The sequence below is a fragment of the Asterias amurensis genome, chromosome 3 (genome assembly GCF_032118995.1).
Source record: "Asterias amurensis chromosome 3, ASM3211899v1".
Classification (NCBI taxonomy): Eukaryota; Metazoa; Echinodermata; class Asteroidea; order Forcipulatida; family Asteriidae; genus Asterias; species Asterias amurensis.
This window is the reverse complement of record NC_092650.1, coordinates 17584982-17815053: the sequence shown is the minus strand read 5'-3', so window position 1 is coordinate 17815053 and position 230072 is coordinate 17584982. Positions and strand designations below refer to the sequence as shown.

Genomic DNA, 230072 nt, shown 5'->3' with positions numbered 1-230072 from the left:
GTAAACGATCAAAGACCAGTATTTCCACTTGGTGTGCCCGGCCTTATCCCAACGTATGCACACAATACCAAATCTGTGAATATTTCGACATAATTGGTCATTAAAGAGTTGCAAGAGATTAATTCACAGAAAAACACGACCCTTGTTACGTAATTAGTAAGTGTGCTTTCACATGCCTTATTATTATTAAAGGCAGTGGACACTATTGGTAATTACTCAAAATAATTATTATCATAAAACCTTTCTCGATTACGAGTAATAGGGAGAGGTTGATAGTATAAAACTTTGTGGGAAACAGCTTACTCTGAAGTGACGTAGTTTTCGAGAAAGAAGTTATTTTCCACGATTTTGATTTCGAGACCTCAAGTTTAGAATTTGAGGTCTCGAAATCAAGCATCTGAAAGCACATAACTTTGTGTGACCTGGGTGTTTTTTCTTTCACTATTATCTCGCAACTTCGACAACCGATTAAGCTCAAATTTTCACAGGATCATATTTTATGCATATGTTGAGATACACCAAGTGAGAAGACGGGTCTTTGACAATTACCAATAGTGTCCAGTGTCTTTAAAATGATACATGCCTGAAATAATATGTTATTATTGATCGAGAGAGAAATGCTCTTTCTCAAAAACTGCATGCAGAGGGAAACGTTTCTCACAATGTCTTTCAATACCAATAGCTGTCCAATGCTCGTTACCAAGCAAGTTTTTATGCTTACAATTTTTTGGGGTATTTACCAATAGTGTCCAGTGCCTTTAAACTGCCATTGATCCCCATTAATATTAATATTGGTAAATGTTTACTGTGAAGTCTGCATTCATTATCATGTATAGCACCAAATATTTGTCTGATAAATCCTAAACGATATTTCCCGAAGGGGGCGCACTCCAAAGGGAAATCAATTTTCTTGAGGCAGTGATTGTATTTTTAGGTTGTGTATAAAACCGTATTATAGTATCCCATGGGTTTATTTGATGTTGTGTCTGACCCATAAATCTCCTGCGGGCCTGCATCCCAACATTATATGCCAAAATAACAAATCTGTGATCATGTTGGCTCATGTTTCATATGCCCGCCGAGAAAGGATCAGGCCTGAAGTCTTTCCCAGAGTCAAATGTTAGTGAGAAATTTAACCTCTTTCTGTTACAATATTATACGTTATTCAGATGGAGTCGTTTATCCCAGTGTGTATTACTATCATCAACGGCTCTCCACTGCTCGTTACAAAAATGCGGTGATATATATTTTGGGTATAAGTTTACCAAACGAATATATGAGGGCCTTTATAGCGAGTTTTTTTTTGACACTTTTTTTTTATGAAGAACTACTAAAGTATGGTACTTACTGGAGAAGCAGAATTGCAAATGTCCTTTTTTTTAACGTTTTTTTATTACAAATTTTTAGGTAAACACGAGAGACTGTAATGATCAGACGGGGCTACATTTCAAAATAGTTATTAGCATAAAACCTCACTTGGTAACGAGTAATCGGGAGAGGTTGATAGTATAAAACATTGTAAGACTTCACAAGAGAACTGTTCAGAAAAAAGGAAGGATATTGCAAGATGTAAGGTGTTTTTTGATTGGGACATTGGGTCCTCTTTAGAAAGGCTATACATCAATGTGTGAAACTTGCGATCGCAATTAAAGAGTCTTGTAATTAATTGTAGACACTGGTGCAACCATTAATCCAGAACTAGTGCATCACAAGCGAACGTGTTCGAAATTGATTTTTTTTTTCCCCGGCACTGAGCCTAGTAGAATATACATTAGACCTACAAATGCAAGCTGTGGCTTTGAATTTATTTTGAATTTGAATTGAATCTTCGTTCCTCCAAATTGTGAAACTGTTGCGCTTGGGTCATATGATTAAAAACAGAGGTGGTCTATATAGCCGATGAAGCTGCAATTGCTGATTGGACCATTGGACCATGGAGGTAGAAAAATTGGACTATATACGTCCCGAGAGTAATAACTCTAGAGGAAAGGCAGGCCTTATTGCCAATTTAAGTTGACCTCGAGAGTCACGTATAGCATTTGTATAATGCACACTTTCTCTGTACAGAAGCATTCAAAGGCGCCGGTGTCAGATGCAATTCTGCCACCGTGCAATACTGTCCGCTCCTGACACTTTTGCATATGCAATCGTGTCCGGGGCTATGCAATAACAGTCCGGCGGACACGTACACGACTGTACATGTATGTGCGCGCGTAGCGAGCGTGCGTTACTGAACCTACGTATATATAGGCAGCATGAATATTCACTTATTAATTTATGATTGCAGCGTATACCCAACGGCCGAACATTTCCCATGGCATTCATGACATGCACTCAGCTTGTAAAAACAATGGCGAACGTGTTCCGTCGACCAAGGGCGTTTAATTTTCTGCAAGGACGGTTTTGCACGGGGGCGGACACAACTGCATATGGAAATGTGTCCGGGCGGACACAATTGCATAATCAGCAGCGTCCGGGCGGACACGAGTGCATAATTATGCAAAACCGTCCGGCGGACATTATTGCATATGCAATAAGGTGTTATATTATTAACTATCACAAACGCAGTGTGTACGAGCTTTTAAGAGAATCTGCTGAACTTTCGGGCATGCTCAGGTGTGGCAATATGTTTTTGAAAATAAATTGTGTTGGGATGATTTTCATAAATTTCATTCATTGAATAATTATGGTTTGAATAAAAAAGAAACTAAATTTAGAAATAATTGTAAACAATTTCGCAAATCTTTGATTTCATTTTTATGGCATTTATTAAAGGAATCAATGTGTGGTGAAGAGGTTTTTAACTAGTGGTTTAATCCCGCCGAGGACTGGTTGTTGATAATTTTACCGAGACGAAGTCCCCGCCTCGATGTTGGCGGCCGGATCAATTTTTTTGTTATTGAAAAAAAAAAAAAAATCGATATTCAATGTTTGTAGCTATTTCAAATGAACCATTCATTTTTAATGAGCAATTTCATCATCTTTCTTACTTGTTGGCATACATAAATGCTATCACAACGCAAAATGAGAACTTTGTATCAAAATGGCGACAGAAACACACACAAAATTTGAGGTACAAAACAAACTGGTAAAACCATAAAACCATCTTCAAATACGATATGGCAGCCATCTCTTCAAATATGACATGGCGGCCATCTTAGACATGGTGGACATCTTGATAAAAATAACAACAAATTTGAAAATATCAAATAACAAGGACCTCCCTCACCAACTTTTTCAAAAAGTCCGGACGAGCAACATGTTATTTATTTTACTTGGCCTAAAGAGCTGTGGTAATAAAAGGATTAAATGGTGCTAAGCCAAATGATGTCCACGTACAGTGTCGGTGTAGGAAATACAAACTATAAATGACTTTCAGCCCGTATTATTCTTGCCATTTAAGAGTGATTTAAAAAATACCTGTACCTGGAGATGCTATTAGCAGTAGGTTCAACGACGATTAATATATAGATTTTGTCATGCGCATGCATTAAGTATCGTGGATTGAGGTCGTTTATTTTTAGCTTATTCGCCGTGATGAGTGGATTTTGTTTTATGTGTCAGTTGTTTGACGCCGCTTTATAGTCTTTATCGAAACTTATGGATTCCGTTATGTCGACTGTTATAAGGATGTTGTCATGTGTAAGAATAAAAGAAGCAAATTGCGAGAGAAGATTTAGTAATGTCAGCAATTTTACACACACTGTGATGAAACTAGGGTATAACTTTCGTTTGAAAATTCGTTTTTCACGCACACCTTCTCGTCCCCCGGAGTCATATTTCTTTAATTGATTAAATCAAATTAAACAAATTAAACATACGTATTTAAAGCCATTGGACCCTTTCGGTTCAGAAAAAAAAAAAAAGTTCACAGATTTACAAATAACTTACAGGGTTTACAGAAGGCAATGTTGAAAGACTTCTCCTGAAATATTATTCCATGAAATGCTTTACTTTTTGAGAAAACAGCAAAACAATATAAATTCTCGTTAACGAGAATTACGGATTTATTTTAAACACATGTCATGACACGGCGAAACGCGCGGAAACAAGGGTAGGTTTTTCCGTTGTTTTCTCCCGACTCCGATGACCGATCGAGCCTAAATTTTCACAGGTTTGTTATTTGATATAGAAGTTGTAGTACACAAAGTGTGGGCCTTGGACAACACTGTATACCGAAAGGGTCCAATGGCTTTAAATCAAAATTAACCATAAAATAACATAGTTTTCTGATAATATTAATAATAAATAATTGTACTTTAAGAGTATATTCAACCCGCTGACATTACACCATAACGGCAATTTTTAATGAAAATTTGCCCTAATTTAAAAATTGATGATTGCTGCGCTCACTAAATTTTGTAGGACAAAAAACACAATGTCCACAGATTTACAATAAACTTACACAGTTTGAAGGTAATGATAGTGGAAAGCTTCCCTGAAAATATTACGTGCTGAGGTGCTGTAGTTTTGGGGAAATGAGTAAAAAAAATTGTCATGAAAATAATTTTCGTCTCATGAGACGAAAATTATTATAATAATTTACAAACATATTTTCATGACATTGTTTTACTCATTTCTCAAAAACTATAGCACCTCAGTAAGTAATATTTGAAGGGAAGCTTTCCACTATCATTATCTTCAAACCCTGTAAGTTTAATGTAAATCTATGGACATTTTGAAAAGGTACCCAAATCCTTTAACGAGTATATGAAGAGCTGTTTAGTATACAAAACTGTGAGAAACGGCTCCCTCTGAAGTAACGTAGAATCGAGAAAGAAGTAACTTTCCACGAATTTGATGTCGAGACCAAAAATTTGTTTTAGAGGTCTCGAAATCAAGCATCTGAAAGCACACAACTTCGTATTTTAGGGTGTTTCTTCTTTCACGAGGCCTTTTATCTCGCAAATTCGGCGACCAATATTGAGTTCAAATGTTTACAGGTTTGTTATTTTATGCATTATGTTGAGATGGTGAGAAGGCTGGTCTCTGACAATTACCAATAGTGTCCAGTGCCTTGAAGATTCTTCTGATGTCCATTAACCAAGTCCATCCAGGAAGCTGAACGATCAATCTTCATGCCTTTTTTCGGACAAGAAGAACTAAAAAATACAGGGCATTCTAAAATTAGAAAATGACAGCCCGAAGATGGGAGTTAAGGCCACTATATACCGGACACGTTTGGTAATTGTCAAAGACCAGTAAACCTACTCTCACGTGGTGTATCCCAACATTATGTATTGAATAACAAACCTGTGAAAATTTTGACTCGACTGGTCATCGAATGGCAGGAGAATAATGAATAAAATAAAATTTGATGCTAACTTTTATTTTGATTAGTTACCATAAGTGCCGAGTGTCTTTAAATGGACACCATGGTAACCCAAAACGCTTTTGATGATGTACGGAGCCGACAATATAATATTATTTAAAAAATGTCAGCAAGTTTATGGATTGAGAAGTATGTATAACACATAGCAACAGCGGCGTTGACCCATGCGTAAGTTGGTCGTTATAGGTTGTTCAATACAGTGCTACTAAAATTGACAGGCGAGGCACCAACGAAATTAAACAAGAGCTGACAGGTCCATTATTGCGATACCCATTAGTACAATCTCGTTTATGGTGGAGAGCAATTATTTTTATTTTGAAGAGGAGTTACTATCGTTTTTTGTGGATAGCAGTTTTTTTCTGAAAAGCAATTATTTTTTATTTTTTTAATTTTCTTTGTGTAGACTAGTTGTTTCCCCTTGGGATCATTTTTTTATTCCAGGAAGGCAGTTGTTTTTCAATTTTGGACAGCATTTATGCTTTACTTCATTTTGGAGGAAAGCACTCATTTTTTTTAATGTTGAAGAGGAGTTTTTTTATATTTTTAATTAAGGTGACTACTATTTTTTCCCCTAGAAAGCACTTTCATTTTGATTAAAAGTAAAACAGTTATTTTTTAATCGACAACGTTCATTTTAAGTTTATTTTCGAGAGGAGGTATTATTTTCATTTTGGAGAGTTGTTATTTATTTTATAAAAACATGCTTTTGAAAATAGAAATAGTTTATTACAAACATTTACTCAAAATAAACTGCGAGTCATATAGTTTGTTGAACTTTATGAAACGAGGTTATTTATGTAACCGACCACCTGAACTTCTCCGGAAAACATAATAACTGCTCTTGAAAAAAAATGCTCTTAGAAATTGCATTGCGATTGATTATGACTGTAATTGCTTAATAGTATTTTGCATATCTCTGTTGAAATAGAGACGTTACGTTACGTTACGTGTTAGTGTAACTTGTGTGCGTAAGTAGCGCTCGCGTTACGTCATAGACGCCATAGAAAAAGTGCATTATAAGGCTTAACCTCGTTTCCATGGGTGATCAATCCCGCTGCGCCAGTATTTCCCGAGACGGCCTTCATGCTCTCTCAAAATTTCCTGGAAATGTTCAATTGAACGTGCCAGAACCTAATCAGGCCCTTGTCGGTTCCACTCTACGCGCCCGTTCAAATGTGGTTACCCTAAAAAAGAGGCATCAAATGAAAGAGCAACTATCGTGTATACGCATTGGGTCTACCTGGAACGTAAACATTTGTAGCTATGACATGCGCGTTTCCGTGTTTAATTACGCGAACGTAAACGTTTATGAGAAAGTTGCGTTGTGTGGCACTTCTAAACAAATGCAAAAGTATCTAGTGTTTTCCTGCCGCCTCATTTGGTTCAAATGATAAGAAGGAAAGAGCATTGTCTGACCGTGGGCACACCTTGGGCAGGCAAAAGACCATGGTCGGCCAACAAGTCGACCATGGACTGTCATTTTCCACGCGCGGACAGCCAGAATATTAAGGCGGGCTCGACGCCACTCCAACTAAATTCACGAGCCTCGAAGAGTGACGTCATATGTTCAAGCATTAACTTAAAGGAACACGTTGCCTTGGATCGGTCGAGTTGGTATTTGAAAAGCATTTGTAACCGTTTTTTATAAAACGCATATGGGTAGAAAGATGTTGAAAAAGTAGAACACCATGATCCACACAAACATGCCTCGAAATTGCGTGGTTTTCCTTTTAACTCGTCGACTAACACGTCGGCCATTTATGGGGGTCAAAATTTTGACTCCCATAAATGGCCGACCATGTTAGTTCGCACAGTAGAAGGAAAACCACGCAATTTCGAGGCAAACTTGTGTGGATCATTGTATTCTACTTTTAAAACATCTTTCTAACCATATGCATTTTATAAAAAACGGTTACAAACGTTTTTGTTTTGACCAACTCGTCCGATCCAAGGCAACGTGTTCCTTTAAAGCCATTGGACACTTTCGGTAAACAGTATTGTCCAAAGGCCAACACTTCGTGTATCACAACTTCTATATCAAATAACAAACCTGTGAAAATAAAGGCTCAATCGGTCATAGGAGTCGGGAGAAAATAACGGGAAAACCCACCCTTGTTTCCGCACGTTTCGCTGTGTCATGGCATGTGTTTCAAATAAATCCGTAAGTCTCGTTGCCGAGAATTGATAATTGTTTTAATGTTTTCTCAAGAAGTAAAGCATTTCATGGAATAATATTTCAAGAGAAGTCTTTCACCACTACCTTCTGTACACCCTGTAAGTTATTTGTAAATCTGTGAACTTTTATATTTTTTTTCTGTTCCGAAAGTGTATAATGGCTTTAATGAAGAAAGTGCAATGGGCCAATATGTATCTCATATAATATGAATTAATCTTAATTTACAGGACAAGACGTGACTATCATTATATCTGACACTTTATTCTTTCTAAAAGCAGACACGGAGTCTCTCTGGCCCTTCGAATATGAATATGTGCAGAAGGATTTGTTTCATTTCCTGGGTGCGCAATACGTATTGGTCACTCTTTAATAGTCACGTCGCCACAACTGCCTATTATAAAATAACGTGGTCGCTTGCTTGGCGGTTAGTGAGGCCGGGGAGCTGTATAATGTAAAAACAGTTACGTGTAGTTTTAGTTTTAGTTTTTAGAATAGTCAACACCATGAACGGAACCGCTGTGCCTGTTACGGCGACATCCTCTGTCGCCGGTGTTTCCAAGCCGAACATCGGGCTCGCAGTTGCGTTCAGCTTGGTGCTAGTAGTGGCTCTGTTCGGAAACATCGCAACTCTGGTTGTGTTTAAATTCAACGACTGGTTAAAAATCCACCGTTGCCATACTTACATTATCGGCTTGGCCGTAGCGGACGTGGGCACTGCGTTGGTGCCATTACCCGCTAACATCTTAATATCACTTGGGCTATGGAATCTAAGCCGGCAAGGCTGCATGGCTTACGACTATTTCAGGCTTGTATTAGAGAATAACGGCATCTTAATAACACTATTGATAAGCATAGACAGATTTCGCCTTCTGAAGTGGGATTTCAAAAGTTACATCAAAGCGAACACGTGCAAACGGGTGGCGACAGAAATCGCCGTGACTTGGCTCTTGCCGGCAGTCGGGCACGGCATCATGGCCGTCATTTGGATCCTCAGTGTACCCCTAGAGAACCGTGAAGCGGACTACTCCTCGGACTGTCTCGATGTTCCCTCCGAGGCTGATATCCCTTTTAGCACCATGTACGCCATTCTTCTCATCTTCATCCCCGGGGCTTTGCTCGCCATCTTCAGTATCTTCACCTTCATCGGTGTGTCGCGTCTACTGAAAAGAAGACGGAAAATTGCGAGCGGGATGGCGTTCATGGGCCCACCCGTTCCACGAGATACGTCCAACCCCAGACCCAACACTAGTTATCCAAATAACCATCAACAATGCAGATGCGTTTCATCGAACCAGCTTGACCCGGGTGCATCCCTCTCAGCCGAAAGTTTTACGAACAGCAACGATGCACCGTCTCTGCGCACGACCGACGATGACCGTGGAAAACACTCAGTGGCGCTCGGTCGGAGGCCGGGCCCCGTGAGTAACGCCACCAACAACGGTACCACCAACCGGAGGAAGAGGGACGTCCAGATGACTCGCTACATCAGGCCGGCCGTCATGCTAGCCGGCATCGTGTCCGTCTTCACTCTCTGTTGGTTTCCGTTCGCTATATACTATGTGTATATCCACATCATCTCGCCGTCTAGTTTCTCCAGTGAGACTCAGGCTTGGCTGAGGTGTCTCCTGTACGCCAACTCTGCGATCAACCCAGGTATTTATGCTCTGACCGACCGTAAAGTACGGCAGGGGTACCGGAGGATTTGGCTCAAACTTCGGCGGCGTGTGAACGGAAACTTCTGAATTGGCTTAAAACTGAGAAAGACTCCTTTAAGTATTTAAGTGCTTAACATTATTAAGTGCTAACACTATGGACAAGAGACCACTGTCTCCAAAACTCCGTTAACGCCATTGGACACTTTCTGTAAACAGTATTGGCCAAAGGCCCACACTTTGTGTATCACAACTAAAATAACAAACCTGTGAAAATTTAGGCTCAATTGGTCATCGGATTCGGGAGAAAACAACGGGGAAACCCCACCCTTGTTTCCGCAGTTTTCGCCGTGTCATGACATGTGTTTAAAATAAATCCGTAATTCTCGACAACGAGAATTGATAGTTGTTTTAATTTTTCCTCGAAAAGTAAAGCATTTCATGGAATAATATTTCAAGAGAAGTCTTTCACCATTACCTTCTGTAAACCCTGTAAGTTATTTGTAAATCTGTGAACTTTTATTTTTGTTTCTGTGCCGAAAGTGTATAATGGCTTTAACTCCCCTAAAAATGGTGCCTTTTCCACTGCGCTGCGTCAACGTCATTCAACTGTAACGTTGCTCAGAGCTACTTCCTCTATGGTCAGAGTATGAGTGGTTTAAATGCAGTGGACACTATTGGTATTTACTCAAAATAATTACGAGCATTAAACCTTACTTGGCAACGAGTAATGGGGAGATGTTGATAGTATAAAACATTGTGAGAAACGGTTCCCTCTGAAGTGCTGTATTTTTTTGAGAAAAAAAGTATTTTCCCCAGATTTGATTTCGAGACCTCAGAATTAGAAATTGAGGTCTCGAAATCAAGCATCTAAAAGCACACAAATTCGTGTGACAAGGGTGTTTTTTTCTTTCATTATTATCTCGCAACTTCGGCGACCGATTGAGCTCAAACTTTCACAGGTTTGTTATTTTATGCATATGTTGAGATACACCAACTTTGAAGGCTAGTCTTTGACAATATTACCAATAATGTCCATTGTCTTTAAAAAATATATGTAAATAACAAAATATAAACAAGGTACATATTAATATTTGCAGTTTTTGCGGATCTATTATTACTTGAGTAGTCTAAATTGTTACTATTGATAGAAATAACCTTGTCATTTAATATAACTTATAATTGTACATTCATAAATACCTCACAGACAGTTTCGCTCACGTGGGGGTGTTCAACCTTTGATAATGGCCTGTGTTTATAAAATAAACCGGTTGTGAGCGGATACTCCGCGCTAGTCTTGGTCATAACAATGCATCACACGGACGTCGTATCATGTACATACAGAGCTCATGTGAGTTTGTTACATTACGCCTTTTAACCAAAAAGGCATTTATGAATGGGAATAAAAGAGTATCCATAAATACCTCAGGCAGTTTCGCCATTCCTATTGGTGGAGAGCGCGTCACGTGGGTGTGTATAAACCTTTGTTTATGACCAGTAAAAAGTGTTGAAACGTGGGCGTGACACGCGAGCTTGCACCTGTGCTCATAAGACAGTTTCTTCATTCCTATTGGTCGAGAGCAACGGCTGAAACAATTTGTGCCACATCACGCGATACGCGCGACGCGCATAGCATTCCCTTATAAGGAGTTGTTTACCCGAGGGCCTTACCATTTCATAGCTGGAGGGGTGTTGTGTTGAAAGAAATCATTGAACAATTATACATTTTGCATTTATTTTACTTTTTGACAAAAAAATGTTGATTTTTTTGACCGAAAAGGTATTTATGAATGGTAATCAACGTGTGTTGAATCGGTTTTCAACTTGTGGTTTAAACCCGCCGAGGCCTGGTTCTTGATAATTTACCTCGACTTCGTCTCGGTAAAAATAATTATCAAAAACCAGGCCTCGTTGGGTTTGAACCACTAGTTGAAAAACTCTTCACCACAAATTGATTCCCTTATTGACTCGTTCTTTCAAGGCCGTTTAAAACCTTGCAGTGTCGTTGCCGTGTGATAAAGGCCCCCTCGATCAGCTCGGGCCTTTATCACACGGCAAGACCCTGCCGGGTCTTAACGGCCGTGAAAAAACGAGTCGCTACCCTTTTATTCCCTTTAGTTAATTTACTTAATTATTATGGACAAAGTATAATTAAAATGTCTAGAGAAATTAGATTATGAAAGAGTCATAACATGCGTTTTTATACAAGCCAATTGACGAAACATAATGGAATGTTTTTTTGTTTGTCTGTTGCAGTCTATACATTTTCTTCTATGCAGATATTTGTTTCGCATCATGGATAACTTTGTTACTGATTAGTATAAATGTCCAGTACGTTCGCCTAATGTGCAAACAGGTTGACCTCCAAACACGGGAAATATAATTCTCTGCGTGGGCCTTAAAGGCAGTGGACACTATTGGTAATTGCCAAAGACTAGCTTTCACAGTTGGCGTATCTCAACATATGCATAAAATAACAAACCTGTGAAAATTTGAGCTCAATCGGTCATCGAACTTGTGAGATAATAATGAAAGAAAAAACACCCTTATCACACGAAGTTGTGTGCGTTTAGATGGTTGATTTCGAGACCTCAAGTTCTAAACCTGAGGTCTCAAAATCAAATTCATGGAAAATTACTTTTTTCTATGGCACTTCAGAGGGTGCCGTTTCTCACAATGTTTTATACCATCAACCTCTCCCCATTACTCGTCACCAAAAAAGGTTTTATGCTAATGATTATTTTGAGTAATTACCAATGGCAGTGGATACTATTGGTAATTACTCAAAATAATTATTAGCATAAAACCTTACTTGGTAACGAGTATAATGGGGAGAGGTTGATAGTATAAAACATTCTGAGAAACGGCTCCTTCTGAAGTGAAGTAGTTTTCGTGAAAGAGGTAATTTTCAACGAACACTTTTGCAATCGCGTCCGGGGCTATGCAAAAACCATCCAGCGGACATGTACATGACTTCTTACACATGTATTATATGTGGGCGCGATGTACATGTACTGAACAGAGAAACTCGCGGGGCGTTGTGTAGACTTGATTAGAGTCCGATTCTCGTGTGAGAGGTCCCTAGCTATATTACCTCAACTTACTAAGAAACATAGTATAGTATACAGTACAGTGCGCGCTCGCCGTCGTCAAAATGTGGTCCCGCCTGTTCCGCATGCGGAACAGGTTTTGGAATGCAGAGCATCACAAAACAGTAGTTTCCTGGGGATGGATGGCACGGGATTGGGACCTGAGTCAAGTCTAGGCGTTGTGTGGACTTAAGGCCGGTTCATACTCGCTGCGAATGCGTTCACGCACCCGACATTCCGAATTTGGATTTAACGTTCATACTTCGTCAAAATAAAAAATAAACGCATTAAGTTTGCATTCGCGCGCGGAAGCGAACGCGTCAACTTGTGTTCATACATTCGTTCGGTTCAAGGGTTTTTCATTAAATAAAATGCCTTCCGTCCAACACAACAATTGCAATATGCAGCAGCGTCCGGGCGAACACGATTGCACATGCAAAACCGTTCGGTGGACATTATTGCATATGCAATAATGTCCTCCGGATAGTATTGCATAGAGGACATAATTGCATATGCGACACCGGCTCAATACCAGACGGTAATTTCATACTGCTCATAATAATAAACAAGTCATTCAATGAAAGATGCATATAAATTTGAAGTCAACAAAATTTAAACCAGCAAAATTTATAAACGTTTTAACTAGAAAGTGAATGTTTCGTTCTGCCAAAGAAAAAACCCCGAAAACCAATGCACTCTTGACACCAGTAAACCCCATCTTAGCAATGCTAAGAGATAGGACTGGTCCTAAGTTAGGACCAATAACTCATCCTAACTTAGGACTGGTCCTATCTCTTAGCATTGCCTAGGACTAGTCCTAAGTTAGGACTACCTTTGTGAAATCCCGTGACCCCTGTGAACATTTAGGCTCAATCGGTCATCGGAGTCGGGAGAAAATAACGGGAAAACCCACCCTTGTTTCCGCACGTTTCGCCTTGTCATGACATGTGTTTCAAATAAATCCGTAATTCTCGATGATTGTTTTAATGTTTTCTCAAAAAGTAAAGCATTTCATGGAATAATATTTCAAGAGAAGTCTTTCATCATTACCTTCTGTAAACCCTGTAAGTTATGTGTAAATCTGTGAACTTTTACTTTTTTTATGTACCGAAAGTGTCCAATGGCTTTAAAGAAACACGTTGCCTTTGATCGGACGAGTTGATCTATAAAAAGCGTTTGTTACCGTTTTTTTAATATAAAATGCATGGTTGGAAAAATGATTTAGAATACAATGATCCACACAAATTTGCCTCAAAATAGCGTGGATTTCCTTTTACTGTACGAACTAACACGGTCGGACATTTATGGGACTCAAAAATTTAACCCCCATGAATGGCCGACCGTGTTAGTCGACGAAGTAAATAACCGTTTTACAACCTAACCCATATGCATTTTATAACAGACGGTTACAAACGCTTTTCAAAGACCAACTCGACCGATCCAAGGCAACGTGTTCCTTTAATACTATCGAAAACTGCTGTTAGGCTTCTTTACGCCTCTCTTAATATTTATGCGTGAGGTACGTCACAATGCTAACTCAAAACGAGGCGATGGGCGCAGCCACTGTAAGTGATGGGGGACGTGCGCCCATAGCCTCATTTTGGGTTAGAATTATGACATTTTGCATAAATTATAAGAGAGGCGTATACCCAATAGTTTGTGTTGCCATTAATTTAAAGTGTTGTTACCAACATACTCCCTGAAGTTCCCTTTAATGACAAGCTTTTCCCATGGAATGATCATCAGGCAAACTGTTAGGAAAACAATGACAGGATGCACATCCTGTGTCAAAGTATACCAATTATTATTGTGCGATGAAATCGCAAGGACACATTTTATTTGTCACATATTTTTGTTCTTGTTTAAAGGTACTGGACACCTTTGTACCAAAGACCAGTGTTCTCACTTGGTGTATCCGGCCCAACAGTATGCAATTCTTCGTGAATTTCTTTTGGTCAATTTGGTCGTTGAAGTCATGCGCAAAAGGACAATGCCCACAAAATGTGTGTGCTTTCAATATGCCTTTAATAAAAGGCTTCAGCCTGAAGTCATTTAATATTTTAAGTAAGAAGTTACCCCTTTCTCAAAATCTACGTTACTTCAGAGGGATTCGTTTCTCACAATGTTTAATTGATCTAGTTCCTCCGTTGCTCGTTTAAAGCCATTGGACACTTTCGGTACACAGTATTGTCCAAGGCCAACACTTCGCGTATCACAACTTATATATAAAATAACAAACCTCCGTGAAAATCGGTCATCGGAGTCGGGAGAAAATAACGGGAAAGAACCCACCCTTGTTTCCGCACGTTTCGCCGTGTTATATGACATGTGTTTAATAAATCCGTAATTCTCGATATCGAGAATTGATATTGTTTTAATGTTTTCTCAAAAAGTAAAGCATTTCATGGAATAATATTTCAAGAGAAGTCTTTCACCAGTGCTTCTGTAAACCCTGTAAGTTAATATTTGTAAATCTGTGAACTTTTATTTTTTTTTCTGTACCGAAAGTGTCCAATGGCTTTAACCAATGTAAGTTTTAATGCTAACAATTATTTTTGATAATATGCCTAACAAAAGTTGATAGTATAAAACAATGTGATATAATTTGAGGTCTCGAAATCAAGCATAATTATGAAAGAACACAACTTCGTGTGACAAGTGTGTTTTTCATTCATTACTATCTCGAAACTTCGACGACCAATTGAGCTCAAATTTTAACGGGTTTGTATGGTGGCCCTGAAGGGACATCGCATATCGCAAACGTGTGCGCATACGTATGCAATGTCGTAAAACAATTCGCAAATATGTGCGCACACGAATGCAATGTCGTGAAACAATTCGCGAATATGTGCGCACACGTATGCAATGTCGTGAAACAATTCGCAAATATGTGCGCACACGTATGCAATGTCGTGAAACAATTCGCGAATATGTGCGCACACGTATGCAATGTCGTGAAACAATTCGCGAATATGTGCGCACACGTCTGCGAATATTATTTGCGATGTCGTGAATTTTATTGCATACCATGTTGCATACCTTTGAATAAAATGTCTAATGATCTGGGGGGTTTCTTTCCAACAGTGAGATAAGCGGTAGTCATTGCAGCAGTAGTCTTTGTTGTGAGGCAAGCGAGGCGTGTAGTCGTCCTTGGCCTGGTGCCAAGTTCCTGGGTATACACATGCTTTACAGAGGGAGCCTGTTGTAGCGCCACAGTACTTCCTAGATCGGTAACAAATTATCCACAACTATGACATTATCCTAATGGTATGCAACATGGTATGCAATAAAATTCACGACATTGCAAAACAAATCGCACTCGTGTGCGCACATATTCACGATTTGGTTCACGAAATTGCATACGTGTGCGCACATATTCGCGATTTGTTTCACGACATTGCATACGTGTGCGCACATATTCGCGATTTTGTTTCACGAGATTGCATACGTGTGCGCACATATTCGCGATTTGTTTCACGACATTGTATACGTGTGCGCATATATTCGCGATTTGTTTCACGACATTGCATACGTGTGCGCACACGTTTGCGTTATGCGATGTCCCTTCGGGGCCACCATAGGTTTGTAATTTTATACATGTTGAGATACACCAAGTGAGAAGACTGGTCTTTGACAATTACCAATAGTGTCCAGTGTCTTTAAGTGATGGAAGTGTATACAATACTTCACCAGTGGTTGAATAAATTGAACGCTTTACCAATTAGTTCATAGTACCCATTAAAACCAGCCATTTTTTTCTAGATGAGATTGTCAAATTGATTGGATATTTTCCAGCTTAATTGAAAATTTCCCAAATGAGCCTCTTTCATTACCCTGGTAGCTATCACACAACCATTTATGCAAGCTACCTTACAGTTTGTTAGAACGCAAATGACAATTGCACTTTTTCATAATAACAACGAAAAGAGTTTAATTTGACATAATGACCTGTTACGACAATTCCGTATTATTAACAACATAGATGAGCTTGACAATACTATAGGCAATTTGCCAACCTGTTGAAAACGTGCGTGTGGGGGTGGGAAAGGACAACCCCACCCCCGGGGAGGACCGCTGTTACATTCATAAAGACATTGGATCAACAGATGGATTAAACATGACGTCATTGACCGCCATATTGGATGACAAACAATGGCACACTAGAGCAAGGACTATAGGCCACTGATAACCTTTTACGCGTGCACGTTTCATCAACGACGGTGCGGCAAATAATTAGGTAATGGGGGTTATTGTCGAGAAGGGCAAGTTCGTCAGGTCACCACGATTCTATGCATGTGGCCACATGCACACGCTTAACGCGAGAAAGGTTTTTCTTAAGGTACAGTTGTTTTTTTCCCCAAGAAGTTGCATATTAAACGATGTATCAAGCGTGTTTGTATCTTAATATTGAAGATTGCCTGCCATGGTGACATGGCCCTTCAGCACGAAGCTTGTTTGTTTTCTTGGGTTAGTTTTTGCAGTCACAGACTCAATACTTACGAATCGAGTGTACTATAAGGGCCTTGTGACACGAGGCAATTTGTGCGACAACTTGAAGGCATCCAACTGCAGTGTGTGCTACCACTCTATGGTAGCATGAGTCAGGGAATCAATTTGTGGTGAAGAGGTTTTCAACTATTGGTTTAAACCCAAACGAGGCCTGGTTCTTGATAATTTTAGCGAGACAAAGTCGAGGTAAATTATCAAGAACCAGGCCTCAGCGGGTTTAAACTACTAGTTGAAAACCGATTAAACACACTTTGATCCCATTCATAAATACCTTTTCGGTTAAAAAGTAAAATAAATGCAAAAACTTTTGTTCAATGATTTTTTAAACACAACACCCCTCCAGCTATAAAATGGTAAGGCCCTCCGCCGCCGTTGGGTAAAAAAACTCCTTATAAGGGAATGTTGTGCGCGTCGCGCGTATCTCGTGATGTGGCACAACTGTCCCGGCCGTTGCTCTCGACCAATAGGAATGCAGAAATTGTCTTATAAGCACAGGTGCAAGCTCGCGTGTCACGCCCATGTTTCAACACATTTTACTGGTCACAAACAAAGGTTTATACACACCCACGTGACGCGCTCTCTACCAATAGGAATAGCGAAACTGTCTGTGGTATTTATGAATAATTGTTCAAACAATGTCTTACGATCCCCAAGAATAATATGTGAACATTAATGTGAATGGCTTTTTCCTGGATATTGCCTGGAATTGGTTGCATATAAACCGTCTCGTGTGGCCCTAAGGGCCCTAGCTCTATGATCACATGAGGCCATTTTTTACAGGCAACTTGGAGGCAACCAACTGCGCTGCAGGTTAAAGGAACGATTTGGTAGTACAGCAGATAGTTGCTCTAATACTATGGTACTGTCCCCAAGACAATTATGTAGAAATGAAAATGTGAATGTTTTGTCTTCTTGGAGATTGCCTAGAACTGGTTGCCTGTAAATTGCCTCGTGTGACATGGCCCTAAGAAAGTTTGGTTTAATGGTTGATTGTCGTATGGCAGACCCGAGTGTATGTTGGGTTAGAGGACATAAAGTATACACAGTGCCACCAATTTTATAAAATGATAAGAAGTTGTGAGATTTGGAAAGTAGGGCACTCTGCTCTGCAACCAAATCCCTAGTGGATCAGCGGCTGAGCCAGGGGGGGGGGGGGGGGGGGCTCCCAATCACTCTGACATGCAGCCACGCCGCCTATAAAAACATCCCCCATCACCCTGTGTCCCATCCGACAAGGTCCTGTGCTAGCTCACGCCGCTGTATACCCAAGCTTGCATCCTTCACTGACACTGTAAACGGGGTAACCATGACGTGTCACCCCGGAAAAAGGATAGCGACGTGCTCCCGGTGACAGTTGATCTAGGTCGGCAGATATCCCATACATAATAAATAAATCAATAACTTGTAAGAACACTTAAATAATTGCCGAAACCGTGGATATAAAGCACGATAGTCGGTGTAGCAGGAGATGAGCCTAAACCTGAACCCATGTAGCCTAGTCGTTGCTTGGAAAAGGACAATGAACTCACTTGCCTAACCCACTCCCTTGGCTTTCGCCTTTTTTTCGACAGATTCAACAAAGTTGTCAACATGATAATTAAACTTTTGATTTGTGTGACCAATTGACAACTGTTTGCTGTTTAGTCTTTAAGTGTGACACTTGGTTCATGGATTAATGAGCTCGATAGAGGGCAGCAAAGCAAGAGTGTATGGGTGAGAAGAACCAAGTTGATGAGATCATCTGACCACCCCCCTATTAAAAAACTGAAGTTATTGACGTTATTACAGTAAATTTTGTAAGAACAGACGCAGAGAAGCAATCAATGAGCCGTAGCCTCGTCATTAGTCAGTCACTGTTCCCCCAACGAGCTGCTGCCCACGGAGTCACCAAGGAGCATCTCGTAGTCGTCTCTCCGGGCGTCTCGTCTCGATTGGAACCACCTGCTACGCCGACGTATTAGGTCAATGATCAACAGAGGGACTGGTAGCATCTCTACGGCCCCCAGACTGATGAACGACGCGTCGTAGCTGCCGCTGACGTCATACAGCAAACCTGAGGTTTTTAGAGATGGCGGGAAATAATAATTGGCGGGAACTTAATTACGTCTGTTTTGTTAACCTTCAATAGTTAATGCTATAGTGACATTTTAAAGAGCTATTGTTATTAGTCCTGTGGGAAATGTTTATATTTCTTCGCATAAAACAGTTGAATGATTGGTTTTTATAATGAAGGGTACCGATGAACCAAAGATAAGGCAAATTTCAAGATTAGAAACATGATCCGAATTTGTTGTGATAGTTCACGTTTCAATGCACTGTAACTGTTTTGAATGAACACTGATCACTGCGATCGTTCAAAAGGTTTGTTTTCTATTGTTTAAAGGCAGTGGACACTATTGGTAATTACTCAAAATAATTATTAGCATAAAACCTTTCTTGGTGACGAGTAATGGGGAGAGGTTGATGGTATGAAACATTGTGAGAAATGGCTCCCTCTGAAGAGCCATAGTTTTCGAGAAAGAAGTAATTTTCCACGAATTTGATTTCGAGACCTCAGATTTAGAACTTGAGGTCTCGAAATCAACCATCTAAACGCCCACAACTTCGTGTGACAAGGGTTATTTTTCTTTCGTTATTATCTCACAACTTTGATGACCGATTGAGCTCAAATTTTCACAGGTTTGTTATTTTATGCATATGTTGAGATACACCAACTGTAAAGGCTAGTCGTTGACAATTGCCAATAGTGTCCACTGCCTTTAAAGGAATATGTAACTACACTGTACAATTAATGTTGTCACAATACTGGAAGGTGGGAGTTTTTTAATAACTCCATCCAACACGGTGAGACTTTTGAACGCTAGGTGGCAGCAGACTTTAGTTCAATTTCCAGGGGATAAGTTGCAGGTGTGGTGTGGCAAGTAGACAAGATTAAGCGGTGAGCTTCCTTTATGAAAGTGGTCATTTGGATTTTATCTAGCCCATAGTCTATACAATTACTGGTAGTCGGTTTTATCCAATTAGGTTTTGGGACAACGGGCAACTTGTAACAGTCCTTATTGGTTGAAGGGTGTGTCAATGATATTGATGAAGATTTCCTATAGCGTTATACAAAGTCTCCACATGAAAATTGTAATATAAATATTTTGAAGGAACCGACAGTCTCTCCACATAAGGACAATGAGGTGATGTGATAACTCACCTGGAATGAATCCCATAGGCATCCGAAGCATCCCCATTATAAATGTACACCAACCAAGCGCCAGGATGAACCTACTCTCTCCAACCAGGTCCTTGAGGACCGTGACACCGAGTGGGAATAGAGTACCTACGGCCAGGCCGTATACAACCCCCAAGACGAACCGACCGGCAAAGGTACCGGCCAGTGGGTCCAACATCAGGCATAGACCCGCTACAAAAGCAGTGGCACAGAGCAAAGAGTTTGACGTGACGAGTTTACTGTCCACGAACAAACCTTGTATGACCTTACCGAAGAAGTTAGCGAAGCCTGCGCCCAAGGGCAGCGAGGCGGCCTGGTATGGAGTCAGCCCTTCCTGGATGGCATGAGGAACAAGGTAGATCATCCACGCCATAAAACACAATCTCTCACAGCACAGGATGCACAGAATAGTGAAGAAACTGAAGTCTTTGAGAAGGTACATGTGGCTTGCCCGCACGAACTGCTTCCAGCGCGCTTTGCAACTCCCGTCTGTTACGGGAGACACCACGATATCACCGTCTGCTGAGTCCACGGTAGCGACCGGTCTTAGCAGAGCTCCACATACCGACATATGGAGCGATATTCCACCCCACATGAGCAGTGCCCCTCTCCATCCGTAGGTGTCTAAGAGGAACTGCGTCATGAGTGGGGCCACCATGATGCCGATTGGGATGGAGGTCAATGCGAGACTGGTAGCTGTGGCGTACCTTTCGTTGAAGTAAACGGTGACCATGGAGATAGTTGGATTCTCTACCAGGCCCATGCCAACACCTAAAACCAATACAAAATGCAAAAAGTGTTAAAATATGTAGGGCTAGATAGCTCAGTTGGTAGAGCGCCGGCACGTAATAATCCGGAGGTCATTGGTTCGAGTCCCACTCTAGTATTTTTTTTCTTCGATAAACCCCAAATCAGTAAAGAAGTATGTTACTCTGAAGTTACTTGCATTGGTAAGTCTTACACCCCTCCCCATCACACACGCAGTATCTGTATAATCCTGAATTCAATTCCGACTTGTTCTTCTGTAAAGTCTAGATAATAGTGTTCCCTTCTTTTGTAATGTGTTTAGGTGTTCGGCAAGACATCATCTCAATGAATTTTAATTACCGAATAGTTTTGAATAATAATTCAAAGATAAATACTTTAATTTGTTTTCTTTATGGAACCGCTAGTATGGGGGAAGAGAGTAATAGACGCTTATTTTACGAGAATGTAAAATTCAAACAAGCTGAAGATTGAGCATGTTTTGTCATTATTCTACCTCAAGCCCAAATGTTCACAGGTTTGTTGTTTCATGATTGTTGATCACACAAAACGTAAACACTCTCTATGACTATATTTCTGTGTCCTATAGACGATGTGACCTATGTTTACATTCAAACCGCCCTCTGTTGACAAAACACTCTATACGTCATGTTTCGCCGGGCGCTGAGTTGCGCAGTCACAGTAAGATTGCGTACACTTTCTAGCTGGCTGCCAAAACACAAAGGTTTTGCCCGGCGGTATGTGCGCGAATCATGTTATTATGGTTTTCGTGTGACGTCAGAGGTCACATCGTCTCTACCAATCCTTTACAGTTCATTTAAAAACCTTTCACAGACACATTAGAAATTTGTGATGATTTGAGTAACATACCTGCCAAAACGAGCGGGGACAGAAGAGACCAAACCCCCATGCTCAGAGAGCAGAATATGAGGCCGACACTGACGAGCAATCCACCCGTCATCACCACCAGGCGGTGACCGCATCGCGTACACATCCAAGCCGCTGGAAGAGCTGTCGAGGAGAGGCGTTTGGTTATAGACACTGCTCTAGAACTGCAAAGGTAGTGGGTTCGAATCCCACCTGAGTAACATGGTTGTCGGTGAACTTTTATGCAATTTAAAATTTTCAAAACAACCGTCGATAAAACTTAGAAGTCTCCTGAACATCCGATAAATCTACTCCGCGGAAGTAGATTAAAGAAAGACAGTTCTCTAAGAACAATCACTACCTGTGTAGATACACAAATGGTGTTACCCTAAACCAAATATATATTGGACATTGGTCCCTCACCATGCAATGCCTCAAATCATATACAACTGTAAAATGGTTTAAAAACACACAACTAACCTGTGAAGTCAGATAGCGTCAGCATCGCACTAATAACCCAACCAATAACCGATGTATCTATCTCCAGATCGTCCCTGATGCTCGGCAGGAGAACTGCGAGTACCTTCACAGTAGAGACCCTGATGAACAACGCGAAGAAAGTACCACCTACGATGGCCCAGCCCCACCCACCGTCCTCCCGCTTGTCTGCTGCGACGATTCCCTTCTTCATGATTCCCGTGCACTTGATTTTGAGAATGGAGAATACAACAGAGATACCAGGAGATTGTCTTGAAAATATCCTCTCTTTTGATCGGTGTCCAATCCAGAGTCACATCATATGCATATAAACTCGTTCTGTGATATTCAACTTGGAAGTAAAAGTCACTCTCAAAAATGTCTGCTTTGCTGAAGAGCCCGTCTCGAGAATTTCCTCTGTTTTTATTGGTGTCTCAAACCCAAGGCAGAGCCTATAAACTCGTTCTGTTGTACCCAACATGGAAGTAAAAGTCACTCAGTCTCCTAAAGTTCTGCTTTGCTGAAGAGCCTGTCTTGGAAATATCATAATCTTTTGAATGGTTTCTCCTACAGCCTAAACCCAAAGTCACAGCCTACAAACTCTTTTGTAATATCAAAATTGAAACTAAAAGTCACTCTCAAAACTTTAGTTCTGCTTTGCTGAGGGTTACTTAATAGGATTCACTAAAGTACACACGAACAACCCGACCTCCTCGCAGTACTGCGTCAAATGGGATGGTATCATCTATAGCACCAACAATTAAGCAATGTTTTTATCTTGTGTCTGGTCGGTGCAGTGTCCTGAAAAAAGGGTAGATAAGAAAAGGTCAGAGCTGGTCATGCAACTAATTTTTCATCTTTTGGTTGCCTCGTATTGATGACTCAGTGAAACAGACCTTCACTTTGTATGTTATGACTATTTAGTATGGTCTAACTAATTTGTTAGAGAGAGGATTTTTTCTTAGAGATGTCATCGGGACCCAATTTCATGGAGCTGCGTTTACCGTGGAATTTGGCGCTCAGCGGCACTGTATTGCCATACGATTTTATGTGCTTTAAGCGCACACTCTCAATCAAGGCAAGATTGCCTTGAAATTTTTCCACTGTGCCCAATTTCATCAAGCTGTTTTTGTGTTAAGCAGAAAATACTTCTGAACACATTTCTTCACTGTGGAAAATTATGTCGGGCACCAGCCACATTTGTGGCTGTAACCTGTTTCTCTTGATATTTCTGCGCTTGGCAACTGTTGGTGCAAAGAAGAAAATATCGTGTAACAAATGTCTTTGGTTAGCAAAGAAAATTAGTGGGGCACCAGTCACAACAATGTAAACTTAATGTCATTTTGGCTGGTAACCTGATTCTGCGTACCAATACTCTTCTGTGCTTAGCAGTTTTTATGTGCCTATACACAGACTTTATGAAAGTGGGCACAGGTGTTATCTAGCAGACCGAGGAAGCAATAACCCCTCTGTGAGCGAGGTTGGGCTTCTGGCCTGGTGAGGGGGCGATCGAACATTACGTGATTGGACCTGGGGGAACTGTCTCATGGTGGTTTCCGAGTGAGTCTAAAGTTCATGTATCTTCAATTCGTTGCAAGCAGGAAGTCCGTGACACCCATCCAAAACAATTATTTTGTTATGTGTTACTATTTTTTATTGTAGTATGAATTGTAATGTTTACTGTAAAAGAAATAAACAAACACAACTATACTATAAAACGTGAAATGTGACATGTTTTCGATTGGTTTGTATTTATGTAAAGTTTAATTATAAATTGCTTTGTTTGTAAGGTTTGGTTTAAGTATTTTACACTGTATTATTTTTCGTTTATCTATTCGTTTTCATCATAAAACTTACTTTATGGTATTTTTTTATTGCAATATTATTTTTTAGGTTAGTATATTTATTTTTGTATAGTTCTGTTTGCAGTTATTTTATTTATCTACATGTTTTTAAACAATTAAAACTCTACTTGGTTGTGTTATACGGGTTTGCTCTGTTTTTATCTGCATTGCAGAATAGGTAAACTGTATAAGAGGTCTCGAAGTCAATTCAAATATTGTAACGATGCATTACTCCTTGCAAGCTAAAAAAAAATGTTACGTGGGAGCCCGTTTCATTACAATGTTTTAAAGCTTCCCGTTGTTCGTTCGTTACCAAGTAAGTTTTTATGCTTACAATTTTGTTTTGTTTTCAGTAAATAGTGTCCAGTGCTTTTAACGATGGATGTACCTAGCCTCTCTCAACGAAACATAGAGTATTTAGTAATATAATGGAGGTAGACATAATTTTCAAGAGTGAGTTGTACCATAGAGATCAGGGGCCAATTTCATAGAGCTGCTTAAGCAAACACGAAAATAGCTCACTTATTTTACACATGTTACTGGCCAAAATTTCCTGCCATATACATTGCTTATGACTAGTATTAGGCTGTTGTTTACTTAGCATTACAATTGAGAGGATTCTTGGCCGGTAATCTGATATTGCTAAGCAACGAACTTTTTGCTTAAGCAGAAATTTTTGCTTAAGCAGCTCTATGAAATTGGGCCAAGACTCCACTCAATTGTTATGCTAAGTAAACAACAGCTAAATACCAGTCATAAGCATTGTATATGGCTTGGGGTTTTTGCCAGTAACATGTGTTAAACAAGAGAGCTATTTCCGTGCTTGATTAAGCAAGTTTTTTGCATAAGCAGGCCCCCAGTCTAAAAGCACCGAGCTCATGTTAAAGTACTGCGCGGGAGTTGATTGGCCACCTAATGAATTGACTTATGAATATTCATCAAAACTAGCATTGCCTAGGGTACGCCACACCCCTCTGTACACAACGTTCAACAACAAGTGGGGCTTTGCTTAGATCGCTGGTAACCCGGTTGTTAATGTGCACACAAGACATAGTGATGTTGCGAACCGTCGGAATTACACACATGTACATTCTAAACTGGTTGTCGCTGCGTGAAGTTCCGTAATTTGTCAACTCAAACAGACTAAAAATGGAGGTTGTTACGGCAGTTTTGGACGATCTTAGGAAAAAAGCAGGTGATCTTAACAGTTATCCTGGTCTTATGGACAATGGCGAACCCATAGCAGCAAAGTCGGCTTTTAGTTTCGTGCCCACAGTACGAAATGATTCCCCTGACCACACCGTGTTCAACAGCACAACAAAGGTAAACAAACCAGACATTTTCGGGTCGGCGGGTCGGCTTAACCCCATTTTGTGGCCAGGTCTAAAGTTGAGTCCTTCATAAATTTGGGGCTAGGCTAGGAAAAGTTTCCGTATGGCGCCACCACTTTTTCATTCGATATGCTATAATATAGTATCTAATTTACCTCAATGAGATATCCCTTTTTGTAAAAATGAGTGAAAAAGTGGTGGCGCCATACGGAAAGTTATCCCTAGGCTAAACCATGAACTCCAGAGCTCTATGAATGAACCATATGTTCCAGTTAAACCATCCGTTCCAATAAGTCAACAACTAGGACCATAAATCGGTCCAATCCACTCCGTAAGCATGGTAAGGATACGGAGTGGATTGGACTATGATTGGACCTATTTATGGGGCTAGTCAACAACCTATGGTGGCCCCAAAGGGACATCGCATAATGCAAACGTGTGCGCACACGTATGCAATGTCGTGAAACAAATCGCGAATATATGCGCACACGTATACAATATCGTGAAACAGTTCGCGAATATGTGCGCACACGTATGCAATGGCGTGAAACAATTCGCGAATATGTGCGCACACGTATGCAATGTCGTGAAACAAATCGCGAATATGTGCGCACACGTATGCAATCTCGTGAACCAAATCGTGAATATGTGCGCACACGTATGCAATTTCGTGAACCAAATCGTGAATATGTGCGCACACGAGTGCGATTTGTTTTGCAATGTCGTGAATTTTATTGCATACCATGTTGCATACCATTAGGATGATGTCATAGTTGTGGATAATTTGTTACCGATCTAGGGAGTACTGTGGCGCTACAGCAGGCTCCCTCTGTAAAGCATGTGTATACCCAGGAACTTGGCACCAGGCCAAGGACGACCACCCGCCTCGCTTGCCTCACAACAAAGACTACTGCTGCAATGACTACCACTTATCTCACTGTTGGAAAGAAACCCCCCAGATCATTAGACATTTTATTCAAAGGTATGCAACATGGTATGCAATAAAATTCACGACATCGCAAATAATATTCGCAGACGTGTGCGCACATATTCGCAAATTGTTTCACGACATTGCATACGTGTGCGCACATATTCGCGAATTGTTTCACGACATTGCATACGTGTGCGCACATATTTGCGAATTGTTTCACGACATCGCGATATGCGATGTCCCTTCAGGGCCACCATAACAACCTGCTATACCCAGTTTACTGGGGCGATATACTGCACTGCCCTTCGAAATTTTTCCTCATTCTCGGTGGTCGCATATTATGTATAGTGAATGATGACACAATCATTTCGAAAAAGGAAGGGACTACAATACAGTGCCCCAGGCATGTTAGGAACTGGGTCTAAAAATAACAGGATAACTTTCCGTATGGCGCCACCACTTTTGCACTCATTTTTACAAAAAGGGATATATCAATCAGGTAAATTAGATACTATATTATTTTATTTCGAATGAAAAAGTGGTGGCGCCATACGGAAACTTTTCCAAATAAAAGCCCATAGTTTTTAAACTATATTTGACTTAGAATTTGATGTGCTAATGTCCAGGAAAGGTTCTTTCTATTCTTGTGTTATATTTTCATAGTTTTATGTTCTGTACATATTATTAATATAAGTTTATTTTATAAGGGTTCACTCTTTTTTTTATTGTAAATGTGCATTTGTTTTGTTTCTAAATATTGTATATTGTTGTTATGCCTTTGCTTGGCTTTACTTGTATTTATTATGATCCGTGTAAGTTTAACACATGAAATTAGGGAAGACCAATTTCATGCTTCTAAACAAGAACAAAAATATTGTAAGTCTTTGAGTCTTGTATGCTTTTGTCGTGATGTATTTTCCTTCCTCCATCCTACGGGATGTCGTGGCCAACTGGTCTAGCCATGGAGAAATCCTAATTTGTTCCTCCATGGTCTAGCACACCAAATTCTAGTTGCAATAACGTAACCCGCCTTCCGACGGCCGGAAGGAGGGTTACGTTATCGCAACTAACCAAATTCAAGGTGTGGTGGCTGATTTGGTTTTTTGTAAACTATGTTTCTGCTGTTATATTGTTTTGTTTTTTTGCTGAATTAGTTTTATAATTATGCATGTTTTTTTTTTACAAGTTTGTTTATTCTTTTGTGTATTAATTTATCTTTTTCTAATTGCAATTCTGTTTAGCATTATAATAAATTTAGTTTTTATGGATATTTAAGGAATCTTTGATTAGTTTCATTTTTTCTTGACAATTCGTCCGCTGTTGGTTTGAATAATATACAATATACATGTAATACAACTGAATACAATTCAATATCATACATTTAGGTTTTAATTTTGGTACTGGTTTTGTGATGTCATTATGTAAGGGTTTTATTCGGCCTAACGTTAGCTATAAAAAATTAGAGTCACTATGGTGGCATGTATAACATGTAGGCCTAATTTAAATAATGCAATTCGTAAACTTCTCTGGGAAATGTCAGGACAGATTTTGTTCCTAACTTCTCAGCGAGTAGACATTGTTTCTGCATTTCTCTCTAAATCAGTATTTTGTTGACAAAGCAAATCTATGACCCTACCTTGATGTGTTTCTGTTTGTTTCCAGTCGAGACCACATTCTACATACGACAGACTCTTCCACAAACAAGAGGGCTACAACAACAAGCTTCATCGATGCGATAGGGAGCATGCTAAGTCTAAAGGATTAACTGTTAATAATGAGGTAATTACACGATCCGTAGCCTATATTAACAAAACCTATGTAATAACATTGGGTAGACCCTAGGAAGATATCCATAATCAACATTTAAAGGAACACGTTGCCTTGGATCGGTCGAGTTAATCTTTGAAAAGCGTTTGTAACCGTTTTTAATAAAACGCATATGGGTAGAAAGATGTTGTAAAAGTAGAATACAATGATCCACTCAAACATGCCTCGAAATTGCACGGTTTTTCTTTTACCTCGTCGACTAACGCGGTCGGCCATTTATGGGAGTCAAATTTTTGACTGCCATAAATGGCAGACCGTGTTAGTTCGCACAGTAAAAGGAAAACCACGCAATTTCGAGGCAAACTTGTCCAACCATATGCATTTTATAAAAAAAGGGTTACAAACGCTTGTTATAGACCAACTCGTCCGATCCAAGGCAACGTGTTCCTTTAATGTCCGCTCATGTCCCAGTTGTTTTTTAAGAGGAAGACCTTTAGGCCTTTACATGATTTGTGGCCTATATAATATATAACAAAGTCTGTTAAATCACCATAAATCTTAATGTCTGCTCATGTCCTAGTTTTTTTAATGAAAGCTACGAAACCTTTAATTGCTGTAGGCCTACTGTCCATGGCCCAATTTCAAATGGCTCTACTGCTTATCGCCGAATTCTGCGCTTACAATCATGATTTTCCGCTTGCAGGGCTAGTTGAGAATTTTGCTGTGTAAGCGAAGTTCCCTGCTTCCTCAAACGCAGATGCTTTGCGTACTGTAGAGCCATGAAAATGAGACCAGGTTACTTGGGAGCATAAGTAAAAAAGCAAATACAATGCACAATGGGCCAGTTTCGAATGTGTGTGTGCTGCTAAATACTTTTACAATTCATGTATATGTACGAGGCATGATATTCGTCTAACTTTAGTCTGATTTCTACTTAAATTTTCTTAGAAAAGTTGAACAAAATCTGCATCAAATGGCCTGAAAGTCTTTTTAAAAGCACAATGTGAAAAGTAGGTCGGCCCTTGTCCTAAAAATGTCTGTTTACCAACTGCCAAAAGGCTATAGGCCTGCAGTCTGTTGTCCTGGGGCCAATTTCATAGAGCTGCTTAAGCAAAATATTTGCTTAAGCACGAAAATAGCTCGCTTATATTACACATGTTACTGGCCAAAATTTCATGCCATATACATTGCTTATGACTAGTATTTAGCTGTTGTTTACTTAGCATAACAATTGAGTGGAGTCTTGGCAGGTAATCTGATTTTACGAGGCAATGAATTTTTTGCGTAAGCAGCTCTATGAAATTGGGCCCTGGTGTTGGCCTTTGTGTGCCCTCCCCCCAAAAAAAATAAAATAAAAATAGAATAAAAAATAAAAAATAAATAAATCCTTTAGACTTTGAAAAAATTGCAACTAAAAGTGTCCGTTAGAAAAATTAAAATTGTCTTGCCCTCTCAAAGGTTAATTTACCAGCCTGGTAAGTTTGCTGGACGTTGTATAACAGCATAACTGATGTTTCGGTTTCTGCTTTTAACTTAATAATTTATGAAGTATTAAATTGCCACTCTAAAAAGAAATGTTTGTAAAAAAAATAAAAAAAAGGTTTATCCAAGATTACATTGGCACATGTGGAATACATTGTTGCACTTAACGACCTTTTTTCATACTTTTTATTACTTATTAGCAGTGCTTCAATTGACCTTGAAAAAATGTAATCTTTTATTTTATTGCAAATTTCTTCCAGATGATGGACTTGTGAAATTATTTTTTTGAATAAATTAATGATGATTCACTGCATTCGGAGAATTGTTGTTGTAGAAATTTTGTTTTTAAATGGACATCAAACTTTATAGTTCAGTTTTAATTTTTTATTGAGCACACATTTTATAAATTTTTTGGAAAGCTTATTTGAACAATGAATATGAATTTAAACCAAGTCGCAACCCCTTCAGATGAACCCTGTGTTACTGCTTTTCACAGATTTTGTTTTTAAATTGGGTGCGACGACGGGGACAGATTGAATAGCTTCTGGCTGGCACCCCTGCCCCCATCCCTTCCCACCGAACAACGATATAGATGTAATTTATATAGGGAGGTCTCAGGGTCAAAATTGTTTATGTGCACCCCAAAATTGAAATAAAAATTACCACCCGTTAAGTTTTCCTCATGGTTTATTACTTTTATAAAATATCTGTAAGTAAAATATCTGCCTCTGCAGTTTATTGTTCCAACTTTAGATAAGGCCTATTTATTGAATCAATATTAACATTTACCTTTTCTGTGTTTACCACAATCAGGAGAAAGTGAAGATCATCCCAACATTAATGTCGTCAGAATACGGACATCGTTTGGAGACGTTCAACGATCCGCCTGGTCGGGACCACGTCCGCATCGCGCATGTCCAGACGGAGTTTTACAGTCGGACTGGAATCAATATATCCAATGAGGAGCACTGAGAAGGTCCAACTGCTTGAAGAAGTTTCTACATTAAGACGTCTGGTGTTGTTGGTTGGAATGCCGTGGCGGATTTGGAAGGAGGAAAAATTGTGATGCGATCTTGATGATGACCATGTGCAAATAATTTCACCGGATTACCTATAATGATGATGTGTTTGTGGCTCATTTTCAGATTATGTCCTGTAGTGCTAAATGTACAAGCCAATCAAAGCTAGGCGAGATATCTTAAAGGAACCATTGCCTTGGATCGGACCAATTGGTCTATAAAAAGCCGGTTGGCATATGGTTGGAAAGATGTTTTAAAAGTAGAATACAATGATCCACACAAATTTGCCTCAAAAATGCGTGGTTTTCCTTTTACTTTGCGAACTAACACGGTCGGCCATTTATGGGAGTCAAATTGACTCCCATAAATGGCCGACCGTGTTAGTCGACGAGGTAAAAGGAAAACCATGCAATTTGGAGGCGTGTTTGTGTGGATAATTGTATTCTACTTTTATAACATCTTTCTATCCATATGCATTTTATAACAAACGGTTACAAACACTTTTAAAGACCAACTCGACCAATCCAAGGCAACGTGTTCCTTTAATGCACCATGAACAAACATAATGTACAATGTATCATTGATACTCCTCATCACTCTATTATGTGGATCAAAATTACAGAAATTTTTCTAAGTGGCTTAAAAAATAGTGGGAAACTCGTTTCTGTGAGTAAAACTGTGTTTTGTTCAAGCAGTCAATGCATTTCAATTGTGCCCTTACCTCAACTCGCATGCTATAGTATCTGCTAAGCATAAATTTATGCTTACCAGCTATTGTGAAATTTGGCCCCCGGTGATAGAACTTTTCAAGGAAATTTTCATGTTAAGAAACAATCATGACAATTGTTCATTAGAAAAACCCTAGTGCATAGAATCATTGTGGAACAAGTGTTTGTGTTTAGACCCAAGAGACCTGGCAAGTCTTATGCATATTTTGAACATTCTTGTGGGCGCTTTTCTGTCCCACACACGATGCTTTAACGCATCACAAACTCGCATACTTAAACAGGTCAACAAGTTAGAATATGTGTGAGACTTGCACAGTTAGTTGTGTATGTAAAAATGCTTTTAGACCCAGAGTAGTAAACTTTTGCTCATAATCAAATGTCCTTAAAAATGTTAACTTCCTCTTTTGAGTTTGATGTCAAATGTATTGTTGTAGAAAATTTTACTTTCATTTTGTACTTTGATAAACCTAAATGCTTCACAGATAACTGCACACAATTCACAACTGTAATCCTAATTAATTGATTATTTTGTATTGTTAAATGTAAATGTATATAATGTAATAAAAATAGTTTGATGTTATTTGTATAGAAATCGTTTCTGGTTTGCATGTTTGAATAGCTGTTGAAATTTACGTCACATTTTATTTGCGCTTTACCCTGTTACATGTACATGTTAAATAACTGAACCTCGGTACCTCACGTATTGACTAGAGTGGGACCTGAACCTGCAGTCTCTGGATTGAATGCCAGGGCTCCACCAACTGTATACAGCCCTATGTTAGCGGTCTACATATTTTGTCAATGTCATTGATGTTCTTTGCAGGCATTGCCTTTGCAGGCATTGTGGTGTTTGGATTGTGGCATTTTGAACACGGAGATCCCATACTTCTAGAGTAGGATTAAACATATTTGGCTATGGTTCTGGGTGCCAACTGTTCATCTCCAGTGGTGAACTATTGGCAGATGCGGTGGTTCAGAAAATGTACTGTTCAAGCAAGTCTCATGTCGTTTTGAGACTTTAGAAAGACTGAGCTGGAGCAGTTGGTACACAGTATGTTGGTACACAGTTTGAGACCACTGTTTTTCATAATGACGAAGAACTTGCAAACAAGCAGCTGAACATTGCTTACGGCCAAGCAAAGACAAAGACTGTTTGTTTGGGATCTTCAAGTGCTTTTGGCAAGGGCTGTGATTTTATGTTGTGCGTTTGCAAGGGTTTTAAAAGAAGAATCTGTCACAGACTTTGACTTTGACTTTGTCTTGTTCACATTCTTGGAGTGTCTGTTTCTAAAACCCTAGTCACACGTTTAGAAAGAAGCAGAGTGAGCCGGAATGCATTCTAAGTGCATTCTAAAACTTCTGACCGCATTCTGAATGTATTCCAAATATTCGGGCCCATTCTTGTGGCCGGTGTCAGATGCAATTGTGTCCGCCATGTAATACTGTCCGCTCCAGACACTTATGCATATGCAATCGTGTCGGGGGCTATGCAAAACCGTCCGGTGGACATGTATGACTGTACATTATGTGTGCACGTAAGCGAGGGTGCATTCACTAAACCTACGTATAATATGCAGCATGAATTTTCACATATTTTATGGTTGCAGCAACGGTCGAACATTTCCCATGTTAGCTTTTAAAAAAATGGCAAAAAAACATGTGTTCCGTCGACCAAGTGCGTTTTAAAAATTTACTGCAAGGACGGTTTTGCACGGGGGCGGACACAACTGCATATGCAAATGTGTCCGGGCGGACACGATAACATGTGCAAAACTGTCCAGCGGACATTAATGCATATGCAATAATGTCCTCCAGATAGTATGCACAGAGGACTTAATTGCATGCGACACCGGCCAGAATGTTTTGCTCATGCTAAAAGAAAATTAGAGGTGCATTTAACAAATCAAACCGCATTCTAGAGTAGTGCAGTAAGGAAAAGTGGACTTGTGGACAAGTTGTTAAAATGTCTGTCCTGATGCTTGAAATGGCTCTCTCGTAAGACTGCTGCTTTGTGGATAATTTGCTCTTGCGACTTTGGTCCCAGAGCAGTAGTCTTTAACAGAGCAGCAGTTGCATGAGATAGTAGCAAGAGGGCAGTTTCACTATCACGGCGCCAAACAGTTAGCGACTTGTCCACAAGTCTGCAGTGTATTGGAGTATTTTGCAGACTGAGTAGACCAGCTTTAGCCATTGGACACATTCTTTCTGATACAGTGTTGTTGAAATTTTTTGCCACAATTTTCCTTCTTTTCAGAGACAATTTTAGTTTACTTGCGCGAACCATCCCCCCCCCCCCAAATTTGCAATATTTAGGTCATATTGTGTTTAGCGGATTTTATTTCAAAACTGGACGTACTGAAAACAATAAGGCAATCCCAATAGATTCATGTTTAGCAGAATACCACTGCTGACCAGACACATGTAATACATAGCTCTAAAATTGACAAAATTGAGGAGTAATTTTTCTTCCAGAAAGTGTTTTTTTATTACGAAACAATGTTAATTTCCAGTCCATACTTACTACATGTTGAACACTTACACCAACGTACCTTGTTAAAGTATTCAGCAAAATAAACATTTTCTCTTTAGAAAACAGAAAGCAAAACATGTAAAACAGTTTATACACGTGCAATATACATAGATAAACACTGAATGGTTACTGTTCGATGCTGGATGCTGTTTATTTTTAAACAGAATTGACTCAGTCAGTTTCCCTTGTAGTTTAGTGTTTGATATATGAAACAAAAAGTTTGTATTCCCTGAAAGGCAGTGGACACTATTGGTAATTACTCAAAATAATTATTGGCATAAAGCCTTTCTTGGTGACGAGTAATGGGGAGAGGTTGATGTTAAAAAATCATTGTGAGATACGGCTCCCTCTGAAGTGCCATAGAAAGAAGTGATTTTCCACGAATTTGATTTTGAGACCTCGGATTTGAGGTCTCGAAATCAACCATCTAAACACACACAACTTCATGTGACAAGGGGTATTTATCTTTCATTATTATCTCGCAACTTTGATGACCGATTGAGCTCAAATTTTCACAGGTTTGTTATTTCATGCATATGTTGAGATACACCAACTGTGAAGGTGATCACCATGGGTGCCACTTCCCAGGTTGTATCGTAATTTGGGTGTGATTTCTGGGTATACGGTAGTTAATGGTTGTTTGGCTTCAAACTGGCATTTGAATTAAGATTAACAAAATAGATACCACCAACATAGGTCTGGATAGCTCAGTTGGTATAGAGCACTAGCAGGTTAGTTCAGAGGTCATTGGTTCAAGTCCTGCTCAAGCCAATTTTTCTTTGTTCAATCCCAGTTTACCAGGTCAGTTATCCTTTGTGGTTTATTAATTAAGTGAAGTTTATTGAGTGCATTGAGACAGGAAGACCAACTTTACAAAACATGTGTGAACCAGGAAAAGATTTACATTATAATGCCACAGATTTTAACCCGACAAAATTTTGCTGAAGATTAGCAAAACACTCTTTAGATGAAGTGGCCCAAATGGCTTAGTTTTGTATTTGACCAAAACTCCTTTTCTTTCTTTTTTAAGCACAGAGTAGACATTCTATCAGTTCGAAGATTTTTTTTGTGTCAATGAAATGCCAATTTATGGGCGAAACTAGAACATGTAGAAAGGTGAAAAAAGAGTCAATCAGCTGAATAGTGTCAACTTTCTGAGAACACAGCAACAAAACTGTTCCATTTTTTCCTTAAGAATATCAAATTCATCCATTTTGAGCATAGCGACAGAGGGGAACAAACTGCATTTGTAAATGGACACCGATCCGCAGAAATCCGAGAAACAATTCATGAATGACTCATCTCTCAGATTTAACTGTTTTTTTGTACTCAATTATTTTGAGTAACTACCAATAGTGTCCAGGGGTCGATTTCACAAAGAGTTAGGACTAGTCCTAACTTAGGACTAGTCCTAGGAGATATGAAAAATGTATGGCTAGTCCTAAGTTAGGACGAGTAACTCGTCCTAACTCGAGATAAGACTGGTCTTAACTCTTTGTGAAATCCACCCCAGTGCCTTTAAAAAACATAACATGTATTTCCAGTCAAACTAAACCTCTTCTGGCTGTACTTTAAAACTTGTTCTTCGTCTTTAGTTTCACCCCAATCTTGAAATATCACCACTGTTTTCACCAAGAACATTTTCTAGATTAATCTCCAGATTTCATAAGCCTTTTTGAGATATGGCAAACACATTGCTACAACATTTTAAGGTTTTGGGTAAATTTGTGCATATTGACCATAGAAATAGAACTTGTGTTTTTCAGTGAAGTGCGCATTTTTTTAGGCGGCGCGGCAATTACACGTAAACCTGTTGACCACGAATGTTTATGGTGAGCGTGCCATCAGTCGCCGCGTGTGATGAGCGTATCACGTCCGCCATACCTCAAAAAAGGCTCACTGACCTTTTCTTATTGTTTCTTAATCTTCTTCCTAATATAATAACATGTGCAGCATTGGCGATCATGTCAACGTATTATAATTTGTACGAAAATGAGAACATAATTGCAAAGTCTGAATTGGATAATCTTGTAGGAATTATTGCACTAGTGTTAGTTTGTAGAGGGTGCCGAGGCCTATATATATGCATCGTTTTTGAAAGGACAGGTAAAGAGGATCCAACGATAAAATTGTAAATTTCAACTGTAGCAATTCAAGGGCACCTAGGCACCAGGGGCAAAAAGGCAATTTTGTTGCCTCTGTGAAAAATCAGGCCTTGGTGCCCTGTCACTGGAGTACTACTACTTATGTCCCTAGTACAAATCATATGAACCTCAGGCATGATATCTTACTTTGCAGTGTTCTCTCTTACATTGGTCGGCTGGTCAAATGTCAGTTAAAACACCAAAGCACCAGCCGGAATTCTGTCAAAATAGTCTTGCTGGCTAGGACACTAAAACCATTGTTTGTTCGTATTGCTTACAAACAACCTAGTCCCATGGTACAAACACATGTTGAAAAGAAACTCCAATAAGGACTATTTAAAAAGTTGACAGACCAGCCAAATGACCAGCTAAATGGTCCTGCTTGCTAGGCGCTTTAGAGCAAAGCCAGCTTTAGTCTTAATTGGTTTTGCCCTTGGGGAAAGCCTGGAAAGTAAAACCCTTCACAATGTAGGTAAACCCTTGAACTTGATAAAATTATCCTACTTTTTTCCCCCAAAGGACCAAGTATCATGCCTGGTCAGTGTTTTAGCCACGGTGGTCAGTGCTGATGGCGGGCCAGCCCAAACCTTTGGCCCAGCACTTTGAGCAAACATATCCCCCAGATAGACTTCAGCAATGATGGACCCTACGATTATAAGCACAATTAAAGGCAGTGGACACTATTGGTAATTACTCATAATATTTATTAAATAAATCCTTTCTCGGTGACGAGTGATGGGGAGAGGTTGATGGTATAACACATTGTGAGAAACGACTCACTCTGAAGTGCCATAGTTTTTGAGAAAGAAGTAATTTTCCACGAATTTGATTTTGAGACCTCAGGTTTAGAACTTGAGGTCTCGAAATCAACCATCTAAGCGCACACAACTTCGTGTAACAAGGGTGTTTTTTTCTTTCATTATTATCTCCCAAGTTCAATGACCGATTGAGCACAAATTTTCACAGGTTTGTTATTTTATGCGTATGTTGAGATACACCAACTGTAAAGGCTAGTCTTTGACAATTGCCAATAGTGTCCACTGCCTGTACATTCCTTGAAACAATGACATAGGCCCTGCAAAACTTCAAAGCTGATTTCCAAAAGTTTATTTTGGTCACAACTTGAATTTCCATAAATGTCTTAAATAGGTCTAAATGTGTGTGGTGTGTTTTATAAAGCGTATTAATAGAGCTAATGTCTTCAGCCATGGGGCCATGCTAATTCGCAGTCCAAACAAATGCAGGGAATGTTTTGCACAGTCATTCATAGATGGCTAAAAATGGCATCCTTGAATTTAGAAAGAATCTGATTTCAAGAAAACAGTTTTTGTGTCACTCCCTTGAAACATTTTTGATAAGATTTTGGAAAGTGGGACACAAACAAAAGTTTTCTTGAAATATGATTTTGTTTTCTTATTTCAGGAAAACCATTTTCAGCAGTGATATACTTGTTTATTTTGATTTGCCATTTGAAGGAGAAATGTTGTCAAACATGGCCTTACTTTAGATAACCAAATATTTTTCAGAAATTTATTTTGGTTGTAAGTTCATAAAAACACAAACAAGAGATTGAAAATTTCGCCAAAATGCTTTCCTCAATCATGTATGCACACCGACAAGTGACCTGTTTTTGATCACATGGGGCACATTAGTAACTGTGCAATTTCTTGCATCAAAACACAATTATTTTGACTGCCTGTGTGTTGTCATTTCATTCCCCAAAATGTCCTCCGAGTCTGTCCCTGAATCTCCCTTATTCACCTTCTCCCTCTACCCGTGATCTTTTTAAGGTGGCATCCCCCTCCCTCAGACTTTCAGTTTTCCTCTTCAAGTTATTCAATTGTCTTGCCTGACTTTCCTCCATCTCAATTGTTTCTCCCGCCTCCTTCCCAGAGTTTAGAGTAGATTGTGGTGACTTGAGGTACGATTGTGTTGGATTGCTCGTAGGAGTAAAATCATCGTCGATGGCCAGCTGTTTATCACCTTGAGCAATAAGGAGAAATATAACACTAAATAGTTGATTTTGACCAACAACCCTTTTTTGTAAGGCAGTAGCACTGGAATATGTAAAGGGACGCAGTCTGTGTCCCAACTGGGCACAATTTCATAAAGCTGTTAAAGGCAGTGGACACTATTGGTAATTACTCAGAATAATTATTAGCATAAAACCTTACTAGGTAACGAGTAATGGGGAGAGGTTGGTAGAATAAACATTGTGAGAAACGGCTCCCCCTGAAGTGGAGTAGTTTTCGAGAAAGAAGTAATTTTCCAAGAATTTAATTTCAAGACCTTAGAGTTAAATTTTGAGGTCTCCAAATGGAGCATCTGAAAGCACACAACTTTATGTGACAAGGGTGTTTATTCTTTCATTGTTATCTTGCAACTTCAAAAACTAATTGTGGTCAAATGTTCACAAGTTTGTTATTATATGCATATGTTGAGATACACCAAGTGAGGAGACTGTCTTTAAGTAGAAAATACTGCTTAGCAATTTATTTGCTTAGCATATAATTAGTGGGGCACCAGTCACACAAAATCTAACTTCATACACATTTGGCTGGTGAGATATTTCTGCTAAGCATTAATAAGTTTGTGCTTAGAAAATTTTTGTGTTTAAAGGCTTTATGAAATTGGGCCCTGGTTAGTTGTTCCATAACGTTGTATGAACTTGCATAACGCAAGACTAAATTAAAAAAGGTACAATTGTGTTGAAGATTCAGTACTGAATAGGATAAAAGGTGACCTTGACATGGAAGAGTGTTATACACACCTTTTTCTGTAAATTTAAGTTTATTACAACCTTTTCCTTCCCTTCCGTAAACGTAGCAATATCGTGTAACTGGGGGCCATTCCTGTGAGATATGAAAACCTAAGGCTAGTTCTAAGTTAGGACGAGTTTCTTGGCTTAGTTAGGACGAGTATCTTGTCCTAACTCAAGATAAGACTAGAGTCTTAACTCCTTGTGAAATCCACCCCAGTGCACTAATGTAAAGCACATTGAGACATTATGTGAAATGCGCTATTTAAGAACTATATTATTATTAAAGTCACTGTAAACCATACCTTTTAATCTTGACCTGGGCTCCGACACACCAAGAGAAGCTTCTTCAACTGGATCACCCTCTAAGATGCCATCATCTTCATCATTAGATAAGTGCAACACCTCATCTTCGTTAAGTTCCTCTTCTTCCTCCTCCCAATCTTCAACGTCGAAACCATCTCCAAAGGAGGATTTACTCTCATTGTCAGAAAAGATGTTTTGAACATTGTCAACATCAGAGAGATTACTCTCTGCCGAAGCGAGCGAATTCTGAATTCTCTTAGAAGTATCGAGCACAGTTATGTCTGACTGAATATTTTCCTTCATTTCGAAGCCGTCATTACTTGTCTCTGCATCTAATTGAGATTCCTGGGTTCCATCTGCAGTCCCAACCTCTGTTATGGAATCATCTTTGAGATCATTTGGCAATGGGCTTCTTCGAGCAGCAGCCTCTGAGGAGTTAGTGGGTGAGTTGTTCTCAACGGGATTGCCGGTTGATGAATCACTGTCTTCTAGGAACCAATTTCCAGTAATCTCGTCCCCATCTGAGTCCAACTCTATGACGTCACTGTCATGATATGCACCATCATCTGCCCCAATGAGTTCAGGTTCGGGAGATCTGTGTCTGGTTGCTGATTGGAAACTGTCTCCGGCCCTCTCTTTGTGTAGAATGCTTTCTCTGGAAGAGTCAAGGAAGTTACTGATCTGCTGAAAACTGTTCAGAGTGGTGTCGTCCACAATGAAGTCATCCGCTGGAGATTTGTTGGTAGGAAAGCTGTCGACAGAGCTACTGTCCCCTTGGAAGCTATTCATGCTAATGTCTTCCACTTGGACAGCTTCAGGAGACCTGCTTGATGGAAAGCTGCCTTTTGAATAACACTCCTGTTCAAAACTGTCGTCTTGCTGTGGTAAATCATCTCTATGAGAACTGTTTTTAGAAAGCTCCCTCTCTGAGATAGTTTCTAGCTGTATGCTGCCCTCTTCAAAACTGATTTTATGATCATCAGCATTATCCTCTGTCATATCTGTGATGCTACTCGGTGAAATGCTGCCGTCCAGCAACAGATCATCTCCAGGTAATGTGTTTATTTGAAAGCTATCCTCTAAATCACTCACTTGCTGGAAACTGCCTCTCTTGCTGTCCTCCTGTTGGAAGTCGTCATTTGAGGATTGTTTTGTTGGAGAGCTTTCCCTCGAGTCACTGTCCCGTCGTGTGGGATGGTCTATATGACTGTTCTCAGTATGAGCTGTGTTGTCACTTTGGATTACATTGTCAGGTGATCCGCTAGTGGGAAAGCTGTGCAGCAAATCTGTTCCATGTTGGGCGGTATCTTCCAAGATAACATCTCCCCTTTCTCCCATGATGTGATTCTCCAAGATCTTTGATGTATGATCTTCTTTGTCCTCCTTTTCTTCTGAATCTCTATCTAAATTGAAATCAACAGACTCTGCAGTTGAAGATTTTGATTCTGTTTCTCCACCTATCTTCTCTACCCTCAAAGGTCGAATATCAACAGCTTGTTCAGTTTGAGGTTCTTGACTTTCCAACATGGGCATCTTGTCTTCCTCATCACTCTCTAGTAAGATGTCATCATTTGCGCTGCTGCTACTTCTTGCAGATGTACTTGTAGGGTCTTCTAATGAAATACAAGGAGCTGCCACAGATGAACCGGGTGATGTCCGTTTGGAATGACTTGAGCTGGTAACCTTTAACAATGAGTTGTCATCATTTGCCCTGTGGGTACTTCTTGCAGATGTACACATTGGGTCCTCCGATGAAATACAAGGAATCACCTCAGATGGGTCAGGCGTTGCCTGCTGACAGTGACTTGAGTTTGACCCATCTAAAAACGTGTTGTCATCATTTGGGCTGCTACTTCTTGCAGATGTACACTTAGGGTCCTCCAATGAAATACGAGGAACCACCTGAGATGAAGCAGGTGATGCCTGCTGGGAATGACTTGAGCTGGTACCCTCTAACGAAGTGTTGTCCCCCTCTTTGGAAATAATGGTTTCCATCTCATGATCTGAGCAGTTACTGGTTGAAGGGTCACAGTCCATATCAACACTTTCCATGTCCTTATTTACTCTTTGGTAATGAAGAGCTATCATGGACAGAGGGAGGTCCACTGGGCTTGCATCCTCCCCGTCACTCTCAATCTCTCGTTCAGAAGGATCAACATTGCTATGATTCTCATTTGCATTCTCTTCATCATCATCATCATCACTTGTTGAGTCCTCTCCTTCCACGTTATCTGAGTAATTGGCATCTTTAGAATCACTGTCGTCCACGTTCATCTTTTCTTTGTCACTGTCGACATCATTTGCAGACAGTTTCCCTGAGTTTCCTTTCAGTTTCTTTGTGTACAGATCATCTGGCTCTTCTAGATTGTGTTTTTGTGAGTTAATAGGACTTGCTGATGTACTGGGTGTATCCTCTATCCTACTTTGTTCATCATATGGAAGAGTACCTCCCATTTCTTCATCACTGGAAAAAATCTCTATAACCTCATCAATCTTTGTGTCTGGTAAATGAAATGGCAAATTGCTTTGGGTTTGTTTCCTCTCAGTCCCTTTCAGTCGGTTCTCTGAGTTCAGAGACTTTTCTTTCCTTTTCTTCCTATCCAAGGGCAACATTTCCAACCCCATCCCAAAGTCAAGTCCCAATCCCCGCAGGCTCCTTCTTCCTGGTACAGAAACATTCAATAATCTCTGCCTGACTTTTGAGGGTGCAAGATTTTTCCCCTTCATAGGTGTCAAATTAGGCAGTTGAGGTTTGGGCTGTGACGGGCTGCTAGTTATGCTTTGTTTGAGAGATCCTGGACGAGATTTTTTCCTCACCAACAAAGATGACGAACCTTTTGGAGTTGGCTCGATCCACTCCCCCTCGCACCCTTCTTGTGTTTTGATTGAACTTCTGTAGGGTTGGTTCACATCTTGCCTGGCCAGCTCATGGTCCCTACTGTGTCCATGCTTATGTTTGTGCTTGTGCTTCTTATGCTTGTGCTTGCTTTGTCTTCGGTCATGTTCTGGTTGTAAGTTTCTTCGAGAGCGCTTTCTAAGAAGCATCGATTCTTGGTGCAAGATTCCTGTGGTATTAATAAACTCTTCAAGGTTACCCTCCTGCGTTGATGTTGGTTTATTTCCCATCCTGAAGGGTGGGGCAATGAAGTCCACCCACTCCTTGGCCTGCTGGCTTGTCATCCTAGTCTGGAGTATGCCTAGTTTCCGAGTATCGTCAAGACAGGTAATGGCCACACTCGGCTCAGTATGTTTACTCAAGTGACTTGAGAAATCTTGCTGGTCTTCAACATTCCGAGCATTTCCAAGCAGCAATGTGGAGCACAGAATGCAAGCGCTGGAGTATCCAGAAGTGGAGACTGTGAAGAAGGCACCCAACATGGCCGTCGGAACGTGAACTATCGGCAGAATTTTTCCTGCCGGAGGGTGGGTTGTGCAATCAATATGATGAAGCTGCAGCAGCACCAACTGTGGGAAGTACTCCTTGCAGCGGGCACATTCATACTGTACTCTTTCGTCAATGTTTATGAGATCGGCTGCATTGAATGTATTTGTGTCCTCGAACTGAGATTTGAGAAGCTGAATATCCAAGGCCGGTTCTTTCAAATTTGCGAGAAAGCTGATTCTACTTGGTGATTCACCCACTGGTTCAAATATCGGTTCTAAAACAGGCACAGTTTTTGGCTGCACAGAAGGTGGGGAAGATGTTGCAAGTGCGCCTATCCTGCTGTTAATAATGCCGCCTGTAGTTTGGGATTTGTTGGTTACCAAAGAAGGAGTGTCGGTGCGAATGGATTGCAGAGCTTTGCCCCCATCTGGAGGATTTGCCCCAGAATCACTTGTGTGCAAAGGGGGTTGGACAATGCAAACAGCATGTTTTACTAAAGATGTCTTGTCAACCGGAAGGTGTACCATGAGTTTTTTTGAAACATTAGTCTGGTTGACAGGCACTTTCACAAGGTAGGACTGCCCATCGTCCTTGGAAGGTCCGTTACTCTGTGCTTTGGGTACTTTGATCACATAAGACATCATCGCTGGTCCCCCTGGGGCGCTATGCCTGTTCTGCACACTGGGTGTTTTGAGTATTGTGCTCCTCGCTGCTGTAGTTGGGTTGATGGGTACCGTTGAAGGAGTCACCCTTAACATTGTTGACTGAGTACCAGCATGGGTGATGGATGCGGTTGAAGGCTTCACTCCTAACATTGTTGACTTAATATTAGCATGACCAACAGCAGCATCTATTGAGGTAAGCTTTGGTGATTGTACTACCCGAGAAGCAGTTGTTGTTGTTACTGTTGTTGTAACTGCAAGAGCCACCGTTTTCCTACAATACTCATGATTAAAGACTGCTGGAACAGCAGATACTGGAGGTAAATAACCTCCAGTAGACATTGTGGCGGCATTCAGCAAAACATTGGAAGCCGTCATCTGAAATGGCTGTTGATTTTCTATAGTATCTGGTCCCCTCGTAACTGGAACAGAAAATGCTGTATTTAGAGATGGTGGGCTGATGCTCAAAACATTTGGGGTCGTTGAGGAGACACTGCGCACTACAAACCCAGCCTGACCCTGTTGAGGTGAGGTCTGCTTACTGGCAGCTTCCTGCAGCATTTTAGGGGTAATGTTCTCAGGGAACACGATTTTATAACTATTTGGCTGAGATAAGGTTGTTACTTGGGGCGCTTTTAATCCCAAGCCTACCTTAGCGTTTGTAGATGATATTACATAGGTCGTGCCAGAGATTTTGGTCACCAGAGGCGGCCCACCAGCAGTCTGTTTTTGGAAGACTTCTCTCACTTTAGCACTGAGTTCTCTGTTTACAACCGCTCGTCTGTTATCGTGCAAGTCAGTATCCGGTCTTGCAGTTAATACCGTCATTGTCCTTACCGATGGGCCTGAATCATGAATGATTGTGCCCGGAGCTAGGAACGATGACGTTGCTGGTCGATGTGATGCTCTAGTTAAAACTGAAGTTCCAGGAGAGCTTTCCAGCTCCTTTAAAGTTGGATCTCCACTTGGTTGGGAGGAAGAATTCACCATACAAGGTTTTTTAGGTGCTATCTGTTGACCTTGAGTTCTCTTACTTAACACTGAAGTTGCAATTACACTATTCAACTGATCCATGGTTTGAAATCTACTTTGCTGGGGTTTGGTCTTGACGCCGAGAGGTCTTCCTGGTCCTGATTTCTTACTTGTCTCTTTCGGTTCTTCAATTGAAGTGCTTTTCTTAGGTTCTTCAATTGAAGTGACTTTTTTGATGAGGTAGATTTGCCTGTTTGAGCCAGATGGTGAAGTGTCTGCTGTCTTGGACTGATCACTGGCCTTTGGATCCACTAACACTGGTTGCGCCAACAAGGAATCTTCAGGGAGTTCAGGGCCTGATGCTGGTAACTTGGTTATCTCTGTCGTCTCTTGATTCTTCACATACCACTTAAGAGGAGTCTGGTGGTCCTTAATTATATGCTCTTTAATCTTCTGCCAGGTCCCAGTAAAGGAACACATTTTGCATTTCATCTCTTCCTTTCTGTGGACCATAATTAGGTTGTGGCTACGTCGTACGTGTAACTTTAGTGAGTTTAGTGACTTGTTGGTGCTTCCACAAATTTGGCACGACCAGTCATTTTTTGCTTTTACTTTTTTACCATCATTGGCAGCTTTACTGTTCTTTGCTCCAGTGGTTTGGTCTGTACTTGCATCATCTTCATCTGAGCTGTCATCAACACTTATCACTTCTTGAGCATCATTTTCAACAACAAGAACATCATCGTCATCACTTTCTTCCTGTCCATCTTCTTGGTTCTCCTTGAGAATGGAGTCTGATTCTGTTGCCTCCACATGGCTTTGAGCTATCTGTTTTCCCTTACAAACTCCTGAAACAGAATCTCCTGACAGGGGAACTAAACCCAATATCTGTTCCTCGTCTGAATCTAAAAGGCAAATGGGTTCTTGTGACTTATCAACATATTGGTTGATGTGTGAACAGTCAGAGCTAGGAGCTACTTCCTTGGCAAGACGACCATCTCCATGGGACTCGCCAGATTTAGGTTCGACAAGACTGTCCCTCTCTTGAGGTTTGGCAATATCTTCTTGATCTTTATGCTCACTCTCAGAGTGCTCATCAATAGTTCTCTCCAGTTCCTGGGTGGTGCTATCATTTTCTTGATCTTTGGCTTCACTGTTCTCTTTCCTGTCATGCTTGCCATTGTTGTCTGTTTCATGCATCATACAATCAGCATCTCCTTCTTGACTTAGAGGGCTACCTTCTCTAAGAGATTGGTCATCAGTATTCCCACTTTCGCATTGCTTGGAAGTGTCCTGTTCAATGAGTGTGTTATCATCACTGTCTTTTTCATTGTCACTTATGAGGTCACAAACCTCTTCAGTACTGCTTTCCAAACTTCCTTGACCTGCTGTTTTGATCTCAGGAACTTTCTGAATGCTTTGGTCAACAATATCCTCTTCATGTTTGTTCTCGACAATTCCATCTCCACCCTGTCCATCGCTTGTGTTCTCATCACTTGCCAAGCTGTCTTTTTCATCATCACTGATGAGATCATAAACCTCTTGGGTACTGCTTTCCAAACTTTCTTGACCTGCTGTTTTGATGATCTCAGGAACTTTCTCAATACTTTGGTTAACAATATCCTCTACCTGTTTTTTCTTGACCGCTTCCTCTGCATCCTTTTCAGTTTCTGTATCGACATTTAGAATGTTCCCTGAGTCGACCTTAATGTCTTCACCTGTATCAGATAGAATTGTGTCCTTGTTTTCTCTGCATTGCATTGATGACTTGTCCTTTCCGGCTTGCCTCCTTGCATCATCTACTCCATCAGAGGATTTGTCGTCACCCTGTGATTCTCCAGACATTCTTGCCCCACATTCTCTGTCATCAGCAGATTCTTCACGTGATGGCCCATCAGCGATACATGTGGTAGAGTCGGGCTCTGTTGCTCTGAAGAGGATACTATGGATATCATCATTTGTGTCTTTGGCATTCTCCTTAGTTTGTACATCCTGCTCATCGTCTGTGAAATTCTGATCGTCAATGTCAGAAAGAAACATGATAGACCCTTCAGACAACGGAGAACTTGGGGACTTGCTCAAAATGTCTGTATCACTTTCTGTAGGTTGTGTGATGACCAAAGGTTGCGGTGCAAGACAAGCATTTTGTTTCCCAATACTGCGATCCTTACACTTCTCATCTACATCTTGCACATTCTCCTTGTCTTGATTGGATTGAGATTGTTTATCATTTCTTATGCTGCTGATAATTTCAGATTGCTCTTGATCAGTTCTAGAAGATTCTACTGAAAATTGGTCCTTCTCAACTTGACTCTCAACTACATTAAGCATACCATGTGTATTGATTACTTCTTCCGAACGTTGCTCAGTAACATTTTGCATATCTGTGCTTCTGTTGGAAGTATTCGTGATTGCACCAGAGATGGGGTCTTTGTCTTTTCCTGTATGATGCTGACATGGGCTGTTGGCGTTTATAGAGAGATCTGCCGTTTTGTCTAATAAATGAATATTACTAGGATCAATTCCACTTGGTTTAAGAGGTTCAGACAAATCATCCATGCAGATGTTTTCAGGGTCTTGCATGTTGAGGTCTTCTGGCATATCTGTCTTTATGTTCTGTTCTTGGCTTGGAGTAGTAGAGCTCCAAGAATGAGAATGGTCGGAGTGTAGGGGAGATTCCGGCACCTGTTTCTGCACTCTACTGAGGGAAAGCAAGTCCCTCTCAAAGGAATTGCAACTCTTGGCAAAGGAATCCTGACGATGTATTGCAAGTTGTGAATCAGTTTCATCTGCGTCTTCCATGCTGCTTTAAACATGTCAATGGACTCATCAGCAAGTGCTGAAGAAAATTGTCGAAGTGGAGAAATCTGCTGAGAAATAGTACTGGAGTTCTGAGTAGCATGCGGCCCAGTGATGTCGTTAGTGATAGGGTTAGAAAACAGGAGTTCGTCGACAAGGCTAGCTTCCCTTTGTTCGACTGTCCCTTCATTGTTGGTTTCAAAGGACTGGTCATCTAGGTTCATTTGAGAATCTGCAGATAAAATATCACTTGTCCATGACATGTCCTCCTCAAAAGCTTCCGGCTCTACCTGACGGCTTTCCGGGTATGCAGGCAAGTTTTTTTCTATTCTGTCGGAATCCTTGTCTTCAAAGTTGAGCAAATTTGGTCTTGCTACTTCAGTGTCCCAACTGAAATCAGATGGCCGAGTGCTCATGTTATGGTCCGAGTAATTTGAAGATAAAGAACCAGTCGGATGCTTTTGAAAGTTGTTAGTATTGTCCTCACATCGCAGCTGACCACTTTGACATGACGTTGTCGGTAAGAGTCTTTGAGGCGCACTGTCACCTGGGTACTCTTGCATCCCAAAGGCGTTCCCTGATAGTCCTGGCGTCCGAACATCAGACCCAGGGGCAGTGAAGTGATGAAGTGCATTGTCCATAGCCCATCTGTTTCCTTGTGAATCCATCTTACTGGTTGATTGATTGAGCTCAGATCATCAAAGAGGGCATGTACAAGAGATTGCCAAGGCAACTGAAGAACAAGTTCTGTGGTATCGTGACATTGCTCGGTTGTTTTCTCCTATAAAAAAAACAAAAAAACAAAGCGGTTGTTTACACAAATATTAATAAGATGCTTGTTTGTTTTGATTGACTATTTTTAAACTTTGAATTAAAAACGACTAAGATTTATAAACAAAGAATGGGAGGTTGTTGTCATTCTTGCGTAGGTATTTCGAAATATGCAAATGTCCAAAGTTGGCTAACTTTTGACTTAAATAACCATTCATTTCTATTAGATGAGATAAGGATTAGATTAAAGGCAGTGGACACTTTTGGCAACTACCCAAAATAATTATTAGCTAAAGCCTTTCTTGGTAATGAGTAATTTGGAGAGGTTGATGGTATAAAACATTGTGAGAAAACGGCTCCCTCTGAAGTGACATATTTTTTGAGAAAGAAGTATTTTTCTACGAATTTGATTTTGAGACCTCAAGTTTTGAAATTGAGGTCTCGAAATCAACCATGTAAAAGCACACAAATTTGTTTGACAAGGGTGTTTTTTTTCTTACATTATTATCTAGCAACTTCGATGATCGATTGAGCACAAATTTTCACAGGTTTGTTGTTTTATGTATATGTTGAGATACACCAAGTGAGAAAACTGGTCTTTGACAATTATTAATAGTGTCCACTGTCTTTAAATCTAATCTATAGGCCTAAATAGCTTTATAAGACATTGTTATTAGAAAGGATGCAATTGCTGATATTCTTATTTTTTAATTAATAAACACATGTGTAACTGTCTAGCTGTGCAATAACCACTTTTCCACTGAACATTTTTTTTTTTTTCATTTAAATTCTTACTTTGTTTCCTGGGTCTGATTTCTCAAAATTGTGTAAGCAGACAGTTTCTGCTTACAGATTTCTGCTTACAGAGCAGTCCTAAGCAGAATTCCATTATCTCTGCTTATTGTAAGCAAACTGCGAAAAGTAGCCTGTTTATTGTTGGTTTGTCTAGTGAAAACCATTGTGTTCAGCCCATGTGCCGTAAAGTATTTTTGATCATTAATTTGTGAAAGTGGTGTAAGCAAAAAGAAAACATGTGAAAATACACTTTGTGCTTACATCACTTTCACATTTGTACTATTATTATTTTTGGTCATTTCATAAAGAACAATAATAATAACAATACAATTGCAGATAAGATTATACATATAGTACTAGTAAAAGACAAAATAAACAAATATGTTGAACAGAACTACATAAAGGCATACACGATGCTAAATAATGGCAACTAAAGCACTGGTCATGAACGATGATGACTGACATAAGGTTTGGATACAACAAGAATCATGGTGAAGAGTAGATGAGAGATTAGAGTAGATTGGGAAAGGACGGGAAGACATGGTGGGGGAAGGAAGAGCAGGGAACTCATAAGGACAAAGACAACCCATTTCAAGCTGGCCGGGATTAACAAAAGAGTACTTAAACCCTGTGACCCTAAAAAGTCAGTCAATCCAAAATTGAGATGGGAACATATTGTATTGCAATAACAACCATACAAATTTGCTTACCGATAAACAGCTTTATGAAATTGGTCCGGCTGCTTGCGGCTCAAAGTTTTGAAGAAGACTTTTGCTTGTGAAGGCTTGTAAACTTGTATGGCTGGTTGCTCATAATTTTGTGAACGAACTGGCGGTATGGGAGGGCACTACCATGTGATGACTTATGTATACAGTTCTGCAAATAAATACATTTAAACATGTTTACACTTTTGGCAGTCTCGAGTCTATACATGCACCATTACGTGTGGCATAGCAAAAGATTTGATTGTTTCATGTTAAAAAAAAATTATGAATATTGAATTATTAGGATATCATGAAGCTATTATTTGAGAAGCTCAAACAAAAATAATAATGTTTTGATGTCTTCTGAAAGATGCTATGTCAGATTTTTCGCCGATTCGAGAAAGTCGAGAAAGTTACAAGCTTTCATTTGAGCCATTGCTCGAAAAAGTCCGCCAATTATTAGTAGCAGTGAAATAAAGTGCTCAAAATTAGTTTTTGTCGGGATCCCGACAATATATCACACGACCAATTTTTATGTGTTTAATAAGAAACGTTTTAAATTTTGTTCATGGTTCCTGACCATTAAAAGTAAAAGTTAAACTTTTTTTCGTTAGAGCGGGTGATACTCGTTGAAATACCATTCACTCAAAAAAAATATCAATTTTTTAATGTTTGGGGCCAAAAATCTGACATAGCATCTTAAAATCTTGGAATCATTGACTTTTGTTTTTATAATTCTATGTTACATGTAATTCGGATCGGAAATCGTTTGAGGGAATCAAGCTTTGATCTTCATATTTTCATAAACGTTTTTCTGGATTTAGGTAAACACAGACATTTAAATGGGTTTTCCTTTTTACATTTTTTTACCATTCTAATCTCACTTTGTCCTCAAATTGATGATTTTGAGTGACATGTTTTCACCAGGCAACCCCACACAGTTTGATCGCATGGGTGGGTGGAAGGGGGGGGGAGGGGGTGATAACGTAAGTGCTAAACGCTGCATACAAAGATGGCTTGTCGGAGGGTTAGAAATTGACATCTAGTGCTAATACGCAAGTCAGTCAAGTCAGTGTGCAAACATTTTTTGTCCCTCAAAGAAAAATATAATAATATTCTGACCCCCCCTTTTAGACTGTGGAATGGTCCAGTATGGTCCTGCTGTATACAAAGAACTTACAGACAGCTCCACTTACATCAAAGGGTTAGGAATTGACATCATGTGCTAGTTTACATGACTCATGTGCTAATACACGAGTCCCCCCAAAAAATCTGACCCTCCTTTTTAGACTGTGGAATGGTCCTGCATACAAAGAATTAACAGACGGCTCCACAATCAGATGATAGAAATTGACATACTTGTGCTATAAAGTAAAATGAGTCGGTCAGTAAGCAAATATTTTTCTGTCCCTCAAAACAAATAAAATCTGACCCCTATTTCATACTGTGGAATGGTCCAGTTTAGAATTTCAATGAATATGACTCCCAAGGTCATTTCAAATACAGTTTACAGTATGGTCCTGCTGTATACAAAGAACTTACAAACTGCTCCACTTACATCAGAGGGTTAGAAATTGACATCATGTGCTAATACACGAGTCATGTACAAATACGCAAGTCCCCCCAAAAAATCTGACCACCCTTTTTAGACTGTGGAATGGTCCTGCATACAAAGAATTTGACTGCTCCACCATCAGATGGTTAGAAATTGACATACTTGTGCTATAAAGTAAAATGAGTCAGTCAAGTCAGTGTGCAAATATTTTTCTGTCCCTCAAAAAAATAATCTGACCCCCATTTCATACTGTGGAATGGTCCAGTTTAGGATGTCAATGAAAATGACTCCCAAGGTCATTTTAAATACAGTATTACAGTATGGTCCTGCTGTATGATACAAAGAAAAGAACTTACAGACTGCATGCTCCACTCATATCAGAGGGTGAGAAATTGACAACATGTGCTAATACACGAGTCATGTACTAATACGCAAGTCCCCCCAAAAAATCTGACCACCCTTTTTAGACTGTGGAATGGTCCTGCATACAAAGAATTTACAGACTGCTCCACCATCAGATGGTTAGAAATTGACATACTTGTGCTATAAAGTAAAATGAGTCAGTCAAGTCAGTGTGCAATATTTTTCTGTCCCTCCAAAAAATAATAATCTGACTAGTGCTGGGCGAATAGTGAAATTTTGTTATTCGGATACCGCTGGCCAACTATCCGAAATTAACCGGATATTCGAATAGTTTTTTCGCCGCTAGAGGGCGCTATTTAATAAAAATAAAAAATAAAAAAAATATTTTTTTTTGCCGCTAGAGGGCGCTGTTCGTTTGTGAATGAGATCATATGGGCGGATTGATATAAGTTTTAGACAGTGTCACTCGGTTCATTCATAAAAATGACCGGATCTAATTTAAAGATGGCGATTTGCTTTTTTCTTTTGATCGTGATTGACTCTACGTGAAGGAAAACTTTTGTAATCTTTGAACAAATTACGTCAGAAATGTCATTGTTTTAACTCTTCACGGAGGTGAGCATAGTTAAATGCTTAATATATGCTGTTTTATGCTGTTTTAATAGAAGTTTCATAAGGATTCAGAGAAAACATTCATGTCAGTTGTCGCCCGACGTCCGCGGATATTCGGATATTAAAGAATATCCGGTTACTCGGTTGTAATTACAGAAATATCCGGTTTGTAAATAGGTATTGGCGCCCTATGCGGATATCCGGTTAAGAAAAAAAAGGCATTCGCGGTTACGGATAGGAAAACCTATTCGCCATTAACCGGATATTCTAATAATTCGCCCAGGCCTAAATCTGACCCCCATTTCATACTGTGGAATGGTCCAGTTTAGGATGTCAATGAAAATGACTCCCAAGGTCATTTCAAATACAGTATTACAGTATGGTCCTGCTGTATACAAAGAACTTACAGACTGCATGCTCCACTTACATCAGAGGGTGAGAAATTGACATGTGCTAATTTACATGAGTCATATGCTAATACGCAAGTCCCCCCAAAAAATCTGACCACCCTTTTTAGACTGTGGAATGGTCCTGCATACAAAGAATTAACAGACGGCTCCACCATCAGATGGTTAGAAATTGACATACTTGTGCTATAAAGTAAAATGAGTCAGTCAAGTCAGTGTGCAAATATTTTTCTGTCCCTCAAAAAAAACAAAAAAAATATCTGACCCCCATTTCATACTGTGGAATGGTCCAGTTTAGGATGTCAATGAATATGACTCCCAAGGTCATTTCAAATACAGTATTACAGTATGGTCCTGCTGTATACAAAGAATTTACAGACTGCTCCACTTACATCAGAGGGTTAGAAATTTACATCATGTGCTAATACATGAGTCATGTGCTATTACGCAAGTCCCCCCAAAAAAAATCTGACCACCCTTTTTAGACTGTGGAATGGTCCTGCATACAAAGAATTTACAGACGGCTCTGTCATCAGATGGTTAGAAATTGACATACTTGTGCTATAAATGTAAAATGAGTCAGTCAAGTCAGTGTGCAAATATTTTTCTGTCCCTCAAAAAAAAAAAAAAAATCTGAACCCAATTTCATACTGTGTAATGGTCCAGTTTAGGATGTCAATGAATATGATTCCCGTCACTTAAAAAAAAAGATTAATTGCAAAACTTATTAAATGAACTCCATTTCCCTTGATACAGTTAATAAACCATTGACAAAAAAAATCAGTTATTCAAAATAAACGGCAAATGTGCATTCGTAGGTAACTAGTGCTTACTAAAAAACTAAAAAACAACTCCGAATCTTCAGCTTATTTTTGAAGCATCACTAAATCCCCCAAAATTGATTGAGTCTAAATTTATACAAATAAGGCACTCTGGACCTAACTTGAGCGATTTGTTTTTTAATGTCAAGGTTTGTAAAAGTGTCGGTCAGAATTAGGCATGGAAGATGATTGTGGTTTTCTGGGATTTGTTGGGGGGGGGGGGGGAGGTGGGGGGCGTTCACACATAGTCATAGGCCCCCATAATACTCGATAAATATATTTATTTGAAGATTGCTTCTCGGTTTGACCTTTGAATTTGAAGATTCTGGAAAAATAAACATTTTTTTGTAACTGCAGACTTCTCGTCAGTTAAAGGGTCTGTACTTTTTTCAGACATAAAAAACACCATATCCACAGATTAATATTAAACTTACACAGTTAGAAAATAATGATAAACATATTAACCAGTAATGGTACATGTATGATAATATCATAACTGTTTAATACGTTTTCACATAGTAAAATAATTTTCGTCGTTTTACTTCGCGCCTCCAAAACATACTCAGCTTGACCTCTGTAAGTAATATTTGATTTTGTTTTTCTTTAAGTATCAAATTTGAATCTTTTTAGTGCATACAGGGAAAACAATTTTCACTTTTTACTTGTAATCTGTGATGAAATAAATAAATTGAATTGAATTGAATTGAATTGAATTAAATTGAAGCTTTCAAATTCTCTTCGAAACTGTGTGTAAGTTAACTTTAAATTTAATGTAAATCTGTGGACATTTTGAAAAAGTTCCTGAAATCCTTTGTTCAATTGTCACTGATGTAAACATACAACTAAATAATCATGACTATGAATTATTCATATTTAGAATGGTTGTAGCACTTCTTCATCCATTATTTAAGGTTGCAGATTGATTGTTTGTTTGTTTGTTGTTTGTTAAAATTAAAAAAAAATATTCAACATGAATTGGCATGTTGATGTTACTTTAACATTAGTATTACAAAATCACACAAAGTTTTCTATCTTTTTTCAAACAAACCAGCGTTTCTTACATTGTAGATTTAATTATATTTTCTTTCAAGAATGCCGGAAACTGAAAAAAACGCCTTTTTTATAGTCTTTTATGGCGTGTCAAACGTTGCATTATTCGATAATGTACAATATATGTGCGATGTTTCTCATATATATGCGATAATTGTCACATATGTGCGATATTCATTTGATGTATGCAATAAATGTAATATATATGCAACAAATGTAATATATATGCAATAAATGTAATATATATGCAATAAATGTAATATATATGCGATAAATTGTAATAAATGTGCGATAAATTGTAATATATGTGCGATAAATTGTAATATATGTGCGATAAATTGTAATATATGTGCGATAAATTGTAATATATGTGCGATAAATTGTAATATATGTGCGATAAATTGTAATATATGTGCGATAAATTGTAATATATGTGCAATAATTTGCAATATATGTGCGATAATTTGCAATATATATGCGATAATTTTTAATATATGTTTGATAATTTTGTAGTATATTATATGCGATCATTTGTATGCGATGTTTTGTGACGGTATACATATGCGATAATTTAATATACATGTGCGATGTTCGTTCTATTATGTGCGAAAACGGAATTGTGGGATATAGTATGGCTTCCTGTCCACTTGATCCCCGTATCCGTAATGTTTTAGATCGGGCCAGACTATACTCTGGACGGTATAGTATGGTTCCTATGGTTCAATGAGATTGGCGTAGGGTTTATAGTGATGGTCAGGGTACGAGACTCGAGCAGCGTATTTCCGAAATAGCCAGCCAGCCGCGTATTCGGATAATAGAACACATACAGTACAGGGAGGTGACAAAATGTTGCATTTTGCTCAAATCTGAAGGTGAAGATCTGTTTTACTCGAACGAATTCTGCAATATTAGCATAATTTAGAATTTTTAATTGATAATATGTCAATTTCACAGCTTCACGTGATTAAAAAATAATTTATAAAAAGTGAAAAACATTTTGGAGCTGGGTAAATTTGGTTCACTATCTAGTGGTTAATTAACCACAGTTATTCTGACGCCATTGTCAATGTACATTCCGCCCAATTACATAGACGGTGGACTTAAACACAATTTGAAAAGAATTTGAACCCTTCGTTAAGACAAAAAGTTGCTTTCTTGTTCCAGAATCTTAAAGGAAGATAGACTGGACGTATCAAATTTTGAGCTGGCTAAATTGGTCAACTATTATTGATTCTGCAATAAAAAGAAAATGTTTAAAGAAAATGTTTAAAGAAAATGTTTGTCTTATCGAAGGGTGTCACCACCTTTTGCTCGCGGCTGACATAACTATAAATGTGGTGACTAATATTCCAAAAATTTGAAAAACAGTGATTTTGCAAACAAGACACAGTGGAATTTTTATAGCACAAGAACTTTTAAATTTTATTGACAACAATTAAAAATAATCAATCATGAGTGTTTTAGATATAGCTCGGTAATTTACTAACTTTAACTGTTCTACAATTTAAAGTCACCTGGAAATAGAAGTGTTTTTCTTTCAAACATAAGAGTATATGCTTACGAACAATAAAACAATTTATTTAGTAATTGATAAGACAAACATTTTCTTTTTATTGCAGAATCAATAACAGTTGACCAATTTAGCCAGCTCAAAATTTGATACGTTTAGTCTATCTTCCTTCAAGATTCTGGAACAAGAAAGCAACTTTTTGTCTTAACGAAGGGTTCAAATTCTTTTCAAATTGTGTTTAAATCCACCGTCTATGTAATTGGGCGGAATGTACATTGACAATGGCGTCAGAATAACTGTGGTTAATTAACCACTAGATAGTGAACCAAATTTACCCAGCTCCAAAATTTGATACGCCCACTATATTAGTCTTGAAAGTTCTGGATTACAAATCAAATGTTTTGTTTTAACGAAGGGTATAAATTCTTTTCAAGTTATGGTTTTGTATTTCACAGTGATGATTTTTTGACATATTAAAAAGTGCAAAAAATACAAAATGAAAATTTTTGCCTTTTTGTTTGCGGGTCATTTTTTGACGTTTTGTTAATGTTTTTCACTTTTTATAAATTATTTTTTTAATCATGTGAAGCTATGAAATTGACATATTATCAATTAACATATCTAAACTATGCTATTATTGCAGAATTCGTTCGAGTAAAACAGATCTTCACCTTCAGATTTGAGCAAAATGCAACATTTTGTCACCTCCCTGTACTGTATGTGTTCTATTATCCGAATACGCGGCTGGCTGGCTATTTCGGAAATACGCTGCTCGAGTCTTGTACCCTGACCATCACTATAAACCCTACGCCAATCTCATTGAACCATAGGAACCATACTATACCGTCCAGAGTATAGTCTGGCCCGATCTAAAACATAACGGATACGTGGATCAAGTGGACAGGAAGTCATACTATATCCCACAATTCCGTTTTCGCACATATATAAGAACGAACATCGCACATGTATATTAAATTATCGCATATGTATACCATCACAAAACATCGCATACAAATGATCGCATATAATATACTACAAAATTATCAAACATAATATATTAAAAATTATCGCATATATATTGCAAATTATCGCACATATATTGCAAATTATTGCACATATATTACAATTTATCGCACATATATTACAATTTATCGCACATATATTACAATTTATCGCACATATATTACAATTTATCGCACATATATTACAATTTATCGCACATATATTACAATTTATCGCACATATATTACAATTTATCGCACATATATTACAATTTATCGCACATATATTACAATTTATTGCATATATATTACATTTATTGCATATATATTACATTTATTGCATATATATTACATTTATTGCATATATATTACATTTATTGCATACATCAAATGAATATCGCACATATGTGACAATTATCGCATATATATGAGAAACATCGCACATATATTGTACATTATCGAATAATGCAACGTTTGACACGCCATAGTCTTTAACAGGGCTGATAGCAATCATTTTTTTCTGAACAAAATAATGAGCGCTGACCTATGTCTAGTATCCATTCGCATGTACTAATCACGCAAGTACAAAACGCGAATGTTACCATACTAACTAGGACATTTTAACTAGCGCCCTCTTGAGACCAAAAAAGGTCAAGTGAATAATAATGTCGTCCAAGAAAGGAAAAAAATGGTCGGTCCGCGAAAACGAAACGAGATTTTCCAACATAAAATATACACCCAGCATTCTCAATTTTGCCATCATCTACATACTCACCTCAAATATCGAGTACGTGCAAAGAAAAAAACCCTCAGAAATCCGTTGATTTCGTCGACTTTCACGGACAAAGACTTTCTCATGCAGCGTACGTTTACGCCTCATAATATCGTTACCAGCGACTGTCTAGTGACGTCACCCACGCGTAAAAGAATGGCGGAACAAGCTTTGGTTACCAGCGAAATGAGGGTCGAAGCAATCATGGCGGACAAGCTCGCCTATGTTGTTGCGCTCTGCACGTAATGTGTGCGTTCATAAAGACGTCGTCTGACGCTCGCGTTCAATTATGAATGCATTGGAAATACCGATAATTTGACAAAAGCATCCATTATTTGTCAAAATGAAAGTAATGAAACGTGAATCACGCACAGCCGTTGGGGTATATTTTGTGCCCATTATTATGAAATGAAACAGCATTGGATTTAGCAGATACACCCGTGTATGGCCAATAACTAACCCCCCCCTTTTTGAAGGAAGTGTTTTTTACTTTTTGTATTATAAAAAAAACTCTTTATAGTGTAGTTTATTTTTTGTTAAAATCAGGTAACGATCTCTCGTGGTCTGATCAAGACAGAACGATCTCGTACACACACACATCATGTAGGGCCTACATCCCATCACTGTACAACTCTGCTTTATAACATGGAGGTGGAAATAAAGACTTAAGTCAGAAGGGGGAGCTCGTGTAGCTGTTCATCATGTGTTTGAATAAGGACCGAGTTGTTATCCGTTTTTACGTACGGACGTGGGCGCACACACCCAATCAATCCCACTGTTCCGCCATGGAACAGTGTGGGGGTTTTCATTGCGTCTGGTTGCTACATAAAATGTACGTACACAACGCATCCACCTATGGGGCAAAATAATGTGTAGTTATGATTTTATTGGACCTTGCCCATAAATTGGTACGATAATGTACATGTATGTACATTATGGAGGTATATATGGAGGTATTTCTACCTCCATGGTTAGAATACTAAAAAATTCCCAGAACCGTAGAAGAAAGACTAGAAGAAGAAAGGCATGGCCGGCTAGGGCCGGCTGTTGACTCGACATTTTCCAGTGATTCATGAACCAGACTACGCACACCACCACACCACCAGCAACCTTTAATCTTTTTCGTTTTGCATTGCATAGCGCCCTCTGTTGGTCTCCAGTTCCCGACAAAACATGCATTGCATTTTCCCCTTGTATTTTGTGCACATGGACTGTGTTACTTCCTGGACCAAAAAAAAGACACAACACAACAATGGATCCTGTTGTAATTTTATGGTGTTGTTTATCAGGTAATGTACATTTCTGTTGATATTCCTTCATTCTAATTAATAAATAAAACAGTTGTCTTTTAATATTCTTCTCATTTTGAACAAAAGATCAGAAAAATATACTAGATAGAAATTTATGGAATGAATAAATAAATAAAAATGTAGGCCCTGCTGCTGCATCGTGCATGATTGATAAAAAATTACTTCCTCCTCCTGCACACAAACAAATGGGGAAATTTGGGAGACTAGTCTTCTTACAGCAGCATCATTCGACCTTCACTCTAAGTTTTCATTTGATAATTTTACTTTGACTGTTTATTGAAGAGGTAGATTATTGGTAAAACTGGTAAATAGCTGACGTAGTTTTTTGGAAAAAAATATGAAAAAAGGTAAAAATTACGGTTAAAAACTTAAGTCTGTAAGATTAAGAATAAGACCAATAACTTTTAGAGAATAGAAAGAGCATGCAGTGAATATAATAATTAAGTAACTACATTTAAATTAATCTTGACTTGGATAACTTTCCATATGGCGCCACCACTTTTTCACTCATTTTTACAAAAAGGGATATATCAATCAGGTAAATTAGATACTATATTATTTTATTTCGAATGAAAAAGTGGTGGCGCCATGCGGAAACTTTTCCCTTGACTTGACTGAGATCTGGATTTTTTTTATGAAAAAAAAATAGGGGAGATGTAAAATGTTATATCCTAGACCCAGTATCTTGGGCGCTCCTTTTTTTGAATTTTGACATTATCGGTACGACCGATAATGTCATAATTCCAAAAAAGGAGTATTTGGCATTATCGGTACGACCGATAATGTTAAATTCGAAAAAAGAGTACAGCGCCCCAGTTACTGGGTCTAGTTATATCCAAATAATCTTTTGTGTCTTAATTACTTTTAAAACTAAACAGATATTGCATGATACATGTAGTTGCAGCGGAGTTGGGACTGTTCTGGTTGCTATTTTCATGAGAAATGTTCATTTTTGCTTTGCTCTACTCTTTCATGCCCCACCCAAATTCAATCAAACTGCTACTTTTTTACAGTGTGATATTTCACATGTAAATGATAATTCCCCATCCTCCCAACGAGAGAATGGAGGGTTCATCACAACTTTACTTTACAGAAAATGCCGAAAAAACAATAAAAATCCTGTTATATATGGGGCCAAATGTTTTAAGGATAGAGGGTTACAATTATCGCAACTTTACTTCACAAAAACAAATAGTACAAAGGATTGTTGGGCCAAATGTCTATAAATGAACATTTTATATTCACCGAATTTCTGCCAATTACAACAAAATGTGCCAAATGGCAACACTCTTTGTATTTTGTATTTTGTAGCACTTTCAACTGAAATCCCATACTCTGTCGCACTGTTTTCTGCATTCATAATGCGGCAGGGTTCTACTTGACCTTGGTGTGTCCATCGGTGTGCAATACCAGACCCAAGCAAACTTCAATGACCCATATTTTTGACCGCGTAAGGGCGTTCTTAATTACTATCGGGGGAATATTCATTCATACCCAGAACAGTTATTAAAGATTGGAACACATTACCACCACAGACATCTAAACCATCAACGACAATAAGACTTTTAAAGGAGCTGTTATAAACCACCTCTAAAGCAAATTGAAACCACGGCGAACAAAAGTGACAGAACGCCTATTCTTAAGCTGTGCAGGGCGAATCGTCTATACCCCTGGAAGTGATAAAAATACTATTTACTTTATAGCGCCCTCGCGCCGCTGGGAAAAATGCTCAGTGCACAGGCTGGCATTTCAACTGGTTCATTTTGCAATGCGAAACAGGGTTCTCTCCAATGAAGGCTGGCGTACATTGGGCAGATAAGCAAGAATTGCGTGCGGATACTTTTTTTCTTTTTTTTTCTCCAATAAACCATTTAGAATGCTCCAGTGCAGAAAACATTCCGAAGACCTTGTTTCAAATTCAGCGCCTTAAGCCGAACTTTTTGGAAAATTAATTTTTACCATGATGTATTTAAAACGCGGTTTCCATTTCAACTGTTGCAATTTTCGATGCAAATAGCAGAGTGCCAAAAACATCTGATGATGGTATCGTTTTTTTTTTATGTGTAACATCCTTGTTTTTTTAGAAAGTAAAATTATTTTATTACACTTGAATTTTTACTGTTTATTTTCTTCCCAGGTATACTAGCATTAACAATTGGCGTTGGAGCACATGTTCATGAGTTAGATGACAGGTAAGATATTGTTTGACCCTTTATTATTAATTATTACGATTGTAAACAAGTTTCTAGTCTTGAGAGGGCAGTTTCTCAGCTATCAATGGGGTGCGTTTTCGTGCCGTAGTAACCAATAACTGTTTCAGTCAATGACTAATCAATGGCCAATTTAACCAAAACAGTTATTGGTAAGGACTGTGGAAATGCACCCCAGTAGTACTTAAATCTCAAGTTTTCAATCACAAGGAAAACTTACTGGGTAAACCTTTGCAATTTGCTCCCCAAAATGTTTAGGTTATAACCAGATGGACCCTAACTTTCTGAGGCGAACCTAACATTTGTTAGTCAATTTGAAGAAAAAAAAGTAAACAAAATTATAATTTATTTCATACACTACCACTTCTGTTCCAGACAATTGTACAATGGACTTTTTTTGAACCAATCTTGTACTATAAAAATGACCTTTTTTGCTCAATTAAAAAAGAATCCCATACACTACTGTTTCTTATTAAAACAATGTTTGTTGATCACTCAAAGAGTGAAGTGAAATGCTTGTCTACAATGACACATTTTAAAATAATTTTGACCTTTCAATTTTGACATTGTAGCCTTTCCACTCAACAGTTTTATGTTTTAAAATATTTCAAATTCCAATCGAGTGAACTTTGAAACCTTTAATACATGTAACAATACTGAGTTTAATGTATGAATGAAAAAGAGGGAAAATTATGCTGCTCAGCATGTAGCCCTACAACCTCTTCAAACCTCTTATTATAGGTTGTGCAACTTTTAAAAGCACTCACAAAGAGTTAGGACTAGTCCTAGGAGATTAACAAAATGTATGGGTAGCCCTAAGTTGGGACGAGTAACTCGTCCTAACTCGAGATAAGACTAGTCCTTACTCTTTGTGAAATCGACCCCTGGACACATTTGGTAATAGTCAAAGACCAGTCTCCTCACTTGGTATATCTCAACATATGCACAACATAACAAACCTGTGAAAATTTGAGCTCAATTGGTCGTCAAAGTTGCGAGATAAATAAGTTGTGTACTTTCAGATCATTATACTCGAGACCTTTCAGCTGAGGTCTCGAATTCAATTCAAACATTTTATCGAGAAATTACTTCTTTCTCAAAAACTATGTTACATCAGAGGGAGCCGTTTCTCACAGTGTTTATACTATCAATAGTTCTCCATTGCGCGTTTTACTTACTAAGTAATTTTTTTATGCCCACAATTATTTTGAGTAATAACCAGAGTGTCTATAGTGCCTTTACATACTGAGTGAGGTGAGTGTACACATCACCATGACTGCCCAGCCACTAGCCCTGTGAACAACCTTTTAAAACCACAGTTCAAACCTCAACAGCAAATAAGTCAATTGTTCCTGGATGGTTGAGAAGTCTGTGTCAACGGCCTACAGTAAAACAAAAATTCACTCAGTGTAGACTCTTAACCGTTAGGAAATTGGCAGAATTAATTAAGAGTGGGTAGGAAAGGAAGTGCCCGTTGCAAAATGTGAATGAAGACCTGGACGAACAGTTGTATGCCATGAAGGCCTGGCCGCTGTTGCCCCAGGCAGGCCTGTATGCTTGGTTTTAGAAATAGGAAAGGGCACCAAGGCATTCTCTCCTTGGTAAACGGTACCCTACAAGGAAATATGTTAAATTCTCTTGGAGCTGGTAAAGAGCACCCTCCGAGGAAATTGTTAAAGTCACCTGGAAATAGAATTTTTTTTCTTTCAAACATAAGAGTATATGCTTACGAACAATAAAACAATTTTTTTAGTAATTGTTTGTCACGATTTATATGTTTAAAAGATTTATAAAGTTGTTTGGGGGACTGACTCCGCCTACCCCTTTTGTGACGTCATTCAAGGCAGACTTTGCCTGTAATGCGTATAGTAAATACACGTGCAAAGTACATGTACGTCCAAGTCGTGAGTTGGTACATTTCAAAAAGTGTTTTTCTGCATTCAGCAGCAATACACCTGGTCGGCATTGCCGGAATTTTTTTTTTTTAAATTGTTGGAAACGTACAAACTCACGACTTGGTCCGTACATGTACTTTGCAATTGTGTTTACTCTACGCATTACAGGCAAAGTCTGCCTCGATTGACGTCACGAACAGCGCCCTCTCGGGTCGGGGTCTACTCTTAAATTTGTAAATAACATAAGAACTGATTTTTTAAAACCTTAGTTAACTGTTTATTCACATTCAACTCATCAAAACACTTATATTAGTGACAAAAGCTTTATTTTGAAAAAATACCACTTCCAGGTGACTATAAATTCTCTTGGAGCTAGTAAAGGGCACCCTACGAGGAAATTCTCTTGGAGCATTTCAAGAGCACCAAGGCAATGACCAGGGGTGGATTTCACAAAGGTGGTCCTAACTTAGGACTTGTCCTAGGCAATGCTAAGAGATAGGATCAGTCCTAAGTTAGGATGAGTTACTGGTCCTAACTTAGGACCAGTCCTATCTCTTAGCATTGCTTAGGACTAGTCCTAAGTTAGGACTACCTTTGTGAAATCCACCCCAGGGGGCATCGAGGCAATCGCCTCCGTTGCCTTTGTGAAGAATCAGGCCTGCCCTTGTCTTGGCCTTATTGCCCCTCCAGAAGTTCCCCAATCATCATAGATTTTATTGCAAAGTGAAAATGGCTTTGTCCCTTCCATAATGTTGACCTTGTATACTGTCCTTTCCTGAGTTGTATATGACTGTGAGTGTGATCCCAAGCTTCATAATCTAAGAATTTTGGCAGCGTTCTTTCACACATAAAAGGTACCACAACACTTAACAACAATAATTACAAGCAATCAAAACTTAATAATACAAAGCAATGAGAAATAAATAAATAGCCTACCTACATGTAGTAAGTAATACAAGTATGGAAAAGGTGAGTTTTGAGTGATATTTTGAAAACGGAATGTGAATAAGCTTGACCAATTTGATAATTAAGATTGTTCCAAGGTTTGGTGCTGCTGCATAAAAACCTCAAATGTAAGATGAAGTGTACATCTGGTTGAGGTTAAGTGAGAATCCTTCATCATAGCAGTTTAAGGTTGAACTGCTTTTGACTGGCACTCCCGAAACAAAGGGAGACTTGATACTGTCAGCATTGTGGCTAGATACATGTACTTCGGTATGGTAGGATGCTGGTACATGCACATTATTCTGGAGGACATCTCGTTCAGGGCTTTATTTCCTTGTTCACCCCCGAATTTAATTACAATTAACATGGGTATTCCCGATGGTGGTTTATTGCTTGGGTAACTAATAAATTAGGTTTGTCAGTAAAAATGAACTTTTTATCTTTTGTAATACAAACATAAACCCAGCAAAACGGTATCACCATTAAGCTTGGGCGATATCACGATATTATTGAATATCGCGATATCAATTTGGACACGATTTCGATATCGGGTGGATTTGGTTTTAATCGAAATATCGATATATCGCCATATATCGCGATAATCGCGATATATCGATATATCGATTAAATATCGCGATGTATTTGCTAGCTGAGACATCTTGCACCCCATAGGTTTGGAGTAAAACCGAAGAATAGGTCATTAGAACACCTCTCTTATGCTAGGACTGTCTCTTCTACAACTTTCACTTGGAGTTTTAAGACTGATGATGTCAAATTTCATTAATCGCGATTATATCGAATATCGCGATATATTGTCGGCGATATATCGTGAATAAAATAAATCGATATCGTCCAAGCTTAATCACCATCCTCTGCATCAATGTTGTACATTGTCCAGTAGATTTTTCTTCCTGTATGCATTAAAAGGGTGCTCCCTATAAAGGCCAGTGGCTGTCTGTTCCGAGTGAATTGCAGCCAATAGGAGAAAACATTATTAATATTGACATACATTACATGTAGGTCTATTTTTACTTTACTTCATCTCAAATTCACACAAAATCATAAATATTTAATTTTAAGTGCCCATTGTTTTGTACTTTTTAAAACGCTTTCAAAACCAAAGATACAAAAAACATGTAAAAGACATATTACGAAGGACTTCTTCTAAACTAAGACAAAAAATGTAAAAAATTAGTCCAGATGATGAAGGATTCTGGAGATAATTCTCAATAGAATAACCTTAGAAATTGATTATTAACCTTGCAGTGAATAATGTGTAGAGGACCAATTGAGTAAAGGTATTAAAGGGAAAGGTACACGTTGGGTAATTACTCAAAACAAATATTAACTTAAAAACTGACTCGGTAACGAGCATTGGAGAGCTATTGATAGTACAAAACATTGTGTAACATAGATTTTGAAAAAAGAGGTAATTTCTCACTAAAATAATAAAAGACTTCTAGCTAGAAGTCTTTTATTCCTATCTGAAAGCACACAAATTCGTCCAACAGGGGTGTTTTTTCTCGCATCATTTTCTCGCAACTTCGATGACCAATTTAGCTCAAATTTTCACAGGTTTGTTATTTTATGCTTATGTTGGGATACACTGAGTGAGTCGACTGGTCTTTGACACAATTACCAAACGTGTACCTTCCCTTTAAAGCCATTGGACCCTTTCGGTAAACAGTGTTGTCCAAGGCCCACACTTTGTGTACCACAACTTCTATATCAAAAAACAAACCTGTGAAAATTTAGGCTCAATCGGTCATCAGAGTCGGGAGAAAACAACGGAAAAACTCACCCTTGTTTCCGCGCGTTTCGCCGTGTCATGACATGTGTTTAAAATAAATCCATAATTCTCGTTAACGAGAATTTATATTGTTTTGCTGTTTTCTCAAAAAGTAAAGCATTTCATGGAATAATATTTCAAGAGAAGTCTTTCACCATTGCCTTCTGTAAACCCTGTAAGTGATTTGTAAATCTGTGAACTTTTTTTTTTTTTCTGAACCGAAAGGGTCCAATGGCTTTAAGATACAGGATAATTAAGGTTGAAACACATCATTGTTTAATTTTAGTCTCACAGTCACAGCTACATATGTACTGATTAAGTTCATATTAACAGCAATTTGTTATATGAAACACCCTACGAAATTTTGAGAAAACTGTGTCTGAATGTCTTTTTAAAAAAAACAGCTGAATTGGGAGACCCCCAAAATTGAGGACAATAACATTTACACACTAAAATTGTGCACAGGTATTTCTCCTTACTTGCACAAAGAATTATTTTTGTGTGCCTAAATTTCCGTAAGTTTGTTATTTCATGTACGGTAAATTGATCACCCAAAACAAAAAATTTGTCTGCCACTATTTTGTTACCTCTACCAATTATGCAAACATTGGTGGTTTAAAATTAATTGCTTTAACGGGTCTTCCTGACAACCAGAGCAAGGTACCTGCATAATCGCACATAGTATTGTTTAAAAATTACTCTGCATCAATCACCTAGTCTAAGTAACCTACATCTAGCTGCCTGAAGCTGCCACGTGGCAACAATTTTACTTAATTTGAATTAATACCTGTGGGTATTTAATCACACAAACATTTCTTTTTAATGAAGGTGGTGTAGGTTCTATTACTTTTTTTTTCATGCTTGAATAAATGATTTATTATATGATATGAGGTCTGGTTTATACCCTACATGTAGTTGATCCCCAAGTTAAGATGAGAAAGTCAAATAAGGTTTCATTATTAATGTGTTAAACGAAAAAAGCCAAAAGGTAATAAGAGGTGGTTAATAAAAAACTAAGGAGTTGTTTTGTGTTCAATTTGTGTCATATTATCCTACAAAATATGTTTTTGTTGATTTTGAAAACAACATTACCTGTCCAAATTCTTCATAATCAAATTCTTTACACAAATTTATTTAAAGGCAGTGGACACTATTGGTAGTTACTCAAAATAATTATTAGCATAAAACCTTTCTTGGTGACGAGTAATGGGGAGAGGTTGATGGTATAAAACATTGTGAGAAACGGCTCCCTCTGAAGTGCCATAGTTTTTGAGAAAGAAGTAATTTTCCACGAATTTGATTTCGAGACCTCAGATTTAGAACTTGAGGTCTCGAAATCAACAATCTAAACACACACAACTTCGTGTGACAAGGGTGTTTTTTTTTCTTTCATTATTATCTCGCAACTTCGATGACCGATTGAGCTCAAATTTTCACAGAATTGTTATTTTATGCATACGTTGAGATACACCAACTGTGAAGGCTAGTCTTTGACAATTACTAATAGTGTTCACTGCCTTTAAGCAGAAAAACCGGACCAGGCAATTTTAATTTGAACACAGAAACCTGAAAAGGTACAAATAATAATTTTACAGCCAACCCCTTTTTTCAAGAGCAGCAAGAAATGAATAAAACTGCACAACTGTCAACAGAGCTCAAATTACATGGACTGCTTTTTTAAAAAAGCAGGAAATATATTCGAAGAAACTATAAATTGGAATCTTGCGGGTACAACCATGTGTAGAGTTATTCCTATTTCACCACACCATGCAAAGTGAATTCAAACAATACTTACAGGAAATGTTGCGTAACAATTTTTCTGCTAAGCAAAAAGGAGCAGGATACCAGTCAAAAATTGTGCATGTGACGTGGTATTTTGGCTGGTAACCTTATTCTGGTAAGCATCATTATTTTGTGCTTGGTTTCTTTTTGGCTAAAGTACACAATGCAAGTACACAATGTCTCGTGAACAATGTGTACAAAAATGTCACCTCACAAGACCAAAGTTTAGATCTTAAAGGAACACGTTGCCTCGGATCGGCCGAGTTGGTCTTTGTAAAGCGTTTGTAACAGTTTGTTGTTTAATGCATATGGTTAGAAAGATGTTTTAAAAGTAGAATACAATGATCCACACATATTTGTCTCTAAATTGCGTGGTTTTCCTTTTACTTTGCAAACTAACACGGTCGGCCATTAATGGGAGTCAAAAATTTGACTCCCATAAATGGTGGACTGTGTTTGTCGACGAGGTAAAAGGAAAACCACGCAATTTCGGAACTTGTGTGGATCATTATATTCTACTTTTAAAATACCTTTCTAATCATATGCATTTCATAACAAATGGTTACAAACATTTTTAAAAGACCAACTCGTCCGATCCAAGGCAACGTGTTCCTTTAAGTGTACATGTATTAGTTTTAACGAGAATAGATTTCTCACTTGTTATATGGGTTTAAGTACACTTCAATAGGTATAATCAACAGAATTGATAGATATTTAATCAGAAAGTCAATATTTGAAGAAAAAAAATGAACACAAGATCACCGGACTTTTTCAGTTATGACAGTACCGGCCCAACGCTAAAATCACTGGCCTCGATACTGCATTCCACTGTAAACTACGAGCCCGAATTTTGGATGATAATTTTCATGAAAGCATTCTGTGCAATTTCGTTAGATCATGTCACGTTCACACGATGACTGTGATATGAGTTACATATTTCTCATTCTTTGCTCTGCAGGATACTGGAAGCTAAGAACCAAGGCCCATGGCTTATTGAGGTAATGTATTAATGTATAAAGAAAATGCCCTCTCATGCTACATGTAGTATAGAAATAATTTTTTATGCAAAATAGAAAGGGGTTCAGTTTGGCCAAAGATACTGCGCTTTACCAAAATATGATCAAAAGGCATTAAAAAAATTAATACAAGCTAGAACAAATCATAAATCCACTGTTTAGGAAAGAAGTTTTAAAGATACACAAGAGTTACAATTATTAGACAGAAAGATGTAATAATTTAATTTGGCAATCTCTACTTTATTTCTTGCGCTCCTCACTCCTCTATGATTATGCAGGCCTAGAATTACCTCCATGCTTGTAAACAGAGGCTTCTGGTTTTGGCCTTGGTGCCCCTTTCAAATTCCCCATACAGGTAGACTAAAAGTTTTCCAAATGGAGGTGCCCTTTGTAAAAATGAAGACGGCCTTGCCCTCTCAGAGATGAAACTCGTGGCCTGATCAAGCAACTTCTATAGACCTTATGCACATGACGCCATTTCAGTACGGCGCCCTCGCCTTGAGGTCAAAAGGAGGTTGTTCATTGGCCAATCTATGTGCGTTCGATTGTTTCGTCACCGTTTGACCTCAAAGATGGGAGCTGGATGACGTCAATGCATAGCATAAGGTCTATTGGTGGAATAGTTACAATGTGTTTATTGTTGGGTGTGTATTATGCAGGCCTTACTCAACAAATTTGTCTTGTACCAAGACTACATGTATCCACGCTGCCATTATAGCAACAGACATAGCCGTATTCACCAGTTCGAACACGGTCTTTGTGCTCGTTTCAGCACACAAACGTTTATCTGACATTTTATGATAATAGTGTAGGAGTCTGCCTTTTTAATACTGCATAGCATTACACCAAGGTCATTCAGAGCTTCTCCCTCACAACTGATTGTTCCTTAACGCTGCAATGCATTTGGGACATTTTTTTAACAACACTTTCAAGGAAACGTTCAAAATTGGTTGTTTTTGTAGTAACAATTTTCTTGGAATTGTCTTAAAATATTTGTTTTCTCTTTTAAAACCTTTTTTTCTTTTTTTTTTAAATATTTGGTTGTGTTGCGCTTTTTTTTTTGTGAAGGTGCTTTATAAATACCTATTAGTATTGTTAAATAGTTTTATACCCCCCAAAAATGACTCATATTTTTTGGCCATTCAGAAGAATAGTTGAAAATTTGTGAAATATTCACCAAAATTATTGTTACCTCCAGAGAATTATCGATGATTGATATCAAAGAAAGCATCTGATGTTTTATTATAAATCACACAAACCCACACTCCAGGTAACAGCTATGCCGCCATTTAAACATTTCATCTATAGTTTTAGACTTATCAACGATGACTCTCGGCCCTGTTTAATACCCAGGTTCATCTTTCACAGATATTAATTCTGCTTGGACTTGGGTGATGTTTTACATAAGGTTGTCATTGGTAACCATTGCTGTGACTAGTAGCTGTATAGAACAATATCCATTCATAGTAACAATAGTGGCTTCTTATACAATGTATAGCGCTCATATCCCTTGCTCAAGGTGCGTCAACATTCAGTATTCTCATGCAAGGTTTTGTGGATGCTACATTTTTTAAATTTACATTTTCTTGAGACCAATTCATGAACAAGTCTAACCCCTTCTCTTTCCAACAAGTGCACTGGGGTCCTTTACATGCATTACACAACACACACACAGGACCTACAATGGCTTACATCACATCTGAAGGATGCAACAATAATGGTTTTAAAAGTGTCTTGGTAAAAGGACTCCGAGTGTCACGACCGGGACTTGAACCCACTTTCTGCTGAATGGAAACACCAGAGCTTTAGTCTAGTTCTCCTTTTTACTCAGCCACGAAACGCCAAGTATATTATTGGTGTTTACAAATTTACCCCTAGTAAGGCTAATTTAAGATTAAAATAAATTCTCATTACCTTAAAATTGTGAGAATAAATTGTTTATGAACAAAGAAAATTAATTGAGAAAACTTAACACTAAATGCATACTGAATCCATCAACATACATCCCAATTGTACATTTAAGTTCTCAATATGAAAGAAGTACATTGCAAAAGCCTTTCACTTCACATTTGTTTGCATTAAAGATACTGGACACTATTGGTATATGTAATTGTTAAAGACTAGTCTTTACAGTTGGTGTATCTCAACATATATGCATAAAATAACAAACCTGTGAAAATTTGAGCTCAATTGGTAGTGGCGAGATAATAACGAAAGAAGATACACCCTTGTCACACGAAGTTGTGTGCTTTTAGATGCTTGATTTCGAGACCTCAAATTCTAATTCTGAGGTCTCGAAATTAAATTCATGGAAAATTACTTCTTTCTCGGCCTGTGTAGTGTTGCCTCTGTGTGATTCCCAGATGCAATGCATTTCAAAGGAATTTAACTACATGTACATTCCATATTGCTTATAATTTTTTTGTTTCCTCTTTTTAAATGTATAGTTCTATGCACCATGGTGCGGTCACTGTCAAAAGCTCGCCCCGATTTGGCAGGAGGTGGGGACCAAACTGGCCAAAAGTAACCCCAATATACGAGTGGGCAAGCTAGACGGCACCCGATTCTCAAGTAAGTCAAAAAAAAATCTTTTAGCAGGAGAGAATGAATAAAATGAGCAGGGCTCAGTTTCATAATAATAATAATAAGTATCTGACAAAAAGTGCCATTCATCCAGGGCGCCGGTTCGCAAAGTGAAAGTCAAAAGTTCAGAGCTGTGCCTTAAGCATAAACTAAGCAGGATACCAGCTTCAGAAAGTACATGTGAGACTGTATTTAAGCTGGTAACCTTATTCTTGTAAGCAATAATTTTGTTGTGCTTGGCTACTTTTTTTGGCTTAAGCAGCTCTATAAAATTATAAGGTGCTAACTATCCACCCATATTTTTTGTTTTATTTACTTGTATATGTTCTTTGAATCTCTTTTCACAGGTGTTATGAACAACTTTGACGTTAGAGGGTTTCCAACAATAAAATTGTGAGTATATTTCTTTTATAAAACGACCAGCAACTGCTTTGGACAATAAGGACGCAAAGTGTTATATTTATCATAATTTTTGGCACGATGGCTTGATCTAGAAGACGATTTAATACCAATGACAGTAACTTAAGAAGTAAACACTTGCTTTTGTCACTTACATTGTACCATTAATTTGATGTCTTTTTATTACAGTTTACATGGAGATAAAGATCTAACTCACCGAGGAGGCAGAACAATTAAAGATATTGTGGATTTTGCAGTAAAGGCCAATGGGTAAGAATCACTTGAATGTGACTCGTTGATCAACACCTTGTAACTTAGAAGTTGTTACCTAACTGGGTCTTCAGGCATAAAACTCTTCCGCGTTTCCGCGGAATTCCGCGTAAAAAAAAATATGCCCGGCAACAACAATGTACAACTACAATAATGTACAATAAGCCTAGTACATGCTAACAATGCACCTTAAATCATAATAAACCTCAACATTTTCTAGGGTACCATTGTGGGTCTGGTGTCCCGTGGCGTTTTTCGGCTGCCTCGCTCCGCACTTAAGTTGTGCCTTTGAAAATTTTCCCCTTTTTTGTTTTCAACAAACAGTTGCATGCCTGGGTCTTACATTTCATGCTTAATTTTTTTTTTTTTTTTAATGAGCGCTTTGATACACCCTAAGGGGAGTGACGAAACGCTATGGGAACTAGTTTGTATTGTGCTATTGTTGTAGCCGATATGTTTATTTTAATGTATTTTTATCTTCTTTGTTAGTGTTTTTCTAGGGAGTTCAAGGTGCACTATAATTGTTTTGGTTTTTAGCTTTTTAACATTGGCTGAATAAATAAATTGTTACTCTAATTCTGATTCTTTATAGCCATTGGACACTTTTGAAAAAAAAAAAATGAAAAATTCACAGATTTACAAATTACTTACAGGGTAGGTAATGGTGCAAGACTTCTCTTGAAATATTATTCCATGAAATGCTTGACTTTTTGAGAAAACATTAAAACAATATCAATTCTCGATATTGAGATTTACGGATTTATTTTTAACACATATCATGACACGGCGAAACGTGCAGAAACGAGGGTGGGTTTTCCAGTTATTGAGCCTAAATTTTCACAGGTTTGTTATTTCATATATAAGTTGTGACACCCGAAGTGTGGGCCTTGGACAATACTGTTTACCGAAAGTGTCCAATGGCTTGAAGAGAACCCACAGACCCAGTGTTATTATTATTATTAATATTTATGTGGTTCTCTATTTACTCAGGCCAGCAGTACGTAAGATGACCAAAACCAGCGAGTTCAAGCAAGCTGTCAAGGACCATAAAGCATTCTTTCTTTTGGTGACTGCCGAGCAGAATCCAGAATCCGATCTTTCTGTGAGTCCAGGAATTTTCCTTATTTATAACTTCATCGAAGTATAGGACTGAGGCCGGTCTTTTACTGGGGACAAGCACTTGGAGACCATATCAAATATTATAACACACCTCTTGCTTAATATAATAATAATATCGAAGTCTTATATAGCGCACGTATCTACCAAACAAGGTACTCAAGGCGCTGAGTATATACAAACTTTCAGAAAGATAGGTAATTGCAGTGATGAATTCTGAGACCCAATTATTCAGCACCTAATAAGGGTTTACAAGGTGCTAAGGCGCATTAAGCAGCCACAACCAGGAACACCGGGGCGAACCCCTTCTCTTTCCGATAAGTGCACTGGGTTCTTTTACATGCGTTACACAACACATGGGACCAACGGCTTTACGTCCCATCCGAAGGACGAAGCAATGGTTAAGTGTCTTGCTCAAGGACACAGTGTCACGGCTGGGGATTCGAACCCACACTCTGCTGATCAGAAACACCAGAGTTTGAATTCGGTGCTCTTAACCGCTCGGCCACGACACTTCGGCCCCAAGAAATAGGTCCCTCTTCTGGTCACTCAAAGTCCCTCGAGGGAATAGACGTACACTAGTTACCTCATTGCCAGTCAATATTTGTATAACAGTTCTCAGGATGATGAGAATCTAGGATGAGCTTAATTTAATTCTCTGAAAGGTGAAAGCTAGCAGTATTAACCTATCAGAAAACCATTGATTTATATTCGTCTGTTCGGTTGTCTGCTCGTTCGTTGGTTCGTTCATTCGTTAGTTAGTTAGTTAAATGGTTTGTTCGTTCGTGCGTATGAAGGATATCCTTATTAAGCCAGCTGATTGTCTCATCATCAAGCTCTCCTAGTCCAGAAGCATGGTTAGGCAATTTGCAATCATCGATGACATGATCCTTAGTTTGGATCTTTCCACAGGCACAGTTTGTCGATGGATCAGCTCCAATTTTATGCAGGAAATATTGTGTACGGTCTACTCCAGTTCCGATACACTGTTGACCCAGGTTTTTCTTGAGAGGTCGCTGATATTTTTTGCACAAGGCAAGACTTGCACAGTCTAATGTTTTTATCTGTTTATTTGTATCTGTCTTTCCATTTCAGAAATTATATAGCACCGTAGCAGAAGCAAAAATTCTAGAAAGTTTTTACTACCAAGGGTCAAATAAAGTCTTACCGGCCGACAAGAAGGTGGATGAGAAAGACTTACCGACTTTGGTTGTATTCAAAGACAAGAAGCACTACAAGTATGAAGGTAGGATTGACATTCATCTGTTTGTCCGTCTCTCTGTGGGATTACATCTCAATTCAGCTGAGGTTTGCGTCAGCACCTTGTGTAAATTGCTTTTGAGTAGTGTTGGTTCTAAAAAGCATCGGTGTTTGGCAACTCAGCTAGCATCAGTCAATGCCTGGAGCAAACTCTTCTCACCCTTACACCGATGTAGCATTGTATACTTTCCAAAGTTTGTATAAAAAATCTACAGGCACATCCCTCAGGCAGGATTCAAACCCATGACCTTTGCAGAAGTCTTAGGACTAGACCACTGAGCTAACCTGGTGGCTAGAGGCAGTTTGAAATTATCTGTTTTAGTAGCGGGTACCACAATGATTTAAAGCCATAATACACTTTCGGTACAGAAAATAAAAAAAGTTCACAGATTTAAGTAGGATTTGAAACTTTGCATGGTGGAGATAAGATATAGAAGAGTTTGCGGTAACACCATGTAATAACAATCTCTAAATGAGTTGGGGTGGTTCTGAAAAGAACCGTTGGGTTAACTCGACGTTTCGATCAGTATGCTCTGATCGTCTTCTGGAGAATGCTGGACTCTGATGCTGCATGCTGCTTAAGTACTAGGCGGTGGATCAGCGGTGATGCACGAAGGCGGGAAATGTAGGCGGGAAGTGAACTCGATGATGCGTGGTGAAACCTGTTGTGGAGCCTTGGGGGTTGTGTGGGGGGTGTGTGCTCACTGAACCGTGTCAGTAGGAACAAGCACAGGGGACAGTGAGGGTGTGGGGCCTAGGTGACTGAGGGTATAGATGACCCAAAGCAGTCTAATAGTTGGGGCCTAGGGGGTGACCGTGGATATAGAAGATCCATTGGTCGGGAGAAGAGGGAGCCAGATGTCACTGATGTGGAAGCCGATGTCTTGGGGTACGGTGTCATGCTTGTGGATCTCGATGGCCTCTCTAATGCGTCTAGGGTGCCACGCCTGGATGGGAGCGATGATCTCAGCAGCATCCCAGTTCACTCGGTGGTCAGCGATGTGGGAATGCTTGACGATGGCGGATTTATCGAAGTCCCCCCTCCTTCCGTGTGCTCGGTGTTCCTTAAGTCTAGTGGGAAGGTTACGCCCGGTTTCCCCGACATAAACCTTACCACATTCGCATGGAATGCGATAGACTCCGGCACGGGCGGAGGGGTCCTTCTTGTCCTTGTGCGATTGGAGAGAGCCATGGAGTTTCTTCGGGGCGGAGTGATACACCTTGAAACCTGCTTCCTTGAAGATGCGTTGGAGGCGATGAGAGGGGGGACCTAGGTATGGTAAACTAACTGTGGGTGTGTGTGTTTGACCTTGGGTATAGGAGACCCTTTGGTCGGGGGGGACGGGCTTGCTAGTCTTGACTTGCTTGGCGTTGTATCCATTCCGCTGTAGAGAAGTGGTGATGTGCTGCAACTCATGCTGGAGGCTATCCGGATCACAAATGGTATAAGCCCGTTGAACCAGCGCACGGTTGACTGACGACTTGATGGCTGGATGATGGAAAGATCGCTGATGTAGGTAACGGTCGGTGTGGGTGGGTTTCCGGTGAATGCTGTGATGTAGGGTGCCGTCTTGGTTTCTTGTAATGAGAACATCCAGAAAGGGTAACTTTCCGGAATGTTCTTGCTCCATGGTGAACTTGATACTGGAGTGTTGTTGGTTGAGGTACTGCAGAAATTCATGGAGAGAGTCCTGACCGTGGGGCCACACGACAAAGGTGTCGTCAACGTAGCGGAGCCACAGGCTGGGTCGGAGGTCAGCGGTGAGGAGTGATGAGGACTCGAACTCCTCCATGAATATGTCAGCTAGAACCGGGGATATAGGGGATCCCATGGAGGTCCCAGCTGTCTGCTCGTAGTACTTGCCCTGGAATTGAAAACAACTGGAGGAAACGCATGTGTAAAGCAAATCATGAATTTGGTCAGGTGAAAGACCAGTACGATCAGGGAGGGATGGGTCATGTGATAATCTCTCCTTGGCCAAGAAGCAAGCTTCATCAGTGGGCACATTGGTGAAGAGAGATTCCACATCAAAACTTACCAAGATATCAGTGGGTTGTAGGGTTAGGTTGCGGGTAATGTCAACAAACTGGGTGGAATTGGAAACATGGTGTTCAGTGAGACCCACCAGGGGTCGAAGTACTTTAGCTAGGTACTTGGCAGTGTCGTAGGTGGGGGAACCCCTCGAGGCAACTATGGGGCGGAGGGGAACTTCCGGCTTGTGAATCTTGGGATTGCCGAAGAACCTGGGACAGGTGGAGCTGGATGGGCGGAGCCTACGATAGAGTGGGACGGAGAGAGCTCCAGACCGGTGGATGGAAAGGAGTTTGCTGGCAACCCTCTTCTCGATGCTAGGGGTGGGGTCCTTGGGGAGGGGGCGGTATGAACCAGATGATAAAATATTGCTTACCTTGTCAGTGTACTCCGTGCGGTCCATGATGACAGTGGCATTCCCTTTATCAGCAGGCAAGATGTGAATGGATTCGTCCCGGCGAAGTTCTCGGAGGGCTGCCTGCTCAACCTTGGAAAGGTTGGACTTGGCTGGTTTCGCCTTCCGCAGAACCTCGTTTATCTTGATCCGGACATCAATCTTCTCCGTCTTGCTGAGGTGTTTGAGGGCTTGCTCTGTAGACTGGATAATTTCTTCGGTAGGGATGGACTTGGGGGGCTGGGCAAAGTTCATACCCAGGGACAGGACGCTGGTCTCGGTTTCCGTGATACTCCGGTTGCTAAGGTTGACTACGGTGTGTTTCTGGAAAGCGCGTTGACTACGGAGGTGAACTGGTGGCCGTGAGGATATAGGAGATCCTGTGGGTTGCCCAGGGACGCGATTGAATAGAGATATAGAAGATCTCATCTTCTCGGAGGGTGCGCGATTGAAGTGAGATATAGACGATCTCTGCTTCTGGTGGTATAACTTGTGGAATTTGGCTATCTGCAAATAATTTACAAATAATTTACAGGGTTTACAGAAGGTAATGGTGAAAGACTTCTCTTGAAATATTGTTCCATGAAATGCTTTACTTTTTGAGAAAACATTAACACAATATCAATTCTCGATAGCGAGAATTACGGATTTATAGTGAACACATGTCATGACACGGCGAAACGCGCGGAAACAAGAGTGGGTTTTCCCGTTATTTTCTCCCGACTCCGCTGACCGATTGAGCCTAAATTTTCACAGGTTTGTTATTTTATATATAAGTTGTGATACACAAAGTGTGGGACTTGGACACTACTGTTTACCGAAAGTGTATAATGGCTTGAATGTATGATAGTTTTGCATCGGGGATTAAGAATAGTACAATTTGTTTTCACCCTTACACCTTTGTAAAATATATCGCTGAAAACTTTTCACTAAAAATGTTCAATTGTTGATTTTTTTCCCTTTTTCTTAGCTCCTGAAGGAGGAGCGACTGAAGAGGATGTTAAGACATGGATAATGAACGAGAGATTTCAAGCATTCCCTCTGATCGAGAATAACAACATAAACCTCCTCGCACAATTAGGTATGTAATGTGGGGAACCCAAGTCATCATTGCATTTTTATCGATTATATTTTGGCGAAGCCTCGTCCTTTTTTATTAGAGGATCGGCTTCCTTCCCGTGTCTCTACAGAAGTAAAAAGGTGACTCCTTTTCCAAGTTGCGAAAGGATGGTAAGGTCAACATTGATGAAAAGTTAAAGAGTCTGGGTACTTTTTGTAGAACACAAAACACAATGTCCATTGCTTATTGTAATCCTTGGTTCTAGACCTTTGTTCTTATGTTATACAAATGTGTCATTTACAAACTACAAGTACCCGTGTTACCCTATAGTGGATAAAGGTTTCAGGTTTTACTTTCCACTGTATAATTATTGTGGTTTTGTCCAATCGATAACTTACTGGCGGGATAGAGTGCACCAATAAGCAGTGCCACTTACAGTGGATTAAGTTTTAAATTTATATCAATATAAACCACAAGGGAAACTGACTGGGTAAATTTTTATAATGATTTTTGGGGTTGAACAAAGAATTGACTAGAGTGGGACTCGAACCAAGGACCTCCGGATTAAAGTGCCTGGTGATCCCCTGGCTGCGGCTTCCCAGTTTGTATCGTAATTTGGGTGTAATCCCTGGCTACACGGCAGTTAACGGTTGTATGGCTTCTGACTGGCACCCCTGAACAAAGATATTGACAAAATAGGGACATCGCCAATATAGGGCTAGATAGCTCAGTTGGTAGAGTGCCGGCACATTAATGCAGAGGTCGTTGGTTCGAATCCCACTCTAGTCAATTCTTTGTTCAACCCCAAAATTTTGTTTAATCTGTTGGACTTGTAGCTATTCTCAAACATTTTTTGTTCACAGTGTCATTGTTATGTTTTTCGTCTACAGATAAATTCTTGGTATTAGCTTTAGTGAATCCTAGCGTAGACAATCACAAGAAGCATCCTCATTACATCATGAAGGACACTGTACACAAAGTGGCCCTGGAACACAGGCAGCAGTTTCATGAGTGAGTCTTATCTCCCCCATGGGTTGTCATTTGTTATAATTGAATATGGTTGGAAAGGTATCTTAAAAATAGAGTATCATTATGCCAGGCATAATATTTTTCCTTCTTTTGCATGTTTAGTCTGATTACCAAATTTTGTTTGCCCCTGAGAATTTTTTTTTTTTTACAAATATTGTTATTTTAATAGCCTAAAAAGTCTATTGAACCCTACACCATGTATACACAAGTACCTCAGCCCTTATTTGTAATTCACAACAATATCCCTTGAAATTATGTGTTTTTTGTCCTTGAGCAAGGCACTTTACCGTAATTGCTTCTCTACCGCCAGGAGTGCACAATAGTACTGGTGAGAGCTTGGGAGTAACCTGCAATGGACTGGCAACCCCTCCTGTTTAATGCCAATGAAACCAGATATAAACTCCAACCCGATGAGCCATATTGGCTCGGGACAGACTTCACTTTTCTTAAGGTGAATTTGATCAATATCTAATTTTTTCTTTATTTTTTTTCTTTGCAGAAAATTTCAGTTTGGTTTCATGGAGAATAACGATATAGCAAACGACATCACTCTGAGGTGAGTAGTTGCACGTAGTTGGGGAGCCATTTCAGAGCTCAAAGGTTACACTGGAGTACAGGCCCGATGCCAGTGGTTTAAATGGACAAATTCGTCCAACAAGGGTAGTTTTTCTTTCATCGTTTTCTCGTAACTTCGATGACCAATTGAGCCTAAATTTTCACAGACTTGTTATTTTATGGTTATGATGGGATACGCCAAGTAAGAAGACTGGTCTTTGCCAATTACCAAACGTTTACCTTCCCTTTAAAGACACTAGACACATTTGGTGTATGGTTTAAAGGGAAGGTACACGTTTGGTAATTGTCAAAGACCAGTCTTCTTACTTGGGGTATCCCACCATAACCATAACATAACAAACCTGTGAAAATTTGGGCTCAATTGGTCATCGAAGTTCTGAGAAAATGATGAAAGAAAAAACACCCTTGTTGGACCATCTCAGCTCCCTGTGGAGTATACAGCCTGTGCCGCCAAATATGTAGCGCAATAAAGGCTAATCAATCACAAGAACTAACTCTGCCCTCACAGGTACCCATTTTACCCCTGGGTGGAGTAAAGCAACTATGGCGAAGTGTCTTGCTCAGAGACACAAGTGTCACGACAGAGATTCGAACCCACACTCCGCTGAACAGAATCACCAGAGCTTGAATTCGGCGCTCTTATCCGCTCGGCCACGACACCCCACAGTATGGATTCTTTGTTATTCCCAAGCCACATCTCTTCACGATCTTCACTGGCTGACAGTCTCCAACCGTATCAACTTTAAAATACTTACCCTGGTCTTCAAATGTCTCAATACCGCCTCTGCGCCTTCATACCTAATGGATCTCATTCAGTTGTACAAACTTAATAGATACCTCCGGTCATCTACTGACACCAGACTACTTGCCAACCCCAAAACACGCACCACACTGGGGAAAAAAGCTTCCACACTGCTGCCCCAAACCTCTGGAATGATTTACCTCACAGCATCCGCCACTCTAGCTCACTAGCAGCCTTCAAGAAATCTCTCAAAACCCACCTGTTCAACTGATTTGCTTGCTTTTCTTTATTCTTTGCTCTTTGTTTATTTTGTGTGTACAGCGCTGTGGTACTTTCCCCTGTTAGTTAGAGCGCTTTATAAATACCTTGTATTATTATTATCTCTCATTGATTTTTTTTCCTCTTTGCTTTACAGTCAGTTAGAAAGACCTGGTATCCTGGTGGTCAATCCAGACACCTATGAATACTATAGTTATGAAGAGCCTCTGGAGGTTACCATAGAATCATTGAGCGAATTCTTGGTCAGCATTGAAGAGGGAAATATCGAGGTAGGTCCATGTACATTGGGCTTTTAAACCCATAAACCAAACCTAGGCTTAGATCCCTTACATACTCAATTGCTACGTGCACTCGACCAACTTAGCCTCACATTAAAGGAACACGTTGCCTTGGATCGGACGAGTTGGTCTAACAAAAGCGTTTGAAACCGTTTGTTATAAAATGCATATGGTTGGAAAGATGTTTTAAAAGTAGAATACAATGATCCACACAAACTTGTCTCGAAATTGCGTGGTTTTCATTTTGCTTTGGCGAACTAACACGGTCAGCCATTTATGGGAGTCAAAAATTACACTCGCATAAATGGCCGCCCGTGTTAGTCCACGAGGTGAAAGGAAAACGGTGCAATTTCGAGGCATGTGGATCATGTGTGGATCATTGTATTCTACATTTTAAACATCTTTCCAACCATATTCATTTTATAACAAACGGTTACAAATGCTTTTCAAAGACCAACTTGACCGGTCCAAGGCAACGTGTTCCTTTAATGCTAGATAGCTCAGTTGGTAGTACGTTAATCCAGAGGTCGCAGGTTCAAATCTCTCTCTAGCCAATGTTTAGTTTTTCAGCCCAAAAAATAATTAATATCAGTAATAATAATCTTATATGGTGCCAAGTAATAATAACAGTGGCCTCTTATGTTGTGCTCAAATCCGTTGCTCATGGCACTCCAATATTATTTGATTTTATCTTGTTCGCCCCTGACACACTTCCAATTTGATGCTCCAGGCACCAGGGCCCAACTTCATAAAGCTGTTAAAGCCATTGGACCCTTTCGGTTCAGAAAAAAAATAAAAGTTCACAGATTTACAAATAACTTACAGGGTTTACAGAAGGCAATGGTGAAAGATTTCTCTTGAAGTATTATCCCATAAAATGCTTTACTTTTTGAGAAAACAGCAAAACAATATAAATTCTCGTTAACGAGAATTACGGATTTATTTTAAACACATGTCATGACACGGCGAAACGCGTGGAAACAAGGGTGGGGTTTTCCGTTGTTTTCTCCCGACTCCGATGACCGATTGAGCCTAAATTTTCACAGGTTTGTTATTTGATATAGAAGTTGTGGTACACAAAGTGTGGGCCCTGGACAACACTGTTTACCGAAAGGGTCCAATGGCTTTAAGCAGAAAATTCTGCTTGGAAATTTCTTGAACAATAATTTACAGTATTTTGGCCTGTAGTATTATACATACAAAAACTAGTTGTTTTTTTATACCGCGTTTTTCACACTGGAAGGGTTCTCAAAGCGCTGGAACATCTCTACCCCTGGTCACTGTATTTTCGCTAAGCGAGACTTTTGTGTGCTTAGCAAGTGTTTTTGCTGTCCTACTTAAAATTGTGTCTTTTTTCTTCTTTTCACTCCCACAGCCATTAGGTGGCAACAGCTGGTATAGGAAAATCTACAGAGTTATCTACGAAGTTGTTAGAAGTTTAGTGGTGAGTGAAGCAACAACACTGTGAATAGTGAAAATAAGAATATTACATTGCTTTGATTTTTTATTTGAAAAAAACCCACAAAAAAACAGTGTTTTACTTTGTTTTTGCAGTCATTTTGTGAAAGTCTATTTTAGTTTGATTGCAACAAACATTGCTTTTGTATGTTTTGACCATCACATGATAAATGCTTTATTTTAGTTTGTATCAGCGAATTGTGCATGTTTAGACCATCATGTTGAATATTACAAACAGCTGGTTGGGATAGTTTTTGTTGTCGTGTAATAAGTTTGTTTCCAGAATTTACCCTTTATAAACAGGTGGAAATGCCCAAATCTTCAATTTGCCAACTTAATTTGGGATCCTACTTTAATACTTTTTTTGTCACCTATGGACTCTCAAACCTAATGGGTAAGAATTTTGGAGAAGGATTCAAAAATTTCATATGGGTGCTTAGCAGAAAATATTGCTTAACTGTTTTCTGCTCAGCAGAAATGAGCAGGATACCAGTCACAAGTATTTTGTATATGTGATATGATAATTTGGCCAGGAACTAATTGCACAGTTTATAACACCTGTGTTTAATCCTATTTCATCTTCTACCGTTCAGGCCCTATGGATGTCCAGCCCCATCTTGACCACCGGTCTCCTGGTCGTCCCGTCCTTCCTCATGATCTTCATCTGCTACAGCATCTGGTCGGCTGACCCATACGATGAGAGCGACCCTCCTCCAGACAGCGAAGACGAGGATGAGGAAGAAGAAATGGAAGGAGAAGAAGAGGAAGAAGGAAAGATGGAGGAGCTAGAGGACGAGGCAGATGGGCATCTCAAGTCAGCCTAGGTGAAAAGCTTTTTACCCTTGGGAAAAGTCAGAAAAACTGAAAGCCTGAAAGTCTATTATGAATACTAAATCATGAAGGTCAGCTCTTGTACTGAAACAATTTTCCTATTTTTGTCCCAAGGACCCAAAACATACCTTGCCTAGGGTAAAAAATAGTCATAGTAAAAACTTTTAAAAAGTTTGTCAATGCACAGAATTGTATTTTTACATATATGTGCACTATTGTCCTTTTTGTTTTTCACCTGACACTACCCCGTAGCAGTCCTTGAACTTCGTTTATGAAGGGGCACAGCAATTTCCCTCTGGTAAGGGGGACTTATATGAGGAAAATTTACAATTTCATTGAAACTGAGCAAGGGGCACCACAGCAAAAGCACATGGCACCATGGCAGTCGCTGTGGGTGCCAAGGTTGTTTTGAGGCCTGCGAAGGGATAAAAACTCATTGCTCTTTATGCACTGATCCATTCAGATCATTAGTGTGGTTATTGAGACCTCAAACAAGAAAAATGTTAAGAGGAACACAGTATATAACATTACACCAGAAAGGGTAACATTTTAGTTAGTAGCTATTGAAGCATGGTTTAGGAAACCATCAACCTCAACCAGCTTCTTTGTTTAAACTCTGTTGGACCCCAAGGACTTGCACCTGTAAACAGATTATACTTGGTATACATGGTATCAGGCATACCTCCTAGGTTTGTCCATGTTTTTACCCTAACCAAGGCATTTAATTTAGACATGGCTTTTATTAGTACTTTTTTTATTCTTATAAAAGGGTATTCTGACAGTTGGGTCACTGCCAACTTTTTGATCTCTGTTATTATTTCTCTTGAGCTGGAATAGATTTTAAGATGATGGACAACAGGAGACTTTCCAACGCTAGGTGGCAGCAGACTTACCGGGTAAATTTCCATTGTTTACGTATTTCTGACCATGCGCATAATTCTGAGAATGGATTTACCCGGTAAGTCTGCTGCCCTCTAACGTTCCACAAAGTCTCCCAATGAGATAATGTCAGGAATTCCAAAGTGCAGCACTACGAGGGGAAAACTCTAGTAGAATATCTCACAGTACTTTGCCTGTGGGACAGACACAGTAAAGGGGATTAGAGGGTAGACCATATTGTGGTCAAATAATAGTTCGTTAGAACAACAGTTTCATATCAAAATGTAATGTTCGATTTTATTTCTTTGTCTGTTATAATATCTGAAAGATTAAGGTAATATCATCATTTGCTGTGATGTTTCTTTGTTCACAGTTCTATTAATTTTTATATTTTACTTTTTAACTATTCTAGAAGTGGCATTACTGTTTCCCAAGCATGTGACATACCAAGGAGCTACAACAATTAATTATTAATGGTGCTAACAGTTACCACCTTCGATTTCACAAAATATTACCAAAAGTTTTCAAAATGCTTAGAAGCTCATAATTCCCCACAAAATATGAGAAGTACTTACCTTCTCATGTTGCTGTGATGACATGTATAACAAACACAACCAAACATTTTCATTTGGGGGTGGGAGGAGGGGGGGGGGGGGGCGAGACAAAGACTTCTGAAATCCAATAGTGTGATTGAAATAAACAGGTTATTGACAATAGATTATTCCTCAGTGGACTTGCAGCGTTTCCTTCGAGAGAATTTTGTGCAGGTTTGTGTAAGTTGTGATGCAGTGAGGAAAACTGAACATTTAAAATTCAAATTATGTAGTGTAGGGTCGAAGTATTCACTAAACAAAGGTATTGGTAGCCTGGAATGTGCACAAGATATGGTCACTGTAGGGTCCTGGAAAAGTATGGAATACCTACATGATGGCCAAACTACACACTGTGACTTTGGGGAACCACAAAAAATATAGCATTTGATGTTTTGCCCAGGGCCCATTCATAGAGCTGTTAAAGCAAGTAGCTAAGCATACTAAAACCCAACCAATAAGTAATGTAGATATGATGTAGGTGTAGTAACTAACTGTTGGGGCTTGGTCACTCAGGTCTCAATAGCGAGAACGAAAACACAAAGGTTAACAATGCACACCCTCGATTGGTTGAACGAGCGTAGGCGTATTCTGTATGGATCAATTCAACCAATACAATGCGTTCTCTTTGCGTCGTGATTGTTATCGTTTTCCGTTATCGCTGCAGTGTGACTCGGTCTTCAGGCCTTCAAGGTTGTAACTTGGTAGATTTTTCTGTTGGTGTATAAAGACTCGGTGAAGCACCTGGGCCCAATTTTATAGAGCTCCTTAAGCAGAAAATATTGCTTAAAAAACTCTGCTGAACAGAAGTTAGCAGGATACTAGTCACAAATTGTGCATGTATGACATGGTAGTTTGGCTGTTAACCTTATCCTGGTAAGCAACATTTTGTTGCCCTTAGCCACTTATTCTGCTTAAAGGAACACGTTGCCTTGGATCAGACGAGTTGGTCTATGAAAAGCGTTTGAAACCGTTTGTTATGAAATGCATATGGTTAGAAAGATGTTTTAAAAGTAGAATATAATGATCCACACAAGTATCACTCAAAATTGCACGGTTTTTATTTTACGTCGCGAACTAACACGGTCGGCCATTTATGGGAGTCAAAGTTTTGACTCCCATAAATGGCCGACCGTGTTAGTCGACGAGGTAAAACGAAAACCCCGCAATTTTGAGGCATATTTGTGTAGATCATTGTAATCTACTTTTACAACATCTTTCTAACCATATCGATTTTATAACAAACAGTTACAGGACGCTTTTCAAAGACCAACTCGACCGATCCAAGGCAACGTGTTCCTTTAAGCAGCTAGCACTATGGAATTTGGCCCTGAAATCAGAGCCCAAAGAGCAGCTTCAGCAAAACTAGCTGAGAAATTTTACCAGCTAAAAAAACAATTTACTTCTTATTGTTGCTAAGCTGCAATTTTTAAATCAATATTTTGTGCTTAAACTGCTCCATGGAATTGGGCCCTGGAGTTTTGTCAAATTTCTTGCAGGGTTAGTCAGCACCTGGCTGCATACAAGTTTTGAGAACAGTTGACGCGTTCAAAGGCAAAACCAAATTTTGTTTGTAATGATGGTTTGGTGGTCTGGTTGGCGTAGTGGTATCTTACCACGCCTTCCACCTCTAGGACGCTGGTACGAATCCCAGGTGGGGTCCTACGTGGATTGGGGTTTTCAGTCACTGCCAGACTGCGTGGGTTTTCCCTGGAATAGGTCTCTTGTGTTTTCCTCCTAACTCTCTTGTGTTGCTCCTAAATTGAAACTTAAACTTCCTTGTCTTCTCACCATTTGGGTTTTTGGCTAGTACATGTAGCACAGTAATTGAAGTTCTTAGTGTCTTTGGAATCACAACCAGAGCCCAATTTCATAGAGCTGCTTTAGCAAAAAAAAAAAAAAAAAGCTAAGCACAACAAAATTATGCTTACCAGAATATGGTTATCAGCAAAACTACCATGTAAAGTGTATGATCTCCGACTGGTATCCTGCTCATTTCTGCTAAGCAGAAATTTGTTAAGCAACATTTTGTGCATAAGCTGCTCTACAAAAACGGGCCTAGAAAAAACATAAATGAAAATGGTGTACATTGGGACCGACCTACATAATGTTGTACCGCAAAGTGGACCTTGATATTGGCAAACTAAACAAGACCAACTATTGACGGTTTTGTACCAGTACTGTGCGATTACCTCAGCTTTTTTTTTATTAACAAAAGTAAATGTTAGTCTAGTCCTTATATTATTTTTATTGAAAACATATTACAAAGACACTTGTATGTTTATTAGATGATATAATTTACATGTACATTTGAAATGTGCAGTGTGCAATATCCTTTCAGAAAATGTACTCGTAAAAAAAAGTTTATTAATCTTCACTTTTTTTTCCAACCATTGTATCATTGTAAAAATGACATTTCAGCATTTGAGTTATTTGTATTTCATAAATTATACCTACAATGTGAAATGCTAGGCATTTGTTTGTAAAATTCTTAGAGAATTTGTAAAATTAATTGAATTTGGTATTAAAGCCAAGTTTGGACTTGAATTTTGTTTTAAAACATGTGGAACTGGAATTTCTTTTTAAATGATTGCATTGTTTTAAATGTTCTTGTCTTCAAGAAAAGTTTAATAATCTGTGAGAAATTGAAGAAAAAAAATATCACAAAACCAATATTTTTCACAATGGATCTATATTGTTATGTTGACTATGTCTACAGAGCTTATTATAACAGGCATGTGAGATTCTCCTTTTTCCCTTCACTTTCTGTGTAAAAAAAGTATATGAATATAGGAATATTATCTTTCCTCTGTTTTTTCTTGCCTGGTTTTTCTCTTTTCCTATTACTTTATGGATAGTTACTCACAAGCCTTTTATTACTTTAAAGCCATTATATACTTTCGGTAAACAGTATAGCCAAGTCCCACACTTCGTGTATCACAACTTATACAGAATAACAAACCAGTGAAAATTTAGGCAAAATCGGTCCTCGGAGTCGGGAGAAAATAACGGGAAAACCCACTCAGTGTATAATGGCTTGTAACACAACAAAAACAATGTTGACATTCAGAGAGCTGCTTAAGCAAACAATTAGCCAAACACAAACAACAGTGCTTAGCAGAAAAAAGTTACCAGGCAAAATGCAATGTCTTAGTGAAAGATTTCAACAGGCTCCCTGCTTAATTTTGTCAAGCAGGAAATTATCAAGCAGTAATAATAATTGTGCTGAAACTTTTTTTTTTCTGTTGCATTTTGTAAAACAGTTGATAAGAGATGAATAAAACGTTGAAAGATAGCAACTCAAATCCAACAGCAAGTTATTGCCCCTTCCCTTTTTTATAGATCCCAAGTTTCCACAGTCCATAATATATAGAGAGAGAGCGCTGATTTATCAAGACTCTCTTTATAATTAAGGAGATATTTTGATTATCAATATTTTAAAGGAACACGTTGCCTTGGATCGGTCGAGTTGGTCTTTGAAAAGCGTCCTGTAACCGTTTGTTATAAAATCGATATGGTAAGAAAGATGTTGTTAAAGTAGATTACAGTGATCTACACAAATTTGCCTCGAAAATGCGTGGTTTTCCTTTTACCTCGTCGACTAACACGGTCGGCCATTTATGAAAGTCGAATTTTTGACTCCCATAATTGGCCGACCGTGTTAGTTTGCGACGTAAAATGAAAACCGTGCAATTTTGAGTGATACTTGTGTGGATCATTATATTCTACTTTTAAAACATCTTTCTAACTATAATATGCATTTCATGACAAACGGTTTCAAACGCTTTTCATAGACCAACTCGTCCGATCCAAGGCAGCGTGTTCCTTTAAATTTCCAAACCCTAGTACTTTAGTAGATTAAAAAAAAAAACATGCCAAGGTAACTCCACACAGATGTGCCTATAAGCCTTCCCATACACCCCACCCCCAGCGGCCATATAGAGGGAAATAAAAGAAAAACAAACACTGTTAACATTCCCGTTAGTTGAAGGAAAAGCATTGTCTGTGAGCGCTGCCATTTATAGAAGCATCTGAGGAAGGAAGGTGACAGGTAGATTTTTAATCCCACACAAAAAACTCCGTAAAATGCATAAAATATACAGTGAATGATTCACATAGTTACAGTAGGCCTACTTCAACTAGTAGCCATTAACATGTCGATAAAATAATATTACATTACCTTTGTCGGGCTTTTAGATTTTCTTTAAAACAAGTCGACGTTAAAAAATAATATGTTAAGTGTTTTCGAAACTAAGCGTGGGTGGGTCAAAAGAAACTTCCAGAAAGTCGATACGCAGAAGACAAAATACCCAGCTGGTGGACAGGATCGTCGATTTAATTTCAAAAAGTAAAAGTTGTTTTCATATTGAACATTACCGATTTTGGAGACCTCAAGATCTAAAATATTTGCTTCATTGTTCTTATCTAAACTTTTAAGTTCGAAATTTGGGATGTGAGTCAAAACATTATCGATTTTCTTACCCCATCTTTCAAGCAGCCTCGTATTGAAAGGGCGTTTTTTTTTTTTTTCGTGCCACGCCCACTTTTGGCACGTTTTCCATGTTTCACATCAGCCTCCATTTTTTTAATGGGCGACTTTCACCCATCAGTTTATTAAAGGTAGGTACATTCATTACCACATTAAAAAAATTGTCGGGTATACGATACGAGCTAGACTTATGAACAAGTTTGAACAAAGAAAAAGAAGAAAAAAATGTTCCACAATAATGCTATTTAAAAATACAAACTATCACAGTGTTATATCATGGAGGAAAAAATTAGATTTATTCCTCCATGGCCGTATATATATATTTTTTTTTTTAACTAACCATTATTTTGTATTTTTTGTATAGCTTCCATGTAGGCCTAAAGTAAAAGGCCTATTATTTTATTATAGTAATTTATTCACAAAATATCTTTTATCTAAAAAACGGCAACAACATTTATGTAGGCCTATAATCGTTTCTTTTTCTTTTTTCTGATTATATCATGAAGACAATCGAGTCAATGGAGTTATAGACTGCCAATGAGGTCATTTCTGTAAACGAAGTAGTTTATACCTCGATCATTCTGGCAGATCATCAAATTAAATTTTACCAACTTCCTTTCGAGTTTGACATCTCGCGAACTCAAGCACTTGATCATTCCATGATTCGAAACTCACACAAAATGCCACGTACGAAACTTGTGCGACCGTACGGCCTTGCAAAAGCGGTCTGGTACCCAGTGGTCTGGTGGCATTGACGAGCAAATAGCGCACATGTGGAACTAACCATAAGGAAGGAAGCGTATGTAAAGGTGGCTGAAGTTCCTGAAAGTCTGCTTCGTCCGACCGAACGTCGAAGTCTTCCGAAGTGAAGGTAAATTACTGTATTTTTGTCTGGTTTACGTCGGTAAATTATCAAATTTATGCTTCAATCCATAGGTCTCTATGTTTTTATTGAGTTGGAGTTGTTTATATTGCACGTGGGACGGTGAGAATGTAAAAAAAACAAGAAGTTATAAAAGTTCAAGGGAGTCACGTTCTGTTGTTTCCATCTGCTCTTTCCCCTGTGTTCACTCAGCTGCACAGCTCAGCTGATGTGTACATATGTACAGCAGGCAGTGTCACTAGCATGACTAGGATGAATCTAAACTAGCTGGTGCTGGGGCCAATTTCATAGAGCTGCTTAAGCAAAAAATTTGCTTAAGCACGAAAATAGCTCGCTTATTTTACACATGTTACTGGCCAAAATGTCATACCATATACATTGCTTATGCCTAGTATTTAGCTGTTGTTTACTCAGCATAACAATTGAGTGGAGTCTTGGCCGGTAATCTGATTTGGAAAAGTTTCCGTATGGCGCCACCACTTTTTCATTCGATATGAAATAATATAGTATCTAATTTACCTCAATGAGATATCCCTTTTTGTAAAAATGAGTGAAAAGGTGGTGGCGCCATACGGAAAGTTATCCTCTGATTTTACTAAGCAATGAATTTTTTGCTTAAGCAGAGAACTGACTCTACTAAGTAAATATTGTTCTATTGATGACTGAGTACTTGAATTGGTTGGTGTTGCCCCGTGGAACTTTGAATGGAGCACTTACAGTACACACTTAGTTACACTGTTGATCTTTCGATTGGGGTAGTTGTTGACCAGCAGTGTAATTGAAAGTAGCCTCTCTTGTGTGGCCAACCTCTGAACCCCTGGCCACCACGTGTAAGGCCCTATTTCTTAAATACACTAGTCGCTCAACGGCAATCAACAAAGGCGCTTCCCCTATGGGCGGGTTGGCGGTTTAAACCAACTAAATTTTGTGTTCACTTCCTCTTACCACATGGTATGTACTGAGCCTTGTCCTGAGTGCTTTAAATGGATGTTTAAATAAATATAACCTTTTAAAAAGAAAAAGAAAAAAAAGAAGAAAACAAATAATACTACTAATAATAATAATAATAATTCCCCAATGTATCCTACTGAGCGCGGCCCTTTTTGAATGACTGCAATCAAGTCATGTTGTCATCAACCAGCACAGGCAGAGCGACAATGCGAACATAATTCAAGAACAGCTGTTTTATGTGAATATAGATTGGCAACTTGAACTGAATGTTTGCGCCGGTTTAGCGCTACAGACATAAAACAGCTCCATTGAACTGTTAGCACCCTCGTGCGTTACGACAACAGCCAAACCTGTAGAATGAAGAACTTAGGAATTTTTAGAACATTTTCTATGTTTTACATGTATATACTCCATGCCAAATATTATTTGTGTGTACTAAACTTGTTGCTAGATTTAGGTTTGTCTCAACACACTGTACATACATAGTACATAATCAGTTTATCAAAATCTCAGGCCTAGAAGTACATAAAAACAATGAAGGTCCCATTGTTTCCATTGCCCATGTCTTGGCCTCATTGCCCCTTCACAAGTTCCCATTGTACACTTTCAGGTTTTTCAATGGTAGCACCCTTTGAAAAATGAAAATTGCTTTGCCCTCTCAATGTCAATGAAAATCGTGGCCTAAAATCTGACAATGTACATGTACTATGCCTAGTGTAAGTTGTAGCTCAGGAAACTTAAAATTGCTTCCACAGAAGATTGTGACAGTAATTGGTCGTGTTGGTCTTTGAAAGGCGTTTTCAACCGTTTCTTATAAAATGCATATGATTAGAAAGATATTCTAAAAGTATAATGTAATGATCCACACAAGTATCACTCGAAATTGCGTGGTTTTCCTTTTACCTCGTGGACTAACACTGACGGTCATTTATGGAAGTCAAAGTTTTGACTCCCATAAATGGCCGACCGTGTTTGTTCGCAAAGTAAAAGGAAAACCACGCAATTTCGAGGCATATTTGTGTTGATTATTGTATTCTAATTTAAAACATCCTTATATAACCAAGTGGTTACAAACGCTTTTCAAAGACCAACTCGATCGATCCAAGGCAACATGTTCCTTTAACAGGGTAGATTCCGTAATTGATTTCTCTTGCATAGCAGAGCAATATGCCACACAAAATGTTTCAGTTGCTCCTCGGAAATCAATGCTACTCAATATTGACATTCAGTGTGCTGCACAAAATAGGGTCAGTCAATTTTTTGTTGCTTAGTTACTCTGAGATTGCATCTGATTGCAGACCCGAAAAAAATGTGTTTTAAGTTTCTAGTAAACTAATTTATAACTTACTTTAGACTGAAAGTGTAAACTATTCCAAAGTGTGCATAAAAGTTGTTTGGTCGGGTTTAAAAGAAAACAAATCACAATGAATCTTGTTTTGAAGGGATCAGTTGGCTGACCATCATTTGAACAATGTGTGAGCTTTCCATACAACAATTTTGGTCTGAGAGCACCATTTGCTCTGTTTTTTCTCGACAGTCATCAGGTCATAATACAATTTCAAATGGGTCAAAGGAAAGACATTTCCTTTTGTTTGTATCCTACCTCACCAATCCACTATTTTCCTCGAAAAAACACAACAATTACAATTGTAATTTTCCTTTAATGAGGTTAAAGATGATCCTGTATTGGTTACTAAGCTAATGTACATGTAGAATTTGAAAAATTTAATTTTTTGAATGAAGTATCAGAACGGTTTTAAAGCTTTAGACCTACATGTACTAACATTCTAAGTAACACAAACAAAGTTGTGGTGGTATTTATATAGCCTTGAGAAGAACTGAGACATAGTAACCAGGCCCATGGTACTTCGTCAATGTAAGGGCAAGGAAGGTTTTTTTTTAAGAGAAATTATACAAATTGGAAGGGTTGGAACATTTCAAGAGGCACCAAGGCAATGATGACCAGGGGCATTGTTGAGACGATACTCAACGCAAGCAATTGTAATTGCCTCCTTTAAGTATGCAAAGTCTTCTTAACAAAAGTGTTTTGTACGAATGTCTGCAAACATCTCATGAGTCCATCCTAAATAGCAACCAGGTGATTGAGGAAAAGTCCATGGTATTGTACAATGATGTATTGTGTGACACACATGTTTGTTACCTTTTTTTAACCGTTGTATGTGTGTTTAGTCTGCATTCTGTGCACCAGGGCGTGAAAACACCCGCTGGGCTGAGTCCAGTCAAGTGCTTGAATTGTTACAGACTTAAGCCTACATCTTTTAAATAATGCTTTGAATGCTTTTCAAATTTAAAACCTCCATAGTAACATGTCAGCAAATAGCAAATGGAAAGAGAATTACTTCCAGTTCTGAGGTACAGGACTTGTGGCTGCGTTCTCCCAACTAAAAGTGGTCCGCTGGTCTCTGTTCTTACTCTACATGTGTATGGCTTGACAAATGCCAGTTAAAACACTTGAGGACCAGGCAAAATTCACTCCAATTGGTCACTGCTTGTTAGTTCAGTGTTGAAAAACAATCCTATTTCATTTCAAATAATAGACTGATGGAAAACTGGTGGACTAGTAAAATGACAAGCTATAAGGCCGAATAAAAAAAATACCAGTTGATCGTCAAGCCTGCTGGCAGTCAGTGATAAACAAGTTTTAAAATGGGAAACCCTGCATGGGCTAGTGAAGGTTTGCTGAATCTGAATGTGTCATTGCAGTCAAAATGCAAGACACTCTTACTAGTTACTAGAACTTGGTTAAAACCAATCACACGACCCACACACATTGTTGCGACTATACCAACGATAGAGGGCATTCTCTGAAAGCCACAAACTCGTGTGCGGTGGTGGGTGATGGAAGAATTCAAGTTTTCCAAACAGTACCCCCTATCGCAGCATGGCGGGGAATCGCGGTAGTTTGAAAAATTTCTTGCAGAGCAACTTCCACACGGAAAAAAATGTGTGTGGGTTCAAACATTGGCCTCGTGTTTCCCTTGAAAAACAAAACAGATTTTTCAAGAGGAAGTTTATGAAGAAAATATGGGCTTAGCCCTCAACATACATACATGTAGGCCCTACATATACCGTAATTTTCGGATTATAAACCGCGGTTTATATGTTGATTTTGACATTTTTTTGAACTCCTGCGGTTTATTCTCCGGGCGGCTTGTAAGCCGACGTATAAATATTTAAGAGAAAAAACGCCATTTTTTAAAAGAAAGATCGTTCGTAAACTATTCTAATAATGTTTTTTTTCTTCAACGAGAACAAAAACCTGCCTGTGTGATGACAAAATCCTGTTGAAAATCCCACCACAATTGTATTCCATGTTTCCTTTGTAAAACGTTTATCAACCGCTCTCAGCTCCCCCTCTCAGCGCAACTCGGGCTAGACTAGACTGGTGCCCGTCTATTTATCATAGCGATCTCTACATGCTGACGTCAGACATTCAAGCTATACTCGTGTCTCAGCGAAATAGACTCGTCCCCTGTCTATTTATCCCACGATCTTTACTGACGTCAGACATCCAGGCTACACTCGTGTCAGCCAGCGGTTTCTTCAGGTCAACCACGCACACCGCAACAGCAGAATGGTGGATGGACGTACGCAAAGAACTATGCCGCGCCGGGGGTCAAACAAAACGTTTTCAAACCGCCCTGATTGTTGAGTCCAGTAACATTGGGAATTTTATTTCCAGGCGGCGCAAATATGAGGGCGTTGCGCAACCCGTCGGCGAACATCGCTCAAGACGGTGCCCCCAACATCTGTTGTGCAATTTCGAGATTGAGCAGCGCAATTAACAGATTGCTAGCTTTACGATCTCGCATGTGTACATGTGCTTAATGTGCACGCTGCATGATACATTACTACACACACGCTACGTCCGTCCGCCCGTCCGTCGTTGCAATATCTGTTGTGGATCCTCGTTGTGGGAGAAACAACCACTTTTCTTTAATTCCCTTATTGAAAGACCCATTTCAACCTTATTTCCCGTCTACTCCGATGTTTAATAAAAGTGAATCCTCTGTCCTTATGATTACGCAAACAATAAGGTAGCGCATTTTGTTTCATTACTACCGCTATACAATAAAAGTGAGGGAACAACTTTAGCCGTCCCCATTATTATTTCTTTTATATTTTATAAAGGAATTTTTTTAGGAGCTGTTTACATGTTTAAAAATTTTTCCTTTATACATTGTAAACAGAAACAACAGTCATAGACAACTCTCGTTTGTGTTGTGGTAGCCCTGAAAAGGACTGTTTGGTTTTGGTTTGTCTATTTTCTATTTAAACAAAACGGAAGGCAAAGGATTCCTTGGATATAAATCTTCGCACTGTTTCTTTATCACTGCTTCTGCAGACGAATCCTATGTTGAAACGATAGTCAACGCACTGTCTGAAGTTAATTTTTATTGCAACACGATCTCACTTACCTACAAATAAAGTAGGATTTAACTTTGTCAATTTTTAAAACTGTTATTGGGTTTTTTCCAGTATCACAATAATAAACGTATTTTCAGTTGTAACTTTCATCAATAATTATCCAACACAAACAATAATGTGGTCCCGCAAAGGGGGTGCTGCCAGCTTACAAAAAGAATACTATCCTATAATAGATCATTTCAATTACGATCAATAGTGTAAACTTCAATACATTTCTACTCTAATTACGACGCAACTCCCACATTGCGGCAACTATACAAGACTGACTGATGTGCCGCCCGCCTGTCACTGCACATCGCCACAAAGAGGACCGCAAACAAGCACGGCCCCTTTGTGTGTACGCATGCGGTGATTGGCCGTTTGATGATTGGCCGTTTGATGATTGGCCGTTGTTGATTGGCCGGTGATAGTTCCATTCATAAAATCTTGGCTAGACTTCGGACGGATCGAGTAGAGCGGCTGCACATTGTACAACAAATAGCTTGAACGTCTGACCCACGCTTCGAGGCTCGGGGCCCAGTCTAATCAAACGTGGACAACTTTTGTCAACAGAGGGCGATGCGATGCAGGGCAAAGTTCAACTATTTCTCGGTGTGCGTTGTCGACCGATCTTTGATTCACGGACAGTTTGTTGCCAAAGAAGTTCATAAAAAATTGTCATCAAATCGCAAATTCTTGAAAAGGGTTGTTGATGGAAAAAAGTATAACTCAGGACTGATAGTGTGAGATAAAAAAAATCACCCGTAACGCGGCAGGTTTGCGTACTTCACTTCCGTGTTTTGAGGTTAGTTATTTCACGTTTTTTTTTTATTTTGGTCGCGGTTTATACGCCGCGCGGCATATACGCCGACACCTAAATATTTTTTTGTATATTTTGGGGAAGTGCGGTTTATACGCCGCGCGGTTTATAATCCGAAAATTACGGTACATGAAGTAGGTCTACGTGCCAATTAAAGGATTTGGGTACTTTTTCAAAATGTCCACAGATTTACATTAAACTTACAGGGTGGAAAGCTTCCCCTCAAATATTACTAACTGTAAAGGTTATGTAGTTTTTGAGAAATGAGTAAAACAAGTCACAAAATAATTTTGGTCTCATGAGACCAAAATTATTTTAGCATGTAAAATCCCCTTAACCAGTTCTAATGATATTATACCAAAACCATAGCATAACTGGTTAATACGCTTTTACATGCTAACACTGAGACGTAAATTATCACTTTTACTCATTTCTCAAAAACTACAGCCCCTTAGTAAGTACAATTTCAAGGGAAGCTTTCTACTATCACAATCTTCAAACTGTGTAAGTTTAATGTTAATCTGTGGACATTGTGTTTTTTGTTAGGAAAAAGTACATTATACCCTTTAACACTAAAAGTGAATTAACTATCCAACTTGCTTTGTGGTGCATATTTATAGGCCATGGTTAACTGAAGTTTTGGTACGGTTCCAAAGCTAATTAACTTTTACCACAAAATACTAGACCAGAAACTGGAACATTAATGATAGCAAAAGGCCTATAAAAAATGTTGTTGAAACAAAACAAAAAACATTTTCCTTTGTGGGTTTGCTTTTAACCCGATGAGTTATCACTTTTGGGGGCAGTCAAAAGTTCCAAAACTCTCTTTGAACCCATCCCCTCCCACTCCCTCCCACTCCTCAAATTGAAAAATTGAAAAAAAATGCTGTTGTGATCAATTTTTCCCACACTCTACTAAAAATCCGCGTTACAGTGCTGAACTATGCCACTATACCATGGTGACTCCACAGCAAGCCTTCTGAGGTTTGACCTTTGGCAGGTGAGGGTCAATTGGGCTGGTTGGATGATTGGTGTAACATGTTCAGACAGTTTTTTTGGTGTATTAGATGGGAAAGGTCACTTTGTTGACTGTATTCATTTTTCTTTTGTAAGGAGGTCTTGAAGGTAATTTTCAACCACTTCAACACGGTTATTGAAAAGGCAGAGGGAGGGTCACACCAAGGTTTCTTGCTTTGTCGACGGAATGAACTGGAATACCATCAATTTAAATAGAAGATAGTGGGATTCGAAAACTACGTCACTTCAAAGGGAGTTGTTTCCCACAATGTTTTATATTATCAACCTCTCCCAATACCTCTTAAAGCCATAATATAATACACTTTCGGTACAGAAAAAAAAAAAAAAAGTTCACAGATTTACACATAATTTACAGGGTTTACAGAAGGTAATGGTGAAATACTTCTCTTGAAATATTGTTCCATGAAATGCTTTACTTTTTGAGAAAACATTAAAACAATATAAATTCTCGTTAGCGAGAATTACGGATTTATTTTAAACACATGTCATGACATGGCGAAACGCGCGGAAACAAGAGTGGGTTTTCCCGTTATTTTCTCCCGACTCCGATGACCGATTGAGCCTAAATTTTCACAGGTTTGTTATTTTATAAATAAGTTGTGATACAGGAAGTGTGGTACTTGGACAATACTGTTTATCGAAAGTGTATAATGGCTCTAATCAAGAAAGGTTTTATGATAATAATTATTTTGAGTAACTATCAATAGTGTCCACTGCCTTTAAGCAAGTTAAAACAACTTGGTGGGGGGAAATACACAGTATTACAATGACACAAATGCAATTTTACTGTAAAGTTTACTTTTGAATCTTGTTTGTAGTTTTTCAAGCTCTAAGCTTCAAGGTCACTCATGTCAGTTCAGGAAGAATTCCAGTTCTCAATGGCAGGACTACCTGTGGTCATGGAAAGGCCACCATTGACTAGAAACAATTTTTGTTTCGTTTCCTGTGACCTGGTTTTGTTCAGAAACCTGCTGATGGTAACAATTGTTTCAATATGCAGGCATAGTACTTCACAGAGCCAATGGAGACAAGTGTTGCCTCTGTTTCCCCTGGTTGTTGCCTTGGTGCCCCTTGAAATGTTCAAATACAAATTTACAAATATTATAAATTTCTTAAAGACAGTGGACACTATTGGTAATTGTCCAGTCTCCTCACTTGGTGTACATCTACGTAAACATGCGTAAAATAACAAACCTGTGAAAATTTGAGCTCAGTAAGTTGCAAGATATGAATGAAATAAAAAACACCCTTGTCACATGAAGTTGTGTGCTTTCACAGATGCTTGATTTCGAGACCTCGAATTCTAAACTTGAGGTCTCAAAATCAAATTTGTGGAAAATTACTTCTTTCTTGAAAACTACGTCACTTCAGAAGGAGCCGTTTCTCACAATGTTTTATACTATCAACCACTCCCCATTGCTCGTTACCAAGTGAGGTTTTATGCTGATAATTATTTTGAGTTAGTACCAATAGTGTCCACTGCCTTTAAGGAGGTTGTTTCTATAATGAGAAAAACCCTCAGTTTCAAAATTGAAGCATCAGGCCTTAACTTGTAAAACAAAATATTAAAATTTTCTGACTCAACTGCATATTTCACTAGATTTTGTACCAACTTTTGCAAACAGTACGTTATGACTGCACCTGGCAACAGCTACCCTGCTAGCATTACGCATTGATCAAAATGGTTGACAACAACAATGGTGGGTTGATGGTGGGTTATTATTATTATTATTATTATTATTACTGGTTTATTGTAAAAAACATCTGCTTGTCGCAGTCCAGAGACTGAATTAAAATACAGATTTACATTTTTATATAAAATTTTTAAAAACAGAGGAGAAAATTTATACACAAGAAAAATTTAAAAATTAAGAGCATAGTCAAAAGAGACGTTATGAGAACTAAAATTAGATAAAACAAAAACAATAAATATTTAACAAGCACACTAAACTAACAACCCAACTGAGACCAACCCCCCAACAAACAAACAAACAAACAAGCAAGCAAGCAAGCAAGCAAGCAAACAAACAAACAAACAAACAAACAAGCAAACACTCAACCAGACAAACAAACACATAAAAAACACACTAACAAAAAACCAAACACACACACGCAAAAAGGAAAAAAACTGGGAATAAAATCGATGGTAAAAATATGAGGCCTGCCAAAGTGTGTTACATGATGAAAACAATTTCAAAGACAATGTAAACAATGACTTTTCTGTACGTAGGCCTACAGTGAATTATTGTGTATTATTAAGAGCCCCTTTTAAGGAAACCAGTCTTAATTGATTCAATTATTGTTACACAAGTACCACTGGGTGAAATGAGCTTTGGGTCATGGCAAATTTCATAAAAATTACCCAAGAACTATCGATAGTATGAAAGTGTGCCCATGGGAATTTTGAAAAAATGGGAAATCCCCGGCAACACTGCAAAGAACAAAACTTTATTTTTACCAAGCAAATTGTTAAAGTTCCACAAGACCAATGTCTCATCTCAACATTGTTGTTGATGTTGAAAATCGGAGCACTGCACATGGTGTGTCAAAAGACAGGCCTACAGTGTTTATTACACATTTTCTAGTTTGTTTAGTTTGGAGCCAAAACCCATTAAATATAAAAGTATGAAGGAATAATCCATTTACGGCGAAGGCCAGCTTTTCTTAAAATCTTTGAAATTAACAGTCTCTTAAAATTAAAAACTTGGGGTGGGTGTCTCAGAAGAATATTTATTCATCCTTGGTAAATGTACTTTATTTCTTCGTATGCCGGGCATTTATAACGTGATCTGAAAACTGTTCAGTGACCTTATTTGTTTTCCCATACTTGACCCCCTTTTCCAGCATTTTACAGGAAACCAAAAAGTTTTGTCATGCATTAAGGCCATGTCACATCTGGCAATTTACAGGCAACCAGTTCCAGGCAATCTCCAATCAGAAATGCCATTCACATTTCAATGTTCACCTATTTTTCTTGTAGATCGGAAGACAGTGTAAAAACAAATTACTCATGTGCAAGCTAAGTGGTTCCGTAGCATGCACTGAAGTTGATTTGCCTCCAAGTTGCCTGTAAAAGTTGCCTTGTGTGCCAAGGCTCTTAGAATCGCACAAGTCTTTGGGAATGTTTGTTGTCGTAATTGAGACCAAGGCCAAGACCAAGACAGCAGGTCATGGCCCACATTTCCTAGTAGTCAGCAAGAGCAAGCAAGGATCTTTTGTTGGTCCTTGCTCTATTGATCAAAGTAGGGATCAGAGCCCAATTTCATACTTAGCCTGGAGCACTCAAACTTGATAAGCACAGACAAGTATTTCTTAGAAGAAACAGGTATCCAGCCCAAATTACATTCAGTTATGCACTGTTATGATTCAATTTTTGCATAGCAAAGAAATTCGTGTAGCATTACTTTCTGCTTAAACAGCTTATTGAATTTGGGCCTTGGCTTGACTCAGTGGTTTCTACCCCGCCTCCTACCTCTATCATGTCTGTGGACCCCAGTGTGAATCCCACAACTAGGGATCAGGTTGCCTCAGTGGTTTCTTTCTCTGCTTTTCACCTCTGTAGACCCTGGTTTGAATTCCACGTCAGATTCAGAGGTGGAATGGGTCTCCCATCAGGGGGGGGGGGGGGGGTCCCTTTGTTTGAGCCCTTCTCCCAGAGTAGGTTGCCTCAGTGGTTTCTTTTCTTTCCTTTCACCTTTGTGGACCTCGGTTCGAATCTCACTCCAGATTTGGAGGTGGATTGGGTGTCCAATCAGGTTTTCGCAACTAGGGATCAGTTTAGCTCGATGGTTTTTTTCCCCTGCCTTTTGCCTCTGATTCGGAGGTGGAATGGGTTTCAGATCAGGGCCCAATTTCATATAGCTGCTTAGCATACAAATTTGCTTAGCATGAAATTTCTTACTTGATAAAAACAGGATTACCAACCAATTTTCAATATGTTGCACATTGCTTGTTATTGTTTTTGAAGCTGTTGTTTGCTCATCCTTAAAATCACATGGAAACTTGGTTGGTAATCCTGTTTTTATCAAGGAAGAAATTTCATGCTAAGCAAATTTGTTTGCTTAGCAGCGCTATGAAATTGGGCCCTGGTGGGGGTTTCTACTAGTTTGAGTTCCCCTTCCACAACTGGGGATCAGGTTGGCTCTTTCCTTGCCGTTCACCTTTGTGGACCATGGTTCAAATCCCAACTCATATTAGAGCCTTTGGTTTGGGTTTTCATTCCCTATCATGCCCACAGGCCTACATCTAAAACTTAACATTTCTTCTGGTTAGGGTTAGGGTTAGGGTTATTATTCATCCTGTTGTTGGTGCTAGTTGGATGAAGATTATTTTGGAATATTTCAATATAAAATGTTTACTTGTGTAGAGTGGATTGACCCCCCCCCCCTTTGTACTTCGTTGGGTCACAGGGTGTATGTTTTCTGGTTGTTCTTTTGACCCTTTCGGAGCAGAAAAAAAAAAAGTTTACAGATTTACAAATAACTTACAGGGTTTACAGAAGGCAACTAGGAAAGACTTCTCTTGAAATATTATTCCATGAAATGCTTTACTTTTTGAGAAAACAGCAAAACAATATAAATTCTTGTTAACGAAACGTGCGGAAACAAGGGTGGGTTTTTCCGTTTTCTCCCGACTCCTATGACCCATTGAGCCTAAATTTTCACAGGTTTGTTATTTGATATAGAAGTTGTGGTACACAAAGTGTGGGCCTTGGACAACACTGTTTACCGAAAGGGTCCAATGCCTTAAAGTAATTTACATGTAGCAGTAGGGCCCAGTTAGCAGGTTAGTGCTTGAAGGTCATAGGTCTGGTGCGTGGTTAAATATGGAATGCTCACCAAGCACCAAACATCCCCAGGTGTCATTGAATGAGAGAAATCATTCAGCAAGTTCAGGGGGTGCCTTTAGTCTGGTGACTTGCATGAAACAAGGTCACTCGAACACTGAACACTGAGTGATTCTTGACTAGCCAGTGCCACTGGATCAACCTACTTATAAATGCACTTTACATCAGTTTTCACTAGCACTGTGGTACTGTACATGTACATGTAATGTCCAATCAATTAATCTCAAGTTACATACAATATACGTACATGTACCATAAAATGGGGTGGCATTGGATAAAATTTGTGTTTGTTCCCTCCAGGTTTCTTAATTTTTTTTCCAGAGGAAACGTTTTGCAATAATAGGCCTACCACTGTCAAAATGAAAATATGACTAAATGAAAACACGACCAATGGTCCCCATATAAAGACAACAAACAAACTTCTTATTAACAATGCATACGTACAATAATGTACATAATCAGTTGACGTAAACATAATGTATTCATACAGCCGAGGAGTCAGATGCCTTTTTTACGGTGATCTCATGTTAACTTGCAGATGATCTTTCACTTCTTCAGCTATATTTGTATTCCTTTGATGCTAAAGGGCGCTCACATTGCCTGGTAAAGTCATTAAGTTGTGGAACTTTTTGATTTGTTGCAGCTGTGCATCTAAAAATGCACATTTCCTCATGGTTTTGGCTTACTATGGTTCATGGTTTGTGTGTATAAATCGTGGAAGGTCACTAACTGAACATTAGTCTTACAAACGTGACAGGTACAATAACATGTACATGTACAATGTTGACATGCAGGCAGGTTGCTTCAGCGAGTGTCATTTAAAATCATTTGGAAATATAACAAAGTATTGGAAGATATCATTTTGCTCAAATTTTTGCATATTTTCTTACATTCACAAGGAGAACTAAAGACTTTTTACCCTGAATAATTGGTTTCATTTGTTTTGTCTTAAGATTAAAAAAAAGACTTTTCCTTGACTGATTGACTGATTTTTTTTTTTTTTACCCACAGATGACCAGGGATTGAGCCAAAATGTGAACGAGCAAGCAATAAACAACATGGAGATTCTTTTCAGCTGACAATACACCCATATCCATATCATTGACCTTTTGGCCTGTGAAAAGTAGAGGTCACAGGAACCCAGATGGCAGACAGGTCAAGAACTCTGAAGGGTGGTGCCTTACCCCTGCCCAAACTGATCTCCACCCTGCATACAATGATGTGGTTGACAATGGCGCTGTTAAGTCCTGTGGATACGGAGTTCACAACCCATCCGATGCTGTTCTATGATGCGGAGAAGGTACCAAGTTTGATTCAGAACTCAAGAACTACTCACACTCGAGTATCGAGTATCCTACAGACAGCCGCTCGGACAATGATCAAAGAAAAAAATCATTATTTACCGTCGACCAACTATGAAAAGTTTGGCAGCCACTGGAACGAGGTGTACGGGAACAATCTAGCCGCCCTGGCTATGTACTGCGTTCTTTACCCTGAGGACTACGAGGCTCGTGAGTTTGCGTTTAATTTCATGGATAACATGGTGACCCTGCCCAAATGGCAGGTGATAAGCATCCCTGAGGATGAGGTACCGGTCGCCCATTCTTTAACGGGGTTCACAACAGCGTTTGACTTTCTGTATCCGGTAATGGATGAAAAGCGGCGGTCATCTTATTTAAAACGAATCACCGATGTTACGAGAGATTTTTATCAGTTATCTAAAATCCGTTCATGGGGAAGCCAGTATTTGCAGAATCATGTTGCAACGAATTACTTGGCCCTGTTGCACGGTAGCCTTGTTGTGTCTTTGCATTCGCCAGAGGCACACACATGGATTGCCCATGCCAGAAAGAACTTTGAGAAGACGATGGTTCTATTAAATCATATTATAGATGGGACATTGGATGAAGGTGTTGCTTATGGCAGCTACACAGCTCGCTCGGTGACACAGTATGTGTATTTGGCCCTACGCCACTTTGGCGTGGACCACCGCCAAGACTTGTGGTTAAAAGAGCATTACTGGTTTTATTACAACACTGTTCTACCAAACTTTCAGCGCACTGTTGGTATCGCAGACAGCAATAACAATTGGTTTTACGGCCCCGAGAGCCAGCTCGTCTTCCTCGATACTTTCGTGCTGAGAAACGGGCACGGGAACTGGTTAGCAGAAGAGATACGTCGCCATCGGGTTATGGAACCAAAAAACAAATTGGCCCCGTCCGAATCACAGCGTTGGTGCACTCTCCACACTGAGTTCTTGTGGTATGATCCCACCCTCAGGCCGACTGCACCAGCCAAGAGCGGTAAACCCAACCTGCATGTGTTCAGTGACTGGGGCGTGGTCACTTACAGTAGGGTGGCGCCGAAATACCGCGACGATACCTTTCTCGCCTTCAAGTCCGGCAAGATGCACGGGCGGGGGATCTTTGACGTGGTCCAGAGGAATATGTATTCATCATGGGTCAACAAATGGAGGAGTTTCAACCCAGGGCACGAGCATCCCGATCAGAACATGTTTGTGTTTGCCCCTAACGGTCAGCTTTTCATTTCCGATGGACTGTACGGACCTAAGTACACATATCTAAACAATGTCCTTGTGTTCTCCCCGTCTCCAACGAGTCGTTGTTTCAATCCCTGGGAAGGGCAGTTGGGAGAATGCGCAAAGTGGCTCGGCTGGCGGCTGAAGGAAAGCGAGAAGTACGGCGGGGATTTGATTACAGCGAGTTCTTCCAACGGTATGGTGCATGTTAGCGGCGAGGCCAGGGATAGCTATCACCCTGCCATGCGATTGAATTCAGTCTATCGTAGTCTGGTCCTCCTCACTCCAAATGTCTTAGTGGTTCTGGATCACATAGAAACCCAGTCGACGTCTCCGCTCACACACGCCGCAGCGTTCTTCCACAATGTCGAGGCCGTCTTCAAGCAAGCAAGACTGCGAGAAATGTACGGGGCCAAAGCAGTCATCAAAAACTTGGAGTATAAAATGTTTTGGGTCACGCCGGAAGGTCAGAGTCCCAGGGCATTTGTATCGAAGCAGTCCCACCCGTCAGAGTTTCAAAAGCGAGAGACTAACTTTGTGAATGTCACCATGAAACTTAGGCCTCGTGTGACACGTATGGCATATGTTTTCGTCGGTCCGTCTGAAACGGTTCTGGATATGGGATTCTTGGAATCCAAAGAGAATGGTGTCTCACTTCAGTTAGAGATGGCCAATATGGACTACCGCATTACGACGGCCACAAAGCACAATGATCCCGTTGCGCGTCAGCAGTACCTTGGCTATCCAGGGTACGTGGTAGTTAGACGGGGAAAACGAATCGTCAAGTTTGGCGTCAACACAACGCTAGATGCCGCCACCGTCAACAGTAAACCCATTAAGAAGTCAGACAATTTTACCAAAATGAGCCTGTTCCTCCTTGCCGTCATGCTCGGACTAGTCCTTTTGTACTTTACCAAACGAAACAACCGCATCAAGATTACAAAACGCAAGAACATCATTATCATTGTGGTCATCTTTACATGTCTGATCACACTATCAAGGTACGGCTTGGAGTGCCAGAATGCCAGTTGCCTTCCCTTGATTGGAACTGCAGAGCTTCAGGTTGGAAAGAAAGAACTCAAGATTCCCAAATCAGTCTTGAGTCTTCCCTCGGTGGTGATAACATCTCTACCGGGAGCGGGGTCAGAAATACTTGGATGGCTGTTTTACTATAACCCTGACTTTCTTCATTTGAAGGTGCCATCAGACCTAATTCAGCTTCCAGAGATCGAGACGACTTCCATTAATCCTTTCGCCGATGCTTGTGTTTGGACGGAGAAGGAGGTCAGTCGATTTCCCTCCTTTGCGAGTAGGATAAAAATGCTACGCTGGAGTCGACATGAAATATTCGGCGGCAGGAAGAAAAAGTCCAGGAAATTGATGATGTGGAATGAAACCATTGAGCAGTTGGATAGTAATCGGGATGACCAATCAGGCTCGCCAATGAGAAACTTGTTGGCCGCCAAGACAAGGGAGGCAAGTGCCAATAAACCTGAAGAGGTCAACTACAAATTTTACACGGACGACGATCTGATGAATCACGAGAGTGAGTTTCCCAATGCCCAGAGCGTCCTCCACTTCCAGAGCGGAAGCTGGGGACTCAAACTCCAGTGGCTGCAAAGCGTTCTGGGCGACACCCTGCGCAGTCTGTACGTCGCCCGCGACCCTCGGGCTTGGGTAGCAAACTTTCTGCGTGACGACATGAAGCTTTACAACTCGATGAACGTGGCGCAGCAAATACAATCCCTCACTCAGCAGTACCATGCATCGTGCAGTTACAATGGACTGGACAGTGCGATGTACGAGACACTGAGGCCAACGCCGCACAAGTTGTTGGCTACGCTGTGGGCTGCGCATACAGATGAGATGCTGACGTCAGTGATGAAACTTGGCAAACGATACAGAGTGGTTAAATATGAAGACTTGGTGAAATCTCCCAGGAGTATGGCTGACCACATCTATAAATTTATAGGTAAGTGTTATTAAGACTTTGTTTGTTTTGCCCTCGGAATTGGCGAGTACGTGCAGGTCTGAATGAGTGTTTTTGTCCTTGTTTTGTTTTGCAGCCATCATGTGTACACCACCTCACCGTGAGGAGTACCCATAAAGGAAAAAAAATCAAATCAATCTTTCCCAGTGCTGTTTTTAATCTTCACGTGCCTTTTTTGCCTAAATGCCTTGGTTGATCACAACCCCTGGGGTGCGTTTTGGCGCCCAAAACCACAAGCGTGTTTGAGCTTTGGTTACTGGTTGAGCATTTTCGCATGTTTGGTTGAACTGCTGTGACGAGGCTCGTTGAACCAAATGGTATACGACTGGTTGAGCCGGTTAATTCAAGGTGGCTTACTCTTAAAAGTTTAACAAATATTCAATAAAATTATTTTTTTAAATGACGCATAACAATTACAGGCAGTGGACACTATTGGTAATTACTCAAAATAATTATTAGCATAAAACCTTTCTTGGTGACGAGTAATGGGGAGAGTTTGATGGTATAAAACATTGTGAGAAACGGCTCCCTCTGAAGTGGCATAGTTTTTAAGAAAGAAGTAGTTTACCACGAATTTGATTTGGAGACCTCGGATTTAGAACTTGAGGTCTCGAAATCAACCATCTAAACGCACACAACTTCGTATGACAAGGGTGTTTTTTCTTTCATTATTATCTCCCAAGTTCAATGACCGATTGAGCTCAAATTTTCACAGGTTTGTTATTTTATGCATATGTTGAGATACACCAACTGTGAGGGCTAGTCTTTGACAATGACCAATAGTGTCCACTGCCTTTAAATAATGCTACCGATTTGTTAGCAAAAGTCAAGATTTACCAAAGACGAACTCGATGCGTAGCCTCCCCTTCCAGCTGTTTAGTTAGAATAGCGGCTCTATGATGCTGTCCAAGCAAGGAAGGCCTTGACAAGAGGCTACTTGTTGGTTTCTCCAGTAGTGGATTTCACAAAGAGTTAAGACTAAGTCTTATCTCGAGTTGAGACAAGTTACTCTCCCTAACTTAGGATTTGCCATACGTTTTTATTATCTCCGAGGACTAGTCCTAAGTTAGGACTAGTCCTAACTCTTTGTGAAATCCACCCCAGATTCATCAATTTTTTTTTTACTTTTCACGTTTCCTCCCCGCTTCAGGTTTCCCTCTGCCCCCTTCCATGGAGCAACAACTCGTCCAAGCTGCACACAGCGGTGTGGTCCTCAACCCGCACGAGGGCGTCATCCGTCCGTCGTCCCTGAACATCTGGAAGACGGAGTTGACCTCAAGCCAAATCCAAGATATCGAGGGTATCTGCTCACACGCAATGAAAGAACTGGAGTACAAACCCATGGAGACCAAGAGCTAAGAATAAATAACTGCTTCTGAATTTATGTCAGAATACAACCTCTGTTGCACCTGGGACTGTTTTCATAGAGCTGCTTAACCAGAAAAATACTGCTAACAATTTTTCGGCTCAGCAAAAACAGGACGCCAGTCATAGGTGGTACAATTTCACCTGGTCACCTTATCCCACCCGAGTAAAAGGCCTATAATTAATAGCCTTATTCTGGTCAGCATATCTGGTTTTGCGTTTAAGAAGCTCAACAAAATTGAGCCCCGACCTTGCGGCCTTGGTCTCCCCTCTTCACTATCCTATTGAAAATGGCCATACTTTTCTGTCTGAATGAAATGTCTACTACACCACCATCATACCTCTGAGGAAGGTCTGGTTTTGATCTTAGCTAATGCCATTTCCCTCACTAGTTTTATAACAAAAGGCATTTATATAGTGCCACTACTACATCCATAATGCAGCATATTAGTATGTGTATTTAACTAATTTTTTATACACTTCTTGAATTTGCATAAAGAGTCAGATACTCTGTTGGAGATAGTGGGTTTATTTTAGGTATGGGAAGCAAAATGAGAAAAAGGTGCGACTTGATGCAGACTTGAGCAGCTTGACAGAGGCGAGTTGTGTCAGATGCTGAGCGGAGGCTTGAGACAGGCAAGATGATGTGTACAGGTAACTAGGTGCTGCGCCATGGGGCGCTTGTAAGTAGGTGAGGTTTTGCGGTAACGTGAAAAATCTCTTTTCAGTAGTGTCGGTTCTGAAAAGACCTGGTGGTTGACAACTCGACACTTATACACAAACAATTATCATGAATGATCACCAAGTTTTTTTTCTGAAGTTTCCCAAAGCTTTACTACTTAATGGTTTGGGTAAAGTCACGGTTTTTCGGTTAGTTTTCCTGAAATATACAAGATTTGATCATACTCTAATATCGCAGTAAAATCCTAAAACAAAATGGGGAAACCTGGCTGGGTGATAAAAACATGCAGAAGAGAAGAGATTGTCAAGTACATTTTATATACTTCAAAACTTTTTAGATCTTCAAGCTGACAGCTCCTCACTCCACCATTTTACTTTTTAACCAGTTTTTTTTTGTTTGCCTCTTGAAATCGACCACCTTGATATCACGACTAATGTATATAGTTAATGTGCAAGACGAAGTAGTGCCGTCCAGTTCTTACACATAAAACAGTTACAAGTAAAACAAAATACGCATTAATATTGATGATACGATCAAGCTAAATGAGACAGTTGTCAGAAAAATCAGTAAACAAGCCAACGGGTGAATTTATTTCAAAATATTTGTTTTGTAAACTTAAATGCCAAAATTCGTCAAAATTAAAACTAGCAAACTCACTTCCTGATAAATGACATCAGAAAGGGGTTAAAATTAGCATTGAAAAAAGATGTGCCAATATGTTTCAATAAACAACTCAATTTAAAAAAACTTAAAAAAACAAATTCTCTTGGGGTTTCTTCTTTCACAACTTCTGAACCAAAAATAAATGTTATCAAAATACCAACAGCATCAAAGCAAAGATTATGCTCTTTTCAAATGTGAACAAACGTTGTGTTTAATGACCTGGGTCGACAAACAACTTTGTTTGATTGCATCAAGTTCAAAGGTATTTTACATGATTGTTTGAGCTGACCAACTGATCACAATTCAAGACAATTCATGTTTTTTTTGTGATCCACAAAAACTAACAAACCAGTAAAAATTTGGTTAGATGTACATGTAAGTACACATAACAAAATAACTGCATTTCTATTTTTTTAGGTTTTCAGATTTTCCAAAAATTACTTATGTTTGAGGGAAATATTTGCTCCTTAAATGGTTCTAATACGAACTTGACAATCAGTTAAGATTTAAAAATATAATATTTAATTCCTTTTGTTTACCCTGTCCATTTTTTATATTTTTGTACCATTAACACTGAAGGTTTCAGTGTTCTTTTCGGACACTCAGAACTTGTTCTTAAATCTTTGTGTCTTGATTGTGATCTCTTGAACCTCTGGGTTTGGTCTCCATCTAAGACTTATTGATCTCAACTTCAACAGGGTACTGCTAAACATAACGACCTTGTCGTTGGACAGGTAGAAAGAAAGTATGTGCTTCCTGCGAATGCGATGGTGAAGCAAATTTTGACGTAATAAATTTGCAACAAATCATTCGCAACTATTGAAATGTGTTGAACTCTTGTGAAACATTCATTTCATGTCAAAACTCGCTTCGCATTCGCAGGGAATAAGAACCAGACTTTATAAGCAGGCTAAGGTTTTTTTTTAAATAATTTGTACGAGCATGCAACTCCAGCTGATTTCCTTTTTTGTGCTTATTTTTAGTCCCTAGAATATTGTCTACAATTAAGTGGCTTGTCTGTACTGCTTGCAGACTCAGTCCATCATGGTTCACATTGAATCACACTTAAGGATGGTGTATATTTTCTTGTAAGCTTTATGCTTGGGAAAACAAAATGCATTTCAATTACAACAAATGTTTGGCTTTTAAAACTCTACTCCATGCTTTCTTTAGATGCAGCTTTCGATTTTGATTAACCCCTTTTGGTGGTATTGATGTTGGTCAACAAACTGCATCTAAAGGCAGTGGACACTATTGGCAATTACTCAAAATAATTATTGGCATAAAACCTTTCTTGGTAACAAGTAATGGGGGAAAGGTTGATGGTATACCACATTGTGAGAAACGGTTCCCTCTGGAAGTGCCATAGTTTTCGAGAAAAGTAAATTTCCAACAATTTGATTTCGAGACCTCAGATTTAGAACTTGAGGTCTTGAAATCAACCGTCTAAACGCACACAACTTCTTGTGACATGGGTGTTTTTTCTTTCATTATTATCTCGCAAGTTCGGTGACCGATTGAGCTCAAATTTTCACAGGTTTGTTATTTTATGCATATGTTGAGATACAACAAGTGAGAAGACTGGTCTTTGACAATTACCAATAGTGTCCACTGTCTTTAAAGGCAACCTATTCAAGGCATAGACAAAAAAAATAGGGTATTAACATCTGAATTTCCACCCAATTTGTTTATTATAAAAGCTATAAAAAACTACCTTTGTGTGCTAATAAAGTGTTTCCTTTTTTTGACGAGGCCTTTATGTTAAAGCCAACACTTTTAAAAAAAAGTATTTAGTGTGGTGTTAAAAATAAAGATTTTAAACCTTTTTTATCAGTAAAAAAATTATTTGTGAAACTCAAACCTTGATAAGTCTATCAGCAGGTAATAAACACAGTAGCTGTTTGAAGCCATTGGACCCTTTTCGGTTCAGAAAAAAACAAAAGTTCACAGATTTACACATAATTTACAGGGTTTACAGAAGGTAGTGGTGAAAGACTTCTCTTGAAATATTAGTCCATGAAATGCTTTACTTTTTAAGAAAACGGTAAAACAATATAAATTCTCGTTAGCGAGAATTACGGATTTGTTATAAACCTATGTCATGACACGGCGAAACGCGCAAAAACAGGAGTGGGTTTTCCCGTTATTTTCTCCGATGTCCGATTGAGCCTAAATTTCCTCAGGATTGTTATTTTATATATAAGTTGTGATACACGAAGTGTGGGACTTGGACAATACTGTTTAATGAAGGTGTATAATGGCTTTAAAGATGTTCTATTTTCATATAATGTAAGCAAACAGGGTCTAAATTCATGAGGCCTGTAATCACAACGACTTGCTAAGCACAAACAAATCTTACTCAGCAGACACTGAAAGTCCGAAGTGTACATTGTCTGCTTAAAAGCTTTTATGAATTTTGGCCCTCATCGCGAGCAACAATCATTGGATTTTCTCAAGGTATGGGACAAAATACATTTGTTTTGATCCGATCCATCAGTTTACCACCAAATATAAAAATAAGATGTTTTTACAAAATACTTCCAGACTATTTTTGCTACTACTAGTATTTTTTGCATAATACCTGCTTCAAAAAAAGTTGTTTTAAGTTAATCGTTGAGAACTTAAGTGTCAAAAACTATGCAATATTTGCCATTGATTATGCATTAGTGCATAGATGTATTAACATAGCCTCTTTTGTAATAAACGAACTACCTTTTTTGCTTTGGTGCTGACTATGTAAAGTACATGAATTCAAAGATCTGTTTTACTCTATATCTTAACAATAAACAACTTCATTTAGAAGCTGAGATACTTGTTTTTGTCAATTTATCTGTTTTGTTAATTAATATGGCTTGTAGGCTTACCCCTTACGATTTTATGCAGTTTAAGCCCAAATGTCCATATAAATTGCAAGGCTAACCCCTTGTGATTTTATCTAATTTTAGCCCACAGTTAAACATAAATTGTGATTTTATCTAATTTCAGCCCACAGTTAAACATAAATTGCAAGGCTAACCCTATGTGATGTTATCTAATTTTAGCCCACAGTTAAACATAAATTGCAAGGCTAACCCCTTGTGATTTTATCTAATTTTAGCCCACAGTTAAACATAAATTGTGATTTTATCTAATTTCAGCCCACAGTTAAACATAAATTGCAAGGCTAACCCCTTGTGATGTTATCTAATTTTAGCCCACAGTTAAACATAAATTGCAAGGCTAACCCCTTGTGATTTTATCCAATTTTAGCCCACAGTTATACATAAATTGCAAGGCTAACACCTTGTGATTTTATCTAATTTTAGCCCACAGTTAAACATAAATTGCAAGGCTAACCCCTTGTGATTTTATCTAATTTTAGCCCACAGTTAAACATAAATTGCAAGGCTAACCCCTTGTGATTTTATCTAATTTTAGCCCACAGTTAAACATAAATTGCAAGGCTAAGCCCTTGTGATTTTATCTAATTTTAGCCCACAGTTAAACATAAATTGCAAGGCTAACCCCTTGTGATATTATCTATTTTTAGTCCACAGTTAAACATAAATTGCAAGGCTAACCCCTTGTGATTTTATCTAATTTTAGTCCACAGTTAAACATAAATTGCAAGGCTAACCCCTTGTGATTTTATCAAATTTTAGCCCACAGTTAAACATAAATTGCAAGGCTAACCCTTGTGATTTTATCCAATTTTAGCCCACAGTTAAACATAAATTGCAAGGCTAACCCCTTGTGTTTTTTATCAAATTTTAGCCCACAGTTATACATAAATTGCAAGGCTAACCCCTTGTGATTTTATCTAATTTTAGCCCACAGTTAAACATAAATTGCAAGGCTAACCCCTTGTGATTTTATCTAATTTTAGTCCACAGTTAAACATAAATTGCAAGGCTAACCCCTTGTGATTTGATCTAATTTTAGCCCACAGTTAAACATAAATTGTGATTTTATCTAATTTCAGCCCACAGTTAAACATAAATTGCAAGGCTAACCCCTTGTGATTTTATCAAATTTTAGCCCACAGTTATACATAAATTGCAAGGCTAACACCTTGTGATTTTATCAAATTTTAGCCCACAGTTAAACATAAATTGCTAGGCTAACCCCTTGTGATTTTATCAAATTTTCGCCCACAGTTAAACATAAATTGCAAGGCTAACCCTATGTGATTTTATCTAATTTTCGCCCACAGTTAAACATAAATTGCAAGGCTTGATATCCAGATATCTAGTCAGCACAACAAGAAAACAAACAACATTGTAAAACTGGTTATCATAGACATTATAATGCAAATTTAATAATTAATTCATGTGTATAATACATTGACTATAAGTATTAAAGATTCATATTTTCTGAATAAATTTTTTAGTTAAAATGTTTGTCAATCGCTTTCAAGATGTGCTTGTTGCTTACAGAAGAAATTGCTAAGTGAATATGATTACAGGTTGTTCAATACATCAGCCTTACTAACAGTTTCCAATTTCATAGAGCTGCTAACCGATTGGCAAATTTCGTGCTAACTACTGCAGAAAAATTAGTCTAAGCATAAGTGTGTTTCACAGATTAGCAAGAAAATTAGGCGGCCAGCTTGCGTGTTCAGAATGAATTTGCATTGTCTTGTCATTATAATTTGTAAACAATTTGAGTAAGCACCGGAAGGTTAGCATGCCTTATTGTGTGCCTACGGCTGTTAGCAGCACTACGAAATGAAAATTGTACATAACACCCAAGCAAAAAATCAGCCAATAAGCAGCTCTATGAAATTTGGCCCCTGGAGTGCGTTTTGGCGAACCTAACCAAAAACTGTTTCTGACGTCATAACCAAAACAGTAACCGAGCTCACAACTCGGTTATCGTTCAGTCTGAACAGCAGAACCAACGGCCAACAACCGAAACAATTTTTGGTTGGGGTCGCCAAAACGCACTCCTGGATATAACTTGAATCCTTGGTTCTGATTGGTCAATCCATAGTAACAATAGTGTGATATTATGTTATCCTACATGCAAAACCACATGCCACAATATCAAGTCTATCGCGATGTTGTCAGTCCACACATTGTAGTATTTTAGTTTTACTTAATATCACACGTGGAACATGGACAAATACGGTGCTCTTCAGCCTCTTTAGATATGGAAAGCAGATGCACTACATTTTCTAAGAATCATTTTGATCTTGGCTGATAACTAATAATATCACACTGTGGTTAAGGATTCAAATTTAATTAAAATATAAATAATATCATGTCTGATCGCTTCATCTGCATTATGTACATGTACGTGTACTAAAATAAACTAACAGCACTAGCTACAAGTAACTGTATGTAAGCATGGAAACTTCACATGTGATACACATGCATACATATTATACAAGTAATGAATGTTTATGAGTGCAATGGTGCGAATATGTTCATGAGTTGTAAGATTGAATGTTCTATTCAACGAGGCAGAGCCCAGTTGAATGGAACACTCCAGCTTTCAACGAATGAAAATATTTGCACCATTGCACAAATGAAAAACATTCATTATTTGTTTTATATAACATTCAAGTAGATCGTTATTTTGATTGGAGGATATAACTTTCAAAACAAACAAAGTGTAGGCCTACAATTTTTGTGAAAGTACACCCGTTTCTTTTGTGTAGTATGTGTCTTGTAACACTGGTACGTTACCAAAGACTAGACACGCGCAGTGATGTTTTTACTCAGCTTGCAAAAGTACTTTGTGGATGAAACGAAAAATGCACAGTGAGTGACGTAGCTTGCAATAGTACTTTTATTTGCTTCCAGGTGACGGACAATCCTCCAATCAAATGGCAAGGATCTGCTTGGGTGTTATATAAAACCAATTATTACGCAGAGCTGCCAACATTTACACCTTGCAATCAGGTAGATTTCTTACAACAGCCGGACATTTAGAATTATACACAGAAAACCCAGATTGTCAATGTTTTTCATCAAAACATCGAAAGATTGATTAGTTTTCATTTCTGCAGAATCCAGAAGAGTTGGAAGCTCTTTAGATGACTTCATTTAAAATGTAGAAGCTAAGAGTGTACTGTAGCTGCTATCAATTCCTATCAATTATTTTCAAAAATGATTTGGGGTTGAACAAAGAAGAAAAATTACTTCAGTGAGACTTGAACCAACGAACTTTGGATTAGTGTGACGGTACTCTTTACCGACTCATCTATCGAGTCTTATGTTGGCGGTATCCCTATTTTGTTAAAATATTTCTTCGGGGGTTGCAGTCAAAAGCCATGTAACTGACAACTGGTTAACTGTGTAAAATGACGACATAATTTTGTACAAACTTAAAAAACAGCTGGAATGAATGGTACAAATGTATTATAAGTTAATGACGTCAAGATTTAAAGTTCATTTAATAAGAACAAGTTGCATGAAGAAAAAAAACCCATTGATAAACAACCCTTTTTGTTTACAATCCTGATTTTGGTGCAAATTTGTATAATAAAAAAAAAATGCTTACGTCTCGTCTTTTCTAATTTTCTCTTTGACTTCTTGAACCGTTTCCTTGAGTGACTCTCGATACGTCTTCTCCTTGCGAGGGGCGTGTTTGATGTACCCTTTCCGTCTCAGGTAACGTATAGTCATCTCCGTTGAGCCCACGGTGACGGTGTATCGCAGAGGCGTGAAGATCTTGTAAAGAGCATATGCCAACAGGGCATTGCTTGCCTTGGAGTTGTTGAGTGTCTCAACATGGTGTTCACTGACCCCGATCTTTAAGAGGAAGGGACCAATGTCTACACCCCTGGAGGAAGGAAAGGAAAAGGTGAAATGGAAAAGGTGAGGGTGGCTGTTTAACGACTTTGAGGTGAGGGAGTAACCCCAGGAGGCTTCTTTGGGGAGGCTCCTTTATTGGAAGGTTAATTGGGGAGGTTTATTTGGGTTACTTGGGGAGGCTAATTGTGGAGGCTTCTTTAGGGTTACTGGGGAGGCTTCTTAGTGGTTACTTGGCGAGGTTTCTAGGGGGTTACTTGATGGTTAATTGGGGAGGCTACTTGGGGAGGTTAATTGAGGAGGCTTTTTTGGGAGGCTCCTTGGGAGGCTTCTAAGAGAGGCTTCCTTTGAAAGACTTCTTTGGGAGGCTTCTTCGGGAAGCTTCTTTGGGAAGCTCCTTGGGGAGGCTTCCTTGTGAGGCTTCCTTGTGAGGCTTCCTTGTGAGGCTTCCTTGTGAGGCTTCTTTGGGAGGCTTCCTTGGAAGGCTTCTCGGGGAGGCTCCTTGGGGAGGCTCCTTGAGGAGGCTTCTAAGAGAAGCTTCTTTGGGAGGCTTCTTCGTGAAGCTTCTTTGGGAAGCTCCTTGGAGAGGCTTCCTTGGGAGGCTTCTTTGGGAGGTTTCTTTGGGAGGCTTCTTTGGGAGGCTTCTCGAGGTTTACTTGGGGAGGCTCTTAGAGGATCAAAAACCATAGAAATTGTTGCTTTGAGGCACCCATAGATAAAGCACCAATTGTCAATAATACTTACATCTTAATCGTGTAGTAGAACGCCCCAAACCAGACAGGAGCGATAAGCCAATGTACAGGTATGATCACATACCCATATGCCTTCATCATCATCTTCATCCGTACCCAATTACTCAACGGTTTCCCTGTCTCATCGTACAAAGCAACGATCGGCTCGTCATCGTCCTCCTCCTCAACAATCTGACTCTTTGGTCTCTCAGTTTCATCACTCGCTTTTTCCTCATTGCTCGGTGATGTTCTTTGCTCGTCCTCTTCACCGTCTCTCTTCTCCGTTTTGGTGGAGGTGCTGTTTCTGGGATGGCCACTGCTGTGGAAGCAGCTGTGACTAAAGTCAAGACTCAAACCACTGCACACCAAGATTGAGCTGCTGTTTGGCAATGTAGTACAAGGTGTTCTGGCTTTGGGTCTCAAGTGTTGATGGGCGGATGTTATTGGTGCGAAGTGATGAATGTTTTGGCTGGACTGGAATACTCTCTGGAGAGGTGATCCTATAAGGAAGAAGAATACATAAAAAAATTAATTATTTTACAATAATGATTTTGCAACCCAGGCCTGGAATTCCATCTCAGAGAGGCCAAGGCCATTTGCATTCTGCAACTTAGGGCAGTTGCACTGGAAAATCTTAATGTAAACCTTATGAAGGAGGTACCAAGGCCAATACTGGGGGCAACAGAGGACAATGCCTCTGTGTTTATCCAGGCCTGGCAATCACAATATGGCCCGCTTAAAGAAAAAGTGAAATGCCGGTAGAATTTTGTAGAAAGTGCGGTATGTCAAATGGGGTCAGCAAAGCTGCATGATATATGGTTCCCTACATGTGGCAAAGGAGACGAGTTGGCTACACAGGTGGAGCTACATGTATATTATATACAATGTCATTGCTCACTTTAAGTATAAATATTTAAACACAGTAGTTAACATTTGCTGATTTCATCAAGACTGGTTTTACAACTAATTTTAAAAAGTACTACTCTATATAGCGTTGTTAGAGGTAGTGCGATATTGACATTTCCTATTCTGGCCGCACAAAAAAAAAGAGATTTTTGAAACTAATGTTTCTTTGACCATAGACACGGTCTAAGCTTCAAATTACTCCTGTAGGTCAATAAACTCTCTTCTTTCAAAATCCTTTTGGAAAAAGACAAAACTTTACCTTGTTTTTTCACACATCAACAAGATTCAGAGCATGGCCATGACCGAGTTGGACTGAACCATTTTGTAATAGGGGTGTTTACACAGTAGCGTGGGCGCACTGGCCGCTAACGTTCATGCATAATGCGCACACGCACTGCTGTGTAACACCCCTTCTACAGAAAGGTTTAGTCCAACTCGGTCGTGGCTTGGCAGTTCGACAAGCGAGTAGGGTGTTGAGTATATTGAGAAGCCCAAAAACGTGCGATTCGGCAAAAAAAAAGCCAGTGAGTATCGAGCAGAAAATTGCTTTTTTGGAAGATGTTTTTTAATTTAACTCAACTAAAAGGCAATACAAGCATTATGTAGACCCAGTAACTGGGGCGCTGTACTCCTTTTGTACTACATGTACCTTCAAAACTGCCATATGGCCTCTCCATATGTTTGAGATGTAATACCCAGCACATAATTGCACTAACGGAAATTTTTCCGGCTAAAACATGATGATTTTTGAGCAATCCACTGGACCATCCATGACTTCTTGCCTTATCTATAACTTGCAATTTATTTCTAAAGTAACTGAGAGGGCTGTTTTTGACCAATTTTATAGTCACATGTCAAAACACTCCATGTTTCCGGTTCTCCAATCGTCTTACCGGAAGCATCATAGTACAGAAACGGCTCTTATTAAGGTTAAAAATGATTTACTGATGAGGATGTATTCCCAACATGTTATTCTGCTTGTCCTTTTAGACCTTAGTGCAGCGTTCGATACTGTTGATCATGTAATTTTGCTGAAACGTCTTCAGTCTAAATGTGGAGTCACTGGCAAGGCCCTTGATTGGTTTTTGTCCTATTTGTCAGATAGAAGTCAACGTGTATCCATTCAAGGTACCTTATAAGAGAAGTTTAACATCAACTGTGGTGTTCCCCAGGGATCCTGCTTAGGACCATTTTTATTTATTGTCTATGCCTCTAATATGTTTTACATCGTTGAGCATCATTTGCCTGATGTCCATTGCTATGCCAATGACACTCAGCTGTATCTATCTTTTAGACCCGACGACGACAAATCTTGTCAAGATGCTGTGACTATAATCAAAGATTGCACTAGGGACATCAGGCAATGGATGATACATGGCCGGCTTTTAATTAATGATGCTAAAAGTGAATTTTTGATCATCGGATCAAAGCAGCAATTGAAGAAAATTAATATTTCCAATATAAGGATAGGTGAAGCTACTGTTTTTCCTACAATATGTGTTCGTAACTTGGGGTCTTGGTTCGATTCTGAACTTACAATGCACCCACATCAATAAATCTTGCTCTGCAGCCTTTTTTCATCTTTACAACATCAAACGCATTAGTCAGTTCCTTACACAAGACTCTCTTTTAAAACTCATTCATGCATTTGTGACCAGTCGTCTTGATTATTGTAATAGCCTTTTGTATGGTCTGCCAAAGTCACAGATAAGTAAACTACAAAGGGTTCAAAATGCAGCTGCCAGAATTGTTTTGAAAACACATCGATTTGATCACATCACACCTATACTTCATCATTTACATTGGTTGCTTTGCACAGGATTCATTTTAAAATCCTGTTGTTGACATTTAAAGCTCTTCATGGTCTTTCTCCAAAGTACATACAGGATCTTGTTTCCATCCGGAAAGTATCTTCTTATAAACTTAGGTCAGGGAATAATGGTATTTTCTTGGAGTATCCTTTTGGTAAAATGTTGACTACATTTGGTGATAGGGCTTTTTCTGTGGCAGCCCCTAAGCTTTGGAATGCGCTACCGCTTCACATACGTAGCGAACAGAAACTCATCTCTTTTAAATGTAATATAAAAACCTATCTTTTTAATACCGCTTTTTAGCTTTTTTATGTCTTTTTCTATGGTCACCTTGCCAGTTAGCTTATAATTTTAGCATAATTAATTTTGTGAGTTTGTGTTTTTGGTCAAAAATCCAAAAAATCTGTGATGCCGGCATGGGTCGATTTTTCAGATTTTGGGTGAACAACTTTTTTGTGATTTTATGGCTTTAAATGATACAGAAGATACTACTGAAGACATTTTATCAGTGCGGTCTGGGTATATTAGCAAAAGTTTGAGATTTATTAAGAATTTTGTGAGTTTGTGTTTTTGGTCAAAAATCTAAAAAAGTCTGTGATGCCGGCATGGGTCGGTTTTTCAGACTTGGGGTGGAACAAAAATTCTGTGAATTTATGCTTTCCATAATACAGAAGATACTACTGAAGACATATTATCAGTGCGGACTGGGTATATTTGCAAAAGTTTGAGATTTATTAAGAATTTTGTGAGTTTGTGTTTTTGGCCAAAAATCCAAAAACATCTGTGATGCCGGCATGGGTCGATTTTTCAGATTTGGGGTGAACAAATTTTTTGTGATTTTATGGCTTTATATGATACAGGAAGATACTACTGAAGACATTTTATCAGTGCGGACTGGATATATAAGCGAAAGTTTGAGATTTCTAAAGAATTTTGTGAGTTTGTGTTTTTGGTCAAAAATCCAAAAAATCTGTGATGCCGGCATGGGTCGATTTTTCAGATTTAGAATGAACAAATTTGTTGTTATTTTATGGTGTAAATGATACAGAAGATACTACTGAAGACATTTTACCAGTTTGGACTGGGTATATAAGCGAAAGTTGGAGATTTATAAAGAATTTTGTGAGTTTGTGTTTTTGGCCAAAAATCCAAAACAATCTGTGATGCCGGCATGGGTTGATTTTTCAGATTTGGGGTGAAAACAATTTCGGTGATTTTCTGCTTTCATATGATACAGAAGATACTACTGAAGACATTTTATCAGTGCGGACTGGGTATATAAGCGAAAGTTGGAGATTTATTAAGAATTTGGTGAGTTTGTGTTTTTGGCAAAAAATCCAAAAAAATCTGTGATGCCGGCATGGGTCGATTTTTCAGATTTAGGGTGAAAAAGATTTTGGTGATTTTCTGCTTTTAAATGATACAGAGGATACTACTGAAGACATTTTATCAGTGCGGACTGGATATATAAGCGAAAGTTTGAGATTTTTAAAGAATTTTGTGAGTTTGTGTTTTTGGTCAAAAATCCCCCAAAAAATCTGTAATGCCGGCAGGGGTCGATTTTTTCAGATTTAGGGTGAAAAGAATTTCGGTGATTTTCTGCTTTCAAATGATACAGAAGATACTACTGAAGAAATGTTATCAGTGCGGACTGGGTATATAAGCGAAAGTTGGAGATTTATTAATAATTTTGTGAGTTTGTGTTTTTGGTCAAAAATCCAAAATAATCTGTGATGCCGGCATGGGTCGATTTTTCAGATTTGGGGTGGAACAAAAATTCTGTGAATTTATGTTTTCCAATGATACAGAAGATACTACTGAAGACATTTTATCAGTGCGGACTGGGTATATTAGCAAAAGTTTGAGATTTATTAAGAATTTTGTGAGTTTGTGTTTTTGGCCAAAAATCCAAAAAAAACTGTGATGCCGGCATGGGTCGATTTTTCAGATTTGGGGTGAACAAATTTTTTATGATTTTATGGCTTTATATGATGCAGGAAGATACTACTGAAGACATTTTATCAGTGCGGACTGGGTATATAAGCGAAAGTTGGAGATTTATTAAGAATTTTGTGAGTTTGTGTTTTTGGTCAAAAATCCCCAAAAATCTGTGATGTCGGCATGGGTCGGTTTTTCAGATTTGGGGTGAAAAAAAATTCTGTGAATTTATGCTTTCAAATGATACAGAAGATACAACTGAAGACATTATATCAGTGCGGACTGGGTATATAAGCGAAAGTTTGAGGTTTATTAAGAATTTTGTGAGTTTGTGTTTTTGGTCAAAAATCCAAAAAAATCTGTGATGCCGGCATGGGTCAATTTTTCAGATTTAGGGTGAACAAATTTTTTGTGATTTTATGACGTTTATTGATACAGAAGATACTACTGAAGACATTTTATCAGTGTGGACTGGGTATATAAGCGAAAGTTTGAGATTTATAAAGAATTTTGTTAGTTTGTGTTTTTGGCCAAAAATCCAAAAAAATCTGTGATGCCGGCATGGGTTGATTTTTCAGATTTGGGGTGAAAACAATTTCGGTGATTTTCTGCTTTCATATGATACAGAAGATACTACTGAAGACATTTTATCAGTGCGGACTGGGTATATAAGCGAAAGTTGGAGATTTATTAAGAATTTGGTGAGTTTGTGTTTTTGGCAAAAAATCCAAAAAAAACTGTGATGCCGGCATGGGTCGATTTTTCAGATTTAGGGTGAAAAAGATTTTGGTGATTTTCTGCTTTCAAATATTACAGAGGATACTACTGAAGACATTTTATCAGTGCGGACTGGATATATAAGCGAAAGTTTGAGATTTATAAAGAATTTTGTTAGTTTGTGTTTTTGGCCAGATCTCCAAAAAAATCTGTGATGCCGGCATGGGTTGATTTTTCAGATTTGGGGTGAAAACAATTTCGGTGATTTTCTGCTTTCATATGATACAGAAGATACTACTGAAGACATTTTATCAGTGCGGACTGGGTATATAAGCGAAAGTTGGAGATTTATTAAGAATTTGGTGAGTTTGTGTTTTTGGCAAAAAATCCAAAAAAATCTGTGATGCCGGCATGGGTCGATTTTTCAGATTTAGGGTGGAAAAGATTTTGGTGATTTTCTGCTTTCAAATGATACAGAGGATACTACCGAAGACATTTTATCAGTGCGGACTGGATATATAAGCGAAAGTTTGAGATTTTTAAAGAATTTTGTGAGTTTGTGTTTTGGGTCAAAAATCCCCCCAAAAATCTGTAATGCCGGCAGGGGTCGATTTTTTCAGATTTAGGGTGAAAAGAATTTCGGTGATTTTCTGCTTTCAAATGATACAGAAGATACTACTGAAGAAATTTTATCAGTGCGGACTGGGTATATAAGCGAAAGTTGGAAATTTATTAAGAATTTTGTGAGTTTGTGTTTTTGGTCAAAAATCCAAAAAAATCTGTGATGCCGGCATGGGTCGATTTTTCAGATTTGGGGTGGAACAAAAATTCTGTGAATTTATGTTTTCCAATGATACAGAAGATACTACTGAAGACATTTTATCGGTGCGGACTGGGTATATTAGCAAAAGTTTGAGATTTATTAAGAATTTTGTGAGTTTGTGTTTTTGGCCAAAAATTCCAAAAAATCTGTGATGCCGGCATGGGTCGATTTTTCAGATTTGGGGGTGAACAAATTTTTTGTGATTTTATGGCTTTATATGATACAGGAAGATACTACTGAAGACATTTTATCAGTGCGGACTGGATATATAAGCGAAAGTTTGAGTTTTTTAAAGAATTTTGTGAGTTTGTGTTTTTGGTTAAAAATCCCAAAAAATCTGTGATGCCGGCATGGGTCAATTTTTCTGATTTAGGGTGAACAAATTTGTTGTTATTTTATGGCGTTAAATGATACAGAAGATACTACTGAAGACATTTTATCAGTGCGGACTGGATATATAAGCAAAAGTTGGAGATTTATTAAGAATTTTGTGAGTTTGTGTTTTTGGTCAAAAATCCCAAAAAATCTGTGATGCCGGCATGGGTCGGTTTTTCAGATTTGGGGTGAAAAAAAATTTCTGTGAATTTATGCTTTCAAATGATACAGAAGATACAACTGAAGACATTATATCAGTGCGGACTGGGTATATAAGCGAAAGTTTGAGGTTTTAAAGAATTTTGTGAGTTTGTGTTTTTGGTCAAAAATCCAAAAAAATCTGTGATGCCGGCATGGGTCAATTTTTCAGATTTAGGGTGAACAAATTTTTTGTGATTTTATGACGCAATTGATACAGAAGATACTACTGAAGACATTTTACCAGAGCGGACTGGGTATATAAGCGAAAGTTTGAGATTTATTAAGAATTTTGTGACTTTGTGTTTTTGGTCAAAAATCCAAAATAATCTGTGATGCCGGCATGGGTCGATTTTTCAGATTTGGGGTGAAAAAAAATTCTGTGAATTTATGCTTTCAAATGATACAGAAGATACTACTGAAGACATTTTACCAGTGCGGACTGGGTATATAAGCGAAAGTTTGAGATTTATTAAGAATTTTGTGAGTTTGTGTTTTTGGCCAAAACTCCAAAAAAATCTATGATGCCGGCATGGGTCGATTTTTCAGATTTGGGGTGAATTTCTTTTTTGTGATTTTGTGGCTTTAAATGATACAGAAGATACTACTGAAGACATTTTACCATTGCGGACTGGGTATATAAGCAAAAGTTTGAGATTTATTAAGAATTTTGTGAGTTTGTGTTTTTGGCCAAAACTCCAAAAAAATCTGTGATGCCGGCATGGGTCGAATTTTCAACATTGGGGTGAACTTTTTTTTGTGATTTTATGGCTTTAAATGATACAGAAGATACTACTGAAGACATTTTACCAGTGCGGACTGGGTATATAAGCGAAAGTTTGAGATTTATTAAGAATTTTGTGAGTTTGTGTTTTTGGCCAAAACTCCAAAAAAATCTGTGATGCCGGCATGGGTCGAATTTTCAACATTGGGGTGAAATTTTTTTGTGATTTTATGGCTTTAAATGATACAGAAGATACTACTGAAGACATTTTACCATTGCGGACTGGGTATATTAGCGAATGTTTGAGATTTATTAAGAATTTTGTGAGTTTGTGTTTTTGGTCAAAAATCCAAATAAATCTGTGATGCCGGCATGGGTCGATTTTTCAGATTTGGGGTGAAAAAAAATTCTGTGAATTTATGCTTTCAAATGATACAGAAGATACTACTGAAGACATTTTACCAGAGCGGACTGGGTATATAAGCAAAAGTTTGAGATTTATTAAGAATTTTGTGAGTTTGTGTTTTTGGCCAAAACTTCAAAAAAATCTGTGATGCCGGCATGGGTCGATTTTTCAGATTTGGGGTGAAAAATCTGAAAAATCGACCCATGCCGGCATCACAGATTTTTTTGGATTTTTGGCCAAAAACACAAACTAACAAAATTCTTTATAAATCTCAAACTTTTGCTATATACCCAGTCCGCAATGGTAAAATGTCTTCAGTAGTATCTTCTGTATCATTTAAAGCCACAAAATCAAAAAAATTTCACCCAAAATCTGAAAAATCGACCCATGCCGGCATCACAGATTTTTTGGGGATTTTTGGCCAAAAACACAAACTCACAAAATTCTTTAAAAATCTCAAACTTTCGCTTATATATCCAGTCCGCACTGATATAATGTCTTCGGTAGTATCCTCTGTATCATTTGAAAGCAGAAAATCACCAAAATCTTTTTCACCCTAAATCTGAAAAATCGACCCATGCCGGCATCACAGATTTTTTTGGATTTTTTGCCAAAAACACAAACTCACCAAATTCTTAATAAATCTCCAACTTTCGCTTATATACCCTGTCCGCACTGGTAAAATGTCTTCAGTATCATCTTCTGTATCATATGAAAGCAGAAAATCACCGAAATTGTTTTCACCCCAAATCTGAAAAATCAACCCATGCCGGCATCACAGATTTTTTTGGATTTTTTGCCAAAAACACAAACTCACCAAATTCTTAATAAATCTCCAACTTTCGCTTATATACCCAGTCCGCACTGATAAAATGTCTTCAGTAGTATCTTCTGTATCATATGAAAGCAGAAAATCACCGAAATTGTTTTCACCCCAAATCTGAAAAATCGACCCATGCCGGCATCACAGATTTTTTTGGATTTTTGGCCAAAAACACAAACTAACAAAGTTCTTTATAAATCTCAAACTTTTGCTATATACCCAGTCCGCAATGGTAAAATGTCTTCAGTAGTATCTTCTGTATCATTTAAAGCCACAAAATCAAAAAAATTTCACCCAAAATCTGAAAAATCGACCCATGCCGGCATCACAGATTTTTTTGAAGACATTTTATCAGTGCGGACTGGGTATAAAAGCGAAAGTTGGAGATTTATTAAGAATTTTGTGAGTTTGTGTTTTTGGTCAAAAATCCCCAAAAATCTGTGATGCCGGCATGGGTCGGTTTTTCAGATTTGGGGTGAAAAAAAATTCTGTGAATTTATGCTTTCAAATGATACAGAAGATACAACTGAAGACATTATATCAGTGCGGACTGGGTATATAAGCGAAAGTTTGAGGTTTATTAAGAATTTTGTGAGTTTGTGTTTTTGGTCAAAAATCCAAAAAAATCTGTGATGCCGGCATGGGTCAATTTTTCAGATTGAGGGTGAACAAATTTTTTGTGAATTTATGCTTTCAAATGATACATAAGAAACTACTGAAGACATTTTATCAGTGCGGACTGGGGAAATAAGCGAAAGTTGGAGATTTATTAAGAATTTTGTGAGTTTGTGTTTTTGGTCAAAAATCCAAAAAGATCTGTGATGCCGGCATGGGTCGATTTTTCAGATTAAGTGTGAAAAAAAATTCAGTGATTTTCTGCTTTTAAATGATACAGAAGATACTACTGAAGACATTTTACCAGAGCGGACTGGGTATATAAGCGAAAGTTTGAGATTTATTAAGAATTTTGTGACTTTGTGTTTTTGGCCAAAAATCCAAAAAAATCTGTGATGCCGGCATGGGTCGAATTTTCAACATTGGGGTGAAATTTTTTTTTGTGATTTTATGGCTTTAAATGATACAGAAGATACTACTGAAGACATTTTACCAGTGCGGACTGGGTATATAAGCGAAAGTTTGAGATTTATTAAGAATTTTGTGAGTTTGTGTTTTTGGCCAAAACTCCCAAAAAATCTATGATGCCGGCATGGGTCGATTTTTCAGATTTGGGGTGAATTTTTTTTTTGTGATTTTGTGGCTTTAAATGATACAGAAGATACTACTGAAGACATTTTACCATTGCGGACTGGGTATATAAGCGAATGTTTGAGATTTATTAAGAATTTTGTGAGTTTGTGTTTTTGGTCAAAAATCCAAAATAATCTGTGATGCCGGCATGGGTCGATTTTTCAGATTTGGGGTGAAAAAAAATTCTGTGAATTTATGCTTTCAAATGATACAGAAGATACTACTGAAGACATTTTACCAGTGCGGACTGGGTATATAAGCGAAAGTTTGAGATTTATTAAGAATTTTGTGAGTTTGTGTTTTTGGCCAAAACTCCAAAAAAAATCTGTGATGCCGGCATGGGTCGATTTTTCAGATTTGGGGTAAAAAAAAATTCTGTTAATTTATGCTTTCAAATGATACAGAAGATACTACTGAAGATATTTTACCAGTGCGGACTGGGTATATAAGCGAAAGTTTGAGATTTATTAAGAATTTTGTGAGTTTGTGTTTTTGGTCAAAAATCCAAAAAAATCTGTGATGCCGGCATGGGTCGATTTTTCAGATTTTGGGTAAAAAAAAATTCTGTTAATTTATGCTTTCAAATGATACAGAAGATACTACTGAAGACATTTTACCAGTGCGGACTGGGTATATAAGCGAAAGTTTGAGATTTATTAAGAATTTTGTGAGTTTGTGTTTTTGGCCAAAACTCCAAAAAAATCTGTGATGCCGGCATGGGTCGATTTTTCAGATTTGGGGTGAAAAGAATTTCGGTGATTTTCTGCTTTCAAATGATACAGAAGATACTACTGAAGAAATGTTATCAGTGCGGACTGGGTATATAAGCGAAAGTTGGAGATTTATTAATAATTTTGTGAGTTTGTGTTTTTGGTCAAAAATCCAAAATAATCTGTGATGCCGGCATGGGTCGATTTTTCAGATTTGGGGTGGAACAAAAATTCTGTGAATTTATGTTTTCCAATGATACAGAAGATACTACTGAAGACATTTTATCAGTGCGGACTGGGTATATTAGCAAAAGTTTGAGATTTATTAAGAATTTTGTGAGTTTGTGTTTTTGGCCAAAAATCCAAAAAAAACTGTGATGCCGGCATGGGTCGATTTTTCAGATTTGGGGTGAACAAATTTTTTATGATTTTATGGCTTTATATGATGCAGGAAGATACTACTGAAGACATTTTATCAGTGCGGACTGGGTATATAAGCGAAAGTTGGAGATTTATTAAGAATTTTGTGAGTTTGTGTTTTTGGTCAAAAATCCCCAAAAATCTGTGATGTCGGCATGGGTCGGTTTTTCAGATTTGGGGTGAAAAAAAATTCTGTGAATTTATGCTTTCAAATGATACAGAAGATACAACTGAAGACATTATATCAGTGCGGACTGGGTATATAAGCGAAAGTTTGAGGTTTATTAAGAATTTTGTGAGTTTGTGTTTTTGGTCAAAAATCCAAAAAAATCTGTGATGCCGGCATGGGTCAATTTTTCAGATTTAGGGTGAACAAATTTTTTGTGATTTTATGACGTTTATTGATACAGAAGATACTACTGAAGACATTTTATCAGTGTGGACTGGGTATATAAGCGAAAGTTTGAGATTTATAAAGAATTTTGTTAGTTTGTGTTTTTGGCCAAAAATCCAAAAAAATCTGTGATGCCGGCATGGGTTGATTTTTCAGATTTGGGGTGAAAACAATTTCGGTGATTTTCTGCTTTCATATGATACAGAAGATACTACTGAAGACATTTTATCAGTGCGGACTGGGTATATAAGCGAAAGTTGGAGATTTATTAAGAATTTGGTGAGTTTGTGTTTTTGGCAAAAAATCCAAAAAAAACTGTGATGCCGGCATGGGTCGATTTTTCAGATTTAGGGTGAAAAAGATTTTGGTGATTTTCTGCTTTCAAATATTACAGAGGATACTACTGAAGACATTTTATCAGTGCGGACTGGATATATAAGCGAAAGTTTGAGATTTATAAAGAATTTTGTTAGTTTGTGTTTTTGGCCAGATCTCCAAAAAAATCTGTGATGCCGGCATGGGTTGATTTTTCAGATTTGGGGTGAAAACAATTTCGGTGATTTTCTGCTTTCATATGATACAGAAGATACTACTGAAGACATTTTATCAGTGCGGACTGGGTATATAAGCGAAAGTTGGAGATTTATTAAGAATTTGGTGAGTTTGTGTTTTTGGCAAAAAATCCAAAAAAATCTGTGATGCCGGCATGGGTCGATTTTTCAGATTTAGGGTGGAAAAGATTTTGGTGATTTTCTGCTTTCAAATGATACAGAGGATACTACCGAAGACATTTTATCAGTGCGGACTGGATATATAAGCGAAAGTTTGAGATTTTTAAAGAATTTTGTGAGTTTGTGTTTTGGGTCAAAAATCCCCCCAAAAATCTGTAATGCCGGCAGGGGTCGATTTTTTCAGATTTAGGGTGAAAAGAATTTCGGTGATTTTCTGCTTTCAAATGATACAGAAGATACTACTGAAGAAATTTTATCAGTGCGGACTGGGTATATAAGCGAAAGTTGGAAATTTATTAAGAATTTTGTGAGTTTGTGTTTTTGGTCAAAAATCCAAAAAAATCTGTGATGCCGGCATGGGTCGATTTTTCAGATTTGGGGTGGAACAAAAATTCTGTGAATTTATGTTTTCCAATGATACAGAAGATACTACTGAAGACATTTTATCGGTGCGGACTGGGTATATTAGCAAAAGTTTGAGATTTATTAAGAATTTTGTGAGTTTGTGTTTTTGGCCAAAAATTCCAAAAAATCTGTGATGCCGGCATGGGTCGATTTTTCAGATTTGGGGGTGAACAAATTTTTTGTGATTTTATGGCTTTATATGATACAGGAAGATACTACTGAAGACATTTTATCAGTGCGGACTGGATATATAAGCGAAAGTTTGAGTTTTTTAAAGAATTTTGTGAGTTTGTGTTTTTGGTTAAAAATCCCAAAAAATCTGTGATGCCGGCATGGGTCAATTTTTCTGATTTAGGGTGAACAAATTTGTTGTTATTTTATGGCGTTAAATGATACAGAAGATACTACTGAAGACATTTTATCAGTGCGGACTGGATATATAAGCAAAAGTTGGAGATTTATTAAGAATTTTGTGAGTTTGTGTTTTTGGTCAAAAATCCCAAAAAATCTGTGATGCCGGCATGGGTCGGTTTTTCAGATTTGGGGTGAAAAAAAATTTCTGTGAATTTATGCTTTCAAATGATACAGAAGATACAACTGAAGACATTATATCAGTGCGGACTGGGTATATAAGCGAAAGTTTGAGGTTTTAAAGAATTTTGTGAGTTTGTGTTTTTGGTCAAAAATCCAAAAAAATCTGTGATGCCGGCATGGGTCAATTTTTCAGATTTAGGGTGAACAAATTTTTTGTGATTTTATGACGCAATTGATACAGAAGATACTACTGAAGACATTTTACCAGAGCGGACTGGGTATATAAGCGAAAGTTTGAGATTTATTAAGAATTTTGTGACTTTGTGTTTTTGGTCAAAAATCCAAAATAATCTGTGATGCCGGCATGGGTCGATTTTTCAGATTTGGGGTGAAAAAAAATTCTGTGAATTTATGCTTTCAAATGATACAGAAGATACTACTGAAGACATTTTACCAGTGCGGACTGGGTATATAAGCGAAAGTTTGAGATTTATTAAGAATTTTGTGAGTTTGTGTTTTTGGCCAAAACTCCAAAAAAATCTATGATGCCGGCATGGGTCGATTTTTCAGATTTGGGGTGAATTTCTTTTTTGTGATTTTGTGGCTTTAAATGATACAGAAGATACTACTGAAGACATTTTACCATTGCGGACTGGGTATATAAGCAAAAGTTTGAGATTTATTAAGAATTTTGTGAGTTTGTGTTTTTGGCCAAAACTCCAAAAAAATCTGTGATGCCGGCATGGGTCGAATTTTCAACATTGGGGTGAACTTTTTTTTGTGATTTTATGGCTTTAAATGATACAGAAGATACTACTGAAGACATTTTACCAGTGCGGACTGGGTATATAAGCGAAAGTTTGAGATTTATTAAGAATTTTGTGAGTTTGTGTTTTTGGCCAAAACTCCAAAAAAATCTGTGATGCCGGCATGGGTCGAATTTTCAACATTGGGGTGAAATTTTTTTGTGATTTTATGGCTTTAAATGATACAGAAGATACTACTGAAGACATTTTACCATTGCGGACTGGGTATATTAGCGAATGTTTGAGATTTATTAAGAATTTTGTGAGTTTGTGTTTTTGGTCAAAAATCCAAATAAATCTGTGATGCCGGCATGGGTCGATTTTTCAGATTTGGGGTGAAAAAAAATTCTGTGAATTTATGCTTTCAAATGATACAGAAGATACTACTGAAGACATTTTACCAGAGCGGACTGGGTATATAAGCAAAAGTTTGAGATTTATTAAGAATTTTGTGAGTTTGTGTTTTTGGCCAAAACTTCAAAAAAATCTGTGATGCCGGCATGGGTCGATTTTTCAGATTTGGGGTGAAAAATCTGAAAAATCGACCCATGCCGGCATCACAGATTTTTTTGGATTTTTGGCCAAAAACACAAACTAACAAAATTCTTTATAAATCTCAAACTTTTGCTATATACCCAGTCCGCAATGGTAAAATGTCTTCAGTAGTATCTTCTGTATCATTTAAAGCCACAAAATCAAAAAAATTTCACCCAAAATCTGAAAAATCGACCCATGCCGGCATCACAGATTTTTTGGGGATTTTTGGCCAAAAACACAAACTCACAAAATTCTTTAAAAATCTCAAACTTTCGCTTATATATCCAGTCCGCACTGATATAATGTCTTCGGTAGTATCCTCTGTATCATTTGAAAGCAGAAAATCACCAAAATCTTTTTCACCCTAAATCTGAAAAATCGACCCATGCCGGCATCACAGATTTTTTTGGATTTTTTGCCAAAAACACAAACTCACCAAATTCTTAATAAATCTCCAACTTTCGCTTATATACCCTGTCCGCACTGGTAAAATGTCTTCAGTATCATCTTCTGTATCATATGAAAGCAGAAAATCACCGAAATTGTTTTCACCCCAAATCTGAAAAATCAACCCATGCCGGCATCACAGATTTTTTTGGATTTTTTGCCAAAAACACAAACTCACCAAATTCTTAATAAATCTCCAACTTTCGCTTATATACCCAGTCCGCACTGATAAAATGTCTTCAGTAGTATCTTCTGTATCATATGAAAGCAGAAAATCACCGAAATTGTTTTCACCCCAAATCTGAAAAATCGACCCATGCCGGCATCACAGATTTTTTTGGATTTTTGGCCAAAAACACAAACTAACAAAGTTCTTTATAAATCTCAAACTTTTGCTATATACCCAGTCCGCAATGGTAAAATGTCTTCAGTAGTATCTTCTGTATCATTTAAAGCCACAAAATCAAAAAAATTTCACCCAAAATCTGAAAAATCGACCCATGCCGGCATCACAGATTTTTTTGAAGACATTTTATCAGTGCGGACTGGGTATAAAAGCGAAAGTTGGAGATTTATTAAGAATTTTGTGAGTTTGTGTTTTTGGTCAAAAATCCCCAAAAATCTGTGATGCCGGCATGGGTCGGTTTTTCAGATTTGGGGTGAAAAAAAATTCTGTGAATTTATGCTTTCAAATGATACAGAAGATACAACTGAAGACATTATATCAGTGCGGACTGGGTATATAAGCGAAAGTTTGAGGTTTATTAAGAATTTTGTGAGTTTGTGTTTTTGGTCAAAAATCCAAAAAAATCTGTGATGCCGGCATGGGTCAATTTTTCAGATTGAGGGTGAACAAATTTTTTGTGAATTTATGCTTTCAAATGATACATAAGAAACTACTGAAGACATTTTATCAGTGCGGACTGGGGAAATAAGCGAAAGTTGGAGATTTATTAAGAATTTTGTGAGTTTGTGTTTTTGGTCAAAAATCCAAAAAGATCTGTGATGCCGGCATGGGTCGATTTTTCAGATTAAGTGTGAAAAAAAATTCAGTGATTTTCTGCTTTTAAATGATACAGAAGATACTACTGAAGACATTTTACCAGAGCGGACTGGGTATATAAGCGAAAGTTTGAGATTTATTAAGAATTTTGTGACTTTGTGTTTTTGGCCAAAAATCCAAAAAAATCTGTGATGCCGGCATGGGTCGAATTTTCAACATTGGGGTGAAATTTTTTTTTGTGATTTTATGGCTTTAAATGATACAGAAGATACTACTGAAGACATTTTACCAGTGCGGACTGGGTATATAAGCGAAAGTTTGAGATTTATTAAGAATTTTGTGAGTTTGTGTTTTTGGCCAAAACTCCCAAAAAATCTATGATGCCGGCATGGGTCGATTTTTCAGATTTGGGGTGAATTTTTTTTTTGTGATTTTGTGGCTTTAAATGATACAGAAGATACTACTGAAGACATTTTACCATTGCGGACTGGGTATATAAGCGAATGTTTGAGATTTATTAAGAATTTTGTGAGTTTGTGTTTTTGGTCAAAAATCCAAAATAATCTGTGATGCCGGCATGGGTCGATTTTTCAGATTTGGGGTGAAAAAAAATTCTGTGAATTTATGCTTTCAAATGATACAGAAGATACTACTGAAGACATTTTACCAGTGCGGACTGGGTATATAAGCGAAAGTTTGAGATTTATTAAGAATTTTGTGAGTTTGTGTTTTTGGCCAAAACTCCAAAAAAAATCTGTGATGCCGGCATGGGTCGATTTTTCAGATTTGGGGTAAAAAAAAATTCTGTTAATTTATGCTTTCAAATGATACAGAAGATACTACTGAAGATATTTTACCAGTGCGGACTGGGTATATAAGCGAAAGTTTGAGATTTATTAAGAATTTTGTGAGTTTGTGTTTTTGGTCAAAAATCCAAAAAAATCTGTGATGCCGGCATGGGTCGATTTTTCAGATTTTGGGTAAAAAAAAATTCTGTTAATTTATGCTTTCAAATGATACAGAAGATACTACTGAAGACATTTTACCAGTGCGGACTGGGTATATAAGCGAAAGTTTGAGATTTATTAAGAATTTTGTGAGTTTGTGTTTTTGGCCAAAACTCCAAAAAAATCTGTGATGCCGGCATGGGTCGATTTTTCAGATTTGGGGTGAAATTTTTTTTTTTGATTTTATGGCTTTAAATGATACAGAAGATACTACTGAAGACATTTTACCAGTGCGGACTGGGTATATAAGCGAAAGTTTGAGATTTATTAAGAATTTTGTGAGTTTGTGTTTTTGGCCAAAACTTCAAAAAAGTCTGTGATGCCAGCATGGGTCGATTTTTCAGATTTGGGGTGAAATTTTTCTTTTTTGATTTTATGGCTTTAAATGATACAGAAGATACTACTGAAGACATTTTACCAGTGCGGACTGGGTATATAAGCGAAAGTTTGAGATTTATAAAGAATTTTGTGACTTTGTGTTTTTGGCCAAAAATCCAAAAAAATCTGTGATGCCGGCATGGGTCGATTTTTCAGATTTGGGGTGAACACATTTTTTGTGAATTTATGCTTTCAAATGATACATAAGATACTACTGAAGACATTTTATCAGTGCGGACTGGGGAAATAAGCGAAAGTTGGAGATTTATTAAGAATTTTGTGACTTTGTGTTTTTGGGCAAAACTCCCAAAAAATCTGTGATGCCGGCATGGGTCGATTTTTCAGATTTTGGGTGAAATTTTTTTTTGTGATTTTATGGCTTTAAATGATACAGAAGATACTACTGAAGACATTTTACCAGTGCGGACTGGGTATATAAGCAAAAGTTTGAGATTTATTAAGAATTTTGTGACTTTGTGTTTTTGGGCAAAACTCCAAAAAAATCTGTGATGCCGGCATGGGTCGATTTTTCAGATTTGGGGTGAAATTTCTTTTGGTGATTTTATGGCTTTAAATGATACAGAAGATACTACTGAAGACATTTTATCAGTGTGGACTGGGTATATAAGCGAAAGTTTGAGATTTTTAAATAATTTTGTGAGTTTGTGTTTTGGGTCAAAAATCCAAAAAAATCTGTGATGCCGGCATGGGTCGATTTTTCAGATTTGGGGTGAAAAAAAATTCTGTGAATTTATGCTTTCAAATGATACAGAAGATACTACTGAAGACATTTTACCAGTGCGGACTGGGTATATAAGCGAAAGTTTGAGATTTATTAAGAATTTTGTGAGTTTGTGTTTTTGGCCAAAACTTCAAAAAAATCTGTGATGCCAGCATGGGTCGATTTTTCAGATGTGGGGTGAAAAAAAATTCTGTGAATTTATGCTTTCAAATGATACAGAAGATACTACTGAAGACATTTTACCAGTGCGGACTGGGTATATAAGCGAAAGTTTGAGATTTATTAAAAATTTTGTGAGTTTGTGTTTTTGGCCAAAACTCCAAAAAAATCTGTGATGCCGGCATGGGTCGATTTTTCAGATTTGGGGTGAAATTTTTTTTTTTGATTTTATGGCTTTAAATGATACAGAAGATACTTCTGAAGACATTTTATCAGTGTGGACTGGGTATATAAGCGAAAGTTTGAGATTTATAAAGAATTTTGTGACTTTGTGTTTTTGGCCAAAAATCCCAAAAAATCTGTGATGCCGGCATGGGTCGATTTTTCAGATTTGGGGTGAACACATTTTTTGTGAATTTATGCTTTCAAATGATACATAAAAATGAAGACATTTTATCAGTGCGGACTGGGGAAATAAGCGAAAGTTGGAGATTTATTAAGAATTTTGTGAGTTTGTGTTTTTGGTCAAAAATCCAAAAAAATCTGTGATGCCGGCATGGGTCGATTTTTCAGATTAAGTGTGAAAAAAAATTCTGTGATTTTCTGCTTTTAAATGATACAGAAGATACTACTGAAGACATTTTACCAGAGCGGACTGGGTATATAAGCGAAAGTTTGAGATTTATTAAGAATTTTGTGACTTTGTGTTTTTGGGCAAAACTCCCAAAAAATCTGTGATGCCGGCATGGGTCGATTTTTCAGATTTGGGGTGAAATTTTTTTTTGTGATTTTATGGCTTTAAATGATACAGAAGATACTACTGAAGACATTTTACCAGTGCCGACTGGGTATATAAGCGAAAGTTTGAGATTTATTAAGAATTTTGTGAGTTTGTGTTTTTGGCCAAAACTCCCAAAAAATCTGTGATGCCGGCATGGGTCGATTTTTCAGATTTGGGGTGAAATTTTTTTGTGTGATTTTATGGCTTTAAATGATACAGAAGATACTACTGAAGACATTTTATCAGTGTGGACTGGGTATATAAGCGAAAGTTTGAGATTTATAAAGAATTTTGTGACTTTGTGTTTTTGGGCAAAACTCCAAAAAAATCTGTGATGCCGGCATGGGTCGATTTTTCAGATTTTGGGTGAAATTTTTTTTGGTGATTTTATGGCTTTAAATGATACAGAAGATACTACTGAAGACATTTTATCAGTGTGGACTGGGTATATAAGCGAAAGTTTGAGATTTTTAAATAATTTTGTGAGTTTGTGTTTTTGGTCAAAAATCCAAAAAAATCTGTGATGCCGGCATGGGTCGATTTTTCAGATTTGGGGTGAAAAAAAATTCTGTGAATTTATGCTTTCAAATGATACAGAAGATACTACTGAAGACATTTTACCAGTGCGGACTGGGTATATAAGCGAAAGTTGGAGATTTATTAAGAATTTTGTGAGTTTGTGTTTTTGGCCAGATCTCCAAAAAAATCTGTGATGCTGGCATGGGTTGATTTTTCAGATTTGGGGTGAAATTTTTTTGTGTGATTTTATGGCTTTAAATGATACAGAAGATACTACTGAAGACATTTTATCAGTGTGGACTGGGTATATAAGCGAAAGTTTGAGATTTATAAAGAATTTTGTGACTTTGTGTTTTTGGGCAAAACTCCAAAAAAATCTGTGATGCCGGCATGGGTCGATTTTTCAGATTTTGGGTGAATTTTTTTTTGGTGATTTTATGGCTTTAAATGATACAGAAGATACTACTGAAGACATTTTATCAGTGTGGACTGGGTATATAAGCGAAAGTTTGAGATTTTTAAATAATTTTGTGAGTTTGTGTTTTTGGTCAAAAATCCAAAAAAATCTGTGATGCCGGCATGGGTCGATTTTTCAGATTTGGGGTGAAAAAAAATTCTGTGAATTTATGCTTTCAAATGATACAGAAGATACTACTGAAGACATTTTACCAGTGCGGACTGGGTATATAAGCGAAAGTTTGAGATTTATTAAGAATTTTGTGAGTTTGTGTTTTTGGCCAAAACTCCAAAAAAATCTGTGATGCCGGCATGGGTCGATTTTTCAGATTAAGTGTGAAAAAAACTTCGGTGATTTTCTGCTTTCAAATGATACAGAAGATACTACTGAAGACATTTTACCAGTGCGGACTGGGTATATAAGCGAAAGTTTGAGATTTATTAAGAATTTTGTGAGTTTGTGTTTTTGGCCAAAACTTCAAAAAAATCTGTGATGCCGGCATGGGTCGATTTTTCAGATTTGGGGTGAACACATTTTTTGTGAATTTATGCTTTCAAATGATACATAAGATACTACTGAAGACATTTTATCAGTGTGGACTGGGTATATAAGCGAAAGTTTGAGGTTTTAAAGAATTTTGTGAGTTTGTGTTTTTGGTCAAAAATCCAAAAAAATCTGTGATACCGGCATGGGTCAATTTTTCAGATTTAGGGTGAACAAATTTTTTGTGATTTTATGACGCAATTGATACAGAAGATACTACTGAAGACATTTTACCAGAGCGGACTGGGTATATAAGCGAAAGTTTGAGATTTATTAAGAATTTTGTGACTTTGTGTTTTTGGTCAAAAATCCAAAATAATCTGTGATGCCGGCATGGGTCGATTTTTCAGATTTGGGGTGAAAAAAAATTCTGTGAATTTATGCTTTCAAATGATACAGAAGATACTACTGAAGACATTTTACCAGTGCGGACTGGGTATATAAGCGAAAGTTTGAGATTTATTAAGAATTTTGTGAGTTTGTGTTTTTGGCCAAAACTCCAAAAAAATCTATGATGCCGGCATGGGTCGATTTTTCAGATTTGGGGTGAATTTCTTTTTTGTGATTTTGTGGCTTTAAATGATACAGAAGATACTACTGAAGACATTTTACCATTGCGGACTGGGTATATAAGCAAAAGTTTGAGATTTATTAAGAATTTTGTGAGTTTGTGTTTTTGGCCAAAACTCCAAAAAAATCTGTGATGCCGGCATGGGTCGAATTTTCAACATTGGGGTGAACTTTTTTTTGTGATTTTATGGCTTTAAATGATACAGAAGATACTACTGAAGACATTTTACCAGTGCGGACTGGGTATATAAGCGAAAGTTTGAGATTTATTAAGAATTTTGTGAGTTTGTGTTTTTGGCCAAAACTCCAAAAAAATCTGTGATGCCGGCATGGGTCGAATTTTCAACATTGGGGTGAAATTTTTTTTGTGATTTTATGGCTTTAAATGATACAGAAGATACTACTGAAGACATTTTACCATTGCGGACTGGGTATATTAGCGAATGTTTGAGATTTATTAAGAATTTTGTGAGTTTGTGTTTTTGGTCAAAAATCCAAATAAATCTGTGATGCCGGCATGGGTCGATTTTTCAGATTTGGGGTGAAAAAAAATTCTGTGAATTTATGCTTTCAAATGATACAGAAGATACTACTGAAGACATTTTACCAGAGCGGACTGGGTATATAAGCAAAAGTTTGAGATTTATTAAGAATTTTGTGAGTTTGTGTTTTTGGCCAAAACTTCAAAAAAATCTGTGATGCCGGCATGGGTCGATTTTTCAGATTTGGGGTGAAAAATCTGAAAAATCGACCCATGCCGGCATCACAGATTTTTTTGGATTTTTGGCCAAAAACACAAACTAACAAAATTCTTTATAAATCTCAAACTTTTGCTATATACCCAGTCCGCAATGGTAAAATGTCTTCAGTAGTATCTTCTGTATCATTTAAAGCCACAAAATCAAAAAAATTTCACCCAAAATCTGAAAAATCGACCCATGCCGGCATCACAGATTTTTTGGGGATTTTTGGCCAAAAACACAAACTCACAAAATTCTTTAAAAATCTCAAACTTTCGCTTATATATCCAGTCCGCACTGATATAATGTCTTCGGTAGTATCCTCTGTATCATTTGAAAGCAGAAAATCACCAAAATCTTTTTCACCCTAAATCTGAAAAATCGACCCATGCCGGCATCACAGATTTTTTTGGATTTTTTGCCAAAAACACAAACTCACCAAATTCTTAATAAATCTCCAACTTTCGCTTATATACCCTGTCCGCACTGGTAAAATGTCTTCAGTATCATCTTCTGTATCATATGAAAGCAGAAAATCACCGAAATTGTTTTCACCCCAAATCTGAAAAATCAACCCATGCCGGCATCACAGATTTTTTTGGATTTTTTGCCAAAAACACAAACTCACCAAATTCTTAATAAATCTCCAACTTTCGCTTATATACCCAGTCCGCACTGATAAAATGTCTTCAGTAGTATCTTCTGTATCATATGAAAGCAGAAAATCACCGAAATTGTTTTCACCCCAAATCTGAAAAATCGACCCATGCCGGCATCACAGATTTTTTTGGATTTTTGGCCAAAAACACAAACTAACAAAGTTCTTTATAAATCTCAAACTTTTGCTATATACCCAGTCCGCAATGGTAAAATGTCTTCAGTAGTATCTTCTGTATCATTTAAAGCCACAAAATCAAAAAAATTTCACCCAAAATCTGAAAAATCGACCCATGCCGGCATCACAGATTTTTTTGAAGACATTTTATCAGTGCGGACTGGGTATAAAAGCGAAAGTTGGAGATTTATTAAGAATTTTGTGAGTTTGTGTTTTTGGTCAAAAATCCCCAAAAATCTGTGATGCCGGCATGGGTCGGTTTTTCAGATTTGGGGTGAAAAAAAATTCTGTGAATTTATGCTTTCAAATGATACAGAAGATACAACTGAAGACATTATATCAGTGCGGACTGGGTATATAAGCGAAAGTTTGAGGTTTATTAAGAATTTTGTGAGTTTGTGTTTTTGGTCAAAAATCCAAAAAAATCTGTGATGCCGGCATGGGTCAATTTTTCAGATTGAGGGTGAACAAATTTTTTGTGAATTTATGCTTTCAAATGATACATAAGAAACTACTGAAGACATTTTATCAGTGCGGACTGGGGAAATAAGCGAAAGTTGGAGATTTATTAAGAATTTTGTGAGTTTGTGTTTTTGGTCAAAAATCCAAAAAGATCTGTGATGCCGGCATGGGTCGATTTTTCAGATTAAGTGTGAAAAAAAATTCAGTGATTTTCTGCTTTTAAATGATACAGAAGATACTACTGAAGACATTTTACCAGAGCGGACTGGGTATATAAGCGAAAGTTTGAGATTTATTAAGAATTTTGTGACTTTGTGTTTTTGGCCAAAAATCCAAAAAAATCTGTGATGCCGGCATGGGTCGAATTTTCAACATTGGGGTGAAATTTTTTTTTGTGATTTTATGGCTTTAAATGATACAGAAGATACTACTGAAGACATTTTACCAGTGCGGACTGGGTATATAAGCGAAAGTTTGAGATTTATTAAGAATTTTGTGAGTTTGTGTTTTTGGCCAAAACTCCCAAAAAATCTATGATGCCGGCATGGGTCGATTTTTCAGATTTGGGGTGAATTTTTTTTTTGTGATTTTGTGGCTTTAAATGATACAGAAGATACTACTGAAGACATTTTACCATTGCGGACTGGGTATATAAGCGAATGTTTGAGATTTATTAAGAATTTTGTGAGTTTGTGTTTTTGGTCAAAAATCCAAAATAATCTGTGATGCCGGCATGGGTCGATTTTTCAGATTTGGGGTGAAAAAAAATTCTGTGAATTTATGCTTTCAAATGATACAGAAGATACTACTGAAGACATTTTACCAGTGCGGACTGGGTATATAAGCGAAAGTTTGAGATTTATTAAGAATTTTGTGAGTTTGTGTTTTTGGCCAAAACTCCAAAAAAAATCTGTGATGCCGGCATGGGTCGATTTTTCAGATTTGGGGTAAAAAAAAATTCTGTTAATTTATGCTTTCAAATGATACAGAAGATACTACTGAAGATATTTTACCAGTGCGGACTGGGTATATAAGCGAAAGTTTGAGATTTATTAAGAATTTTGTGAGTTTGTGTTTTTGGTCAAAAATCCAAAAAAATCTGTGATGCCGGCATGGGTCGATTTTTCAGATTTTGGGTAAAAAAAAATTCTGTTAATTTATGCTTTCAAATGATACAGAAGATACTACTGAAGACATTTTACCAGTGCGGACTGGGTATATAAGCGAAAGTTTGAGATTTATTAAGAATTTTGTGAGTTTGTGTTTTTGGCCAAAACTCCAAAAAAATCTGTGATGCCGGCATGGGTCGATTTTTCAGATTTGGGGTGAAATTTTTTTTTTTGATTTTATGGCTTTAAATGATACAGAAGATACTACTGAAGACATTTTACCAGTGCGGACTGGGTATATAAGCGAAAGTTTGAGATTTATTAAGAATTTTGTGAGTTTGTGTTTTTGGCCAAAACTTCAAAAAAGTCTGTGATGCCAGCATGGGTCGATTTTTCAGATTTGGGGTGAAATTTTTCTTTTTTGATTTTATGGCTTTAAATGATACAGAAGATACTACTGAAGACATTTTACCAGTGCGGACTGGGTATATAAGCGAAAGTTTGAGATTTATAAAGAATTTTGTGACTTTGTGTTTTTGGCCAAAAATCCAAAAAAATCTGTGATGCCGGCATGGGTCGATTTTTCAGATTTGGGGTGAACACATTTTTTGTGAATTTATGCTTTCAAATGATACATAAGATACTACTGAAGACATTTTATCAGTGCGGACTGGGGAAATAAGCGAAAGTTGGAGATTTATTAAGAATTTTGTGACTTTGTGTTTTTGGGCAAAACTCCCAAAAAATCTGTGATGCCGGCATGGGTCGATTTTTCAGATTTTGGGTGAAATTTTTTTTTGTGATTTTATGGCTTTAAATGATACAGAAGATACTACTGAAGACATTTTACCAGTGCGGACTGGCTTTAAATGATACAGAAGATACTACTGAAGACATTTTATCAGTGTGGACTGGGTATATAAGCGAAAGTTTGAGATTTTTAAATAATTTTGTGAGTTTGTGTTTTGGGTCAAAAATCCAAAAAAATCTGTGATGCCGGCATGGGTCGATTTTTCAGATTTGGGGTGAAAAAAAATTCTGTGAATTTATGCTTTCAAATGATACAGAAGATACTACTGAAGACATTTTACCAGTGCGGACTGGGTATATAAGCGAAAGTTTGAGATTTATTAAGAATTTTGTGAGTTTGTGTTTTTGGCCAAAACTTCAAAAAAATCTGTGATGCCAGCATGGGTCGATTTTTCAGATGTGGGGTGAAAAAAAATTCTGTGAATTTATGCTTTCAAATGATACAGAAGATACTACTGAAGACATTTTACCAGTGCGGACTGGGTATATAAGCGAAAGTTTGAGATTTATTAAAAATTTTGTGAGTTTGTGTTTTTGGCCAAAACTCCAAAAAAATCTGTGATGCCGGCATGGGTCGATTTTTCAGATTTGGGGTGAAATTTTTTTTTTTGATTTTATGGCTTTAAATGATACAGAAGATACTTCTGAAGACATTTTATCAGTGTGGACTGGGTATATAAGCGAAAGTTTGAGATTTATAAAGAATTTTGTGACTTTGTGTTTTTGGCCAAAAATCCCAAAAAATCTGTGATGCCGGCATGGGTCGATTTTTCAGATTTGGGGTGAACACATTTTTTGTGAATTTATGCTTTCAAATGATACATAAAAATGAAGACATTTTATCAGTGCGGACTGGGGAAATAAGCGAAAGTTGGAGATTTATTAAGAATTTTGTGAGTTTGTGTTTTTGGTCAAAAATCCAAAAAAATCTGTGATGCCGGCATGGGTCGATTTTTCAGATTAAGTGTGAAAAAAAATTCTGTGATTTTCTGCTTTTAAATGATACAGAAGATACTACTGAAGACATTTTACCAGAGCGGACTGGGTATATAAGCGAAAGTTTGAGATTTATTAAGAATTTTGTGACTTTGTGTTTTTGGGCAAAACTCCCAAAAAATCTGTGATGCCGGCATGGGTCGATTTTTCAGATTTGGGGTGAAATTTTTTTTTGTGATTTTATGGCTTTAAATGATACAGAAGATACTACTGAAGACATTTTACCAGTGCCGACTGGGTATATAAGCGAAAGTTTGAGATTTATTAAGAATTTTGTGAGTTTGTGTTTTTGGCCAAAACTCCCAAAAAATCTGTGATGCCGGCATGGGTCGATTTTTCAGATTTGGGGTGAAATTTTTTTGTGTGATTTTATGGCTTTAAATGATACAGAAGATACTACTGAAGACATTTTATCAGTGTGGACTGGGTATATAAGCGAAAGTTTGAGATTTATAAAGAATTTTGTGACTTTGTGTTTTTGGGCAAAACTCCCAAAAAATCTGTGATGCCGGCATGGGTCGATTTTTCAGATTTGGGGTGAAATTTTTTTTTGTGATTTTATGGCTTTAAATGATACAGAAGATACTACTGAAGACATTTTACCAGTGCCGACTGGGTATATAAGCGAAAGTTTGAGATTTATTAAGAATTTTGTGAGTTTGTGTTTTTGGCCAAAACTCCAAAAAAATCTGTGATGCCGGCATGGGTCGATTTTTCAGATTTGGGGTGAAATTTTTTTTTTTGATTTTATGGCTTTAAATGATACAGAAGATACTACTGAAGACATTTTACCAGTGCGGACTGGGTATATAAGCGAAAGTTTGAGATTTATTAAGAATTTTGTGAGTTTGTGTTTTTGGCCAAAACTTCAAAAAAGTCTGTGATGCCAGCATGGGTCGATTTTTCAGATTTGGGGTGAAATTTTTCTTTTTTGATTTTATGGCTTTAAATGATACAGAAGATACTACTGAAGACATTTTACCAGTGCGGACTGGGTATATAAGCGAAAGTTTGAGATTTATAAAGAATTTTGTGACTTTGTGTTTTTGGCCAAAAATCCAAAAAAATCTGTGATGCCGGCATGGGTCGATTTTTCAGATTTGGGGTGAACACATTTTTTGTGAATTTATGCTTTCAAATGATACATAAGATACTACTGAAGACATTTTATCAGTGCGGACTGGGGAAATAAGCGAAAGTTGGAGATTTATTAAGAATTTTGTGACTTTGTGTTTTTGGGCAAAACTCCCAAAAAATCTGTGATGCCGGCATGGGTCGATTTTTCAGATTTTGGGTGAAATTTTTTTTTGTGATTTTATGGCTTTAAATGATACAGAAGATACTACTGAAGACATTTTACCAGTGCGGACTGGGTATATAAGCAAAAGTTTGAGATTTATTAAGAATTTTGTGACTTTGTGTTTTTGGGCAAAACTCCAAAAAAATCTGTGATGCCGGCATGGGTCGATTTTTCAGATTTGGGGTGAAATTTCTTTTGGTGATTTTATGGCTTTAAATGATACAGAAGATACTACTGAAGACATTTTATCAGTGTGGACTGGGTATATAAGCGAAAGTTTGAGATTTTTAAATAATTTTGTGAGTTTGTGTTTTGGGTCAAAAATCCAAAAAAATCTGTGATGCCGGCATGGGTCGATTTTTCAGATTTGGGGTGAAAAAAAATTCTGTGAATTTATGCTTTCAAATGATACAGAAGATACTACTGAAGACATTTTACCAGTGCGGACTGGGTATATAAGCGAAAGTTTGAGATTTATTAAGAATTTTGTGAGTTTGTGTTTTTGGCCAAAACTTCAAAAAAATCTGTGATGCCAGCATGGGTCGATTTTTCAGATGTGGGGTGAAAAAAAATTCTGTGAATTTATGCTTTCAAATGATACAGAAGATACTACTGAAGACATTTTACCAGTGCGGACTGGGTATATAAGCGAAAGTTTGAGATTTATTAAAAATTTTGTGAGTTTGTGTTTTTGGCCAAAACTCCAAAAAAATCTGTGATGCCGGCATGGGTCGATTTTTCAGATTTGGGGTGAAATTTTTTTTTTTGATTTTATGGCTTTAAATGATACAGAAGATACTTCTGAAGACATTTTATCAGTGTGGACTGGGTATATAAGCGAAAGTTTGAGATTTATAAAGAATTTTGTGACTTTGTGTTTTTGGCCAAAAATCCCAAAAAATCTGTGATGCCGGCATGGGTCGATTTTTCAGATTTGGGGTGAACACATTTTTTGTGAATTTATGCTTTCAAATGATACATAAAAATGAAGACATTTTATCAGTGCGGACTGGGGAAATAAGCGAAAGTTGGAGATTTATTAAGAATTTTGTGAGTTTGTGTTTTTGGTCAAAAATCCAAAAAAATCTGTGATGCCGGCATGGGTCGATTTTTCAGATTAAGTGTGAAAAAAAATTCTGTGATTTTCTGCTTTTAAATGATACAGAAGATACTACTGAAGACATTTTACCAGAGCGGACTGGGTATATAAGCGAAAGTTTGAGATTTATTAAGAATTTTGTGACTTTGTGTTTTTGGGCAAAACTCCCAAAAAATCTGTGATGCCGGCATGGGTCGATTTTTCAGATTTGGGGTGAAATTTTTTTTTGTGATTTTATGGCTTTAAATGATACAGAAGATACTACTGAAGACATTTTACCAGTGCCGACTGGGTATATAAGCGAAAGTTTGAGATTTATTAAGAATTTTGTGAGTTTGTGTTTTTGGCCAAAACTCCCAAAAAATCTGTGATGCCGGCATGGGTCGATTTTTCAGATTTGGGGTGAAATTTTTTTGTGTGATTTTATGGCTTTAAATGATACAGAAGATACTACTGAAGACATTTTATCAGTGTGGACTGGGTATATAAGCGAAAGTTTGAGATTTATAAAGAATTTTGTGACTTTGTGTTTTTGGGCAAAACTCCAAAAAAATCTGTGATGCCGGCATGGGTCGATTTTTCAGATTTTGGGTGAAATTTTTTTTGGTGATTTTATGGCTTTAAATGATACAGAAGATACTACTGAAGACATTTTATCAGTGTGGACTGGGTATATAAGCGAAAGTTTGAGATTTTTAAATAATTTTGTGAGTTTGTGTTTTTGGTCAAAAATCCAAAAAAATCTGTGATGCCGGCATGGGTCGATTTTTCAGATTTGGGGTGAAAAAAAATTCTGTGAATTTATGCTTTCAAATGATACAGAAGATACTACTGAAGACATTTTACCAGTGCGGACTGGGTATATAAGCGAAAGTTGGAGATTTATTAAGAATTTTGTGAGTTTGTGTTTTTGGCCAGATCTCCAAAAAAATCTGTGATGCTGGCATGGGTTGATTTTTCAGATTTGGGGTGAAATTTTTTTGTGTGATTTTATGGCTTTAAATGATACAGAAGATACTACTGAAGACATTTTATCAGTGTGGACTGGGTATATAAGCGAAAGTTTGAGATTTATAAAGAATTTTGTGACTTTGTGTTTTTGGGCAAAACTCCAAAAAAATCTGTGATGCCGGCATGGGTCGATTTTTCAGATTTTGGGTGAATTTTTTTTTGGTGATTTTATGGCTTTAAATGATACAGAAGATACTACTGAAGACATTTTATCAGTGTGGACTGGGTATATAAGCGAAAGTTTGAGATTTTTAAATAATTTTGTGAGTTTGTGTTTTTGGTCAAAAATCCAAAAAAATCTGTGATGCCGGCATGGGTCGATTTTTCAGATTTGGGGTGAAAAAAAATTCTGTGAATTTATGCTTTCAAATGATACAGAAGATACTACTGAAGACATTTTACCAGTGCGGACTGGGTATATAAGCGAAAGTTTGAGATTTATTAAGAATTTTGTGAGTTTGTGTTTTTGGCCAAAACTCCAAAAAAATCTGTGATGCCGGCATGGGTCGATTTTTCAGATTAAGTGTGAAAAAAACTTTGGTGATTTTCTGCTTTCAAATGATACAGAAGATACTACTGAAGACATTTTACCAGTGCGGACTGGGTATATAAGCGAAAGTTTGAGATTTATTAAGAATTTTGTGAGTTTGTGTTTTTGGCCAAAACTTCAAAAAAATCTGTGATGCCGGCATGGGTCGATTTTTCAGATTTGGGGTGAACACATTTTTTGTGAATTTATGCTTTCAAATGATACATAAGATACTACTGAAGACATTTTATCAGTGTGGACTGGGTATATAAGCGAAAGTTTGAGATTTATAAAGAATTTTGTGACTTTGTGTTTTTGGCCAAAACTCCAAAAAAATCTGTGATGCCGGCATGGGTCGATTTTTCAGATTTTGGGTGAAATTTTCTTTGGTGATTTTATGGCTTTAAATGATACAGAAGATACTACTGAAGACATTTTATCAGTGTGGACTGGGTATATAAGCGAAAGTTTGAGATTTTTAAATAATTTTGTGAGTTTGTGTTTTTGGTCAAAAATCCAAAAAAATCTGTGATGCCGGCATGGGTCGATTTTTCAGATTTGGGGTGAAAAAAAATTCTGTGAATTTATGCTTTCAAATGATACAGAAGATACTACTGAAGACATTTTACCAGTGCCGACTGGGTATATAAGCGAAAGTTTGAGATTTATTAAGAATTTTGTGAGTTTGTGTTTTTGGCCAAAACTCCCAAAAAATCTGTGATGCCGGCATGGGTCGATTTTTCAGATTAAGTGTGAAAAAAAATTTGGTGATTTTCTGCTTTCAAATGATACAGAAGATACTACTGAAGACATTTTACCAGTGCGGACTGGGTATATAAGCGAAAGTTTGAGATTTATTAAGAATTTTGTGAGTTTGTGTTTTTGGCCAAAACTTCAAAAAAATCTGTGATGCCGGCATGGGTCGATTTTTCAGATTTGGGGTGAACACATTTTTTGTGAATTTATGCTTTCAAATGATACATAAGATACTACTGAAGACATTTTATCATTGCGGACTGGGGAAATAAGCGAAAGTTGGAGATTTATTAAGAATTTTGTGAGTTTGTGTTTTTGGTCAAAAATCCAAAAAAATCTGTGATGCCGGCATGGGTCGATTTTTCAGATTAAGTGTGAAAAAAAATTCCGTGATTTTCTGCTTGTAAATGATACAGAAGATACTACTGAAGACATTTTACCAGAGCGGACTGGGTATATAAGCGAAATTTTGAGATTTATTAAGAATTTTGTGACTTTGTGTTTTTGGGCAAAACTCCAAAAAAATCTGTGATGCCGGCATGGGTCGATTTTTCAGATTTTGGGTGAAATTTTTTTTTGTGACTTTATGGCTTTAAATGATACAGAAGATACTACTGAAGACATTTTACCAGTGCGGACTGGGTATATAAGCGAAAGTTTGAGATTTATTAAGAATTTGGTAAGTTTGTGTTTTTGGCCAAAACTCCATAAATCTGTGATGCCGGCATGGGTCGATTTTTCAGATTTGGGGTGAAAAAAAATTCTGTGAATTTATGCTTTCAAATGATACAGAAGATACTACTGAAGACATTTTACCAGTGCGGACTGGGTATATAAGCGAAAGTTTGAGGTTTATTAAGAATTTTGTGAGTTTGTGTTTTTGGCCAAAACTCCAAAAAAATGTGTGATGCAGGCATGGGTCGATTTTTCAGATTTGGGGTGAAATTTTTTTGTGTGATTTTATGGCTTTAAATGATAGAGAAGATACTACTGAAGACATTTTATCAGTGTGGACTGGGTATATAAGCGAAAGTTTGAGTTTTATAAAGAATTTTGTGACTTTGTGTTTTTGGGCAAAACTCAAAAAAAAACTGTGATGCCGGCATGGGTCGATTTTTCAGATAAAGTGTGAAAAAAAATTTGGTGATTTTCTGCTTTCAAATGATACAGAAGATACTACTGAAGACATTTTACTAGTGCGGACTGGGTATATCAGCGAAAGTTTGAGATTTATTAAGAATTTTGTGAGTTTGTGTTTTTGGCCAAAACTTCAAAAAAAATCTGTGATGCCGGCATGGGTCGATTTTTCAGATTTGGGGTGAAATTTTTTTTTTTGATTTTATGGCTTTAAATGATACAGAAGATACTACTGAAGACATTTTATCAGTGCGGACTGGGTATATAAGCGAAAGTTTGAGATTTATAAAGAATTTTGTGAGTTTGTGTATTGGTCAAAAATCCAAAAAAATCTGTGATGCCGGCATGGGTCGATTTTTCAGATTTGGGGTGAAAAAAAATTCTGTGAATTTATGCTTTCAAATGATACAAAAGATACTACTGAAGACATTTTACCAGTGCGGACTGGATATATAAGCAAAAGTTGAAGATTTATTAAGAATTTGGTGAGTTTGTGTTTTTGGCCAAAACTCCCAAAAAATCTGTGATGCCGGCATGGGTCGATTTTTCAGATTTGGGGTGAACTTTTTTTTGGTGATTTTATGGCTTTAAATGATACAGAAGATACTACTGAAGACATTTTACCATTGCGGACTGGGTCTATAAGCAAAAGTTTGAGATTTATTAAGAATTTTGTGAGTTTGTGTTTTCGGTCAAAAATCCAAAAAAATCTGTGATGCCGGCATGGGTCGATTTTTCAGATTTGGGGTAAAAAAAAGATTCTGTGAATTTATGCTTTCAAATGATACAGAAGATACTACTGAAGACATTTTACCAGTGCGGACTGGGTATATAAGCGAAAGTTTGAGATTTATTAAGAATTTTGTGAGTTTGTGTTTTTGGCCAAAACTTCAAAAAAATCTGTGATGCCGGCATGGGTCGATTTTTCAGATTTGGGGTGAAATTTGTTTTTTTGATTTTAAGGCTTTAAATGATACAGAAGATACTACTGAAGACATTTTATCAGTGTGGACTGGGTATATAAGCGAAAGTTTGAGATTTATAAAGAATTTTGTGACTTTGTGTTTTTGGCCAAAAATCCAAAAAAATCTGTGATGCCGGCATGGGTCGATTTTTCAGATTTGGGGTGAACAAAATTTTTGTGAATTTATGCTTTCAAATGATACATAAGATACTACTGAAGACATTTTATCAGTGCGAACTGGGGAAATAAGCGAAAGTTTGAGATTTATTAAGAATTTTGTGAGTTTGTGTTTTTGGTCAAAAATCCAAAAAAATCTGTGATGCCGGCATGGGTCGATTTTTCAGATTAAGTGTGAAAAAAAAATCGGTGATTTTCTGCTTTTAAATGATACAGAAGATACTGCTAAGGACATTTTACCAGAGCGGACTGGGTATATAAGCGAAAGTTTGAGATTTATTAAGAATTTTGTGAGTTTGTGTTTTTGGCCTAAACTCCAAAAAATCTGTGATGCCGGCATGGGTTAATTTTTCAGATTTGGGGTGAAATTTTTTTGTGTGATTTTATGGCTTTAAATGATACAGAAGATACTACTGAAGCCATTTTATCAGTGTGGACTGGGTATATAAGCGAAAGTTTGAGATTTTTAAAGAATTATGTGAGTTTGTGTTTTTGGTCAAAAATCCCAAAAAATCTGTGATGCCGGCATGGGTCGATTTTTCAGATTTGGTGTGAAAAAAAATTCTGTGAGTTTATGCTTTCAAATGATACAGAAGATACTACTGAAGACATTTTACCAGTGCGGACTGGGTATATAAGCGAAAGTTTGAGATTTATTAAGAATTTTGTGAGTTTGTGTTTTTGGCCAAAAATCCAAAAAAATCTGTGATGCCGGCATGGGTCGATTTTTCAGATTAAGTGTGAAAAAAAATTCTGTGATTTTCTGCTTTTAAATGATACAGAAGATACTACTGAAGACATTTTACCAGAGCGGACTGGGTATATAAGCGAAAGTTGGAGATTTATTAAGAATTTTGTGAGTTTGTGTTTTTGGTTAAAAATCCAAAAAAATCTGTGATGCCGGCATGGGTCGATTTTTCAGATTTGGGGTGAAACTTTTTTGTGTGATTTTATAGCTTTAAATGATACAGAAGATACTACTGAAGACATTTTATCAGTGTGGACTGGGTATATAAGCGAAAGTTTGAGTTTTATAAAGAATTTTGTGACTTTGTGTTTTTGGGAAAAACTCCAAAAAAATTTGTGATGCCGGCATGGGTCGATTTTTCAGATTTTGGGTGAAATTTTTTTTGGTGATTTTATGGCTTGAAATGATACAGAAGATACTACTGAAGACATTTTGTCAGTGTGGACTGGGTATATAAGCGAAAGTTTGAGATTTTTAAAGAATTATGTGAGTTTGTGTTTTTGGTCAAAAATCCCAAAAAATCTGTAATGCCGGCATGGGTCGATTTTTCAGATTTGGGGTGAAATTTTTTTTGGTGATTTTATGGCTTTAAATGATACAGAAGATACTACTGAAGACATTTTACCATTGCGGACTGGGTCTATAAGCAAAAGTTTGAGATTTATTAAGAATTTTGTGAGTTTGTGTTTTCGGTCAAAAATCCCAAAAAATCTGTGATGCCGGCATGGGTCGATTTTTCAGATTTAGGGTGAAAAAAAATTTGGTGATTTTCTGCTTTCAAATGATACAGAAGACACTACTGAAGACATTTTATCAGTGCGGACTGGGTATATATACGAAAGTTTGAGATTTTTTTAGAATTTTTTGAGTTTGTGTTTTTGGCAAAAAATCCAAAAAAATCTGTGATGCCGGCATGGGTCGATTTTTCAGATTTGGGGTGAAAAAAATTTCTGTGAATTTATGCTTTCAAATGATACAGAAGATACTACTGAAGACATTTTATCAGTGCGGACTGGGTATATAAGCGAAAGTTTGAGATTTATTAAGAATTTTGTGAGTTTGTGTTTTTGGTCAAAAATCCAAAAAAATCTGTGATGCCGGCATGGGTCGATTTTGCAGATTTAGGGTGAAAAAAAATTCGGTGATTTTCTGCTTTCAAATGATACAGAAGATACTACTGAAGACATTTTATCAGTGCGGACTGGGTATATAAGCGAAAGTTTGAGATTTATTAAGAATTTTGTGACTTTGTGTTGTTGGGCAAAAAATCCAAAAAAATCTGTGATGCCGGCATGGGTTGATTTTTCAGATTTGGGGTGAAATTTTTTTTGGTGAATTTATGGCTTTAAATGATACAGAAGATACTACTGAAGACATTTTATCAGTGTGGACTGGGTATATAAGCGAAAGTTTCGAGATTTTTAAAGAATTTTGTGAGTTTGTGTTTTTGGTCAAAAATCCCAAAAAATCTGTGATGCCGGCATGGGTCGATTTTTCAGATTTGGGGTGAAAAAAAATTCTGTGAATTGATGCTTTCAAATGATACAAAAGATACTACTGAAGACATTTTATCAGTGCGGACTGGGTATATTAGCAAAAGTTTGAGATTTATTAAGAATTTTGTGAGTTTGTGTTTTTGGTCAAAAATCAAAAAAAATCTGTGATGCCGGCATGGGTCGATTTTTCAGATTTGGGGTGAAAAAAAATTCTGTGAATTTATGCTTTCAAATGATACAGAAGATACTGCTGAAGACATTTTATCAGTGCGGACTGGGGAAATAAGCGAAAGTTTGAGAGTTATTAAGAATTTTGTGAGTTTGTGTTTTTGGTAAAAAATCCAAAAACATCTGTGATGCAGGCAGGAAGTGCAGACGGACTGGAACACATCACAGGACAGTTTCCCCATAATGTTTGTTTTGTTAATTGCCATTGTCTAAGGGATTGCTTCGCTGGCGAGCGATGTCGCTCACTGCCTGCTTCTGGGACAAAAAGGGTCCTAGGAGGGGGCAGTGTAGCGGCGGTGCCGATCGACCGGTAGGGGGCGCCAGCACAACTCCCCTTCGGAGCACCGCTGGTGGCCCAGACAAGCCGATCGTGTCTGCTCGATGGAGAGGGCGCTCTCTGGCTTAGGTTTCTGCTTCGTGTAATTTCATGACTTGTTGGATCAAGTTTGTGGAAGCTACTGGACTACAGTTACAGCCTAGTTTGTGCCTGGTGTGATGTTTTACCTGAAACAGAAATATTGACATATTGTGGCTCATATACTACATAAAGGTGACTATAATACTCCATGTTGTTATAGCACTGCAGCCTGCTCGCTGGGGTGTGTAGGGAATACAATTGACTGTAAACAATAGACATCTTCACTAACAATGAAACTGGTCAAGCTTGCCCTGTTTGTCTCTTGTTCTGCTGAGCAAAGGAGCTTGCCTTACTCAGCATCATGAATCTTGTAGACAGACTAGCCAGCACCATTCTGTAAGAAAATACTCTGGAACTCGCATTCTGTACTACTCGAACTCCAACGCCACCTTTCAACTATTGTTTAATCGGAGTCGAGTGTTGCCACGGCCAGGATTGACGTTGTGAAGTGTAAGACTGTCATATGTGATGCGTCTATTCTGCTGAGTAGAAATCTTTTTTGGTGAACCATCCTGGAAACCAGTTGGTCCAGGATTCGGGCTGACTGTTTCATACCCGTCATACCCGTTTTCATACCCTTTGTGATGTCACAGTCATAGCGCGAGCGAGCTAGCAGTATTTTGGCGCGTACACAGTGGAAGCAAAGAACAATGCACGGGATCATTACGGGGATCACAGCGGAGGCACAATGGATGTGTGGGTTTATTAGAGCACGTGGGACAGGCTGAGAGAGGGTGGGTATGGGCACACAGTGGTACGTCTTTGGAACGGGGGATTGGGGCCGGGGGACGGGGAACGGTAAAAACAAAAATGACGGATAAAATTAACAGGGCTGGGTAGGGACATGAAAAAATGAAAAAGGACTATGAAGATATGGGATATGGGAAAGGAAAATATTAAACCGAACTGGAGAAAATCAAACCATACGAACGGCGGGGATAGAACCACTATAGCGGGACCCGCGCGAAACTGGGAAACATGAGTTATGGCCAAACAGTGGCAAGCAACAAACAATGCCAACATACGGGATAGCGGGGACAGGAGGCAAGGAGGCGCGGGATTACGGGGCTGGGGATATAATAAGGGAAAAACTGGACTTGAAAACGATACAGGACAGGAAAATAGTAAATTGAACGGAAACAAAATAAGCGAAACGGTAATGAGCGGGACTGAGAAGAACCACTAGCGGGACCCGCGCAGAACTAGAAAACATAGACGGAACCGACAAATAAAAAGAAGTGGGAAAAAAGACGGGCAAGTGTACGATTTCTTATTTCAGGGGACGGGGGAATGGCAAACAAATGAACGGGGCCGGGGATATAATAGGCCTACGGGAAAGGTGAAAAAATAGTAATAAACTGAACCTAGAAAAAAAATACTTAACGGGAAATAAACGAGACTGGTAAAGAACCACTTGCGGGTCCACCACTCGCGGGTCCACGCAGCGAAACTGGAAAATATCATATAGGGAGATCGACAAATAATGAGAAACGGAAAACAATTGGGCAAGTGTATACGATTTCACAAAAGCACGGTGAATGTGTTGTACCCCCCCCCCCCTGTACACAACGCTACATTTGCTGCATTTTTTTTTATACACAAAGATTTCTAGCGGGGTTGCGCGCAAAGCGCGGCATCCCGCTAGTAAAGGATAAAAGGCCTTATACTCAGCGCAACCTTTATTGTATTTGGCATGTTCCCAACTTACACACAGGGCATAATTTCAAGCATTAAGTTGTTGTTTTCCCTGTGCTGCATAGTGCAGTGTTCCAAAGTCTTTGCTGTGTTTCTGGGTCACGCTGTATTACATTTAAGGTAGCAAATCAATGTGTTTGGTTTTAAAGGCAGTGGACACTATTGGTAATTACTCAAAACAATTACCATCATAAAACCTTTCTTGATTACAAGTAATGGGGAGAGATTGATGGTATATAACATTGAGAGAAACAGCTCCCTCTGAAGTGACGTAGTTTTTGAGAAAGAAGTAATTTTCCACAAATTTTATTTCGAGACCTCAAGTTAAGAATTTGACGTCTCAAAATCAAGCATCAGAAAGCACACAATTTTGTGTGCCAAGGGTGTTTTTTCTTTCATTATTATCTCGCAAAATCGACGACCCATTGAGCTCAAATTTTCACAGGTTTGTTATTTTATGCATGTTGAGATACACCAACTGTGAAGACTAGTCTTCAACAATTACCAATAGTGTTCACTGTCTTTAACTAATCAAAGCGCAAGAAGTTTTGTTTAGGCGGGCTTGTTAATTTTATCTCTCACTTTGTCATAGTCATTCGTTTGGAAATGATGTAAATAATTTTCCCACCACCATCCCACTTACTCCACCGGTTATTTGGCACTATTTTTATGGTAGCTGTGTTGCTGCAATGGCATATAAGGCCTAAACAAAAAATATGTTTGATTGCCCTATCATTACCAACCGAAAAATGAGGAAAATCTCGGTTGCTTTTTTTTTTTTTTTCACTTCAGAATTGTGATTTCATGAATATTTAATGCTCACAAAATGGTAGATTTGACACAAATATTTATTTCCGGCCGACTACTTAACTGTTGTCAACAATAATTATTCAGTGCAACCATGTAGCAACACAGTCGTGGTATTCAACATTCACAAAAGCGCAACAGATTTCCCTTTAACACATATCAAACCGCATGCCCGTTTATCCGACGTCACAATTTCACAATTGGAACTGCCTATTCTGCATTGGTCAAGTTATAAATTGCGCAAAAAATTGTTGTGCAAATTTGTTGATTGCGCTCGACAGATGAGCGACAGAGGATGCGTGTTTTGCTGCAAAATAAACGATCGCAATCACGATCGCGGCTAATTAAATCGAGCAAAACACAGTTTGTGGCATTGAAAGGTTGGATGTATACAAATACAAACATCATACGAAGGCAGGGAGGGGTAGATAGATTCATTATTTGAGTCTCCACCAAATAAACAAAATACATATTGAAATGGACATCGACGGTAACATGACGTACCTTTACGCACCTCTTAAAGATTTTTGACTGACGACTATTGGATTTTGACGAACCCACCGTCACTTTTTTGAGAGTAAAGACGCAGACTTGACGCACCCTCCCTGGGGGTCAAGTAGTGCGTCTTACAATTGATAGGTGTATTATACATGTAAATCCATTTTAAAGTCGGTGGTCTTTAGACTGTGGCAGTATTCCAACAATTGTGTCTCGTTTATTTTATTGGAGTCCAAGTATAAATGGGCCCAGTTGAACTTTGAAGTCATTGAAGATCGGTGTGTGGTGTGAACATTTCAATGTCCATCAAGTTTTAATAAATGTTTGAAAAATTCATATTAACAAATGAAGATAATTAGGGCATCGGTTGATATAAGGCATCATTACTTTTTTTCCCAATTCAAAGAAAAAGGCATAAAAACTGGTGGTAGAGAGAAGAGTAAATAGAGGATGCATCAAAACTAACCAACAGAACAGGTCATTACAAATGAAAAGTTATTCTCATTTCATGTTTAGCCGTCAGATCTTAGAGACAATATAGCCAAACAATTCTACCTCCATGTCCAAACTAACCTTTTACAGCAGAGTAGCTATCCTTCAAAATCTTTAATTCTGGTACGACAGCTCTGTGCAGTTTGCAATAGCTCCGAAACATCGCCATGCTTGTTGTCTGTGCAGAAAGCATGCATCGATTTGCACGTAAGCCACAAAATGTAAATAGTGAGAACATACTTAGACGTCTCCAACGTTCACAGTAGTTATTTAAATTTGTCCCTCTTAGGTTACCAGACTAGTGATGTGCTAGTCTCCGCTCGTGATGACCTCTCGTGTCGATGTCGGGGCGAATTTCATAGTGCTGCTAAGCACAAAAATTTGCTTAAAATTAAATTTTGGCCTCGATAAAAACAGAATTACCAACCAAATTTCCACGTGGTTTTGAGGATAAATAAACAACAGCTGAATGCAAGTAACAAGCAATATGCAACAAATGGAAATATCCTGTTGGTAATCCTGTTTTTATCAAGGAAGAAATTTCATGCTAAGCAAATTTGTGTGCTTAGCAGCGCTATGAAATTGGGCCCAGAGTGACCTGCAGTGCCGGTGTGTCAGATGGAATGCTGGTCATCTCAACCAATAGACCTTATGCATTGACGTCATCCAGCCGCCATCTTTGAGGTCAAAGTGACGAAACAATCGAAACGCACATAGATTGGCCAATGAACAATCTCCTTTTAACCTCAAGGCGAGGGCGCCGTACTGAAATGACGTCATGTGCATAAGGTCTATGGTTGACTATAGTTGACTTAAGTCAACTAAAGTGCCTCACTCGAACTTGCTCAAGTCGCCCCCTAACCTGCTCGCCCGGGTCGTTACAAAGTCGCCCCTGACAATGTCGCCCAAACAATGTCGCCCCTGGCAAAGTCGCCCCCTGACAATGTCGCCCCCTAGCAAAGTCGCCCCCAGAAAATAATTAAGGATTCTTTATGATAATGGCTTAAGTATTGTATTGGAAATGAAATAAAGTAAAGTCTGCTTGAGGAAAAACGTCATCAATAATAATAAACTCCATGCACAAAGTTCAAATTTTTGGTCAATGATTTTATTAACGTCGCTCAATTTACCAAATAAATACTTGTCTGTTTTTTTTTTAACAAATAATATTAATAGGCCAAATAGCAATTACTGAATTACAGATGTAACATTAAAAAATATCACTGTTTCTATAGTGGATACTTGGTGGAAAGCTTAATAATGAGTTTCTAGTGCAAAACTAAAATAACAATGAGAATGATTTTTGGACATTTATCTCAGAAACTAATAGTAATCACCGTTTAAAAAAGACATCTTTCTAAAGCATAATTTAGGTGAACTAAAGTGAAACAAAATGTTAGAAAATGAACTTTCTTTTGCAGTGTTTGCGCTAGAAAATTTCTACTATTTTATAGGGGAATTTTACTTGTATCTTATCATACCTCTTTTTTAAATATAATGATAGGCCAAACATATTTTTATGGTTCTTACAAAGTTATCCCTTTAGTCCATTAGTGTGGAACTGCCAACATGTATGGTATAAATCTGGTCCCAATTTAATAAAGCCTAGAAGCAAAACAACTTGCTCCAACACAGAAAAGTATTGCTTAACAGAAACAAGTTTCCACCCAAAATAACATCAGTTTTACTTAGCAAATAAATTTGTCAAGAAGTGTTTTCTGCCTAACAGCTTTATGAAATAGGGACCTGGTTGGAAACATGTTTTGGAAGTAGTGTATAATTATCAACACTGAAAGGTGCCTCAAAACTGTGTGGTTTTCCTTATACTTTGTGTTTTGTGGAGTCAAAAATTCCATTTACTTTGTGAACTAAAATAGTCCGCCAACTCGAAAGTGACCTGTACTCTTTAGGCATGTGGGATAATTCAACAATAAAAAGTCAGACTCGGTACTTTTTATCAAACCTTGTTGAAAGTTCATCACATCTCAAATTTCAACAATTTCAATCACATGGTCATCATAACCTTCTTCAAGAGACACATTGCTTTTAGATTTTTGTGTAATTATCAACACTAAGGTGCCTCAAAACTGTGTGGTTTTCCTTTTACTTTGTGTTTTGTGGAGTCAAAAATTCCATAATACTTACTGTGAACTAAAATAATCTGCCATTTTGAGGAGTAATGAAGTTGCTTCAACAAAAATGGCAGGTTGTGTTATAGTTCAAGAGGGTAACAAGAAAAAACAAAAAATTTCGAGGTATATTTTTATGGATAATTCTTTTCTAATTTAAAAACATATTTTCAACGTCATCCATTTCATAGCAAGCACTTTCTAAAGCTCAAAACACCCAACCCAAAAAGCAGAAACGCATTTAAAAGTAGTGGATAATTAAACTAATGTACTTTAAAACTGTGAGGTTTTCCAAATATTTTGTGAACTATGATGGTCTGCCATTTTGGGGAGTCAAACTACTGCCTCAACAAAATGGCAGATCATGTTAGTTCAAGACGGCCAAGGAAAACCAAACAATTTCCAGGTATATTTGTGCGGGTCATTATTTTCTAAATTTAAAACATCTTTGGATGACAGTCATTGAAGAGCGGCATATAGTGATGGGCCTCCAGTGATACATGTAGATGTTCATCCATGACTGCACAGAGATTTCTGGCTTTCGTTGAGTGGTTTCACATCACCAACCTTGATGGAAATGACTGGAAGTGGCTGTTGTGAAAATCTTGATGTAAAATGAAGAACCAATGCTTTGCAGCATTTAGCATCATCTTGTTGGCAGTGGCTCTTTGGTGAACGTCCTTGATGCATGCATTGAGTTTCATTAGTACAGTGTTGCAGTCTGGCAGAAACATGTGTCCGTGGTCGCCTCATGCTCACATTGTAATGGGGACGCATTCCTGGAGTCACCCTCCTCATCACCTGTTCTCTTTCAATCTCTCCCAATGTGGAGAAGATGTTACCAAAGTACTGCAAGATAAACAAAAATCAAAGAAAAACAAATAACTAGTAGAAATAATAATTGGTTACCTCACCTCTGTAGGTAATCGAGACATTCCACCCCCTCAGCTTTATTGGTGAAACATAATGAACTAAGCTTACTTCTGTTTTGTGTTAAAAATAGGTATGAGTTCACTCTTTATCGAAACATAATGAACTAAGCTTACTTCTGTTTTGTGTTAAAAATAGGTATGAGTTCACTCTTTATCGTACAACCTTGGCCAAGGCTTAAAAGAATGATAATCTAATATTAATAATCTTATACCATTCGGACAACCTCTCATTGAGCCAAATACTGCTTGATCATTTATAAATTAACGACAAAAGGTCTGGAATCTGGAATTACACAATATTCCCCAGAAAAGGGAGATTTAAAGCATGAACTTCAGTACCCTCCATATACTTTTCTGAGGGATTCAAAGCATAGCACGGTATACATTTAGGTGCCTGCCTAGCCTGTACGGGCAGCACAATAGATTTCCCGATCCAAAGAATATGGTCAACTGATCATAACAAAAATGGAAACTCCGAGTTGTTCCGGGCGTTTGTAAAGTGGCCACCATAAGCTTTAGTTTGAATAAGACTTGACTTTGTATACTTCATCAGACATGGTTAAAATAACGAGAATATGGACAAAATTGCACAGCTTTGCATGGGGCACTTTCGTAATATTTGCAGGATCTACATGCAGATTTGACATTGTTTGTTCTGATGCAACGAACTTTGATCAAAGGTTTTATATAAACACCATCAAAATACCTTCCCTATTGCATCTGCAATCAGGCCTGGAATAACATGCAGGCTACGGAGACCATCGGTCTCCATTGCCCCATGTCTTGGCCTTGGTGCCCTTCAAAAGTTTCCCATCGAAGTACCGTTTGCAAAATGCAAATGGCCTTGCCCTTCCAACATGAAATTCCAGGCCTGCTCATGTGTCTGTCTACACCATGTACACTGCTGCCCCTTTCAATGTTCGATTTATCTTTTGAAATTGGATTTGTTGTTATAATAATTCTGAGCAGTATTACCTGAGCATCCCTTGTCGCTAGGCAACATCTGAGCAGAACACAAACTGAAGAGGTTTTCCATCATCTCATTTTCTTATGTGCTTGTCTTGTCATGTCTCTTTTAGACCTGTAAAGAAAACAAATTCGGGTTGAAAAACAAAATTGACCAGAGTGGGACTTGAACCAACCACCTCCAGATTAACGTGTAGACATTTCTACCAACTGTGTCATATGATCCCTTTAAAACGATGTATGTACAAAAAAGGGACACCGAGGGACACCGACATAGGTCTAGATAGCTCAGTTGGTATAGAGTGCATGCTGTCACATTAAAGGAACACGTTGCGTTGGATCGGACGAGTTGGTCAATAAAAAGCGTTTGTAACCGTTTGTTATAAAATGCATATAAGAACACAATGATCCACACATATTTGCGTCGAAATTGCACGGTTTTCCTTTCACTTTGCGAACTAACACCATCAGCCATTTATGGGAGTCCAAAATTTGACTCCCATTAATGGCCGATCGTGTTTGTCGACAAGGTATGAGGAAACTACGCAATTTCGAGGCAAATATGTGTGGATCTTTGTATTCTTCTTTTAAAATATCTTTCTAATCAATGCATTTTAAAACAAACGGTTACAACCCTTTTCAAAAACCAGCTCGACTGATCCAAGGCAACGTGCTCCTTTAATCCATTTATTACGATCACGATTTGCTGCTTACGAGCAAGCGCCGAGTTTCTGGGCTAGCCTTAAGTGTAGAATGCCTAGTAACAGGGAGTACGCACGCGCAGAAGCCAAAATTCACCGCTAACCCGTAAAATACGCTTGTCGTAAGCACAGAATTCCCTGCTTCCGTAACCTCGATTTTGTGTTTACGGTAAGCAGAGCCATATAATTGGGCCCTGTCATTAGCTTATTTGTTTAAAGATAGAGTAACAACAAAATTGACTACAACTTACCATGTGTGTATTGCAGGATTATGACAAATATTTCACTACAGTAAAGCTTCTATGGCACTTTATGTACTCGAGTCTCTTCAGCAGCCATTTCAGGGGAGGCCTTGCTGGTGGGCTGCCTCCCCACACATCTTCCCGCACATCTCAGAGTGTCATCTTCTCAAGGATTCCTACAAGTAAAGTAAAGAATTTTGGGATTGAGCAAAGACAAAAATGCCCAGTCTGTTTACCTTGAGGTTTATTATTTGATAACTAAAATAAATAAAGATTACAACACATGATGAAACAACTTATTGACCCAAACCACATGTCATCATAATATCTGTAGTAATAACTAGTTCTCATATAGAGCACATTTCACAATAACCGTCTCAATGCGCTTTACATTATTGCATTGGTCATTTGGCCATAACATTCTTTTAATCTTTCTCAGCTCCCTTGGGGGTATACAACCTGGGCAACCCTATGCTCTAAGGGCTTTTCATACACAGTATCAACCTCTACCCTAGCTGGTACCCACTTATAGTGTCCCGACCGGAATTCAATACACACTCCGATGACATAACCAACAGAACTTAAATTTGATGATCAGGAAAATCTTTGTTGCGCCATTTTGGGAGTGTTATACAATGAATTTCTCCATGATTGTGCAGTTAGTGCACAAATTAGGTGACACTCAATCCATTAAACAGATTTTTAATTTTCAATTTTACTCCAATAATGGCAAATTTTGCAATTGGCAGCCTTAAATGACAATGATGCAGTGGGTCAAATACTTATTTTATTGCAGGGACTCGGAAGTTAAGCTATACTGTGTGTTCCTATAGTTGCTGGAGTTTATTCACAAATCCGACTGACGGAACTTACAAGGTAAAGCAGAATAAAAACATCTTTAGACCAATATGAATAGTTACCTAAACCCTACAATGAATCTTTTCAAAACCTTAAATACCACAAAGAAAAACACAGTAAAAGCCTAAACAAAGTAAACAAAACAATTTAGTGAGGCATTTCTGTGGTTGACAAGGCCACCAAAGAGAGATACATTTCTGTGGTTGACAGGCCAACCAAAGAATAAGACATTTCTGTGGTTGACGGCGACAACCAAAGAGTGAGACATTTCTGTGGTTGACAGGGCCACCAAAGAGAGATACATTTCTGTGGTTGACAGGCCAACCAAAGAACAAGACATTTCTGTGGTTGACGGTGACAACCAAAGAGTGAGACATTTGTATGGTTGATAGGGCAGCCAAAGAGCGATACATTTCTCTGGTTGATGACGCAACCAAAGAGTGAGACAAATTCAAAGAGATAAAAATTTATGTGGTTGTCGGCGCAAAAAAAGAGAATGAAATGTCTCTGTTTAACAGAGTAACAATAGAGTGAGACGTTTCTGTGGTTGACAGGGCAGCCCAAAGGGATAGAAATAGAGTGAGACATTTCTGTGGTTGAATTGACGGCCCAAAGGGATAGAAATAGAGTGAGACATTTCTGTGGTTGAATTGACGGCAAAACCCAAGAGATAGAAATTTCTGAGGTTGACGGCGCAACCAAAGAGAAAGATGTTTCTGTGGTTGACACATGGCAACCAAAGAGCGAGATTTTTCTATGGTTGATAGGGCAACCAAAGAGCGATACATTTCTATGGTTGACCGTGTAGCCAAAGAGTGAGACATTACTGTGGTTGACGGCACAACCAAAGAGATAGAAATATCTGTGGTTGTCAGCGCAGCCAAACAGATAGAAATTTCTGTGGTTGAGGGCGCAACCAAAGAGCGATACATTTCTGTGGTTGATGACGCAACCAAAGAGTGAAATCAAAGAGTGAGACATTTCTATGGTTGACAGGGCAACCAAAGAGTGAGATATTTCTGTGGTTGTCAGCGCAGCCAAAGAGATAGAAATTTCTGTGGTTGAGGGCGCAACCAAAGAGTGAGATATTTCTGTGGTTGTCAGCGCAGCCAAAGAGAAAGACATTTCTGTGGTTGAGGGCGCAACCAAAAAGCGATACATTTCTATGGTTGACCAAGTAGCCAAGGAGTGAGACATTTCTGTGGTTGACAGGGCAACCAAAGAATGAGACATTCCCGTGGTTGACGACACAATCGAACAGATAAAAATTTCTGTGATTGACATGGCAACCACAGAGCAATACATTCATGTGGTTGACGGCGCAACCAGAGAGCGAGACATTTATGTGGTTGACGGCGCAACCAGAGAGCAATACATTTATGTGGTTGACGGCGCAACCAGAGAGCGAGACATTTATGTGGTTGACGGCGCAACCAGAGAGCGAGACATTTATGTGGTTGATGGCGCAACCAAAGAGCGATACATTTATGTGGTTGACGGCGCAACCAGAGAGCAAGACATTTATGTGGTTGATGGCGCAACCAAAGAGCAAATACATTTATGTGGTTGACGGCGTAACCATAGAGCGAGACATTTATGTGGTTGACGGCGCAACCAAAGAGCGATACATTTATGTGGTTGACAGGGCAACCAGAGAGCGAGACATTTATGTGGTTGACGGCGCAACCAAAGAGCAATACATTTATGTGGTTGACGGCGCAACCAGAGAGCGAGACATTTATGTGGTTGATAAGTCAACCAAAGAGCGAGACATTTATGTGGTTGACGGCGCAACCAGAGAGCGAGACATTTATGTGGTTGACGGCGCAACCAAAGAGCAATACATTTATGTGGTTGATGGCGCAACCAGAGAGCGAGACATTTATGTGGTTGACGGCGCAACCAAAGAGCGATACATTTATGTGGTTGACAAGGCAACCAGAGAGCGAGACATTTATGTGGTTGACGGCGCAACCAAAGAGCAATACATTTATGTGGTTGACGGCGCAACCAGAGAGCGAGACATTTCTATGGTTGATAAGGCAACCAAAGAGCGATACATTGCTGTGGTTGTCAGCGCAGCCAAAGAGACAGAAATTTCTGTGGTTGAGGGCGCAACCAAAGAGCGATACATTTCTATGGTTGACCACGTAACCAAAGAGTGACACATTTCTGTGGTTGTGGGGCAACCACAGAGCGAGACATTTCTGTGGTTGTGGGGCAACCAAAGAGCGAGACATTTCTGTGGTTGACAGCTCAACCAAAGAGAGAAGTTTCCAAGGTTGACATGGCAACCAAAGAGTGATACATTTATGTGGCTAACCGCACAACTTAAGATACAGAAACTTCTGTGGTTGACTACGCAACCAAAAAGAAAGGCATTTCTGTGGATGACCAAAGAATGAAACATTTCTCCGGTTGATTGGCACAACCATTTCTGTGGTTGACAGGGCCACCAAAGAGCGATACATTTCTGTGGCTGATGGCACAACTTAAGAAAGACACCTTTATGTGGTTGACTGCGAAACCAAAGTGTAAGACATTTCTGTGGTTGACGGCGACAACCGAAGAGTGATACATTTGTATGGTTGATGACGTAACCAAAGAGTGAGACATTTCTGTGGTTGACAGGGCAACCAAAGAGCGATATATTCTGTGGTTGACAGGCCAACCAAAGAATAAGACATTTCTGTGGTTGACGGCGACAACCAAAGAGTGATACATTTGTATGGTTGATAGGGCAACCAAAGAGGGATAAATTTCTGTGGTAGTCAGCGCAACCAAAGAGATAGAAATTTCTGTGGTTGACCGAGCAATCAAGTAGTGAGACATTTGTGTGATTGACAAGGCAACCAAAGAGCGAGACATTTCAGTGGTTTACAGGGCAACCAATGAGTGAGACATTTCTGTGGTTGAAGCAGCAACCAAAGAGCAATACATTTCTGTGGTTGACGGCACAACTTAAGAGATAGAACTTTCTGAGATTGACAGCCCAACCAAAGAGTGACACATGTCTGTGGTTGACAGGGCAACAAAAGAGTGAGACATTTCTGTGGTTGTAAGGGCAACCAAAGAATAAGACATTTCTGTGGTTGATGCGACAACCAATGAGTGAGACATTTCTGTGGTTGACGATGACAACCAAAAAGTGAGACATTTCTTTGGTTGACGGTGCAACCAAAGATATAGAAATTTCTGTGGTCGACAGCGCAACCAAAGATATAGAAATTTCTGTGGTTGACGACGTGGTGCAACCAAAGTAATTAGAAGTCTCGTGGTTGATGGGCCAACCAAAAGTATGGAAATTTTTGTGGTTGACAACCAAATATGTACTTTTTACAGTGCAACCAAAGAGTGAGATATTTCTGTGGTTGACAGCACAGCCAAAGAAAGAGATATTTATGTTGTTGACGGCGCAACCCAAAAGTGAGACATTTCTTTACCCTTGTGTGAGTGGTTCTCAACACTAGATTAGGCATGGGATATTAGCAGGTTGCTTTAGATAATGAATCTGTATGAGGCCCGTATTTGTTGAGAGCAATGGACATACATATGGAAATGTATGCATTTGGGGCTCTGTAATGACCCAGCTACTTTTAAGAGACTAATGGAAAAGGTCATGAGAGGGTTGCAGTGGGAAATCCTGCTGACCTATGTAGAGGACTTAAATTTCTTAGGTAACACAGTTAAAGAAATGAAAGAGAGACTGAAAGTGGTGTTGACTTGTTGAGGATTGAGGCTTGTGTGTTTTGTCATGGAAGGATCAGCTTGTTGGTGTTGTTTGGTGATCAGGCATGCTTCTTTTGAGGGTATGTTGGTGAAGAGAGAGACTACATCAAAACTTACAACAATGTCCAATTGACTGAGGTGACTGCCCTTAATGATGTTGACGAACCGACTTCGGTTGGTGATGTGATGCTTTGGGAGGCAGCTTGAGACTGATATAGAGATCGGAGCTGGTTGGTGATCTTGTGTTCAATGGCCTGGACAACACTTCATCAGTTCCTACAACACCTGAACAACTTACATCCACTATCAAAGCTACCCTAACCCTAACCCTAACCCTAATCCTAATGCTAAACCTAATCCTAACTAAGTCCGAATCCAGATCCTTCAAACCATCAAGAATTCTAAGCTACCAAAACCTAACACACGCAAGCAATAAAATGCCGCCATCTGAGCTATACCTAAAGACCAATCCATCTACACGTCAGCCAACAAGGGTAACGCCACTGTGGTCATGTCCACCTCTGACTAGGAACAACAAGGTGACTGAGATTCTCTCAACCGACACTTAAAGACAACTACCAAGAAACCCTATCCAGGCCATCGAGCACAAGATCCCCAACCAGCTCCTATCTCTCCATTAGTCTCAAGCTGCCTCACAAAGCATCACATCACCAACCGAAGTCATTTCGTCACCATCTACCTCAGTCATTCGGACATTGTTGTAAGTTTCAATGTACACGTTGTCTCTTCACCAACATACCCCGAAACAAGCATGCCTCATCACAAAACGACGCCTACAGGTTGTTCACCCCATGACAGTTGTTCTCATTACTTGTATATCTTCATCAAGCTTCCAATGGAGGGACCACTCAAATGAGCAAACCGCTGAGGCTGCCATTGGATCTACTCAATTCTCTGAGAAATAGAGAAAGAAATGAAGACCGCTGTGCTTGGATTGTTTATAGAGTTAAACAAAACAAGCCAGGAGGACAGAGTGGCTCAGTAGAGCATGAGGACAGACATTTATCACAAGAGAATAGGCTAGAGTGTTAGATAAAGGAAGAGAGTAGTATTAGCCAGATCACTTGTAGAGTAGGGAACCAGATGATTCCGTAGTGGCTCGAAAAACTATCACCATGGGTTTAATTTCCACTGTGGAACATGATGCAATTAAAAAAAAGGCAAATGAGGCTAGTGAGCCAAAGCAGGGTTTGTCTTTGCATTTACTAGACTCATTTACAAGAAGTACAGACAATGTACAAAAGGAGTAAGCTGTTCCAGTCAGGATGTGTTTAGTAGAGTTCAAAGACGTGGGGGTCAAGATATACATGTAGGTAGAACGGATGTTATGAAACACCACATAACCACTGGAGATGCAAGGCCAGTAAAACAGAGACCAAGATGGGACTCTGACTGCCTTAGGAGAGATACAAAGACAGGTTGTTGGCATAAAGAAAAGAGGTGCGATAGAGCACTCGTATAGCCTGTGGGCTGCCAATGTTGTACAAAGGTGTTTCTGTATAGACTACAGAAGGTAAACCTGTCCCCAAGAGTTTGAAGAATTCTTGGCCTTGCGTCCTATGACAAAAAGTTCATACAGGGCTTTGCAGAGATAGATAGTCTTTGGCATGCCCTGACAGAGAAGTCAAGATTGTTGTAGTGGAGTGAGTTATACCATGGAGCTACAGCTCCATGGTTATACCAGGGTGCATTTGACAACCCTGCAAGCAGTGTAGCCAGGAACAACTGGTAGAGTAGAGAGGGCAGTAAAAACATAACGGTCCCAGAGCATTTTAGAAAAGAGACACAAGAGGAAAAGTTGTTGGTTATGGCGAAGAAAAACAAAACAAGAAAAACCTAAGTAGATGATGAGACTAAGTTAGGTTTTGTATGCCAAAAAGGAGGGCAAGAACTGCCGGAGTATAAATTTTCTTTCAGTGTTGGCCTAAAATGTGCGAGATTCAATGTGCCACTACCCAGCTAACGTGCAAACATTGGATGCATAAACATGTTATCTTTCGATTTACATAAACACTTTCCAGTTAAAATAGTTCAATTGCCAATTGTCAAACTGCCAAGACAAAAAATTAGATAAAATTAGATACAATTGAGCAGTGTTGCAGTCGAGTCACTTATGTCAAAATCGGAGTCCAAGTCCTGAGTCACCTGTTTGAGTCTGAGTCCGAGTCACGAATCATTTGGGTCAAGTCAGAGTCAGAGTCACGAGTCACTTGTTTAATTAGTTCTACTTCAACTGGTTCACCTATACTGGAGCACTTGATTGCAAACCCAATGTCGAAAAATAAGAATAGGAAATTACAAAGTAACACAAATAATTTAAATAAAGTTCTGTACTGCAATTCAAATTTCATTTCAGGTTTTACAAATACACAACATGTAGGCCCACTCCTTCTCCCAGAATATCTTCTATTGATTTCAAACTATTACTTTTCTAAAAATAAAACTTAAAAAAAACCAATTACATACCGGTATGTAATTGTTACTGATTTATTCATTTCAGAAAGATAGGTATCCAACAAACTGTTATGGTATAGAGAAAGTAAACCTCTTGAAATAAAAATCAAAAACTGCCAAATAATGGCGTCGTGCACAATGCTTTTACAGAATAATATCCCAGCGGGTCGTACGCGTCCATCTTACCCACAGACCCATAAAATATCCCTGGGTGTACACAAGTGCCATGACCAGATTTGAACCCACATTCCGATGATTAACCACCACAACTTGAATTCAATACTCTTGACCATGACAACCTTCCTTTAATTTTATAAATGAAATAAACTATATTGATGAAAGTGTAGATTATTTTTGTGAATCTACACTCAACTGCAATTCGTTACAGACTAAAGTGAATTGTTCAACTTGAAAATGGCCGTCTTCCCAAATTAAAAGATAACATGATCCTTGTCCATTAAAACACAGCTAAAACACGTTATCTTCCGATACTGGTATACCGAAAAACTTTCCATTTAAAATAGTTGAATTGTAAACCGAGCAAACTGGCACTGTACTCAATAATGTTTGATAAAGTACACAGAATTAGATAAAAACAAGGAAACATACATTTACACTGTACTGTACACTGTAATCTTGGAATTTCTCATTTGAGTAAATTCAATTTAAAATTAATTCATAATGAATGAAATAGTGGTGGTAGGATACGGACATTATCCTATCTATATTTTAAAACTCCCTTGATTAAACAGAATTAGGCCTACAGAGTGACAAGCTCAACAGAGTAAACTGTGCCAACACAGAACCACAAACAAAAACCTTAAAGGCACTGGACATTCTAGGTAATTACTCAAAATAACTGGTAGCATAAAAACTGACTTATTTTCCCTGTTGGTAGTATAAAGAAACATTGGTAGAAACGGCTTATTATTTTCTTGCACTTTCGATGACCAACTGAGCCCAAATTTTCACCAGTTGTTATTTTATGCATTTTTGAGGATACACAAAGTGAGAATATTGGTCTTTCACAATTAGATTACCAAACGTGTCCAGTGCCTTACAATTCATTAGGACTAAAATAAATCTCAAATCAATCTATATTTTGCATTAGCCAGTACAAGTTTGCTCAGTCTGTTCCTTTAACAATAACTAGTTTTTAGTGTTAAGCACAGTTTACAATAACCGTATCAATGCGCTTTACATTAGTGCCCACATCATTTGGGCCAAGTATAACATTCCTTTAATCTTTCTCGGCTCTCTATGGACGGCCCTGAGCTGGAGCATAGTGCAAGTGGCTTTTCAACCCATACCCTCAAAAGTATCCATTATACAAGAATGACCATGACCAGATTCGAACCCACATTCCGATGATTAACCACCAGAACTTGAATTCAACGCTCTTAACCACGACACCCTTTTTTAATTATAAATGAATAAACTATTTTGATGAAAGTGTAGATTATTATAGTGAATCTACACTCAGCTGTAAATTACAAACTGACGTGAATAAATCAACTTGATAAATAGCCGTCTTCACCCATTAAAAGGTAACATGATCATTGTCATACAAAACACAGATGAAAACATGTTATCTTTCGATATACCAAAACACTTTCCATTTAAAATAGTTTAATTGTAAACTGAGCAAATTGGCATTGTACTCAATAATGTTTGACAAAGTACACAAAATTAGATAAAAATAAGGAAACATTTACACTGTACACTGTAATCTTGGATATCCTGCCACCACTTTTTTTCACTTATTTTTACCACATGGAGTATCTCATTTGAGTAAAATCAATCTAAAATATCTCATAATGAATGAAAAAGTGGTGGTTGGATATGGACATTATCCTCTATATTTTAAACCTCCCTTATTAAAACAAAATTACAGATTGACAAATTTTAACAGAGTATAAACTGTAGCAATAAACAGAACCACATACAAAAATCTTAAAGGCACTGGACATACTTGGTAAATAATCCAAACAATTGGTACCATAAAAACTGACCTTTCTCCCTGTTGATAGTTGGAAAAAAAAACATTGCAAGAAATTGCTCCATTCTTTTCATGCACTTTTGATGAACCATTGAGCCCAAATTTTCACTGTTTGTAATGGGAAATGCACATTTTGGGATACACCAAGTGAGAATACTTGTCTTTCACAATTACCAACTGTATCCAGTGCCTTACAATTCATCAGGCCTAAACAATGTTCTCAAATTAATCTATTTTTGGTATTAGCCAGTACAAGTTTGCTCAGTCTGTTCCTTTAATAATAACTAGTTCTTATAGTGTTTAGCGCATTTTACAATAACCATATCAATGTGATTCACATTAGTGGCCTCGTCATTGGGCCAATAACATTCCTTTAAGCTTTCTCAGCTCTCTCTGGAGTATACAGCCCTATGAGCTGCAGTATGGTGCAAGTGGCTTTTCAACCCCTACCCTCACACAGGTGACCATTTATACCCCTGTGTGAACACAAGTGCCATGATAAGATTTGAACCCACACTCCGATGATTAACCACCAGAACTTGAATTCGATGCTCTTACCAAGACAAGCTTCTTCAATTTTAAATTAAATAAACTATACTGATGAAAGTGTAGGTAATCTACACTCAACTGTCAATTTGTTACAGACTAAAGTGAATAATTCAACTTAAAAATAGCCCTCTTCCCAAATTAAAAGATTAAAAAAATATAATCACTGTCCAACAAGACACAGCTTAAAATAGTTATCTTTCGATGTACCAAATCATTTTGATTTAAAATAGTTTAATGGTGAGCTGAGCAAACTGGCATTGTACTGGATAGATAATGCTTGACAAAGTACTCAAAATTAGACACAATTAAGGCAACATACACTGTACACTGTTATCTTGGAAAGATTTCCATATCCTACCACCACTTTATCACCTAAATGTGTACCTCAAGGAGTATCTCATTTGAGTAAATTAAATACAAAATTATCTCTGATTATGAATGAAAAAGTGGTGATAGGATATGGACGTTATCCTCTATATTTTAAAACTCCCTTGATTAAACAAAATTAAAGTGTGACAAGTTTTAACAGAGTAAACTGTACCAATACAGAACCCTAAACAGAAACCTTAAAGGCACTGGATATTATTGGTAATTACTCAAATAATTGTTAGCATAAAAACTTACTTGTTTTCCCTGTTGATAGTTTAAAAAAACATTGGGAGAAACGGCTCCTTTATTTTCTTGCAGCTTCGATGACCAATTGAGCCAAAATTTACCCTTTTGTTATTTTGGGCATATTTTGAGATATACCGTACACCAAGTGAGAATACTATTTTTTTAACTTACCAAACGTGTCCAAGTGCCTTTACAATTCATCAGGCCTAAAAAAAATGTTCTCAAATTCATCTATATTTTGTATTAGCCAGTACAAGTTTGCTCAGTCTGTTCCTTTAATACAAACTAGTTTTTAGTGTTTAGCGCAGTTTACAATAACTGTATCAATGCGCTTTGCATAAGTGGCCTCAACATTGGGCCAATATAATTCCTGTAATCCTTCTCAGCTCCCCGGGAGTATACAGCCCTGAGCTGCAGTATGGTGCTAGTGGTTTTTCAACCCCTAAACCTCACAGGTACCCATTTATACCCCTGGGTGAACACAAGTGCCATGACCAGATTCGAACCCACACTCCGGTGATTAACCACCAGAACTTGAATTCGACGCTCTTTAATTTCAAATGAAATAAACTTTATTGATGATGGTGTAGATTATTTTTGTGAATCTACACTCAACTGCAAAAAAAAAGGAGACATGATGTCCAACAAAACACAGCTTAAAACATATTATCTTTCAATTACCAAAACACTTTCCAGTTAAAATAATTTAATTGTGAACTGAGCAAACTGGGATTGTACTGGATAGATGTTTGACAAAGTACACTAAATTAGAAAGAAATAAGGAAACATACACTGTACACTGATATGAATAATTTCCGTATCAGTATCCGCCCACCACTTTTTAACTTATGAGTACCTCAAGGAGTATCTCATTTGATTAATTCAATTTGAAATTATTTCATAATGAATGGAAAAGTGGTGGTAGGTTATGGACATTATGATTGTCCTCTATATTGGTAACCTCCCTTGATTAAACAAAACTACAGAATGACAAATTTAAACAAAACAGAGTTTAAACTGCAGCAATAAACAGAACTACAAACAAGATTCTTAAAGGCACTGGACACTATTGGTAATTACTCAAAACAATTGTTAGCATAAAAACTGAATTGTTAATGAGCAATGGATAGCTGTTGATAGTAAAAAACATTGGGGAATGGCTGCATTATTTTCTTAAGTATCTTTGATGACCAATTGAGCCCAAAGTTTCACTGATTGTTATTTTAAGCATACTATGTGTTTTGGGATACACCAAGTGAGAATACTGGTCTTTGACAACTACCAAATGTGTCCAGTGCCTTTAACAATTAGGCCGGAAACATTGAAAAAGTTGTAACACTATACTATAAAGACATAATCTGTAAAAGCTATGATAGACAATCTAATCAATAGCAAGATGAATTTACTTTTAGAATCACAATGGTAACGATAATGTGAGATGATGGCCGTCTTTTGATGAAGATGGCAGTTCTCGCGAGTTGAAAGAGACGAAACATGTATTTGAATGTGCTACAGACTCTGTAGTATCGAGCTTTGCTGATGGCCTCTCTTGGTCCGCATGTTGTTCTCTTAGAAGATCGTACACCAAATGAATGCTGACCAGTAGATTAGCATATGAATATGTTTGCATATCAGTAATTGACGATAACGTGAGATGAAGGCTGTCTTTTGATGAAGATGCCAGTTCTCCCGAGTTGAAAGAGACGGAACATGTACTTGAATGTGCTACAGACTCTGAAGTATAAAGCTTTGCTGATGGCCTCTCTTGGTCCGCATGTGGTTCTCTTAGAAGATCGTACACCAAATAAATGCTGACCAGCATATGAATATGTTTGCGTACAGTATCAGTAATCTTATGAATGTACACTTATTATTGAGAAAACCATTTAACTGAAACATAATCAATGGCAAAAATCCGAGAATCTCGATAATTGATAATTGATATATTGTTTTAATGTTTTCTAAAAAAGGTAAAAAAGGAAAGCATTTCATGGAATTATATTTCAGGAGAAGTCTTTCACCATTACCTCAAGTAAACCCTGTAAGTTATTTGTAAATCTGTGAACTTTAAACACTCTGGGCCTCATTGGAAACTTAAAAATGTTCAAATCTACTGACATTTATCTTAATTTACAAAATGTGTAAGGATAATGTTTTACATGGCTGTTTCAACCTTGCTTTACAATAACCTCAAACATCATTCCCACTAAACCAGCAGTACTACTAAAATCTTTATACAAGTCCACAAATTAAGTCCACAAGTCTGGACAAAATATAACCTATACATGTAAGAGGGTTGAGGAACACAACAGAAAGAGTAATGTAGAACACCAGGCCAGTACCCATACCGCAGTGTGGGGATACGCCTTTCCCGCCAGCAGGAGATCTGTGTGTATACATATACTCCAACTGACATCAATGAAGTGTCGACCATTCCGGGGTCCAGGCGCCTCCTAACAATACACTAAACAAAAGCTAAAACTAAACTGGCAAGGTGTTCCTTGAAAAGAGAGAAGGGGAAGTAGAAGAGGAAATAGAAAAGGAGCGCAGTGAACCTATTCAAAAAAACATATGGTGCTTCCATTTGGGACTTTTATGGCTCTCCAGATTTTTGTAATATTAAATAAATAAAATGAATAATAAAACTTTTATAGCGCACATTTCACAATACCTATCTCAATGTGCTTGCATTGATTTAACGTCCCCCAAAGATGAATTTAGTTTGGTTCATGAGACATGAACTTTTGAATTCTGAAATTTGAACTCCCGGTTTTGGCCAGAAGTAAAGGTAACATGGGATCATACTTCAGAAAAGATTTATAACATACATGTATTTAAATGCATCAAGCGTGTTGATATGCAAATACCTTGTAAGCTTATTATAAGTAATTGATAAGGTTCTCATCAAGACATTTTTTATGTCAATATTAAGAAAATTAACTAGTTAGCGTTAAGCTAATTACTACATTTAACTATTATTTCATGACATTAGCTTTACAGTTAGTACAGATATTCATCATCTTCATCAGGTCGGGCGTGCTCGGATTTCTTTGACATGTTTTTTCCATCTTTCTCTGTTGATTTTCGAACCTGCATCCAGTATCCTCCATCCATTCGTCAAAAAAGGTCTTCTTTTGGGCATCTTTGTCTGCTGGGGATGAGTTTTCAAAGTAGAATATCTCCAGCTTTCACAGTAGAATATCTCCAGCGAGTGATTCAACAGTTAGTCAATAGACCATATTTGTGGTTTACAATTTCCTTGGGATTGGCACTGGAGCATTTGTCTGAGTAGTCTGCACAGTGTCCTTGGAATTGGCACTAGAGAATTTGCGTAAGCACAATGTCCTTAAGAATGGCACTGCAGACATTGTCAAAGTAGTGCGCACAAAGTCTTTGGGATTGGCACCAGAGAATTTGTCAGAGCAGTGTACAAACGAAGTCCTTGGGATTGGCATTGGAGAGTTTACGTTAGCACAATGTCCTTGGGATTGGCACTGGAGAATTTGTCTGAATAGTCTGCACAGTTTCCTTGGGATTGGCAATGAAGAGTTTGCGTAAGCACAGTGTCCTTGGGATACGCAATGAAGAGTTTGCGTAAGCACAGTGTCCTTGGGATACGCAATGAAGAGTTTGCGTAAGCACAGTGTCCTAATAGGATTGGCACTGGAGAGTTTGCGTAAGCACAGTGTCCTTGGGATTGGCACTGGAGAATTTGCAGGAGCCGTATACAGTATGTCCTTGGGATTGGCACTGCAGAATTTGTCAAAGTAGTATGCACAATGTCCTTGGGATTGGCACTGCAGAATTTGTCAGAGGATGCACAATGTCCTTGGGATTGGCTCTGCAGAATTTGTCAGATGTGTAGTATGCTATCCTGATCTTGGCATCAGCAATCAGCATCTGTACCAATTTCTTTTGTTGAAGATTCGGTGGTCACTTACAACCTTGCAACATCAATGACCTGCCTGTCCACACAAGGGATGGCACAGCTCTCCAGGCGAATCAAACTTCAAACACCTTGAAAACGACATGCACATACGCAGACAACCAATGTAGTACGAAAACAGAGAAGACAGAGACATTTGCAGGAGAGCAATAGCAAAAGCTGCCACATCGCGCTGCACCAAACACTAGGCTTGAGACCGGAACTGGTATGTGATCTTTCATTTAATATCTGGAAGTGGGTTCCTTTGGTAGGTATCTTTAAGTGTCAGATGGTGTTTAGGTGAAGGTTAGTGTCTGTAAGGGTCGGTTGTAGGCCTAGTCGTTTGTGTCAGTAAGTGTGGTCATGAGTGAGGGGGTTAGGGTTACATGAAGGGTTAGGGTGATAGAACTCCCGGGTAGAACTAGGGTTAGGGTTAGGATGAGGGTTAGGATGAGGGTTAGAGTTGTGTTAGGGACAGACACCAACAAGAAACCCCATTCCGGATATTGAATGCAAGATCACATAGCAGCTCCATTTGTTTCAAGCCATAGCACACCAATTTAGCCTTATTTTAATTTGCATTCTCGAGCTCTCTGAATCCCCTGTCCTCGTTTCCTCAGACAACCCAAGATACACAATCTCGATGCTTCCCTCCACGATATAGTGGTGTCCAGGGGTTCACCAACCTACAACATGGCCAGACATCTCACCAAGATCCTCCACCCAATTTGCCTCATAGCACCATATCACCAACACAAGTTCAACATTCATGTCAGTTTTGTCAAGACAACACTTGATCATAAGTTCCTCCAACACCTCGCCCACACTGTACAATGGAAGCACGCATGCAATTAATTGGCATTATCCACACAGGTCTTCATTCCATTATCCACTCTTGGAGTCCACCATCCAGAACAATTTGGTCCACTGTAAGCCCATAGCAGTTAACTAGGTACATGTATATGGGTACCCGAAAACAGTCGTTCAGTTCAAGTTCCATTTTATCGATTCCATACCGGAAGCATCCAGCGAGCAGCAGCTCCCACAGAAATTTCACATTTAGTTAGATATTCAGAGATGAAACTTATTCAGTTACCTCGTATGTGACGTCACATATGTACTTTTAAAGATCATCACTTAGGCTGTGTATGCATCCAGTGTAGGGTATGTCCCTCCTCATGTAAATGCCATTCATTTCTATTACTTGCAGTTCTGGTTCATGTTGCTCCTGCATGATGTCATCTCTCCGTGGTGATCTTCTTCTCTGTCTACTTGTACCTCTTTCCCTGGTTGCCAATCCATGATTCTTGTTGTCCATATATTGTCAGTTCTAAGGGTAAAGTGTCCATCCTATCTCCATATAGGCTTTTTCATACTTTCCTCTGTTCTCTCTTGTTTCTGTGCATTTAATCCGGTCTCTATATAAAGAAATGTAGCACTCGTCTATCCATTGCTTTTGTTGGTGTGCAGAGTTTATGTTCTATCAGTTTTGTTGTTGTCTGTCCATGTTTCTGCTCCAAGTTATTGTTGAGAGCTCACACTGATCCTATTATTTTTCTCCTCAATACCACCATGTAGGTATGTTCCTATCACATAATATTCCTCTGTATCGTCCAAAGGAGCTCCATCCTCCTGTCTTAATCCTGGTTGATGCTTCACCTTTTGGGACTAATCCTCGTTCAGTTTTACTGTTTGGTACAGTATTTATATTCATTGACCCGGGCGATCCCTTAGTCCTTCACCAGTATTGAGTCATCTGTATTGAAGTTGGTCATGAACTTTTCCTTGTGCATCTTCAAATCAAGCTTTATTTTTGCTGTTTAATTCATTTGTTTGCACTTCTAACACATTAGCAGGGGAGGTGATAGAGCCACATCATCTGCAAAGCATAGATCTAATAACATTTCTCCATCGATAATGTACCCCTTCCTTCTCATCCAGTAAAGTGTTCTTGAAAACCTCTTCCAACACCATCTTGAATATTTTGGGTGATTTTTTGTACCCATGTCTTGGTCAATTTAAAGCCTACATTATGCACTGCAATACATTAAATAAGGGTTTAATATAAAATAAAAAAACATAACACATAAACCACACAATGGATTTGTACAATCTATAAATCATGGGCTGTGTGCATACTTTTAAACAAAAGCTACACAGAGTGTGACCCCATTTGACCTTTACTTCCAGTTAAGCGCGGGCGTTAGAGCCAATGTCAGTTTTAACTTATTATCTATTTCGAGAAAAGCGCTGTGGCTGGCTGTTTGATCATCAGGTTCAAAGAAAGAAAGAAAGAAAGATAGATAGATGGATGGATCAATAGATTAAAGGTTAAGTTTTCACAACATTACAGCTGAATTGTAACTACATTGTATGACACATTCATTTAAAGTTACTAGGTACATAAATCACAAGCAAAAATGGGCATAATGTATACGTTTAATTACTTATACTTCTTGTTTGGGAGGAGATTGACATCTAATGTACATGTAGAAGAATCAGACATACACTTTATTGTTCTAGCTATGCACTTAGAGAGGCTTTTTGCACTATTATGCACTTTACAAATGTCTTTATTGCTACGTAAAATTGGGGACGTAGTGCTTTCTGCCCTACCGGCCAGGTTTCAGACTGATGATAGCCAAGCCTACATCTGTATGGAGTTTAAAAGGGGTTAACCCTGTTTCAGCCCTAGGAGTAGGTGGCAATGACCTCTGAAAAAGAAATTTGTAGCTCACACCTTGAAGTGGCCTTCAGGCCTCCTGTGTCTGGCGACTTGCATAATTTTTTTTCTTCCATTTTTTACCAATTATGACAACAAATTAAATTACGACGGCTCAAGTACCAATGAAAAACAAATTTTCAAACAGACATTTTTGTGTTGTGTGATATCGGTTCCAACTCATAAGAAATACAATTTGTAGAAGGCATTTCATGTGATTGGTGGTTTAAGGGCCACCGAGAGAAATGACATGTTGTTTTAGGTGTCTCTATTTTTTCCCTATTTTACTTAAACTGTTAAAGGCACTGAACACTTTTGGTATTTGTCAAAGACCAGTATCTCACTTGGTGTATCCCAACATGCACAAAGTAACAATTCTGTGAAAATATTGGCTCATTTGATCAATTGGGCTTCAACTGAAAAAAGGCTTCAGGCCTAAAGTCTTTCTCTGTCTCCCATGGCCACTCGGCCAGTATCTCCATTAGGAACAAATATTGTGTTTGTGCTGATAGTTAAGATGATGATTTTTCCTGCACAAAGACTACCTATCTCTGAACGAGAGGGAGAGCACAAAAGTGAACATAACATGAATTTTAGGAAAAGTCAATTATTCTTTTCCTGAAAAATCAACAACTATTCATTGAGAATAATATAGAGCATACCCCACGCTACATGTAGGTCAAATGACTATCTTCAAGGTAAATAATGTGCTGTCAAAATTGAGTCTCGAAAGTTGATATCAGTTATTACATTTTGAAAAAGTGACAAAACAATTCTTCCCTTTTGAGTTTTTTTTTAGAAGAGTAACAGATGACAAAAACAAGACTCAAGGCAAAATTTACTTCATTTTCAAGTAAGTTTACCAAGCAGGTTTTTATGCCAACAATTACTTTGAGTAATTACCAGTAGTGTCCAGTGTATTTAATAAAAGATTTTAAATGGGAATATAATGTAGAAATTAAATGTTAACAAAGGCAACATATTAACAGAGGTATTAACAACAGGGGTAAGCCTGGGCAATATAGTGACATTTACTTGACTAGTCGCACCACAAACAGTTGCAAATTTGAGCTATATGTAGTTGCGAGTAATTTTTAATTCCCAAGATGCAATGCAGCATTTGTTTGCCACAGGCGCAATATACTAAAATTCCTGCTGAAAGGATTGATAGATTGTGTCACTGATGTCAGTGATGTTCAAGGCAGCATGATTAACCTAGTAGTTGAATAGCGATTGTCCTGACTCGTCATAGCAATCAATATAGTCACACAAGTCGCCCAGGCTTAGACAGGAGTAGGCACACTTCATAAAACGCATTATGTGATTTGTTTTCTGCAATCACACTATATGATAGCTAAAATAAAATTTAAACAATGTGAAACTTAAATTGAAATTAAAATAGGGAACAGCAATAGAGACGCAATGTCAAAGTTGAAACAGAATGTGCTTATTGAATGAATGTTAAATGTTCCCTTCATAGTACTGCAAATATTGCAAGATGATCAGACATCGGACTTTAAAGAATGCTATCATTTTTTCCAGAGATGTGAATACTGCTTTATAAAGTACATGTACACTCCTACTCAAAATTATAAAATAAACTCAAATAATCATACACACTGTATAAAGCATTTAAAGGTACTGACACGCTTGGTAACCGGCAAAGACCAGTATTCTCACTTGGTGTATCCTAACGCATACATCAAAAAACAAACCTGTGAAAAATTTGGACTCAATTGGTCATCGAAACACCCTTGTTGCTTAAATGTGTGTGCTTTAAAATGCATATAAGCTGAAGTATTTCATTGTTTGAATGAGAAATTACCTCTTTCTAAACAACTATACGTTACTTCAGGGGAAGTCGTTTCTCACAAAGTTTCATACTATCCACAGCTCTCTATTGCTGGTTACCAAGTAGGTATTTTTATGCTAAAAATTATTTTGAGTAATTACCAATATTGTCCAGTGCCTCTATGCACCCTTTGATGAAACTCTCTTTATATTTCAGGAATATTACAGAGGGACCATGGTCCAATACACTGCTGTCTCACAAGCAAACAACTTAATAACTAGCCTTATAACCAATTCATCACACTACACAAATACAATTAAGTAAAAGTTATGTTTAAAGCAACAGTACATTATTGGCTTTTGCTAAGAAAACAGTTGCTGTCACTCCTGGCAGTGTAAGCACTTTATATAATCCACCATTTACAATGTACATAAACAAACCGGTATAGGCTTAAGACCAAACAGCCACCTGGGTCACAAGAAAATTGTGAAAACTTTTAACACATTTTCGCTCACTGTGCAACAAATTCAAAACGGGAAAATTAGTTTTATAAACTTCTCATAAATATGACATTTCAGACAGAAACCTTCAAATTTATTCTTCTAAATCCTATTTTTTGTACCCAACATACTTGTCTTGTAATTGCTTTTATTATCTTGTGTGTATTAGTAGGATTTGTAACGTTGCATAATGGTAATACGATTTAGAAAGGTTGGCGGTAAATGAGTTTATATGTGTGTATTTCCCAACAGTTTTGTTATATATCAGTATGCCGCCTAAAACTCTCGTAAACCCTGTACATCGCCGTTAAGTTTCCCACAGTGTTGATGTGAATTTCCCGGTAACAATTTGTAAGTGTTAATTTAGTAAAGTCCATAATTGTATTGTTCATCTTTTGATATAGAATTGCAGAAGTAGATTTGTTCAAGCTTCAATAATTGCTTTCTTTAAATCCTTGTGAAGTATCCCGATTGCTTAGTTTCTTTAATCTTCTTTGGGAAACAATTGTCTGTTCATTTTCGTACAATCTTTCCGAAAGCCATCGATTGCATTTTATTCAATCTTCCCGGAAACCTCTGATTGCATGTTTTATTTAAATACCCTTCTTGTATCTTTGATTTGATTATTGAGTAATTTAATTTATGTATTGATATATTAATTATCTATTTTATTATTTGTTGTTCTATAGTTCACCTGCTCCTAGCTGAGTGCGAATAAAACTACCAAGTCGAACAAACACAATTTTGTCCACGACTTTATCACTGTTTCATCAACACCGTGACAGGATGTTTTCTACTGTCAGTGTCAATCATCCATAGATCTAGTAAGTTTGATGTAAATCTGTGATCACAGACAAGTTATGTTCATACCAATTATGTAATGTTCCTCAACAAATCAACAACAAGATGATCAAAGTTACTGTTGAATATTAATTTTTACGGTAACAGGACCAAGTAGCTGTCAAAAAATTAAACCGTGGATAGTTCCATGTACCAGCCAGTAATTTCAAAATTAACTTCTAAACTTTAAAAATGGTTTCTCCAAACATACATTTTTGGCTGCCAGGGATTTTGGCCGTTTGTAAAATTACTGAAAATATGCGTGCATGGGTAATCTTCAGAATCTACACTTATTATTGAGAAATCAAATTTATTTAATTTATTTCATATACAATTACCAGGAGCTAAACAATATGCAAAGCATTTTTATGAGACCCATACAAATTGCAACAAAGACTGTATTATAGTTCTGAGCACTGCAGTGACAGCTGTTGCTTTGGTAAAATTTAGTAATGATCGATGTAAAACTACCATTCCTATTTTAAAAGATGTTAAATTTGCATCCAGGATAAAGATTGATAATTTTGGTTTAACCCTTACACCAATGTGTGTTAACACTGTTTACTCAGTACTTTCCTGAGTCCTTTGAAAAGTCTATTCAAGGTGAATGCCCTATTTGTATAGGTTACAAATAACTCATATCATGTTTTTAGAATAAACAATGCAATTACTACACATAAAATAGTATCAGAAATCATTGAGGTATTTAAGTGTGTGCAAGGAAGACCATAATGAAGCCTACTAGAAACTTGTATCATAGAACTAGTCCCTCAATTAGAAGCTTTATGAAAATACGCAGGTAATGAGAAAATAGATGACTTGTTGAATAGTGAGGCTTGTGGGGCTGTCATGGAGGGATTAACTTGTAGGCATTATTTGGCGATGAAACATATTTCTTTCTTAGGTATGTTGGTGAAGAGAGAGACTTTGTCAAAACTCTCAAGAATGTCGGTTTGACCAAGGTGAATGTCATTTATGATGTTGACGAACTGGCTTTTGGTGATGTGGTACTGTTTGAGGCCAAGTAGTGAGTGGAGAATCTTTGTGAGATGTCTGGCCATGTTGTAGATTGTTGAAACCCTAGGCGCCACGATGGGATGGAGGGGAATATTGGGATTGTGAATCTTGGGTTGACCGTAGAAACGAGGGCAGGGGGATGCAGAAGTCTTGAGATGGCAGTACCTGGGTGAGCTGATGGCCTTAGACTGATGGAGAGACCGGAGCTTGTTGCTGATCTTGTGTTCGATGGCCAGAATGGAGTTTCTTGGTAAATGTATGTAGGTGTCAGTCGACAGAATCGCAGTCTCCTTGAGGTTATAAGTCAGATGTGGACTCGACCACAAACCCTAACCTTAACTCAACCATAACTCTACCCTAAACCTAACTCAAGTCCATATCCAGATCCTGCTAATCCTCAAGAACACCAACCTACCAAGACCAAAAGCAAGCAGTAGAATGCTGCCATCTAAGCCCTACCTAAAGACCAATCCATCCACTTCATGCCAGCCGACACACCACTGTGGACATATCTACCACTAAAGTATGACCACAAGGCGACTAAAATTCTGTCGACTGACACTTACAGACGCCTACCAAAAAAAACACATCTTGGCCATTGAATGCAAGATCAGCAACAAGCTCCAATCTCTCCATCAGTCTAAGGCCATCAGCTCACCCAGGTACTGCCATCAAAAGACCTCTGCATCTACCTGCCCTTGTTTCTTCGGTCAACCCAAGTTCACAATCCGATGTTCCCCTCCATCCCATCGTGGCGCCCAGGGTTTCAACAACCTACAACAAGGCCAACATCTCACCAAGATTCTCCACCCACAACTTGGCCTCAAACAGAACCACATCACCAATTTAATTAAACCAGTATTGTTGAGCTTCTAGTAAATGGGGTTTATTGATCAATAGTGTTCTTCAAAATTGTTTGGCAAATAGAAACTATCATTTCAAAGTAAAATTTTAATTTGTTGATTTTTATCTACTTTTTTCAAATTTGTATGCATTTTTCACCTAATGATCTGGAGATCATTAGAAATATAAAAAAGCCATTATATTTTGCGAACTTATAGTTCTGAGCAGCACAGATGAAAGTGTATAAATGACTAATTGTTTATGGAATGTATGAGCTGAAAGCAAGTGCTTTTGTAGTTAAATGATTCTACAATTCAGAGTCTATTTTCTGACTAAATCAATTTCCACAAAAGCCATTATATGAAATAAACTAAATGATTTGAATTTATCAATAATAAGTGTAGATTTTTAAGGACCTCAATGATTTTGTGATACTATTTTATATGTAGTATTGCATGGTCCATTCGAAAAGCATAATGTGGATATACGTAAACAATAAAAATAGGGAATTCATCTTGAGTGGACTTACATGTTGATGCTGCATGAGTTCTGCAGAACCATTTACAAAATGTTAACCCATATTGTCATAACATAGGAATTTGTAATTTTACATCAATCATGACTGGAATTTACTAAAGCAACAGTTAGCACTGTGATTGTTTACTTAAGAGTACAGATTTACAAAATTAATGTTTTATTGATACAATTGGATCCATTTCTGGATGTGATCTGCACTGACCTGATTCCTATCTTCTTCTTGCAAGCTTGATGTGAAGATCCGACCTTGAGTCTTCAAACATCTTGAATGCATCTTCAACCACATCTGCAAATAAAGTATAAGAACTTCCATAAAAAGGGCAAGATGTGGTTCATATCATTTTCTATAATGAACAAGAGAGCCAGTAGGCCCTATATATCAACCACAGTAATAACAGATTTTATAATGAAGTTTAACGATGCACATGGTCACGAGTAAGAATGGGAGTTCAAACAATTCGTACTTGACGATTCCACAGGTCATATCAACTTGACCCGTCAGGCACTTTGATGGCTGTATGGTACGCACGATCTCCAACGTTGCCGCAATTTTTTGTAATTTGGCATATGCGCTTTCGTACGTGACTGCCCATGCGCGCATATCCGCACTACGAAAACTGTAAGTTCGACTTGATTGACATACTAAAAAAGTATACGCGCCTTTTAAACATGACGCACATGACGCTTGCAGTTTTGTACGTTCATCAGCAGATTGTACGTTCAAATTTGCTGCATTTTTTGGTTCGATGACGGAAAAGTTTCCGTATAGCGCCACCACTTTTTCATTCGAAATAAAATAATACAGTATCTAATTTACCTGATTGATACATCCCTTTTTGTAAAAATGAGTGAAAAAGTGGTGGCGTCATACGGAAAGTTATCCATAAAGAGCTCCCACTTACTCTTTGTCTTGTCTCTTTACTGAATACCATGCGGTAAGGCAGGTCCTGTAAAGTAAAATACTGTGGCCACCACAGTGAGTGGCACACATTGATTTGAACAGAACACGCATTCATGACAGTGTGTTTTGGGCACGGAGTCAGAAGGAAATTGAGCGGATTTTGTACATGTATTTTAAGGCTAAAAATAACCAAAGATTACCATGCACGAATCACCAGCGGTTTTACGGAAATGCATTTGGAACATGCAATTCGAAAGGAAGAAATTAAAACAAAGAAAGATTTACCTTTTCTTGGTGAAATTAAGAACTACGTCACCGAGTCATATCCTCTTTAATATAGTTGTAATGGCGCTGCTCAACTCGCGCATGCGCACTGCTAAATCCTAGCTAGCGGTGCGGTGTGGTGGCGGGGTGTCACCGCTTTTGTTGACGTCAAAATGTTTAGGTTTTTTATCCAATGGCATCGCCGTATTTCGGAAAAATTAATATTGATCACATAGTAGTCTTTTAACCAGTGGTTTATTTAGGTTTGTTGACTTTCCTTGGGTATTATTTTAACAATTCTGAAAAAGATTTCAACTTTTTCATTGCAGTGGTTTCCCAAAATAAACCAACATAACCGATTATTATCACCACGTATGTTTTTTGTTTTTGTTTTTTTACTTAAAGGGCACAAAAATAAGATTGTTTTTATTTTGAAAATAGAAGATCAAGAAATTAGAAGATCAAAAAATCATAATTTATACGTCAGCTATATCGTTCATTCATAGCGCAAGGACCAGTCCTATAGCGACTTTGCTACGGGGCGACATTGGCTGGGGCGACTTTGTAACGACCCGGGGCGAGTCGGTTAGGGGCGACTGTGTTGGTGGCGAGCTTGCTAGGTGGCGAGATGACCAGCCTCCGTCAGATGCAATTGTGTCCGCCATGCAATACTATCCGCTCCGGACACTTTTGCACACAAAAACCGTCCGGCGGACATGTACATGACTGTACATTTATAATTATGTGCGCGTAAGCGAGCCGTGCATGCACTGAACCTCTTATGCAGCAGGAATATTCACGTATTTTATGATTGCAGCGATCCAACGGCCGAACATTTCCCGTCATTCATGACAGGCACTTAGCTTGTAAAACAATGGCGAACGTGTTCCGTCGACCAAGGGCGTTTAATTTACTGTAAGGACGGTTTTGCATATGTAAAACCACCCGGCAGACATTGTTGCATATGCAATAATGTCCCCCGGATAGTATTGCAGAGAGAACATAATTGCATGAGACAACGGCCTCACTGCAACTAGGTCACTATTAAATGACCCTTTCTCATAATCAAGCAGTGTTTTTCGAACTCTCAGTTCAAATCTCTGTAACCCATGCTGTATTAACCATCTGTAACCAAATTGAGGCTTGAATGGCTTAAAGCCATTATACACTTTCGGGACAGAATTTTTTTTTTACAATTAACTTAAAGGAACACGTTGCCTTGGATCGGACGAGTTGGTCAAAACAAAAGCGTTTGTAACCGTTTTTTATAAAATGCATATGGTTGGAAAGGTGTTTTAAAAGTAGAATACAATGTTCCACACAAGTTTGCCTCGTAATTGCGTGGTTTTCCTTCTACTGTGCGAACTAACATGGTCGGCCATTTATGGGAGTCAAAATTTTGACCCCCATAAATGGCCGACGTGTTTAGTCGACGAGGTAAAAGGAAAACCACGCAATTTCGAGGCATGTTTGTGTGGATTATTGTATTCTACTTTTACAACAGCTTTCTACTCATATGCATTTTATAAAAAACGGTTACAAAGGCTTTTCAAAGACCAACTCGACCGATCCAAGGCAACGTGTTCCTTTAATACATGGTTTACAGAAGGTAATGGTGAAAGACTGCTCTTGAAATATTATTCCATGAATTGCTTTACTGTTTGAGAAAACATTAAAACAATCATTATCAATTATCGATCTCGAGAATCACGGATTTATTTGTAACACTCGTATTTTCTCCCGACTCCGATGACCGATTGTGTCTAAATTTTCACAGGTTTGTTATTTTATATTATAAGTTGTGATGCACGAAGTGTGGGCCTTTGGACACTGTTTACGGAAAGTGTCCAATGGCTGTAAGGTAAGGAAGCTTAGGGGGCAGAGGATAGCACCATATTCGTGTGTTATCCCCCGGGGGAGTGGATAACAGATATCACAGTTAAACAAAGGTGTTTGAAGAAAATCGCAATTGAGTTGCACAATTATTGTGAAAGTAGTGTGAACGGATAATGTGTAGTCAACATAGTCAGCAGACGGTGAGACCCCCAAAACAGACTTTCGAAAGCCGAAACCCCATCACCGTGCAAAAACTGGGCGAACCTTGAAGACAGGAAAAGCATGATAATAATTAGTGTATTGCCTCCTCCATGCAAGTTAGGTGTATATTTTTCATAGTTGATTTGGCTAACACTGCACTTTTTGTCAACCTTTGCTGTATACTTTCGACCAGGCTTTTAAAGGTATTGGGCACGTTTGGTATTGTCAAAGACCAGTCTGACTTGGTGTATCTCAACATGCATCAGATAAAAAACCTTGCGAGAGAAAAGAAGGGGAAAAAAAACCTTGTCTCACAAGTTGTGTGCTTTCAGATGTTTGAACTCGAGACCTCAGCTGAAGTCTCGATAGAAGTAAATTCCTCTCTAAGATGTAATTCGGAATTACTTCTTGGTGAGGAATTTACTTCTCTCACAAAAACTATACGTTACTTCAGATGGAGCCGTTTCTCACAATGTTTTTTACTATCCACATAATTACAAATGCTCGTTACCATTTTATATAATTTATTTTTTAGTAATTACCAATAGTGTCCAGTGCCTTTAACCATTGGTCTTTTTTTCACCATTTCACAATCTTCACCAATATTCATAATTTTTACTTTATGTTGTTTAAAAAAATATATATAGTATAGGTCGATGGGAGTAATAGTTTGTCTTATATATCGCGGATGGACAATCAAATAGTTATTTAGATCAATGGAAAAAAAAACGAATTCGAAAAGATAGTATGAAGTTGATGATATTCTGTTTAATACAGTGGGTAACCCCTGCAAATGGTCATTAGTTGTGTGTCAAATTCGTTGTAGAATAGGCTAATACTTCTCGGTTGTCGCCACAAGGACGAACAGGTTATTTTGCGTTCAAATTAAACTAGGCTTAACTGTATGCCAATTGTAATCTTTTCTAAGCCATTATTCGCTACCTTGCCCTTTCCCGAATACAGCATTAACAAAACAACTGTTCATCGCATCTGACTTGCGTTTGTTTTCCTATATCGGTAAAACAGTTACCAAACTTCAGTGTTTTGCCGTAAACAAAAAAACTATACAAAAAACTTTAAAAACGGGGAACAACTAGAATACGAAACAGATTAATCTGTTTTGTGTTCAACCAGACTTATACTGGACATTATTGGTATTTGCAAAGCATGATAATAATTAGTGTACTGCCTCCTCCATGCAAGCTAGGTGTATATTTTTCATACACTCAAAAAAATGTTTTGTTCAACTTACTTAATTTTATTAAGGCAAGTTTGTTGCCTCAATTTTATTGAGTAGATTGAACGGGATAAGAATTTAAGTTCTTGGTACTTTTATTCCTCAAGTTATTTAAACTTAAAATGTCAAAGTCCAGTTAACTTAATATTATGTGTTCCTCGCTTTTTCAAGTTAGTTTTACTGATTTGAAATGAGTTGGGATGACATATTACGATTCATTTACTATTACTCAAATCTAAGGCAAGTTGAAATAAATTGAGGCTAGAAGTAGGCGCTACGTTTAATTGTAAGTAAAATAAACTCAAAACGCGTTTTCTTCGAATTACTTAATTGTATTAAGGCAAGTTTGTTGACTCGATATAATTAAGTAAATTGAACGGGACAAGAATATAAGTTTTTTGTACTTGTATTCCCCAAGTTTGTTAAACTTAAAATATCACAGCCCAATTTACTCATTGTGATGCAACTAATATTACTTCCTACGGCAAGTTGAATTAACTTACAATTCGAAGTGGGCGCTACTTTTCATTTGAAGTAAAATTAACTAAAAACCAATTGATTAAATCAATTCAATTTTACTCAGTATGGGTTTGTTTGATTTATTTGAATTTGGTGATTAACCTAACCAAATTATATTATTGTATGTAACTTGAATTTGCAAGGTAAATAGGCGCAAATAATTTAAGTTTGTGCTACTCACATTTAACTTAGACAATCACAAAAATAAAATGATCCGGGCAAGTTTAAAGGAACACGTTGCCTTGGATCGGTCGAGTTGGTCTTTGAAAAGCGTTTGTAACCGTTTTTTATAAAATGCATATGGGTAGAAAGATGTTGTAAAAGTAGAATACAATGATCCACACAAACATGCCTCGAAATTGCGTGGTTTTCCTTTTACCTCGTCGACTAACACGTCGGCCATTTATGGGGGTCAAAATTTTGACTCCCATAAATGGCCGACCATGTTAGTTCGCACAGTAGAAGGAAAACCACGCAATTTCGAGGCAAACTTGTGTGGATCATTGTATTCTACTTTAAAAACAGCTTTCCAACCATATGCATTTTATAAAAAACGGTTACAAACGCTTTTGTTTTGACCAACTCGTCCGATCCAAGGCAACGTGCTCCTTTAATTGATTGAGGTAGATTCCACAAGGTATTTATTCAGATTGCACATGAAATTAAACTGAATTACAGCGCTAATAGTACTTAAATGTTTTAAACTTAATTCGCAGTGTGATTTTATACTGGTGTGTAATATTATGATGCAAGAAATAACACAAATCAATGTGTAAACAATTTAAGTCATAGAGTTGACGGAAATTAACTGAGTTGAGGAAATTAACCGATTAGGGGGTAAATTACATATTGATATTTGTAAATAACACTCAAACAAAATCATGAAAGTGATTTCTGTGTGTTACTCAAATTATTGACACTCCAAATTCAGTAAGGTTTGACTTGCGGTTTGTGCAATTATCTACCATGAACGCATTTATTTTATGTAAACATAATATGAACAACAACAACAATAATTGAACACTCTCGTTTGAACACTCTTGAAGGATTTGGGTACTTTCTGTAACACATAATACAATTTCCACAGATTCTTATTAAACTTACACCGTTTGAAGATATTGACAGTAGAAATCTTGTATTACTTGCTGAGGTGCTGTAGTTTTTGAGAAAGAAAAAAAATGTTTTACTCATTCCTCAGCAAGTAACATTGTAAGGGAAGCTTTCTACTATCATTATTTTCAAACTGTATGAGTTTAACTTCATAGCATAATCACATAAAAAACACTTTGCTTTGTTGTATCAATTTTTAGTTGTGTTTATGATACAACTTTCATTTGTTAACGTCTCAATTATCTGACACGGAAGTTATTAAATACAGTATTGTTTTTGGCAAGTGGTCATACGCTTCAAAACAATATTCTCTTGACGGTGTGGAACATAACTAAAGTACAGATTTTTCAGAAAGAACTTTGAAGAAAAAGCATCTGGCTGACAAGCTATATCAAACAGGTTTAGGATGCATTTATAAGATAAGACTTTTTTGGACTATAGTTTCTTTTAAAAAATAAATTTCAAGTTAACACCCCCCCCCCCCCGAAAGATGTATTTTTGTTAGTCTTTGTTAAGCGAGTAAAATTAGTGGAATAATAAAAGATAATGTACTGCAATAAGGTGTCTCTAGCAAAGAGACCTACTGCAGGTTATTATTTACAAACAATAATTTTTAAGCTAAGGACCAATTTAGTTGACCTTTAAAAAAAACCTTAAAAAGTGCAGAGAAATCAACTTTAGGTCACTGTAAAGTCTAGCATTGGGTATAGATATTCAGCTTGCTCAACCTTAATGTTACATCACTTTAAAGGGACACGTTGCATTGGATCGGTTGAGTTGGTCATTGAAAAGTGTTTGAAACCGTTTGATAAACACTTTTCCTTGGATAAACACTTTTCATGGACCAACTCGACCAATCCAAGGCAACATGTCCCTGTAAGTAATAAGTAGAAAAAAGGATTGTTCAGTAAAACTTGTATAAAGGTACATGATTAATTATAGCATTACATTGGCAAGTGGTCAGCTGGTTTCAATCACTATTCTTTAGAACAACATATGGTTTTTGAAGAACTACTTCTTGTCTGCGGTGGGAAAAATGTCTTTGCCACTTTTTCCATAATCACTTTTCCATTGTGTGTTTTCTTCAATTAATCAAGAAGAGCAGTCCGTTCCTTTTCAGAGCTTGCAGCTGTTTCATCACCAGGAAATTCAGGGAGGTAGTTATCATCTGCCTTCTGCCTTTCTTGTTTTTTTATGTTCTTGGCTGATTTAGAGTGATTTTACAGTTAGTTCTGTGCATCCGTGATTTCGCAATTTTGATCTATAGTTACCCATCTTGAGTTTAAGGCTTATTTTCCAACCAAGTTAGCCAGTGGCAGCACCTGGTTCTTTCAGGTATGGGTGCTTCTTGACAAATGCTTGTGCTACAGAGCAGAACTGATCATCTGATGGATAGGCCTTGTAGCTAAACATGGCTTCAGCAAGTTTTTCCAAAATAACAGATTTCATTCCTGTGGGGTTTGTCAAAGTTCCATCCTTCTCAAACGGTTTTTTCCCCGTTTGAAAGTTTCATCTCTGTGTCGATTGAGAAGGAAGGGATTGGAAAGACGGTAGGCCACTGAAGTGCTCTATCTGTACTACATGTACTTACAGCAGTAGACATGGATGATGCTTCCGACATCGACTGGGACGATGACAGCAGAGATGAATTACTCAAAGGATCAAACACAGTGTCAATGTCTGTGTCTGAATCTGAATCAGGAATAGAAAGTGGAACGACTTTGATAGTTCCCCTGTCTTTAATATCCTTGAGTGATGATAAGCTCATGAAATTATCAAAGTCCGGATCAACGAATTGGAGACTGAATTCCCCTTTGAGTTCAAACCTCTCCTTGACTTGGTTCTTCAAATCCTGCACACTTTCCAGCCCAGGGGGTAGAATCAGCTTCTGGATGTTTCCTTCGGTGATGATGACTCTCAACATTATGCACGATGGTACAACAAGTGCATCTGCCATCTTGACTATCTGTCATAAAAGAAACGAGAACAATACAATTAAATCATTAAAATTAATTTTTCTTTTGTTTGTTAAATTACAGTAGTCTACAGCCAAAGTTAACTAAATTTGTTTATAAATGAGTAACTATTACTAAATATTTTGTTGTTTGGACTTAATTTATTTTTGTGCAAACTACATACCCTTCAGTAAAACTTACTTTATTACAAACAAGTAACTATTACTGTGTGTTTTTGTTGTTTGGACCTAACTAATTTGAGTGCAAATTACATAACCTTCAGTAATCCCAACTTTATATATAAATGAATACTTTTACTTTGTGTTTGTTTTGATTAATTTACTTTAATTTACTTCATTTACTTTAGTGTAAAACACATACCTTCAGTAAAACTAACTTTGTTTATAAATGAGTAACTATTACTTTTTTGTTGTTGCCTTGGACTCAATTTATTTAGGTGTAAAACACAAACCCTTCAGTCAAACTAAATTTGTTTATAAATGAGTAACTATTACTTTGTGTTTTTGTTGCTTGGACTTAATTTATTTATGTGTAACACACATAACCTTCAGTCAAACTAACTTTGTTTATAAATGAGTAACTATTACTTTGTGTTTTTGTTGTTTATTTTGGTGTAAAACAAAAACCCTTCAGTAAAACTAACTTTGTTTACAAATGAGTAACTATTACTCTGTGTTTTTGTTGCTTGACTTAATTTATTTATGTGTAACACACATAACCTTCAGTCAAACTAACTTTGTTTATAAATGAGTAACTATTACTTTGTGTTTTTGTAGTTTGGACTTAATTTTTAGGGGTGCAACACACACACACTTTAGTAGAACTAGCTTGAAAATGAGTAACTATCACTTTGTGTTTGTGTTGTTTTGTCTTTATTTATTCGGGGGCAAAACACGAACCCTCGAGCAAAACTAGAAAACGGCAAGTTAATTTAAATAAATGCTCCAACGCAACTGTCATACAAAGAGGCCTATATCACTCAGTCATATTGTCAGTTTTAGCATGTCACAGTCAGTATATTGAGCATGTTGTTGTGTACGGAGACGGACAACGTGGTTCAACATTACAACTCCAACGAACTGTTTAACTCAAAAATAGTCATGAGCATATCACAACTACTAAAGTGTAATAACTAAAATAACACCTTTTGGATTATGTTCTTACCTATGATGAATGGCATTCAACGAATTAGCTGATCACGTCTTCAATGCAGGGGACAGCTAATCTTCCTTGGCTTGCTCTCTTTGAGCTCCTCTGTTGTTGTTGTTCGAAGATCACGTCTTCAATGCAGGGGACAGCTAATCTTCCCTTGGCTTGCTCTCTTTGAGCTCCTCTGTTGTTGTTTGGAGAGAGCGTGCCATGCCGTTGGTGTGGGAAACGTTGGTCCCATACAAGCAGTACTTGAAGCCATTCACTATAGGCAGGGGACCAGGCCAAATGACCCGGTACGGGCGCACATTCTTATGACTTGTTCTATGAAGTTGAGTTAATCGGCTGGTCCAAGTATTGTGAACCTCAAATTCATTACATACAATATGTTTTCTTTACATTGGGACCAATCTATATGCTATAAATTATCTTTATTCATTTTGTGTCTGTCAATTAAATATAATTGGTGAGTGACAGATGAGAAGACTATTGTATTTCGTTTGGTTTTGGTTTGAAATGCTTAGAGCATGGAAAGTTAGATTATGCCATGGTCCCCCCCCCCAAATAGTCATAAGCCGTGTTTGTTCGTTCTACTCATGTTTGTGCTACGAAAAATTTGCATACTGTTAAGTTAAGCTCTTCAGCATCAATACAAGTAATTGAGTATTTCTTACTCAATAACCGCAGTAAAAGTGGCAAAGTTTTATTTTTAAGTATCACTAACCAATAAGTGTTAGTAGTAACTACTTGATCGTAACTCTTGTTGATTTGACCTATTATTTATGGATAAACAACTTACATAATTAAAGTAAATCTGACTTTTCAAGATTTAAGTTTCAATCACTTAGGATGAGCAAGTAAAAACAACAAAAAAACGGTATTAAGTATTATCAAATTAAATAATTCGAGTTTAATTTACTGAACCAGAGTTTCATTTTTTTGAGTGTAGTTGATTTGGCTAACCAACCTTGTCCCCGTGTGTCGTTACGTCTTCTCCATGATGGTCGAGCAGTGTACTATAGTCCTGCACTAAAAAAATAATTACCCGGGGATTCTCACAGCCATGGAAAAGAGGTTGCGATTTGTTAACCTTCATTGAAGACACTATACCGCCGATGTTGATTTTTTTCGTGGGCTCAATTAGAGCATATAAATTGGGCGTTACGTGTTGCTGATTACAGTTGAAATAGTCTTTTGTTGAGATCATTGCGACCAAACTTGTTGCCAAGGGGATGCGTATGAAACGGAAGCATGGTGGAAGGCAGTCTCGTGATGTAAAAAAACTATTAAATTCACTTTGTGTAATAAACCTTAAAGAGAAGGTAGGAACATAAGATATCACCAAGCAGTATGCGAGACAAACTAGTGCAGCCATGATTATTTTTGAAATTGTGCTCCTGATTTTGGGCATTGGTGGAGGTCTGTTTGCCGAAATCTGCCCTCCTGATTGGCACCGATACGGCGAGTCATGTTACTTCATTAAAACGGACATTAAGATGGATTGGTACCAAGCAAATCGTACTTGTGAAGACTTGGGAGCCACACTTGTTGTCCCAACCTCTAGGTCCGAACAGGACTTTATTTGGGAGACATCTAAGAAGAACAACCCTGACGATAAGAGTCTGTGGTTTGGTTGCTACAAAGAGGCAGGGGTATGGCGAAACTGCCCACAGACAGGGAACAGTATGGGAGCTTTTGAAAACTGGGATGATAATGAACCTCAGCCGGGCTCAGACTGTGGTTTACTTTGGGCGGCATTTGATGGTAAATGGGGCAGTTATGACTGCAGTTCTCAAACGAAATACGCCATATGTGAGCTTCATGCTGTCGCAAATGGAGATACCCAGGTTTTCAGCTTGGACACCGGCAAGGATGGCCGCCTCTCCACCCGGTGCATGGTCCGTCACGTCATAGAGGAGCTACCGAGTAAGAGCGTCGTGTCGTGCGGGAAGGCTTGCCGATCACACCCCAGATGTCGCTCCTTCAATCTGAAGCAAGGTGGCGGGAGGAGGGATTGTGAGCTGAATGAGGCGACACGACATGAGGCTGAGACCCAAGGAGACATGGAGGAGATGGAGAACTGTTACTTCTTCAATCTGGAAGATGTTTAGGTTACATGTTACATAATCTTGTATAGGAAAAGAACGTAAATTTGTGGGAGAAAATAAATGTATAAAGAAATTCGGTGTATCAAGAAATTCGGACAGAGGTCAGTACACAACTTTTTTTCCAAGCTTTAAATTTAAATGTTCGATGTTTACAGTATAACACAATAATAAAAAAAAGTGGCAATTCTTAAAAGCGTATGAACATATCATGCAAGTAGTTTTATAGAATCATTATAAGCATTAATTTAGACTTCGTAAATATCATGTGACATTGTGAGAGGATCCTCCTGTAAAATTGTTTTGATTTGAGTCTTGAAACTCTAAGATAATGTGAATTGAAACCCTCTGCGAGTTAAAGGATTCGGTAGCCCTATACAGGACTCTTTCTCTGTACACTGTAGTACAAAACGAAAGTGTAAGGCCGCCAGGGCTAAAGGATTCGGGTACTTTTTCAAAATGTCCACAGATTTACATAAAACTTACAGGGTTTGAAGATAATGATATAGTGGAAAGCTTCCCTTTAAATATTATTACTAACTAAGGTTGTGTAGTTTTTGAGAAATGAGTAAAACAAGTCACAAAATAATTTTCGTCTTATGAGACCAAAATTATTTTAGCATGTTAAATCCCCTTAACCAGTTATGATATTATACCAAAACCATAGCATAACTGGTTAATACGTTTTTACATGCTAAAACTGAGACGAAAATTATTACTTTTATAACTCATTTCTCAGAAACTACAGCACCTCAGTAAGTAAAATTTCAAGGGAAGCTTTCTACTATCATAATCTTCAAACTGTGTAAGTTTAATGTAAATCTGTGGACATTGTGTTTATTGTTAGGAAAAAGTACATATACCCTTTAAAGAATTTCCAAAATACAAATTATTTATTACCACTTTAAAGCTTGGGTGTGTTAATGTTTTTTTTTAAATGTAACTTACACTTGTTGTCAACCTTTGCTGAATACTTTCGACCAGGCTTTTAAAGGTATTGGGCACGTTTGGTATTGTCAAAGACCAGTCTGACTTGGTGTATCTCAACATGCATCAGATAAAAAAACCTTGCGAGAGAAAAAAAGGGAAAATACCTTGTCTCACAAGTTGTGTGCTTTCAGATGTTTGAACTCGAGACCTCAGCTGAAGTCTCGATAGAAGTAAATTCCTAACCAAGATGTAATTCGGAATTACATCTTGGTGAGGAATTTACTTCTCTCACAAAAACTATACGTTACTTCAGATGGAGTAGCCTTGCTCAAGGCAGTCGAATTATTCACTCCGAAAAAAGACCGCCGCTGTATAAAAACCCACCCGTATTCACTGTGCGTAAAACCCACCCGTATTCACTGTGCGTAACATCGCACGACACGATGCCCCCGTACACTATCCGCATGCGGAAGCCGTCAGGCCGACAGCCTTGTAGGATCTGTGTTGAAGCCACTGACCTCATTACTATAATAAGCGAAGAGTTCCCACGGTCAGCTCATTACCATAATGCCCGCGAAAGACGAGACATGTTTACCTCACACACCACCACCACGGACGCATGATAGGGTCCAAAGGTCGTGATAAGGGAAGTGCGTGATTGGACGTCAAAATGAATAATTCATTTGCCTCACATCCTGTGTTGTCTGATAGGTCTGACGAACGATGTAAATATTCATGAGCTGCATACTAGCATATCCTAGAGCCCCCCCAATTTCGTCCACTATTGGAATTTTTTCAATACAACACATTAAAACGGGAAGATACAGATCCGACAAGGCTGTCGGCCTTATGGCCTCCGCATGCGGTTAGTGGTGTACGAGTGCGATGGCTTGTGTGAACAGTATTCGTGCGATGTGACAGTGTGTATACGGGTGGGTCATTCGGTGTGATCGCACACACCATCACACCATACACAGTGTATACGGCGGGTGGGTTTACAGCTGCGTCTTTTCAGAGCGAATAATGCGACTGCCTTGAGCAAGGCTACAGATGGAGCCGTTTCTCACAATATTTTATACTATCAACATATTACCAATGCTCGTTACCATTTTATATAATTTATTTTTTAGTAATTACCAATAGTGTCCAGTGCCTTTAACCATTGGTCTTTTTTTCACCATTTCACAATCTTCACCAATATTCATAATTTTTACTTTATGTTGTTTAAAAAAATATATATAGTATAGGTCGATGGGAGTAATAGTTTGTCTTATATATCGCGGATGGACAATCATATAGTTATTCAGATCAATGGAAACAAAAAACGAATTCGAAAAGATATGAAGTTGATGATATTCTGTTTAACACAGTGGGTAACCCTGCAATTGGTCATTAATTGTGTGTCAAATTCGTTGTAGAATAGGCTAATACTTCTCGGTTGTCGCAACAAGGACGAACAGGTTATTTTGCGTTCAAATTAAACTAGGCTTAACTGTATGCCAATTGTAATATTTTCTAAGCCATTATACGCTACCTTGCCCTTTCCCGAATACAGCATTAACAAAACAAATGTTCATCGCATCTGACTTGCGTTTGTTTTCCTATATCGGTAAAACAGTTACCAAACTTCAGTGTTTTGCCGTAAAAAAAACAACTATACAAAAAACTTTAAAAACGGGGAACAACTAGAATACGAAACAGATTAATCTGTTTTGTGTTCAACCAGACTTAAAGACACTGGACATTATTGGTAATTTTCAAAGACCAGTCTTCTCACTTGGTGTATCTCAACATATGCATAAAATAACAAACCTGTGAAAATTAGAGCTCCATTGGCCGTCAAGTTGCGAGATAATAATGAAAGAAAAGACACCCTTGTCAAACAAAGTTGTTTGCTTTCAGATGCTTGATTACAAGTCCGCAAAATCTAGTTGTGAGGTATCGAAATCAAACTCGTGGAAAAATTACTTCTCTCTCGAAAACTACGTCACTTCAAAAGGAGCCATTTCTCACAATGTTTTATATTATCAACACAGCTCCCCATTGCTCGTTACCAAGTAAGGTTTTATGCCAACAATTACTTTGAGTAATTACCAATAGTGTCCACTGCCTTTAAATTGAAGCAGTCTTATTATGGTAATAATTATTTTCTATGCAAATGCTACGCTGCTTTGCCCTAATACAGCAAACGAAATTTACTGTTCACTGCTCTTTAATTTAGTAATGACTAATTTTCTGGCATACTTTCCCACAGTTTCCATACTTCAGTGTTCTATATATTAAACAAAAATGAAAGAATAGACAAAAGATTCGTTGGCCCTTTTGTCACAAGAAGGACGAACAGCTCATTTTGTGTTCAAATTAAACCAGGCTTAGCTAAATCAGTCTTAGGATATCAATATTTTCTATGCCTGTCCTATGCTGCCCTGCCTGAAAACAGCAAACCAAGATACTGTTCAATGCATCTTTAATTCAGTGTTGACCTGTTTACTGTTTATTGATGTTTTCATAAAATTTCAAAACTTCAGTTTTTCACCCTAAATAAAATATTTAAAAAAAAACAGAAAATAAGTTATGTCCCTTTCGTCACCAAGAAGGACGAACAGCTTATTTTTGGTCGAATTAAAGATAGTGGACACTATTGGTAATTGTCAAAGACCAGTCTTCTCACTTGGTGTATCTCAACATATACAAAAAATAACCGACCTGTGAAAATTTGAGCTCAACCGGTCATCACAGTTGCGAGATAATAATGAAAGAAAAAACACCCTTGTCACACGAAGTTGTGTGCTTTCAGATGCTTGATTTCGAGACCTCACATTCTAAGCTTGAGGTCTCGAAATCAAATTCGTGGAAAATTACTTCTTTCTCGGAAACTACTCCACTTTAGAGGGAGCCGTTTCTCACAATGTTTTATACTACCAACCTCTCTCTATTACTCGATACTAAGTAAGGTTTTATGCTAACATCTATTTTGAGTAATTACCAATAGTGTCCACTGCCTTTAAATCAGTCTTATTATAGCAACATTTTCTATGCCTGAAAACAGCAAACCAAATTACTGAAATCCAATGCCTCGTTAATTTAGTATTGACCCACTTAATTATTTTGCTTTCTGCAGTTTAGTAAATACTTCAGTGTTTTGCCGTAACAAAAATGAAATAATAGAAACAAAATTAATGGTTCTGTTGTCACAAGAAGGACGAACGGCCGCGGTGGCATAGCAATATTTTAAGCCATCATGCTACGCTATCCTTGCTCTTGCCTGAATATAGCATACCATTTTTAATACTCAATGCCTCTTTAATTTAGTATTGATTTTTTGTGTGTGATATTTTCCTACGGTTTCCAAACTTCAGTTGTTCGCCTTAAAGGGCAGGGTACATGTTTGGTAACTATTACTCAAAACAAATATTAACTTAAAAACTGACTTGGTAAAGAGCATTGAAGAGCTGTTGTATAAACATTGTGAGAAACGGCTCCCTCTGAAGTAGCATAGAAAGAGGTTATTTCTCACTAAAGCAATAAAAGACTTCTAGCCATAATAAGTCTTTTATTCCTATCTGAAAGCACACAAATTCGTCCAAACAAGGGTGTTTTTTCTCTCATCATTTTCTCGCAACTTCGATGACCAATTTATAGCTCGAATTTTCACAGGCTTGTTATTTTATGCTTATGTTGGGATACACCAAGTGAGAAGACTGGTCTTTGCCAATTACCAAACGTGTACCTTCCCTTAAAAACAAAATTAAAATGAAGGAATAGAAAAAGATAAGTGGCATTTTTGTCACAAGGACGCCACAGCTTATGTTGTGTTCAAATTAAACCGGACTGAGTCTAGGCCCGGTCACACAGGCCCCGATAACGAGAACGATAACGAAAACGATAAAAAATGCACGCCCTCGATTGGTTGAAATGCTCCACGCAGAATACGCCCACGCTCATTCAACCAATCGAGGACGTGCATTTTTATCGTTCTCGTTATCGTTCTCGTTTTCGTTCTCGTTTTCGTTCTCGTTATCGGGGCCTGTGTGACCGGGCCTTTATTAGAGCGTTTTATTCCTAAGCCTACACCACCTTGCGTGAATATCAAACTAAGTGACTGTTCAGTGCCTCAATAATTTTGTTGTGACCTGTTCTGGCCTTTTGGCCTGAAATAAATAAAAGATTATCAAGACAAAAAAAAACCGTACAGAATATATAATGGCGCACACCGTACAACAGATAAAAAACAAAATACCACACGTTACGACTATTCACATTAAAAGCCAGATCTCTTAATTCATGCAACAGCCGCGATGGTTTAAATATTAAAAATTAAAAATTAATGGAGCGATCTAATTCCAGTTCCCTTGGAAACTGCGAAAATGGATGGTAAACAATTCTGAAAATCGTTGTGCCTTTTCGGTGCAAGATCACTGATCGCTGCTATGCCTATATGAAATGGGTCTTCACCTAACAATTACTCGCACCACAGAGCAAACATTACAGCTATAGACTGAATAAGAAGTAAGTCACAAAAAGTTCTGCAGCAAACTTGATTCCAACTTCAACCTTCAGGCTGTGGAATTTTCCTCGTGAGGCCTGGGTCCAACTCCTCGTTCAAGAACTAGCCAGGGCCGTACGCCTAGTTCCTTTCATAGTTTCGGAGCTACCAGCTTGAGTTTGTGTCAGCAGAGTGGCAGAACACAAACCATCAGTCACATCATTCATTTCACGACTGCCCTGACTTCAGATCATCAAAAGGCGAGCAGGGACTCATAGACCTAGACGAGGACACCAAGTTGCTTGGAGACACTACACTACAATTTATCTCTTTCATTGTTCACATTGGTCCAGATATAAACCGAAAGAGGATGATGCTCCGCTCACTAATGTATCCAGTTTGTTGCATTATCTTTTGCATCATGGCTGCAGCTGAAATCTGCCCTCCTGATTGGCACCGATACGGCGAGTCGTGTTACTTCATTATAAAGGACAACATGGATTGGTACAAAGCAAGGAGCACTTGTGTCGAGTCAAGAGCAAACCTGGCCATACCAAACTTACAATCCGAACAGGATTACATATGGGAACTATACCTGAAACAGTTTGATCAGAACCCTTCTACCGATCTCTGGATTGGTTGTAATGACATCGAGAAGGAGGGAACCTGGCAGGACTGTCCGTTGAGGGGTGAACCCGACGCTTATGAGAATTGGGCTGATGGAGAACCCAATAATCTGTTCGATGAAGATTGTGGATCAATGGCGGTTGCAAAGAATGGCAACTGGGATGACAAGTTGTGCTCTTCGTCAATATACCAATTTCATGCAGTCTGCGAGCGCCCCATCACAAACACCCCGGTACTCTGCCTGCAGACCGGCAACGATGGTCGCCTGTTTTCTCAGTACATGCTGCACCACGTCTTGGAGGAGCTACCGGGTAAGAGCGTCGTGTCGTGCGGGAAAGCTTGCCGATCACACCCCCGATGTCGCTCCTTCAATCTACTGGAGCAAGATGAAGGGAAGATGGTTTGCCAGCTTAACAACGCAAATCGCCGACAAGTGGCTGATGGTGACATGAAAGTCAATGAAAGATGCTACTTCTTCGATCTGTAGAAATTGACTACAGCGACATCCGGGCATTCTACTTGCAGACCGGCACTGATGCCCACCTCACTTTTTTTTAAAGACAGTGGACACTATTGGTAAATGTCAAAGACTAGCCTTCACAGTTGGTGTATCTCATCATATGCATAAAATAACAAACCTGTGAAAATTTGAGCTCAATCGGTCATCAAACTTGCGAGATAATAGTGAAAGCAAAAAAACCCTTGTTTCACGAAGTTGTGTGCGTTATAGTTGATTTCGGGACCTCAAGTTCTAAATCTGAGGTCTCGAAATCAAATTCGTGGAAAATTACTTCTTTCTCGAAAACTATGGTACTTCAGAGGGAGCCGTTTCTCACAATGTTTTATACCATCAAAGCAGTGGACACTGTTGGTTATTCCTCAACATAATTATTAGCAAAAAACCTCACTTGGTAACAAGTAATCGGGAGAGGTTGATAGTAAAAAACATTGTGAGAAACGGCTCCCTCTGAAGTGACGTAGTTTTCGAGAAAGAAGTGATATTCCACGAATTTTGATTTCGAGACTTCAGATTTTAGAATTTGAGGTCACGAAATCAAGCATCTGAAAGCACTAAACTTCGTGTGACCAGGGTGTTTTTTGTGTCATTATTATCTCGCAACTGCGTTTGTTATTTTATGCATATGTTGAGATACACCAAGTGAGAAGTCTGGTCCTTGACCATTACCAATAGTGTCCAGTGTCTTTAAGTAAATGCTACACTATGTTATGGAGGAGCTATCTGAAGATGGTTTGCATTACCTTGTGTCATCTGAGTGACGAGAGGGGATCGACATTGGAAACGAGTACACTCACGATAATGTGATTGGTAGACTTACTCTCACAAAGACAAACTTTTACCTTTTACTTGCAGTTTTTAGTCTTTATTATAATAATATTTGATCCGCATAACAATAGTCAATATTATTCTTTATTAATTTACACCAAAATCAGTTCTCGTTAAATCAGTTCTCGTTATCTCTGGATAATCACAAGCACAGTGTGCTAGTATTGTATCATAAATTATTGTCTTTGGGGTATACGTTGCTGTAATATCTCGATTTTTTTAAACTGTTTGTTACTATTATTAATTACTCAGCAAGCAGGTCATGTTATCTCTGGATAGTTGCATCATGGTTGCATGTGATGGTGATTAGCTTTAGTTAAATCTCACTTTGTATAACGGACAAATCAAGATGTATGTTAGAGTGGACTCTGGAGGGTCATTTTCAAAAAGTAGTCATCATTTTACAAGCGAACATCTTTATAGACCGTAGGCCCTAATATTGTAAGATAGCAGGGCAAATTTTAAGGCAATTTCGCAGCAACCAATTGTACATCATGCAGAAGGAACCCGCAGTTGCACAATAGTCGCTTTTCTACCATGCAGTATACTGTCCTCAAGAAAAGTAGGCCTATGGAAAGTGACTGAATGTTTTTCCTTCTCATAAAAAAAAATGCTCTGTGTGACATTGGGCGTATTGCACCAAGCGCTATATACCGGTCTTCGCGCTATTATAGCCGGTGTCGCATGCAATTATGTCCTCTATGCAATACTATCCGGAGGACGTTATTGCATATGCTATGATGTCCGCCGGACGGTTTTGCATATGCAACCGTGTTCGCCCGGACGCTGCTGCATAATTCGATTGCATATGCAAAAGTGTCCGCGGAGCGAACAGTATTGCATGGTGGACACAATTGCGTCCGACACCGGCTAACTTGAGACTAGATAGCTATACATTTTATTTGTTTTTGTTTTTTAAGATTGCACTGCAATAATTTGGTAGTTGTAAGATTATTCGATGCAAAGAGCTCTATACGGGTAGACCGTATTAGAGCTAGATTACACCCATTAGAGGCATAATGATGATGATGATGATACATATTGTGACCTCTGCAGCCAACTTCTCCGCTTGGCTAAAGGCTGGTCGCCTCATTTCGTTCGTACTTTGGGTTTTTGAGTAATTGTTGTTACGGCTCGTTTGGCATGTTTGAAAATGCGGCCGGGTGATTACTTGTTGCCAATTTTCATGCAACAGGTCAATAGCCGGTGTCAGATGCAATTGTGTCCGCCATGCAATACTGTTCGCTCCGGACACTTTTGCAAATGCAATCGTGTCCGGGGCTATTCAAAAACCGTCCGGTAGACATGTACATGACTGTACATGTGTGCGCGCGTAAGCAAGCGAGCGTGCATGCACTGAACCTACGTCACATGCAGCATGAATATTCAAGTATTTTATGGTTGCAGCGAATACCCAACGGCCGAACTATTCCAATTTCATTCATGATATGCACTTAGCTTGTAAAAAAAAATGGCGAATGTGTTCCGTCGAACCAAGGGCGTTTACTGCAAGACGGTTTTGCACGAGGCGGACACAACTGCATTTACAAATGTGTCCGGGCGGACACAGTTGCATTATGCAGCAGCGTCCGGGCGGACACGATTGCATATGCAAAACCGTCCGGCGAACATTATTGCATATGCAATAATGTCCTCCGGATAGTATTGCATAGAGGACATAATTGCCGTCGACACAGGCTATAACTGACTGGTCTTGACCGCTGGTGACCAAAACCGTTTTTATTGAAATCCGGCTCATGGCCCTAATGGTGTCCGAGTTATGCGGCTTCAGCTACGGCTATTGCTAGATTTCCGCGTCAACATGCGTTGAAGTATACTATATGACGGCCTTGGCAACACCCTTAGCAACAGCCGTAGCCGTAGCTGTATAGCCGCAAACTCGGATACGGTCCAGATTGCGACTTATGACCGTACTGCAATGCGATGGCATCTCCGGGGCAAACGCCTGGCGGCACACTTTACTGTTAAATACAAAAATAACTACTGTGAACCCAAAAAGGGTTGGTGTGTGATAAGAAATGAATAAAGGCGAAGACCACTGTACATCCTGAAGAAGAGTTACTCGAGACTAAAGGCTCATACGAATCAAATTTGAAAGTTTTTTGGTTTGGGCACCCTTTAAAGGCAGTGGACACTATTGGTAATTACTCAAAATAATTATTAGCAAAAAACCTTTCTTGGTAACGCGTATAATGGGGAGAGGTTGATAGTATAAAACATTGTGAGAAACGGCTCTCTCTGAAGTGACGTAGTTTTCGAGAAAGAAGTAATTTTGCACGAATTTGATTTCGAGACCTCCGATTTAGAACTTGAGATCTCGAAATCAAGCATCTGAAAGCACACAACTTCGTGTGACGAGGGTGTTTTATCCCTTCATTATTACCTCGCAACTTCGACGACCAATTGACCTAAAATGTTCACCGTTTTTTTTAATTTTATGCATATGTTGAGATACACCAACTGTGATAACTAGTCTTTGACAATTACCAATTGTGTCCAGGACGTCGTGTGCATCAGGTCTATAACAAATATATAAAAATCAAGAATAAACAGCAAATGCCAAAACACCTATTAACTGAGACATCTTTGACATTATGAGTAAAATGTGGAGGCGCCCTTTTTAAACTCCACCCGAAAAAACAACAAGCCCGTGTCCATTTTTCGAAGGCTTGGATTGGACCGCGGCTTAGGCTCCGTCCTTCTTATTAAAGCTCCGTATCTACTCAGATCACATGCCTTCAAAATGACTGGTGGAGCCCACGCCCGTGTCCTCTTCTCATGTAACGTTAACGATCTCAAACAAAAAGTTCCTCAAACCTTGACATTATGATTTATAGCTTATTCTGCTGATACGGCATCAAGTGTATAGATAAAAAGTGTTGATTATAACTAGAGTAAGCAGAGTCGTAATATTTGACGACAATATCACAATTACCACTAAAACTACCCACGCGACGGGATTTAATAGAGTTCAGCTAATTTACACTTTTACTGCTGTAATACTATAAAGTTGTACATCGACTCCAGTATATGGAGTACCGGTATTTTGCAATATACCACCAGAGACAGGATTGCGTCCACAGTTCAGATGAAACAAGCGGTGTCCTAGATGCTTCCATCTTTTTCTTCGTCGGTCGTTTTCTAAGTAGTCTTGTTACTTGGCGAGCAATCTTGTTCCAGCAGATTAAAGGAGTGACATCGGGAGTGTGATTGGCACGACGAGGCGCCATTTTGGTACTCCTCCATTGCGCGTCGAAGCAGGCACTGAGGAGTGATGCGTACGGCAGCGTCGCTCTGCGGGGTGGTGGTGCTGACGACAGGGATCTCACAGACCGGGTAGTTTGCAGGATAAGTGCAGTCTTGGTCGTCCCATACACCCTTCTGGGGTTCCCACAGCACACCACAATCGGCTCCATACTCGTCATTGGGTTCTCCATCAGCCCAATTCTCAAAGGCGTTGGTGGTCTCACCTTTCAACGGACAGTGCTGCCAGTTTCCCTCCTCATCGATGTCATTACAACCAGTCCAGAGACTGGTGCGCGGCAGTCCCTGGTCGAATTCTCGCTCTGCTATGCCCCATATGAAATCCTGTACAGACTGGGAGCTTGGGATGGCGAGGGTTGCTCCTGATTCTTCGCATTGCACCCTTGCCTGGTACCAAGTCATCTTGACCGGTGATATTATGAAGTAACACAACCCTTCGTATCGCTCACCGGTAGTGCAGATTTCAGTCGACGTAGTGGTTGAACCAACAGAAACAATGAGACACACCAGTTGAATCAAATTCATTCTTGCTTTCCCTTTTGCACTGACATCGGTAAAATTGTTTTGAAGTTAAAATTAATTCATTGGAAGTTCGGTTACACCAAGAGAGAGTCAAAAATGGTCCGTAACAGCAAACCAACAATGAACAAACCCCCTACACACACACTCGTGCATCTGATGCCGACACATCAGGGACAACTTAAAACGATTTGAAATGTGCCCTTTGTGTAAAGCGAACGTCAAAGTCTAATATTTAGTGTCTGATATGAAACTGTGCAAGGTTCCTGCAGAATGGTTTTACTTTATCGACCCAAAAATTTAATTAAATCGATCAATATCTTCGTTATTGACAGAAAAACAACAATAATATTAGCAAAAATATTGGCTAGTTTAAAGGAACGTTACAGAATTGGTAAGAAACAAAAATCGTGAAGATCCTAATTCTTTTTAGGCACCTAATATTCCTGATACCGAAGACATGCGGAATGACATGTAGAAGTGTTTTCAGCGATTCAGCGATTTAATCGTCCACTGGAAAAACAATTATTTTGAATAATAAAGTTTAAATTTCACGGTGGTTAACTTTGCAGGTCGGTAAAAATAACTTCACCCAACCATTAACACTCGATACATGCACAGGCTGTGTCGTATTTACGTTTTTGTTTGAACGTAAACGAGCAAATTATTTCAAATGTTGCTGCAATTTGTATGGCCCGATATTTTCACCGAAAGATGAAAATGCCAATGTTCCCATTGTGGTTTGTATTGTGATATTGCACTTTGCTTGTTTAATTATAGCTGTACACGAATTTAAACCCAGTCAACTAGGGGCCTATATTTCACAGAGCTGCTTAAAAGCCGAATATGTTGCAAACACAGTATCCAGCTAAGCACATTTAGCAGGAAACGGGCTGAATGTTAACCAGTCATAGATACATGTAGTACGATAAGAAATTGGGCCCAAAAACAAACTGCTTAGCACAGACCGATATTGCGAAACAGATAACCAGCCAAAATCTAATTGAGAGTTTACATTTTGTGACTGGTGCCCCATATTAATTTGTGCTTATCAAAGAAATTCGTCAAGCGGTATTTTCTGCTTAATAGCTTTAAAGAAAGCTTGTGGCCGGGCTTTCGAATCTGGCCCAGTTAAAGCATGTAAAACATCATGAGCAACTTGTTTTATGATAGGGTAAAATACAGTTTTTTTTTTTTTGAGGCGCCCATCCTTCCTTTAAAGAAGCACATTGTCATCTCTCTGTTTTGTTTTGCCGCCAAATACCACCTTAGAGCCTCTCGGTACTCTGACAAACAGGTCGATAAAGGCAATTGGTGGCAGTTCACGAAGCCTTTGTTCAAGGCGCACGCAGCGCACCCAGCTGATGTCAGAGGCACGCCCCCAAAAGTCGCGCGCTAAAAAAGACAAGCGAGTAGCGGAGAAGACTTGCCGCTCGCGCTGGTCCTTTTTTCACGCCTGACACTTTGGTGGGGGGGGGGGGGGTTCTGCCGCCGCATGCGCCTTGAATAATTAATATGCACAATTCGCTGTATTTGCATTCGAGCTCCACTCTCATCGAAATCAACTGCAGTCTTTTCATCCTTTTTACAAGAATAATATTCCTAGCAGCTTCACGGTCGCAACTGTTGTTACTTTTTACATCAACATTGTCACTGTCTAAGTGCTTTCCCAACGGGCAAGTATTTTTCTAAATCGATTCAAAAAGGAATCAGGATTTATTTATATAATATAATGAATATCACACCATTGTTGTAATGTAATGTAGATTGACGTGTCAGAATCGATGCTCCAGGGACCGTCACAATTGACCAGTAAATTCTCCATAAATCTCATGAAAATATAAGATTTCAGTATTCTTGTGACACTGGCTTTATATCGAGCCTCTTGATAGTAATTATCTACCTGTGGTTATGCCGAAAAAGGCCAGAAAAATTCGGTCATCCTCAACCGGATCCGACTTGTTCTTGTCATCATGTATCTTCATTGTTGTTTATGTTCACAGGGGACTCGCACTCGACAAGCTTTGCTTATTGTGGGTCCCCTGCATCTCTAGGTGGTGTTATTCAAATGTTATTATTCTGATCTTTATATTTAAACATGCATAAATCATAATAAGTATAAACTGTATTCTGTTATGCCTTGAGATGAAATAAAGTAAAGTAAAGTAAAAAAGTAAAAGTAAAAATTATATACTCCAGAAAACACTTGCTTCCAGGGGTGGATTTCACAAAGGTAGTCCTAACTTAGGACTAGTCCTAGGCAATGCTAAGAGATAGGACCAGTCCAAAGTTAGGATGAGTTACTGGTCCTAACTTAGGACCAGTCCTATCTCTTAGCATTGCTTAGGACTAGTCCTAAGTTAGGACTACCTTTGTGAAATCCACCCCTGGTCGCATTAGGAACTGTTGATATCCGTCGATCTAGCAACACTCCATAATAGCACTGGTAATAAATACTGAGACAGCCAGCAAATAAGCAAGTGCAAACCCGCTCCAAGGTTCGGGTAGGGTTTTTAATTTTAATGCAAAGCGCCGCTTCAGGAGATTATGAATTCTCGCCGCAAGAGATCAAGGTCAACCAGTTTTAGCTCAAAGAAGCTAACATAAACTGGCCGCTGTTACTTGGTGGATAAAGATTTGGTTCCAATTCTGTAATCGTGGGCTTTAGTTATAGCGCCCTCTTGTGTGTTAACCTCCGTCTTAAATTAGCCTATTTTTGATAGATAATGTGGTAGAGTTTTGCGTGGCTGATGCTGAATGACCGCGATCTCAAACTTGAAACAAAGTCTAGGATAGGACTCAAGCACTGCTGTAGAAGCGTGTGACGTAGACACCTTGCATGTGATTATGACATTACCCAAACAGCGTCTATGTTTCAGATACACAGTTTTTAAAATTCCGTGTTTCCGAGAAAATAATCCATGTTTCTTAGATGAATTATCTCAGTAATTCAGTAATATTAGGTCAATTAATTTAAGCTTTCGTAGGCATGCGATTCTGTGTATCGTCGCCCCCCCCTTCCCAGAGTCTTTGCCCCCCCCCCCCCAAAAAAAAAAAAACAACAAAAAAAAACAAAAAAAAAACGAAAACGATTCTGATAGCGCCCTCTTTCAACCCTTCTCATCCAGCCCGTGTTTATTTACAAGGTGACAGATTCCCAGGGAGATTATTTTCCTACGACACCGGTGTTGGCAGGGGATTCTGCCCCCCCCCCCTTCATTATGACGAACTATGTACAAACTTCGTCTGATAGCGCCCTCTTTCATCATCCTTCTTCCATTCACTGAGCCCATGTTAATTTCCAATAATGTGTCCGGGCCCGCTTTCCTTTGCTAAGCTGGAATTATATTTTAAAAAACATTGTTTTATCATACAAGTTATTTTGGATTAGCCTAGCTTAAAGGACTTAACGACCCAACAACAGCTACAAACGCTTTTCATAGACCAACTCGCCTGATCCAAAGCAACGTGTCCCTTTAAAGACAAACTGCTAAATAGAGTTTTGTGATTGCAATGTATTTTTATTTGTTTTGTGCGTACTTATTACTTCAGCTACTCAAGTGCAGTTGTGTTATTATTTGTTTTCTTTAAAAGTTAAAAGTTGGTTCTTCTTCTAACGCATGCATTCTAAGATTCAAAATGTTTTTACCAATTACTGTTTGATAATTTAAGATATTATGACAATACAAAATACATAATGTGATGTGTAGCTGGTAAAAAGCAAAATCATAGATTTTGATAATCTTTAAAAGCACTGTACACTATTGGTAATTACTCAAAATAATTATTGTTTAGCATCGAAACTTACTTGGTAACGAGAGCTGTTGATAATATACAAATATTGAGTGGCTCAGAGTGGAATGGGAGGAATATTATCGCAAGGGTCAAATTTGGACTGTTCCATTTCACGAGGCGCAGCCGAGTGAAATGGAACAGTCCGAATTTTACCGAGCGATAATATTCCTTCCATTCCACGAATTAAAGCCACTCAATATTTGTTTTATATAACTGACATATAGATCCTTGTCATTTGATGTATTTTAAAAGTATAACATTATGAAAAATCACACAAATTACTGACGACCAAAAATCATAATAGCGCCGCGTAGCGGCAACAATGCACAAATCGGATCACAACCTTTTGCACAGATGCTCCTTTGTTTTAGCAGCGGCGCGGCGGCTCTGTACTGCTCAAAAACATTGGGAACAAGGATGATCCTAACTGTTGAATGGGAAATGCTATTCCCCATGGGCGAATAGGTCTTTTTGATCGCCGGTGTGCGGATGGGAGTAATAGTGAATGTCACGTGAAGTAAGTTCCACCAATCAAATGGCAAGGATCTGTATGTCAGTTCTATAATATAAAACATTGTGAGAACTCTCTCTCTCTCTGGAGTGACGTAGTTCTTTTTAAAGAGGTAATTATTTGTCACTTAAGCAGGTCTCAAATTCAAGCATTTGAACGCACAAAACTTGTGCGACAAGACTTTTTTCTTCCATTATTTTCTCGCAACTTTCACAGTTTTTTATTTTGTTTATGTAACTTTATGCATGTGTTCAGATACACCAAGTAAGAAGGCTGGTTTTTGACAAAAATATTACCAAAGTTGTCCATTGCTTTTAAAGGTCCCCTCATATGTTTCTATCATTAGTTATTGTGAAAATAATTATAGTTGGTTAGCGTCACACGACTTGATTTGTGTTCACCATTATTTTGTGTGCAAATTTTCAAAAGTGAGGAATATTTGTTTTTGCGCTAAGCATTTTTACGCTGAAACGTAATGATGTTAGCACAATCTCGCTTACATTATTATAAGAGGGTTAACAACAAAGGGATGCGTTTTATATCATCAGTAATATCTAGGCTACTTCAATATTGGTAAAAATTACAACGATTATGTTCAAACAAACTGAAGTCACAACTCACAATATTACTATAAACACTAAAAATTTGAAGAAGAAAAAAAACACCAAATATTGTTTGGAAAGTCCTCTCCATGCTTTACACGCCCTAAAGTACTGAGTCATTGAATTGATTGTCAAACTCCATTTCTACAGATCGTAAAAGTAGCAACTTGTGTCTTTCATGTCACCACCAGCCATTTCTCGGCGAGTTTCGTTGTCAAGCTGGCACACCATCTTCCCTTCATCTTGCTTGCTCCAACAGATTGAATGAGCGACGTGTGTGTGTGTGGGGGGGGGGGGGGGGGGGGCGTTGATCAGCAAGCCTTCTCGCACCACCGACGCTCTTATCCGGCCGGTAGCTCGTCAATGATTTACTGACTTTAGAAAGTAACGAAAAGTTTAAGTCCACGGGTTTCCTTTACCTTCCCTTTCCGTGCAGAAATATATAAATCTTCAAATCAAATAGTTCACTATTCTTCTCACCGTCCATCTGTTACTTAGTTAATTCTTCAGTATAAGTTTCGTTTATCAGATGACAAACCATGTTTCAAGCATAAAGGAATTGAAGCGTTGATTGTTCTCATCGCAGGCCAGTTTCCCCTTTCAGTCGTTTACTGATCATCACAGCAGTCGTCTATGAGGGAGGAGTGATATTGAGGGTGTGATCGGCACGATTTCTCTAGCTCCCTCATAGCGTGACGGAGCAGGCACTTGGGTGTCAAACGGATGCTGCAGACGGGGAGCTTGCAGACAGCAAACAGCTTATGGGTGCAGGGATAGTCATCCCAGAGGCCGTTATTACTTAACCTTATCAATCCGCAATCGGATTCAAACTGATCGTTGGGTTCCCCGTCGCCCCAATTCTCATAACCGTTGGTGTCGTTCTTTATCGGACATTCCTGCCAGTTTCCCTCCTCCTCGATGTCATTACAACCAATCCAGAGATCGGTAGAAGGAAACTTGTTCTGGAATAGTTCCCATATGTAATCCTGTTCGGGTTGTGAGGTTGGGTAGGTAAGGGTGGCTTGCGACCTTTCGGTACAAGTGCTCCTTGCTTGGTACCAATCCATCGTGGTATTTGAAATGAAGTAACACGACTCGCCGTATCGGTTCCAATCGGGAGGGCAGATCTCAGCCAAAATATGGCCACAGCAAACCCACAGAACTAAGATTAATTGAAAAGCGCCGTCCATGATTCTGACAGGAATAATAACTAGGTCAAAAAGTAGGCCTACTCGTACTTTTAGGACCTAATAAAGACTGTTGGTAATTTTCGGTTGAACAGAAAACTCTTCAGCTCCCTCTATTTAGTTGATGTGTAGCTTTATATATAGCGCGATAGCGTTAAAGTAGTAAAACCAGGTGAAACAACTCCTATATTCGTTGATATGCTGTTTCTCAGTCACCGTACAATAGTGTTTTACCGTTTCCATGGCAACGAACGGCATTGCGACGCAATGGAAAACGGGTTCAATGGTGGGGGACACGCAGAATCCAATGTCCCCCAAATGAAGCTCAATTCCTTACCCAAGACAGTTTCGCTATTCCTAATGGTGGTAAGCACGTCACGTGGGGGTGTTTTTAAACGTGTGGCTGAAGAAGTGTTTAAACATAGGTGTGCCAAGCAATAGCAATGCAATAAACACACCGGAACCAATGTACAACTAGTGCACAAGGGAAAAATATTCTTCTGTATAGACCTACATAAAACTGCCACTGTCGTGCTTTGTACTTGAGACCTCTTCTTCTTCTAAATCTATTAAAGGCAGTGGACACTATTGGTAATTGTCAAAGACTAGCCTTCACAGTTGGTGTATCTCAACATATGCATAAAATAACAAACCTGTGAAAATTTGAGCTCAATCGGTTATTGAACTTGCGAGATAATAATGAAAGAAGAAAAAACGCCCTTGTGACACGACGTTGTGTGCGTTTATGGTTTATTTCGAGTCCTCAAGTTCTAAATCTGAAGTCTCGATATCAAAATTATTCGTGGAAAATTACTTCTTTCTCAAAAACTATGGCACTTCAGAGGGAGCCGTTTCTTTACAATGTGTTATACCATCAACCTCTCCCCATTACTCATCACCAAGAAAGGATTTATGCTAATAATTATTTTGAGAAATTACCAAAAGTGTCCACTGCCTTTAAAAAGAAAAAAAACGGGACAGTTTTTAGGATGCCATGTTCTACTATACAGGAAGAAGAAGACATTTTGCCAGCGGATGAGTGTCGCGTGCATTTTGACACTTCGCGAAACGGAGCTTGAGATCGTAACCTGCAAATGAACAACCAGTTTTGGATATATTTTCATTTTGTACGCATTTGGAAAAAAAGGGCAGTAAATTATGAATTAAAGAGTAGTGCATAAATAAAAGAGTGATGACTTGGTCTTGAACTTTCGTTAAAAACCTTGTAGAGGTTGTTTGCGTGCTATAAAAGACCTCGCCTTGGCACGGCCGCCCACGCAAAGTGTAGTGTTCATTAATACTTTAGTGTAAAAGCCATATTAAGTGGAATAAAATGTCAGCTACATTACGCTAGACTTGGACACTATTGGTAATTGTCAAAGACCAGTCTTCTCACTTGGTGTATATCAACATATGCATAAAATAACAAACCTGTGAAAATTTGAGCTCAATTGGCCATCGAAGTTGCGAGATAATAATGACAGAAAAAACACCCTTGTCACACGAAGTCGTGTGCTTTTAGATGCTTGATTTCGAGACCCCCATCTTCGAAACTTGAGGTCTCGAAATCAAATTCGTGGAAAAGGCAGTGGACACCATTGGTAATTACTCAAAATAATTATAAGCATAAAAAACCTTACTTGGTAACGAGTAATGGAAAGCGGTCGTGTGACGTAGACCCCTTGCATGTGATATAACAAGACCCAACCAGCAGCGCCTTGAGATCAACTCCATGTTTCAGAGATATTATTTTTTTGAGTTCCGTGTTTCCAAGAAAATAATCAATGTTTCTTAAATGAATTATCTTAGTAACTCAGTATGTAGTTAATTAATTTGAACTTCTCGGCATACGATTCTGTGTGTCGTTCGCCCCCCCCCCCTTACAACCGAGTCTCTACCCCCCCCCCCCCCTAACGACGAACTGTGTACAAAACTCTATGGTACAAACTTATTCTGATAGCGCCCTCTTTCAATCCTTCTCACCCAGCCCATATTAATTTTTTCCAAGGTGACAGATTCCCCATTTCCCTACGACACCGGTGTTGGCAGGGGATTCTGTGCCCCCCTTCCCCCATTACGGCGATGTGTGTACAAACTTCATCTATAACAGCGCCCTCTTTTGATTAATCTTTCAACCCATTTAAAATTCCCATAATTGGTCAGGCTTCCTTTTACTAAGCAGGAATTATTTGTTCAGCAATTTTGCCATAAAATTTGTTTTTAATGGGGCCATAGCTTAAAGCTATTGGACACTTTCGGTAAACAGTATTGTCCAAGGCCCGCACTTCGTGTATCACAACTTCTATATACAAGAACAAACCTGTGAAAATTTAGGCTCAATCGGTCATCGGAGTCGGGAGAAAATAACGGAAAACCCGCCCTTGTTTCCGCACGTTTCGCCGTGTCATGACATGTGTTCAAAATAAATCCGGTATTCTCTTTATCGAGAATTGATAATTGTTTTAATGATTTCTCAAAAAGTGAAGCATTTTATGGAATAATATTTCAATTGAAGTCTTTCACCATTTCCTTCTGTTTACCCTGTAAAGTTATTTGTAAATATGTGAACTTTATTTTTTTCTGTTCCGAAAGTGTCCAATGGCTTTAAAGGGTCTAAAGGCCCACCTACGATATCAAAAGCTTTCCATGGACCAAATCGTCCGATCCACAGCAAACGTGTCCCTTTACAGAATAACTGTTAAAGATTACTGTGGTTGCAATGTAGTTTTTTATTTTATTTTGTGCGTATTTATAACTTCAGCTATACTGTGACAATAATGTATTATTTTTCAAAAGTGTTTTCTTTTTCTAAGGCATGCATACTAAGATTCCAAATGGTTAAAAAATTTAGGGTTTGAAAGTTTAAGATATTATAAAAAAAGAAAACTACATAATTGAGATGTGTATCTGATAGATCATGATCATCTCTGAGGGGGTTATGTACTTTTTGTAGGACAAAAAACACAATGTTCACAGATGTATACATTAAACCTGCACCGTTAAAGATAATGATAGTAGAAAGCTTCCATGAAAATATTATTTGCTGAAGTGCTGTAGTTTTTAAGAAATGAGTAAAACAATGAAAATAATGTTCGTCTCAATGATCATGAGACGAAAATTATTTTAGCATGTAAAAAACGTATTTTCACGACATTATTTAAGTTATTTCTCACCTCAGCAACTAATAAGGTACGCTTTCTACAATCATGATCTTCAAACGGTGTAAGTTAAATGTAAATCTGTGGACATTTTGTTTTGTGTTACAAAAGGTACACAAGTCCTTTAAAGGCACTGGACACTACTTTTAATTACTCAAAATAATTGTTAGCACAAAAATTTCTTGGTGACGAGTAATTGAGAGCTGCCTTTAAAGGCAGTGGACACTATTGGTAATTGTCAAAGACTAGCCTTCACAGTTTGTGTATCTCAACATATGCTTAAAAAACAAACCTGTGAAAATTTGAGCTCAATCGGTCATCGAACTTGCGAGATAATAATGAAAGAAAAAACACCCTTTTCTCAAGAAGTTGTGTGCGTTTAGATGGTTGATTTCGAGACCTCAAATTCTAAATCTGAGGTCTCGAAATCAAATTCGTGGAAAATTACTTCTTTCTCGAAAACTATGGCACTTCAGAGGGAGCCGTTTCTCACAATGTTTTATACCATCAACCTCTTCCAATTACTCGTCACCAAGAAAGGTTTTATGCTAATAATTATTTTGAGTAATTACCAATAGTGTCCACTGCCTGTAAAATGTTTACAGAAAGCATTCATGATAAGCACACAATTTCATCATTTCTGAATCAATAATTACTAACTATTTCCATTCACAAATTAATTATAATAAATAACCGTTCATAACAAACAAATGCTGAAATTTTTAGCAAAACATCGAATGCGACAAGCATACTTGTTACCGTTCTGTATAATGAAGAATGGTTTTTTTCAGCAAACGATTGAATTTATTTTACAAGTCTTTTAACATTGAGCAAATTTAAAATGAAACATTTTATTTCATTATTATTAATTATTGTATTTTTTGTGTGTGTTAAACAATGCTGTAATTTTTCTCTTGAGTCAAAAAGAGGAAAGCAAATCCTCGTTCAAACGAAAATTATCTTTGGTCAGAAAGATTTGTTTGTTCGAATGAATTTTGTCTTCGTTCTAACGAATTTGTTTTCTTTAGAACGAAGATTTGTTTTCATATTGTCCCTTAAAAGCCCCACTGATTTATTGTTTATTTCATTGGTAAAAATAAAACTATTGGCCTCACATGTGTCGATTTGTGTTCACCGATATTTTGTGAGCTAGCGCAACAACAGAAAGAATATTAATTTTTTCAACGCGAAGAATAGCTCCCTCGAGAATGTTAATGCATTTGTATTTGCGCTAAGCATGTTAACGCTGAAACGTAATGATGCTAAGATAACCACGTTTACATATATGAATGCGTTTATGTTAATATCTATAGGCCACTTCAATTGATAAAATTACAACGATAATCCGAAAAAAACTGAAGTCATAACTCACAATATCATAAATAGAAATGAAAAAGAACCACCGAAATCTTGTCCTTTCTATGCTCTACACGCCCCAGAGTACTGAGTCATTGAATTGATCGCAAACTCCATTTCTACATATCGAAGATCAGCCACTTCTCAGCGAGTTGCGTTGTTCAGCTGGCACACCATCTTCCCTTCATCTTACTCCAACAGATTGAAGGAGTGACATCTGGGGTGTGATCGGCAGGCCTCCCCGCACGACACGACGCTCTATCTGACTTTGGAAACTAATGTCAAGTTTAAGTCCACGGGTTTCCGTGCAGAAATATGTATGTCACTCTTCAAATCAATCTCCTATTAAGCTTCTTCTTCAGTATAAATTTCGTTGCTCAGCTGCAAGCCATCTTACTAGTTCCATCTTATTTCAAGTATGGAGGAAGGATTTTTATTCCTCAATGTGGGTAAGTTACTTTCGAGTCGACGATGCAGAGTTTACGGGTGCCGCATACAAATAATATGCCTCAATGTTTCTTGTTCATAAATATTGAAGGGTAGATATAGATTATCATCGCAGGCCAGTTTCCCCTTTCAGTCATTTACTGATCATCACAGCAGTTGTCTATGAGGGAGGAGTGATATTGAGGGTGTGATCGGCAACCCTTCCCGCTGCACGATTTCTGTAGCTCCTCCATAGCGTGACGGAGCAGGCACTTGGGTGTCAGACGGACGCTGCAGACGGGGAGCTTGCAGACAGCAAACACCTCATATGTGCAGAGATCATCATCCCATTCGCCATTTATGCTCAATTTCATCATTCCACAGTCATCTCCATCAGAAAAACCATTTGGTTCTCCATCCTGCCAATTCTCATAAGCGCCACTGCCATCACCCTTCAACGGACAGTGCTGCCAGTTTCCCTCCACCTCGAGGTCATTACAACCAAGCCAGAGACTGACGTCTGGTGTCTTTTTCAGGAATAAGTCCCATATGTAATCCTGCTCGGACTGTGAGGTTGGGTAGGCCAGGGTGGCTCGCGACTTTTCGGTACAGGTGCGATTTGCTTCGTACCAATCCATCTTGTCATTTAAAAACAAGTAACAAGACTCGCCGTATCGATGCCAATCAGGAGGGCAGATCTCAGCCAAAATATGACCAGAGAAAACCCACACAACCAAAATTACTCGAATAGCATCCATGATGTATGACAGGTGTCCAAAAGTATAGGCCTATCTCGTACTCTTATATGACCTAATAAAGACTGTTGATAAAACCAGTAGAATGTCTAATGTTCGGTTGAACAGAAAATGACTGCTCTCTTCAGCTCCTTTTAGTTGATGTGTATATAACTTTAAAGATCGATAGAGTTGAAGTAGTAGAATCTGCAGGTGAACAAAACATCGGCTGTTTGTATGTCACCCTACAACAATATTTTCCCGATTGTGTGTGACGCAATTAAAAGGTTCGAGGGTTGGGGAAACAGAATCAACCACCCCTCCCCCGCTGAATTCCTTTATATGAGGTTTTAATTCGCAACCAAGACTCGCCATTCCTATTGGTGGAAAGCACACCACGTGGAGATCTCGTGATTAAACACAGCTAAAGAAGTGTTGAAACGAAGGCGTGGCTATGTTACATTATGTATGCAGACACTCCCATGCTGGACTGAGCGATTTAATGTAATTTTGTCACTGTGCTCAATATCATAAAGCTATGCTTAGCACAACATAATTATGCTTACAAGAACAAGGTTATCAACCAAACTACCATCTCGGATTTACAATCTGTGACTGGTATCTTGCTCATTTCTGCTTAACAGAGCAATATTTTCTGCTTTAGCAGCTCTAGTACACTTGGCCGCTGAAACGATGAGTTTGAGCCACAACGCTGGGTGATTGAGGTTTGAACAATTCTTAAGTTCGTTTTAAAGCCATTTTACACTTCGGCACCGGAAAAAAAAATTCACAGATTTACAAATAACTTACAGGGTTTACAGAAAGTAATGGTGAAAGACTGATCTTCGAATATTATTCAATGAAATGCTCTAATTTTCGAGAAAACTTAAAAAAAACTATCAATTCTCGTTGTCCAGAATTACGGATTTATTTTAAACACAAACATGACACGGCGAAACGTGCGGAAACAAGGCTGGGTTTTCACCGTTATTTTCTCCCGACTCCGATGACCGACGGAGCCTAAATTTTCACAGGAATTTTTTATATCAGTTGCGATACACGAAGTGTGGGCCTTTAGACAATACTGTTTACCGAAAGTTGGGAGAAATGTAAAAACGTTCGATTTCTTGATTGGCTCTAATATAAATCAAGTTTGATGTATTCCGATATGGTCCTTTGTCTTGCGCTAAGTGCTTTTACTGCTTAGCCTTTATTAGAACCAAGTTTAACATTAAACGTCTCACTGGTAAATTGTTCAGGCAAATTTGTCTCGTTTAAATTTTGATTTAAGTTTGTTTTTTTTTACGTTTTTTTTACAATACCTTAAAGCCAGTGGACACTATTGGTAATTGTCAATTCACAGTTGGTGTATCTCAACATATGCATAAAATAACAAACCTGTGAAAATTTGAGCTCAATCGGTCATTGAAGTTGCGAGATAATAATGAAAGAAAAAACACCCTTGTCACGCGAAGTTGTGTGCGTTTAGATGGTTGATTTCGAGACCTCAAGTTCTAAATTTGAGGTCTCGAAATCAAATTCGTTGGAAATTAGTTCTTTCTCGAAAACTATGGCACTTCAGAGGGAGCCGTTTCTCACAATGTTTTATACCATCAACCTCTCCCCATTACTCGACACCAAGAAAGGTTTTATGCTAATAATTATTTTGAGTAATTACCAATAGTGTCCACTGCCTTTAAATAGGGGTTTCGGCTCTTTCGCTGAAACGCCTTTTACTTTGCTTCAGTCGAGATTTTTTTCTGACTTAATCTCGGATCGGATTTATGATAAAGAGGCCTATAGCAAGCTAGTAAAACGTTTTATCCCAAATAGTCCCTCCATCGCCCGACTTTGCCAAAAAGATGCTACGTTTTCAAGATTCGTGCAGTACTCTTCCTAGAATCGTGGTGTAAAATTCAATTTTCGAGGCACACCAGGCTTATTACTTACGTACAATCTCACTCCTTTTTCATTAATATTGTCATTGAATAACAGACTATTTAAGTTCGAAAGTCCACCGGGAACAATCAAGGCCTTTCGTTAACGGCTACCGGTAATTTGTACGGCGATTATTTCTCATCGGGTTGAAATGAACACAATGGGTTTTCATGGCTTCAGTATAGGCATGATAATACTCACCATAATTGCTGAAAGACAATAATATCATGATGAAAGAAAGTCGATTTGTTGTTACAAAGAGCTACGTATTTTCATCATCATTATCGAATTCAATTTTGTATAAGTCAAAATCTGAAATGGGAAACTTAAAATAACACGACCCTGCAATTCATCAGAATGAGCCTTTGATGCCTGGTTATTTAAAAAAAACCACGTCAACAACTATTGTGTTAATTCCCCACACTGATGACAATATTAATCATAACGACAGGCACGTATTGTTCCCTTGGGACTTATCCCTTCGAACTTGGAACGACATGTTATTCAATGACAGTTATTTTAATAAGGATGAAAAATAATTTTACGTAAGCCTTGAGTAAGCCTTAAATTATACATCTTTTTAGCCAACTCGGGCGGCTGGTCTTTGTGCAAGATGTTGTTAGTCCCCTATCAGACAACGCGATACCCTCTCCCTCTGCGCGATTGCCCAAGTCGTTCTCACCAGATGAAAAAAACAATGGTGTCCCTAATCACAACCGAAATGAAAGAGTGTCATCCACAGATCCCACGGTTTTGAAGACAGTGGACACTGTTGGTTATTGTCAAAGACTAGTCTTCACAGTTGGTGTACCTCAACAAATGCATAAAATAACAAACTTGTGAAAATTTTAGCTCAATCGGTCGTCGGAGTTGCGAGATAACTGTGAATGAAAAAAACCCACCCTTGTCACTCGAAGTTGTGTGCTTTCAGATGCTTCATTTCGAGACCTCAAATTCTAAACTTGAGGTCTCGAAATCAAATTCGTGGAAAAGGCAGTGGACACCATTGGTAATTACTCAAAATAATTATAAGCATAAAAAACCTTACTTGGTAACGAGTAATGGAAAGCGGTCGTGTGACGTAGACCCTTGCATGTGACATAACAATACCCAACCAGCAGCGCCTTGAGATCAACTCCATGTTTCAGAGATATATTGTTTTTTAGTTCCGTGTTTCCAAGAAAATAATCAATGTTTCTTAAATGAATTATCTTAGTAACTCAGTATGTAGTTAATTAATTTGAACTTCTCTCGGCATACGATTCTGTGTGTAGTCGCCCCCCCCCTTTACACCGAGTCTCTACCCCCCCCCCCCCCAACGACGAACTGTGTACAAACTCTATGGTATAAACTTATTATGATAGCGCCCTCTTTCAGTCCTTCTCATATTTATTTCCAAGGTGACAGATTCCCCAGGGACAGATTTCCATACGACACCGGTGTTGGCAGGGGATTCTGCCACCCCCTTTCCCCCATTATGGCGATGTGTGTACAAACTTCATCTAACAGCGCCCTCTTTTGATTCATCCTTCAACCCATTTAAAATTCCCATAATTGGTCAGGCAGGACTCGCTTCCTTCTGCTAAGCAGGGATTATTTGTTCAGCAATTTTGCCATAAAATTTATTTTTAATGGGCCATAGCTTAAAGTCAGTGGACACTTTCGGTAAACAGTATTGTCCAAGGCCCGCACTTCGTGTATCACAACTTCTATATAAAAGAACAAACCTGTGAAAATTTAGGCTCAATCGGTCATCGCGTTCGGGAGAAAATAACGGAAAAGCCCACCCTTGTTTCCGCACGTTTCGCCGTGTCATGACATGTGTTCAAAATAAATCCGGTATTCTCTTTATCGAGAATTGATAATTGTTTTAATGTTTTCTCAAAAAGTGAAGCATTTTATGGAATAATATTTCAATTGAAGTCTTTCACCATTTCCTTCTGTTTACCCTGTAAAGTTATTTGTAAATCTGTGAACTTTATTTTTTTCTGTTCCGAAAGTGTCCAATGGCTTTAAAGGGTCTAAAGGCCCACCTACGATATCAAAAGCTTTCCATGGACCAAATCGTCCGATCCACAGCAAACGTGTCCCTTTACAGAATAACTGTTAAAGATTACTGTGGTTGCAATGTAGTTTTTTATTTTATTTTGTGCGTATTTATAACTTCAGCTATACTGTGACAATAATGTATTATTTTTCAAAAGTGTTTTCTTTTTCTAAGGCATGCATACTAAGATTCCAAATGGTTAAAAAATTTAGGGTTTGAAAGTTTAAGATATTATAAAAAAAGAAAACTACATAATTGAGATGTGTATCTGATAGATCTTGATCATCTCTGAGGGGGTTATGTACTTTTTGTAGGACAAAAAACACAATGTTCACAGATGTATACATTAAACCTGCACCGTTAAAGATAATGATAGTAGAAAGCTTCCATGAAAATATTATTTGCTGAAGTGCTGTAGTTTTTAAGAAATGAGTAAAACAATGAAACTAATGTTCGTCTCAATGATCATGAGACGAAAATTATTTTAGCATGTAAAAAACGTATTTTCACGACATTATTTAAGTTATTTCTCACCTCAGCAACTAATAAGGTACGCTTTCTACAATCATGATCTTCAAACGGTATAAGTTAAATGTAAATCTGTGGACATTTTGTTTTGTGTTACAAAAGGTACACAAGTCCTTTAAAGGCACTGGACACTACTTTTAATTACTCAAAAATAATTGTTAGCACAAAAATTTCTTAGTGACGAGTAATTGAGAGCTGCCTTTAAAGGCAGTGGACACTATTGGTAATTGTCAAAGACTAGCCTTCACAGTTTGTGTATCTCAACATATGCTTAAAAAACAAACCTGTGAAAATTTGAGCTCAATCGGTCATCGAACTTGCGAGATAATAATGAAAGAAAAAACACCCTTTTCTCAAGAAGTTGTGTGCGTTTAGATGGTTGATTTCGAGACCTCAAATTCTAAATCTGAGGTCTCGAAATCAAATTCGTGGAAAATTACTTCTTTCTCGAAAACTATGGCACTTCAGAGGGAGCCGTTTCTCACAATGTTTTATACCATCAACATCTTCCAATTACTCGTCACCAAGAAAGGTTTTATGCTAATAATTATTTTGAGTAATTACCAATAGTGTCCACTGCCTGTAAAATGTTTACAGAAAGCATTCATGATAAGCACACAATGTCATCATTTCTGAATCATTAATTACTAACTATTTCCATTCACAAATTAATTATAATAAATAACCGTTCATAACAAACAAATGCTGAAATTTTTAGCAAAACATCGAATGCGACAAGCATACTTGTTACCGTTCTGTATAATGAAGAATGGGTTTTTTCAGCAAACGATTGAATTTATTTTACAAGTCTTTTAACATTGAGCAAATTTAAAATGAAACATTTTATTTCATTATTATTAATTATTGTATTTTTTGTGTGTGTTAAACAATGCTGTAATTTTTCTCTTGAGTCAAAAAGAGGAAAGCAAATCCTTGTTCAAACGAAAATTATCTTTGGTCAGAAAGATTTGTTTGTTCGAATGAATTTTGTCTTCGTTCTAACGAATTTGTTTTCTTTAGAACGAAGATTTGTTTTCATATTGTCCCTTAAAAGCCCCACTGATTTATTGTTTATTTCATTGGTAAAAATAAAACTATTGGCCTCACATGTGTCGATTTGTGTTCACCGATATTTTGTGAGCTAGCGCAACAACAGAAAGAATATTAATTTTTCAACGCGAAGAATAGCTCCCTCGAGAATGTTAATGCATTTGTATTTGCGCTAAGCATGTTAACGCTGAAACGTAATGATGCTAAGATAACCACGTTTACATATATGAATGCGTTTATGTTAATATCTATAGGCCACTTCAATTGATAAAATTACAACGATAATCCGAAAAAAACTGAAGTCATAACTCACAATATCATAAATACTAAAAGAAATGAAAAAGAACCACCGAAATCTTGTCCTTTCTATGCTCTACACGCCCCAAAGTACTGAGTCATTAAATTGATCGCAAACTCCATTTCTACATATCGAAGATCAGCCACTTCTCAGCGAGTTGCGTTGTTCAGCTGGCACACCATCTTCCCTTCATCTTACTCCAACAGATTGAAGGAGTGACATCTGGGGTGTGATCGGCAGGCCTCCCCGCACGACACGACGCTCTATCTGACTTTGGAAACTAATGTCAAGTTTAAGTCCACGGGTTTCCGTGCAGAAATATGTATGTCACTCTTCAAATCAATCTCCTATTAAGCTTCTTCTTCAGTATAAATTTCGTTGCTCAGCTGCAAGCCATCTTACTAGTTCCATCTTATTTCAAGTATGGAGGAAGGATTTTTATTCCTCAATGTGGGTAAGTTACTTTCGAGTCGACGATGCAGAGTTTACGGGTGCCGCATACAAATAATATGCCTCAATGTTTCTTGTTCATAAATATTGAAGGGTAGATATAGATTATCATCGCAGGCCAGTTTCCCCGTTCAGTCATTTACTGATCATCACAGCAGTTGTCTATGAGGGAGGAGTGATATTGAGGGTGTGATCGGCAACCCTTCCCGCTGCACGATTTCTCTAGCTCCTCCATAGCGTGACGGAGCAGGCACTTGGGTGTCAGACGGACGCTGCAGACGGGGAGCTTGCAGACAGCAAACAGATCATATGTGCAGAGATCATCATCCCATTTGCCATTCATGCCCAATGTCATCATTCCACAGTCATCTCCATCAGAAAGACCACTGGGTTCTCCATCCTTCCAATTCTCATAAGCGCCACTGCCATCACCCTTCAACGGACAGTTCTGCCAGGTTCCCTCCTCCACGATGTCATTACAACCAACCCAGAGACTCCAGGTGGGACTCTTGTCCATGAATAACTCCCAAATGTAATCCTGTTCGGTTTGTGAGGTTGGGTAGGCCAGGGTGGCTCGTGACTTTTCGGTACAAGTGCGATTTGCTTCGTAAAAATCCATCCTGTCATTTAAAAACAAGTAACAAGACTCGCCGTATCGATGCCAATCAGGAGGGCAGATCTCAGCCAAAATATGACCAGAGAAAACCCACACAACCAAAATTACTCGAATAGCATCCATGATGTATGACAGGTGTCAAAAAGTAGGCCTATCTCGTACTCTTACAGGACCTAATAAAGACTGTTGATAGAAGCAGTAGAATGTCTAATGTTCGGTTGAACAGAAAATGACTGCTCTCTTCAGCTCCTTTTAGTTGATGTGTATAGCTTTAAAGATCGATAGCGTTGAAGTAGTAGAATTTGCAGGTGAACAAAACATCGGCTGTTTGTATGTCACCCTACAACAATATTTCCCCGATTTCGTGGCAACGAATGGCAGTGTGACGCAATGAAAAGGTTCAAGGGTTGGGGAAACAGAATCAACCCCCCCCCCTCCCCCGCTGAATTCCTTTATATGAGGTTCAATTCGCAACCAAGACTCGCCATTTCTATTGGTGGAAAGCACACCACGTGGAGATCTCGTGATTAAACACAGCTAAAGAAGTGTTGAAACGAAGGCGTGGCTATGTTACATTATGTATGCAGACACTCCTATGCTAGACTGAGCGATTTAATGTAATTTTGTCACTGTGCTCAATATCATAAAGCTATGCTTAGCACAACATAATTATGCTTACAAGAACAAGGTTATCAACCAAACTACCATCTCGGATTTACAATCTGTGACTCGTATCTTCCTAATTTCTGCAAAGCAGAGCAATTATGTTCTGCTTCAGCAGCTCTATTATACTTGGCCCCCGATACGATGAGTTTCAGCACAAAACGTTGGGTGATTGAGGTTTGAACTATTCTTAAGTTCGTTTTAAAGCCATTATACACTTCGAAAAAAAATATATCACAGATTTACAAATAACTTACAGGGTTTACAGAAGGTAATGGTGAAAGACTGATCTTGAAATATTATTCAATGAAATGCTCTAATTTTCGAGAAAACTTAAAAAAACTTTTTTTTTTAAACACAAACATGGCACGGCGAAACGTGCGGAAACAAGGGTGGGTTTTCACCGTTATTTTCTCCCGACTCCGATGACCGACGGAGCCTAAATTTTCACAGGTATTTTTTATATCAGTTGCGATACACGAAGTGTGGGCCTTTGGACAATACTGTTTACCGAAAGTTGGGAGAAATGTAAAAACGTTCGATTTCTTGATTGGCTCTAATATAAATCAAGTTTGATGTATTCCGATATGGTCCTTTGTCTTGCGCTAAGTGCTTTTACTGCTTACCCTTAATTAGAACTATAATTTCAGGCAATTTTGTATCTTTTAAATTTTGATTTAAGTTTGGTTTTTTTACGTTTTTTTTTACCAATACCTTAAAGGCAGTGGACACTATTGGTAATTGTCAATTCACAGTTGGTGTATCTCAACATATGCATAAAATAACAAACCTGTGAAAATTTGAGCTCAATCGGTCATCGAACTTGCGAGATAATAATGAACGAAAAAAAACCCTTGTGTCACGAAGTTGTCTGCTTTCTGATGCTTGATTTCGAGACCTCAAATTCTAAACTTGAGGTCTCGAAATCAAATTCGTGGAAAATTACTTCTTTCTCGAAAACTACGTCACTTCAGAGGGAGCTGTTTCTCACAATGTTTTATACCATCAACCTCTCCCCATTACTCGTAATCAAGTAAGGTTTTATGATGATAATTATTTTGAGTAATTACCAATAGTGTCCACTGCCTTTAAATAGGGGTTTCGGCTCTTTCGCTGAAACGCCTTTTACTTTTGCTTTAGTCGAGATTTTTTTCTGACTTAATCTCGGAATGGATTTGTGCCTTAGTCCTGTCTAATTTTTGCTGTGTGTCTATGAACATCTCCTTCTTTTTTTAGGTAGGGGGGGGGGGGGGGCTGACGAGTAGTGGTAGGATATAGGGACCTATAGCAAGCTAGTAAAACGCATGGTAACAAATTTGGTAATTTTATCCCGAATAGTCCCTCCACCGCCCGACTTTGCCAAAAAGATGCTACGTTTTCAAGATTCGTGCAGTACTCTTCCTAGAATCGTGGTTTGAAAATTCAATTTTCGAGGCACACCAGGCTTATTACTTACGTACAATCTCACTCCTTTTTCATCAACATGTCATTAAATAACAGACTATTCAAGTTCGAAAATCCACCGGGAACAATCAAGGCCTCTCGTTAACGGCTAGCGGTAATTTGTACGGCGATAATTTCTAATTGGGTTGAAATGAACACAATGGTTTTTCATGGCTTCAGTAGGCATGAAAATACTCACCATAATTGCTAAAAGACAATAATATCATGATGAAAGAAAGTCGATTTGTTGTTACAAAGAGCTACGTATTTTCATCATCACTAGCGGGATAAATGCTGCAAGTGTAGCGTTGAGTACAGGGGAGGGCTAAAGTGGCTGGGCAGGGTCACAATACAAATCACTGTGGCAAACAACCCATCATAAGTTAAGACGAATCGTAGTGCTTTGTGAAATCGTACACTTGTCCATCTTTTTTTCCGTTTCGGCATTGTCGATCCCATCCATATTTTCCAGTTTCCAGCGGATCCCGATAGTGGTTCTTTCCCAGCGTTTATATCCCGTTTCGTTCAGTTGATTATTTTCTATCCTGTATAGTTGTCAAACCCCTTTGCTTTTCCCCCCTCACCAGCCTCGTTCATTTTCCCCCCAACTCCCTGTCCCACCGTGTGCCCCTTCCCTATCCCGTCCCATATCTAACCCACGCCTCCGTGCCTCTCCCGTCCCCGCGATCCCCTGCATTGGCATTGTTCTTTGCTTGCCAATGTTTGCCCATAACTCATATTTTCCAGTTTCGCGCGGGTCCCGTTTGTGGGGTTTTCCCGTTTTATGGGCTTGATCCCCCCATTGATCCCCCAGTTTAATATTTTCCTGTCCCATGTCCCACATCACGATAGTCCCTTTTAATTTTGTTCTATCCCTACCTATACCCCAGCCCTGTTCATTTTCCCGTCATTTATATTTTTGCCGTTCCCCCGTCCCCCGTTCCACAGACGTACCACTTTGTGCCCCTACCTCCTATCCCCGTCCAAAATCTAACCCGTGCCTCCTTCCCGTCATCCCGCCCGTGAATTGTTCTTTGCACTTTTTGCCGTCCCATAACTTTACCTGTTCCCCGCGGGTCCCGCCAGTCAGGTGGTCCTCCGTTTCGTGTATTTTTCTCTGTCCAGTTAATTTTTTCCTGTCCAATGTCATCATTAGTCCCTTTTTTTCCCCCTTTGCGTATTATTTTTCCAGCCCTTTTACTAAATGTTCCCTACATTTTTTGGCGTTCCCCCGCCCTCTTCCAACAGACGTACCACACTACATGCCCCTTCCATCTCTCTGTCCACACAACGTGCTCTAATAACCCCCACCAGTCTTTGTCCTGTCGTCTGCATTGTTCTGTTCTGTATGTACGCGCGAAGTTAATGGACGCTCGCGCCGTGACTGTGACGTCACAAACAACACATGCCCCAACACGGGTACCCCGTAATTTACCCCAGGACGCATCATTTTAGCAGGGTGCGGGCACCACTTGCCACATAACAATGGCGGCGCCCATGCGATTTAAGCGCTTTTATAATATAGATTATCGAATTCGTATAAGTCAAAATTTGAAATGGGAAATTTTAAAATTACACGACCCTGCAATTCATCAGAATGAGCCTTTGATGCCTGGTAATTAAAAAAAAAAACACGTCAACAACTATTGTGTTAATTCCCCACACTGATGACAATATTAATCATAACGACAGGCACGTATTGTTCCCTTGGGACTTATCCCTTCGAACTTGGAACGACATGTTATTCTATGACAATTATTTTAATAAGGATAAACAATAATTGTACGTAAGCTTTGAATAACTTGAAAATATGAACTATGTTTTTATTTACTAATTTAGAGTCTGGAAAACTATTCATCTTTTTAGCCAACTCGGGCGGCTGGTCTTGGTGCAAGATGTTGTTAGTCCCCTGTTAGACCACGCTACACGCGATACCCTCTCTAATGCGCGATTGCCCAAGTTGTTCTCACCAGGGCCCAATTTCATAGAGCTGCTAAGCACGAAAATTTGCTTAGCATGAAATTTACCTTAATAAAAACAGGATTACCAACCAAATTTTCTCGTGATTTTCAGGATAATAGCTGAATACCAGTAATAAGCAATATGCAACAAATCAAAATTTGGTTGGTAATCTTGTTTTATCAAGGAAGAAATTTCATGCTAAGCATTTTTGTTTTGCTTATAGCAGCTCTATGAAATTGGGCCCAGATGAAAAACAAAACAAATAACAACAATAATAATCATGTTGGCCCTAATCACAACCGAAAGGAAAATACAGAGTGTCATCCACAGAGCCCACGGTTTTACCAACAACAAGAACTTCTTACACTAAAAGACTATTATATGCAAAGACTGATGGTTAAAACCCACTCAACCGCTCTTTGAATTTAATCGCTCAAGTTGAGAGATAAAATAGTGGTGAAACATTCAACCAATTCAAGGGCAACCCTAGTCTTGCTTCAAGACGTCACTATCCCACACTCGTAACGTAAAGTAACGTAACGTAACGTAACGTAATGTAATGCAACATAAGGTAACGTGATAACCAGACCGCAGAGGGGCGCTTTTCCTCTTAAAGACAGTGGACACTATTGGTAATTGTCAAAGACTAGTCTTCACAGTGGGTGTATCTCAACATATGCATAAAATACCAAACCTGTGAAAATTTGAGCTCAATCGGTCATCGAACTTGCGAGATAATAATGAACGAAAAAAACCCTTGTGTCACGAAGTTGTCTGCTTTCTGATGCTTGATTTCGAGACCTCAAATTCTAAACTTGAGGTCTCGAAATCAAATTCGTGGAAAATTACTTCTTTCTCGAAAACTACGTCACTTCAGAGGGAGCTGTTTCTCACAATGTTTTATACCATCAACCTCTCCCCATTACTCGTAATCAAGTAAGGTTTTATGATGATAATTATTTTGAGTAATTACCAATAGTGTCCACTGCCTTTAAGATAATTGTGATTGATGCTTGTCTAAAAAACTGGAAATAGTGTTTTTGGACGAATGACGGTTGGTCTACCACGTCAGAGCAAGCTTTCCTTGGGTAGCTCTACCCACAGTTTCCATTCATGAAGGACGCTGCATATGGTGCCTTTACATGTATTTTAAACGTTAAATCGTGTAATATAAATATGGCAGACTAATTAAATGAATTTATGAGAATTAAATAGTGGTATTGCATGAAGAGAGTTACTGGTCATTGATGTTTTTCACCGTATATTTGCATTATTTTAGACAAGTCCTTGCAGCAGACACAAATCAAATAATTAAAATGAAAGTGAGTTTTGTAAGCTCAAAACCAAACTTGGAGATCAGAGCACCTAATGGTATTCCAAAACCACGTTGTGGTTTTTCCGAGCCATCGTTGGTCTATAACCAAAATATAACTTGCTAGAGGCACTGGACTAACTAACTGTCAGGGACTAGTAATTTCACATGAGAAAATTTGGCCTCCGTTAATGTTATTGTTTTGGTCATCAAAGTCGCAAAAGATCAATGAACGAAAAACACCCTTGTTGCGCAAAGTATGTGTGTGCTTTCAGATGCATAAAAAGGCTTCAGCTGAAGTCTTTTATTATTTGAGTGAGAAATTAAAAACCATGTTCCTTGCGGGAAGCCGTTTCTCACAGGCTATTAGATGTTCAGGCTATTAGGAACCGGACCTCTTAAACTAACTGACAAAAATATAATTCGCCATTCAGTGTAGCGAGAGATTATGTCCCCCAAATGGCGAACTATGTACAAACTACTTCTGATAGCGCACTCTTTTGACTCTTCCTCCTCCAGCCCACTTTAATTTCCCATATGGGTGCGTTCGATTAGCTTCCCTGTGGATCGACCCCGCGGTGCTCACTCGGGTGAGCCCCCGACGAGAGCTAATCGAACGATCACACTCGCCTTCTTGTGGTGAAGTCATGCACCTCGGATCACCCCCAAGTGACCCACTCTTCACAAGCAGGGCACTGGGGGCTTACCCTGGTGAGCCCCTGGAT

At 38.3% G+C, this 230072-nt stretch overlaps 12 protein-coding genes and 1 long non-coding RNA gene across 14 annotated transcripts; 5 read left to right on the top strand and 8 right to left on the bottom strand.

The window, feature by feature from the left end:
• Positions 1–8011: 8011 nt before the first annotated feature.
• Positions 8012–9250, top strand: LOC139934531 (probable G-protein coupled receptor No18). Its single transcript, XM_071928786.1, has one exon. The coding sequence runs from the start codon at positions 8012–8014 to the stop codon at positions 9248–9250; it is 1239 nt and encodes a 412-aa protein (XP_071784887.1).
• Positions 9251–18608: 9358 nt separating this feature from the next.
• On the bottom strand, positions 18609–22301 carry LOC139934530 (monocarboxylate transporter 13-like). Its single transcript, XM_071928785.1, has 4 exons — positions 22091–22301; positions 21614–21754; positions 19961–20749; positions 18609–18811 (listed from the first exon to the last, which is right to left on the bottom strand). Exons 1-4 carry the CDS (start codon positions 22299–22301, stop codon positions 18609–18611), a joined length of 1344 nt encoding a protein of 447 aa, XP_071784886.1.
• A 2693-nt stretch (positions 22302–24994) lies between these two features.
• LOC139934329 (cilia- and flagella-associated protein 90-like) lies at positions 24995–32362 on the top strand. The gene is made up of 3 exons (XM_071928498.1): positions 24995–25254; positions 27856–27972; positions 30256–32362. Exons 1-3 carry the CDS (start codon positions 25081–25083, stop codon positions 30412–30414), a joined length of 450 nt encoding a protein of 149 aa, XP_071784599.1. The 5' UTR covers positions 24995–25080; the 3' UTR covers positions 30415–32362.
• Positions 32363–35824: 3462 nt separating this feature from the next.
• LOC139934324 (uncharacterized) lies at positions 35825–57225 on the bottom strand. Its single transcript, XM_071928489.1, is given in 5 exon segments — positions 35825–37846; positions 38927–46744; positions 46747–47526; positions 49022–49187; positions 57110–57225. Coding segments are annotated over 3 exon segments (8715 nt in total). The 5' UTR covers positions 47414–47526; positions 49022–49187; positions 57110–57225; the 3' UTR covers positions 35825–37616.
• Positions 57226–58304: 1079 nt separating this feature from the next.
• LOC139934327 (protein disulfide-isomerase TMX3-like) lies at positions 58305–87139 on the top strand. Its single transcript, XM_071928495.1, has 14 exons — positions 58305–58395; positions 60554–60608; positions 67996–68035; positions 70501–70624; positions 70984–71029; positions 71225–71305; positions 72296–72407; positions 73517–73667; positions 77078–77188; positions 78058–78178; positions 78696–78752; positions 79930–80062; positions 81447–81515; positions 82123–87139. The coding sequence occupies exons 1-14, from the start codon at positions 58359–58361 to the stop codon at positions 82351–82353; spliced, it is 1368 nt and encodes a 455-aa protein (XP_071784596.1). The 5' UTR covers positions 58305–58358; the 3' UTR covers positions 82354–87139.
• On the bottom strand, positions 74079–76536 carry LOC139934400 (uncharacterized). Its single transcript, XM_071928623.1, has one exon. The coding sequence runs from the start codon at positions 76534–76536 to the stop codon at positions 74485–74487; it is 2052 nt and encodes a 683-aa protein (XP_071784724.1). The 3' UTR covers positions 74079–74484.
• Positions 87140–89084: 1945 nt separating the features above from the next.
• On the top strand, positions 89085–112661 carry LOC139934546 (dermatan-sulfate epimerase-like protein). 2 transcript variants are annotated; one of them, XM_071928802.1, is made up of 3 exons: positions 89085–89189; positions 102296–105795; positions 106964–112661. In XM_071928802.1, exons 2-3 carry the CDS (start codon positions 102429–102431, stop codon positions 107170–107172), a joined length of 3576 nt encoding a protein of 1191 aa, XP_071784903.1. In that variant the 5' UTR covers positions 89085–89189; positions 102296–102428; the 3' UTR covers positions 107173–112661. The 2 variants fall into 2 exon arrangements, with proteins under 2 accessions (XP_071784903.1, XP_071784904.1); XM_071928803.1 differs by lacking the exon at positions 89085–89189 and adding an exon at positions 95218–95385.
• A 131-nt stretch (positions 112662–112792) lies between these two features.
• On the bottom strand, positions 112793–155607 carry LOC139934547 (uncharacterized). Its single transcript, XM_071928804.1, has 3 exons — positions 155492–155607; positions 116005–116491; positions 112793–115291 (listed from the first exon to the last, which is right to left on the bottom strand). Exons 1-3 carry the CDS (start codon positions 155601–155603, stop codon positions 115006–115008), a joined length of 885 nt encoding a protein of 294 aa, XP_071784905.1. The 5' UTR covers positions 155604–155607; the 3' UTR covers positions 112793–115005.
• Positions 155608–156585: 978 nt separating this feature from the next.
• Positions 156586–184019, bottom strand: LOC139935068 (uncharacterized). Its single transcript, XR_011785751.1, has 5 exons — positions 183968–184019; positions 182984–183067; positions 160390–160556; positions 159447–159552; positions 156586–158388 (listed from the first exon to the last, which is right to left on the bottom strand). It is a non-coding gene; the product is annotated as an uncharacterized lncRNA (long non-coding RNA).
• Positions 184020–188388: 4369 nt separating this feature from the next.
• On the bottom strand, positions 188389–192916 carry LOC139934957 (uncharacterized). Its single transcript, XM_071929386.1, has 2 exons — positions 191990–192916; positions 188389–190815 (listed from the first exon to the last, which is right to left on the bottom strand). The coding sequence occupies exon 2, from the start codon at positions 190804–190806 to the stop codon at positions 190330–190332; it is 477 nt and encodes a 158-aa protein (XP_071785487.1). The 5' UTR covers positions 190807–190815; positions 191990–192916; the 3' UTR covers positions 188389–190329.
• Positions 192917–199916: 7000 nt separating this feature from the next.
• LOC139934527 (perlucin-like protein) lies at positions 199917–200609 on the top strand. Its single transcript, XM_071928780.1, has one exon. The coding sequence runs from the start codon at positions 199917–199919 to the stop codon at positions 200607–200609; it is 693 nt and encodes a 230-aa protein (XP_071784881.1).
• Positions 200610–216069: 15460 nt separating this feature from the next.
• Positions 216070–217064, bottom strand: LOC139934555 (echinoidin-like). The gene is made up of 2 exons (XM_071928814.1): positions 216541–217064; positions 216070–216136 (listed from the first exon to the last, which is right to left on the bottom strand). The coding sequence occupies exons 1-2, from the start codon at positions 217062–217064 to the stop codon at positions 216070–216072; spliced, it is 591 nt and encodes a 196-aa protein (XP_071784915.1).
• Positions 217065–223095: 6031 nt separating this feature from the next.
• On the bottom strand, positions 223096–224090 carry LOC139934556 (echinoidin-like). Its single transcript, XM_071928815.1, has 2 exons — positions 223567–224090; positions 223096–223162 (listed from the first exon to the last, which is right to left on the bottom strand). The coding sequence occupies exons 1-2, from the start codon at positions 224088–224090 to the stop codon at positions 223096–223098; spliced, it is 591 nt and encodes a 196-aa protein (XP_071784916.1).
• Positions 224091–230072: the final 5982 nt, after the last annotated feature.

Bases quoted from the DNA above. Each gene is read 5' to 3' on its own strand.
- LOC139934530 (XM_071928785.1), bottom strand. From the start codon at position 22,301: ATGAAGAAGGGAATCGTCGCAGCAGACAAGCGGGAGGACGGTGGGTGG. The intron at 20,750-21,613 runs GTATGTTACTCA...TATTGGTTTTAG, and splicing joins GTCCCCGCTCGTTTTGGCAG to GTGTTGGCATGGGCCTGGTA. The intron at 18,812-19,960 runs GTGAGTTATCAC...TAAAAACCTCAG, and splicing joins GCCTATGGGATTCATTCCAG to GTTTGCTGTATGACGTCAGC.
- LOC139934327 (XM_071928495.1), top strand. From the start codon at position 58,359: ATGGATCCTGTTGTAATTTTATGGTGTTGTTTATCAG. The intron at 71,306-72,295 runs GTAAGAATCACT...CTATTTACTCAG, and splicing joins TTTGCAGTAAAGGCCAATGG to GCCAGCAGTACGTAAGATGA. The intron at 80,063-81,446 runs GTAGGTCCATGT...TCACTCCCACAG, and splicing joins TTGAAGAGGGAAATATCGAG to CCATTAGGTGGCAACAGCTG.
- LOC139934546 (XM_071928802.1), top strand. From the start codon at position 102,429: ATGGCAGACAGGTCAAGAACTCTGAAGGGTGGTGCCTTACCCCTGCCC. The intron at 105,796-106,963 runs GTAAGTGTTATT...TCCCCGCTTCAG, and splicing joins CCACATCTATAAATTTATAG to GTTTCCCTCTGCCCCCTTCC.
- LOC139934547 (XM_071928804.1), bottom strand. From the start codon at position 155,603: ATGCTTTCTGCACAGACAACAAGCATGGCGATGTTTCGGAGCTATTGC. The intron at 116,492-155,491 runs GTTAGTTTGGAC...TCTTCCTTATAG, and splicing joins TAGCTACTCTGCTGTAAAAG to GATCACCTCTCCAGAGAGTA. The intron at 115,292-116,004 runs GTAAGTATTATT...TCCTTCCTCCAG, and splicing joins TTCTACTACACGATTAAGAT to GGGTGTAGACATTGGTCCCT.
- LOC139934555 (XM_071928814.1), bottom strand. From the start codon at position 217,064: ATGGATGCTATTCGAGTAATTTTGGTTGTGTGGGTTTTCTCTGGTCAT. The intron at 216,137-216,540 runs GTGCAGCGGGAA...AGTCAGATAGAG, and splicing joins ATGGAGGAGCTACAGAAATC to CGTCGTGTCGTGCGGGGAGG.
- LOC139934556 (XM_071928815.1), bottom strand. From the start codon at position 224,090: ATGGATGCTATTCGAGTAATTTTGGTTGTGTGGGTTTTCTCTGGTCAT. The intron at 223,163-223,566 runs GTGCAGCGGGAA...AGTCAGATAGAG, and splicing joins ATGGAGGAGCTAGAGAAATC to CGTCGTGTCGTGCGGGGAGG.
- LOC139934400 (XM_071928623.1), bottom strand. From the start codon at position 76,536: ATGAGATCTTCTATATCTCTATTCAATCGCGTCCCTGGGCAACCCACA.
- LOC139934527 (XM_071928780.1), top strand. From the start codon at position 199,917: ATGGCTGCAGCTGAAATCTGCCCTCCTGATTGGCACCGATACGGCGAG.
- LOC139934531 (XM_071928786.1), top strand. From the start codon at position 8,012: ATGAACGGAACCGCTGTGCCTGTTACGGCGACATCCTCTGTCGCCGGT.
- LOC139934957 (XM_071929386.1), bottom strand. From the start codon at position 190,806: ATGGCAGATGCACTTGTTGTACCATCGTGCATAATGTTGAGAGTCATC.
- LOC139934329 (XM_071928498.1), top strand. From the start codon at position 25,081: ATGGAGGTTGTTACGGCAGTTTTGGACGATCTTAGGAAAAAAGCAGGT. The intron at 25,255-27,855 runs GTAAACAAACCA...GTTTGTTTCCAG, and splicing joins TGTTCAACAGCACAACAAAG to TCGAGACCACATTCTACATA. The intron at 27,973-30,255 runs GTAATTACACGA...TACCACAATCAG, and splicing joins GATTAACTGTTAATAATGAG to GAGAAAGTGAAGATCATCCC.